This window comes from Osmerus mordax, chromosome 17 (assembly GCF_038355195.1).
Source record: "Osmerus mordax isolate fOsmMor3 chromosome 17, fOsmMor3.pri, whole genome shotgun sequence".
In the NCBI taxonomy this organism is placed as follows: domain Eukaryota; kingdom Metazoa; phylum Chordata; class Actinopteri; order Osmeriformes; family Osmeridae; genus Osmerus; species Osmerus mordax.
Window position 1 is genome coordinate 10,817,744 of NC_090066.1, and position 241,780 is coordinate 11,059,523.

Sequence of the window (241,780 nt, forward strand, 5' to 3'; positions counted from 1 at the left end):
CTGGGAAAGTCTATTCAGGGGTTCTGGAGAGGAGGGTCCGTCGGATTGTCGAACCTCGGATTCAGGAGGAGCAATGTGGTTTTCGTCCTGGCCGTGGAACTGTGGACCAGCTCTACAACCTCGGCAGGGTCCTGGAGGGTGCATGGGAGTTCGCCCAACCAGTCTACACATGTTTTGTGGATTTGGAAAAGGCGTTCGACCGTGTCCCTCGGGGGCTCATGTGGGGGGTGCTCCGGGAGTACGGGGTACCGGATTCCCTGATCGGGGCTGTTCGGTCCCTGTACGACCGGTGCCAGAGTTTGGTCCGCATTGCCGGTAGTAAGTCGAACTTGTTCCCGGTGAGGGTTGGACTCCGCCAGGGCTGCCCTTTGTCACCGATTCTGTTCATAACTTATATGGACAGAATTTCTAGGCGCAGCCAGGGCGTTGAGGGGTTCCGGTTTGGTGACCTCAGGATCGGGTTGCTGCTTTTTGCGGATGATGTGGTCTTGATGGCTGCATCGGGCCTTGACCTTCAGCTCTCACTGGAGCGGTTCGCAACCGAATGCGAAGCGGCTAGGATGGGAATCAGCACCTCCAAATCTGAGGCCATGGATATCGACCGGAAAAGGGTGGAGTGCAATCTCCGGGTCGGGGAGGAGATCTTGACCCAAGCGGAGGAGTTCAAGTATCTCGGGGTCTTGTTCACGAGTGAGGGGAGAATGGAGCACGAGATCGACAGGCGGATCGTTGCGGCGTCTGAAGTGATGCGGGCTCTGCATGGGTCCGTCGTGGTGAAGAAGGAGCTGAGTCGAAAGGTGAAGCTCTTTATTTACCAGTCGATCTATGTTCCTACCCTCACCTCTGGTCACGAACTGTGGGTAGTGACCGAAAGAACGAGATTGCGAATACAAGCGGCCGAAATGAGTTTTCTCCGCAGGGTGTCCGGGCTCTCCCTTAGAGATAGGGTGAGAAGCTCGGTCATCCGGGAGGGGCTCAGAGTAGAACCGCTGCTCCTCCGCGTTGAGAGGGGCCAGTTGAGGTGGCTCGGGCATCTGATAAGGATGCCTCCTGGACGCCTCCCTGGTGAGGTGTTCTGGGCACGTCCCACTGGGAAGAGGCCCCGGGGAAGACCCAGGACACTCTGGAGGGACTATGTCTCTCGGCTGGCCTGGGAACGCCTCGGGGTCCCCCAAGAAGAGCTGGTGGAAGTGGCCGGGGAAAGGGAAGTCTGGGCCTCCCTGCTTAGGTTGCTGCCCCCGCGACCTGACCCCCGGAAAAGCGGCAGATGATGGATGGATGGATGGAAGGCAGGAGTAAAGGAGTCCATTGCAGTACTAACGTTATATTTTCCAACACTGTCCCAACACATGGGATTAAACTTCATTTTCACTAAGCCTATGAAGATATATATACATATAACTCTGGAACTGGAAATGCTTATTCATTTAGTTAAAAATAATTCAGAAACCTTTTCTCTTCATCTTCATGCCTCGTCTGCCCTGCCAGTTTTGTTGATTGATGCTGACTAACAGAACAAGGCTGACACCTACAGGCAGGTGGGCAAGTATTGCAGATATCCACAACAACAATGTCTAAATCCAGTGTGATAAAGGGTCCCTTTTCAAATGTGTTGCGGTGAAGTTGAGGAATTATTACGGATTTTGGTGTGTATCTGTTGCGCGAATGTAGACTGATAATCTCAGTTTACTCAATTATAAACACGGGCCTAGCCTATAGTGTAATCGAGAGAGGGAGGAGCATCTGTGTTGTGGGATGTGTTTATCTGAGTGTGTGACTGAAACGGACAAGAGAGAGGTTGTGGGAGAGAAACATTGGCTCATGAGATCAGTTTGAAGCTCTGGCACAGACAGAACACCGTGTCTGTGTCCAACGCCCAGCGGCTGTGCAGCTGTGTAGCTACCCTATTTCCTTTCTCCCCCTCTTTCTCGTGGACTCGATCTTCTTAGTAGGCAATAGAATGCTAGGGCATACAGATTATTCCATCGTTTCCTAGATAACTAGGCATAACTAATGGGCCTGAGAAATTATAGTGGTTTATGTCACAACATGCGCTGTTGGCAACCACAGGGTGCTTAGAGAGATGAACAGAGGGGGTGTGTCTGTTTCCAAGACTGTCAATGGACAGCAAGCTTTAAAAAACATAGACTCCGACGCGTTGCTTGTGTTGTTCATTCACATAAATGTACACAGACCATACAAGTCGGCTTTTAAGTGTTGTGTTTGTTTGACATTATTTATCAGTGACATTCCCGAATGGACTAAAAAGGCAAAGCAAATGCCGCCGTCCATTTCAAGTTGTTAAAATGGACACGCATCAAATGTAAAAACTCAACCTAATGTAACATATATTTTAGACAATTAGAAATGAGTAACAACATTTGAGATGTTTTCAACACACAAAGCCCTCGTTTCCCGTTGGAGTCAGAGGTTTGCCATCCACGCCCATACTGTAGCTACAGAGAGCGCTGTCCCTTGCCAAGGAGTAGCGCTCGGTAGCGAGTGCGGTTCGAGAGAAAAGTGGAGAGAGACTGGGATGCGTCTACTCGGTTGGAATAGACTACCTTCCAACAAAAGACACGCACAGCTACTTTGAACACAAGAAAGTGTGTGTGTGCAGACTGAGGCGTAAAAAAAGAAACGGAGAGGGGCCGAACCGGGATTTATAAGCAACCGGCTAGTTCGGGGTATCCTCGCCTCGTTCCCTTTAAAAGCTGCACCAAAGACTGATCGCGAAATTCGTTATCTACTGTTCTTCATTCTAACCTTCATTTCGAGAATGTACTAGGGTTTCAACTGAGTCCTGCGAGTCAAATCAGCTCTGCAGCAATTTACCCTGGCTACTGTTATTCGCCGTTCAAAGATTGCAGTCTCCGGGAACATGCAGTAAAAGACAACCGTCAAATGTGTTTCTGCGCGAGACAGTAACGGGGGGGATCCCCATTACCGTCAATTTCTCTGAATGAACAGTGTGGATTATAATTCCGTGATTTAAACTTCGGTCAGGATGGGGAAGGAACAAGAACTACTCGATGCCGCTCGGACGGGGAATGTCGTTCTGGTGGGGAAATTATTAAGTGGGAGAAAGGGAATACTGGGGACAGCCTCTGGTTCCATACCTTTGCCCAACCTACTAAGGTAAGCGACGTCAACACGTCTATTGCTCTTGGTGTGTTAACAGTGGCTGTATAGTATGTATGTAGAGAAATGCCACTTTATGACAACTTGAAATGTAACAATGTCAGAGGCAATTATGGCTGCAGTGCACAACCTTGGCTGGTCAGTAATTTCCTCCGAGCCCAGTATTTCCCTCGGAGGCCAGTTACTGTCTGGCAGTCCATAGCATGTATGTTGAAATCTTGACAGCTGTCAAATTGTTGTGTAGCCTACTTTCACTGTGACATGATTATGACGGGCGTGGTGGCATTCTCTCAAGCCGAGAGAAGTTTTGGTTGATGTGAACCATGTTGGAAACCTGCCAATGTCTTTATAGGCGTATAAAGTGGCCTATCTAAATCGAACAGGATGAACTGAGGCTTCATTGGACATGCTCTTATACGAAGTTACATAAGCGAGAAAACTCTGCAACTCAGCATTATTATTCAGGTAATTGTACGCTGTGTTGAATACAGTTAGCTTACAAAAGGGCAATTTCCTGCAAGACTTACACATTGCGACGCGGGTTCGACTTTTCCCATCATTATTTCTTCCAGGGTAAGAACGGACTGCAGATAATTAGTTGGATCAAAGTCTAGGGTGTAGAGTGGATGCGCCGCCTCCGGCCGCAGGTTAGGCTATTGTGCTCCGCAGCAGGGTGAGACTTAGCCCGAGGCAGGTTGAACCGTGTCCCGTTAAAAAGGAAACGGAGGTGATGTCTCGTGAAGGCTAGGTTAAGTTCAGAGCATGAGTATGTTATGCCTGATTTCCTGTGTGTGTGTCATCTGTGGCAGAGCACGCATATTTGACCATTCAAACTGTTGACTGTGGTTCTTCAATAGACTATTATAAGTGTTGCTTTTTGGAGGTGGGTGTCTTTCTTCAGGGAAAGGCAGCACTTTTCTTGTCAAGCCTTTATTGGGTCACGTTTATTGGTCCATATAGTGATGTCTGTAAAACAGTGGGTGGGCCAATGACAGTCCAGCTGGTCTGGTCAAGGTCTTGTGAATACAGGCCTATCACTATTTAAAGTAGGTGTGTGTTTGTGTGGCAGATAATTTAAGGCATGGCAGACTAGCTGAATGCTGAATGCTCGAATGATGAGGCACCAGTAGCTAATTGTCCAGACATAGCTCAATGTCTGAATGATGTAGCCACCAGTGGCGACTCACCACATTTATGGAGACTGTGTCAACAAGGAGGTCAAAGAGCATTTGAGTGAGCAGGCTGATGTTATGGGAATATTCCCTCCAAATGGACTGCATATTTTCCCATCTTAAAGCCTTCAAGCGTTTCATAGCATTCCAAAGCCGTGAGGCCCTTTTCAGTAGTTGGGCTGCTCAACACCCAACTGAAACACATCCACGTACACACACAAACGTACACACACACACTTACACACACATACACACGCATAAACACACACTCAAAAACAAAGGGGATGCAGACACGATTGTCCTGAGGTGCAAAGCCGCTGTGGTTTGTTGATGGTGAACAGGGCATGCAGACACACACACACACACACGCACACACAAGTGTAAAATCAATAGTAGATGATCTCATGCAGTTTAATGGGTCATATTTCCTATGAACTAGCTATAGATACTCCATTTAGAGGATGGTCTGTGCATCCTCAGTCTCTGGCTTCCATCCCATAACACTGATGATGATGAAGACAGATTTACAATGCTATTATGTTAGCTTACAGTTAACCCTATGGTGACTTGCAGGAACAATGGCAAAATGGTCACATATTGAGTTTGAGGACAGTCGTTGTGATACCGGTGGTCACGCAAACTTTTGGTCAGTGTCCATGGTTACTGTCTCTGTGAATCTAACCTGCTTGCTTGCAGGTTTTCCATAACAAACTCTGCATTTTTACCTATCCTCTCTCACTTTCTGAGCCTGATAGAGTTGGCAGACATGGGGTGTCCTTTCCTGGTTCAGCCGACCGATTTCGAACACAATTGAATTTGCTTAGTTATACGTCGGGAGTCATTGAACTGTTGTGTAGTGGGTTAAGCAAGGGGAGTTTCTATAGCCTAGTGCGCAGCAAGCTTGAAAGAAAAAAAAGGGATATGAATAGGGGCCTGTGCCCCAGTAGAGTTTTATGTCTAACAACGCCTCTGTACAGCCGTGTTGCTTTTTTTCTGGAATATGTGCTCAGATTGACCATAAACACGTAATAAAACCTATAGTCAGGGGGAGTCAGGTGGCAGAGCGGTGAGGGAGTCGGACTAGTAATCCGAAGGTTGCCAGTTCGATTCCCGGTCATGCCAACTGACGTTGTGTCCTTGGGCAAGGCACTTCACCCTACTTGCCTTGGGGGAATGTCCCTGTACTTACTGTAATTCGCTCTGGAAGCGTCTGCTAAATGACTAAATATAAATGTAAATGTATATCTGAAGTGTGGTGAAGTAGGACATTGTTTTTTGTCGCCGGGTGCCATGGTGGATCCTAGTATCGGAGCTCCATTAATGTTGGCTTTCAATAGTTCTCATGCCCGCGCTTAACTCAGAGTGGACGTAGTCCGAGTTTATTTAACAAATTCAAATCAGCTTTTCTGGAAAACCGAAAAGTCAGCGTTTCCCATTTTAGGGTAAATCAACTCAGAGTTCAGGGTTAGGTTCACAGTTTGTTGAACCTGCTTTCTGGAATACCCCCAAGATGAGGGAAGGAAGTGGTTTGGTGAGTTATGTATGATGACAATGATGATGACGGTGATCATGATGGTGTTGAGGCTTATGTATGAGTGAAGAATGAAAAGGAGACTGAACACCAGGCAGATGAGTTTGCAGAGATATCCCAATAGCTGATTATAGTGGTTCTCTCCCCCACTTATCAAGTGTCATCAAAGGGGTCTTCAAAACACACACACACACACATACTGTATATACACACACACACGGAAATCCCCCTTTGAAGAGTGAGTGTGGCTGATAATACATATGTCGTAGGCCTTCTCAAACAAACAGGGCTGACATGATAGAAGGTAGAGGGACACACACACACACGCGATCGTCGGCTGTTTAAATTGGCACGTGGAGTAAGAGACAGTCTCCTTAGTGTTTATTTTCTGATGTGTTCTGCTGCTTGTTTTGGAGCCTGTAACCAAACAACCTTGTACTCACAGCATGTAGCTGTGTGTGTACGTGTGCAGCAAGTGTGTGTTTACAGTTCTGTATTTTCACACAGCTTTTCATGCTTTGCCATGTCGTAAGGGGAGTTATGTATGTTGGAGATGCAAAATGTTTTTATTTATTTATGGGAAAGTCTTCTTATGACCTCAACACATTGTCGTTCTATTCTCTGAGGTGACTTCTTTTTTTTTTTTACCTTAGTATAGTACATGGTGATCCTCAAAACCGCTTGAGTCTGGCTGGGGGGTGTGTGTGTGATAAACCCATCATTGTGAAGGCAAAATACCTTAGCTAATGTGTGGCTGTGCAGTGTGTCTGTGTGAATGACTCAACAACTAGTTGGTGTGTGTGAAAAGAGAGAGAGAGTCAGAGGGATTGTATAATCTGGATGTGTAGGAGAAGGAGAAGTGGGAGGAGCAGAGCAGAGCAGATGGGCGGAGGTAAAGAAGTAGTCTTTAGATGTTGACTGGGTCAGGGGTTAACTGTGGGGAATGTAAGTCACATTAAGTTTGGGAATGAAAGACACACACACTCGCAAACTGTGACTTAAGACCAACAACTTTCCAGTAAACATTTGGGAGATGCCATCAAAACAGATTCAAAGTTTTGCAGTACTGGGGGGTATTCCAGGTAGCGGGTTGAACAAACTGTGAGCCTAACCCTGAACTCTGAGTTGATCTACTCTAAAATGGGAAACTCCGCCTTTTCGGTTTCAGAAAAGCTGATTTGAATTTGTTAAATCAACTCGGAGTATGTCCACTCTGAGTTAAGCGCGGGCATGAGAACTATTGAAAGCCAACATCAATGGAGCTCCGATACTAGGATCCACCATGGCAACAGGTGACCAAAAATGTTGTCCTACTTCACCAGAAAGTGGGAGGGGATAGGTAGAAACAGAGTTTGTCATGGAAAACCTGCTAGCGAGTAGGTTAGGTTCACAGAGTAAGTTGCCATGGACACTGACCAAAAGTTTTCTTTACTTCTCTTTCTGGAATGGAAAACCCGGAGTATGGCTCCTGTCAGAGGCTGTGTGTGTGTGTGTGTGTGTGTGTGTGTGTGAGTGTGAGAGAGAGAGAGACTGAGAGAGATGTTGAGAGAATGTCTGTTGGTTGTTGGTATACGTGGAGAGTTGCGAGTGTTGGGAGAGAAGAAGTCATTATAGGAGAATGGCTTTGTGTGTGTGTGTGTTGGCATCAAATCATGTCTGGGACTGAGGCTAATCAGTAGTTGAGGAAGGTGTGTGTGTGTTGCAATCGAACTCTCAGAGCCTGCTTACATCTCCATTAGGGCCAGGGCCAAGCTCTGCTGCTGCACCCTGCCAAGAGACTGAGACCAACAGATGAAGCCAAGTCAGCACACACACACTTGCGCGCACACACACACACACACAGAGTACAAGCTGTCTCAATCGGCATCATTCAGTATCTTACTTTCGGACTGTCTGTCTCTTTCTCCCTATCTCTTCTTATCTGTCGCTTACTTCATTTCTTTTGTTTAAACACAATTAATCTAACTTTTAAGGAGCTCCCATCAAGAAGGGCAGCAGTATTGCAGAGTTTGTTAATAAAGAACGAGCAACATAAACTGCATGTGTGAGTTATGGACCATGCAACCTCTTTATAACTGGTAACTTTCCTTGCTTCCTTCCTTCCTTCCTTCCTTCCTTCCTTCCTTCTTGCTCTCTCACTCTGCTTTTCACTCTCTCTCTCTTTTCTTCAAAATGATGGTACCGTTCGCAGAGAAAGTCTCTTCTTATACCTTCTCTCTACCTGTCTCTCTCTCTCTCTCTCAATTCAATTCAGCTTTATTAGCATGACAGTTATTACAACCGTATTGCCAAAGCAAGAGGCACAACAACAGACAACCATACATCAACAACACAAAGAACAACAGCCAGTATTGTCTGGAACATGTGGCAACAACAAAGCTTCAAGAACAGAAAACAACACTTTGCAAGACACAGTGACAACAAAAACCCAAAATCAGAACAGAATCAAAACAAAAACAACAAAAGTGAATAGCTACAGTGAAATGGACAAAACATATTACAAACAGAAGGCAACACTTCAAGGCTGGTCAGACTACACTCAGGATTTCCCTAATTTCATGGCACTCTTTAAGAAATCGTCCAGATAGGGGGGCTGTGTGTCCCTCCCCTAAGAGTGATTTCATCTTTTCATCATCGGACAGTGTGGTGAACGATGGTATAAGGGTTTCAAATTTATTAAAGAAATGCTGTCTGGTATTTATGTATTGTTGGCAGTGTAGTCCATGTCTGTCTCTACCTCGGGGAATCAGGTGGCTGAGCGGTTATGGAATCGGGCTAGTAATCTGAAGGTTGCTGGTTAGATTCCTGGCCGTGACAAATGACGTGCCGTGCCTTGGGCAAGGCACTTCTCCCGACTTTCCTCGGGGGGAATGTCCCTGTACTTACTGTAAGTCGCTCTGGATAAGAGCGGCTGCTAAATGACTAAAAACCTCACCTGTCGTACAGTAACCACATACTCTGGATTCTTTTGGTAACCAGGTTTTTTTGAAAATGTTAGGTGTTAGTTGATTAGTTAGTCTCATGACCAGCTGACTGAAAGGACTCTTTTGGGGGGTTCAGTTCTTGGGTTTGCAGTGCTTCAAATTGCAGTGTATCTTGGGGACTTGATTTGAGATGCATCCAGAATTTTTGTGTTCTTTTCTTGATGTTTATAATTAATGGATATCGGCCTAATTCTGCTCTGCATGCATTGGTGGGTGTTTTCCTTTGTATGTTCAATATAATTCTACAGAATTCAGCATGCAGGGCCTCTATTGGATGCTTGTCCCATCTAGTGTAGTCATGCTGACTGAGTGGACCCCATACCTCACTTCCATATAGCGCTATTGGTGCTATTATGCTATCAAATATTTTAGTCCAGATTCTGATTGGTATGTCTATTCTGCTGCTGTATTCTCTCTCTCTCTCTCTCTCTCTCTCTCTCTCTCTCTCTCTCTCTCTCTCTCTCTCTCTCTCTCTCTCTCTCTCTGTCTCACACATACACATACACACACACACCGAGACAGCTATCCAGTCTCTCTCTGTCACTCTTCATCATTGACTCTTCCATCTTTGGTTCATCCTCTTGCTCAGTATGTGTTCTCTCCTCTCTCTCCCCTCTCCTGTCTCTCCGTTTCTCACTTCTATTTCTACTGTGGTGTCTGTCTCATATATAAGACTCTATAATACACACACACAGGGTCTTACACATGATAGTTATGTCTTACACATGATAGTTATTGGGTGTGCTCAAGCCTTCGGCGAGAGCACAACCTTTGTTCTCTCACATATATATTTATTTATTTATTTTCGCCCCCCTAAGGATCAGTCAATATTTGGACTACATACACAACGGCGGTGTCAAAAGGTTCGTCTTGGTAGCGATTGCGTTGGTTGTATTTTTATGTACGTTCCGTTGCATGGTTTAAGTAGAAATTGCGTTTTTGTGGTGAAAAGTGAAGCTAACGGTGGCTAATTTGCTAGCCACAGTCACTGACGTTACTAACGTCACTACGTCACGAAAACACGCGTGACTACCTGTAGCAGAACATTCGTTTCACATCTGTTAACTTGGGGGATAGCTAGGCTAACTATAGCTTTACTGCAAGGCAGCTGCAGGAACGCCACAAGCAAAGAGGCCAGGGTGATAACTATTTACTCATTTTACTTTGTGATGTGAAACACAATTATGAAATGTAATGTACAATATTAGCTGATATTATTAAGGAAGTAGGCCCACATCTACTTTTGGAAACTGTAGTCTACTATTTCACTGAAGCATTAGCATCATGACATTAGCCTCTGTTGCCCGGGCAACACATACTACAGTGGTCTATGATGCATCTGTTTTCAATCTTTAAAATAAACATTCCTCACAAATACATTTTCGTTGTAGGATTTATTATGACATTACATTACAAGTAAACGATTTGTGGGTGAAATTATCATTACCTGTGGTTTCAAACCAGTGTTGCTCACTGCAATGCTGTAGCCTACGCGAGACACTACAAAAACATCTACACAGCTGTAGGAAGTCAAACGGCGACAGAACATGTTCGGCACTCCCCTTACTTAATCAAAAGTCTATCTAACTACTAACCTGAACTTCATTGCCACAGCCTAAACGTTGCCAATCTGTTCATGAAAATAATTAATTTCAGCCTAAACCGTACAACGGAATGTCAAATCCAATTCAACCAACGCAATCGCTACCAAGACGAACACAGCAGTAGTCTACTAGTACTGTACCGTAGTAGTACAATTTACCGGGGCAGCTTCTCCACACAGGGCTATATCGCATTTTGCGTTGTTACTGACAATGATCGCTACCAGTGAGCTTTTTATGAATGAGCGATTTTCCACTAAATAAATGTCAAGCTTATTTACGTTTTGGGGGGCATATTTTCAGACTGTGAATCGCGATTCCATCTTCTACTGCCGGGTAACGTCGTAGAATAATCTTCAAAGGGGGTTCTTTATTAATGAATGAATGCAATGAGTAGGCTACATGCCTGAAAATATCACAAGAAGGGAAAAACTTAAAATGACGTTTAAGTCATAGAGATTAGGTCCATTTTAACACCGGTCTGCCAAATGTATTCGTTTTGATTCAACGATGAGGCTGCCTCTTGCAGGGGAAATGAGAAGACATCTATTTCATTCTACACTTCACTCGTATTTTCAGTTGTAAATGAGCAGCAAAAAAAAATGCCTTTAATTCTATTTAATCTTTATAAATAATAAGTATGCATTTTCATATAAAATATACATAAATCAGTTGTAAAAATGACATTCAAAAACGGACCCCTGTGCAACCGACGCAAGCAAGCACACCCTACAATTTCCCCAGAAATTGTACCCTCTCTAGTTTATATTATGTTGACAGATACATCGCTGCTGACTCAATGTTAGGAATTTTCTGAAATCAATCTAGCATTTAGGCTATCACTTAAGCATGGAAAGTATTCTTCATTTTGGTATGAGTAGAATAGAAGTAATTATGCGTAGTGTCTATGTCAAATAGACACAACGCATAGTTATTTTTAAATAGACACAACATAGAATTTTTTTAAATTGAATAGCCAGTTCTTAAGCTGGTAGTTAAATTTGTTTTTTGTATTATGTCATCAAGGTATAAGGAGAGGAGGTTGGAGGGAAGTTAAGGATTCTGTTGAGCAGTATTGGGATGCAGCCCTAGAGATAAGTGTGAGGTCTAGGCTGTCATGGTAATCTAAGGGGCTGTGACCCCTACATAACAGAAGTAGTGTTGGAGGCACACACACACATTCCAACCCATCCAAAATGTTTTTGTATACCATGATAGATGAAGGCAACTTAATGAAACTAGTCTTTGAAGATTCCCTCTATGGTGTAGAGAGCTTGAAACAGGGCAAGACAAGACAGGGCTTAATAGAACCATTTAGTCAAACTCTTGCTTTACACTATTTGAACAACTGGTGAGTGTTACTATTTTAATTTCAGCCACAGAATGTTACAACGGATGTTAATCCTCCAGTTCTTCGGAGCTGGTCAGGACAGCTGTAAGGACATAAATCTATTGAAGGAAGCATTGCAGCATGGATATCAGTACTGGTATGTGAAGCACAGTATTGATGAGAGGGTGTGTGTGTGTGTGTGTTTGTGCACGCGATTGCCTTTCCGAGGCTCTCAGGTTCTCTGTATCATGGGTGAGTGAGTGTGTGTGTGTGTTTGGTGGCAGCGATAAGCAGTCTCTGGCCCTGCAGTCGTGACATTGCTGAGAAGCAGGTTTTTCAATTTTTTTTGTCGTCTGTGACATTTGCAGTCTCCAGACAGCTCCCATTCTGACAAAAGAGACTGGACAAGAGGTTAGAGTGACTTGGGAAGTGTGTGTGTGTGTGTGTGCGTGCGTGTGTGTGTGTGTGTGTGTGTGTGTGTGTGTGAGAGAGAGAGAGAGAGAGAGAGAGAGAGAGAGAGAGAGAGACAGGTAGAGAGAAGGTATAAGAAGAGACTTTCTCTGAGAACGGTACCATCATTTTGATGAACAGTGTCAGGACAAAAAACCCTGAGATCTCGACTGGAACCTTCCGTCCTTGGTGACAAAAAGAGTGATAACACATTGTGAGTGTGTGGGGACACTTACATAAGCGTGGATATGTGTGTGCACAGGTCTGACATTCACTGTTTACACTTGTCTTTCTGAGATTACTTGCTTGAAAAGTACATTTTGCTGTGTGTGAATGATACACTGAATGGGTGTGTGTGAGTATCGTGATGTTGTGGGAGCGACGAAGAGAGATGGATTAGTCTCCTCCGTCCCCCTGATGACGCTCACTTCATTCCCACGGTAATTGATTCCCTACCCGCCCGTTTCTCGTTTGCAGTCGGAACGTGAGCAGAGAAACCAGGAAATGAATTAGGCTGAGCGATGGCCCTAATGGGCCATATGTCCCAAGAGACTGAGCTTGACGCCAACAAATTGCCCTCCAAAATATTCGAGTCACACACTCGGAATAGAATAAAGAAAAGAAATGGCTAAACTGTTCGACTAAAATGTATATACTCAAGATGCAGTACAGTGCCTCACTGACGATTAGCATGTCCTCAAACACACCCTCTCTTCCTCCCTCTCTCCCTCGCTCAACAACATGAACCCCCTTCTCTGGGGCTTGCGCTTCTCAAGGTGGAATACATGAAAAATGAGCCCTTTTAAAAAGGGTATCAAATATTCATCGTCCTCTTGACTGCAATGAGAAACAGAATATGAATCATTCGATGTATAATACAGCAGTGCTCGTTGCTTCTCTTATCCAGGACTCCGAAACTGAAATTCGAAACCTTACTTTGGCAAGCATGAATAGAACTTCCTATCGAAATATGATGTTTTGTATATATTTATCTCAACTTTGCTGAATACCTACCACTGTCTCATGCTTCAACATGAGTTTCACGGATTAAAAAAAGAAAGATCCGGAAAATAAGCAGAGAAAGAATGGAGGGATGAAAAGGGTGTCTGGGGGAATGACACCTGAGCTTTCTGACAGACAGTGATAAGTTTACAGAGAGGAAGAGGGGAAGAGAGAGGGAGGGATGGAGGGGTGGAGTGGTGAAGGTGTAGTGTATCACTGCCGAAGGCTCTGACAAGCCTGGATATCTCACACCTGCTCACCCCGGGGGGGAGAGTGGGGAATTCCTCTCTGTTACTCCTCTCTCTCTGTTTCTCACTTCCTCTCTCTCTCTTTTTCTCCCTCTCTCTTCTCCTTTCCAAATCTCTATTTCCATTTCCTATATTTAGCCCTTTTAATTCTCTCATTCACCCCCCCACCTTCCCATGTTCCTCTACGTCTCTCCTCTCACTACGTAGACAACCCCCCCCCTTCTTCCCTTTTCCTTGTCTGTAACTAGCTCCCATCATTCCTCTTCCTCCCTCTCCTTCTCTCTCTCTCAGGATACATTGAGGGTAGAGGAGGTATGCTGACTAAGCGTGCCTGAAGCCTTCACACCAGAATAGAGCAGCTGGGAGTCCACCCTTTAATTCCTCTTCTCCCCTTCACGTCTGGCTGGCTGGCTTTCTATCTCTGTCTGTCTGACTGTCGGTCTCAGTCTGTCTGTCATTCTATCTTTGTGTGTCTGTCTGTTCACCTGGCTTAGCACTTGTCCGGCAGTCTGTCAAGCAGTCTTCCTGGCCGGCTATCTAGCTCCCCTTGAAGGCTGCTTAGTGTGATCTGTCCTTTGTACGTCTGTCTGCCTCTTTGTCTGTGTCCTTCTGTCTGAGTCTGTCTCTTTGTTTGGTCTGCGACCAATATGTGTGAGCTATGGAAGCCCTCCACCCTCCTTTCCCTCCCTCTCTCCGTTCCCCCGACCTCTCCCCCTCTCTCAATCCAAAGTGCATGAAACTGGTCTCTTTGTCCTGTGCTACTGTGACAGGTCATCAGGGAGATTAGTCATTTTATGCTGTATGCTACTAATGTGTTTGTGTGTGTGCCTCTGAGGCTGATGTAGTGATCATCAGAAAACAATATAGACGTTGTAGAGCAGTGGTACTCAATTAGAAACCCAAAAGGTCCACTAACCAAATTTCCATTCAGTCCAGGGTCCGGAACAATTATGTTTTTTGTTTTTTTTTCAGAGTTCTGGGGGTAATTTTGTTCAAAGTGTCCATGCTTTGTGTCATAGTGACCATAGCCGCAGGGACATAGGATATTTTATCAGGGGGGTGCTGCTGGGGGGGGGGGGGGGGGGGGGGGGGGTTGTTAATGTTGCGGGGCGGTAGGGATGGACTGGGAGTAAAAATAGGTCATGCACATTCTGTTTGATGTGATGCTAGTTCGTGAGAACGCTAGGATACTTAATGCGAGCGCGCGTAGCACGCAAGACCTTTTTTTTTTTGCCTTTAGTTGAGCACAAAATAGTATTTTGAGCTTTATGTAAAATTAACATAGCCGTTTTTCAATTGGTAAAACCTTGTCTAGTGAGGGTGATGTCTTTTTGTCTCTTAATGTTTCAGCCCCACCCTTACGTTTCTTAGCCTGGTTTTCCATTGTTATTCTTCTCCCGGTGCTCCTGATGGCCAGTCCGCGGCGGTGAATTTTCAAGTCATATCATTGGAAATTCTCGTGCTGTCAGGGGGTGCTACAGCACTCCTAGTTCCCATGGCCATGATAGTGACGTTTCACATTAGCTACCACTATTGACAAGGGCAACCGTCTCATTAAACACATCGGTTTTGTGCGCCCCACCGGCAGCACAAATGCATACTTGTCTGAAATTGGGTATTTTTGGATTTGGATTTTCGCCGGGTTTAGAGCACGCCATGTTTTTCGCTAAGGAAGAAACAGGTACTGTTAGCAAATCGATTAGCCTGCGTTGTTGCGAATGACTCACACAACCTGACCCACAGAGGTTGCAACCAACTTTCAGTGAGTGAGTTGTCATGGTGATTACAGTTATTAAAGATCCTGATTGGATCTTTGTATTGGACAAGTAAGATAGAAACCACATTTAGTTGGAACAAAAAGATGTGCCGGTTAAAATGGAAACGTTCCGTCAAAATGAATTAATTCCATAATAATATATCGGTTATAGGTCCGGGTCCGGATAGGGAACCGCCTGGGTCCGGACCCGGACCGCGGTCCGCCAATTAGTGACCCCTGTTGTAGAGGTACATGGTCCTACACACTGTTGTCCCTGACACACACACACACACACACACACACGTTTTCATTGATTACATATTTGTAATAACATGCACGGATAAACACACATACATTACGCATTGAGGGACCCTAGTTATTGTGGTGTTCTGGTTGTCTGTCTATCCGTGTGTGTGTGTGTGTGTGTAGTGAGAGGCAGGGAATGGAAAGAGGAATGAAGGGATGAGGAGGAGTAGTGGGGAAAACCAATTATGAGACTGATAACAGCCAGGGTATGGATTTTCTTCTGGGCCTAGGGCCAGACCTCTTAAATAGGCCTACCTCTCTCTCTCTCTCTCTCTCTCTCTCTCTCTCTCTCTCTCTCTTGCTCTCTCTCTCTCGCTCTCTCTCGCTCTTCCTTTCTTTCTCACCCTCTCCCTCTCTTCTTTTCGTTTCCAATCTCCCTCACACTTAAATTCAAATTCAAAAAAGCTTTATTGACACGATAGAAAATCCAGTGTTACTAAATTAATATGGAGTTTAGAGTGTCCGTCCTATGTGTGTGTTTCTGTGTGGTGGGGAAGGGGGGGTTGTGGGGTGGAGAAGGGGTGGGGGGGGGGTCTGTGTGTGTCCCTGTGTGTACAGTATAAGTGGGGTGGGGGTCTCCGAATGTGTGGAGAGTTTGGATAAGGACAGAAGATCAGATGTGTGTCGGTACCTGTGGGTGTGATAAGACCAAACGAGGACCTTTCATCAACAACAACACTGCGTGTGTGACTGCAGTACAACTGCGTTATCTAATCTGCATTGTCATGTTGGAAAGGGTGGGGGTGGGGTGTTTATGTATGTGTGTGTGCGCGTGTGTGTATGCGTGCATGTGCGTGTCCCAAAGTTGTAGATGACAGCACAGCTCTTTGCCCACTGTCATTAGTGTGTGTGTCTCTCTGTGTGTGTCTCTGTGTGTGTGCACCATTTTATCAACATAAATCATCAACGCAACCGCTATGGCCTGTGTTTACACACTTCCTTTCAATGTTTATGGACACTTTTATTTACAAACTGTGCTTATCACAAGTAATAAAACTAATACAAAAACACTTCTGATTGCCGCCCACAAATGTACCCACGCGACAGTTCTGATAAACTGAGATTGTCCAGTTGCGGCAACGGTTGCTAGACGGCCGACGGTTCAAGTTGTTGTCAAAGTTCGCAACGACGGGTTGCTGAATTTACGTGCTTGAGTGATTTTAAATATAAACCGTGAACATCCTAGCAGATGCCCTTCACGACCGTGTGTTCAAACAGGTGTCACTAATAGTACACATACCACAATGCACTAGAATAAACAATTAAAAAAGACATTGTTCATCCCACGCAATGTGGACACACACACACATAGGAGCAGTGGAACATACACACACACACACACACACGGCAAGGGGATAAATGAGTCTTTGCCTTTCATCCTATCCTACTGCCAGGAGAAGAGTCCAGCCACCTCAGCCCAGGGCCCAGTCCAAGTGCTCACCAAGGTCTTGGTCATGGTCAGGAGAGCCAGAATAATAATGTGCTTTGGTCCACCTGTGCCTGTTTCTAGGGTGTGTCCCCTAAAATGTGACCCCTACAGTGGGACCCCTACAGTGGGACCCTACAATGTGACCCCTACAATGTGACCCAAAGTGTGACCCTATTGTAACCCTAAAATGTGACCCTACAGCATGTGACCCTAGTGTGTAAACCTACCTAAACCTGAGTATATGCACTAGATGTTCCTTCAGGCTACTTGTGTGCAGCAAAATGTGTGTGTGAGAGAGGGAGAGAGAGACAATAGAATAAGGCCAGAGAATGCCAGTCAATGTCGCGACTCGCTCTAATAGAGCCACTGACCCATATTAATGCCTGGAGCCAGGGCTCTACACACAATCTCTCTCTCTCTCACACACACACACACACACACACACAGTGGCGACACATCTTTTCAATGTGCTCAAATGTGACACTGTGCTGTGAATGTGGAATATTGCATTATGCTTGTCATATATGGCCTTTTGAAAAATCATTGAAACGTTTGAAGTCAAGATGAACGGCAACTTTTCTTTCCTTCGGTTTTTGGATTCCAAGAGGAGCGTGAGAGAGGAGATCTGTGTTTAACCCTCGTGCTGCCTTCGGGTCACATGACCCAAAGGTTCATAACGAACCATCGTTGTGTTTACCCAATTTTACCCAATACAAAAACAAATAAAAATAATTTTCTTTTAACCATTCCAATGTGGGGGGTCTGAGGCAGCCCGACAGTTAAAAGAAAATGCTTCACTTTGTTTTTGTATGAGGTAAATTTGTCGCAATACGACGGTGGGTCACAATGACTGATGGGTCAGAATGACCCGAAGATAACACAAGGGTTAAATTGCACCTGACTCTGTTCTTCTTTTGTCCTTGAGTTTAGAAATAAGACCGGTACCAACAAACACACGCACACACACACACAGACTTAAATGATTCTGATTGTAATATGACCAGTCAGTTTTAATTTCTGTCGTGGTTTATGACATTTGTGTGTGTGTGTGTGTGTGTGTGGGATGTGACTTACAACATGAGGTGTGTCCATCTCATTGCCTGCTTCATTAGTGAGTAAGTGTCAGTGTTAATTAATGTGTCCCTCTTCATCTTCTCTGTTGTGCTCGCCTCTCTCAATCTCCCTCGATGCTTCATGCCTCTTTCTTCTTCATCTCCTCCTCCTTGTCTTTTCATTGTACCGAACTTGGTTTCCCAGAAGTCTTTATTCTTCTATCCCTCCCGGGCCTCCCTCTCCTCCTACTCAGCCACTTTCAGACTTTTCCTTCCCCTCCTCCTCCTCACCCCATTCCATGTCTCTCTGTCTTTGCTGAGTCACTCAGGGGTCTGATTCTCTCTGGCTCTCTCTCTTACTCACCCCTCTCTCTCCCCACTCCCTCCATCGTTCTCTTTTTCTCTCTAATCTCTCTGTCCTCACTCCCCCCATTACTCTCCCCCTCCCTCCCTCCATCTCTCTCTCCCCTTCTCCCTCCACCTCTCTGTCTCTCTCTCTTATTCTCTCTCTCCCCATTCCCTCCCTCCATCTCTCTCCCCTCCCTCCACCTCTCCTCTGGGGGTGCTTGTTTTAGAGAGTCATAAAGTCTGTCTGTAAAAGGGTTTTCTGCAACGGACACTTGACCCTCCCACCTCCCCCTGATATTCTATACAGACTCTCCTGTATTCTCCACAGGCCAATGACATTTAGACACACACACACACAAACAAACAAACATATGCACATAAACACACACACGCGCGCGCACTCACACAAACACACATATTGATGGCCGGCGAGGAAATGCATGTGTACAAAAACAGCAAACTCAGTGTGGTTTCGGTGGTTTTGTCTTCTAAACCTATGTCTAATCGTTGATGTTTAAGAACAAACACACACAGACACACACACACGTTTTATTTGAGGCAGCCGTTAAAGGCACTGTGGTGAATATATTAGTTTAAATGTCATTGGTATTTCAGAGTCGGTTGGCTACCCCCTGACCCTGAGAAAGAGCACCACCACAGAAGAGGGGGGAGGAGAGAAGGAATTCTCTTATTTGTTTTTCTTTTGTCCAATCCATCCAATTCACTTTCATGCAGCTGATTCATCCTTCGCTCCTTTGAAGAACAATATTTTACAGTCACACTAAATTCTTAAGGTATACATCAAGTATAATCAGTATGTGCTGGGATAGTTAGAATGACACACAGCTATGACAAAAAGTTGATTTACATCTCATTTGAATATTTCAAAAGGTTTCCGTTAGGCCAGTCGATGTTAGCATAACCGTGGAACTCTCCAGCAGATTGACCAGGTGACGGTAGCTTCCGCAGCGCTCCTACGAGGCGGTCATGTACGGTGCTGTGACCGGAGGAGTGTGGTGCTGCCAGTTACACAAACCTGATTATCCCTCAATACCCTTTTTTCAAAATGCTAATAACTTTGTTTGAGCCTATTTGGCTTACTAAGAGGGTCAAATTAGTATTTGTAACTTAAATTGGGGGGAGGAGGGGAGAAGGGGTATTTTATATAGCACCAGCTAAGAGATTTCCCCCCTGAAAGATTATGATTTCTTTATTATTTAGAATTGTTACAAAAAAAAAATATATTTAAGATTCTTATATGTTTATCATATGCACCTTCCTGCCATAGTAAATTTCCTGTTTGTGTGAACTTACTTGGCGAATAAAGCTGATTTAGATTGTGATAATGATGTTCAGGCTTCAAACTTCTTTAGTGTGTGTGTGTGTGGTTTTTTTCCATTTGTTTTGGGACTCTGCTTAATGTGTGGGGGATTTTTTATTCGTATTTTTTCTGTGTGTGTTTACCCAGTGTTCTGTCTGTGAACTCCAGACTGGAACCCCCTCCTCCAGTCCCTTGTGTCTGGCTGGGTTCTAAATAGCCATGGGAAAGCAGGAGAGAGCAGCATTACACAAACTGACTGGACTACATCACACCATGTTCTCTCTCTCTCTCTCTCTCTCCATATAGCTTTCTCTCTCTCTCTCTCTCTCTCTCTCTCTCTCTCTCTCTCTCTCTCTCTCTCTCTCTCTCTCTCTCTCTCTCTCTCTCTCTGTCTCTCTCTCTCTCTCTCTCTCTCTCTCCCCCCCCCCTCTTTAGCTTTCTCACTAGCTTTCTTTCTCTCTCTCCCTCCCTGTCTAGCTTGCTTTCTCTCTCCCTTTCTAGCTTTATTTCTCACCCTCTCTCTCTCCCTCTAGTTTTTTCTTTCTTTCTTTCTCTGTCTGTCTGTCTATCTCTCTTCCTCTACCTCTCTCTCTCTCTCTTGCTTAATCTGCCTGCATCTCTTTCCTTTAGTCACATTGCTCCATCTTTCTCTGTAGTAGTCGAGTAGCCTGGCCTTCTCTCTTTCTCTCCCTCTCCGTATTTCTGGATGGAGTGTCTTCAACTAGCCGTAAGAGAAATATCAAAGAGACACTGTAAAACAGTTATTTTTTTCCTTTAATTACTTAACAGTTATAGTCGTTATAAATTATTTATGTGTACAGTCTGTGCGTGACGGGTGAGAAATATTTCTCAGACTGCATTTTCTGTGTGGGTGGATGTAGGTTTGTGTGTGTGTGGTCAATGATACTCTTGGTTGTTTAAGCCAGGATTGCCATTAGCTTCCTTTGCTCTGATTTGCTTGATCATTCTCTCTTCTCTTTTTTTTCTTTCTTTCTTTCTTTCTTTCTTTTTCTTTCTCTCTCTCTCTTTCTTTTTCTCTTTAACACACACTCAACGATCAATACTGCTATTCTATCTGTATCGACGGTCATACTGACAGTGCATCAGCCCTTGGCCTTTAACAGACATGCATTACAGCCTGTGCAATATTATCTTCAACTCCTTGTCCTGTGTGTGTGTGTGTATTTGGGGGGGTTGGGTGGGGGGGTGGAGAAAGAGTGGCAGTGAGACGGGAGAGGAATAAAAGGAGCCGAGGGAGAGGGGTAGGGAGGGAGAGAGGGAGAGAGAGGTATAGAGTGAGAATGAAAAGCAGAAACAAAATGTAAGAAATACTTTCTCTTTCTTAAGTCTTTGTATCTTTAACATGGTGTCAGTTAGCCACTAATTGGCCTGTGTGTGTGTGTGTCTATTCATCCCAGTCCACTCTTGCTTGGTCAATAATCAAATCTCTTCTGTGGGGATTCACGTGATGACTCACTTCTCATCATCAGTGATGAGCTCACGGAGGTCAGAAGACACAGACAGCTGGTCTGGGATCAGATTTCCCCCCACTGCTTACACTGCATCCACAGTTCTAAACCAGAAACAAACTGATACCAAACACTGGACTTACTTTTCTTCTCATTCCTTGGAATCCTGTATTCTGTAAAATTGGAGTTCAGAGAGTTTCCTATTTGTTTTGTAAAGTTTGTAAGTATTGTGTTTTAGTGTGAGCAGCAGCCATATTGTCTGTTGTTCTTAAAATAGATTTTATATCTGCCCAGTTCTACATTAACATTCAAGTCTATAACTTCTGAATATAACTTGGGGAGGGTGGAGAAGGGTTGCAGGCTGTCACGGCTATTACAGAAATCTTTTTTTTCCCCATGCATAATTGAGACTCTCCTAAGCCTATATATGTCATGTGGTCTGAGATGTCTGGCTAAGGACATTGCCCCCTCCAGCACCTGCTGGTCTTGGCCCATGTGCACCCCCCCCCCCCCCCCCCCCCCCTTCTGTTTTCCTGGAACCTTGATTGCGACTTCCTGCTTGGACCACATGTCAATCACGGCACCGTTCCCACGGCAACCTAATCTCTCTCGGGGAGGTAGGAACAATTTGTCCATAAAACCTCTCTCTCTCTCTCTCTATCTCTGTCTTTCTCTCCCTCTCTCCCCCCAAAATGCAGACTCCATAAGGCTACAGAGATTAGACTGAACAGGGCCAAAGACCCAGCTCTGCGGAACAGCCAACAGCTATGCAGAGGGAGGGAGGGACTGAAGGAGGGATGAGGGGAGGAGTGAGGGAGGGAAGGAGCGAGCGAGGGATGAAGGGAGGGAGGAAGAGGGAAAGAGAGGGATGAGAGAAAAGAGGAGGAAGCAGGACAAACGGATGCATGGACGTGTGAAAGGTTTAGAGGAAGAGAGGGACAGTCAGGTGCACTGGAGAAAAAAACGAGCTAGAGTTATACGGAGGTTAAATTATGGACCAAGAAATATGGCTGTGTTTAGAAAAGCTTCTTTCGTGGTTGTTAGTGGTTGTTAGAATGTAACAGCATTGGCAAGCGTGTGTGTGTGTGTTATTTAGAGACTGGCCCTTCAAAATTATGCTAGGATCACAAGCCAAATGAATTGTGTTTGTGTGTGTGTGCATGTGTGTGTGCCTGGTAATGAGTACAAAGAGTTGTTTGATCACTACTGAGTACCAAACCATAAAAGTCAATAGAGTTTGAAAGCGCTGTTCAAGACATCAATCAATATGAAAAGTTGGCTCATGTGTAAACTAATATTATTCAGTGCACCAAGGATACTGGACCCATCCTGAATTTGCCAAGCCAAAGTCTGATCCCATTTCATATTAGACTAAAATAAACTCTAATCAAATGTGTCTTTCAAAAATGATCTTTGTAATTTTTTGCTCTCCTCTCTTCCACTTGACTCTCTCTCTCTCTTTCTCTTTCTCTCTCTCTCTCACTCTTTCCTGCTCTCTTCTTCTATATCTCGGTTTGTTCCTCCCCCTTATCTCATGCTGATATGATGGAGTGGTTTTGCCCATGGCTCTGACACTAGAGCAGACACACAGAAACACACACACACCTTCCTCCTGCCTGGCTGCTGCCACCCTGGCCCTCAGGGACTGATTTCCCTGATCCTGATGCTCCAACGGCGATGTCACTTCCTGCAGAGCGCAGGTCGGAGGCGGGGTTCGGCGGCCCTCTGGCCTTGCCTCCCAGAGAGGAGAGGAAGGAGGGGCCATCACTAGCCCCACCCATTTCTCTACCTTATATCGCTACAAAGATCCTGGAATATAATATACAATTCATGCATATACTGTATAGGCTACTGTAGACACAGTATATACATATATTGCTTACAATTACTAGTATTAGAAGTATGGATGTCTAAAACATTGTCTATCGGTATGTGTGAAGAAATAAAAACGTTTTGGGAGGAAAAGGGGATATAGTTTGTCTATATGCCCCACAGGAATTAACTACTGTCATGGTTCTCAGTCCGCCCAGTGTTGTAGCGTGGTCACCGACGGGTGTAGTGTGTTATTGATGCAGCGCCGCTGTGTCTGTGGGCAGATAAAGGACCAACCATCGATCCTACTACAACTACAACTACGTTGTGTAGTTCAATGATGATGTTGTTTTGTGCGTATACTCTACAGGAAGCAAAGAGGAAGTTGTCTTCCCTGACCTCTGTGCGAGTGTGTCATCAGCCCAGAGGTTGCAACCTCTGGGATCAAAAGCTAATTTGTCAATGTGCAGCTTTACACTTTGTGATGTCACTCATAGAGACAGGCATCAGGCATATTACTCTTTGCTCTGTGTTTGTGTTACCCTTCTCGTGGCTTTGTGTGTGTGTCAAGTGCACCAGCAAAGGTAACACAACCGTGGTTTCCACAGATGGGATTGTGTGTGCCGAGTTCAGTGTTTGTGTGGTTACCAGTGTATGTGTGTGTCAGTTTCTTGTGTACAGTACATAACAGTATTCATCCCATCCTCCGGTGTGGGCAGCAGCCAAAGCGCACCTGTTTTAGACTATGTAGGAAAACCACTGTGAGTCATTGTAACCTGATCCGCCAAATACCCACAATCCCCCTGGGTCCCTCTTCAATCCTGCTGCCGTGGCGATGGCCAGGTGGGAGTGTCCTCTCTCATAAATCCCTTTTATCGATCCGTAATGGGGAGGGCCTCCTCCAGACATTTTAGCGATGAGTCATGTTGCACCTGCATGCTACCGTGAGCGAGACACGCAGACCCAAAACAACTGTTCCACAGTTGATGGAGAGATGGCAGGAGGGACTGGAGCTCAGTGGCGTAAGTGAAGCGATATTGAAAGTGTTGCAGAGCTCAGGGATTCCTAGCTGCTTTTTCTCTCTCTCCCTCCCTCTCTCTCTTCCTCCCTCTCTTTCTTCCTCCCTCTCTCTCCCTGCCTCTCTTTCTCCCTCTCTCCTTCCCTCCCTCCCAGCCTCTCTCTCTGTCTCTCTCTTTCTCCCTGTCTCTCTCTCTTCATGCGTCTCTTTCTCCCTCCCCCTCTCTCACTGCCTCTCTTTCTCTCTCACTGCCTCTCTCTCTCTGCCTCACTTTCTCCCTCCCTCCCTGCACCTCCCTCCCTGCCTCTCTTTCTCCCTGCCTCTCTTTCTCCCACCCTCTCCCTCTCTCCTTCCCTCCCTCCCTGCCTCTCTCTCCGTCTCTCTCTTTCTCCCAGTCTCTCTCTCTTCATGCGTCTCTTTCTCCCTCCCCCTCTCTCACTGCCTCTCTTTCTCTCTCACTGCCTCTCTCTCTCTGCCTCACTTTCTCCCTCCCTCCCTGCACCTCCCTCCCTGCCTCTCTTTCTCCCTGACTCTCTTTCTCCCACCCTCTCTCTCTTCCTCCCTCTCACTCTCCCTTCTTTTCTCCTCTGCAGCGTGGCTGAGGCCTGAGTAATTACTAGTTTGCCTGACAAGTTAACACTCTCATTGATTTGAATGAGAAATTAATTGATTACAACTGTAATTTGCCAACTTACTTTTTAAAATAAATGTTTTACTTTTCTGCAGACTGGAACAGGCAATTCAGGCACACAAACATAACAATTACAGGCCACAATTTGAATAATATTGAACAAATTAGGCTAGCTAAAAGAAATATTATGAAAGCTTTATAATGACTATGAAATTAATGCAGATTTAGTAAGGGTTATAAGACTTGTCTGGTATCGTGCTGTTTTTTCAGCCAATTAGATGTGAATGGAGTGTACATGGGTACCAATTTAGTTTCCTCTTAAATGATCTAATCCTTTCCCCTCCTTTTTCTTACATTCTGCTTTATTTTCCTTCTCATCCATCTCTTCCCAACCCCTTCTCCTGTGGATGCACGCTTGTATGCATGCCTCTGCTTCTCCTCATACCCTCTTTCTTCCTCTTCCTCTCTCCCTCTGTCATTTTGTCATCCCTCCCCTACCGGGTCTGTGCGTGTGAGATAATGGCCACCCCTGTCAATAAGAAGGAAGCCCTCCGAAAACATCACGAACGCACACGCACACACACATACACTGGCAGCCACCACTGCAATTAAATTACAAATGTGTTCTCGGGTCTGATGCAGGATCGGTAAATGTTTGCCTACTCGACGAGCTCCTGATTGGTTCGGGAGTGAGCGAGCAGGATTTCCATGCTACATTGAACAAGAGAAGGAAGGGAGGGTGAGAGGAGGAGAGTGCAGGAGAGAGGATGGGGAAGAGAGGGATTGTGTGGCCTACTACCTTAATGTAGTAGTAATGAAGAGATCTGTTGAAGTAGTTCCATAAAAGGGTGTCATCTCAGTTATGTTTTGTAATCATCCCTCCCTCCCACCAATACAAGGCAACATCATTTGTTGGATTGAAACACAACTGCAACAATCTTTAAATTGGGTTGGTTCAGTCAAGATTCTCTACAGCAACAGAAATCTGGTTTACCTCAAGTAGTTGTTGTGAATTAAATTAGATTCAAAGTTAGCCTTTTTGGGACTGTCCCATAGGTTTGCTTGGTAAAAGGCACCCAACAGTGCAAAGCCAGTATTTGCCAATAGCCTATTCCAATGTGAGCTGTAGCTTCAACGACCACAGCGGAGAAGAGTGTGTGTGTGGCTGAGTCATTCATTACAGGAGCAGCCTCTCAATAATGGTTGTGTGCGTCTATTCAAAACATTTGCTTATCTGTCTTTTACTTCTTCCAAGAGTCTGACCTCAAAAGGTTATGAAATGCAGACAGGAAGGATTTCCTGGTCCAGCTCAAAACTAAACAGTCTCAAAACCAGATGAGGCCAGACAGGTCGGTCTGCTCAGCGTCTTTGAGAATGTGTGGGGGCAAAGCTGAGGGTCACTGCGGAGTAAGAGAGGTGTGTGTGTGTGTTGGAAGATTTTTTTACTGCTGATTCAGAACCCATAGATAGAACTTTAGAGCACTTGATGTTCTGTGTGTGTGTGTGTGGATGTGGATGGATGTATTTCTGCTGAGATATTCCGTTGAGATAAGCAAACCAAAGAGACTCAGTAGGGAGATCATACTGTGACTGGTGACTACAACGTCAATAGAACATTGAAACGATGGAAAATCTTGAGAGAGAAAAAACAGACAGAAAGAAGAGAGAGATTCAATTCGGAAATTGCAAAGAAAGAGACCCACTGTAATCCAGGAGAACCAAAACATGCTGTTGAAAACAAGATGAGTGTTGCTATGACATTTGTGTTTTTCTGTGACTGAGAAAGAAGTGGGGAAAAAAGACAGGGAAAGGGATGAAATGAAGCCCAACAGCTGGAAATCTTCAACAAGCTTTTCAGATCATGACAAAGTTTTCATTCTCCTCCTGCTGGAGTTGAGGTCCGGTTGTAGTAGCTAAATGTGCTTGTGTTTAAAGCTGCAATAGGTGACATTTTAAACTACATTCAAATATGAGAAACTGCACTCCAAATTGCGAACTTGCGCGCTTTCCTCCAGAGTTTGATGGACAGTGGTTTCACAAAAAAGGCAATGAGGAAAGCCTGTGTAGATGACGGCAATTGGATGAAACAGGTTTGCTGGAACCTAATTGGCTGGAAAGTAGCGGGCAGCTCCCAAAATTTGAAATGGACATTCCACTGGCACTGAGCTCTCTGTGTTGCTAAACAACTCTCAGAGTTGGCAAAACGGTCTATATCATAACGATTGTTCCGGACATGGCCCTCTGCAAACATTACCCCTTTACTTTCTTCATCTCTCTTATTCATCTCTCTATAGCTTTTTCTCTCTTTCTCTTTCTTGCTCAACCACTCCCTCCCTCATTCACACAGTGAAACATGCAGACATAACCCTCTCTCCTTCTCTCAGGACATTGGCATCTTTATTTGCTGATGAACGAATCTGACGGATGTGCTTCCTGTAACATTCTCGTATACTCATCTGGGCTGAAGGCTGTGAGTTAGCGTCGGAAAACAAGGACTAAGTTCATTACTTGTTGTGTGAGTAGATGTATGGACAGACCATTTGAATCCCTGGACTACCTGTATTGGTAAGAGATTAATGTGACCACACAGTATCTAAAAGGAACATTATTTCAAAAAAGCCAATTCATTTCATACAAGAATAACGGACCAGTCACTATTGTTTCAAGCACATGGATACCTTTGCCCCAGATCTTACTGGATAGAAATGTATGATTCAGTTCAGTCCTATCATACAACCAAAAAAGGTCAACCTGAGGTCAACTTCATCTCACTCCAAGAGTAATGCAATTCTTCCTCTTACTGTAATACTTCATGGAAGGGATTCTTGGGTGGCCTTGTGTTGGATAGCATAGCAAAGTAGGTCATATGCGTGCTGTAAAGTACAGTATGTCTGTGTGCATGCATGCATGTTTCACGAGATTGTGCTTCGCTGTGTGTGTGTGTGTGTGTGGTAAGATCACATGTTCTCACCCACACCAAGGGAACTGTCTATGGATGGCTTTCCTGTGAATATATCTAAAGAGAGAGAGAGAGAGAAAAGATGGGGTAAAAATAGAGTACAAGATGGAATGGTATGGGCAAGAGAGAAAAACAGGAAACGATAAAGGAATGGATTGGGAACAGTAAAGAAGAGGTAGAAATAGCAGGGGAGAGAGGGATGAGTTAGAGAGAGAGAGAGAGTGTGGAGGGTAAGGGGCAGAGTGAGGATGGATAAGGTAGAGGGAGAATTGCCCACCTTGCACACATCAAGGGGAAGACAGTTTCATCAGCTGTTGATCTTAAAATTAATTGAGAGTTGAGAATGACGGGAGTGTTGACGTCGGGCCTGCCCTGGTGGTCTGCTTGTTTCGTCATGTGTTTGTGCTCGCACACTCCACACTGTGCCAACTCATGGATAAGCGGCTTCCAACTTGTGACATTGTTTTATGATAGAAACAAACAAACTGACAAACTAACCAGTAATATGAGATAGCCAGGGACCAATGTGCAGTCTAGAAGGAATTAGCCATGATTTATCCACTGACCGGTCTAAACACTGTTTGGAAAGAGCTAAAGCTCTCCAGCCCAATCAATTAGGTGGAAAGAGAGCTGCTTATGGACGGAAGGAGTAAAAAGGGGGATTCAAATGGCTCTTTGTCCGATGTCAGGGAGTCTAAAATTAGCCTGTTTGTGGCATTCCTCTGAGCATGAATGCAACCGCATGACTGGAGAGCATTAGCGTTAGCAACTAAGCTAGGCTTATCAGTGCTAACTGTTGTTGACCTTGGACCTCCACTTCCCGAACTACATTTTCTGACCACTGGAAGGATCAACAGCGTTTCTTGTTATCCAACACTATGAATGACAATGTTTAAACCATGGCCAAGACTGTAATCTGCCTTAGTAGGCTATGTAGTATTCCATTAATCTCTGTATGTTGTAAGGCAGCAAACATTTATTCTCAACAATTCTTCTAGGAATTGAAAGCTACAGTGTCTTGATACAGAAAACTGACAGGTTCGGTCATGTCTAATAGCAATGATAATAGTTATTTGCCACAAAGTGGTGCTTGTCTGATATGTGTCATAGTTGCCTTGGCTGCAGAGTTTTTGTGAATTTTGATCTGTGAAAACTCAGTCTCCCCCCTCCCCCAATTCTATCCATACCAGTACAACTATTTTTTATGAGAAATGCTTAACTACTCTATGCCCTTTGTTGTGGAGGATTGTAATTATTTGGTAATTAATCATGATAGCTATGACAAAGAATGTTTGGCTATCTGACTTCAAAGTTGTTGCCCATATGAAGACTACATGTTTATTGAGGGACACAACAAACTGGTTCAACGATGACTGCATCCACTTTTTGGGGATAAATTAGGTTCAAGATTACCTACATATATATTTATACGGTTTTAACTCCGGGGAAATTACGAGTGTGATGCCAGTTGGAATTTGAAGGTTGTTGATTAGGTGGACCCTTGAGGCTAATGTTATGAAGACCTGGCTCAAAATATTCCCAATTTACATGTCTAGCTGCGAGTATCTACATAGATTATCTGCTCATTTTGCTACAGTAACAGGCTAACAAGCTAGCCACAGGCTTCAACGGATCAGTGCATTGAAGTTATGTAGATTGTAGGCTCTGCCCAATCACACCTTAGTGCACCAGGGGGAGGGAAACCATTCTGGAGGGGACTGGAAATAGTGAAATGTTTGTATACTGGAAATGCATGTTCTATTTATCTAACTGCGGATGAGAGATACTTTGTCTTGTTGGAATCCGAAGAAGGAAGTTATTGTGACATGGATTAGCCTTTTGGTTGACGGTTTTTGATATTCCTACTGCCATCTTTTCTGAACTAGAAAACAATTTAAAACACTTAAAACACTTATTTTACCTGTAGCTTGGATTGATTGAATAGTATTTGGACTCCTGTCAACGGATTACAATGTAAATATTTAATCTTTACTTCTACAGGTTACGTTTTTGACCTATCTAGAAGGGTTAGGGTTAGGGTTAGCATCCAAGTAGCTGAGAACAGTCCTCAGATCAGATGCCTTTCCCCCTCGATGCTCACCTAACTGATGTCCCAACCACTGATCTATATTTTTATGTATTTCCTAGCCTGGGTGCCAGCCAAACTTAGCCCCGCCCACAAAAATGTTTGGTCGGGAAGTTGGGTCTGGGGTCGCTCGGTTGGGGAAAAACTATGTCCAAACAAGAGATGTTCGGACCAATCAAATTGTCAGGGCGGGCTTTATACGATGATGGACAACAGTAACGTAATCAACCACGTCACCAAAGAGCGCTTGGGTTGAATTCGTTTTCAACAAACAACATACTACATTGCTCTGATTGGTTGTTGGTCTATCCAATTGAGCGAAGAGGCATTTTTTTCCGGGTTCGTAATATGTATTTCCATGATCCTGACAAGAATTTGTTCTTAATGACTTGCCTGGTTAAATAAAGATTAAAAATCCTGTCCTTCAACCATACAAACCCCCTCAGTCCAACCATCTCTTTTCCCACGCCACTCTCTTGGCCTCTTGCTGTGTGCATGTGTGTGTGTGTGCGGGCTCTTTGGTGCTTATGTGCGTGTGATGGGGACAGAAAAAAAGAAATACGTTTTTTCTATGTGTGTTTGTGCCAATGAAACGCCATTCTGCCAAAATACAACGTGTGAGGCAGAGAGAGACCAACGAGGTGGATGTGAAAGTCAATATAGCCACAAGAGAATTTCAAACACAGGATCTCACTGTTCTCCCTGCAAAGTGATCTTAAGAGCCTCTGGAAGTCTATTCATACCCACAACATAGAGACCCCATACTGTAGACTATGACATAACAGAATTATACATGACTGTATCACTCTCTCTCTCACACATGCTTTCCTCCCAGGTTTTGGGGTTTCAAATGGGGGGATTTCTGGTCCTTTGATGGACTTTACTGCACAATGCTTGTAGATTTCACAATCTCTCAGACTAGATAACTGGCTACCAAATACCTATTTTGACTACAAAGTCCATTTATAATTGGTTTATTATGAGTTCTGGTTAATATGGTTTCTGTTTAGTGGTTACTAAATGTCTCTGTGTGTGTGAGGTAACCATATTAGATTTCCTCACACTTGCTCCAGTGAATAGCCTTTAGCGCAACCCAGCTCTACCTTCCGGATGATTCTGAACCAGAGAGCAGTCCTCGTGGGTGACAAGAAGCTGTTTTGTGTGCGCTCTCTCACCATATAACCTATGTGTGGATATCACACCGCGCAGGTTGACCAGTGTGGAGAGCACTGCTGCAACCTGTCCATTGACATGCAGTCTTGTTGCTTGGATGAGTGAGGTGGGGAGACCAATCAGAAAAACTATAATTTGATGTAACCCCCCACCCCAAAGGCTCCAACTCCACTACACACACACAAAGCCACACATACGTGTCTCCTCTATTTGGGGTTCCATTGCTGCAGGAACTAATGGAGCAAAGCCTGGTAATGTCACGTGTGCAGTGTGGCCATAGTTCTACTGATGTCATGAGATGTCTAGTCTGATTGTACTTGTGGGTCTGGTGTGTACTGTGGTAGATTGTTCCTGCAAATCTACTGAGTTGTGAGAAGGACGACTGAGCCATGGTCAATCGAATACAAGTGGTTTTTATTCGACTCAATTCAAGATGACACATACAGTGGGAACTTCGCGCATGAAGAACCCAACATTACAAAATAACCCGTCTCCCTTTATACTCTTCTGCAGCCTGCCCCTTTCTATACTTAAATGTCTTGCAAGATCAACAAATGTCACCTGTCAGATTTCCTCTCTGGCTCCTTTAATGCCAAGTGAGCCTAGGTGACATTTAATAAGTGGGCTGTTTCTTCTAATGTCCTAATTTGGTAACTTTTTAGAGCCTATGGTGTCTGATTTCTTTCCTATCAAATTATGCCATCCCTTGGCCTGGCACAAACAATGTAATAATTATAATCTTAATACAATGGGGGCCCTTCTCCAATGTTTCCATTTCCCACAGTACCTTTCGCTTATTATAGTGTGGACCGAAGGCAATATCCAGGATCACAGATGGAGCTTCTGCTCAGCATGTTCCTGTGTGTGTGTGTGTGTGTGTTAGTATTTAGGCCATGCATGTAAGAGAGACTGAACCTCTTTAAGAGAGGAAAAAAGGGAGATAGGTGAAAGTCTTGAGATTGTGAAGTCAATCGAGAGGAATAGTTTTATGTGTTGTAAAGGTTGTGAGCCAAGGGAGGGAGGGAGGGAGGGCGTCACAGAGAGAGAGCGGGGTGGGGATGGGGAGAGGGAGAGGTGAAGAGGGAGGGAAAGAGTTTATGAGGGAGGGGGAGAGGAGAAAGAGAGGGAGAGACATTGAGCCGGTAGCAGTGTTTGTTGTCCAGGTGACATGTAGTATCTTCCCCTTCAGCCCTCCAAAACCTGTCACTGTGACGCCTACAAAGAGACAACGTCAAAAAGCCTGATCTACTTCATGTGACAATCGTTAACTTTCTCACTACACCCCCCCCCCCCTACACACACACACACACACCCCCCACCCCCCCCACCCCGCGGCTAGTTGGCGTATGTGGGGAAGCTATTTCAATAGATCTGATAAAAAGCATGGGCAAAGATGTTTTAAATACCTTCTTGTGGGGAATAATTGCATGCAGATGTGCGTGTGTGTGAACTCTACATTTGTGTGTGTTTGTGACTTCTGTGCGTTAAGAAAGAGGCCGAGAGAAGGCAACTGTCAAACTGACACTGAGTGAATCCACTCATGGTAGGGGTTGAGTGCGTTTGTGTGTTTTGTGTAATAGCACGCAGTCTGTGTTGTGTTTCTGTCTTGGGTCTGTCTTCCTAAACGGGCGATTTGGTCATTCTATATCAGTTTGGAACAGAGAGAGAGACAGAGTGAGATGGATGGAGAGAGAGAGAAGCATTGTGAGAGAGAGAATGTTATAGTGAGAGTGACAGACAGAGGCATTTATATGAAAATGAGGTCCAATGCAACAAGCTGTCAGAATCACTCAGTGAGACTAGACCTAGGTAACACACACACACCTCACACACACAAATGGTCATCACAAAAGCATGAATCTCTTGTGCTGAAATGTCTGTGTATACCTGCCATAGCCCCTGAAAATCAGAATGCACAATGACATTACTGATAACGTCTTGTATCAGAATCCAAACCAAAACATATACCATCCATCACACATTCATCGGACACATGAAGCATATTATTTTATTTTCATAGCACAATACATTATTCCAACATATTTACGACAACCATGAGATAAACAGGACATAATGAATTGCAGCTGTGTGTGTTTCATGGAATGAATTTCTGTGTGTCTGTGTGTGTGGTGTTGGTTTTAGGTCTACATGTTTACAAGGTGACAAAAGAGAGTTGCAGTGTTGTGGTTACATAAAATGTGGTTATGTGGTTACATTGGCCTTGCTGTAGCAGACAGTGATGCTCAACTGCACTGCTTTAGACTAGACGACTAGACTGGACAGTACACTAAACTTAAAAGCTGCACATTTGCAGAAGATTCCTAGCTGTCTTATTACTAAAAAGACTACATTTCAATGTCAGCAATAATCAGCATTAAACATGACATATTACGGTTAGGAAGCTAGATTAGTTAGGTCAGACACTACATTTCCCACACTCATCTCATTGATGGGGATGTGGTTTCCAATTAGGGATGGCAACTAACAAAAATGGCTCAAAGTTCAAACAAAAAGGTGGAATAATCCCCTTGACAAGTGGATAACCATACACCAGCCCAACCTCAATGTGAGGGTTTCCCTGCTTTTCCGTTTGGTTTTATTTTCACATTCGGATTCATGTCCTCAACCCTCCAAAAACCAACATGAAACTCAAAGTACATATTCCTGAAAGACACCGTGGTGTGGCCCACTTATTGTACTGTGCTCGCATTTTGCGTCGGGGATGAACCCAAGGGCGTCTGGCTGTTTTGCGGTTTAACTCGCCTCAGATGTGCACTTCCTGTGGCGGCTGGTTGTAATGGGAGCCGGCAGCTCTGTTGACAGGCCTGCCACAGTCACAGAGGACTGGGGGAGGATTCATACGCCATGACGAGACGCAGCTGTCCACTGCACAAACACACTGCGTCCCTCCACTCTCTCTCTTCTTTTTGCCATTTGCTTGATTCTCTCTTTCACTCGCATGCTCTCTCGCACACATATGCACACTCTCTCTGTCTCTCACACACATTTAGACACACACACACACACACACGCTGTCTCTCTCTCTTTCACTCATTCACTCACTCTCACACACACACACACACTCTCTCTTTCACACACAGGCACAAGCCCCAACAAGTCTGCAGGCTGTGGTTGACTTGTCCCACAACACTTCCATGGTCGACTAGATGGTTGCCATGGTACCACACGCAAACGGAATCACGGCGTCCGTGTTTCATCTTTATATGAACTTGTCCTTCTCTAGATGCTGTGGATGGGTTCGTGATTTGTGTCTACATGCTGGTAGTTGTGTTCTGGTGTGTCTGTTTTTTCCTGTGTCAGCCATGTTGCATTTTAGAGCCATCAACCTAGCCTTCCACACAAAGTGAGCCAAGGTGGAATGTCTTTGTTTAGTATAAAAGAAGCGAGAGAAACACAAAAAGTAAACAAATGTCTCTTGCAACACACCAAATATGGCCATGTCCATGCTACTGCTCTGGGTTTGTATACACAGTCTACACCAGAGAGCACTATTCATCTTGATGCCAAACAGAGCTGCGTTCAACTCAAAGGCATGTTCTCGAACGTTGCAGGATTGAAGGGAGCCATGATTAACTGGCCCCCTGGCTTGCATCGGTGCAAATGAACAGGAACAAAACACTCAACAACAGTTCATTTAAATAGTGAATGCTTGTTGAGGTGAGCAAATACCACCTGCGTTCTTATTCTTCTGTGTTACGCAACGTTATCCAAGCAATAGCTGCAATCGCTGCCCTGTATTGATTAGACCCACGTTTTAATTGTCAGTCTGTCCGCACAGCTAATTTCCCCATGGGGCGAGGCTAATGAAGATGGACTTGGCTTGAGGCTGCCTGATTGAACCCGATGAGAGGCCAAGAGATATTCTGCCGAATGAACTCAGACCCTCCACCGCTTCGGCGACGTGTCGTCCATAACCAAATACTCCAGTGAAGGCTGTTTGATTTGCTCTTGATTTGAAGCCAATAGGAATGAGGATGCATGCAATGGCCAGTAAATAGTATACTGTATAGTCATCTGATAGCCATTTTGAATGCGAGCCATCAACCTGTAGGAGGGGAGTGGTTGGGGGGTAGAAGCAGGAGTGTCTTGGACTGACCCCTGGTCAGTTTATGTATGATATTGCATTACATTCTGTTGCCCTTTCCTATACTTTCCTCTTTTTATTTTTTATTTTTTTATTGTTAGTCTACAGAGGCCTGTGCAGTAACATTGATTGGGTTTTGTGTTACCCTTATAGTTGTTACATTTACATTTTAAGTTTATGCATTTAGCAGACGCTTTTATCCAAAGCAACTTCCAAAAGACAGTTTTACAAAAATGCATAGGTCACTGATCATAACAACGAGCCCCAAACATTGCAGGTAGCCAAAACATGAAGCATACATTGTGAAAACGAAATAAGTCCCTAAGGGAAGAACCATAAGAGCATGTAGTTGAACAAGTTACAATTAAACAATTTAACAACATGAACCTCAAAAGTGCAAGGTGTACCTGTGGGAAAAAAGCAAGCAAAAAATATATATTACACAGCAAGTACAATAGTTTTAAGTCAGTTACTAACTAACCAAGTTGTTGCCTGGGAAGTTCTGAACAATTTTCCTCACATCTTTATTCTTACTGGCATGTTATTGTAGCTCTAGCTCTGTAGCTGGCTGGTAGGCGTGTTAATGTAGCTCTAGCTCTGTAGCTGGCTGGTAGGCGTGTTAATGTAGCTCTAGCTCTGTAGCTGGCTGGTAGGCGTGTTAATGTAGCTCTAGGTGTGTGTGTAGCTGCTCATGGCTTGAAGGATGCTTCCCTAGCTCCTCCCACCCATTGCCTGTGCAGTACTTGACATCGGAGCTCATAGCCTGAGATCAAATAATCTATTTTCTATGTTCCTTTGCATTTTATGTTTCAGGTATGAACCCTAGGCTGTAATGGAAATGAAATGAAGCAAACAAAAGTTTATTTTGTGCTTTAAATCACAAGTTACTGAATCTGCAGAATACAGTTCCTCAGGGTGGCACTGTTTTCACATTCCTGACTTGATGATAATACAGGTCTGGGCTTCCATTGATCATTAACTCAATTGTTAACACGCACAGACACACACACACACACACACACACAAATACACAGACTGTGCTAAGGGGTTTCCAGATGGAAGCTGATTGAAATATAGGACCAATCAATACCTACACTGGATACACAGTGATTTTTGTCTTCCCTCTCCCTGTCTGATTGATTCCACAACTCTCTCCCTCTTTCCCTGTACATCCTTTCTCTCTCCCTCCCCCTCTCGATCTCTCTGTACCCCCTCCCTCTCTCTCTTGCTTTCTCTGTAACCCCCCCATGTCTCACTTACTGTATCCCCCCTCCCTCCCTCCCTCGCTCTTTCTTTCTCTTGAAGGGATCTCACAGTGTCGAAAAAAGAAAAAAAAAGAGGGATTCGGGACAAGTGGACAAATGTATTTTCCATGAACATAAACACCTACCTTTTCACACGTAATGGGAGTGACCCTTTAGCAGAGTAACTGTGTTTGGTGTGCGTAGGTGTGGAGCACTACTATGTCAAGCATTGCTGGCCGCCTGCGTCAGAGCCGCATGGCTTAAGGGTTGTAAAACATCTAATTCTAGAAAGGTCTAAGGGGTGCGTTTCATATAAAAACCACCATAAACCGTTGTGGTTAAGTGAGTCATTTCTTTATGGTCGCCCTGTGTGAAAATTTCACAAGAGAACGAGTCGGGAGTCATTTCAGGACAACTGAGAAAGTTCTGGTTGCAGGCCGACTGAGGGTGGGAGGGATAAATTGTCTTATTGTTTTAAGGCTTGGGGAAATAGAAATATCAGGCTTGTTGTGGGGGAGTCTGGTGGGTGGTGTTTGTATGTGGGTCCTTTTATGTACAGGACGTTTGTCCAATCATTTGTTTTAATATTGACCCACTTTTTCCGACACACGCACGTACAAGCTGCTCATAGTCTTCAAAGGTACCACAGGTTTCACCGTACCATCTTCATCCTGCTTACAGTACATCTTTGTGTGCCAAATCAACTACGCTACATAACATAGCCCCTCACCGGAACTACAACCCTATAGGCATGGCCTCACTGATGAGCTGACCTTCAGGATGATCACGTGATCGATGATGGACTTCCTGAATCCTGAGGAGAATGGGTATTGGTTATTGATTGCTTCTGCCTGCTTTTAATTATAATTGAGTGGGAATGAAAGAAAATAGTCAGAGGTAGCTATTTGTGTGTGTGTGTTTATGAGAGAAGCCAAGTTGCCTAAAGAGCACGATGTGGTATGGACACTGGATTCCAAACTACATCCCAATCAGTCACCTCAGAAATACATTATGCAAATACAGTCTGTGTGACGGAAGCTCAACGACAACTGGTAAAATACAAAAAGTACTGTGATCTGGTACTAAATACTTTCTTTTTGTAGAAGTCCTGTACTTATCAAAAACACCAAGAAGGGAATTGAGGTCAGTCAGTCACTGTCACCTCTATTCTGAAGTGTTCATTTAATGTGTTTAAATACAAAGTTTGCTGAAAGATTCCAGGTCTGGTCCGTGATATATCTTTATTGCTGTGACGTTTCCTAGTCTTTGGGACTCACAACCCTCTTGATCAATATGCTCCCTTAAAATGATGAAGCCATGTGAAGGGTTAACTTTGTAGCAGGAAGAGGAGACACTGAACATGCGTGCACTGGTAGAGGGGAAGGGACAGCCATATCGCTGAAGTGAAACTTAAGCATACAGTAGAATTTGCAAGCAAGAAAAACGTTTTTTAGCTTTTACATTAACATATAAACAGAAGAACAGATTCAGCAACCACTGAAAAAAGTAAGTAGAAAGATTCACGATTATAAATAATGAACAATTCCATGTATTCACATTTCCTGTTTTGACAGTTTTACTGACCTAAATCGTTCTTACATGTGTTACAATTCTTACCTACGGTGTGTTAAAATACCAATCAAAAGGCCATGAAGCAAGACAGAATTTGGGTAGCAAAATCAAATCAGAGAGAGCACAATTGCAAGGCAATGCCTTTATGGTTTTACTTTTGGTTTCTCTCTAGACATGGCTTCATGCAGCAGTCTCCTGTCTGAAGATCAGTTCCAGTGTTCTATCTGTCTGGATGTGTTCACAGAACCTGTCACTATTCCATGCGGACACAATTACTGTAAGGCCTGCATCACAAGGCACTGGGATAACAACGATGTGTGTCAGTGTCCACTGTGTCAGAAGAACTTCGTCAGAAAACCTGACATCTTTGTGAACACAATGTTCAGAGATGTTGTCGAGAAATTTAGGATGAATGTCCGAGTTAAATACGAGTCACATTCCAAACCTGGGGATGTGTCCTGTGACGTCTGCACTGGGAGGAAACTCAAGGCCAAGAAGTCCTGTCCTGTCTGTCAGACCTCTTACTGTGAGACTCACCTGGAGCCTCATCAGAGAGTTGCAGCCTTGAAGAAACACAAGCTGATCGACCCTGTGGAGAACCTGGAGGACAGGATGTGTCAGAAGCATGAGAGACCCCTGGAACTGTTCTGCAGGACTGACCAGACGTGTGTGTGTCTCATGTGCGTCACCACAGACCACCAGACGCATGATACTGTTTCTCTAGAGGAGGAATATAGCAAAAGGAAAGCAACGATGCACGAGATACTGGTCGAAATGAATACGATGATACAGATACGATCTAGGGAGGTTGAGAAGATCAAACGCTCAGTAGAGACCAGCAAGAGAGATGCACTTGAAGAGATATCAGACAGCATTGAGGTCTTCACTGCTCTGGTCCGGGCCATTGAGAAAAGCCGGGCTGAGCTCATTGAGATGATTGAGGAGAAGCAGAAAGCAGCAGAGAAACAGGCAGATGAGTCCATCAAAGATCTGGAGCAGGAGATCACTGAGCTGAAGAGGAGAAGCACCGAGCTGAACAAATTCTCACACAGTGACGACCACCTCCACCTGCTCCAGAGCATCCCATCCTTGAGCACCCCACAAATGAAAGATTATCCTGAGGTCAGTGTTGATGGGGATCTGTACAAGGGGGCATTGGGAAGAACCATCTCTCAGCTAAAAGACGCACTCAATAAAGAGATGGAGAATATCCCTATAGTCAAGCTGAAGAGGATTCAGCAGTATGCAGTGGCTGTGACTCTGGACCCTGATACAGCACATCCCAAACTCTGCCTGTCTGAGGATGGGAAACAAGTGACACATGCAGACCTCTGGAACAATCTTCCTGACAGCCCAGAGAGATTTAACCGGACTCTCGGGGTCCTGGGGATGCAGGACCTCTCAGCCGGGAGGTCCTACTATGAGGTTGAGGTTAAAGGGAAGATTATTTGGGATTTAGGAGTGGCCAGCAAGTCCATCAACAGAAAGTGGACAGTCAGACTTGTGGATAGACCTGAGGACGGATACTGGACTCTGTCTTTGAGGAATGGCAATGAGTACACAGTTAATGCTGCCCCTGGTGTCCTCCTCTCCCTGAGACAGAAGCCCCAGAAGGTGGGGGTGTTTGTGGACTATGAGAGAGGTCTGGTCTCCTTTTATGACGTGGAGGCCAGGTCTCATATCTACTCTTACACTGGCTGCACCTTCAAAGGGAAGTTGTATCCATATTTCAGCCCTAGCTCCAATCATGGTGGCAAAAATGCAGCTCCTCTGATCATATCCCTGTAAAGACTTGTGAAACTGACCTGTTGAATGAACCTACAAATTGTCATTTAATTGTTGGGATGCAGTATTCTATCAATTCACTGATGATTATCTGGGATTACTGACCATTGTATTTTGATGAATATATGTAATGTTATGACAGGATGGTGGTTGTAATGTATAACATCGTTTGAAGTACATGTACAGTTTCTTCCCTTCCGCTGTTGGCCTCTTCAACAAGGCCAAGGGACCACACTGACTCAAATGACTTCTTGCTTAAAACACTCTGCTTTTTGCACTGCATTACAACATGGTATTTTTTGTAATATTTGTATTTTTGTATTTTTATATTGTAATTTACGGCAACTTATATTTTATTGTATATTTAATTATATTCTAATCCCACTTAGTACTGCTAGTTTATGTACCCTTAGTATAGTTAGTCCACATATTAAAATTTTAGGTATATGTTTATGGTATGCACCTTCCTGCCAAAGCAAATTCCTTGTCTGTGCAAACTTTCATGGCGAATAAATCCCTTTCTGATTCTGATGAAGATATACTGTACTCGTGGAGAACAACAGAATATGGATTTCTGCACTCAAGGATCAATGATGGGGTATTGGTTTTTCTAACCATAGTGGATGTCACCCAGACATTCTGACAGTTTAAGCTGACACAAAGATAAGTAAGGCAGCGGGTCCAGTTCAAACGGCAAACTTAAACACAGAGCCATGGGTACATGTGTAACCGGTGTGAATCGGTGAAACTCACTCCTCAGGTATGTAAGAGGCCACCCGCGTCAACAAAGAGCTAGTTTTTCGTTGGCGTAGTTGGTAGTGGTTGCGCTTGGCAGTCCAGAGGTAGCAGGTTCGACTCCCGGCATCGAACGAAGGCCCTGGCGGCGCAAGACCATGTCTCTTACACCTCCGTTACACATGCGGTAACAGCGATTTGTAATCGCAAATTCAGAGATAAGATGTCCTTCAAAAGCTTATTTACATTGGCAGGGTTTCCCAGATTCGTTAAGAAGCTCTTAACGCTAAGAGCTTCTTAGGAGCGTTCTAAGAACGCTCTAGAACGCTCTTAGAACGCTCTTAGAACGCTCTTAGAACGCTCCTAAGAAGCTCTTGGCGTTAAGAGCTTCTTAACGAATCTGGGAAACCCGGCCATTGTCTGGCTGGCAATGTCTGTCACTGGCACAAGGTCAAACCAATGTCACTGCGCTATAAAAATACAAGAATCTACTGGGTATGGTATTGTCTTGTCTTCTGACTACCTCGTGAATGAACACTGTGGCTGATGACCTTCATAAGGTCCCATAGACAGACGTAAAAGTAATTGCCGGTTGTGTATTCCTACAATAGGTGGTTGTCTTACAATACAAGAATACATGATTGCAGGGCTCTCAAATTTGATCAAGAGTTTGATGTAGCCTGCAGTAGGGTGTATACATGTGTGTGTATGGTGAGAGTATAGTGCAAATATGATTGATGTGTGAACAGTAAATGTGTGAGTGAATTGGTAGATGGAGGTACATGTTGAAGTTGTGAATAGCTTCTCATATCACTGAGGTGATGGACTGTAATAAAGCTGAGAATCAAAGTTCAATTGTCAGATGATTCACAGCACACTTGCAAAACACTTACTGCTCTAGCCTAGTTGAAAAAATAATTTACTAGTGCCATGTTGACTGAACCCATGTACTGTAAATACTAAGTGTTGACTAACTGGAAAAAGTCTCAGTGGTTTTGCTTTTGGTGTCTATATAGATATAGCTTCTCCTAATGGTCTCCTGTCTGAAGTTCATGTCTTCCAGCAGTGTGGATCTTTTTTATGTGGACACAATTTCTGTAAGGACTGTAATACCAAGCATTGGAATAACAGTGAATCTGTGTCAGTGTCCCGTGTGCAGAAATGCCAACTCTCCTGATAGTTCCAGAAGTTTCCCTCAGATTGATAGTGGCTCCCTGATTCCTGCAAATTATATACAATATCTCACGGCGAGTGGTGGGGTAGGACCCAAATGCAGGAGAGTTGGCAGGAATTGTCGAACAAAGGGGTTTATTTCTTGAAACAGGAACACAGACAGGGTACTCACGTAACAAGGGTAATGACAAGACAAAGACTGGACACAAAACAGGAACCTAAATACACAGAACCAAACAAGGCACAGGTGGACACATTGAAACTAATGAGACAGGTGAAGACAATGACAGACACAGAAACACTAGGGCAGGGAAAAACCAAAACAACAGGGGGTCACGGCTGTGGCCGTGACACAATATCCCGGGAATCTTGTATTTAGTTTTCCTAATAATATTTTTTATCATAAAAAATATAGATATACAAAATATATATTTTTAAATTATTTTATTGACTGAGTGGAAGAAAAGTAAGAAAGAAAAGCAAACTTTTGTTGGTCGATAGCTTCTTAAGTTTGAGTGAGAAAGGAATCTTTGTTACAGTAGATGAGTAATGCTGGGTACACACCACAGGATAATGGGGCCGATTTCCCCCCTTCCGACAATCCTAGGTAATGTCCCGATTATCTTGATGGTTCTACAGATTATTTTATCAGATTTTCCCTTGGTGTGAGGTGTGTTAAGAGTGACCGAACATGCTCGGAAGAACGTCGGAGCCGCCCCGATCACGAATCGTAAATATTCAACATATTTACGATCAGAAATCAGTGTGGGGGGAGCAAAACGGTCTAGGATTTTTTTTGTCCTCATGTTTGTGGTCTCTCACATTTTGAAAATCGTATAAGATTTAAAAAATATTTTTGTGTGTACCCAGCATAAGCCCTTCTATCCACCTCATTCACTTTTATAGAATCCAGTCATGTAAAGGGTTAAGTGTTTCATAATAAATTGGAGGAGGAGGACAAGGAGGAGCAACTTTTTATGGTATCATTCAAGTAAAGCTGAAGGACATGCATTGTCGGTATGCAAGGAACTGCTCCATAGCTCTATAGCCTGTAATCGTAGTTTTTATTTGGATTTGCAGTTCAAGAACAGATTCAACAGCTGTAAAAATACAAACAAGTAAGTAAACATCAGTTTAGTGAGTCAGTAACAGCTCAGTTCTTTTCACGTCATCTAGTTTTCTCAATTTAAAGTTTTCTCGGTAGATTGTTCTCACATTTGTTCAAAATGTGTTAATGTTTCATATGATGTCAACCATAATATGGTAGCAGAATTATAATCAAAGAAACTACTTGTTCCAAGAAATGCTTTATGGTGTTACCTTTGGTCTCTCTAGTTATGGCCTCTCCCTGCAGTCTGCTGTCTGAAGAGCAGTTCCTGTGTTCTATCTGTCTGGATGTGTTTAACGACCCAGTTTCTACTCCATGTGGACACACCTGCTGTAAGGCCTGCATCACAAACTACTGGGATGTCAGTGACGTGTATCAGTGTCCCATGTGTAAGGAAAGGTTCAACAAAAGACCGGACCTTCGTGTCAACACGACCCTCAGAGAGGTTGTGGAGAAATTTAATATGAGTATGAGATGGAAAAAGGGTTACCATGCCAAACCTGGAGAAGTGTGCTGTGATGTCTGCACTGGGAGGAAGCTCAAGGCCCTGAAGTCCTGTCTGGTGTGTCTGACCTCTTACTGTGAGACTCACCTGGAGCCTCATCAGAGAGTTGCAGCCTTGAAGAAACACAAGCTGATTGACCCTGTGGAGAATCTGGAGGACAGGATGTGTCAGAAGCATGACAAACTGTTGGAACTCTTCTGTAGGACTGACCAGACGTGTGTTTGTCTGATGTGCATCAGAACGGACCACCAGACTCACGTTGCTGTCTCTTTAGAGGAGGAGAGTAGGAAGAGGAAAGCTAAGATGGCCGTTGTGATGGCCGAAATGAATCAGATGATAAAGATACGTTCTTGGAAGGTGTTAGAGATCAAACACTCATTAGAGATCAGCAGGAGAGATGCACATGAAAATATATCAGACAGCATAGAGGTATTCACTGCTCTGGTGCGCTCCATTGAGAGAAGCCAGGCTGAGCTCATTGAGGTGATTGAGGAGAAGCAGAAAGCAGCAGAGAAACAGGCTGAAGGGTTGATTAAAGATTTGGAGCAGGAGATCACTGAGTTGCAGAAGAAAAGCTCTAAACTTGAGAAGCTTTCAAACACTGAGGACCACCTCCACCTGCTCCAGAGCTTCCCATCCCTGAGCACCCCTGAGCACACCAAGGACTGTTCTGAGATCAGTGTCCACAGTGATCAGTATAAGGGGACCCTAGAAACAGCTGTTTCTCAGCTGATGAAGACACTCAATAAAGAGATGGAGAGATTTTTTAAAAATAAGATGAGGAGTATTCAGCAGTATGCAATGGATGTGACTCTGGACCCTGATACAGCTCATCCCAAACTCATCCTGTCTGAGGATGGGAAACAAGTGAAACATGGAAACCTATGGAACAATCTTCCTGACAATCCAGAGAGGTTTAACCGGAGTCTCATTGTCCTGGGAAAGCAGGGCTTCTTCTCAGGGAGGTTCTACTATGAGGTGCAGGTTGAGGGGAAGACTAAGTGGGATCTGGGAGTAGCCAGAGAGACCGTCAACAGGAAGTCAACCGTCACCCTGAACCCTGTGGACGGATACTGGACTCTGTCTTTGAGGAATCAAAATGAGTACACAGCTAATGCTGGCCCTGGTGTCTCCCTGTCCCTGAGACGGAAGCCCCAGAAGGTGGGGGTGTTTGTGGATTGCGCGAAGGGTCTCGTCTCCTTTTATGATGTGGAGGCCAGGTCTCATATCTTCTCTTTCACTGGCTGCACCTTCAAAGGGAAGCTATATCCATTCTTTAATCCATGTCTTAATGATGGTGGTGAAAACTCTGTCCCTCTCATCATATGTCCTGTGACCTCATACAGAATAAACTTTAGAATGGTGTCAGATTAATGTGATATGTCAGATTAACTCATTGAACCAATTCATGTATGCAGTGTAACTGTCTTTGTACAGCAAGACATAGACATGTTTTGAAACCTGATTCAAATTAATATACTGCAACAAGTAGCTGTATTCTATATGGAGGTGAGTTTATTCATCTGGTCTGTCAATCATAACAGCGTTTTAACTGTGTATCCGGTGAAAAGGAACTGGATAGTGTATTATGTATGAAGACCGTATAAGTTAATGATTGGATATTTTATGATACACCTGGTACCAAATGTAATGTGATATGATTAGGGTTTATGAACAGATGTGTTTCTAATGGGGGTCAACACATATTTTCTTGTAGAATGGTTTAGTGATTTTTCCATTAGGCCTATCAGGCTTCCCTGATGATCCATGATCCTCCATTCCACTGTGCTATTGGTTGATTTGTTTCTATTCATCAGTAACCTGTTTTGTGCTTTTTTTTCTTACCACTGATAAAAATATTGAAACATAAACAATTTCAAACCTTACATAATAATAGATATATTCTGGAATCTAGCATGCCACATGGCCTGTCACGGCCACAGCCGTGCCCCCCCTGGTTTCAGTTTTGTCCTACCCTAGTGTTTCCCTGTCATTGTCTTTACCTGTTCTCGTTAGCGTTATTGTGTCCACCTGTGTCATTTGGTTCTGTGTATTTAGGTTTCTGTTTTGTGTCCAGTCTTTGTCTTGTCCTTACCATACCTGTCCGTGTGAGTACCCTATCTGTTCCCAGTGTTTTGAGAATAAAACCCTTGTTTCTGCCATGCCTGCCGACTGCCCTGCGTTTGGGTCCAATCCCACCTCACGTCGTGACATGGCCTCTTTAAGGATAACAAAATGAAAGCAAGTAAAAATATTCCCTTTGGTTCTGGGACTTTGACGTGTCTGTAAGTGAAGGTCAGTGAACTATATTTTGGCACCTCTAGCTTACATTTACATTACATTTATTCATTTAGCAGACGCTTTTATCCAAAGCGACTTCGAAGAGAGAGCTTTACAAATGTGCATAGGTCACTGATAACAACGAGATAGCCCCAAAACATTACGGGTAGCCAAAACATGAAGCATTGTGAAAAGCAAATAAGTGCCAATGGGAAGAACTATAAGAGCATGTAGTTAAACAAGTTACAATTAAACTACATGAACCTCAAAAAGTGCAAGAGTGTACCTGTAGAAAAAGCAACAATAATATAATTCACAGCAAGTACAAGAAGTTAAATCAGTTACTACTAACCAACAAGAGCAACAAGTCCCTCAATAAGAGTCATTGTGTTCCTGGAGGAAACTCAGGTCCAGCAAATCATTCCTAAGTACCGTTGTACTCCCAGAACAAGTGTGTCTTAAGCCTTTTCTTGAAGGTGGGGAGACAGTCAGTGTCTCTGATGCAGGTGGGGAGGTGATTCCACCATTGGGGGGCCAGACAGGAGAAGAGCTTGGGTTGGGAGCTTACTGGGATTGCTCTAAGAAAGATTGTGGCATGTGAAGCGAAGGCAGATAGGTATAGAAGAAATGATACCTTCTCAATACACTCCTCCATTGGACAGTCTCCATCTCGAAAATGCAAAAATATGTCCCTTTTGTTGAAAAATTGATATGTCATGTTGTAGTAGGCCTATTCTTACACTTTGAATACGTCTGCAATTAGAAACCATATCAGATGAGAAATGTGTTTTCATGTCGGGAAAACACTTCTAAATTAAATTTGAAATGTCATTCATACCAAAAGTTTACTTACTGATAAACATGTCTCTGTTCATGAAATCAAGTTTCAGGATATTATCTTCCTTCCTCCAAAAAAGTTAGTGTGAGTGAGAGAGCGAGCTAAATAGAGAGGGATATACGTGTTTTTATGTCTCTAACAGTTAAGGGTTAACTTTGTATCAGGAGGGACACACGCAATATGAGGGAGGAACAGCCTGCTGTTATTTGTCTGGTGTAAAGTTGAAGAAAGTACAGTAGCAGAGGGATCTCGATATAAACGATTGCTTAGCTCCGCAAATGTCTTAAAATAAAACGTAGCTTCTTTTGTTCCTGTCAACTTTTTTTTGGTTTACAGATTCAGCGAACAAAAAAATACTAACAGGTTAGTCAATCGACTTGCATTAGCGGATCAGTAACGGCTTTATTCTGTTATCGTTTTCAAAATGTAAGAACATTGCAAGCAAGGTAGGTTTTTAGTTTTTAGTTGATCATTCTTAGTACTTGTAACTTAGTCAAGCGATAAACTCCAAGGGGTTTTGCAGTCAGTAATCTACTATCGTGGTTGTGGAGTGGTGTCACTAACACACGGGCAGCCATGTTAAAGTTTCTAATCTAGGTAGGGTACCCCCCCCTTTACAGTAGATAAGAGGTGCGGTCTTGGCTCATTGAACCTAGGATGCTTTTCATAAAGCGAGCCCTAACAACCAAAATGTATCCCAGTAAATATGGCCGTTAGATATTCAGTGTTGAGTGACATTGTTGGGAAAAGTTAAGAAGTTCATGATTATAGGTTATAAAATCATTTTAAAAGCCTCTTGTTCCAGGAAATGCTTTATGGTGTTACCTTTGGTCTCTCTAGATATGGCTTCTCCCAGCAGTCTGTTTTCCGAAGAGCAGTTCCGGTGTTGTATCTGTCTGGACCTTTTAAGTGAGCCTGTGTCCCTTCCATGTGGACACAACTTCTGCAAGGACTGTATCTCCAGGCACTGGGATAACAATGATCTGTATCAGTGCCCCATGTGTATGAAGGATTTCTACAGAAGACCAAATCTTCAGGTCAACACAATGTTCAGAGATGTTGTCGAGAAATTTAAGATGTTGAACGTTAGAGGGAAAGAGGAGTTCCTTTGCAAACCTGGAGAAATACCCTGTGATGTCTGCACTGGGAGGAAGCTCAAGGCCCTGAAGTCCTGTCTGGTGTGTCAGACCTCCTACTGTGAGACTCACCTGGAGCCTCATCAGAGAGTTGCAGCCTTGAAGAAACACAAGCTGATCGACCCTGTGGAGAATCTGGAGGACAGGATGTGTCAGAAGCATGACAAACCTTTAGAAGTCTTCTGTAGGACTGACCAGATGTGTGTTTGTCTGATGTGCATCAACACAGACCACCAGACTCACAATGCTGTTCCTTTAGAGGAGGAATATAGAGAAATGAAGTCTAAACTGGAAGATGTGATGATGGAAATGTATAATATTATACATATACACTCTAGGAAGATTAAGGACATCAAACACTCATTGGAGATCAGCAGGATAGATGCACATAAAGAGATATCAGACAGCATAGAGGTATTCACTGCTCTGGTGCGCTCCATTGAGAGAAGCCAGGCTGAGCTCATTGAGGTGATTGAGGAGAAGCAGAAAGCAGCAGAGAAACGGGCTGAAGGGTTGATTAAAGATCTGGAGCAGGAGATCACTGAGTTGCAGAAGAAAAGCTCTAAACTTGAGAAGCTTTCAAACACTGAGGACCACCTCCACCTGCTCCAGAGCTTCCCATCCCTGAGCACCCCTCCACACAGTAAGGACTGGTCTGAGATCAGTGTCCACAGTGATCAGTATGAGGGTACATTGGGAAGAGCTGTTTCTCAGCTGAAGGAGACTCTGGATAAAGAGATGGAGAAGTTTCCTGAAGTCAAGCTGAAGAGGATTCAGCAGTATGCAGTGGATGTGACTCTGGACCCTGATACCGCACATCCCAATCTCATTCTATCTGCGGATGGGAAACAAGTGAGAGATGGAGACAAACGCAATAATCTTTCTGACCGTCCAGAAAGGTTTGACTCATGTGTAATTGTCCTGGGAAAACAGTGCTTCTCCTCACTGAGGTTCTACTATGAGGTGCAGGTTGAGGGGAAGACTGATTGGGATTTAGGAGTGGCCAGAGAGTCCATCAACAGGAAGGGGGAGATCACACTGAGTCCTGGGAATGGATACTGGACTGTGAGTCTTACTGATGGAAATGAGTATGTGGCTGAAGCTGGACCTGGTGTCCTCCTCTCCCTGAGACAGAAGCCCCAGAAGGTGGGAGTGTTTGTGGACTATGAGGAGGGTCTGGTCTCCTTTTATGATGTGGAGGCCAAGTCTCATATCTACTCTTACACTGGCTGCACCTTCAAAGAGAAGCTTTATCCATTCTTTAGCCCTAGTCCTAATGATGGAGGTAAAAACTCTGCCCCACTCATTATATCTCCTGTTAATCCTTAGTTGGCCATGACCTGTATATGGAAATTTAGCACAGTGTTGGTCAGGCTATCCTTCTGACATGGTATGAAAGCAGTTTCATTGACGCAGTATTGTATTTGTATTACATATATAATATGTAAAAACATATGTAATACATACATACATATATAATATGTATACATATATATTTGTGTGGGGATGCACTGAATGTGTGCAATGTAATACTGTAATGTGTCCTGGAGAGATGCACATAAAGAGGACTTCACCTCACTGAGGAGTGGCCAGAGAGCCCATCATCAGGAAGGGGACAATCACAATGATGATGACGCCCTGAGGATGGAGACTGGACTTATAATGATGAACATTTGCACATTAGGGCAAATGCAGACTCTGTAGTCCTCCTCTCCATAAATGAGAAGCCCAGATGGTGGGGGTGTTTGTGGACTATGAGGAGGGTCTGGTCTCCTTTTATTGTGGAGGTCAGGTCTCATATCTACTCTTTCACTGGCTGCACCTCCACTGAGAAACTATTCATTCTTTAACAGTGGAGAAATGGAGTCCTATGGAAGACGTTTTCTAACAATCCAGAAAGGTTTGACTGTTATATTGTTGCCTTGGGAAAGCAGGGCATCCCCTCTGGAAGGATCTACTACTGTCTGAGGTGCAGGTTGAGGGGCAGAGTAACTGGTAGTAGCCAGTGAGTCCATCAACGGGAAGGGGATTATTCCACTGGACCCTGAAGATGGATACTGGACAGTGAGTCTTGAGTAAAGGAGATGAGTGCTTAGCTTAGACCCCCAACCCTGTCTCTGTCTTCCTGAGACACAATACCCAGAAAGTGGGAATGTTTGGTCTGGTCTCTTTTTATAATCTCTTTTTTACTCTTGCATTGGCTGCACTTTGACAGAGAAGCAATATCTATTCTTTAGCCCTTAATTATGGTGACGGAAACTATGGCCCTCTTATCATACTTTCTGTGATTAAAACCAACCTGGCATAAACACTTTAGGCTAGTACAAGGAAATCATTTTGAAGCAGTACATACGTAATGTCAGTAATGTTTTTAATTTGGTAATGTTATTCTTACATAATTTGAGTTGCCTACTTTATGCAAGGGATGCAATGCACAGAAGCAAGATGGTGTTTTATGTAACTGATACACTTATACAATTTGTGTTATTCTACAGTCTGTTTATTATACCGTATGTGTTGAGATTTGAATGGACAGTACATTTTCATTATCCCTAGTGAACTTCATGAACTATTTGTTGTATTAAAAATGTATACACATTTTTTTTTTTATCAAGCAAGACACTACTGTTGTTTCATGTGGTAGTTACAATTTGTGAAAGCTCCCTATTTATAACTGTTGACATCAGTGTGATGAGATTGAACTACATCATGTTTCATGTGCACAGGGATTGAACTGGGATATAAAAAAGCAAGTACTAAATATAATGAATAATGTGTAAATATTGAAACTGAGATTGAGACTGTACACCTAGAACTGTATGGGATATGTGTGGGTTTGGTGTTAGAGAATTTAACCTTCAATTAGGATTACATTTTTCATCGCATCGCTGTCTGCTTCTCATCCTCACTCCATTCTATCATCTTCAGTACTGTTTTGTTGAATCTTGTATTGTTGGCATGAGCAGCCTCAACATTCTGCAAAACATTTTTTGTTGAGGAATCAATGAATGAGTTCCGTTTGCTCTTTTGACTGTTTTCTCTGTTGAATCTGGCCCCTCAAAGTTGACAAAACATATCAAACTAGAGAGGATACAATTTCTGGGGAAATTGTAGGGTGTGCTTGCTTGCGTCGGTTGCACAGGGGTCTGTATATTTTATATAAAAATGCATCGGGCCTACTTATTATTTATAAAGATTACATAGATTTAAAAGCATCTTTTTTTTTGCTGCTCATTTACAACTCAAAATACGAGTGAAGTGTAGAATGAAATATGATGTCTTCTCATTTCCCCTGCAAGAGGCAGCTTACAGGCTGAATCAAAACGAATACATTTGGCAGACCGGTGTTAAAATGGACCTAATCTCTATGACTTAAACGTCCTTTTAAGTTGTCCCTTCTCGTGATATTTTCATGCATTTAGCCTACTCATATTGCATTCATTCATTAATAAAGAACCCCCTTTGAAGATTATTCTACGACTTTACCGGCAGAAGATAGAATCGCGATTCAAACAGTACCATCTGCTAACTGAAAATATGCCCCCAAAAACGTAAATAAGCTTGACATTTATTTAGTGGAAAATCGCTCATTCATAAAAAGCTCACTGGTAGCGATCATTGTCAGTAACAACGCAAAATGCGATATAGCCCTGTGTGGAGAAGCTGCCCCGGTAAATTCTACTACTACAGTACAGTACTAGACTACTGCTGTGTTCGTCTTGGTAGCGATTGCGTTGGTTGAATTCGATTTAACGTTCCGTTGTACGGTTTAGGCTGAAATTAATTATTTTCATGAACAGATTGACAAAGTTTAGGCTGTGGCAATGAAGTTCAGGTTAGTAGTCAGATTGTTTCAACTATTGAAAGACTTTTGAGTAAGGGGAGTGCCGAACATGTTCTGTCGCCGTTTGACTTGAACAGCTGAGGAGTTTTTGTTAGCTACTCACACTAGTGTCTCGGGTAGGCTACAGTTGCAGTGAGCTACACTGGTTTGAAACCACAGGTAATGGTAATTTCACCAACAAATCGTTTACTAATGTCAGAATAAATCCTACAACGAAAATGTATATGTGAGGAATGTTTATTTTAACGATTGAAAACAGATACATCATAGACCACTGTAGTATGTCTTGCCCGGGCAACACAGGCTAATGTCATGATGCTAATATGTCAGTGAAATAGTAGACTACTGTTTCCGAAAGTAGATGTACTTCCTTAATAATATCAGCTTATATTGTACATTACACATCACAATTGTGTGTCATATCACAAAGTAAAATGAGTAAATATTTATCACCCTGGCCTCTTTGTTTGTGGCGTTTCTGCAGCTGCCTTGCAGTAAAGCTATAGTTAGCCTAGCTATCCCCCAAGTTAACAGATGCGAAACGAATGTTCTGCCAAAGGTAGTCACGCGTGTTTTCGTGACATTATTGCAGACCGGTGTAAAAATTGACCTAATCTCTATGATTTAAACGTCATTTTAAGTTTTTCTCTTATGATATTTTCAGGCATTTAGCCTACTCATATTGCATTCATTCATGAATAAACAACCCCTTTGAAGATTATTCTACGACGTTACCCGGCAGTAGAAGATGGAATCGCAATTCAAACGGTACCATCTGCTAACTGAAAATATGCCCCCCAAAACGTAAATAAGCTTGACATTTATTTAGTGGAAAATTGCTCATTCATAAAAAGCTCACTGGTAGCGATCATTGTCAGTAACAACGCAAAATGCGATATAGCCCTGTGTTGAGAAGCTGCCCCGGTAAATTGTACTACTACGGTACAGTACTAGGCTACTGCTGTGTTCGTCTTGGTAGCGATTGCGTTGGTTGAATTGGATTTAACGTTCCGTTGTACGGTTTAGGCTGAAATTAATTATTTTCATGAACAGATTGACAACGTTTAGGCTGTGGCAATGAAGTTCAGGTTAGTAGTTAGATAGACTTTTGATTTAAGTAAGGGGAGTGCCGAACATTTTCTGTCGCCGTTTGACTTCCTAAACAGCTGTGTACTGTAGCTAGATGTTTTTGTAGTGTGTCTCACGTAAGCTACAGCGTTGCAGTGAGCTACACTGGTTTGAAACCACAGGTAATGGTAATTTCACCAACAAATCGTTTTCTAATGTCAGAATAAATCCTACAACGAAAATGTATATGTGAGGAATGTTTATTTTAACGATTGAAAACAGATAACGCTACATCATAGACCACTGTAGTATGTGTTGCCCGGGAAACACAGGCTAATGTCATGATGCTAATACTTCAGTGAAATAGTAGACTACTGTTTCCGAAAGTAGATGTACTTCCTTCATAATATCAGCTTATATTGTACATTACACATCACAATTGTGTGTCATATCACAAAGTAAAATGAGTAAATAGTTATCACCCTGGCCTCTTTTCTTGTGGCGTTTCTGCAGCTGCCTTGCAGTAAAGCTATAGTTAGCCTAGCTATCCCCCAAGTTAACAGATGCTAAACGAATGTTCTGGCAAAGGTAGTCACGCGTGTTTTCGTGACGTTAGTGACGCAGTGACGTTAGTAACGTCAGTGACTGTGGCTAGCAAATTAGCCACCGTTAGCTTCACTTTTCGCCACAAAAACTTAATTTAAGCTTAAACCATGCAACAGAACGTAAATTCCAATAGAAGCAACTCAATCGCTACCAAGACGAAACTTTTGACACCTACGTTGTCTATGTAGGCCAAGTATTTACTGAGTTTTAGGGGGGCAAAAATAAAAAAAAAATAAAAAAAAATAATAATAATATATATGTGAGAGAACAAAGGTTGTGCTCTCGCCGAAGGCTTGAGCACACCCAACTAGAGAGGATACAATTTCTGGGGAAATTGTAGGGTGTGCTTGCTTGCGTCAGTTGCACAGGGGTCTGTATATTTTATATAAAAATGCATCGGGCCTACTTATTATTTATAAATATTACATAGATTTAAAAGCATCTTTTTTTTGCTGCTCATTTACAACTCAAAATACGAGTGAAGTGTAGAATGAAATATGATGTCTTCTCATTTCCCCTGCAAGAGGCAGCTGACAGGCTGAATCAAAACGAATACATTTGGCAGACCGGTGTAAAAATTGACCTAATCTCTATGACTTAAACGTCCTTTTAAGTTGTACCTTCTCGTGATATTTTCAGGCATTTAGCCTACTCATATTGCATTCATTCATTAATAAAGAACCCCCTTTGAAGATTATTCTACGACTTTACCGGCAGAAGATAGAATCGCGATTCAAACAGTACCATCTGCTAACTGAAAATATGCCCCCAAAAACGTAAATAAGCTTGACATTTATTCAGTGGAAAATCGCTCATTCATAAAAAGCTCACTGGTAGCGATCATTGTCAGTAACAACGCAAAATGCAATATAGCCCTGTGTGGAGAAGCTGCCCCGGTAAATTCTACTACTACAGTACAGTACTAGACTACTGCTGTGTTCGTCTTAGTAGCGATTGCGTTGGTTGAATTCGATTTAACGTTCCGTTGTACGGTTTAGGCTGAAATTAATTATTTTCATGAACAGATTGACAACGTTTAGGCTGTGGCAATGAAGTTCAGGTTAGTAGTCAGATTGTTTCAACTATTGAAAGACTTTTGAGTAAGGGGAGTGCCGAACATGTTCTGTCGCCGTTTGACTTGAACAGCTGAGGAGTTTTTGTTAGCTACTCACACTAGTGTCTAGGGTAGGCTACAGCGTTGCAGTGAGCTACACTGGTTTGAAACCACAGGTAATGGTAATTTAACCAACAAATCGTTTACTAATGTCAGAATAAATCCTACAACGAAAATGTATATGTGAGGAATGTTTATTTTAATGATTGAAAACAGACCACTGTAGTATGTGTTGCCTGGGCAACACAGGCTAATGTCATGATGCTAATACTTCAGTGAAATAGTAGACTACTGTTTCCGAAAGTAGATGTACTTCCTTAATAATATCAGCTTATACTGTACATTACACATCACAATTGTGTGTCATATCACAAAGTAAAATGAGTAAATAGTTATCACCCTAGCCTCTTTGCTTGTGGCGTTTCTGCAGCTGCCTTGCAGTAAAGCTATAGTTAGCCTAGCTATCCCCCAAGTTAACAATGCGAAACGAATGTTCTGCCAAAGGTAGTCACGCGTGTTTTCGTGACGTTAGTGACGTAGTAACGTTAGTAACGTCAGTGACTGTGGCTAGCAAATTAGCCACCGTTAGCTTCACTTTTCGCCACAAAAACTTAACTTCAGCCTAAACCATGCAACGGAACGTAAATTCCAATAGAAGCAACTCAATCGCTACCAAGACGAAACTTTTGACACCTACTTTGTCTATGTAGGCCAAATATTGACTGAGTTTTAGGGGGGCAAAAAGAATAATAATAATAATATATATGTGAGAGAACAAAGGTTGTGCTCTCGCCGAAGGCTTGAGCACACCCAATAATAATATATATGTGAGAGAACAAAGGTTGTGCCCTTGCCGAAGGCAAAGCACACCCAATAAACACAGTCACTGTGCCTTAGTATTTGGCAAATTTACTATCTCAGTTTTATTATTTGTATGATAGATGTGTGTGTTTTGTTTGTGTTTCAGAAGTATGTCTGTGTATTATATTGAAGCAGAAATTACTTAAGTCTCGCGTCCAAGTTTGATAGACATTTCATAACATGGTCAAAGTGTGGAAATTCCTGTTTTGCTGTCTTATAAATTCCACAGTGTAAGCTTGTTGCTTTTGAGTGTGTATTATGAGTGTGTGTGTGTGTGTGTGGGGGGGGGGTGTAACGTGTAGGCTGTACTGTATGCTCTGGGAATACATTGCATTAGTTTTCTTGCATTTTGCAGTCAGTTCATATCCACATTCTATGATGTGTTAGCATACAGTTTGTGTGTGTGTGTGTGTTTTTATACCATATATGCATAAATGTAGCTTTGAACCCCTCTGCACTGACTGTAAATATCCTTTGATGTTTACATTTGCTTTGTATTCTGACAGGAGCCTTTGATGTCAAGTATGTATACAGTGTACATGTGTGTGGGTGTACATTCAGTGTTTTCCACTGCAGGTACATGTGTTTCCTTGTGTAGGTACAGTACGTGTGCTGTCTGCTTCAGAAGCATATGGTAATCTGAGAGAATATTATCTGAGAGAGATGGAGGGAGACTGAGAGAGACGGGGACATAGAGGGGGAAAACGGACGAAGGAAGAGATAGAGACACGGTGGGAGAAAGAGAAACAGAGACGGAAGGAGAGAAAGAGAGATGGAGACAGAGAGAGAGAGACATACAGAGAGATGCATGCAAAGAGAGAGACATACAGAGAGATGCATGCAGAGAGGGGCGTGTTTTTGGAAAACAGCAGTGTCAGTTCTGCAGGCTTGTGTAAATCCGCAGGTGGGCTGCAGAATTTTGCATAAATTTACACATACACACTCATGTGCACACTATATTGCAGACAGTACAGTAGACTAAATAATTCCATTGATGGGCTTCCCCACTCCCACTCTGAACAGATGATACCAAAATACATAATCAAGCGGAGAATAGTCATTGTTTTATTTGTGAAGTGCAAAGTATAACAAAAGGTCATACTGAACAATTAAATTATTTGGACATGGCAAGCAACAGCTATGTAGACATGAAAAATATTCTCAAATCAGTCTCAAATGAAGACAAGAACAACAAAAATAGCAATGAAACACTTAACTGCAGTTCCAGAGCCCGTAAAGAAGGGGAATATAGACAGTAACAATAGAGTACTACATAGAATCAAAGTGTAAGAGTGCTGATGTGATAGGATGAGTTTCAGTAAGAGATGACTTCTCTCTTTCTCGGGTCAATTTGGTGAACTTCCCCACAGTCATATAAATATATTCTCACTTGAGACACCCAGGAGACCGTAGCTAGCAGGACCTTGATGGGGTACGATATTGTCATGAATGACCTTTGAAGGATAGAAACACCATTACCATATGCTGTACTCTAGAAGGAATATTCTACAGTAGCTATCTTTGTGCATGTCCACTCCAATGTATATAGGTCTCTGTAACCTACCCACTTCATTAAGTCAACCATCAAGTGCTAGGCATTGATGGACCAATGATTCCCAGCCGACTGCTAATGAACCCTTTTGATAGTCTTTATTAGGGAATGTACATTATATTGTGGTGATGAACTTTGGACCTAGGAAGTAAATAGAGCTTACATTGAGGGGTTCATATGATCACTGTGGTCACCCAGATTAAAGTTGCTTGTTGAGAAGACTGATAGCCTGGTGGAAAAAAACTGTCAGTGAGCCTGGTAGTCCTTGCCTGGTTGCTCTGGTAACGTCTACCAAACGGCAGCAGTGAGAACCGTCCACAAGCTGGGTGGCTGTAATATTTTAGGATTCTCCGTGACTTTCTCAGGCATCATGTGTGGTAGATGCCTGGCACAGATGGGAGGTCGCAGCCGATGATATGCTCCACTGTCTTTACCACCCCCTGGAGGGCCATCAGTCATACAGCCAGTGGGAATGCTCTCAGTGATGCACCTGTAGAAGTCGGTGAGGTTTTTGGCAGACATGCCAGACTTCTTGAGTCACCTCAGGATGTAGAGATGCTTTTGGGCAGTTTTTACTGCCAAGTCCAATTGCCTGGACCGGGAGATGTCATCATTGATGAACACAGGATCCTGAGTTTGGGAACGAGCTTAGTGGGCACATCTGGGTTGAATGCTGAGGTGTAATCTATAAATAGTATCCTTATGTGTACCTTATCCAGGTTGGAGAGGGCGGTGTGCACAGTCAGGGTGACGGTGTCATCCATAGATCTTTTGGGGCGCTATGCAAATTACATGGGTGGGGGATATTTTCAGATTCAATGCATGATACATCATTTGAAAGTTTACAATCTGCACTTTCATGATCTGTAAACAGAAAAATTACAATGACCTACATATGAACCAAAATACCAGCACCTGTCACAGTGTTTGTATGTGTGTCTTTGCTTGTACGCTGCATTACAGTGGTACAATAACAGTTTTGCATAATATCACAGTGGCTTTGAGTTGTTTGTGTATGTGTGCGCAATTTATATTCCACAGGTCAGGTTAATTGATGTGACCCTGCGATGCTGTTTACTTATCAAAGGTGGTGCAAAAAAGTCTATATACCACAAACAGGAAATGAAAAAGGCCCACTTTCTGTCTCGTCTTATCAGTTATGTGTCAAATACACCTGTGTGAGCTCCTTCAATATTGTTTCCTGTGTGATTTCCTGCTATGTTATTGTTTTTTTCTGAGCTAAGAATAATATTAAGAATATTATTAAGAATATTATTAAGAATATTTTTTTTTGCATTCTCTATACATTCACATTATGTTGTCAGAAGTGGCCCTCATAGTATTTATTCTTCTCATGTTACTTCTATCAGTATTATTCAGAACAGTGTGAACAGCACAAACCACATAGAATCTAATCTCTTCTAAATCTCTATTCAATTTGATTTGGGTCATTCATATGGTCCTAAATTGGATGCATGCATGATGCATCCACGTGCATAAAATGTTTTGCTAGGTGACCTCAGTCTGAACAGTCAAATTGGAATTCATGCGACATTTACGTCACTCTCGATCAACATTTGTCACAATTCTGTGCTGGCCGGAGTCACACTGTGAATACAAACATGGAAGACGGCTTCGATCAAGGTGGTTCATGGAGGGACAGTGAGGTGTTAGGCTATCCCTAAGAAGGATTAGCGGTTTCTGAACAAGCAAAACTTGAGGAGTCGTATGTAACTGGTAATCTTTGTTCACAGTGAAATCTGATATGCTGATAATCTGAGAAACATGCTAGATTTCACCAGGAACTCCACCTTTGGGAGTAGCAGTTGTCTCTCTTGTACCCTTGCAGTGTAACCTCCAATGAACTTTTTGAAATCTTACCTTTAGATGACTGTAAAAAAAGGAGAGAGTAAGAGATTATAATGGGAGGGGGCTGACGAATACTGAGATTGACATGGTAAATTGAAGAGAAATGGAGAGGACAAAGAAAGAGAGAGAAAGAGAAGGCGTACACAGGGGCTTATGTGTCTGAGGTTAATTGGGGTAGGATGTGTTTCTGCATATTCGTCTAATCTCCCACAGAGTCGGATTCTGTGTCGTGCTGAAAGTTGGAAGTTCGACAAGCACCCCTTCTGCTTTATCTCATCTAACAGCGCTCGCTAATTCAATATGAGTTTTGCTTTTGTGCCGTCTTCCGTTAAGGGAGAATAGAGAACAATAGCACATGGGAAACAGACGCTGGGAATTCAACGTGAGACAGAAAAGAATATGGATTGGCGTGTGATAAGGAAGCGAGGAATCATCCTGGGTGTCAATTGGTTGCTGGTATTCGCTGTAATCAGTGGCGCCATCTTGGTTTTCTCTTTAAAGGAGTACTTTGTATGCCTCTCATTATGAGGTGAAAAGCAGGCCTGCAATGAACAGGAAATGAACAGCAAACTGTTCTGTTGACGTTACGGCGTCTGTTTTCGCAGGCGTGTATGTGTTAAAAGCAGCACCTCTTTTCCTTTTTTTTAAGCAGCTTCGTCAATTGCTGTTTTAACTATGGCGCACAGCCCCTTATGAACTCAAGGACCAGGGAACATCACTATGACACACACACACAAACAAGTGCGTAAGAGCAAAGCCTATACTGTATGTGAGGTGGTGAAGGATTTGCTTTTGTGAATCAGTGTTTGTGTATTGTTATCTGGCCACTTACTCCTTGGCACATAATTCAGCCTTTTCTCTGTCAATGGTGTAACCCAGGGCCCTCTTCATTTCCCTCTCCACTTCCTTCCTTTGTCAGTATCACCTATTACTTATTGCACTTAGTTTTCCTCTCTCTCTCTCTCTGTCTCTCTCTCTCTGTCTCTCTCTCTCCCCCCCCCATGTGTCACCCGGACTAAGTCAGTGCTGGAGGGGGTCGGGTGCATATTCAATACACACACATACACACACAGACCCATCAATACATAGCTGCAGTGTTTGCAGTGGGATCAGCTGACTTGTCTGTGCTTTTCTCTCCCCTTCAGCCCGTTAGACTACAGTCTGTTGTGCTGTGTGTGTTTTATATGGAACACAATAAATCCAGAGCACATACATCTGCTGTAGGGCATTCATAGACGTGTTTATCCGTGTCTTAGGGGTCTGGTGTTTATGAGCATGCTTGTCGTATTGAATTGTTTTTAGCGCCTTCAATATGCACTGAAAGACTATAGGCCTGGGTTTGCTCTTTGATTTTATTTCAGACTGTACAGTGAGGAACCACCCTCCCCTGCTGTGATGAATAGTTTTCTAGGGCAATTTCTGTTTACGCTGAGGACACCTCGACCAGACATGTCCTATTGATTTGTGTGTTTGTGTGTGTGTGCTCCAAAAGTACAATATAGCAGACCTTGGGCATCCCTTCCACCTGTTATTGTGCTTTGGTAGCTGAATTCTGTTTTCACAGCTGGAAAAGAAAGAATGATGTGAAGTTCATAGACAAAAATAAGGTTACGTGCAACTCTTGGCTCTAGGTAATACACTTGTGGATGTGTGTGTGTTGTGACAACCACCGAGATACACGGGTCTGAGACACATGCAATCCAAAAGACAGAATTGAACAGTCCTACATTACTTTATCTGACTGAGGTATTTGTGTCATCACTTCCAATCGCTAAGATTTTTTGTTCCTTTTTTCCGGGGGGGGGGGGGGGGGGGGGGGGGGGGGGGGCGGGGCAACTGGCCCTTCAAAATTCCTGTGCACGTCCCTGCAGAAGTGTCTTGCTCAGGTGTAGGTGCAGTACTGTACGTGGTTGCAAAAACCAAATACTCAGCAAGTTTTACAATGACTAATAGGCTAAATAAAGAAGAGTGTAGAAGGCTGGTAGGGTCACTGTTCTGTGACGTACTGTATTAACTCCTGCTGTGTGTGTCTTCTTTCCTCAGCATGTGGAAGGGCTTGAATGTAAACTGCTCAGACAGCTCAGGATACACACCCCTGCACCACGCCTCGCTCAACGGACACAGGTGATCTTTTTTCGATGTGTGTGTGTGTGTCAACAGCATATGTTTGTGTGAAATCTTTAGAAAGTCATTATAACCAGCTGCTGTTCTTTGTAAGTCACTGAATAATATTCATTCATTCATGCAATATTTCCTATAAAGTAATAAAAAACACACATACTGTAACTAACTCGACAAACGTCAAATCACCAAATATCATAAATCTCCTCAACACAGAAGTTTTGTTTGTTTATTTATAACATAAGTCATATATAAAGAACAAAAAATATATACACTGTTAATAGACATCAGAGAATGCAAAGTTACGTCACTGTAGGTTAACGATACGTCACGCCGTGTTGCATGTTTGGACGTCGCCGCCATCTTTGCAGGTACACGCCCTTTCCAGCCGGCAAGTCCAAATATGGGAACTTAAATTCCCATGGCTCCTGCCTTAATATCTTCGCCGTCCAATCGCCAATTTTATTTCTGAAAACTTCCAGATACTCGTGACAACATAGGCTAAAAGCAAATCTAATTTGATTAAGGGGTTAATGGGCGTGAATTAATAAATGTATCGTTATCCATAATCTTTTGCCCAAGCAGTCAGAGAGGATACCATGGCATGGCATGGGAGATGTCCTACAGTTCTAGATGAGCTGCTTCAAATTGAAAACTGAGGCAATATTTCGAGTAAAGACACGTTTCTTAACATATGTTGTCAATTTTGTAAATTAAAAATCTAAACTTTTTTTTTTACAAAGCATTTGTTTGTTGAAGTAACGCAAATTTTACACAATCCGGCTTCTGCGTTTGTGACAGGCAGCTACTGACCGTAGTAGCCTGTATGCCTCGTTGTTTGCAGATTTCTGTGAAACTTGCTAAATAAACATTAGCTAGCTACACTATGTAGGCTATCCTTTAAGCTAAATATCTATAACTTGTTTGGACAATTGGATTGTCGAAGAAAGTCAAACCTTCTTATCATCCACTAATCACTAGAATGGTCATATCTTTCTAACAAAATAATATATTGTAGAGATCTCAGTCACTATGCAGAGAGGTTTTTCTGGAATGATCACTTTATTACTTCTCATCAATGCACGTAAATCACTGCTACTAAACCGTGAACACGAAGAGGTTCATCAACCAGAAAACACACCAACTTATTCAGGTTTCCCCGCCCCCCGGCTACTCTGCCAGCCCCCCCCCCCCCCCCCCCCCCCCCCGTAGTGCATAGCAACTCCCACATGAGCTTCCGCTGCTGACAGAGAGCAAGGACACCAGCACACAGGCACACATACATCACAATGAACATGAACTTGAAACAAATCTACACATACAAGGACACTACATTACCCCCCCACTACAAAGTCCCTCGTCCCCGAGGGAACAAACAAAGTCTGCATAACGATGGGGCAGTCTCCTGGCCCTTTGTGGACGTGAGGCGGGGGGTAACAGGCTTAACCCGGGGAACACAGGGACCAAGTCCGGGTCACCCCCCACCAGGCTCTGGCTGTGGGGAATGCGGTGAGTGTGTGTGTAGTGCAGGGGGTTGGGTGCGTTGGGTACCTGGAACCTGGGGTAAGGCATTGCCTTGATAGGGGGCCAGTCCTGTCTCTGTGCAGTGCAACCTTCCGTCCTCGTGGCGGTAGCTGCATCCGATACACCACCTCCCCCATCCGCTCCAACACCCTGCAGGGCCCCACCCACTGACTGTCGAGCTTTGGACACCGGCCCTTCTTTCTTTGTGGGCTGTAAACCCAAACAAGCTCTCCTGACCCCCCCACCCCCACCCCCTACCCCATGCCCGCACGTCATAATTGCGCTTTTGCCTTGCCCCAGCACTTTCCTGCTGTACCCGGGCAAACGCATGGGCAGACTCAAGCCTGTCCTGGAGCCTCCTAGCATATTCCAGGCCTGGGGAAACCACAGGGGCGTCTGGAGGCCGCCCAAAGGCCAGCTCTGCTGGTGTGCGGAGCTCCCTCCCTAGCATGAGGAGTGCTGGGGAATACGTGGTCGACTCCTGGACTGCAGACCGGCACGCCATGAGCACCAGCAGCAGATGCTCATCCCAGTCTCGCTGATGCTCCGATGTCAGTATGGCCGGCTGCTGACCCAGTGTGCGGTGAAGCCTCCCCACGAGCCCGTCACTTTGAGGCCTTAACGGGGTGGTGCGTGTCTTCTGTATGCCCAGGCGGCTGCACATGGCAGCGAACACCTGGAACTCAAAATGTCTCCCCTGGTCGCTGTGCAGTGTGTCAGGCATCCCAAACTGGCTGAGTATGCCTCCAAGCAGGGCATCTGCCACAGTCTCTGCTTCCTAGTTTGGGAGGGCTTAGGCCTCTGGCCACTTTGTGAAATAGTCAATAACAGAGAGGATATAGACATTACCCTTTGTTGTGCGGGGAAGCGGGCCCATCACATCTACAGCCACTCTCTCCATGGGGGCCCCCACTAGATGCTGCTGCAGCGGGGGCATGTGACCGACCTGTTGGGCCTTTCCGTGCAGTGCATAAGTCACACCGTCTGCAGAAGTCTTCTACGTCCCGCCGAAAGTGGCCCCAATAAAAGCCTTGACGGAGGCGGCAGAGCGTTTTGGTCACACCAAAGTGGCCTGACCCCGAGGCTCCGTGCATGCCCTGCAGTACAGCTGTCCTCAGGCCCTTGGGGACCACCAGCTGCCAACGCTCCTCCCCTGTAGCAGGCTCTTTCCACGCCCTCTGCAGCACCCCGTCGATCAGACGCAGCGAGTCGAACTTTGACCACAGCCCTTTAGTGGCCTGTGAGAGTCTTGCCACCTCTTCCCATGGCGGCCTCTGCTGTGACTCCACCCACTGATGCACAGAGAGTAGGTCGGGGTCGAGTTCCTGCTGTTGCCTCCATTCCCCCACGCTCACCATCTGCAGCTCCTGGCAGCCAACCACTTCAGCCCGCCGCACTGCCTTCTGTTGCTGCTCCTCCTCACACAGCTCATGCTCCCGACCCTCCCTCCGTTCACAGTGGTGGCACCCGTCTGCAGCACACGGGCGACGGGAGAGAGCATCTGCATTGCTGTGTTGAGCTCCTGCCCTGTGCACCACTGTAAAGTTATAGGCCTGGAGCTCCTCCAACCACCTGGCGACCTGCCCCTCCGGCTCCCTGAATGACATCAGCCACTGGAGAGCTGAATGATCGGTTCTCACAGTGAAGGGCAGACCGCACAGGTAATATTTAAAATGGCGCACGGAGAGCACCACTGCCAGGAGCTCTCGCCGGGTCCCGCAGTAGCGCTTCTCAGCCTTGTTGAACACCCGGCTGAAATACGCCACCACCCTCTCCCCGTCTGCACCCACCTGAGACAGCACTCCTCCAGCACCCACCCCACTGGCATCAGTGTCCAACATAAATGGGAGAGAGGGGTCAGCTGGAGCCAGCACAGGGGCATCGCTGAGGGCCCGGCGCAGCTGGTCGAACGCCCCCTGGCATGCATCTGTCCAGATAAACTCTCTGTCTTTATGCAACAACTGGAACACAGGGGCAGCGATGCACGAAAAACCCTGTACAAACCTCCGGTAGTATGAGGCGAGGCCCAAGAAACTTTTCAAGTCCTTTTGAGTGGACGGGACAGGCCAGTCTGCAACTGTCTTTGTCTTGCACAGTGCTAATTCCCTCCCGCCCCACTCTGTGTCCCAGAAAAGTCACCTGCCGCTGCATAAAATGGCACTTATACGGGTGGAGTTTCAGCCCTGCTTCCCGGATCCTCTCCAGCACGCGCCGTAATGACAACAGTGCGGCATCGAAAGAGGGTCCATGTGCCAAGATGTCGTCCAGATAAACCAGGCACTCCTGGCGTGGGATGCCAGTCAACACCTGATCCATCAGTCTGGCAAAAGAAGCAGGGGCGTTGCACAATCCAGAACTGAGGAACTTAAACTGCCAGAGCCCACGTCCAGTGCAAAGGGCAGTCTTTGATCGGGCAGATGGGGCGAGAGGCATCTGGTAATAGCCAGAGCGAAGGTCCAGGGAGGAAAACCAGGCAGAGCCTGAGACTAAGTCCAGAGACTCATCCACGCGGGGTGGTGGATATGAGTCTTTCCTAGTTACCCCATTCAGTGGCCTGTAGTCAGAGCAGAGGCGCCACTCACGATTCTTTTTGGGGACCATGACCACTGCAGCTTCCCAGGGGCTATCTGGCTCAATGATGCCTGCCTGTAGCATGTTCCCGACAGCTTTGTCACACGTCTCTTGCCGTGCCAGCGGAAGCCGGCTTGGACGACACTTTATCGGGCGGGCGTCCCTGGTGTCAATCTCATGCTCCACCAGCTGTGTCCGCCCAACGTCATCCTCCCTCAGTGCAAAGCTGTCTTTAAACTCCACTAAGAGCCTCCACAACAGCTCCTGCTGTTGTGAGTCCAGGTCACCACAGTTCTCCATCCAGATTTTCGTGATGTCAGAACGCATTGTCTCCTCCTCCGTCTGGGGCAGCAGGGCCGGAGACGAGCAGCCCATGCTGTTGGGGGCTGGCACTGCCAGCAGGGGTGGAGGGGAGTTGGTTGCTGTCACCTCTGTCTCCAGCTGAGAGGGAGGCGACTGAACAGCAATGCTGTGGGCGTGGAGGGGTTGCCTGTTAGGGGAATATGCACCCTGATGTTGTGAGGGGTTTTGGAAAAGTGGGTGTGGCCTGCGGCTCTGCCGTGCCAACTTCTCGTGCCGGCAAAGTAATGGGTGCAGCAACTTGTGGTGTCACGGCCGACAACGCGATGACAGACCAGTCCTGAAACCTCAGCGTGCCTCTGCCCAGGTCCAGCTGACAGCCCGTGGCCTTCAAGAAATCCAGTCCTAGTATGCACGGGTCCTGCACGCTTGCCACCCACACTGGGTGGCGGACAGCTTTTCCCCCCACAGTCAGTGTCATTTCTCCCCTGCCTTTCATGGGTGCCAGCCTGCCCGTGACTGTGCGCAGCTGCACAGTGGTGGGCTCTAACTGAGTCCAGCCTGGCACCACATCAGGTCTTACCAGCGTCACTGTGGACCCCTTGTCCACCAGAGCAGAGCAGGGAACCCCCTCTACGGTCACTGGGACGTGACAAAAGTCCCCAACACAAGTCCGCCCCACCACTACCACAGGCTCCGTGGGGATGTTGTCGTCTGCTTCTGGGGGGAGTGGGCCCTGACTCCCCCGTCCGTGCTGTCGGGCCCTTCCTGCAGACGACGAAGAGGATGGGGCTGGGGTCCGCACAGCCTCCCCTATGCGGCCCCCGCGTAGTTTCTCGGACCCTTGGGTGCTTTCAGGCACTGCCTGAGGAGATGACCAGGCTGGCCACACCCCCAACACACCCTGGGTGATGTGTGCGGGGTACGGGTTGACTGGATAGACATAGCCCGAATTAGTTCCGTCAGCTCAGATGCCCATGCTGGCTTTTCCAGACCAGCGTTGGTGCCCACTGCCACTGTTGTTAAGGGCATGCTCTCACTGTGGCTACCTCCAGCTGGCGCAACCCACACAAACTCCCTCTCCACTGCCAACTCCAATGCAGCCTGCAGAGATCGAGGGTGCTCCAGCTGCACGTGCACACGCAGCTCAGTGGGGGACAGAGCTCTGACGAACTGGTCTCTTGCCAGCTCGCCCTGCACATCAGGTGGCATGTGTGCGTATGCCGAGTGAGGCTCTCAATGTCATTTGCTATTTTTCAGCAGTCCAGGCTGCACACATTGTCCAAAGCGCCTCTTTAATGCAGCCACAAAAGCCCCATAATCATGCCTGTCCTCTGGGCTAACCAACAAAAGGCATTTTAATGCATCGTCTGTGAGGCACATAGCAAGCTGCAGGGATTTCTCTCTTTCCGTTCACTCCCCCGCGTGAGCCAGCAACTCAAACTGTGCATGGAAGGCCTCCCAATCTGACTTACCCCCGTACTTGGGTGTTTTCACTGTGGGCCATGTACTACGGGCGTCGCCATGATTGACGTTGTTATAGTCACAGTCCGCCCCTCCCCCTCTCTGCGGATGCTCTGCGCGGGACTTTGACATTGCACCTGCAGCCATGCCAGCCTCCAAAGCCATCCTCGCAGCCGAATCCCGTATCTGAGATCTTGCCTGTTCCATCCTTTGAAACTCCTCAGACCATCGGGCAGGACCACTGTCTCCCTCCTCCTTAACTTTCACGCCAGAAAAGTCCTCCTTACGTGAAGCCATGTCCCCCACAATAAACGTAGCCGCTAGCTAAACTGATAATTAACTACCAAAAACTAAACGATAACGAACTTGTCTCCCGAGCTCACTCACTTTAGTTAAAGTTTACTTCTGACACCAATTGTAGCGATCTCAGTCACTACACAGAGAGGTTTTTCTTGAATAATCACTTTATTACATCTCAGAAAACACACCAATTTATTCAGGTGTCCCCGCCCCCCGGCTACTCTGCCCACCTCCTGAATTTTGTAACTATCCGTCGTAATTTCGGATTACGTCAACTTCGCATTCTCTATTAACAGATGTTATAAGTAGCCTACTCATGAAGTTACATTTACATTTACATTTATTCATTTAGTAGACGCTTTTATCCAAAGCGACTTCCAAGAGAGAGCTTTACAAAGTGCATAGGTCACTGATCATAACAACAAGATAGCCAAAAAAAATTGCGAGTAGCCAAAACATGAAGCACACATTGTGAACAACCAAAGTAAGTGCCAAAGGGAAGAACCATAAGAGCATGTAGTTAAACAAGTTACAATTAAACAACATCAACAGCTATAAGTGCAAGTGTACCTGTGGAAAAAAGCAAGCAACTGTAATAAAACAATATATCACAGCGAGAACAAAAATTTAAATCAGTTACCACTAACCACAAGAGCAACAAGTCTCTAAGCAAGAGTCATTGTGATCCTTGAGGAAACAAGTTTAACATAAAACTACAATCATACATGTATTTCTTGTGATCTACTACAGTAGTGAGTGCTGGGTAGAGCTGAGGTCATTTAATTTGACCCTCTGTTGTCTTGGAGATAGTTTATCTCAGCTCTCTGGTAAATGTCAGGTTCTGTCCTCCTCTGCCACCTGACCCTCAGTGGACATGTGACCTGTCAATCATCCCCCAGTTCTGTTGGTCCCCTATCGGTGCTCCCCTCTTCTCTCCCCTCCCCCTGGGTTAGTACCCATAGCTGTCTCCAGCAGGGGGACTTCCCTTCATAGTTATCTTTATCTTGGTCTACATTTGAGAGTTAAGAGATAAGGTGGCTATTAAGGTGGTTTCCAGGCTCCTCTGGGCGTTCATGACAGTCCAGGAGTAAGGAGGCTCAATGAGTCTCTAGTGTTGATTGGTCAGAATAGTGGTACAGCCCGGACTCCTGGGGGTCGGTTGTGATTTATAAAAAACTAACTTGACGGGAGAATGTGCGGTCCTCCACGCAAACTCTGACCCTCCCGGCCTACGTTCTTTTTGGAAACAATTGGAATTGGCGACGCAGATGAACCGTACTGTAGTCAGACTGCAGAAAGTAAATGTGGGAAGAACGATTACTCGTAATATTTAGATATTTAGTTTTCCTCACACACGTTTTTTTCACTTGATTTCATCATTATCATGAAGATTTAATCCAGCAGTATTATTTTAGCTTGTACTGAGTGATAATTGTTCCATAAACACCTTGTACAATCAACTCAAATTTTAAATCAAAATTCAGCGCTGTCTCACCATCATATTGTCCACTACCGGAGTGCAGGAGGGGAAAATGCCCGACTGCATGGAATGCAGATAACATCACAAATCCTACCTTTAAATAACTGCAGAATACAGTGTATAACTAAATATATTTATTTAATACTGTGCATATATCAATATATCATCATATGTCAAAAACTGGAAATACAGTCGTTAAGCTCCCGCGCAATCGCTACACTCCACGTCATCGTTATCAGTCCAGACTTTAATAGATTACTGTTCATAACAAAACGCTTTTGTTTTCAAATTGTATCTCGACTCGCGGTATCACTGGCACAGTTGACGCCACTCGCACAGTTCTTTTTAATTGGTGATCTACCGGCCACCAAATTTTCAGAGTTTTCGGGCTCCACCAATAGGCTAACAATGTCTGAGAAGTTGTCATGCGCTATGATTCACCGTAAAGAACAATCGCATGCCAGGGTCATGATGAGATACTAGATTAGCCTTCATGAGGTGCTTTGCATTGACTATGGTTAAAAATGGGCGTGTTCAGGGCGGGGTACAATTTTGTAATGTTTGGTGAGTTTCGGCACTTTACAGTTAGAATTTGCCACGTTACAGAGCCAGACAAGACTTGGTGGACGGTCCGCACATTCTCACGTCTCCTCAAAACTTTCCGTGACGGCCCGCACATTCTCACGTCAAGTAAATCTTTATACATCACAAAGTGTGCGTGAAAACCAGCGTACGCAAGCTTTTTGTGCGTACGCAACGTTTATACATGAGGCCGTCCACAACGTCTTGACAGTCTCTGTAACGTGGCAAATTCTAACTGTAAAGTGCCGAAACTCACGAAACATTACAAAATAGTTTCCACTACTACGTTTATGACGTTGACTATTCAAAAAACATAAAAATAAAAGTTTGATCATTAATGTGGATGATCACATCAAAATGCCAAAACCCAAAACGGGAAATGCTATATAGCCTTCTGTTTAATCCGCCACCACTTAATAACTTCTGTTAAACTTGAGGGTGTCAAACGAACTACAAAATCACTCAGGAAATGCATGTCACGCTAACCCTATAGCTGTCATGCTGTTACTATGCGCCACCACTCGTTTCTTCATTTAAAGTTTTACATCGGACCATTTATTTTTAATTTCTGCCATGGTCCGGTTCTCTGAACCCACATCATTTATGGCCCTATAATAATAATAGTGATTTTATTTGTAATACACTTTACATTTAGCTAAATCTCAAAGTGCTACAGGCTAAAAACAAGAAAGCGCTCAAATGGTGACAGTTTTCCACTCCGCTGACTTTCTTTTGTCGCTAATACCTGATGACAGGCCGACAAACAAGACACATTTTCTCGCCTCCACCTCTGTTGTCAGAACCTCGATCTCACAGTCACCGTATTTCTTCGAATAAACGCTGCGGCGTTTATTAAATAACGTTCATTTTTGGTGCAGCGTTTATTCGAGGGCGGCATTCATTCGAAGAAGTACGGTAATTCAGACAAAGAAATGACCTCAGGAGCGCATTTATAGTCCATCTGCATATTCATTTATGGGGGGAGGCAAGGCGGGGTCAGTGGCTCGTTCACGTGCGGTCAATCTCACGTTGATTGTGATTTATAAAGGAAAGGTGCGCAGGACCTGGCGTACGACCGGTTTTATACATGTGAATATTTCTGTGCGTAGGTACTTTTTGAGTTTTGGCCGTACGCCATCTTCTGGTATGAAAGCTGCGCAATCCTTTATACATGAGGCCCCAGGTCCTCAGTGCAAAATCTGTGCAATATATTAAATTATTTAAGTACTCCGTCATATTAATATTATACTTATTTTTCTACATTGTTGTATTTGTACTATGTTGTTTTTTTTTAACTCTTTGTAGTTTGCACCCTCCCTTCGCTGCTGTAATCCTGCAAATTTCCCCATTGTGGGACTAAAAAAGGATTATCTTATCTTAGATTCGGCTAGATCTTCTGGGTCAGAATCCAAGCATCATTACTTGTGTTTTCTTTTGACTCATAATCCTTCTTTTAATCGGAGTCATCAAATAATTTAATTGCTTTTGCTCCATCCAGGGAGGTTATGTTGATCCTAGAAAGACATGAATTATAGTTTTGGATGTTTTTTCTGCGTCTGCTAGAAATAAATAATTTTCCTGCTAATACATACTTTATACATATACATATTTTGTATGTACTGTATTTAGTTCTGGTTATTCTACAGTTTCATACAGTACTTGCTATATTGCTTATGGTGCATATTGTGCAATAGAAGATAACATACAAACATTTAACATTCAAAATCTTCTGTAAAGAAAGCGAACGTAACCTAATGTTATATGTTCCTGTTCAGAAATCCAAATGTCGCCTCTCTCAAGTGATAAAAGTGCCCCATATCCCAGCAAATAACATATCGTTGTGTTTTTATGAGTACACTCCCTGTGTTGATGTGTACCGCATCAGCATGCTTGCTCTGTATGAGTGTGTTTGAGTAAGTTCTCATGTATGTGTCCACCTGCGTATGTGTGTGTTTGTGAACATGTGGAGTATGCACGCGCATGCACAAATACACAGCAGCAACGCAACCGTCTCTACCTGGGCCAACTAATAAATCCCCTCCACCCGGTTGATGAAGATTAGCCCTGGCACTAGCTCGCTTTAGCGGAACTGACAGATTAGCGCTGTGTTTTGGGAGCAATTATGTGGATTTCCTTCTTTTGACAACCCAGAGGGGAGGAGAGAGGACAACAGAGAAAAGTACAGTCTTGAAGTTAAATTTAGGTCACAAACACACTTACAGAAGACTTTAGTTAGGGAGGAGAGAAAGAGAGAAGCAACAATTAGGCTTTAAACGGCAGCCAATTGAATCTAGGCAGTGGAGACAAAACAAAACCCACACACAGGAATGCATTCTTTTTTAGTTTGGTTTGGAATCCTTCTTCAATAGTTTGTTTGCCTGAAGTGATAGATTATTTAAAGGGACGGGAGTGACTCAAGTAAAGGAGTGTTTTGACACACAGAGCCAGAACCTTCTCCTTCAGAAGATACTATGCCGTCATCTCTTCTCAACTCCCTGTCCTCCCCTGACATTTTGAATACCAAAGTCTCACTTTCCTATTCCAGATGTGGAAATATTACTAAACAAGAAAATAGAGTCAGTTGTGAGAGGACATTTTGAATATGGCACCCCTACAGCCGTACGGGTCTCATTGTGTGACCAATACGATTTCAATGTCGTTATTCACTCATTGTCTCTCCTCTCACTTGGACTCCCTCTCTCTCCCTCCTCTCTTTATTTATTTATTTCTTTGTTTCTTTCCCTCTCTCCCTCCTCACACTTTTTCTCTGTCTTCAATTACCTCCGTCCTACTCTCCTCCCCCCCCCCCTCTCTCTCTCTCTCTCTCTCTCACTCTCTTTCTCTCATTTCCCCTCTCCTGTTCTCTCCCTTCCCTCCCCGGTCAGGGATGTGGTGCTGAAGCTGCTCCAGTTTGAGGCCTCCACCAACGTGGCCGACAGCAAGGGCTGCTTCCCCCTCCACCTGGCTGCCTGGCGAGGGGACGTGGACATCGTCCGCATCCTCATCCACCATGGGCCCTCGCCCTGTCGCGTCAACCAACAGGTGAGGGGGGGCTGGGGGGATGAGAACCAGGGAGGGGCCCTGGGGGCAGGGAAGGGAGGATCCCTAGGAAGGTCAGCCAGCAAACAGCAGCTCCAGCACCTCTGGAGACAATAACGCCAAGTGATTCCAACAGTTATGGTATAGCCCACTCAGTCCATACTCTGTTTAAAGTAATGTATCAATCAATTGCATAGATGAATGGAGACAGAGAGAGAGAAGTTGTAGTATTTTTTCTATCATTAAAGTTCTACCATTGCTATAGTTAAGTAACAAGTTATATCTGTGTAAATGGTTTAGTATTGAAGTATGTCTAAGATATATTAGCTGTTCCTTTGTTAAATAGATGGTCTGGAAAGTGCAGGATATGATTATCTGTCAGGTCTCATATAAACATGTGAAACCTAGGTGAGCCCTCTGCCTCTACTCATGTCATCATTCATGGACGTAAACAAGCCTCTTTTCAATAGACCGCTGATTGACGATGTCAGAGTTAATCGTCGTTTAGGTTTTTCATGGAATGAAAAATGAGAGAAGTGGGGGTCACCAGTTATAAACTACTTACATTGTTTGTGTGTGTGTGTGTGTCAGGGAGGTTGATAAGATGTTGCAGTCTCAGTCACATATTTCTCATTTAATAATTGCTTTGTGGCAGAGTTTCTTTTTTGCTATTTCCGCACACGGTGAGCACATTTGTCGCGTGGACAATGGGTTCAATTGATTCCCTCTTTCAAGGTGTTAAACACACAATTGTTTACTGTGATAAATGGCGGCCCTTGCTCCTACACCAGGGAGTCTGTCAGCAGCCTGTCAGCAGCAGGGCTTTACAGCAGCTGTGCCGGCAGGCAGACAAGACGCACACAGAGCGACAGATGCTGATGAGTCAGGACAAATAGCCGCTTGCAGATTGTTGCAGGTTTATGGTTCGTGGAAAGGTGAGGCGTTTTTCTTTTTTTTCGCCAGCACTGTTCCTTGTAAATTGTGTCCCGTGTGTGTGCCCACGCATGGGTGTGTGAGGTGCGTATGTCTGTCTGTGTACCAGTGTGTGTTTAGCGAGCAAATACACGTCTTCGTCGATAGGCTAAATTGAATTGGAGTTGTGGTGTGTGTGTGCCTGCTGTCTGTCTGTCTGTCGCCCCTGGAAACAGACTCCTTCATGCGTTGTTGTAGTCCCAGAGATAAACTGTACTAAGCACAGCTACAATAAAGACTCACTACACTGTGCCACCCTGCACACATTAGCCCATTCAGAGATACATGATATTAATCTGCCCACACAAACCATTACTGGTGCCAAAGGTTGTTAGTGTGTGTGTTTGTGTGTGATTATTAGTGTGTTTATCTGTATCCTTGTTGGTGTTTGTATTCATGTGTATGCGCATTTGTGTGTTGAAGTTTGTATGTGTGTGTGACTCATCTGTGTGTTTACTACAAAATGTATATTATGGAGCTCCGAAGGGGCACCTGTTTAATCTTGCCAGCTTTTATGTTTTGATATGAAGATGGAGGAGGGGGAGGAGACGAGACCCATTACATACTGCACACACACTCATTTATTATTTGCGGGCTCTGACATTGTGTATGTATGTGTATATTCCACTATGTCACAGCACCAAAAGAGAGTAGTGTGTGAGTGTGTGTGTGAGAGAGAGAGATTGTGTGTGTGTGTGAGAAAGAGGGTGTGCAGTAAACAGCCCTCAAGGTGTGTCAGCTCTATTACGGGGCCAATGGGAGGTTATTAGAGGTTATTAGAGGTTATTGGTCGGTCGTAAAACAGGCGGAACCCACTGTTTACGGGGTAATTGGTTCCAGGAGCCCACTTACACACACACACACACACACACTCGTACATAAAAAAACACAGCTGTTTATGTTTATGCTTAAATATACAAATTATGTTGCACTTGTTTGTGTGCGTGCGTGTGTTTGTGTGCGGGGACGCTAGCATTTGGGCGTATATCCCATAATACTGTGCGTGTGCTCATGACCGGGTGACAGTAAGACTGAGAGTCCGTTTGACTTCATTAATGGAAGTTAGTGGTTTTGTAGCTCTCATTTCCACACCATTAAACACAGAGGGAGTTCTTTGTTTCTCGCTTCTCTCAGTCCTCTAATTGTGTGCGTCCGTCTGAGCACGTTGTGGGCTAGTTCATAAAGTGAAGTTTCTTAATAAGAAGCGTTAGTTAGCTGCTGTTGTTTTAAGGGTGTCAGCTGCATTGATGAACCTGCCGGGTCCTTGAAGGACGTCTACTGGCAGGAAGTCAATGTAGTCTCCTCATTCACTCCAAGAGCCTGTTTTTATATGAGCCCAGATATGTCCCTGTAGGTACACTCCAAAGTATCGTATGTAAGTACAAATTCTATTAGAAATTCCGTTTTGTAAATGGGTTTACTTTCATGACATATTATTGTGAATATCTTAAGAGGAGTTTGTACAGTAACTAAATAGCTAAAAGAAACAGTCAATAGGCTACAGTATGTACGTTTTGTGATCGAGAACGGACATTAAAACGGATCATGGTAGTTATTTCAATACTCCCAACCCCTCCTGTGTCATCCGCTCTCTTCCTCTCTCTCCATCTGTTAGTCTGTGAGATGAGGCAGACTGTGGTCCTCAAGGACTATGTCCCTCTTCAGGAGATGAGAAGATGCCATGTCCCCTCACAACTAGCAATTGAAAGACTGTCTTTGCAAAAGCTATTTCGAGCTCTGTTTCGGAATCTACTTGTGTGAGAATGTATGTTTCGAGGGGAATGTCAACACGGAAGATATTTACAGCCTCATATGTCTGCGTTACTGTAAGTGTGTCAGTAATTGCTACTCAGTTACTAACAACATTGCCATCACACACTTTGAGTGCTGCCAAGGGAGACTGCAGTCCAGGCAGATATTTAAAGTGCAAGTCAATAACTGTATGCCAACAATTGTAATAATCTTCACAAGAAAATTATGAAAAAAACATGGGTGAATTGTTTTATAAATGGAGACTGGACATGACAAGTGTGTGTGTGTGTGTGTGTGTGTGTGTGTGTTAGGTCCTCACCAGGCCACATTGGCGGCAGACACATCCTAGGAATGTTTTCTTTCTTCAGCGGAAGAACTGAAGGTTACACCCCTCCCTCCCTCCCTCCCTCCCTCCCTGAAAATGAAGGAGACAGAGAGTGAAGAAGGAAGAGACAGAGAGACAGAGAGTGTGGGAAATGAACCAGATTGTGCGAGTAACATTGTGCAGTGATTAAAAGTGTACCAAATGTGCTTGCCTGCAAATGGTAAATGTGAGTGTGTGTGAGTGTGTGTGGTGTGTTTCCATTCCCTACTGCGTGTCTATCCCCAGGTGCAGCGTAGCTTCCATGTGAACCAAGACAAAGGGCAAAGGGTCACGAGAAATGTGTGGTCATTACTTGTGTGTGGGTGTGCTGTGGGTAGAAGTGCATGTTCATATACACTCTTGTGTGTCTATGTGTGTTTCTGTGTGCGTGTCCTTGGATACTGTCAGAAATATTAATCTATCAAGCATTGCACAGTCAGTCGGTAAACAAGTTAAGAAAGCTTTATTGCTTGCGGCCGGACCACAAGGAGACAAAAACATCACACGCCATTGTGCTACAAAGTTTGTCTGGTTCACAAATCTTCAGGTAAGACCATTTATTGGTGAGAAGTCTCCTCCCCTGCATATCAGCTGTCAATATGATCGATCCCAGAGACAGAGTGCGCGTGCACGTGGAAATGTACAGAGTTCTCCGACCCTAGGCTTGACCATATGATTCACTCAACACAGATAAGGTTTATTGCACCTCTAGTATGATAATGGTAAACCTAGGTCAGTTTGTTTACGTAAGCCTAGTGTCATCTGTAGGTCATGTGGGGAGAGGGCTCTCTACTGACAAAGGAATGCTAGCACCAGTATTTTCAGAATATAACTTTACATTCTAAATTTCTCCGACAGATACACTCCTGTGTGTGTGTGTGTGTGCGTGTGTGTAAAGTGACACCTCTAAATGAAACCATATGCTTCCCATTCATTCCCCCCTGGAATATTTAAACGTGTGAAACAACATTTTCTGGGCAGATCAGCCAATCCAAGGGCTTGTCTGGGGGAAGACCCATCTTTCTCCATCCACTGTGTAAACGCTTGGCCAAATGTCCCTGTGTAACAATGTGAAACTGTATCTGGTTCGCATGTATAAACAGAAAATGACATGTCATGCTGTGTATTACACAAGTGCGTTTCATAAATCAGTAAGCCGACTTTATGTATGTGTGTGGAATATGTAGGAATATATGTGTGTTTTCGGGGAGGTGGGGGGTCATAAATAGTGTGTGTCCGTACTGTGTAGTACATGCGTTCATGACGTACATGCTTGTGGTAGTCCCTGTGTGTGTGTGAGGGAGTCTGCAGGATGTCTCTCTCTGGCTCCCTCCGTGTGCTCATGCCAGAGAGCGTGAGAGATGGGTCAATTGGCTGTGAAGTGTAAGCCACAGGAGAGACGCTCCCCTCTGCTCTCTCTGCCTCTCACTCTAGCTTTTTACCTCTCCTCGCTGTCTCTCTACCTCTCTCTCTCTTATCCTTTCTCTCCTCATTCACTCGTTCTCTCTCTCATACACACACAAACACACACACACTCCCCCCACCCCCCTTCTCTTCAATGTCTCGTTAAGGTTGCATTACAGTTTTTCTCGATTGCTAACACACAAAAATGGTATGTATAAACCATTTAGCCAATTCCCATCAGAAAGACCATGTACCCCAGTCTTTAAACACAATTGACCCCTTTTGACACATTATGAATGAACATTAGGTTCATTCACACTTCTTTGCAAAAGTCTAAACACACCTCTCACTTTAAGACACAATTGTCACCATTATGTCATTTAGAAAACACTGCTGTTTGATAAGTAAACTCAAACCAGTGCAATTCAAACACCCTTAACAACCAATTATCCATGTGTAAGCACTGACAAGCAAAAATACTCAACAAGCAATCAGGGGTTTGGAATTACAGTTCTTTTTTTGTTTTAGCACAATTGCTTAAGCACAATTTTGAAAACAGGACTCACTTTGTCAAAACACAACACACGATTCACACAACTAGACACACAAGTAGTCTAGTAACACCTCCAATCTTTTGCTAAATGAAACACTTCGTTTAAAACTATACAATCATGTATAAAAACCATTTTTTGTCACTGTATGCCACACACATGGTTCAGAAAATTGGACTCTGTTTGACTCTTTGCACTGTTGTGCAAAATTAATAAAAAAGTAGTTCTCACCTGTGCTCTTGTCGAAATGTCCAAATTACTGTTGCAACAGTATATCTGCTAAGGTTGGGCTTAACTCTCTGTTCAGCCTCTCTCAATGTTGCCCCATTGAACACACATGGTCAAACAATGTTGTTCGAATTTCGTTAGATACTGTAAATTTGGCCCTATTCTTCCACGGCCTCCAGGTCTTTCTCTCCCTACCACTCTTACTCCGCGGGCTCCCCCTCTCACCCTCACTCTCCCTCTTCCTGCAACATTGCTTTCCATTTTTAATGAGGACAGGTGCACTGACCTTTTGCCTTTTTGTAGTGCTTACACCTGATGGGTATGTTTACAATTATGCACTTTAATGCTTGTACACCTGACGCCCGTTTTTGGTCAATTCGTTCACGTGTGGAATTTAACCAGACAGTTTCTAAAAAAGGCAATTAAGTGACATAATTTTAAATGTCTGTGTCTAATGTAGAAAAGTGTGTTTAGTGGTTTGCAAAACACTGTGTGTAGTATTTTGCTAATAGTGTGAGGCTGAGAATGTACTTATAGTTGTGTAGGTCTGGGCTTCTGTTTTGCTCCTTGAGTGTCAGGTTTTACTAACTGTGTGTTATTTGACATTTTTGTGTCTAAGCAATCGGAAAAAACTGTAATGCAAAGGTAAGCTCGGGTACTTTGAAATCATGAATGCAAATATCAGAGGAAGAGGCAGAATTTTGCAGAATGAGAGGAGGTGGACAAGGGAGAGGAAGAGGCAGAAGAAGAACAACAATCTCAAATGAGATCCATGCCACACTTTGACAGAAATCCCTATGACAGAACAACCTTTTCCAAGCCATAGGAGAAGCTTGTGGGGACATTGCTGTGGAGTCTTGTTAGGGATGGCTCAGGCATTCAAGGGGAATTTTTACCTGCTGTTTGGCTAGAGAAAACATTGCCTGTGATGTTGAGGAAAATCTCTGGCCTGACCCTGGTCAGAGACAGGATGCTGCAGAATGAACAGTACTGTAGCGTACTCAAGCCCTGTTACCCAGGTGAAAATGCTTTGTTTATTTCCTTTTTTTCTTAGCCTTTGTTCCCCAAATTACAATTTACAGTAATGAATTGGTGTTGTTGACACAGTACTACTATTTGTATACTGTGACCACTACAGTAACAAGCTCAAAATAAAATTGCTGTACAATGTTAATAGAAAATAAACAGCCTGTAAGAAGGACAATTGCAGTATTTGTGAGTTTTATGATTTACATCATGTAAAATTCATGAGGTGGAAAATATCTAAAATTAAGGGACACGTTATAGTCAATGGTTCATGAAAAATGTTTTAGAATAGTGTTTTCAATTCCTCCCAGCAGTGTGTAAAGGGTATTCAGAAGGTTGAAGAGCTACCTCCCGGAAATTAGTCTCTGCAGGTTGGGATGTCTGAAAATGTGTCTTAGCAATTGAGAAAAACGGTATAGGCACTGCAGACAGTGGTGAACTGAGAGTCCTGTCAAACAGGGAGGTCTGTTACACAGCAACTGTTAGGTCTCCCTTTCTCAATTCTCACTGTGCTTTGGGATGGTGTTAGAGGACGTATCTTTCACTTACACACATCGTCCGTGTGTGTTCAGCCCACTGCAGATCATCCACAGCATGTCAACCTTGATGCTGTCGGCTGAACGTGTTTGGGTTTGCGTGAAGGTGTCTGTGGGGTCTGTCCCTGTAAATGTATTTGTCTGTGTGTGTTTTGGTTCGGTCATAATTGGTTAAAAGTGCACGCTTGTTCTCGTGAACAGTTCACAGACGGCACGGTCTAGTCTGTGGCCGTGAACGTGTCACATCGCAGCAAGCATCACACATCGTCAGCTATATAAATGTCTATAAATCACACTGTCGCTAGCTTATTATGTAGCCTAGCAGCCATATAAATATCCAATTCTTTTTGTAGCGGTCGTACATCGAAAGGTGGGTGATGACTGCCATTAGTGCAGACACATCAATATTCTGAAGGTATGGCTTGTTGACGCAGTCTGACAGAACGGCTGTGGCTTACAGCTCTTTGAGCAACAGTGTGCTGTGTGCTCCGGCTGGAGAGGCTATTGACAAGCTGTCATGGCCAGGTTCATGGAAATATACAGGATATATTTATGTATGTGCTCCCTTTGAAAAAACATGGGGCCTAGTTTTCTCTCTCCCTGTCCAGATCCCTGTGACTCCTGTATCTCTACTCTTCTCTCACTCTTTTTTTTCTGCCTCTATCTCACCCCCTCCCCCCTCTCTTTTGTCCCACTTGGTTATCTGAGTCTCTGTCTTCTTTTTTTTCCTTCCTATTCTTGTTACTGTACCTCTGTCAGGTGTCCCCCCCCCCACACACACACACACGGACGCACACACACTGTACTACACTTGTGTTGGTTAGATTTCCCAAACAGTACAATTACACCCCAGATTATGTGGTAATTATGGTGTCTGTTTAAATGGGTTTGTGCACCTGTGCGTCTGTGTATTTGTGCGTGTGGTGTGCCGTGTAACTGTTTATGCCCCTTGCGTGTTTGCAGACAAACACTGTTTACATTCATTGTGTGATTTTTGTTGACATCTACATCACAACCAAAATGCTAACATTATGTGCCTTATCGATATGAAAACGTGTACATCATAAACACAGATTACAGTCTTGCATAAAAGCTGAAGGAGACTGTACAGAATACAGTTTGGCGTTGGAACTGGCTGTGTTCTGAATGCTAACTGCACTGAACAGAATTTCAGACCTGCAGAGCTGTGCTCTGGAAGATTCCATTGTAGCATGAACCAGGCGAGTGTGTGTGTGTGGGGGGGGGAGGATTCCAGAGAGAGGGAATGGAGGGATTTGATTGGTCTGTGAAGCACAGCTATCCAGCACGCTGTCATGTTGTTGTTGTCAGTGTCTCTCATGTGAGTGTGTGTGTGCATGTGTGTGTCTACGCTACTTCCTCCAACCCCCCACCCCTGCCTTTCTCTCTTTTTGCTCTTGTGCTCTTGCACTGCAGAGGTAAACTACAGAGGGTGTGGGGTGTGCTTGCGTCGTCGGTTGCAGATGTGTCCGTTTTTTTACTTAAATTTTACAACTGATATTTCTGTATATTTTATATCAATCATATTATTTATGAAGATTGCATAGCTTTAAAAGCATTTTTTGCTTCTCATTTACAATTCTAAATGCAAAAAATAATGTATAATGAAACAGTTGTCATCTAATTTCCCCTGCAAGAAAGAATGGTGATAAGCTATAGCAGCCTCATAGTTAAAAAGTTGCATCAAAACGAAGAAATTGGGCATCCGTTGTAAAAATGGTCCTAACTTCTATGACTTAGACGGTCCTTAAGTTTTTCCCTTCTAGTGATATTTTCAAGCATTTAGCCTACTCATATTGCATTCATTCATTAATAAAGAACCCCTTTTGAAACAAGCTTATTTTCTAACAACATTGTCATCAGCAGTAGCCTATGTCAGATGGAATCGCGATTCAAACAGTAGCCTACCATCTGCTGACTGAAAATATGCCTCCAAAAACGTACGTAAAAAGCTTGACATTTATTTAGGGGAAAATTCAAAAAAAGTTTACTGGGAGCGATACTGCTGTCGGGGAATCGCAGGAGCTAACCAGTCGAAGGGCGTACAAAAATACAGGGTGTAGATATCATAGCCTGGAAACATACCTAGATATATGTTTGGCACCTCCATTGTGTATGTAGTGCAAAAATGTATGGTGTTTTAAGGGTGGGAAAATAGGTAGGCTAAGTAGAGCTACCACAGCCTAATAGTTTTGCATTTCAACCATGTTTCCTGCAATGACAAGGGAGTCAGTTGGCTGAGCGGTGAGGGAGTCGGGCTAGTAATCCAAAGGTTGCCAGTTCGATTCCCGGTCATGCCAACTGACGTTGTGTCCTTGGGCAAGGCACTTCACCCTACTTGCCTCGGGGGAATGTCCCTGTACTTACTGTAAGTCGCTCTGGATAAGAGCGTCTGCTAAATGACTAAATGTAAATGTAAATGACATCAGCCTGGGCTGTATTTTTTGTCAGCTGTAAGTACCGTATTTCTTCGATTAAACGCCACCCTCAAATAAACGCTGCACCAAAAATGAACATTGTGTAATAAATGCCGCCCTCGATTAAACGCTGCACCAAAAAATATAATTGACAAATTATCACCCTACGTCACACAACGTCAAGCAGGCTCAACTGCGCATGTTGGTGGCAAAAGAAGAACTTCGCCCGGGTATATACACTTGGAGTGTCGATCAGGTAATATCAAGGTATATATCTCTGGCCACGGGCTTGGAGGCACTTGTCCTTTGGACAAATACATTTAAGTTTCACTTGTCCATGCACAAAGTCACTTGTCCGAGACCTTTAAATAGCCTGACCGAGTGAAACGGGCAAAACTAGCCTGGCTAACGGAGGTCGCTTTCTCAGGCAAATGACGAATGAAACAGGCTCGGTTAAAGAAATCCGAGATGCTGGTGTAACGAATGTGAATCGGTGAAACTCACTCCTCAAGTATATAACAGGCCACCTGCGTCGGTAGTGGTCACGGTTGGCAAGTCAGAGGTCGCGTGTTCGAGCCCAGGGAGTGGCGAACATCGGCCCGAAGACCTTGTGATGGAGCGTGGCCACATCTGTTACACTGGCTATCTTCAGCAGGCTCGTATCTTTAAAAAAAAGTAGTCCTCCTGACGTTTTTCGTGTAGAATGGAGTGAAATACAACATTGTGAACACACTGCCAGTGAGCGACCAGATTCTGACTCTGAGGCTGACGTCAAAACAGTGTAACGAGGGATGCAGTCTCACTCAGATCAGTACTAGCCACATATACCATCTTAACAGCTGTAACATCAGGTGTAGTGACTCCTCTCTGTCTCCCCCCCCCCCCCCCTCTTTCTCCAGAACCATGAGAGGGAGACGGCGCTCCACTGCGCGGCCCAGTACGGACACTCTGACGTTGTGTCGGTGCTGCTGCAGGAGCTGACCGACCCCACCATGAGGAACAGCCGCCACGAGACCCCCCTGGACCTGGCTGCTCTGTACGGGAGGCTGCAGGTCAGTAGGAGAGAGGAGAGGGACGGAGGAGAGTAAAGGGATGGATCGAGGGAGGACAGGGTGGGAGGAGTGGAGGAGGGGGAGGGAGGGACGACAGGGTGGGAGGAGATGAAGAGAGGTTGGAGGGAGGACTGTGAGGGTGGATAGGGAGGGAAGGAGAGGAGAGCGACTGAGGCAGGGAGGAGAATAGAAAGGGAAGGGAGGGAGGAGAGGAGGACAGGGGAGAGGAGGAGAGGATCGGGAGGAGAGGGGGATGAGGAGGAGAGGAAGTGGAGAGATGATGAGAGGGATATTCCAAAAGGTGGGGGTGGCTAACTCATCTCTTTCTCCACAGGTGGTTTGCATGCTGGTCAGCGCCCACCCCAACCTGATGTCCTGCCACACGCGTCGACACACTCCCCTGCACCTGGCCGCACGCAATGGCCACCATGCCGCCGTGCAGACCCTGCTGGAGGCCGGCATGGACGTCAACTGCCAGGTCAGGGGTCACCCGGGGTCACTATGGGGTCAGGTAGTGGGGTCATAGGTTTTAGGTTTTTTCGAGCTATGATAAGGTAGTTGGGCTGTTTGGGTTTTTTTTCTGAAATAAGTTGGGTCCTCACTTTCTTTTGATGGATCTCCATAACATCAACAAACCATTGACCGCAACTCGTGGAAACTATCGTACAAGATGGTCTTGTAGGGGAAGGGATCCTGGGTCGGTTTGGGGAGGGTATGCATATGACTCATTGGTGGTGTGTCTCTTGATGGTTGGGGTGAAAGGTGCTGTGTAGTGAAGAGGATGAAGCTGTCAGTGGATGGTTTAAGCTCACGGTTTAGGTAGCTTAGCTCTGTTCATTCAGAGAATGCAGGTGTCACGTGTGGAATACAAAGCCTTCTGTTTTAGCTTCGGATGGGATTCGAACCCTGTCTTTATGGGGTTTCGTAAGTGGTAATGGTGTAAAAGTTTCATGATATGGCCTTCACACAGCTCTGAGATGATATTGCAGTTCATGCTGACATGAAGGAAAAACAGTCTACCTCATTTGACAAGCATTCATTAGATTTCGTAGCCTGACGTTGTCATACTCATAATTCTAGTCAGAATATTAGTCTGATTGTGTATGTGTTCGTGTGTATGTGTGTGTGCATGTGTATGCATGTGTGCCTGCATTTGTGCCTGTGTGTGTGTGTGTGTGTGTGTGTGTGTGCGGGCGCAGGTTTAAGAGGTCAAGGATTAGTGCATTTGATGGAATTTCCACTCCTTTTTCATGGTGGAAAGGGGAAGAATTCAGTAAATGCATAAGTCTAAAAGCCCTAAATACGTGGCATGTACACCTAGTTTTGTGCTCATTTTAACAACAATGTGTGTGTATCTGTGTGTGTTTCTGAAAGCATGCATGAGGTGCACTGAATGGTGTGGTGGTGGAAACGAATGAATAATAGATGGACAGAAGAGAGTGAGAGAAGAGGAGGAGGAGGAGTGGGACTTGGTGTTCCTGACCTCATGGTCTTATCTCTGTTGGCTTCTCCTTTTGCACATGCTCAGTAAAGACAGGAAGCAGCGCTGACGTGGTTGTGGTGTGTTTTATTAAAGTGTTGTATTGGGTTGTGCTGCTCTTTCTAGTGTGTTGTATGTCGTCCATTTTTCCATGTCGTCACTTACCACTGTAGACGTGAATGTTGTGCTGTACCATGTTTGTTTTGACATTATTTATATGTAAAACGTATAGCTTTTGGAATAAAATAATAATAATAATACTTTATTTATATAACACATTTCATACAAGAATTGCAGCTCAATGTGCTTTAAATAAAATCAATAATAATAATAAACAATAATAATAAAAACTAGAGAGGGTACAATTTCTGGGGAAATTGTAGGGTGTGCTTGCTTGCGTCGGTTGCACAGGGGTCAGTTTTTGAATGAATTTTTTTTTTTGCTGCTCATTTACAACTGAAAATACGAGTGAAGTGTAGAATGAAATAGATGTCTTCTCATTTCCCCTGCAAGAGGCAGCCTCATCGTTGAATCAAAACGAATAAATTTGGCAGACCGGTGTCAAAATTGACCTAATCTCTATGACTTAAATGTCATTTTAAGTGTTTCCCTTCTCATGATATTTTCAGGCATTTAGCCTACTCATTGCATTCATTCATTAATAAAGAACCCCCTTTGAAGATTATTCTACGACGTTACCCGGCAGTAGAAGATGGAATCGCGATTCAAACAGTACCATCTGCTAACTGAAAATATGCCCCCCAAAACGTAAATAAGCTTGACATTTATTTAGTGGAAAATCGCTCATTCATAAAAAGCTCACTGGTAGCGATCATTGTCAGTAACAACGCAAAATGCGATATAGCCCTGTGTGGAGAAGCTGCCCCGGTAAATTGTACTACTACGGTACAGTACTAGACTACTGCTGTGTTCGTCTTGGTAGCTATTGCGTTGGTTGAATTGGATTTAACATTCCGTTGTACGGTTTAAGCTGAAATTAATTATTTTCATGAACAGATTGACAACGTTTAGGCTGTGGCGATGAAGTTCAGGTTAGTAGTTAGATAGACTTTTGATTTAAGTAAGGGGAGTGCCGAACATGTTCTGTCACCGTTTGACTTCCTAAACAGCTGTGTAGATGTTTTTGTAGTGTCTCGCGTAAGCTACAGCAGTGAGCAACACTGGTTTGAAACCACAGGTAATGATAATTTCACCCACAAATCGTTTACTAGTAATGTAATGTCATAATAAATCCTAAAACGAAAATGTATTTGTGAGGAATGTTTATTTTAAAGATTGAAAACAGATGCATCATAGACCACTGTAGTATGTGTTGCCCGGGCAACAGAGGCTAATGTCATGATGCTAATGCTTCAGTGAAATAGTAGACTACCGTTTCCAAAAGTAGATGTGGGCCTACTTCTTTAATAATATCAGCTAATATTGTACATTACATTTCATAATTGTGTTTCACATCACAAAGTAAAATGAGTAAATAGTTATCACCCTGGCCTCTTTGCTTGTGGCGTTTCTGCAGCTGCCTTGCAGTAAAGCTATAGTTAGCCTAGCTATCCCCCAAGTTAACAGACGTGAAACGAATGTTCTGCTACAGGTAGTCACGCGTGTTTTCGTGACGTTAGTGACGTTAGTAACGTCAGTGACTGTGGCTAGCAAATTAGCCACCGTTAGCTTCACTTTTCACCACAAAAACGCAATTTCTACTTAAACCATGCAACTGAACGTAAATAAAAATACAACCAACGCAATCGCTACCAAGACGAACCTTTTGACACGGCCGTTGTGTATGTAGTCCAAATATTGACTGATCCTTAGGGGAGCGAAAATAAAGAATAATAAAAATAAATAAATATATATGTGAGAGAACAAAGGTTGTGCCCTTGACGAAGGCAAAGCACACCCAATACTAATATATATGTGAGAGAACAAAGGTTGTGCCCTTGCCGAAGGCAAAACACACCCAATAATTAACATTTAAATGGAACGAAACAAAATACAAGCCGCAGTCTTTGCGGGAATCAAAAACACATATAAGCCGCAATTTTTGCGGTGTCTCGAGTCCGTCTTAGACTCAAGCTGCCTTTGCAGTTTCCAAAACATATAACAACCCAGACTAGCCGCAATCTATCTGCGGTCTCTCGAATCCTTCTCAAGGCCCTGTCACACCATAACGTTTTGGTCAACGTTCTATGACGTTAGAGGAAACGTTGGTAGTCGTCCATGGTCGCTGGTATAGCGCTGGTATAGCGCCAGAAGAGCGTTGTGTGGACGCTGGTGATGCTGGTAATCGTCGGTGATCGTCAGAGAACGCTGGATAATGCTGAAAAACGTTTGTGAACGTTTGACTAACGTTGCACGCGTTTGTCTATCGTTAGTCAGTCGTTACCCTCGCGTTACTTGGTTGTTATTCATCGTTTGCGAAAGCAAACGTCGTTTTCATAGTTTGCTTTCGTCACAAGTCGTCGCGACCCAGTGACACGTCGTCACACGCTAATAGTTTTCAGGGGTGTCTTACTTGGTCGCTGTTACACACTCCTCATGCGTCAGTCCCATGCTAGTCATGCGTTATAGTCACACGTTAGTCACACGCCTGATGTGTCCACCTTGCCCTAGAACGCTCAAAATTGAACAATTAGAACTTTCAGAGAACGTTAACCAGAACGTTATGGTGTGACGGAGCCTTTAGACTCGATCTGCCTTTGCAGTTTCCAAAACATATAACAAACCAGACTAGCCGCACTTTATCTGCGGTCTCTCGAATCCGTCTTAGACCCGAGCTGCCTTTGCAGTTTCCAAAACATATAACAAACCAGACTAGCTGTACTCTATCTGCGGTCTCTCGAATCCGTCTTGGACTCGAGCTGCCTTTGCAGTTTCCAAAACATATAACAAACCAGACTAGCCACACTCTATCTAATCTTGTTATCACTATAGTATTACCTGTCAGTTATTGCTGTAAGATGGTACTAATGTTGAGATAGATGTTAACACTACCCAATGTTGCATTTGTGTGTCGTTTGTGGCACTTTTTCTCTCCAGAGCTCTGTAGCTTTCCCTGCCTCTGTTTCTGTGCCACGGTTTGACTGACTGTCATCCTTTGCTGCCCTCTTTGCTGTGACAGTTGAAGATGTTTCTGGAATGGTCGCTGTCGTTTCTCGTCCTGTGTTGTCGTAACCACCAGATGCCTGTGTGAAAGATTATACGGCATGCTCGTTCAAAGTTTTGATAGAGATACCTCTTTTCCACGATTTTTTTCCCCCCTCCTTGTTCCCTGGTAGGCTGCGTGTGTGTGTGTATACACACATCTGAAGAGGTGGGCAGTCCCTTGCACCGCAGGGGTCTGCCTTAGGCTCTCTCTGTCGAGAGGAGATGTGGGAACATGCCGGCCTTTGATTCTCCCATCACTCCCATCACTCAGCCTTTCTCTCATAGAGAAAGGCTTTTTTCTATCTCTCTATCTCTCTCTCTCTCTCTCTCTCTCTCTCTCTCTCTCTCTCTCCCTTTCTCTCTCTCTCTCTCTCTCTCTCTCTCTCTCTCTCTCTCTCTCTCTCTCTCTCTCTCTCTCTCTCTCTCTCTCTCTCTCTATCCGTTTTCTCTCTCTCTCTCTCTCCCTCTTTCTCTCTCTCTTTACCTTTCTGTCCCTTTCACCCTCTCTCTCTCTCTCTCTCTCTCTCATTCTCCCTCTCTCTCTCTCTTTCTCTCTCATTCTCCCTCTTTCTCTGCTTCTCTCTCTCTCCCTTTCCCTCTTTCTCTTTCTATCTCTCTCTCTCCCTCCAGTAATCTCACTCTCTCACATAGGATTTGGACACATGATGCTTGTGTACACACTGGTCAACGGTATACTTAAACCACACTTGCACACACACACACACACACACACACACACACACACACACACACACACATTGGTGCATACATTGTGCAATCCTACTACCCAGTTTTATCTCCAAAGAGCACCTTGCAAAGTAGAGGGGAAGAGAATCAAGGGACACATCCAAAAAGGATATTTTTGATGTAATTGTGTAAATTGTCAGTAGCGTGTGTTTGTGTGTGTGTTGCCTGTGTGAGAGTCCGTATGTATGTTTCTGTGATTGTGTGTCTAAGCCTGCACGTGTGTGTAGTACCTGGTGTACCCGTAATCGGTATTTCTACATGGTTAGAATTATATATATCTGTGTATATTTGTGTGGCTGTGTGTAACCCTATGTGTGTGTCTGTCTGCCTCCATTACAAGCCATTGTGCAGCATGTTGAAATAATTACTGTCAAGTCCTGCTGGTTTGTCAGTGGATGAATAATGTATCAAGCACTACGGATACCCCATACTCACCCACCCACTTTCTCTCCTCTCTCTCTCTCTTTCTTACTCTCTCTGTCTCACCCCCCCAACGATGAAGTAGTTGTAAAGTATTCCCAGTGGATGCCCCACACAGCAAACAATTACACCACAAACACAGCAACTCACATACTGTACACCCACCCACCCACCAACACCAACACCCACACACACACCCACATACACAAAGCAAATTTGTAGCACTTCACATTAAACCCATTATCTGTCATACATTTACATTACATTTAGTCATTTAGCAGACGCTCTTATCCAGAGCGACTTACAGTAAGTACAGGGACATTCCCCCGAGGCAAGTAGGGTGAAGTGCCTTGCCCAAGGACACAACGTCATTTTGCACGGCCGGGAATCGAACTGGCAACCTTCAGATTACTAGCCTGATTCCCTAACCGCTCAGCCACCTGACTCTGTCATACATCTGTCATACATCTCCAACACACTCTCCTTCTCATACCTGCCTACACTATATTTGACCACACTAAGCATTTCAATACAAACCACTCACTCTTTCTCTCTGGAGGGAAACCAAAACACCCCAAACAAAGGAGTCCCTGGTGGTCCTCGGCCCTATAAGAGCATCTCTCTCTAATCTCGCCTCCTCAATTCCTGGAAACACGGGGAGAGTAAAGCTGGTTTCCCTCGCTTCCCGGTGACATCATCGCTTAATCGCCATGGGAAACGGGACAGGAAGAGATCCAGAGAGGTCCGGGGGTCTTGCTTCCTGTTCCTGGATGGGTGTGTGTTTTTGTGGTGTGTACGCGAGCGCTCCAAATCCTTTCCCTGGTTGTCTAGAGTTTGACAGTAGCGTGGGTTGTGATGTTGTGGTTTTCTGCTCCTTCCCAATTTTGCAGGAACGATTTAGAGTTTTGTTAAAGTTTTGGGGTTGTTGTTTTTGTTTATCTCAAATTATTTTTTTGGGGGGGGGGGCGGGGGCAAGGTTTAGTGTGAAGACTTTGATTCAAAGTTTTTCCCGCAGATTTTGAGTTCATCGTGTTCTCTTTGCTCTCTCTGACTGTTTGGATCCTTTGAACCGTAATGTGTCGGCTGCAGAGCCCAGCTTGATCTTGTGCTTTTGGAACACCGTGTGAGGATGAAGTCATTTGGCTTGAGAAACATTTGAAATTTTTGAATGATACCTTGGTGAGGGAGAAGGAGATTCTGAAGACGGCCTGTTAGGAGCTGAGGACGTAGCAGATACTGTATGCAAGGTGCCTTTATCAGGTGAGTGGCCTTAGTGGACTCATCTGCTTTTAGGAAAGGAACCATGGGGGGGGATTCCATGTGTGTTTATCTCGATTGCCTAAATACTGTCCTCCACGTGTTGGCAAAGGGAGAGATACAAGATGGACTCCCAGCCCTTGGTGTTTCTATGTATTGCATCATGTATCTCAGGTTGTAGAGGGACTTGGTGTCCAAAGACAAATGTTGCTAACATTGAGCCCATAGTGAAAGGAAGGAGTTATGGGCTGTAGTTTTTTAGTTTTTTTTATCCTTTTTAATTTGGGATTTTTGGATATGGGCATTTGTACTGTGTTATGTACCTGGAGGCATACTTGTGCAAAGCTATAAAATCATTCTGACCAAGTAGGAAGCAATTGTGTTTCTTTCTTTCTTCGTGATGTCATTTTATATGTATATCTCTTTCTATCTTAACACCTTTCCACCCAGTACTGCGTAGAGAGAGGGAAAATTCATGGTGAGGAATGGTACATTCATGGTAAACATTGACGTTCCCTCCCCTCTCTCTTTCTCTCTCTCCTTCTATCTCTGTAATTCTCCCTCTCTTTCTCCCTTCTTCCCTCCCTCCCATTGTCCCTTTCTCTCTCCCTTTTTCCACCGTCCCTCTCTCTCTCTGTCTCTCCCTCTTACACTGTCCCTCCCTCTCAGACGGACAATGGCAGTGCCCTACACGAGGCAGCTCTCTTTGGGAAGATGGATGTAGTTCGGCTTCTACTCGACTCAGGTGAGTGACCTCAGCCCCCCCACTCCTCTCTCTCCAATCACAGTCTGATTGAAGAACAATAAGACTGTGGATTGTGACCCTACCACAGGCTACATAACTCTTCACTTAGGCCCAGTAACACTGGTCTCCAGGCAGCCTGGTATAGGTTACACTGGACGGATGAGAAGTTTCAAGGCAGTGATGCTGTCATCCATCCTGGTCCTTTCCGCAGACCTCCTGCCCTTCCCTGTCCCCTGCCTGTCAGGCGGCGTTACGCCGGGTACGGAGTGAGATGATAACTGGCATCTTGTCTCGTGCTGATGATCTCATCACAGCTGACAGCGGTCAGGGGGCGAGCAATAACTAGACCAAATCGCAGCCCAGCAGAGCGGTGGCCGCTGTCATCGTCAATCACTAAGATGGAGAGGGCTGTGTGTGTGTCTGTGTGTGTTTATGATTTCCATGCATCATGCTTCAGGTTAAATTTCAGGCTTCTGTTCTTTCTTGTGCTCTAACAGATTAGCTGTATTGTGGCAAGACAAAAAGATTATTATTAAGTTATTTTTGTACTCTCCTCTCTACATTTGTACCTTCCTCAAACACTTCCTGTTTCCTCCCATGCCCTAGAGGACTTCCTGTCCAGGACTGCATGGCGGCCATGTTGTTTGGGGCCAAGGTTTATTCCTACTGTAGGAAGTAAAAGAGATTGCTTGCACATGCTGTTTCACTGGCCTTGACCCCTAGAATACCCAAACTCACCCATCTGTCTGTCATTCTGGCCCAGAACATTGTGTGTGCGTGCGTGGTGTGCTTAGGGGAGGATGGGGCTGCAGGAAAGAGAGCCCACTTCCTTTGTCAATATGTTATTACAAACTGTGTTATCCTGCTATTCCAAGGACATTTTTGTTGTAGGATGTAGACCAGTAAACATTTCTATTCTAACCATCTCTTTTTTCGGGAGAAAAGTCTAGTTAAAGTCTCTTAAACCATACTTAAAAAATTCTGCCATCTCACAAACACCCTTTACTGAATTGTTTACCCTTTTGATTTCTTTTTTATATAAAATCATAAATAGAATGCTTTTTTTGTGTTTTTCACAATGTTGAAATGTGCTTTTGACTGTCTGATACGGAGTATCACTGCTCACAACTCACTGTCAACAAGACATACCCCCATTTGCAGCCAAGCCCTTGAGTCACTGGAGTTGTCTAACAGGGTGGTGTGTGTGTGTGTGGGGGTTTGTTTCTCACTTTTTTGGTTATTGCTTAGTCATGGGATTCAGTTAAACAGGCCTTTTTTTGCAGCCTAAAAACTACATTAGTGCCTGTGTGTGTCAGGCTGGCTACCAGCACTCTCTGGACTCCCTCCTAACTCACTCTAGGTCGGAGTGATGAGTGTTATCAACAATGTTTTTAGCCAACCTCCAATATGGACATGTCAGCAGGCCGGTGTCTCGCAGTGTGTGTGTGTATTCGCTGACGTCATCTAGATGTCTGTCTGACTTATTTATTGGTTTCAGGGATCGATGCCAACATCAGAGACGACCAAGGAAGAACTGCTCTGGAGATACTGAGGGAACACCCTGCACAGAAGTCTCAGCAAATCACAGCGCTCATACAAGGTACTACTGTACACTATAGCACACACACACACACATATACATACACATATACACACACACACACACACACACACACAGGGTGTTCAGAACTTGAACATAACCACGATGGCTGACACACAGCCCTCGTAACACATCTCTGCTCTCCCTGTTTCGTTGCTGGCTGAATTGTGGTTTCCCTGGTCTGTTCAGATGGTCGGATTGGACAAAGCCATTTTCAGGAAGTTTAGCGTCAACAAAGGAACAATGGGAGTTCTCTGCGTGCAGTCCCATCAGAGTGGGGGGGGGGGGTGCTCCTCCATAACCCCTTGCCTTCACTATTGTCTTCAGCACTGCAGAGAATAATACGCAGTTTGACTCAGTGCTCTTGTGTTGTAGGACTAGAACAACTGAGCGTGCCGATGTCGTGTGAGAATAGAGTTGTTGTCGCGGAGATACTGGAACGATAAGGGAACGTGCTGTGAGAATGGGGATTGTGTGGAACACTGTGTTGTGTGATTGCGTGGTTGGCTTCTGGTTCTCCAATGCCGGTGCACAAAGGGGAGCAGAAGCATGTTCGGTGATGAAGCGTGTGTGACAAAGAGATGTCCAGGGGTCAGGGTCATAAAGCACAGGCACATGTTCTTTTCTCTCTCTCTCTCTCTCTCTCTCTCTCTCTCTCTCTCTCTCTCTCTCTCTCTCTCTCTCTCTCTCTCTCTCTCTCTCTCTCTCTCTCTCTCTCTCTCTCTCGCACTATTTCTCTCTGTCTCACACACAGAGAAAAGTTATGTGCACACCTTTCAATCATACACACATTCTCTATCTATCTGTCTCTCTTTCTCTCTCGCTCTCTCTAATACACACACACACGCATTCACGTACACGGACGGACACGCACAAACACACACACACACACACAGTCTGCTTGTCAATCCTTCCCATCCTTGTCAGCAGTGGAACCAATCCCAAACAAGGAAGGCTCTACCAAGAGGGTTGACAGTAAAAAACTCATCAGACAACCCTGTTCACTTTCACAACAAAAGCCTAAAGGAGCAAGTTTGTCAGAAAGCAATCCTTTTTTTCTTCTTTTTTTATGCCAGTGTGTTAAACGTAAACAACTTTGATTGCAATCTGCCCAGACACCAAATAAAACCCCAGAAAGAACCTTTATCTACAGTCTGGTCTTTCTTTGCAGCTCATAGGAAATATATAATCTGTGGTACTGCGTGATATGCAGTCTGTTACCACTGCATCTCTGGGTGCAAATTTAGGCTTTGGAGATGATATATAGAGCAACATCAAGACAGAGGTGGGATATTTATGACTATGCGGAGGATAAAGAGAGGCTGGAAAGTGACAGGCCATGTTTACAGTCCCGGTGATTTAGAGATGGAGAGATGAAGATAACTATAATGGAGAAAGAGAGAATTATAGCATAGATAATGGTGGACAAAGAAGTCAGAGAATTGGTGCGAAGGAGAGGAAAAGAGCAGAGAGATGTGGACGGATAAGAGGTACGATTTTGAAGAGTAAGATAGGGATGGGGCAAATTGGGAGGAAGAAGGGGAAGATGCGAACGTAGAGAAATTGAAGTCAAAGTACAGAGAGGAGGAGGGGTGGGAGGAGGAGGGAGGGAGGGAGATGGCAAAGGGGAAAAGATGGCAGGATGACAGACGGAGAGCGGAGCCAGGACACAGCTGGGATGGAGTGAAAGGATCAGCTGCCTCTCGTTTCCTGCGGAAGAATGGATCTGTGAACGAGAGAACTTGAGAGAGAGAGATAGAGAGTTAGATTGAGCTAGAGAAACAGACTGACACCCAAGTGCATGCACACAACTATTAGTGAAAAAAAAGTACACTATAACAAGTCACAGGGCACTTGTAGCCACATGTAATGCTAAAGGGAAGATACTTAACTATGGTATGGTATACTAAAACACTGGTTGTCAGAGCAGTTAGTATTTCAGGTTTTTAGAGGTCCAGTTGTAGTCGAGTTCCAGATCAATCATGTGCTCTTAAGCCCTGGTTGATACCACTTAAATATCCTGTAAAGTGGAATTGAAAATGAGTTTTAGGTTCATCACACCACAGAAGAATGTATTGTTAACTACCCATCGAAATTCGAATTGAAAAAACCCCACCGTCAAGTAGGCTTTGAAATTGTGAGAAAATCAGCAGTCTTCTCTGCTTGAGACTGGGGGGGCGTGTCGCCTGAAGGAGCTGAAGCTCCGCCCCCTCGAATGTATTGAATTTAGCAACAACAGCAACACTAGCTCAATCAATTGCAGATATCAGAACAGACCTACCTGCAGTCTCTGAGTGTTTTATGTGTTCATGACTTTGTCTTTGCATCGTACCAGCTGAGTAACAGAATGCAACTGTCTGTGATCTGACGTAGATAGGTCGCTGTGACGTAGATCGGTCGGGTTTTGGCTCCGCCTATACAAAACCTTAGCTGAAAACGGAAGACAAACTGTTCAACGGTTTAACTCCACATTTCAGTGCGACAAAGTTTTCGTGCTTTGCACATGCTATCAGGAACTCATTTCACACGTATATATAATGTACTGAGAAGCAAATCATGGAATTTGCTTTACAGGATCTTTGAAACGGTATGATCCATCAGTGAGGAAGCAGGAATTAATCTTTTGTCGGAAGTAAAAGTTGATGGCTATTTTTTTTAAATCTATAACCGGTTGGCTACCTGCTTACACAGATTGAACATCCAGCCTACATTAACTGTTTCTGCGTCTGCAAGTTTAGGTCCTAGTGCTCCTTCAACATATCCTTGATGGTCAGGTTGTGAAGTAACTCTTATAGACATGAAAGGCATCAGTGCTTCTTTACAGAGAGTTGACTAAACCGTCCTTCATGGAAGCTTCCGGTCTGTTGCAGAGCAATTCCCATACCACACTGTAATGCACCCCGTTAGGATGGAGTGTCTTCAGAAATTGGTTAGGACAGGAGTGGACATGTTGAATTTCTTCATCCTCCTGAGGAATAGTGAGAGTCTGTGGTCGTTGGTCACTATCGTGGAAGTGTGAGACAGGGAAGGACTGGGAGTAAAAATAGGCCCTGGACTTTGATCCAGACCGGCCCACCAGAACCAGCCACCGTATACGCCACCACAGCTGCCCTGCCAATGCATGCACATTCTGTGTTCGATGTGATGCTAGTTAGGGAGTTCCAGACTTGGACTTGTCGCTCAATCTTCTGCTGACATTTTTATTAGTAGGTAAAAAAATTATAAGGCAAGCGGCCCTCCAGCCCAGAAGTGTTTCGGCCCACCGGGATTTCTCCCAGTGCTCCCGATGGCCAGTCCGCTACTGGTGTGAGAGGTCATGTCAGGTCATAGGTGAGACAGGCTTCTGCTTCACCTTTATTCACTCATCACCAACATTATCTTCTACAATACAGTCGAGTAGATGGGACCTCAGACTGACACCCGTCTACACAAACACATACACACACCCATGTGTACGCACGCACCCATACACACGCACACACACACACACATCTGAACCTCGCTTCTGACCTTAGCTGGGTCTCTCATTAGCACACAGAGAGGTCCTTCCTCATGATTAAGCTCAACAAGCCTGCTGCTTTTGTGTGTGTGTTTGTGTGCTCAGGGTTCATTATAGCAAGTTCATTATACAGTATCAGCTATGCAGACCCTCATTCCTGACTCTCCCCTCCCCACCCCTTCCTCCAACCCTTGTTCGCTTTCTCAGTCTTTAGGATTATTTCTCTCATTTAATTGTGGATTGAGAATGAGAAAGAGAAATGGTGTGTGTGTATTGTGTATGTGTGCGCACGTTTTATTGTGCAAATTCTAGAGCTATTGTATTGATCCGGTAAAACGGTTTTAATATTCGCTCTCGTTTTCTCTCCTCGCTCTTTTTTTTTTTTTTTTTTTCTCTCTCTCTTCATCTCATGCACCCTGTCTCTTGTGGCTATCTGTCTCTCTCTCTTCTCACTCTCTCTGTCTCTCACTCTCTTTCTCCTTTTTTATTATTTTCTCGCTCTGCATTTCTTCTTAGCTCTCTTTCCTGTCCTCTCTGTCCCCCTTCTTTCCAGCCCTCTTTCTCAGTCTCTTCTTCTTTGTCCGTCTCCTGATTGTGCTTGATCTATTACCTGGAGTTTGATGGTATGAATTATTAACGTGACGATTAATGGTTGCCAGCCTGGTCACCCCTTGATTGTACTGATTTTTGTTTTTATTTTGTGCATCTTTCTCTTTCCCTCTGTCTCTCTCCTTTCCCTCCCTCTATCCCTCTCTCCCTCTCTCCCTCTCTCTCTCTCTCTATCTCTCTCTTTCCCTCCATCCCTCTCTCTCTTTCCAAGAGTACATCATGGAAGAGGAGATTGACAGCAGGTGTGTGCTGCGGGAGCCTATTCGTCAGTGTCCCATCCCCACGCCACGAACCTCCGTGCCCTCCCCTTCCGCCTCCCCTTCGCTCAGACACAAGAGTAAGTACATGCATACACACACACCAGAGCACACAGACATGAATGTGCTGATACACACACACATAGACGCATGCTCCCAAACAGAGAGAAAAGCTAAGAAAGTACACACGCAAGCAGATTTTAAATCAGTTATCAAATCACCTAGATAGATTAGTGATAGTACAAGTCGTCGAACAAGACAAATATCTGGTGTGGCGGCGCCTCTAGTGGTGGTAAGTCAGACTTCACAACATTGCAGCTCAGAGAACACTCGCCCTAGTGGCTGAGTTGAAGTATTACTGCAATATCACCCACAAATCCTGCTGATGTCCCCCTTCTCAATCATCCACACTCTACATATCCCATAATTACCTTGAACCGCCCGTAAAAACAGAGGGAGGCAGAGAGGGAGTGAGGGAGCAGAAAATAGAAACCAACGATTTGTGCACCTGAACGCACGCCTGAACACGCAATGAAACAGCTCAGCACGACACAGCACATTTAGACTGAGGAGTCAGAGGGGGTGTGATTTCAGAGAAATCCATCCTCACACTTTCTTCACCTGCGGTGGCAGGGGGGCACAAGGGGGATTTGAACCTGTGAATGTTGGACACTGTTCAAACAAAGTGACAAAAGTCTCCCTCTCTATCTCTGTCACAAACATACTCACGTGCCATCTCTATCTGTCCAACCTTCTCTAACTCTCTACCTTTGTCTCTCTTTCTTTCCATTCCACACCACCTCTGCCTTTCTAACTCTGTGTGTGTGCGTCCTGTGTGTGTGTGTGTGTGGTGGCACCGTGGCAAAAGCTAGATATTGATCACAGAGGGGAGAAGAGTAGAATCCAATTCCAATTATCCTGACCCCGCGGAGGCGGTTTAAGAGAGAGAAGGGGGGGGAGGAGTGAGGCACCGAAGGGAAAAGAAGGAGAAGAGGGAGTTAAGGGGAAGGAGGGGGGTTGGAATTTGTGGTAAACCTTTCTTCCTTTTCTTATGAGAGACGGCTCTCTTCTAGGTTGGCCCACCCATTATTTTGGACTGGTCAAGGTGCCCAAGAACAAAAAACGACAGTATAAAAACATGTCCTCTATCTACTCTCTCTCCCTCCCTCTCTCTCCCTCCCTCTCTCTCCCCCCCCTCTCTCTCCCTTCCTCTCTCTCTCTCTCTCTCTCTCTCTCTCTCCTCCCTCTCTCTCTCTCTCCTCTCTCTCTCTCTCTCCCTCTCTCTCTCTCTCTCTCTCTCTCTCTCTCCCTCTCTCCCCCCAGACGAGGCGATGACGGGCGAGCTCTCCAAGCTGCTGAGTGAGATGAAGAAGTGCCGGGACTTCTCATTCGAGGAGCTCTGCCACACCATCTCCTCCCACTCCATGGAGAGCTTCAGCAGCGCAAGGCTCTCCGACGAGGAGCGCGGTGGCACTCTGGGACGCCGCGGCAAGGTGGGGGAGGTTGGGGGGGGTATGGGGCTGGCAGGCTTCGGTGCTAGGGGCAGTGGTGTCAAAGTGAACGAGGCCCGGGGGAGGGGGGTGGACTATATACATATTAGGAGGAGTGAGATGTACATGGAAGAAGGAGTCTGGTCAAAGTGCTGGTCCAATAGAGGGAGCCAGTTCATGCTGGCGGATTGAGGCTGATCCAATAAGCATCCAATAATCTTTCCCTGCAGGAGCTACTTGACCAATGACAGACCACCGCTCTGTTTCTGTCCTGTCGTATGCGGATTCAGATGTGAAGTCACTGTAGTTAGAAGTTGTCGGAAAAAGAAGAGTTTTATTGGGTTGACCTCTAAGGTCAACATGGTATAGTTTTTCTGAAGCTTTTCACTGCCACTGTTAAATAACTGTTGTCCCATTTTTACACCAGTAGAGGGCAGTGTCGGATAACTATCTGGACAGGCTAGTCTATTGGCTGTTTATGTAATGTTTTTTACAGTTTTAATAATAGGTTTCACCATGTTTGATCATTGATATTTTCTGTATGTTACTTGTGCATGCATATACTTTGTAGAGATTAGAGGCCGTTGTTTTTGGGATTCAGAAGCCTGCTTGCACACTCTCTCTCTGTCTTTCTCTCACTTACACACACACATACACACACACACACACACACACGTAAATACAGATAAAATCCTGGTGAGATTTAAGGATTAATAATACCTCAAGGTCGCAAATTTCAAGAGAATTGCCCACTTCGCTTCGTTTTCTCGTACCCCGCTGCAGAAAATCACAGCAGACTTTCTCCTAACACCTTCACTACTGCGTGACCAATGGTCTTAGGGGGTTTCAATTATAGGATTCAGGACAGAAGTTGGTTCCGGAAAAGTGCGGTCATCGATCATTCTTACCCCTCCTCCCTCCCCCGCCCCCCAGCCCTGAGTGAACCCTGAGGCCTGGACTGGCCTATAGTCTCGTAGAACTGATAGCGGGGGGTCCCACTTCTCGCCAGGTTCCACACAGATTGGTTCCTGTGGCTCGAGCGTTCTAGGATCGATCCCAATCACGCCACCGCTGCTGTCAGCCCCGAGACGAGCTTGGGGGGGATGATTGTTACACACGCACGTGCAGACACACACACTTTGGTGCACATACATACGTGCACACACACAGAAGCACGTATCACCTTTAAACACACGCTTTCACACCTACCTGTGTTTTCACACACACAGGTAGGTGTGTAGGTAAGTGAAGGATTGGTGGGAGGTTTCCATTTGGAATGCCAGGCTGCCTGCAGGCTAGTCTAGACAGACCTGCTCTACCTCTCACATCTCAATCACGCACTGTGGCACGCAACAAGGCACCCACACATACACGCACACACGTACACACACATACAATACATGTGCACTCATGCACGTGTGCATAGCCTGGTATGTGCACACAGAGCCAAGCACACACATTCTGACACACAAACGCATGCTTACACACACCTTCAGTAATCTTACAGCATGTTGTGTTGCGAGTGCTTGCTCTTCTATCAGAGTGTGTGTTTACCATGCTTTGTTCATGTACGTGGAATCGTATTTGTATGCTAATTCATGCTAATCCAAGGACAGATGCAATTTGGTTCGTTAGCATAATGCCTATGTACCCATATGTTCAATAACAGCCATTGTCATAGGCTTCATGAATTCTGCACAGCTCCCAGGTTTGTTTATGACATCCTCTGTTCATTTGACTTCCTTGGTTACCAGAGCCGTGTCGTTAGGAACGTGCCTGCCTTTTCCATGGTAACATGACTATCACAGTCAATGTTACCATAGTTTCATAACCATTGGTAAAAGAGCCAAGGTTTCTGTAGAATATATAGATGAGTGACCTTCACATCCAAAACAATCACAAGGACATCAATGGCAGGGATGCATTTTACTCTTATGAGATAGTAACACATACATAAAACCACAATTAAAGATAGAACATTGTAAAAATACAATACCATCTGTAATTCAGTTGAAATTGCATCAGAAATGGTCAGCCATAACCCTAACAACAAATGCACTTCAATGAACCCAGTCTATCTGTAGTTAACTGCCGTACACTCCAAGTGTCCTTATCTTATAGGGGTTATTGTCGGGTGGCTCAGCTACTCCAGCCCATGGCTTCAAACTGGGCCTTGGTCTTCAATTTTAGTCCATGATTTCCAAGCCAGTCCAATGTTTGACTCCAAACATGACTCCAAACATTGGACTGTTGTTTCATATCTCATTCATGGTCTTACACCATTACGAAATGTGTCATTGAGTGCTTAGTTATGCTTGTGTGTCCGTGTCTGAGTGAGCGAGTGATCGAGTGTGTAAGGGGTTTGTGGTGTCTGTCGAAATTAATGAGTGTGTAAATCAGTGTGTGTTTCCCAATGTGTGTGATCGTGTGCCCATGTATGAATGAATGAGTACCGTGTGTGTGTGTGTGTGTGTGCCCGCTTGGATCGGTTGGATCTGTATGCAACCCCTGCTGTGAGCCCTTTTAGATCTGAAAACAATTTGTGACCTTTTATCTCTCCCTTTTCGCTTTCCTCCCGCCATTGCTCCTCTGTTCTTTCCTCTCGACCGTCTTTCTCCATCTGTGGCCTTGTCACTGCGTCTCTCTTTCGAATCTCTCCTCATCCTCACCCTGACTTCATAATCCCTCCACTGCTCCCTCTTTTCTGTTATCTCTCCGTTCTACATCTGCTCTCTCTTGTGTGGTGCCCCCTCCCTATGCCCATTTCTTAATTGTACAAAATGTCTCTGTCTCTCGGTCTCTTTCCTACCCAACCGTTTGGGACTGTTCTCACTGCACAGGACACATTGTGCATGCATTTTTCCTCTCTGTCTATTGGCTCCTTCTCTGTCTATGTCTCTTTCTCCCTCTTCTCTCTCTTCATCTCTCTCGCTCGTATTCGTTCTAGGGGGATGATCTTGTGACCGAGTTCTTTTCCTGCATCACATGATGTAGTGTGATAGCAGCAACATTCGATCTTCAATAACAGCCGTCACACACACTGCCATCTCCACATCTGTCCTCTGGGGGCTAAAGACCCCACGCAAAAGGCCACTGTCTGTGTTTTTGTGGTGTGTGGGTGTGTGTGTGTGTGTCTGTGTGTGTGTGTGGGGGGGGGGGGGTTCAGTGTTCACAATGTGTGAACTGTTCCTATATTAGCCCACCACGGCAGAATAGCCCACTTGTGCATGTGTGTTTGGGGGGTTATACAGAAGCAACAATAGCTTGTGTGGTGGCAATCTTAGAATCAACAAAAAATGAAGTCTCTAAATGTCTTTGTGTAAGTATTTATTGTGTAAGTATAATTAAATTAATCTGAGCACCTTACGAGTACTTTGTGAAGCTCAGAATAAAGAACAGACTTTAGGACAGGCCCTTTATACTAAGATAGTGAGATCTGCAACAACGTGCACACAACATGCCTTAATTTTATTAGTACACGAAGTTACAGCATTAAAAGTTACAGCCTAGTCAGCAGTTAACAAGACACTCATTGTACAAAAGGTTCCCGCTGTCTCAGAAAACTAACTAACAATATAAGTTGGAATGATTGGTTTGATTAACATAACAATCTCCATTACACTTGACATGTGTGCTACTGTATGTGAGTTTCTACATGTTCTTCTTAAAGAGGAAGCTCTTGCAGGACTGTACTAGTGACTTTTACATTGGCTAAAAGTAGAAACGTTGAGCCATTGGTAGCTCTGTGTACTGATCCCTCTGAACTGCCTCTGCTATGCTGGACTACCTGGGTGCAGTCTTTGTCTGTCTTTCTCTCTCGATGCTGGTCTTTCTGTCTCTTTCTCTCTCTGCCTCTCTTTCTGTCTCTTTCTTTCTTTCTTTCTCTCTCTCTCTCTCTCTCTCTCTCTCTCTCTCTCTCTCTCTCTCTCTCTCTCTCTCTCTCTCTCTCTCTCTCTCTCTCTCTCTCTCTCTCTCTCTCTCTCTCTCTCTCTCTCTCTCTCTCTCTCTCTCTCTCTCTCTCTCTCTCTCTCTCTCTCTCTCTCTCTCTCTCTCTGTCTCTTTTTTCTCTCTGCCTCTCTTTCTCTCTCTCTCTGCCCTCTCTTTATGTCTGTCTCCTTCTCTTTCTCTCTTGCTCCCTTTCTCTGTCTTTCTCTCTCTGTGTCTGGCCCTCTATCAAACATAATGTTATGCGTATGTCACTAAAAATTAAACAAAATGACCCAACCAAATGGCCCTTAAGACTGAAAGGTCCATGCAGGTTCCACAGGTACCAAGGAGGTCCCTGGTACATTTTGTGTTTGTAAATGTTAGTGGGTGTGTACACCATGATAACACTCTATGTATGTGTGTGTACCTTTTGTGATTGCAGCGTGTCTGTGTACATTGTGAAAACGTTTTTTTGTGTCTGTATGCATTGTGATAACGGTTTGCGTGTGTGTATGTTTACAGCGGAACACGCCCCCTTTAGCCCCACCCAGGGAGGAAGAGGAGGCGGAGAAGAGCTGTGGCCCTGCGGGGTTCTGGGAATCCCTCACCCCCTGCAACGGCTGTCGAAACCTGGGCTTCAGCGGCCAGTCAGAGGTGTGTGTCAGAGAGGAGCGCACCTCTCTCTTCCCTCCACTAACATCTGGATGTCCGTCACCATGTTACCGTTGGAATGGCGCAGGTTCCAAGCGTTAAGCTGCGATCCACCTCTTTGACACTGTCTCTCTCTCTCTCGTTCTCTCTCTGGTTCTCTCTCTAGGTCTCTTGCTAGTTCTCTCTTCATTTTCTCTCTCACTCTGCTCTCTCCCTCTCTCTTCCTTTTCTCTCTCACTCTGCTCTCTCTCTTTCTTCTATCCCTCTCCTTTCTGTCTGCTGTACCTCTATGACAGGGAACAGCTGCCCCCCCCCCCCCCCCCCCCCCCCGCTCCCCGTGAAGAGAAAAGCATTTAGCGTGTGTGCGGGGGTGTTCAGCTGACATTTACACTGGGTTGATTGTTCAGCTTGCTGCCGAGCTGGAAAACTTCAGCAGCACCTGGCCATCGGTGCTGGGGCTATGTGTGTGTGTGTGTGTGTGTGTCCGCACACGTGTGTGAGAATGTCCAGTGTTTCTCTAAATAGAAAGTAAATAAAAACTTTATTAAGTGGAGAAGATACAAAGAGGTACAGGAAGATCTGGCGGAGAGAAGGCGAAAGTGAATGGGTTGTATCCATGGGGTCACCACTGACAGTGCAACCATTTCTGTTATTTCTAAACCTTAAACCCAAACACAGGCAGAATACCTAACCTGACAAACCCGACCACAAAAGTTTTGCCTCAGATGGAAACATTTAATCTTATATGTATGTAGTACTGGGTTCTCTGTCTGTCTTTCTCACACCTTCCAATACATCTCTCCCTATCCCTCGCTGTCTCACTATCCCTCCCTCCATCCCTCCCTCTGTCTCTCTCTCTCTTTATTTTCTCTCTCTCTCTCTCTCTCTCTCTCTCTGTCTCTCTCTCTCTCCCTCCCGCTCCTCTCTCTCTCCCTCTCTTTCTCTCTCTCTTCCACCCCCCCCCTCTCTCTCCCTGACAGAGGTGTGTTAAGCACCATATTTATCACCACAGTTCAGAGTTTCCTGTGGTACACTCCCTTCACTCAGTGTCAGCTGGGGAGATGGGCTACTTTAATGTGAGCTGTGGAGGGTGACTGTGTAGAGTGAGTGTGTGTGTGCCTCAAGTCTTAGGTGTGTTGTGGATCTAATGGAATATTTCAGTGTGCTTTTAAGTTTCTGGTCTGGGTGAGTGTTGTTGTTTGTGCTAAAGCTGTTATGCAAGACCATAGCTCTAAAATGACCCTGTGTTAAAGAAGTCTGTGTTCTTACTGTGCTGTTTATTTATCCACAGTGAAGGAAAAGAGATGTTAGATGTTAGAATGGTGTGTGTGTGTGTGTGTGGGGGGGGGGGGTACACACGTGCTACCACGCAATCCTGATGCCATGACGACCAAGATTGGCTTTTGATGTGTGTGTCTTTTAAAGGGCTTTCTTCATCAGAGAGGAAGCTTACTTTGACAAAGTTGGTGCGTTGCCACTCCCTTTACCCTGCAGAAAGAGAGAGAGATGAAGAGAGAGACGGAGAAAGAGACAGAGAGAGATGGAGTGAGAGAGAGAGAAGGAGGAAGTAAAAGAGAAGTCCAGGAGAGGGAGGCGGAAAGAGGGGGTGCAATGAGAAATAGAGAGGAGAGATTCACACGGTTGCTAGGAGACGCAGAAATCCATAGAGTGGCAGGCTGGGATATCCGCCCACTGGCCCCATTGACAAATCTGAGCCACCTTCAAAAACAGGTGCGTCAGTGCAATGCGCAATATCACACACATACACACTCATCAACCCATATTCTCTCTTTTCATTTTTACCTCCTATTCAATCTCTTCACTCCCCCATCCATCCTCTTTCCCTCCCCCACTCTCTCTCACTCTGTTTGATTTTTCCCTCCTTTCCAACCTATTTTCCTCCACTTCTACGCCCCCTCACTCCACCAGTTTACTCTAGTTTAATTCCTTTCTCTCTGGGTGGGTGTTGCGGTATGTTAGGCTGACTATGAGAAACAGCTTCTCCTTCAATGGACCCAAAGCACAGGAGAACGAGCAAAATGTGTTCTGATGTTCTAATTGTCCCCAGTGCCTGACTATACAGCTATCCCTTCAGACCTGTACTGTATGTGGATGTCTGTGTGTAAGTGTGTATATATGAAAATGGGTATTAGTGTGTATATGTGTGTTTGTGAGAGAGTGTCTCTGAACTTCTGTGTGTGTGTGTGTGTGAGAAAGAGAGAGGTTGTGTGTCTGATCTTCAGAGTGTGTGTTAATATGAGAGAGAGAGAGAGAGAGAGAGAGAGAGAGAGAGAGAGAGAGAGAGAGAGGAGGGGGATTATGTGTCTGAACTTCTGAGTGTGTGTCCAGCCTGTCCTGGGGGTAAACAGGAAAGTAGCTTGACTGAGGTAGGGTTAGGTTGCCTGATAAGGGAGGAGTTAGAAACAGGAAGCTAGAAACAGGAAGAGATCCTGTTGAGGACAAGACTGCAAACAAGTACACCCCAAGCAAACACATATACTTACTAATATATGAATGTGTTTGTTGTGTGTTTTTTTCCCATTACTTATGCAGGACCATTATGGAGGATGAGATTAGATTTGTACACCTCATTTTCATGCCGTGTGTGTGTGTGTGTGTCTGTAATCCATCCAGCAAACACAGCTAGGTCATGATTGGATTTTACAGCTAATCCACAAACGCAACTACTTGCGTTTGTGGACTATTTGTACAGGGGCTCTTTTTAGATGTTAAATATTCATGGATAATTTGGTTAGCATATGATTGCTTTCCCTGCTTGCTATTCGTCATCCAATCCAATTTTGTCACACAAGGCACGATCACGAGTAAAATGAAGACAGGGTTGGAAAACATGATTGTGGTACAGTATAATTGACATGGGTTGAATATTGGAGTAGGTCCATGTTACATGCTCATATTATACATGCTGGGCTGTGACCCATAGTCAGATGTGAGCAGTGTTATTGATCACCTCAAGCTTTGTCTTTCCTTCAGGGTCTAGTCTACATGGAGTGTATCACTATCTCTTCAGACTTTTGCGTGGTGGCCGTTTCAGGGGTGTCCAAGGACAACCGACTCTCTTCTTCCCCTCATCTTCAACCGTCCCTCTCTATCATCTGTCTGTTCTCTCCTTGCCTTCCTCTTCCCTCCCTTCTGCTATCACAAGCAGCCATGATTTAGTTGTCACAGTACCTGCAACATTGATCGTAAATCGCCCACCGTGTGGAGGAAGAGGCCCCTAACGAACTCACTTAAGTACCTGATTGTACAGTATGTCATATTTCTTTCCCTCTCCCTCTCATCCCCAACGCTTTATAGATATCTTCCTAGTCAGGTCAGGAAACATACGACCTGTTTCACTTTGTGTTCTGCTCCCTAGTGCTAAAAAAGTACTGGAGAATCAATGAATTCATCAACTATAGATGTTCCCGTAACTTTATAGATTAACTGGCACATTGTCAGATGGATTAGACAGTGTTACTGCTGGCCTTGTGGTGTGACTGACTAGATTAGGACCTGTCATGGCGGATAGCACAATCTAGTTAAATAACGTCCTCTTGAACTTAGATGAGGTACTACATCATCCAAACAATGTCAACTTGTTCCTCAAACCAGCTTTGTTATCAGAGCACATTAGGGAATCATAACTGAGCTCAAAATAGTGTTTACATCGGAAAAATAGAAAGAACCTTCTGGATTGAATCAGAGTGAGGTTACCTCCAACAGCAGGGAATGTGGCTAGGCAGTCCTTATTGTTGAACTTCAGGGGGCGTCCAACGCTCCAACTGCAAGATTACTCAAGTGGTTGCCATAGTTACTTCTCCCCTGACAATATTTTTTGAAGGAAAGGAGCTGTATCTATGTACATCACAGGAAGTCAGTAGACTTTACTGTCCTAGGTCTCACTGGTTATGGGGAGCCTGTCAGCACTAGAAATATATATTAAATACAGTATACTGTAAAAATGTACAGTATGAATAAAAAAAGGATAATTATTTTCAACTCCCTATATCTCGTCTTTTTCATACAATATTACATTAATAAACTGCATACAGCAGCATAGTGGACAATGATGTTCCACAGTATACTGTTTTTTCATTGAATAATTTCTCATTGCTGCAGTGATACAGTCAAAATGACCTAAATGAACAGATAAACCAACCCCATCCTCACTCAATTCATCCCCCTTCTCACCAACACCAACAAAAAGTAGTCCCTTGTGGGAAATGGACCCCTCCCCCCCCCCCCCCCCCCACACACACACACACACACCACACAGTGTCTGGGCACCTGTGAGCTCTCTCATTGGGTAGCTTCCAAGGGGGGGGGGGGAGAGAGATCTGCCATGTTGGGGCAGAGGGGGATGTATTTGGGGGGTGGTCCTCTGAGGGGAGCAATTTCCTAGAAGGAGCGTGATCTCCCCCCGGGGGGTGAGAGCTCTGTGTAACTGGTGAAGAGTTAGCTGATTTCTCCAGGATTAGCTAGCCGTGTCATGAAAAAGGCAATTCTGCAAAGCTGGTGTGTGTGAGGGGGCTATCTTTCCCTCTTTCTTTCTCTATCTCTCCCACCTCTCTCTCTCTCTCTAATTCTGTCTCCCATTCAGGTTTATTGACCAGCTGTTTTTGAGCTGGTCTGCCTTCTCTTCTGTTTTCTAAGAAGTCAATATGAAGAAGTACTACAGCCCACCCTGTTCCTCCTGCTTCGCCCTCCATCTCCTCTCCCCCTTTGGGGACCTGTTTCCCCCCTGGTTCTCCAAATGAGCTGCCCAATTACAGTCCATTTTATCTCAATACTAAAGGAGTCTTACAACCCCTTCCTTTCCTCTCCTCCTCTCCTCTCCTCTCTGCTGTCTTTCTGTCTGTCTGTCCATCCCATTCTCTCTCACTCCTTCTCCCTCTCTCTCTTTCTATGGGTGGGGATGATGCAGTGTGTTGTGTGATGTCTTCAGTGGGGCCATTGTCCTCTGGTGTCCAGTTCCTCTACGTCAACCCCCCACCCCCTCCTCTCTCTCTCTAATCAAATAGCCCTTAGGAGGAAATGCCGGCAAATTACAGCCTCCCATTCATATCTGATCCATTATTAACTGTCCGGCACAGTACAAGGAAGGGAGGGAAAGACACAGAGAGGGAGATAGAGAGAGGAGGGGGGTATGTCATAAAGGGAATGGAATCTATTAGACAGAGATGGGGTACAAAAAAGGGGAAGGGGGGGTGTCATGTAAGCGTGTCTACTTGTACATGTGTGTTTGTGTGTGAGAAAAAGAGTCAGAGAGAGGGAGAGACAAGAGAGAAAAATAAATGAGATACCCTGTGATCTAAGGCACAGATTCAGTCCCTGAAAGGGTTTTTCAGAGCAGTCACATGTCCTAGGATAGCAGTTCAGAGAATGTGACTGTAGAAACAACACATTTCCTATTTGGGTTAGTCCCCATAACAGCACACACACACACACACACACATGAAATCACCCTTGTATACAGACACACACATACAATAATTCAACCCTTGCAGACACACTTGCACACACACACACACACACACACATGCAGCGGGACGGTATACGCATGCAACCTGTTAATTAGTGGCGGGAGGAGGCCTCTGTTTGTGTGCTCTCTTCCTGTGGCGGACACACCAGTCCCTCTGTGTCCTATCTCTCTCCAGATAGAGAGGAAGAGGCTGGGAGGAAAGAGGGAGAGCAAAAGAAGAAAGGGTGTGTGTGTGTGTGTCGGGAGGGACCTCGGCCTGTCAGTTTGCATGCGTGCTCTCTTGGACATGGAGCTTGAAGAAAAATGCTCTTGGTGAAACGGCGCTTAAAATACATTCTCTACCTGCAGAACAGGAAGTGGAGTGGTGGTGACCGATATAACAGGTACTTAAAGTCATTATACCGGCAGGATTGCTATGTATGTAGATGATGGTGCTGGCTGGTTTGTGTATAAGCCTTCTAATGCTCCTCTCTGATCGAGCAGGAAAGATTTCCATTCACTTTGAACCACTCAGAAGGGAGATTAGGGACGAGTCGTTTTCTGCCCGGCGACTGGATTGCTACAGCTTGGAGCTGACAAGTTCCTAGCGGAAGCGGTATCGAACTCATTGGTCATTCAGTGAATGGGCTTTTCCTGATGTCTGTGTGAGTGAGCGTATAAATTAGAGTGTGAACATTTCAAAATGTGTGTGTGTGTTCCTGCACTCCACGGCACTAAACCTGTATGGGTGTGTGCCCTCTTTCCTCGTTGTTGTTTTTGTTTTATTCCTGTGTAGAAGTGTGTGTTTGTTTGTTCATGTGTGTACGTGTGTGTGAGACAGGAAATCTCGGCTTCAAACCCTCTACACAGCACTTCCTCTGCCTCTTTTCCTCTGAACCCAAAACACTTTTTCTCCTCGTCCCCTCTCCCTTCTTCCCATGTCTTTCCTCAGGACTTGGCTGAACTAATACACTCTCACAAACTCTACATTGAGTTTCAGAGTGAAAATTAACACAAAGCTTCTCTCTTCCATCCTCCCCCCCCCCTTTCTGTTGTCCTGACAGTGTTTCCCTTACCATTATATTACGGCACCCCCTGCCCCCCCCTGGAAGGTCAAGTTAATTGTGTTCAATTCTTTATTTATTTTATTATTATTTATTTTTTTATTTATATAAAGTGCCAGATCACAAAATAAGTCATTTAAGGTTACCTTTCCTATAAAACAGGTCTATAGCTTGCTCTTTTATTAAACAAACTAAATGGCCTTATGTTATTTATTTTATTTACACGACGGCATGTCATTTCTGTCTCTACATGGTACCCCCCCCACCCCCGCCGCTGCTTCCCCCCCCCCCCCCCCCCCCCCCCCCCCAAAGCTGTAAACCTAGGGGGAGTGCCTGAGTTCCCCTTGTTCTCTGTGTTTGTCGCTGTACATGCACATCTGTTTGATTCTTTCACCGGGGTTGGAGCTACTCCACATCTCTCCCTAAGCCTTTTGGGTGGAAAGCGAGAGAGTGGAGGAGGGGAGGTTGGATGCAGGAAGAGAGGGAGGGAGGGAGAGATAAGGGAGAAAAGTGTGGGTGTTTTGCACATGCACTCAAAGCAGGACTTGGAGTCAAGACAAGAGAGAAAAAATATGATGGAAAGATGTAACCAGAAAGAGAGAGTGATGAGTGTTGATAAATGTTGATGGGGGTTGATAAAGGTTTGTGTTCTTGAAAGTTAGGGTTAGATGGAGAGAGTGAGAAAGAGAATGAGGGGTAAAGAGAGTAATAAAAAGAAAAGAAAGTAATATTGTGACAGCGAGGGGAATTGATAGGATGGAGAGAGGACAGAATAATGGAGATGGAGAGATACAGCTCTGTGTCGGATAAAAAAGAGAGAGAGAAGAATTTGTCTTCTCCCTCTGGACGGCAGTATTCTAAGAGATATGTGCGCTAATTGGGTTCTCACTCTTTTTCCATTCTCTCCGCTCACTCTCTCTCTCTCTTTCTCTCTCTCTCACTCACTAAAAGACATATTTGGGATATTGTGGAGCCTTGAGCTATCGTAGGCTACCATTTTGCAACCAACTTTCCAACTTGTATTTTCTGGTTCCATGCGATTAAAAATCTAGGTTGTTTCTTCCATATTGCAGGGCTGGTATGAGGGTGTGGGTGCTAACACTTGAAAAAAAAGTTGTGGCCTTGGCCAACACAGCATTTTACCAGTGCTTCGCAACTTAAAGACTGGCTCTGGAACGAATTGTCACTCCTAATGTCTAAACCTCACAGCCAATCAGGGGCAGAGTGTCGAGAGGTTTTCTACATTGATCTAGCCTCTGAATTTTGCTCTCAAAGTGCACTAGATTGATGCGTTTAACTTTAAAATTTAAAAGTAATTTTCTTATGGGGGAGAACACCCCCGGGCCCCCTTGAGTGTCGGGGATTAGCCGTATCGTTCTCACTTTTTTTACCCCTGACCTGTTTGCATGCCTGATAAATATCGTTCTTCCCACATTTATATTCTGCAGTCTGACTACGGTACGGTCATCTGCGTCGCCAATTCCCACTGTCTCCAAAATGTGCGTATGCCTACGCATGGGTCAGAGTTTGTGTGGAGGACCGCACATTCTCCCGTCAAGTTAGTTTTTTTTATAAATCACAACCTTTGCCTTGGAAGTGGCGTATGCACATTTTCAGCCACGTTTTGTGCGTACGCAACGTAAATGAGATCCCAGGGCTGTAGAACACTGCTGTAGATTGAGCGCCAGGGCAGTAGCAGAGCAGACACCTACTCTAGCACAGTTACATCACAATGTCTCCAGAGCTTTTATTGGCTGACGTAATGCCAGAGAAGGTGAGAGAGTGAGAGCAAATGAGAGACATAGGTTCATAGACTGTCAAACAGTAGGTTGGACTGTGAGTGTCTGTGTATGTGTGTGTTTGTGAGAGATTACCTAGGGAGTGATTGTTCCATCAGCTCAAATCAGTAATCCTCTCCACCAGCGCCGGCCTTCCTGATTGATGGCCCAATGGTATCTGGGTAATGTAGTAGGAGAGGCTGACAGGAAGAGTAATGTGGGTGGGGTAGCTTGGTGAGGAGGTAGGGAGCGGAAAGGGTGAAAGGGGGTGAAGTAGATCGGGGGTTCGAGGGATACTAATGTGGCTTAGGGTAAGGCCACGCCTCTGTGCCCATACCGACACCAATAGCAGGCAGGAGGCCCAATGACAAATTGGTAGCGATGATCGAGTGATGCATTAAGGTAAAATACAGCAGTTGTTGCCCTTGTCCACTGAGAGAAATATTTGTCTCTCGCTGAAACAATGCTTCTTTTCACCTTTTCCTCTGCACTCCATCGCTCACTTTTGTAGTTTTTATTGCGTAAGGGTACATGCCTGCCATATTGATAGGGACCTTTTGTTTTGAAGGTCCTCTCTAACTTATTCCACGGCACTCAACCTTTCCAAACCACTGCTGCAGGAAACTCAACAGTATGAAATGAGCAGTGTCGGACATGTTTGATGAACATTTGTTGAATGTACATGTAGTTGTATTGTATTCGTGTTTCATCGACTTTTGGAATACAATCAGTGCAACCAGAAAACAAGAAACCATGACTGAATGTTTGTCATAAACATGCTATGAAGGCATTTGCTGCATTGAACCAATACTGAACACAGTTGTGCTTCAATTCAAATCCAAATTTTGTATCCACCATTTTATAACTGATCCACACAAATCATTGCTGGTTAAAATGGAGATGGAACTAGTCTTTATCACGAAGGTCAGTTGAGTTCATGGACACCACTTCTTTCTGTGCATGCAGTTTAAATCAACTTGATGTTGGCATGTCCCTGGGGCAAGTTTCTCATGGCATATGACAGAGGGCTTGGGCCCTTCTCCTGTGTGATTGCTATCTCCTCTTAGCAGCAGATTTGAAAGGAATTATGGATAGCGTGGTTTTTAAAACATATTTTCTACCAAAGCCGCAGCAAGTACAAGAACAACAAACTGTTTTCTTATCAGCCCCAATGGATTAGAGAAGATAACGAATGGTCTGATGATAAGATATCAAGACAAAGAATCACCTATAAGAGAAAGCTTCTATCTGTTGACTTTCTCACCAAAGACATTTTAGTGCTTGGTAATCTAGCCTCAGGGTCTGAAGAAGATAAATCCAACTCCTGACCAAGGTCAGAAGGCAAAATGTGCTGAAGTTCTGTCTTATGTTTGGATGGTTGTGTCTCTCATACACATTAAGTCCTTCATTTATACACTAGCTTTGTATCGATGACCTTGTAATTTTACCTCAAGAAAACTCACCTCTGTCTGTAAAAAAACCTCACCTTGTAGACAGGTAAGATGATGGACATTCAGATTTTTTGTTGAATGTTTATGGTCCCTTGCAGAGAGGCATGTTCAGTTTACCTACGTTTTGAAGGCCCTTTATAGGACTACGCAAAAGCACGGTATTGAGACTTTATCCAAAACTCATCCTCTCTTTCTCTCCCAGGAGACTAAGCACTCCGCCGAGATTGTCTCCTCGCCGTCTCTGGACGTCTTCCTGCCAGAGGACGAGGACAACCCCTACGAGTCCGTCACCACCGCCGTCACTCGGAAGCCCAGCTCGTTGGACATCACCCGCTTCAACGCCAGTCCACGCAACGGTAAGACTCCCCCGGCATCAAAACAGGTTTCCTGTGCCCACGACAATACTGAATGTTTGTACAGTGCCCACATCAGGTGGTGTAGTGGGAAACAAAAGCACCCAGGACTGCACCTCAACCCTAGCTAACCCAAACTTCAGTGAACATTCCTAGAGATTAAGCCACCAAATTCAAGGACACTCAGCACCTTCAACCAACGCAATGGGACAAACTTGCTCTGGCTGTTTACGCTGAAGTCTGCACTGACCAGTGTGGGGGGTAACGTGTTACAAAGTAACGCGTTAACGGTTGCCGTTGCCATTGTTGCCGACACCATTCAAGCAGCCACCACTTGACTTTCAACATCAGCAGGTTACCAAAGCAGAGATAAACAGGCTTGTAGCAGCATACATAGTAGAGGAAATGTTGCCATTTAAAGTTTTAAGCATTATTTTATTTTGAGACATTTTGCTTACTGCCAGTACTGCAGCCTTGTTATTCTTGACAACAGGTTGATGTTCACAACTTTTTTGTCAGCTTTGTAATAAAAGAGAGATCTGTCCTCATTATAATAAGTATGAGTTGATTTGGGCATATATATTGTTATTTGGCAAGTGCATCTCAGGTGATGTCACGGAGTAATCCAAAAGTAATGTAACTAGTAGTGTAACTAGTTACTTTCAGCAATGAGTAATCTAGTAAAGTAATGCATAATTATTATTTTTTTAAGTAACTAGTAATGTGTAATCTATGACTTTTTTTTGAGTAACTACCCTAACACTGGCACTGACAGTGTAATTCGCCAATCTACACTTGTAAACAGGGCTCACTCAGAGCCAGCTAGAAGAGGTGCTGTTTCTCCAAGCTCTTGATTCTAACTTTTATTCAAAACATTGACAGAGAGATGCAACTACTTCAATTGCTATTCAAGTTCCCTGCCTAGGAATGGTATCATAGATGACTGGTCTGATCTGGTCAAGGCCGCTCCACCTAAATGATCAGCAGTTGGTCAGAGGTTGGGCCCTGGTTAGATGCAAGTCTAGTCACATTATATTTACATTTAGTCATTTAGCAGACATTCTTATCCAGAGCGATTTACAGTAAGTACAGGGACATTCCCCCGAGGCAAGTAGGGTGAAGTGCCTTGCCCAAGGACACAACGCCATTTGGCACGGCCGGGAATCGAACCGGCCACCTTCAGATTACTAGCCCGATTCCCTAACGGCTCAGCCACCTGACTCCCTGATATCTCCTCGAGGGAGAGAGAGGAAGGATAAAAGGCCATGTTTTTGCAGTATTGAAACCGGCCCATGTGTCAACTGTTGCCTGCGTGCGAGTTGGCTATCCAGAGCTCACCACTGCAACATCATGCACCCGCAGCAACAGTCTAAACCCACGCCTCCGATGGTGGGCCAGACCTCTGGTTGTCGTGGCAACTGCACCGCCACTCCTCCTACCCTGTCCAGTATCGGGGATGTGAGTCACCTGTGGGTTGTCATGGTGACTGCCTTTCACAGGTTGAATCATTTCCTGTCACTGAGGCCAAACATTTGAATTTCTAATTGGTTCTGGTTGTTTAGGGGTCTGAGGGGGGCAGAGGAAATTAGCGAGCAACTGACTAGCGTCAAGATTTCTCATAGTGACATGAAAAACAAGCAGAAATTGTTCTAAAAAAAACAAGTCGGTGTAAGATGCTTCATGCTAAAGTGGAGAGGAGCTTATCAAACTTGTTCTCTCTCTCCCCTTCTCCTTCTGTGAGAGAGACAGAGAGACAGAGAGAGATTCCAGTCACAAGGAGTCTTAGAGGAAATCCACCTGTCGTTAGCTGCAGGGTAACAGACAAAAGCGTCCTCAGAGCTTAGGGGAGCTATAAAAACTCCCCGATCCATCTTCTAATTGTCTTTTACTCAATCCTCAAGACCCAAGAGTCTTTAAGACATTGGAGACAGTGAATGGTTTCCTTGTGTGATGACAACAATGAGAACGTTTTTCCAAATTCAAAAAAGCCTAGCCTCTTCCCTTGACTGTGATGCTGCAGTTTTCTTTCTAGCAGGGATTGAAATTTCCTTCCTTCCTCTCTCCCTCCATGTTCCCCTCTTTATACATCCACTGTAACTGGCCACTTACAGTCGTGCAGCATAAACTGGTTGAGCACATAATTGAATACCATATGTCACGAATGACATACAAAAATGCCACCTTTGATGCGAGGAGTGGAGAAAAGGCACCAATGCGCCCCCAACTCCCCTTCACCTCAACTAATGTCATCCAATGCGAGCTGCTGTTACTGTGAGGGACTCTGTACTGTACACATAAATCAAGTCACGGATTGCAGAAAAAGCAAGGCGTCTTGAAATAGCTGAGATACAGGACCTCAGGGCCTGCAATCACGCACAGAGAAGCCGACACACACTGCTATCATTGCTAAGTGGTTAGAAAATGTCCCCCTTTGTCCCCCCAGCTTCTTCCTGAGGTAAACATATATGCATGTACAGTACTTGTTGATATGACCCAGAGCGCTTATGCTGTGAATGAATTCACAGTTTGAATGAATTGAATGAATTCACAGTTTGAATGAATTGAATGAATTCACAATTGCTAGAATTCATGAATTCTAGCAATCTAGCATTTGGTTTCCATATGAAATGTCACCTCATGAAATACGGAAGCTGGATAGGTAGAGAGTTTACAAAGAGACATACCCAGACGAGAACAGCCAAGCAATGAAAGTGGAGGAGTTGATTTCCCAAAGGAGACTTCTTTCTGGCAAAGTCTAAAAGAAGACTGAAATAAGGATGACGCCAATAAAACAATCTGTACTTCTTACAGACTTTGTTTTCTGTCAAATGTTTCTACCGCGATGGCGTTATTTCAGTCCCAGTATGCATTGTTAATCTTGATGGGGTGACAGTTTTTAACCGAAAGTGTCCTCTCGACCCTATCCTCGTGGATGTGCCAGATTTAACCTTCAATCTTTCTTTCTGTCTTTCCTTCTGTCTTTCTTCCCTTTCTTCTGGCTAAAACTAAGATGTTAAGGCTTTGCCCCATTACCCTCCTTGCAGAGCTCCGGAGGTGAAGTTGGTTAAATGACAAACAGAACACCATGAGGCACAAACAAGGCACTCTCTAGGCTTCTTAAACATTAGAGAGGCTTTGTAGTCAAATGCCATTTACTGGAACAGGAAGCATATCAAGTCTGAGTCAGGTGGCTAAGCGGTTAGGGAATCAGGCTAGTAATTTGAAGGTTGCCAGTTCGATTCGTGCCAAATTACGTTGTGTCCTTGGGAAAGGCACTTCATCCTACTTGCCTCGGGGGAATGTCCCTGTACTTACTGTAAGTCGCTCTGGATAAGAGCATCTGCTAAATGACTAAATGTAAATGTAAAATGTTTATAGATCGCTTTAGCATAGTCTAATCATGTAAAAAAAACATTTTGTACTTCTACCATACACATACCTGACCTGCTGTGTAGACAACTTTTCCAATCAGTAACAAAAGCAAAGTCTCTACATAAACACACACAGGCAAGCAAGGGCTACTCTTGTTTTATCTTGCTTTGCCTCTATTTTAGGCAGCATCTAATGTTTGTCATTTTCTGCCACACATCGTTTAAAACCATGTTGCACTGCGTGCCAGGTTCATTTGGAGAGTTTTATGGTTAATTTTTTTCAATGAATACTTTTACTGAGTACTGAATTTCAAGCTTGCTCTTTTGAGACCTCATAAGAGTCTTTAATTTTGTAACATATTTTCAAGGAAGTGGGGAGAAACTTCTGAATATTAAATTCTGATTGAGCCCAGAGCTAGGGGCAGCTAATTACATATTCATGACCACAGTTCTTAGGCTTCAAGTGCTTATACTTAAATCCTATTGCTTGTAGCGTCAATTATGGATAGATCAATAACTATAAATAATTGTTCATGCTTTTACCAAGGTGTGTTTATTTTATCACACAAATTACCCCAGGGAATCAGTGTCTGGTTCCATTGCACCATGTAAAGTTAAAAATAAAACTGACCTCAAGTATGCAAGAATCTGATCTTTAAATCCTATTTTGGATCTGGCATCCTGTCATTTCCTGCGTTTGTTTTGCACGCAGACGTCATGTTGTGGCACTGTATTATCAGAGGTTTACTGAAAGGGATGCGAGTCCATGTGGATTAAAGGTTGTCTGTTCTAGTCAAGATGTATCATCCAGATCGTTGAATTCAGCAGGTTGTTTGTGGCGCACAGTTTGGTCCAATTGGTGGTTTGTCTCAAAATATAGTTTCACAGCAGAGCATTAACAGGGCCAGCGTGATTTTTGCTTACCTATCCTTAAAGGCACTGTTTCCTCCACAGATATCGGATGTAAAACCTTTAGGTTTATTGGTTGCCATCAAAAAAATTGTCTGTTTTATTGTCTGTCACCATCTGTTTTATTTTGTGTGTGGCTTCTTTGATCCAATCTGATGTGTTTCAGCTCAGATGTTATGGTTTGCTGAGGGACAGGAGAGAGGAGAGTGAGAGTTCTGTAACTGGTAAACACTGAGAGAGTAGTGACTATATTGTAAAGAGTAGTGCTCTATACTGCCCAATAGGAGGGCTTCATTCTGTGGGCTCCATTGTAATTGGCTGATCTGATGTGACATTGGTAGCATGTGACCACAGCTGCAACCATACAGACACCACACACAGACTCACAAAAACGACGATGACTTGTTGCAAAACTTGCGCACACCAACTCGCACACACACAACGTTAAACACAATTTTGATTGCTATATATAGGGTGCTTGGGGAACCGCAATCCACCCCAGGGTAGTCTGGGTCCAACACAGACACACATGCACACTATTGAAGAACACACTATTGCATCCTGTATTAACAAGTTCTGCAGCTGGCTTGGACTATGGACAAAGACCTTATAGTGTTAGTTCAGATAGTCTTCCTTGCACGCACACATGCAGACCCACAAACAACCACACACACATCCACATTGACATAGACACACACTGCATTTCCTTATCATTAGAAGCATGTGAAGGCTGTACTTTCCCTCCAGGAACACAATCATATTGTAAAATGTTTGTACAATATGAATATGAACAATATGAGTACAAAGTTATTTGTTCTTTGCCTTGACAATAACATGCTTAACCATAAAGTATCTGTTCCTGGCACACAGGTGTTTACACATACACCTCCCTCTGGCAAGTGTGTGTCCCCAAAAATTAACCACAGGCAGGTAACCAACCTTCAGACCCATCCAAACACACACACACAAACACATACTATACACATGCACACAAACACCAAGCCACAGACAGGATCTACTCGCATCCATCATCAAAGCCAAAGCTCTGACAGGTTTATTTACTCTACAGGAAAACACCCCATTCTCAATCTATATTTATCTTTTCTTTCTTCTCTCTCTTCCTCACTCTTGCGTCTGGGTTTGTCGCTGTCTCTTCTTCTTCTCTCTCTCTTTCTCTCACATTCTCACTCTCTCTCACACTCAGTTTCTTGTCTCTCTCAAACAATCTGTCTTCTACTCTCTCTCTCCCTCTGTATGTCTCTCCTATCTATCTTTGTCCCCATACAGCCCCACTGCAGATCATGTGATGCTGCTGCAGGTCCCTGCTGATGGTGTGTGTGTGTTTGTGAGACACACAGAAACAAACACAAACTTGAAATGACTCTGACTGGACCCAAAGGCCCACACTGAAGGATTGCTGCATCTGGTTCTAGTTTATTAATTGTCATGATTGATTAACGTCGAGCGACGCAATTAGGATTTGAATTTTCCCTGCCACGCTTGCAGAAAACACATACACTCCTCTGTTGTCAAGCTACTGAAAATGTGTAATTAGTTAGTGACAAGTTACTTATTTCAAAAGTAATTGAGTTACTTTACCAATTACTGCATATGAAAGTAATTTGCTACGAGGGAAAGTGGCTTTTCTGCTTCATGTCAATTTCTTCTTAAATTCTGTTAGATTGAAGATTATTTCAGTATTGCTGTGGCAGAGTGTTGGACCAGTCTGGCCCCACTTAATTGTTGCTTAAAGGCTTTCAAATCAAACACTAGTACACTACTAATTACCGCCAAATTTAGTGGAAATACAGTAATATATTTGACACGCACACCCCAACACACAGCCCTCCACAAACACCCCAACACACACAGCTCTCCACACACGCCCCAACACACGCACCCTAAAACACACATACCTCTACACACACAGCCCTTGACATTCACCCCTCCACACACACCGCAACACACAGCCCTCCACACACACAGCCTCCCACACACAGCCCTCCACACACACACACCTTCATAGCCCTCCACACACACCCAAACATACACAGCCCTCCACACACAGCCCTCCACCCCCCCCACACACACACACAGCCTCCCACACACAGCCCTCCACACACACACACCTTCATAGCCCTCCACACACACCCAAACATACACAGCCCTCCACACACAGCCCTCCACCCCCCCCACACACACCCCAACACACACAGCCCTCCACACAAAGCCCTCCACACACACAGCCCTCCACACACACAGTCCTCCATACACACAGCCCTCCATACACACAGCCCTCCATACACAACCCTCCACACACACAGCCCTCCACACACACAGCCCTCCACACACACAGCCCTCCACACACACAGCCCTCCACACACACAGCCCTCCATACACACAGCCCTCCATACACACAGCCCTCCATACACAACCCTCCACACACACAGCCCTCCACACACACAGCCCTCCATACACACAACCCTGCACACCCCCCCCCCAACACACACAGCCCTCCACACACAGCCTTCCATATACAGACCTCCACACACAGACCTCACACAAGCCCTCCATACAACCCCACACAGACAACTCTCCACACACAGTCCTCCACACACACTCCTCCACACACAAGTCCAACACACACAACCTTCCACACACAGCCCTCCCTTTTCACATTCTTCCTCACACGTAAATGCACACTTTAACACAGACACACCGCATTCCATACAAATTCTAATGTAGTGCCTAAGACACACAATTACATCAAGCTTTTGATAAGCACTGAGAAGTTGTCTCAAAGCTTGAGGGAGCGATGCGTGTTTGTTTGATGTGACTCGTGATTTGGAATCAGCCCCGACAGACAGGTGAGGAAGAAGAAACGACCACAGAGGATCAGAGGGAAGAGAGAGAGAGAAGAAGGAGAGATAGAGAAGAGACGGAATGTACAGAAAAAGAGGAAAAAGAGCTTTAAAAATACAAACAAAAGCTTTAAAAATACAAACATTGCCGTCCGACTGAAAAAACTATCCACATGCTTTTGTCTGTGAGGCAGCATTGAAAATCATTCAATCAAATTCATTTTATTCTTCTGAAAGTCTGGGGCACCATCAAGACGGGGAAAGGAGTAATGATTTTGGATAGGCCATAGATAAACTCTAACCCTAACTCTAACCCACGATGTACAGTGCATCCGGAAAGTATTCGCAGCGCTTCCCTTTGTTGTTGTTATGTTACAGCCGTATTCCAAAATGGATTTAATTCATTTTTTTCATCAAAACAACAATACAACTTTCTTGGTCTGTCAGGGGAAAATAACAATCATTAACCAAAATGTCTCTTTTGAGGCCAAATCAAGTCAAAATATTCCTTTAAGGTGCCAAACATTCTTGAGAGCAACCTTGCTCCAATCGGTAGATAATCTGTATAGATTCCGTGTATCGGTACACTGTAAAATATTTCACTGTAACTTTACAGTAAATTACTGGCTACTAGTTGCATTACTTTCACAGTAATTTTACAGTAATTTATTATAAATATTTCAAAGTAATGCATTGCACATGTTTCACAATAATGAACTGTAAACATTTCACAGTAAAATGCAATGCAACTACAGCGGTATATTGTAACTTCACAGTTGTCATGCCATTGGATTACTGTGATATAGCAGTATGTAGCTGTGGAATTACATCGTCTTGCTGTATATAAATTACAGTGATTGTCTGTATTTCTATGTTTTTTACTGTAAAAGTAATGCAACTAGTAGCCAGTAATTTACTGTACATTTACAATAGCCATACTGGCTATTGTAAATAATACTGCAAAATACTGCAAATTTGACTTGTTAACTGTGATTTTACCACACAAACGTGCTTTGGATTTGCTAAATTAAAAGTCAAAGCAAGAACAAAGACAACAAAGACAAAACTCATTTTAACTTTTTAATAATGATAACAAGTATTAAATTCACTATTAAATTCAACAATTTAACTTTTGGACTTCCCATTTACTGTTTCATATTGTTTACCATCAACCTGGAATTGGCTTCCATTGTAGGGGGTGTAGCATGGGCCATCATAATTCTGACCATGATTCGTCATTAGGCTCATTAACGATCACTGCAAAAGATCTGCAGTTCCTGTGCAGAGACAGGAGAACCTAGCAGAACAACCATCTCTCCAGCTCTCCATCGCAGCCATAGCCCACCTGAGGGGTCACGACAGTTAGCCAGACTCGTTAGATCAGAGATGTATATTAACATTGCATTGTTTGAGTATTGTAAGAGTCGAGACTTCAGGACTTCTGGACTGGATGGAGTGCTACAGAGATGGCGTTCTGCTAATTTCTCCTGTCTGCACCGGAACTGCATCTCTTTTGCAGTGATGGTCTCCTATGTGTGCACAGGGACACTGAAACTATGTAGCGAGTGTCTCTTTTTAGTACAGGTTTACTGTGCAACACTAGTTCACTCCAATGTTAATACTTAGCTATAAAAATAGCATTCGCGCTGACCCACAGCAGAGTTAGCTAATAGTTCATCCTAAATTTGGAGCTGGCAAAATCTACAAAGTTGTATGTATAATTTGAACAGTACTTGCTACGAATCTTTAGCTGAGGCAACATACTGATGTTCCTATTTCACTGACGCCAGCCGCAAATTAGCCACCCTAGCTGAAGCATCGACCATGTGAGACTTAGCTAGCCATCAAACTAGACGAAAATGTTTGCAATCATGACGGATTTACTGGATTTGATTATTCAAATCAGTGAAGTACTGTATTAACTGCACAAGTAAAACATAAGTACGCACAGAGATTACTAGCAGCTAAATTGGATGACTGCAGATAGTTTACCGTTACAGAGCAAAAGTCACGATCCTGGCAGGCAGCGCCGAGGTGAAATGGTGGAAAAGAGAAACGGTTGGGAAAGCGCGAAAACTGACGTCATTTCCACCTCAAAACTATTTAACTTCCTGAAAATTGCATGTAAACCAATCTCATACGACTTTTGAATCGTGCTTGTTACACAGCTAGCCATATTTAAAACATTATAGTATATTTTAATTGATTCAATATATTTAAGAATTAATAGACTTATGCTCATTCTAAGGAATTTTTATGAATACATTTTGAGAAAATGACTTTAAATAAAATCAAATAGATGTAATAAACTATGCCATTTCTGAGTGTACCTTCGAGCTCTTCTATCGTGTGCTGTATCCACCTGTCTCTTCTTGATCGCACAATGCAGCGCAGTTCAAGTGCAATTCAAGTTTTACAGTAATGTACTTGGTTATCTCAAAGGATGATTTGAAAAGAGTATTTTACTGTGAAATAACCCAACAAAATGCTGTGAAATCCCGGTATCGTTTCTTTACTTACTTACGTTCTAACTTACTGTGTCTACATTGATTTCACAGTAAATTCTACATTACAACATGATATTGGGATTATTGCAGTTAAAGCCTGTAAAGTTATAATACGATAATTTATTGTGAAATATTGCAGTTAAATATTGTTAAATCCTGGTAACATTTTACAGTGTATAGATTGTCCTATTTTATTTATTTTTTTACCTCAGACATAGACAAGGTCTGTATGTTAGTATGGAGAAGGGATTCTCCCTCCGTCTCTCTGAGATGTAGGTTTAATTGGACAGACATTTAAGCGTCTGCTTGTTGATGTGGAGAGGCGTGATTTGACAGATTGTGCATAGGCTTTAGGGTGTATGTGTGTGTATGAGAATGTGTGCATGTGTGCAGTGGCGCCTTCATGCATGGGCTTAACTGGGCTTAAGCCCGGGGCCTCGACCAATCAGGGGCCTCTTAATAATAATACAAAATAATAATGATGATAAACGTCCGTATTCGCAGTGTCATTATGCTCTATAGTGGCATCTGGTGGTGGATGTGGAGGTGGAGGGAGCCTCCCCCTCCCCCTTATCTAAACAAAATGTAACAAAATGTAACCAAAAACTAGAGAGGGTACAATTTCTGGGGAAATTGTAGGGTGTGCTTGCTTGCGTCGGTTACAGATGGGTCCATTTAATATGAAACAAGCTGAACCCCCTTTGAGACAAGCTATTCTAACAACGTTGTCACCGGCAGTATTTTTCATATGGAATCGCGATTCAAACAGTACCATCTGCTAACTGAAAATTTGCCCCCAAAAGTGACTTTTTGGTCTCAGTCTAGAGCCCTGCGTGGAGAAGCTGAATTGTGCTGCGAGCAAGCTAGCCTAGCTGCTGTTGTTAGCCAAACTACACTGAGGGGATTGTTTGAATGCGCCGGAAATTAAAAAAGTTTCTTTTGACATAAAGTTTAGGCTGTGGCATTGAAGACAGCGATGCACCACACAAGCTTGAGTTTAAATACATTATTTAATGTGACATTACTTACTGTACATGCAAGTCTTGAATTGCTTAAATGTATAATTCTGCTAGTACACCATGGCACGATACGATACTTGCTGTGCAACAGCAATGCACATTGTATCCATGCGTCGTAACGTGTGCTGACGTTGTGACGTAAGCTAGCACTGAGTTCCCTTCTTGACACAAGGCACTTTTTGCCACAAAAACAGAATTTCAGCCTAAACCGTGCAACGGAACGTAAATACAAATGCAAGCAACTCAATCGCTACCAAGAGGAAACTTTGGACACCGACGTTGTCTATGTAGTCCAAATATTAACGGATCCTTAGGAGGGCAAAAATAAATTGATTGTGCGATTAGCGGGCGGGGGGCCTCAGAAAATGAAAAAAAAGTCCATAGCCCAGGGGCCTCAAGTGCTATTAGGTGCGTTCGACATGGACTGCGGCTGCATGAAACGACCGGCGAGAGTAGCCGCATGCAGTCGGGGAGGAGTTGAAAACGGCTCTGTGAAGTCGGACATTCCAGCTTCTCGTGGTTTGCTGCGTTGACGTCAGTCATGGCCGATCAAGCGCTGTTTGCTTACTTTACTTTATTTATAATTAAACTTATTCTTTCCGTTAATGAAGAAGCAGACTAAAACCCTTTTTTCAACAAATTTTTTATTAAATTAAACAGTTTGGTCCGGATTTGAGCGTTGGCGAAACTGAAGGTGTCAGAATAATTACAAAACACGCGTCAAAGTTGTCGTGTGTGAGTCTGGCCAATCATGAAATAGCTGTGTCGTCATTAGAACCCGTGCAGTTGCTCTTGAGAAAATGCGCTCGGCTACACAGCTCGCAGTTCTCGAATCGATTTCACGGTACTTTGATGTCGCCGTCTCAAGTCGGACAAAAAGTCTAACCAGAATTCACTGTTTCTAGTCAGCCGCCTATGAAGTCAGTTCATGTCGAACGCACCTAATAAGACACCCCTGCATGTGTGAAATAGCAAGAGACTTGAATGTGAGTGAAAGACTGTGGGCCTCATGTACTAACGCTTTTGCACCCACTTCAGGCGTATTTGTTTCGCAATGTGCGTGTAAAAGCATGGCGGGGTATTAACATGCTGCACTGAGGTAAAAGCGCAGACTGCCTGTTGCCGTAACTGATTCACATGGGAGGCGCTAGGGAGGGGCTAGCAGGTGCTTCAGCACCTCCAAGAAAGACCAAAGCACCCCGATAGCACCCCCAAAAATATTGCTCATTTATTAATAGTATTCAGGCCCGGAGTGGCCATCGGTAGAAAAGGGGAGAATTTCCGGTGGGCCGCTCTGCCCGCTCATAAATTGGGCCAGCAGATCGCCTGCTTCTTTGTTTTTTCACACACCGAATTAAACGAGTTTGTTAAGTTACTGTGTGACTGATAAGTAAGCTATTAGGCTACACTAGGTTTTAATCTAAATAAGCGCATGATCAGACCGTGCATTAAAAAGTGAAATTTTCAGTTGTCGCGCATGCTGTCTTTCTTATTGTTGTGGAGGGAATTAAGCTGATGCGAAAATAATAAAATGGATGGGGAAAAGATGCCAGGAGGAACTGAAAAAGCCAGTTAAAAAATTAAAGATCTGTCACTTCATAAAACTATGTTCCTGCAAGGGTGGGAAAGATATGTTTTCTCAAAAGCACAGACTCTTTCAGGTATACATTTGGGTTGTAATTTCCGGAAAATATAGCTCTGACAATATGAGTCCAACGTAATGTTTATATTACATAAATCTCAAGAAACCATTTTGCACTGAAATTAATGCAAAAAATCTCGGTCGCGCGCTATGCACGCTTGCATTAATGTGAAGTTCCGATTTCACCTCACATCAAAACCTGTAGGTCCTAGGTTGGGGTTAAAACCGAATGTTCAACGTATGGCTCGGCCCCTGGTGGGGATGGGCTGGTTTTGACCATTACATTCCCGGGGTGAAAATGGGTCCCACTCCGGCCCTGATAGTATTTAATATATATCCTATATATATAATTGCGCAGCTCCCCCTGTCAATGATCTAGCGCCCCCTCAGCACCTGCATAAATTCTCTGGCGCCGAGCTTTACCGTGTCATACATATACCTTCACGGGAGGGTCAAGGGGAAAGTGGGAGTTTCCCATAAAGAGATGGGAGGTGTGCGTAAATTGCGCCTAATTATGTATTCCGCAGTATGTACAAAAAACGCCTGTGAAAGCGCACCTCTATTTTGCGGTGAAAATTCTCTGCCTGTTAAAAGCATGCGTAAACCAGGATGCGCATATGCATGGTGAAATGGCAGCAGTAACCCGAGTGACGAAGACATAGGACAATTCCACACTTGAACGGGGGATCTCATTCTATTATGACTGTAACTGTTAGCTGCTCCTGGCATTCTCTAATCCCTGCTCTCCTCTCTCTGTCCCCCCCCCCCCACACACATCCCTTGTGGTGTGGGGGGTTTGAGTTGTCAGCACCTGCCTGGTCGTCGGTCGGCCAACGCTGGACCTGGTCGCGAGTCTCCCAGTCCTGTCCTACATCTATAAAGTTGAACAATGGATTTTGGTGTTTCAAAACCCATCGACACTGTATGACTAAGTTTAGCCTGTGTTCTGCTCCTCTCTCTCACCAACCGTCTCTGGAGGAGGGGATCCCTCTCTGAATTGCTCCTCCCAAGGTTTCTTCCATTTTTTTCTCCTGTTGAGAGTTTTTCTGGGAGTTTTTCCTTGTCTTCCTTGAGGATTTAGGTTGTTTGAGCGGCAGTTCTATGGGCGTATGTGAAGCCCTCAGTGACATGCTTGCGTGTAAAAAGGGCTATACAAATAGATTTGATTTGACAAATCATTTTTGCCACAAGGATCACACTTTTTGAGTTGAGTGAACACAAAATCATTACGCGTTACAGATTAATCAGCCATGCAATATTACAGTTACTGGAATTTGTCATTTTGGTCCAGATTGCATTTTTTTGTGTCTGCGGGTTGGCCATGGCGCTAATAACACTATACGTTTGCAAATGTACATACATGAGGCACTGTGTGTTTTTGTGTGTGTCTTTGATCAGTGATTGAGATGGATGGTTTGTACTGTCTGATGCGTGCCAGAAATGATATTTGGCCTAACCTGGGCACTTTTTTACCTTTCGTCTCCTCCCTCCCTCGCTTTCCCTTGCTCCACTAACAGATCATATGCCAAATTGGACTTTCAAATCAATTGTATTTCATTTATTTCTCTCTCTCTTCCATTCAATCTCATTGTTTGATATGGGATGTACTTTGGAACACTCTTTTCTTTATTTTTATCATACGGCTCATCAGGAATTTTTTTAATCAAATTGTGATGTTTGGAAATTGTATTTTCTTATTTTGGCAGTTGGGGGGCCTTGGGTGACCAATTATTGTCCGTCCTTTCAATAGAGAAATGTCAAGTTTGACTCAGCTGCAACGCATATGAGTTTGAGATATTGTTTATATGTTTAAATATCAAAGTAAGAGTCTGTAGAACAGTTGGTAAAAATACTGTATAAGGGGCATACATATCGGTGAGTTACTTTATTTCATTGCTGCAGCAGATCTTTAACAAATTCACAGAAGATAGGGTCTTATAAGGTCCAACAATGGGGTCCAGAACATTAGAGAGTTTGAATGGCCGACAATGGGTCCACTCCCTCTAGCAGTGTTTATTGCCAACACGGCAGGAACAAACTGTGAATGATAACAAGAACATAATAATGTACACAGATACAGACTACATACTCAACTGTGTTGTGCAATATCAAATGGCATAATTCTCTCCCTGTCTCTCTCAAGGCCACTCACCCCATGTGACTGTAACAGAGCCAGAGCTTGGTAACCATGGCAACGGCTCGACGGGGCCCACACCAGACTGCTCGCCCCCCTCTCCCGACACAGCGCTGAAGAACATCGAGAGAGTCATCCGCCCACAGGTGAACACACACATACCTAGTACGTTGTTAAATATGACAGAGGGAGTTGTCCACCTACGACTGACCTAAACCCACCTACACATACACACCTGCACACACTAACACGTGCTTTTGATGTACGTGCTCACTCACTCTCTCACTATACCCTCCTGGGACAAAACTGAGGAATATGATGAGAGTTGTTTGCCAACATATGGACAGACATGGCATACACACATAAACTTGAAGGTGAGCGGTGCTGTTGGTTGTCTGAACCCTGACAGAGGGTGCAGGTTTCTGAGTCTGCAATGTTTACCCCCCACACACACACACACGCACACACACAACTGTGATGGGGGATGTGACAGTGATGCTAACGTGCTAGCGGTCAATTGTAGCAGCTTTTGCGGCTGTAGTTTACTGTCTCTCTCGCTCTCTTCTTTCGCTCACTCTCTCCCCTTCTCTTACTCTCACTTTCTCTCGCTCTTTCTCCCTCTCTCACTCTCTCTTTCTCTTTGCTCCTTCTCCTCACCACCTACAACAAATAGGCACAGTACTGGACATTTGATTCATTTGGAAATCTTAGTGAAATTGAAATATAAAGTATATGATAAAATAGATTTCTAAGTTTCAGTGGGTTTATCTCAATAGTCTACACAGGTGTACTCTGCTAATGAAACCCATTGTGGAGGAAGGAAGTATACAGGTGAAAAAGGAACAACCCTCTGGTATCTCCTCACAATGAAGTGAGAAGCTCAGTTGAGTAGCTGGAATTAGACTCAATAGACTTGAAAATGTGATTCTCCAGAATCAAATTAACTTCTCGAGTCTTCATTTAATATTATTGCACCTGCTGGCTATTTCATTAGTGTAATATGCAGGGTAATAATCCAATCAGTACACACCTCTTGTGCCCAAACACAAACACACACACACCTTCCTCCTTCCCACCCAGGCATATTTTACTGTACTGTACTGTATACAAGCACATCCATGAAAACTTACACCCACACACCCTCTCTATTTCCCCTTTTGCTCTCTCTTTCTTAAACACATTATTAGTCACACACATGTGTGTGTGTGTGTTGTGACAACCACGGGGCGAACCTGCTGACCTGTTCACAACAGTAAGAGGGACACAACAGTAACAGGAGTAGCATGTAAAGGAGCGCTTTTATTGTGAATATAATAACCTGAGTAGGCTAAAAATCGGGAAAAACTGAAACCAGAATTCTTCCTCGTAACTGAAACACAAGAGGGATAAAATGAACAAACGTCTTCCTCGGTTGAGAGAAAAATCGGAGAGCCGTGCCATTTTGTAGTGGTGTCCAAACCAATTCACTACGGCCCAATCTCAATCTCCTCCCTAAACCCCCACAGACTTACTATACATCAATTGGTAAGTGATTGAGTGCAAGAGGCTGCAAGTGCTCACAATGCTATGAATAGGAATGGGATTTGGGCTTATTCAGAAAGAAACATCATACTTATTTGGATGAGGTGATAGCTTTTGTGCATCAGGAACTACAATGCAATGGACAGATGCATGGATATCGCTGGTTACATCTACGGGCAATTCAAATTCGATTTGTGGTTCAACTGGACACAATACGACAGATCCTCAAATTAGTCGATCCTCTAGGTGTGGGTCAGCTTAGAAGAGTACAGCGTCTTGGCTGTGTCCTGTTGAACCACAAACCTATTGAAAAGTATAATTTGATCAGGTCATCCATTACTGCAGGCTTTATACATGGAAAGTGGCGGCGTCTGTGCTGTGATGAGGTTGACCATGCAAAGTGAAGCGATGATGTTTCTTGAAAAAAGAAATCCATATTTTCCATTTTTTATGTCTAATGTTTAATGTTTTTTTTCTCGCAAAGTTACGACTTTAATCTTGGAATATTGCTCCCCCTCTCCGGCTCTGATTTCTGCAAAGCGCTGCGAAGCGCTGCGATTGCCGGCGCAAGGCTTTTCACACCAGACGCGCATTTCTCCGCGCCGGCCAACAAGCCTTCAGCTACTCCGAGCACATGTAATGCTGACATGGTACATAAACATGGCATAAGCTATATTTAGGAAACGTGCACACAGCCGCCCCAAGAGCATCCCAGCATTGATCCTTCTCTACGTTGTCCTTGTAAAATTGGTGCAGGGGGTCATACAACTCCCTGTGCTTTTCAACTTCGAGAATTCATTTGATGTCGTCCATCTCTTTGAATTTCTGGCTGATTTTCTAAATCGATTTGGGGGTTCTCTCTCGGTAGGTTATGTCTGCACGCGTGTGTGTTGTGTGCAACAAGTGACAACTCGTTTCTCTCAAACAAACAAAACAACTACCGGCATGCTGGCTCAAAAGATCAATCTGTTTATTTTCATTCGTCTTTATCAGGGTATACCACATGGAACGGACGTTCGTTACCAACATTGTGTAGTTAGGTTTTATACAGGGTGAATATTAGTAAAGTGCGTAGGCCTCCAAAGTAATATTTAAAACATTATTATAAAGTCTACAACTTTACAAATGTTCAACGTAGTCTACAATTAATGTAGTAAAATCTTAATAACATGGTTTTTTATTCAAATATATCAACTAATATATTTGTATTTTATCATCCTGCAGCCGGATTCGCAAGCGTCTCTATTTCAGTCAAGACACTCACGTGGTTGATTTCACCATTTATTCATACACATGACAAATGGTTTACCATTGGCGGAATGGATGTACATGGGGAAGCGCTCCCTGCCTTCACTGCAGCATGCATGGCATGAGGCAGGGAGCAACAAGTTAAATCCCCAAAACACAGACACTCCGCCAGTCTATACTATGTGTAGAGCGGAGCATCGCTCCTCCTGAGCCTCAGGAGGACCACATGACATCCCACTGTTACTAGCGACAAAACAAGGCGTTTCCTGGACGCCCAGGTCATGCCATTATTACGAGGACTACGGCTATGTGTGAGACAAATGTGTCAGCGGTGCATCCGCTGTTCCCAGGGCATCTACGCGGACGTCCCCATGTGGACACTGGATTCTGACAGCGACGTAGCGCATCAGAGGACATCTGCGGATCACCACGGCTGCATGGAGATCTGAACATACATATTAACATTGCAATGTATGGAGCCACCCAACCACAGGATACATGCGGACCACATTTGTCACCGGAGGTCTCAGACCCGCCCAGCTTGAGCGCCTGCTCAGCATCTGGAGCGCCTGCTCAGCATCTGGATCGCCTGCTCAGCATCTGGAGCGCCTGCTCAGCATCTGGAGCGCCTGCTCAGCATCTGGAGCGCCTGCTCAGCATCTGGATCGCCTGCTCAGCATCTGGAGCGCCTGCTCAGCATCTGGAGCGCCTGCTCAGCATCTGGAGCGCCTGCTCAGCATCTGGAGCGCCTGCTCACGAAGCACCCCCAGCTCAGTGGACACAGTAGTTTGTGCAGTAAAGGTGGAGTGTTAGGAAGACGTTTGTCTGCTTTCAGCCCGCTGCTTCCGTGCATCGCTCATTACAAGACGGAGAGACAGGCTCCCCAGAAGGCTGCATGATGAAGGATCCGCACACCGAACGTACAACTGGACACTTGCCACCAATGCTTTGATGGACACGGTTGCAGCTTGCGGGACTCGAAACGGTGCACCCTGCAAAGGGCACAGCACAGACATGTTTACAAGCAGAGGGCTCACAGAGAACGCATCATGGTATGTATAAGAATATCGAAGCTAGGCAGGGGTTGACGGTATTCACTTGCCCTTTGACGAGGGCACAGATCGGGGAAGCGTCCCTGCAGGCTACCTGCAGCATGCAGATACCTATTGCAATCAGTATAGCTGGCTTCATGCAGACCGTCTCACAAGCTTCTCGGTTCATCATTATTGTTTCTCATTTTCTGACGCATTGATTACATCAGACACACGTTCAGCATTGTCAGTACACATTGGTATATCTAAAGGTGTAACCGGGCCAGGGTATTCTTCTCTGCCTTGAGAAAACGAAGCTCAATTCTCCAATTGAACATGTTCCTCTTATGATGTCGTAAGACAACATGCGTGCAAATGACCGTAGACCAGATAGGCTACAATAGAAAGGGACCGCTACGGCCTTTATAAAACCTTAAGATGCGTCTCTAATAAGTAAGAGACATAACTAGTAGTATATGGAATTGCAGCAGGAATAGCATCGTAGATTCATTCCTTTACAGGACGCATCCTAGTAAACTATTACTGCTATTAACCGACAACGTTTGCCGTCTCCATTGTTAGGCTACTTAAAATGTCACTAGGACGATGTACTCCAGTGCTTACGCTGTATTCAGGAGTCAGGTGGCTGAGCGGTTAGAGAATCGGGCTAGTAACCAGAAGGTCGCTGTTTCGATTCCTGGCCGTGCCACATGACGTTGTGTCCTTCACCCTACTTGCCTGTCCCTGTACTTACTGTAAGTCACTCTGGATAAGACCGTCTGCTAAATGACTAAATGTAAAATGTATGTAAAATGTATTCATAATACCGCTGCTCGGAATTGAAAGAACGTTATCAAACGCGAGCGAGTAGATTGGATCTGCTCCACGATTCTAACAACCAATTTAAACGGCGCGAATACAGCAAGCACTTCTGTTCGGCTTGGTCAAGCAGTGACAACAGGGCAGCTTATTAACAGTAACACTACTCGTGGCTAGCAGCTACCTAGCGAAGTCTGGCTGCTTCTTCGAATGCGGGCTTGTGCAGCAAAGCATTAATGCTCCTATTATTGTAGACTGAGAAGCATGCACATTGCATTGTCCTTGCAAGATATGTCCAACCCTACACCCCGCACTCGATCAAACGCCTGTCCAACAGCTCAGTGCACCGAGAAAACCTGAACGTGATTCACGATGGTACCTACAAATGTCGCTCCTCGGATGTGCCAGATATGCCGCAAGTGCTCGTGGTCGGCTCCTGAACGCGAGCCCCCTTTTGGACAGCACAACAGCAGCACGGGAAACGGAGCTGGCCTTCGCCAGAGGCATCCCCGGGCAGCATGCAGGGGAGCGGATGGAACGGCCTCGCCGCACTCGAGGAACAAACAAGGCCAAACGGGAACTGCGCCTGACTCAGCGCCCCGAATTCCACCGACCCCATCGGTGCAGGGCTCCTCGGATGGAGAATCATCGGGAAACAGATAGAAACCTTTGTTCAGATCCCCTTAACACGCACACGCCGGCCGGGTCAGAAGAGATGGACAGGGAAACGCAAACGACAGACAGGCCAACACAACACAGAGAACGGGGAGCGACCAGCAATGGCAGCAGCACAGAACACAAGGTAATCGAGGACGCGTGTGCGTGCGTGTGTGCGACTTTATAGCGCCGCCTATCAATCTAAGCCTATGGCTGAGAACACGGCTCTGGGTGATATGGCGGCGCTCGCTGCCTGAGTGCCATGCCTGAACTAGCTTTGCTCATGTAGATCACGGAGACACGGTTGGCAGAAGAACGAATCATTGACCCGAAGACACGGTCAGCAGATGAACGAATCATTCGGCAGATTAATTAATATTTTACCCGAAGACAAGGTCATTTTTCACGTGACCTGCATAGGCTCAGTAGTAAGTAGAGGAAACCGATACCAAGAGAAACCATGACTGTGTCTTCGGATACGAGTCTTTGGATAATGTTTCACGTAATCTGAATACATACGCTCCGAAAAGAAAAAAGAGAGGATTTGTTTTCGTTATTCACTTTTGCGTGACTGCTAGGTTTAGCAGTAAGACGTGAATGAGATTTGTTCTTTGATTACAGGTTACATTAATCTTTGATTTGATTGTTTAGAGGTTTTGTTATTTTGGTAATTTTTTCATTTTTTTTTTGTAAATGCTAGTGTGATAATGAATCATTTCAAATCATTCAAAGGGCCCTATTTTAACGATCTGAAACGCAAGTATCAAAACGCAAAGCGCAAGTAACTTTGTGGGCGGGACTCTGGCGCTGTTGCTATTATACCGGCGGGATAAATGACTTTGAAGTAGCTACATTACTAATGGGTGTGGTTTGGGCGTAATGTGCAATAAACCAATCAGAGCATCATCTCACATTCCCTTTAAGAGCAGGCGCGCTTGTTCCATGGTGGATTGCTATTATAACGGCGGATTTGCCAGGCGCACGCCAGGACCGGTTCACAGCTGAGGAGGCCGACGTTCTCGTCAGAGCCGTAAAAGATAGAGAAGTGACATTGTATGGGAAAGGCAGAGCAGTTTTCTCATTGCACTAAGTTGCCCACTCATGCTGCTCATTCAAGTTCTTAGTCTTATTTTTATATATATTTTATTTTTTAAATAGTTATATTTTTAAATAGTTTAGTTCTTTGAATTAGTTTAACCATTGTACTTTTTTACTTAATTTAAGACCCGTATATGTTTATTGTTTGCACCTTCCTGCAACAGTAAATTCCGTGTTTAACATACATGGCGAATAAACCGAATTCTGATTCTGAATAGGATGGGAGAAGAAACCCACCCAAATTAGCTTCGGTTAAACAGGCGTGGGAGGAAATTGCCACAATTGTTACAAATCAAGTTCACGTGCATAGAGATTTCTCATGAAAATCTTTTTAATCATTGACATGAAAGAAATGTAACACAGCCATACAATAAATCAAAACAATGTAACGTAGCTTAGCAGGAAGAAGACCCTGGCATCACCAGCAGTGCGCACGGGCCAAGCATGCACCCTTAAAATAGCATCTGAATAACGCACCATTGACTTTAGACTGTTTTTCCTGGTCTGTGGCGGAATTGTTTTTCTGAAACTGCAGAATAGCACCAGGGAACGTTTGCGCTGGAACACGCCTCCTTTTTTCACTGAACCGCCCCCGGGAGCGCAAGGTCATTCCCTAATTTACTGGCGTGCGTCTGCGTCGAGTGCAAACTAGGAATGATACTTGCGTTGTTGACAAAGTCAATTGCGCTGGGTGCAAGATAGGGCCCAAAGTGTCATGATGCTTTGTATTTGTTTCAGATACTCATGACAAGTTAAGCTCAAAGTACATATCATTGGTTAAGGGGTTACTGGGAGGGGAAAATAAATGTATCGTCTGCAACGGCAGCCATTGTTTTTCGAGGCGGAGCCAGAGCGGAGACCATGGGAGATTGCCTACAGTGTTAGATTTACAGCTTCGAATTGAAATCTGAGACGACATTCTGAGTAAAGACAAGTTTATTAATATGTGTTGTCAATATTGTCAATTAAAAGTCTAAACTTTTTACTTACGAAGAATTTGTTTGTGGGAGTGACAAAAACTCGCGTTCTGCCGTGTCCGGCAGGACAGGCAGTAATGACGTTAGTAGCACTGTTTAGCCTCGATTTGAGCAGATTTCAAAAAAACTTAGAAAAATAACATTAACTAGCTAGATTATATACACTGTAAGCTAAATGTACATGCCTTGTTTGGCCAATTCGGTCGATTGTGGAAGAAACTCCAACGTTTTTTAGTTATCGAGAGGAGTATCCAGCCATAGCGCTAGCTACTTTTGGGGCAGAGAAATTTAGGTTTCCCCCATGTTTCCACGTGTTTCCATGTAGTCACTAGAATGGTCATAACTTTTAATCAAAATATGATATTTCTAATCTGTCTTCTGTTCCACATTGCCCACAGATGTGTGGATATTCCACCTGCTCAAAGTTTTCCTCCATCTTGTAAATAAAGTGGTTAAAAATGAAGTTGTCTGATGAGGTATGGTGGATGGAGAAGTTTTTGTAAAAAATGGCTGCCTGAAATCACCTTGATAAAATATGATTTGCCTTAAGTAATCATATATTTATTCACATCATAAAAATCCCCTAGTTCTGTTCTTCAATATGGTGTCAACAGTTAAGGTGTATGATTTAATATGAAAATTCATAAAATTTGCATATTAATATGAATATCATATTTCAACAGCATATGGAATGTTTGGAATGTTGGCTTAGGCAGCAAAAGGTTAATGCAGGATTTTTTTTTTTCATGTTTAAATGTATATGTTTGCAATAGTGGACGTATTCAGGCCAGGGAATTGGTTATCAGATCTTGAGCAACAACCCCCCACCCCCCCACCTTTTTAATGAACGAGATTGAAAGAACCGAGTCCGTTAAATGATCCGAACTTCCCATCACTAGTAGCCGATCATGGCGCTTCAAGGCACTTCGCAGCTGGCAAACAAAGTTTGTATTGCATTAGCACGCTGTCACCTTTCCTCCCTCTGTAGCCTATGTGAACAACTCCTCCAGATGGGCACTCGTCAGCCGGTATTTCTTTGTCATTTTCAATGAGTTCATGGTGGCTGTGATTAATCTCCATCATGTGGTTGGTTGGCTTCTCCAAACCTTCAGTTCTGTCCATAAATTAATGTAATTAATGAATGAATAAATATTTACATTTAGTCATTTAGCAGACGCTCTTATCCAGAGCGACATACAGTAAGTACAGGGACATTCCCCCCGAGGTAAGTAGGGTGAAGTGCCTTGCCCAAGGACACAACGTCATTTGGCAGAGCCGGGAATCGAACCGGTAACCTTCAGATTACTAGCCCGACTCCCTAACCGCTCAGCCACCTGAGTTTATCGAATAATAAATATAATAATAATAATGATAAACTCTCTTTGAAACCTTCTGCAGCAGGGACATTTGGTCCAAAGATTAGGGTTTTTGGTAACACTTTATAATAAGTCAACGCTTTTTGGCATTTACAAAGTGTTAACTAATAGTTAGTTAATCCTTTATAAAACATTTTGAAACATTAACAATACATTATTAAATAGTTAATAAGCTTATTATTAAACACTATGTTGATCATTAATAAACACACATTAATAAATCTCTGCTTTCAAAGGTGTTTGCAGACCTGTCGAGGAGTAAACATTTGCAGTTTATTACAGCCATTTTTGGAAAATAAAATACAGCTTTGGGTAACCAACTTTTATACCAATTCTACTGTATTGCTTCTTAATGGAAATAAAATACTATTTTATTACCCAGGTAAATAAATTAACAGCTATTTCTTCTAAAAAACACAAAATCTATATAGTCTTTCTATAAATGTTTAATAAGGCATAGATAGTTCACACTTTAGATTAGGTCACGCAAAAGCCTTAATTAACAGTTAGTAAATGCTTTATAACTTGCATTACTAATCAGAAGTTGCATCATTAGTAAGTCTTTATAAAATAGTTGTAAAGATATCTGCTAAGAATAAGTGTACATAATGTATTCGACTTGGCGTACATTAATTAAAGACATAAGTAAATACGTTGTTAGTTATTTACTCATGCTTTGTAACGGTAATGTAAATGGTTTGTTCACCATTTGCTAATGCTTTCTATACCAGCTCATGTACCACTAGCACCTTTTAAACTACTGGTTTGCAACTATATTAACAAGCTGTCTATAAAGTATGATAATGCAGTTATCAAACACCTTATGAATTGTATTATGAATAAAATCCATAATTTTTAACAGTGTTTATTAATGATCAACATAGTGTTTAATAATAAGCTTATTAACTATTTAATAATGTATTGTTAATGTTTCAAAATGTTTTATAAAGGATTAACGAACTATTAGTTAACACTTTGTAAATGCCAAAAAGCGTTGACTTATTATAAAGTGTTACCGGGTTTTTATATGTTCATTTGCGATCGTAAGTCTTTATTGGCTACTGAAATGCCGGTCCAATGTTTGAATACTTATTCAAATTGTAGGTTATTCAGTAACGAATTGTGATTTTAAAAGTAGCGAAGTACATTACTTAGCTTAATTTGTCCTTAAGTACAAATACAATTACAGGCCTAAAAATGTACATAAAAGTACAAGTACACGAAAAAACTACTTAATTACAGTAGCCTAACGTGAGTAGTGGTAATTTGTTACTTCCACACCTGCAAACTACACACAGTTCTTGTTATATTAACCATCAGTGAGCTTTGTGTTTAAACTTACATGTTATAACTAGTGCTGTCAAACAATTAAAATATTTAATCGCGATTATTCGCATTAATGTCATAGTTAACTCGGAATTAATCTCAATTAATCACACATTTTAATCTATTCTAACTGTCCCTTGATTTCTTTTTGTTCCATCATTTTTTCTCATTTTAATGCTCTTATCAACATGGAAAAGTGGATCGGCTTGCTTAGTGCAAATGTTTTTTTTTAAATTGAAAACAACATTGCAATCGCCTGGCTTTGACGAGGGGGCGGAGAATTTGCATCAGCTGTGTGCTTGGCCATCAAGTGGTATTTCAGACTGGACGTGCTGCAATGATAACTCAGTTCACAACGACAAAACACACAGATCACTTTGGTCTTGTCAATGGAACTATTTGGCAACTTTATAAGTTAGAGTCAGGTGGCTGAGCGGTGAGGGAATCGGGCCAGTAATCATAAGGTTGCCAGTTTGATTCCTGGCTGTGCCAAATGACGTTGTGTCCTTGGGAAAGGCATTTCACCCTACTTTCCCCGGGGGGAATGTCCCTGTACTTACTGTAAGTCGCTCTGGATAAGAGTGTCTGCTAAATGAGTAAATGTAAATGTATAAAAGTAAACTTTCCATTCAGAATCTTATTGGCATTCCATTTCGGCGTCTCGTGCTCGCCATCCACTCAAAACGTAACGTTAGCCTACTACTCTTTAGCCGGCTCGCAAGCCCAAACAAGTGTGTGCGGCGTGCCTATTGTTTTGTTTCCGTTCTAGCTAGATCCGGTGTGGTGTTGTAGTTTTTCTAACATCACTGGTTGTTGCAACAGCATGTAAAAAAACTACAAAGTTTGCTAGGCCAAAAAGAACGTTAATCTTGCGGCAAAAAAATTGACCCTGTTAAAATGGGTTTCTTACATACTAGTATTATAATTGGACCAATAGGCTGTTCCTATTGGCCCAGAAGACGTTCTCAAAAGTGAATAAATCCGTTTGTACACCTCCTGAAAGTTTGCAGAGGTAAATAAACGTTTTTACGGACCTAGCAACAAGCAGTTGCCTTGGAGATGTAACGATTGACCTTAACAACGTGGCATCTGCTCGGCAACAAAGTAGCCTAAAACAACCAAATATGTTTTTTGCACAGGTCCGAAAACGCCCTGCAATCGCTTCCTGTTTTAAATAAGTATCTGAAGCAGACAGACAACGAATTATGGTTGAAAAAAATTGGAGATGTAGTGACATCACCAGTGCAAGTGCAGCTGATTGCTCTGACAACAAGGCGTCTGCTCCAGATTCGCCGTGTTTGATTTGGGATCTTCCGACATATGTTTGTAGTATATAAGAAACCAAATGTATACTCTTCGACAGGTCAGCAAACGCTTTGTCGCCTCGATTTGTTAACCCTTGTGCTGCCTTCGGGTCACATGACCCAAAGGTTCATAACGAACCATCGTTGTGTTTACCCAATTTTACCCAACAAAAAACAAATATTTTTATTTTTATTTTAACCTTCGCAATGTGGAGGGTCTGAGACAGCCCGACGGTTAAAAGAAAATGCTTCACTTTGTTTTTGTATGCAGTAAAGTTGTCGCAATACGACGGTGGGTAACAATGACTGACGGGTCAGAATGACCCGAAGAGAACACAAGGGTTAAAACGATTTGTTTGTAAACCTCGACCTACGGTCTTGGTTAACAAACGTTTGAACAAATCTCGGTTTACAAAGGCGTTTGCAGACCTGTCGAGGAGTAAACATTTGCAGTTTGCGTTAACGCGTTTAACTGACAGCACTAGTTATAACCTCTTCTAAACATGTTTACTCCGGGTTGGTTGCTCCATGCTTGTTTGTTTACCATTCTTATTTTTTCTTCTCTTAAATCCCGGCAAACCCGCCTTATTTCTCTCGCTTCCGGGCTTTCCCTGGTAACCCTCGTGTTCACGTCACAACGCTGTGAATTGTGGGCAATTCCCTCAGCCAAAGTCTGCAAACATGCAGACCTACGGAAAGGGTTCATAAAGGCCTCAAAATGTCTGCCAAAGACCCCTCGTGTATATAACAGTGGGACAGTCAACAGAGTTAGTGATAACGCGCCTTTAAAACCGTGAGTCTGTGAGGGTGGAGACTCACGGATGTACATCTCGTACAAGCTTACATCTCGTAGGCTCATACCTACATTTGTTCATCTCATTCTTAACCACAATGCAATCTGATTTCAAGGCAATGATGTACACTCTCACTTAGTTTCCTAAAAAGAAGCGTCCAACAAGAAAATGACAGAAATGACAGAATCCCGTGAATGGCTCGTTTGATTGGCGTTCACCTTGGGGTGTGTTAATATACTCTGAAGCTTGTACTGTACAGTGTCTTCCTCGTCCACCTGTCACATACACGCAGGATTGGTTGGGTGGATTACGAATGCCCCCGACAGAGGCTATCATCTCAGTATATCTTCTCCCACCCTCCCTCCTCCCCCCCTCCCCCTCCACACACACATACAAACCATGTTCTTCTTTTAACCCCCTCCGACATCTGAATTTCTGAACACAAGCTCTTGATCTCTGCCAGGGGATGGGGGGGGGGGGGGGGGGGGGGGGGGGGAATCATCCACAGGACAGAGGATGAGTGGTGGATTGACAAGCTTATTGCTGCTCCACTCTGCTCCACCCAGCTTGTTGCTGCTCGACCCACTGGGTCGCATCACTCTATCTGCTACATGATCTCCAGCCTTCACCCCTTGACTGTTTACCCACTGGCTGAACAGCTGTCTGGAGTTGTGTGTGTGTCTGTGCGTGAGTGAGTGAGTGCGTGTGCTCTCAGTCTCTTTTGTTCTTTCACAACAAAAGACTCTTATCTCTCTGGTAGTCTGAATCTACTGAATCTGCTCCCTATTTCCTCCTCTTCCTCCCTCTCTACTCATCCTCCTTCTCCCTCTCTGCTTTCTCTCCTCTTTTTCTCTTTGCTCTCCCTCTCCTCTTTCTCCCTCTTTGCTTCCCCTCTCCTCCTCCTTGTCCTTCTCTCTCTCTCTCTCTGCTCCCCCTCTCCTTCATTGTAACCATCTCTCCTCACAGTCCTCCTTTTTGTCTCCCTGCTGTCCTTCCCTCTGTTCTGTCATTTATTGGCGATGGAGGTGTAACATGGACCTGTTATACCAGATGTTGATCCTGGAGTGTGTGTGTGTACAGTGCATACGAAAAGTATTCACAGCGCTTCCATTTTTCCACATTGTTATATTACAGCCTTATTCCAAAATTGATTCAATTATTTTTTTCCCTCAAAATTCTACACACAGTATCCCATAATGGCAGTGAAAAAAGTTTGTTTAATATTTTTAATATATAAAAAAATGTTAAGAATGAAAATAAAACATGTACATACGTATTCACAGACTTTGCTCAATACTTTGTTGAAGTACCTTTGGCAGCAATTACAGCCTCAAGTCTTTTGAGTATGATGCTACAAGCTTGGCACACCTATTTTTGGGCGGTTTTTCCCATTCTTCGTTGCAGGACCTCTCAAGCTCCATCAGGTTGGATTGGGAGCGTTGGTGCACAGCCAATTTCAGATCTCTCCAGAGATGTTCACGTCTGGGCCACTCATGGACATTCACACTCATAGAGTTGTCCTGAAGCCACTCCTTTGTTAACTTGGCTGTGTGCTTTGGGTCATTGTCCTGTTGGAAGATGAACCTTCGCCCCAGTCTGAGGTCCATAGCGCTCCGAATCAGGGTTTTAATCAAGGATGTCCCTGTACATTGCTGCATTCATCTTTCCCTCGATCATCAGAATCAGAATGGGATTTATTCGCCATGAAAGTTTGCACAGACAAGGAATTTGCTTTGGCAGGAAGGTGCATACAATAAACATATAGGGACCTAAAATTTAAATATGTGGACTATCATGACTACGCTCCCAGTTCCTGCCGCTGAAAACCATCCCCACAGCGTGATGCTGCCACCACCATGCTTTACTATAGGGATGGTATTGACCAGGTGATGAGCGTTGCCTGGTTTCCTCATGACGCTTGGCATTCAGGCCAAAGAGTTCAATCTTTCTTTCATCAGACCCGTGAATTTTGTTTTTGCATGGTCTGAGAGTTCTTCGGTGCCTTTTGGCAAACTCCAGCCACTCCTCCAGCAAACTCGAGGAGTGGCTTCCGTCTGACCACTCTACCATACAGGCCTTATAGGTGGAGTGCTTCAGAGAAGGTTGTCCTTCTGGAAGGTTCTCCAGTTTTCACAAAGCAACGCTGGAGCGCTGTCAGAGTGACCATCGGGTTCTTGGTCACCTCCCTGACTAAGGCCCTTCTCCCCTGATCGCTCAGTTTGGCCGGGCGGCCAACTCTAGGAAGAGTCCTGGTGGTTCCAAACGTCTTCCATTTACAGATGATGGACACACTGTGCTCATTGGGACCTTCAATGCTGCAGACAGTTATCTGTACCCTTTCCCAGATCTGTGCCTCGATACATTTTTGTCTCGGAGGTCCACAGACAATTCCTTGGACTTCTTGGCTTCATTTGTGCTCTGACATGCACTGTCAACTGTGGGATCTTATATAGACAGGTGTGTGCCTTTCCAAATTATGTCCAATCAACTGAATTTACCATCATGGGGCATCGTGTGTAGAATTATGTGGAAAAAGTGATGTACCATCCCTCCCTTTCCCTCCTTCCTTGATCCCCTCCCCCCCTGCTGAGCCAGGCTCCACAACGTGTATGATTGGAAACTCCCCAAGGGTGGCATAGATAACAGCTTCCAGGCTACAGGGACACCCTTGCGTACCCAAGCGCACACACACAGCTCACCCATAACCTTTGTGCGGCAGAGCCAGATAGAAAATCCAGGTCCCAAACAGAGGGGAGCTGGATGAGGGCTAGTTGAGGGCTGAAGGGGGTCTGGGGGAGGGGTAGATTAGGACTCTCATCCACTACAGTCATATTGAGAGATTAGTTCAAGTGAGCACCATTGTTACAGAGAAATCACCACTGGAGTGTGTGTGCTCGCGCGTGTTAACGAGAGGGTTGGTGGGGTAGGCGGTTGCAATGTACATTTCCTAATCGTGTCCTGTTTGAGAGGGCTGGTGGACTCATCGACCTCGATCCATTCTTGCACATACAAACACACACACACACACACGAACAAGCAAACACACGCATGCTAGGCTTGTTCTGTCATTTAGAGCTCATTAATCTGTTAGTAGTCATCAATCACTGATCTACTGAGACTGTTGGCTCACATCACGGAGTGTACACACACACAGACACACCTTCATAATCAATGAACAGTGATTATCTCTGTTTGCTTTGGCTGCAGAGAGAGATGGAATGAGGGAAGAAGGCAGTGAGAGACAGAAAGAAAGAGACCGGATCATAGTACAGAGAAAATACTCTGAGATGACATTACAGAGAGTGTGTCGTAGGGAGAGAGAGGGAACGAGAGAAGGAAGAGAGAGAGGGAGCGAGAGAAGGAGGTGAGAGAGGGAGCAAGAGAAGGAGAGATAGGGAGCGAGAAGGAGGAGAGAGGGGGAGCAAGAAAAGGAGAGAGAGGGAGCAAGAAGGAGAGAGAGATAAAGGGAACAGGAGGAGGAGAGAGCGGGATTGAGAGAAGGAGTAGAGAGGGGGAGTAAGTGGAGAAGTAGAGAGAGGGAGTGAGAGGAGAAGAGAGGGGGATTGAGAGGACTAGAGAGAGGGGGAGCAAGAGGAGGAGTGAAATCCTGCTCTTCTCCAAACTCAGTCCTCTCGGTGGTGCTTCTCTAACGAGCCAACAGGGAGCTGGGCTGCCCTCTAATTACCCAGGTCGCCTCTACTCCAGGACCAGCCATCAACTCAGAGATAGACTCCTGTCTTCCACCCCCCTCTTTCTTTCTTTTTTCTCTCTCTCTCTCTCTCTCTCTCTCTCTCTCTCTCTCTCTCTCTCTCTCTCTCTCTCTCTCTCTCTCTCTCTCTCTCTCTCTCTCTCTCTCTCTCTCTCTCTCTCTCTCTCTCTCTCTCTCTCTCTCTCTCTCTCTCTCTCTCTCTCTCTCTCTCTCTCTCTCTCTCTCCCTTTTTCTACATTTCTTACTCTTGCATACACGCACTTGTGTCGCCTAATTGCATGTGCTAACCACGTGGATGTGTGCAGGATTGCAGGTGTGTTGTTGCATCGGTGTGTGTGTGTCACGGGTCTGCGCTGACTAAGGATTCGATTTAACACACAGCAGGGTGCCCCCCCCAGCCCTCAGGCATTACAAATGCATGTGATGGAACAGACAGAGGCTGCTGCTAGATGCTACGCGTCCAGGGCCGGGGTTGGTAATCGGGAGAATCGGGAGAAATCCCGGTGGGCCGCTTCACTTTTGGGCCGGTCGAGGCCAAATAGTTTTTGTTATTGACATTTGTCACGTTAGTCTATCTTTCCTTAAAGTAGGCTACACACGTTCCGCATTCTGATACCGCAACCTCTGCATGGGTTGTACCATGTGAGGGAGCTCTCCCCTCCCAAATAGAGTTGGTTGGGTCCACAGCCCATCTTTTCCAAAAGGTTTTCTCAGATAGGCTACCGATAGCTGGGCCGGGCGGCCCTACCGTAACGATACGTGTCAAATTAATCACATAACTTGTGAGTGGACAATGTAAAGTGGATCACACATAAGGCGTTCTTTTAATACACGACAGGAACCAGAACCATACATTTGTCGTATTGGAAATCGCCATCCCAAATTCAGAAAAATGCCAACATCACAACAAGCAGCAAAATGTATTAGGAACTAAGTAAGGGATAATGTATAGAACGCCGGTCATTATGGGGAAAATAGTCCCCGACCGGGCCAACAGCACCCCGACGCGAAGCGGAAGCCCTGAAGGGGCTTATTTTTTCGATAATGACTGCTTATTACACGGCTACTTGCCAAAACGAAAAAATTACTTAACACAGTATGTCTTTTTACACTTTATTTGTTACCATTTGTAGGGTTGATCAGCAGAGAAATAGTTAGGCAAATAAGTTTTTTTTCCGGTAGGCTTCAGATCAGCTGACATCGCTAAGCAACAGAATACGCTGGGGTTGATAAGTTCAAATAACTTATATGTGCTTCTATACTCTTTGATAAGTTACCGGACTACTTGTGGAGTGCTATGAAAGACGTGAATCCGAGGCAAAAAGGCCACTTCCCTTGACAGCGGTCAATTATGCATAGCAACTGTCAAATATGGAAACATAGTTGACCACAGAACGTTGGGAAAACCCATTCAAGTGAATGGAGCATTATATAGCATTAATAAGAGCCGTGTGTAATTTCGGGATAAAATGATCACGTTCTCTCATGTAGCGGGGTTTGCTCGTTTAAAGATAGAAATACTTAATTTATCATAAAGTCTCGGGGCACCACCCTAATATTGGTTTCGGACATTAGGGAATCCTATGTTTAATATGTAATAATCAGTCTCATCTTTAGGAATGAATTCGTTCTAAGTGTAGAGCCAATCGTAACATCAGTGAACACGCACGTCAAAATATCTTTACAATGAATTTATTCAAGTTAGGTAAACAGATCTTATGAACAAGTTAGATTATGGGTTTGATATGGGAGATTGGTTTCAATGAACAGAATGAAATGGTCTAACTTAAAGAAAGACAGAAATTGTACAGTCAATGATTACATCCTTACAAATCATAAACAGAGCTCACGCCAATGCCATGAAGAGGAGGAAAGAGCGTTAGCCAGTTACGTTTGATCAGGGGTTGATCAATGAGGTTGAGGGTGGTTCGCGCCAAAGGTCCATTTGAAGAATCTGAAGTCAAAGCGCGGCTGCGCTGGGTCATGTGACTGAGTCTGCGGGATCTCAGTGAAGTCGCAATTAGAATTGCGTTTTTAGTTCTTCTGTTGAAACGTGCAGATAGTGACGCGTTCACTATGAAGTTGAATCTCAGGAGAAGCTTGGCGACGTCCTTTGGAACGCCAATCCTGATGGCGTTCATGCCATGGTTGGTTTTCGCTGGAGTCCGAGATTGATGGTCATCTTAGGGCTTTATACAGTTCAGAGTTCGAGGGAAGGCCTGTCTGGGATCAGATGTTGATTGGGGGAAGCTGGGTTCTCAACTCCCCCCTCCTTCCTTCACACCTACCAAAGGTGTGATCTGATCTCTGGCTGGTTCATACGATTGTTCAAATATTGTTCTGGACATCTTGGTACAGTTACAAAATATAGTTGACTGCTTGTTTTATTATGATAGCTTTGTGTAGATACCAAGAATGACGTGGTTATCTTTCAGGAAGAAGGAGTTGTTACTAGAATCAAGATTTCAGTGAAAACAACATTAAAACAAAGTAACAAACATGACACAAATATCCCTCTCATAATTCTCCACCTTGTACTCTTGTGGTAAAGGTGAAGTCTCAAGAACTTTCCTCAAAAGGTCTGATCAAGGTAGGTTCTTTTTTCAAATCGCCGCCGAAACGGATAGCAAATGGTTGCTGGAGACGTGTTGTCTCAAGCAGGCCCTTTGAAGCTTGCAAGCCAGCAGGAGGGCTGATTAGGTAATGTAATGGTGGAAATTCAAGTGGCACTGTGTAGATCTGAGTAGTCAAGAGATGTGGTTTTAATACAATTTATTTAGATTATACAATTACGTAATATTAAACAAATTTTTGCTGATCAGTCATTATGAAGGAGGTGCTATAGCCATAGGTCGTTCGCAAGAGTGATGAAGAACAATCATAAAGCTTGTGCTTTTATACACTTAAAACAGATGTCCTAATAAATGATCAATTCATCAATGCAGTGGTCTCTGTGATTGGCTAACACTGGTCAGTGACAGTTAAGACAATATAACCCCCCAGGTCAAGATACCAAAGTCTTTTGATGTCACGGCTCTTTCTCTAAATGAGGACAGTAAAGATACCCTTAATGAAACACAAACAGGACACAGGACACAATCTCCTTGGCCAAAAGGTCAGAGCTGCTAGATCAACTGATCCATCTATCCTTCTCCCTTTAGGCCACGGAACTCAAACATCCCCCAACCTCCGTGCCCCTAGCTTCTCAATCAGGCATCATAAACCAACACCATAAATACCTTAAGACCAACTGCAACATCCATTTGTTTAAACACAACCTCAGTCTATTAAAAAATACACTCTTAGTAACTATATCAAAAAATGCCATCACATTCCTTACTTTTTTTTTTTTTTAAACAACATAAGAATCAGAATCAGAATCAGAAAGGGATTTATTCGCCATGAAAGTTTGCACAGACAAGGAATTTGCTTTGGCAGGAACGTGCATACAATAAACATATAGCTAGAATTTAAATATGTGGACTAACTATACTAAGGGTACATAAACTAGCAGTACTAAGTGGAATAAATATAAGTTGCCGTAAATTACAATATAAAAATACAAATATTACAAAAAATACAAATGTACAAGATACCATGTTGTGGTGCAGTGCAAAAGCAGAGTGTTTTAAGCAATAAGTCATTTGAGTCAGTGTGGTCCCTTGGCCTTGTTGAAGAGGCCAATAGCGGAAGGGAAGAAACTGTTTTTGTGGCGTGAGGTATTGGTCCTGATAGACCGCAGCCTTCTGCCGGAGGGGAGTGACTGAAACAGGGAGTGTCCAGGGTGGGAGGAGTCGGCCACAATCTTCCTCGCTCGCCTCAGGGTCCTCGAGGTGTGCAGGTCCTCGAGGGTAGGCAGATTGCAGCCAATCACCTTCTCAGCAGTACGGATGATACGCTGCAGTCTGCTCGTCCTTGGCAGTGGCAGCAGCGTACCAGACGGTGATGGAGGAGGTGAGGATGGACTCAATGATGGCTGAGTAGAAGTGCACCATCATTGTCTTTGGCAGGTTGAACTTCTTCAGCTGCCGAAGGAAGTACATCCTCTGTTGTGCTTTCTTGATGAGGGAGCTGATGTTCAGTTCCCACTTGAGGTCCTGGGAGAGGATAGTGCCCAGGAAGCGGAAGGACTCCACAGTGTTGACTGGGGAGTCACACAGGGTGATGGGGGTGAGTGGGGCTGTGTTCCTCCTGAAGTCCACAACCATCTCCACTGTCTTAAGAGCATTGAGCTCTAAGTTGTTCTGGCTGCACCAGGTCACCAGGTTGGCCGCTTCCCACCTATAATCAGACTCGTCTCCACCAGAGATGAGCCCAATAAGGGTGGTGTCGTCCGCAAACTTCAGGAGTTTGACGGACGGATGACTGGAGGTGCAACTGTTGGTGTACAGGGAGAAGAGCAGAGGAGAAAGGACGCAGCCCTGAGGTGATCCGGTGCTGATGGACCGGGAGTCAGAGACTTGTGTTCCCAGCTTAACGCACTGCTTCCTGTCAGACAGGAAGTCTGTGATCCACCTGCAGGTGGAATCAGGCACGTTCAGCTGGGAGAGCTTGTCCTGAAGCAGGGCGGGGATGATGGTGTTGAAGGCAGAGCTGAAGTCCACAAACAGGATCCTGGCATAGGATGCTGGGGAGTCCAGGTGCTGTAGGGTGAAGTGGAGGGCCATGTTAACTGCATCGTCCACAGACCTGTTGGCTCTGTAGGCAAACTGCAGGGGGTCCAGTAGAGGGTCAGTGATGGATTTAAGGTGTGCCAGCACCAGGCGCTCAAAAGACTTCATTACCACAGAGGTCAGGGCGACGGGTCTGTAGTCATTATGTCCTGTTGGCCTTGGCTTTTTGGGCACAGGGATGATGGTGGAGGACTTGAGACAGGCTGGCACATGGCATGTCTCAAGGGAGGTGTTAAAGATGTGGGTAAACACCGGAGACAGCTGGTCAGCGCAGTGCTTGAGGGTGGCTGGAGAGACAGAGTCCGGCCCAGCTGCTTTGCGGGGGTTCTGCCTCTTGAAAAGTCTGTTAACTTCACCCTCCTGAATGGAGAGAGTCGTCACTGTAGAGGGGGGGAGGTGGGAGGCCTCCTGGGTGGGAAGGGGTAGTTCAAGACTGTCCAATTGTCTTTCAAATCTGCAGTAGAACTCATTCAGGTCGTTGGCCAGGCGGGAGTCGTTAGTGGAGTGGGGGGCTCTGGGCTTGTAGTTGGTAATTTGCCTGAGCCCTCTCCAGACAGAAGCAGAGTCGTTTGCAGAGAATTGGTGTTTTAGCCTCTATGAGTACAGTCGTTTAGCCTCCCTCACCGCCTTGCTAAACCTGTTCTTCGACTCCTTGAAACTGTCTTTGTCCCCACTCCTAAACGCGGCCTCTTTCTCTGACCTCAACCTTCTGAGTTTAGCTGTAAACCAGGGTTTGTCGTTGTTGTAGCTTACCCTGGTGCGTGTTGGTATACAGCAGTCCTCACAGAAGCTGATGTATGATGTCACAGCCTCTGTGAGCTCATCCAGACTATTGGTAGCAGTCGTGAACATGTCCCAGTCAGTGCAGTCCAAGCACGCCCGCAGATCCTCCATAGCTTCACTGGTCCACTGTTTTGATGTCCTCACAGCAGGCTTACAGCGCTTTAGCTTCTGCCTGTATGCAGGAATCAGGTGGACCATGGCGTGGTCAGAGTGACCCAGTGCTGCTCGGGGGACCGCATGGTATGCTTTGCTGATTGTAGAGTAGCAGTGATCCAGGGTGTTTCCTTCTCTGGTAGGGCATTTGATGAATTGTCTATATTTTGGGAGTTCTTGAGTGAGATTGCCTTTGTTAAAGTCGCCTAGCACAATAACCAAGGAATCCGGATTTTCATGCTCCACACTCAGTATCTGGCTGGCGAGCACACGTTGAGCCTCGTTAACGCTAGCCTGCGGAGGCATGTAGACGCCAACCAGAATGAATGATGCAAACTCTCGTGGTGAGTAAAAAGATCTACAGTTAATAAGAAATGATTCCAGATCAGGAGAACAGTGCTGCAGAATCACTGTCACATCTTCACACCAGCCACTGTTAATGTAAAAACAAATACCACCGCCTTTCGTTTTGCCAGAGAGCACAGGGTTACGATCCGCTCTCAGCAGTTTGAAACCTGCTAGCTGTAGCGCAGAGTCTGGGATCAGTTCACTCAGCCATGTCTCCGTAAAGCACAAAACGGAAGATGAATGAAAGTCTCTGTTTTTCCACACCAGTAGCTGAAGTTCATCCAGTTTGTTGCTCAGTGAACGCACGTTGGAGAGAAATATCCCCGGTAACGCTGTGCGTGCCCCACGCCGACGGAGTCGCACCAGAGCACCGGCTCGTTTGCCTCTCCTACGGCGCTTCGCTGCTAGGACAAAGCCGAGGGTGGCTTTGACTATAATTCCCACTAATTCCGCCGCTGGAAGCAGAAAAGTGGGAAATAAATCCACAGGGGTTGTAGTCCTGATGTTTAGAAGTACTTCTCTAGTTAGAGAACCCCGGAAATCTTGGCAGAACACTGAATTAACAGACAAAACAAGACAAAAAAGAGCGCACCTAACGACCGAGGCAGCCATCATCGGCGCCATCTTGGATCACATAAGCATACAAAAATAAGCATACAAAAATAATATAAAACATCCACACAGATATGGAGGCAAGAAAATAACGTAACCCCCTTTAATCAAAACATAACCCCAAAAATAACAAGAGAATTACATATCACTCACAGTAGCCTCTTCATCCTTAAATGGGATGAAGAGGCTACTGTGAAGAGGGCTGATTAGGTTTGTCTGATGTGATTGAATCACTCTTCAGGTCTGGCAAGATGTTGGCTCTGTGTGGTCTTGTTGACCATACTACACTCATCATTGTAGTACATTGTTGTCCATTTGCCATAATTCGAAGTTTCGTGCATTTCCACTCTCAAATGCTATTGCAACTGTGCTGCTTCGTAACTGTTGCTTGCCATCTCACAATAATTTCAATGTCGAGAATGACCCTGTGTTCTACTGTGCAAATGACTTGACTTGTAACCTCTTCTCTCTCTCTCTCTCTCTCTCCCTCCGTCTCTCTCCCTCTTCTCTCTCTCCATTTCTCTCTGTCTCAATCTCTCTCTCGCAATCTCTCTCTTTTTCTGTCTCCATCTCTCTCTCTTTCTCTCTCTATCTCTCCCTCTTTCTCTCAGCCTCGATACTGAGCATCCTTCTAATACTCAATTGTCACTTCACATTTCCCCGTCTAATCTGATTCGAGGAAAGGCTGGCTGTTGATTGGCAGCTGACTTATCCTGTCACAGTGAATGGTGCCTAAGGTTATTTAATTTGATAGTTTAATTATTTGTAAATTTTATTCTGTTTGTTTTCTAAAGAAAATTGACAGGAAACACAGTATAATAGTAATTCAGTCAAGACAATCACGTATTAGATTTGAGCATTTATTGTTACATGACATGGACATGTAGATTTAACTTTGGCGGAGTGGATGATCCAAGTGAAGTGCTCCCTGTCTCCTCGATGCAACACATCCATACTTGACATATGAGGCAGGGAGCAATAGAGATATAATCCCCCGTAGGGACCGAACAGACAGACAGCACGGGGGAGAAAGGGGATGGTGGAGGGTGGCAGCAGCACTGATCATACAACAACCGGGGTGAGTGTGTGCGTATCCGCACGTCTTTTAAAGACGCTTTATCGGACGTGGCCCAATGGATATGCGCTGCTAACATGGGTGTGGTAGTGGGCAGAGGAAGGAAGGTGGAGTAAGACGCCTTACGTCCCCGATGACTGACGCGCGCTGCCCGATTGCCCTGCCTGAACTAGCTGCGCTTATTTCTGGCGGTGCACTTGTGCATCTCAACCATGTTATCAGTCGTGGTTTAAAGGCTTATATATGCTTCTGCGTTTTTCGAAAAACGGACACATGGGAACGCCCTCTTCTCCGAAGAACGCCCTCTACGAGCTCTCCGTCAGCCCTCGGAGAGCCCCGGAGAGCTCGACGTGCACCTCCTGAATTTTCTAACTATCCGTCGTGAGCGACGGAGAGCTAACGGAGACCCCCTTGGCTGTGATTGGTCAGTATTAAGAATCGCTTGCGTCAGGGGCGGGGGCGGGGTTGCCGGGATAAACAGGACGAACAGAATCCTTTGACCGCCATTGCTGTAAGTTTTCACAATTCATATTTCAGCTAAACAGTACATGTAAATCAGCATCTGAATTAAAATGTGACAAGAAATGGGCAGTGTAGTTGCTGAAAATGTGCATATTTTATTGATGAAACGGCTAATTTGTAAATTTGCTCCGACTTCTCGATAACCTAGGTAAATAAACACTCCACGACGATTTACAAAAAAACGTTGCGCCACCTACTCTTCTGGCGATGAATTGTTTTCAGCACCCACAGCCTACGGAGAACCATAAACGCAGTCTATCCGTCCGTATCCGTGCGTATCCGTGCGCCCGCCCATCCGTAAACGGAGACGCAGAAGCATATTGCGGCCTTCAGACTCCTCTTGAAATGCCCTTTCCTTTAAATGTCCTCTTTCATTCATTTTGATAGCATAGTTCACTATAGCACTGAATGACCCATGTATCCAGGGAGTCATGGCTGAGCGGTGAGGGAGTCGGGCTAGTAATCCGAAGGTTGCCAGTTCGATTCCCGGTCATGCCAACTGACGTTGTGTCCTTGGGCAAGACACTTCACCCTACTTGCCTCGGGGGAATGTCCCTGTACTTACTGTAAGTCGCTCTGGATAAGAGCGACTTCTAAATGACTAAATGTAAATGATCTTAAAAATTTTAATTATTGTCTCTGTCTTTGCAGGTTAGTTTTTGTAATGTGTGTGTGTGTGCAATGTGGTTTCCTTGCTCCACATTGCACATATCCTGCATTGGGATGCGTTGTAGCTACGACGACCACATTGTCTTGGAGCGGCATTCCTTAAAAAAAAAAATACCAAAAATTGACTGAGAAAGAAAATGACAGCAAGCTGTGATGGAGAGAGTAAAATGAGTGTTGAGCAACAAATTAAAAGTAATGGAGGGAGTGGAGGTGAGAAGACAGCGAATGAGGATGAGGAAGAGATATAGTAGAGGATGGAAATCAATTATTTTATTTATACAAATATATGTACTTTTTTGGGCTTTGTACTAAACAAACCAAAGTATGAAATTTTGAAATGTTTTTGAACAATTGTTCAAATTCAAGCACAGTGCAGTTTTAATGCTTTCCTGCCACCATACTTCCCCAGTTTGCACACCACCTGTTTGTAGCAGCAATGGTATATAACTCTAGAATACCAATCATTAGCCCTGATTAGTGCAGGCTATGACATATTTCTGCATAACATTTGCATAAACAAGAATCATTACAATAATTACCTTCCTGTCCTGGAAGCAGAATTGCTGAATAGTCATATTGAAATTGGCATTAATAGAAGTCTGTGATCAACATAAAATCGAATATTTCCATATGCCTTGTATTAGCACCATTAGAATACATTAACATTTTCCGCATAGCCCATCTAACATGTGCACGTGCTCAAAATGGAGATACTCACAGACACATGTTCCATGAAGAATTCGTACCCCACCCCCCCACATACACACACCCCGCCTAATCTGCAATGTTGATTACCATAATTACCATCCATAAATTATTGCACGATTCCTGGCACACACCTCACCTTGCATTGACTGTGAACTGTGGGGGGCTCAATACATGCGATTGACAGCACACACACTCCCACAAACACAAGCATTAACTATGTGTAAATGAATGTATAATCTCACCTTTTCCCCTTGTGGGATACGCTTACAGGTGGGAGAGGCATGCATAAAGGGATCCTAAAATCCTGTGTGTGTGTGTGTCCTGTCTGGGTAAACAGGGGATGTGAGTCCCTGGTAATCAGGTGCGGTTGTTAATTCTCTCCTCGCTCGGCGTGACGTGTTCATTAGTCCGCCGATCACTCTGTTGTTGTCATAGCTCACTCGCTACAGTACGAGACAGACGTGTGTGTGTGTGTGAGTTCCTAATGAGCTGTGGATAAGACCTGAGAGAGATCTGTTGCTCAACAGAATTAGTGAATGAGTGAGTGAGAGTAAAGGATAAGGACTCCAAATAAACTTATGCCACACACACACACAATTTCTCCCATTCTCTCCATCTGCAAAGTAAAATATGCAGGTTACAATTTGAAGCCTGGGGAATAGACTCTTTCCATTATAGCCCGAGGTTGCGTGTAGTTTAACCTCCTAACACTCGCCTAACTGACACAGACTGACACTGAAAGTTGCCTCTCCTGTTTGGACAAACACAGTGTTGTGTATACGCATGCATCACCTTCATGTTCTACTGAAACCACATCAACCTGCCTGTAGAGGTTGCAGGCCTGCATGTACAGCAGTAAATATAGTGCAGCATCCCTCCTACACCCCTGCTCTATTCCCTATTGGCCTTGCTTAATATGATCTTATTCCCTATTGGCCGTGTATGCTGCCTGTCACTCCCAGCTTGTCTGGTTGATGAATTGCTCTCGAGCTTCTGCTGACTATTGGCTATTAAGGCTTCCCTCCAATGCCCTACCCCTTACGGAAGGAAAATATATTGCAGTATATTGGAAAATAACGTGATATATTAGGCAATATATTCCCATAAATGGGATTTAATATTTATTTTTTTCCAATACATATATTGATGATAAATATATTATACACTATAATATATGTTAATGTAATATATTGCAATATATTGAACATGAATATATTGAACATGAATATATAATATACATGTATGGGATATATTGAACATGAATATATAATGTAAATACATGTATGTGTTTATATATCCCAAAATATATGTATTTATGTATTTACATTTACATTTAGTCATTTAGCAGACGCTCTTATCCAGAGCAACTTACAGTAAGTACAGGGACATTCCCCCGAGGCAAGTAGGGTGAAGTGCCTTACCCAAGGACACAAGGTCTTTTTGGCACGGCCGGGAATCAAACTGGCAACCTTCAGATTACTAGCCCGATTCCCTAACCACTCAGCCACCTGACTCCCATTATGGTGGTATTTATAAATAACCACCATAATATATATATGGGATATGCTGTATATGGGAAAATGTATGGTTAATATATGTAAAGATATAATGTCTTTAAATATATTGTTTAATATATGGTAGAATATATTTTTAATATATGTACAATTATATGGAAATATATATTATACAATGTATGTAAATATATGGTGATATCTAAATTTACATTTAGTCATTTAGCCAGATTCCATTCCATTCCAGATTCCAAATATAATTGCATATATTTTGGGATATATAAACTAGTGGTGGGCCGTTATCGGCATTAACGTGCTGCGTTAACGTGAGACTCTTATCGGGCGATAAAACAAATATCGCCGTTAATGTCTTCTCAAAGTTGGGTTGGGAGCTGGGTCTATACTACGTAAGCTTTGTTGACTTTCACCTTGATATTTTAGCGCGGATGTATACCTAGCCGAATTGCACTGTAGGGGGCAAGAACGAGTCTTCGAAACTATGTGTATGCCTTGTGTATGAAATTAACACATCAAATGTGACGTGCTAACATGGATGCAGCTATGAAGCCGCCGGGTTTGCTTCAGGGAAAATTTATTTTTAAGAAGCTTCCCAATGGAAACCTCGACAAGACTAAGGTTGTTTGCACCTTGTGCAATGCGGAATTTATAATGCGGAAGATGCCGGGCCAAGCACTGATGTAGCGCAGGGGAAGAGTCGTAGTCAAACTATTATGTTTGAGTGCAACCGAGGCAAGCCCGTCAGCACAGCTCTATCAGCCAAGCTAACTAATCTCGCTCAGTGGATTACCTCTTATGTAGGCCTACAGTTCAAAATTCATGTTTAACTGAATAAACAGTTAGTAAACACAAGTACATCTTATTGAACATAATTTATTTTCATCACCAATTATCATAGTAGAACCGGCCGTGTCAAATGACGTTGTGTCCTTGGGCAAGGCACTTCACCCTACTTGCCTCTGGGAGAATGTCCCTGTACTTAATGTAAATCGCTCTGGATAAGAGTGTCTGCTAAATGACTAAATGTAAATGTAAGCAGTTTGTGATGCATTTTGGAAACTGGAGATGAGCCCCTGGTCTAATGCGTCACCTGGCTTGAGAAACCCGTGCTCAAAGACTTAGTCATTATTTGGGTAGCACACATATTCTGAATGCCTTCGGCGGAATTCAAATGAGCCATTTTAATCTAGATTAATTCCAAGATTACAGTGAGATTAATCTAGATTTAAAAAAAAATCTATGCCCACCACTAATATAAACACATATGAAAGCGGCAATCATTTGTATGTTTTGCAATGTAATGCAATATAACACATAAATATATATTATAGTGTATAATATATTATTAATATATTTATCATCAATATATTAGCCCATGTATTTCCATATATAATATATTGGTAAATGTAATAGAAAATAAAATATATTACATTATATTTCAAGTTATATATTAGTCAATATATTTTTCTTCCGTAAGTGACTGGCCCACTGTCTAGAGAGATGCGTAGGTTTTTGTTGAAGGGAAAAGTGTTTAATTGTCCCACCTGCTGTTCACTCTTCTTTTTTATTTTAATACACATATTTTCTTTGTGAATCTATCTCCACTCTCTCGTTCTTCTTCTGCTTCTCCTCTCCCTCCATGCATCTGCAATTTCCATCTTTCCCTAGTACCTGCCCGCATCCTTTTGTCTCTAGATAATTTTTCTTTCCGTCAAATCAAATTTCTTTCTCTCTCTCTCTCTCTCTCTCTCTCTCTCTCTCTCTCTCTCTCTCTCTCTCTCTCTCTCTCTCTCTCTCTCTCTCTCTCTGTCTCTCTCTCTCTCGCTCTGTATTAACCACTCGTCTCGGTCAATGACCTTCAGATTTAGAAGTGCATGCACATGCCATTAAAACAAACAGAAACACGTGTGCCCTCACACACACACAAACTCACACATGCACAAACTCATCACATCATGCAGACATAACAAAAAACACATGTACACAAATATACTTTCACAGTACAGGCATCCACAATGACACCCGTAGAGTGTCACTTTTTTGCATAACTTTCTGTATATTGTCAGAAAATCATTTTTTGGTCTTATTTTGTTGGAATTATCTGCTAGGGATTGTGGATGTTATGTATGATGTGTGTAGGTCTGTTCTCTGAATGGTTACACAAGATGTGTGTGTTAGGCACAAATCACCTCTGCTCATACACTGAAGTGTTGTGATATAATATTGCAAATATTGCAAAGATTTATCTGTGAATATACAGTTGGTATAATATACAAGGGATCATTTGCATGTCTGTAGCTATATAGTAATCACAGTTATCCAAGCATGCATTATGACTGTACTCCTGCAGGGAGACCATAAACCAACATACCTGTCTGTCTCTCCTATAAACAAACCTACACACACACACACACACACACACTGTATTTATGCTTTTGGTAATATGCATACATCACTTGGACTTGGTGATGTAAGAGGCAGTTGAGCCAATCCTTATGCAACACTTCCTGTGTCTTACACAACATCAGGGTGCTGCTCCTACAGTGTACAGCAGTTTGGAACAGAAATATTCAGCCTCTGTCTCACACACACACATTATAATTCTAGACTACAGAGAACTGAGATGCATATATCTCCTCTCTGCTTTTCCTCAATGTTGTTGATGTTTCACATCATTTTATCTCTTGATCTTTGTCTCCTTTCCTCAACCCATCAGCCCCTAGCTCTCCCTCCCTCTTGCTTTCTTTCTTTCTATCGTCATGCACTCACTCACAGACTCACAAACTCACTCACCTTTGTGAAAAAGGTTGATTTGACATCCCCTTGACTGACTTTCTCTCTTTGTGATTCTTGCTCTCTTGCTCTGTTTGTAGCGAAGATGTTTGGAGGTCCCCTTACCTGCTTTTAACCTGAGTCTATACACTCAACACTCTTGTGCCAGAGCAGAGCATGGCGTTGCTGTGACTGCTTTAACGTTCCATTCCCATCGTAACCTCTGCTGTACCTTTTAACAAGGGTGTTAAAAACCTGACTTATTTTGAGTTATGACATTCTCTCCCTCTGTCTCTCTCCTTCTTTCTTTATCTCTCTCTTGCTGTTTCTCTCTCTCTCTCTCTCCCTCCCTCTCCCCCCCCCCCCCTCTCTCTCTCTCTCTCTCTCCCTCTCTCTCTCTCTCTCTCTCTCCCTCTCGCTGTCTCTCTCTTCTCCTCATTATCAATCCAGCCCAAACAGCGGACGTCTCTTTCCTCGTCCCAGGACGTCCAGAGGCCAGTCAACCACAGCTGCGAGCCCTCAGAGGTGAGCTCCTCCTTGGGCTACGCCAGCTTCAGCACTAGCCCCCCCGCCAGCCCCCCGCTCAGCCCCCCGCTCAGCCCCAACAACGACTCAGCGGGCTCCAACGACGACTGTCAACCACTCACAGGTAACCTGCCACCCCTCCCAGTGTCTCACTTACGGTACTGTGTCCGGAAGGTGTTCCCTGGAACGGGACAGGGTGCAAACATGACAGGAAAGTTGCTATCCTCTTTTGAATGTTGTTAGGATGAAAAGTGGATGGGCTTCAAACTAACCAGTATTTTATTAACCCTATGAAGCGGCTAGGAATTTGTAAACAAAACAAATAGTTCCAGAGCCAATTAAACTTGGGTTGATAGCTGAGTTGTTGGGAAATTTGGGGACTTAGTTGTGACATTGTCTTGCGATAATCTTTTGATTCAATAGAAAAGCATTTTGTAGCACATTGTAGAACGTTTTCCAATACTACTTTTAACTCTGTTCTTTCATTGCTCTTTATCTTGTCACTCTCTTTTCCGCTCTTTCTCTACTTCCTTTCCTCATTGCCCTAACTTGTTGAAGCCTTGACAAGGTAAAAAGAGGAGGGATGGAGTCTTTGAAATTGATTTATAATGTCTGACTCCTTTTTTAAGTAATCCGTGTGGGGATTTATTAATTATGTCTGGATGGTCGACACCCTTCATCATTTAGCTCTTTTTGGTTTATCTCTTTGGCTTTGAGAGGAAAAAAAAGAATTGAATTGGACATGGACCATTTCCCATCTCGATCCACTTGTGTGAACCTGAAACAAGTTAGTCAGTGCTGGAACAATTTGCTAAATCCCTATGTTCCAGTACCAAAGCCCACATCACAGAGATATAATTCACATAAGAATTCCTTCTTTCTTTCGGGGGCCTGAGGAGTTAAGTAGCAGCAAGCAGTCGTCTTTAGTTCAGGAGACGTCCGGAATCCCACATGGGGAGATGAAGAGGATGTTTGTTTACAGTGCTGTTCCTGACTGCTGGGTCTTTGAACACGATGTAATGGGTGTTTCGTCTAATAGAGTCCCCCCTCCTCCTGCCGAGTCTGAGAGAGTGGGCCTCAGGTAGGAATAGTTATTTATGGATCGTTATTTAGCAGAACGCCAGCTAACTGACGCACACATGAACAGAGTTTATTTTGTCTTCCTTTTCTCTCACTCTCTCTCTCTCTCTTTCTGCCACACACGAACCACATTTCCAAGAACTTACCTCAACTTCACTACCCTTCACATAAAGACAAACTGTCTACATGGTTGAGAGCATCTGACTGCGTGCGTAGGTTTAGCCTCCACTTCCTGTGTGTCATTTCCTGTGTCCCCATTCCACCACCATCCCTCTCCAGACACTAACTGAGTGTGTGGGCTAGGTGTGTGTTCCCCTAGCGATGAGATCACCGTCGTCACGACAAGGCGATGGTCACGGCGACTGTTGCCGGGTGACGTGACTGAACACATAGATGCTCGTTTACGTCTGTAACCTCATACTGTCTCACCGACTCCTAAGGAGGGAGAAAAGAGAGGAGAGAAGGATGAAGAGGCACTGGATACTCGCTTCCTGCTTAGCCAAAAAGCCCTGCATTTGTCTCGGTCTGGCGCGTGTTTGTGTGAGCGCGTATGGGTCTGCGAGGGTGTCTGTGTTTGCAAACCAAACGTGTACGTGTGTATGTGTCTGTGTGTGTACAGTTTGCTTATTCATGCAGCCATGGTTCAGAGGGCTAGCCAGTCTTTGATCCCTTCACCAGTAACTGCTCATCCTTTCAAAAGGGAAACCCACTGTTTCTTCATTACACGTAACCAGGTGTCATTTAAGAACACACACAACATGCTGTTTTGATTTCAGTGATGAATCAAAATGGACCGACCAACTCCCTTTTCCGGGGGTTAACATTCTTTTACCCTTTCTTCTTCTCTCTTTCTTGCGCTATCTCTGTCTCTAGCTCCTTCCTTCTCTCTTACTCTTTGCTCATTCTCTTCCTCACTTGTTCTTCCTCCTATCCTTCCCTCTTCCGCTAGCTTCCTCCTATGTACAAACAGCTCTGCGCTCTAGCCTCCAGGAATAGACCTGTGCCTGTTTTCATCTTTCTTCTGGTTCTTATTTTCCTGATGTTCAGCCTCTCCTCTCCTCCCCTCGATTTTTCTACTCTACTTATTAGCTTCATAAGGTCCATTGTGTTGTTGCCACGGCAACAGCCAGTGCACGAGGAGCCTGTGGTTGTGTTTGAGATGGCTTACATTTAGAGGTGGATACATCAAGTGATTACCAGAAAGAGAGGAAAAGAAAGAGAGAGAGAGCGAGAGAGTGGTGCAAGTAGAAGAGAGTGGGTGAGAGAAGGACCAAAGAACAAGCGATAACGAAACAAGAAAAGGAAGTATTTTCCGGCAGACCATATAAGGTCCTCCTTCCTCCTTCTCCTCCTCCACTGCATACTCCTTTTTCCCTTCCTGTCTCTATCTATCTGACTGTCTATCTGTTTCCATCCCCTTGCCCTGATTCCTTATGGAAACCTCTCGACCGACCAGTGCTCATTGAATTCCACTCCAGCCCCAGTGTTTACACAACTGCCCCCCACTTACCCTCAACCCCCCACCCTCCCGGTGGTATGTGGGTGTCAGCCACCCGTGGTGGAGGACGGGTGGAAGTAGCCCTATTTATAGCCGGACTCAGTTGCTTCCCATGCCGCGTCCACGTTACAGAACAGCTGTTATGAAACGCGGCTCATTGGTTGGTGCATCCACGTTCTGTCATTCTTTCAGAGACGGTCACGGTAGCGGGCGGGAGATGAAAGCTGATAGCTGAGGTGTTGATGTGAGGATGGTGGCTACGTCCAGGTGCCTCAGGATGTTTCGTCGCTTATACGTTTGTTTTTATTGTGAGGAAAACACGGAAGTGGTGCACGCGGTGCTAGATGTAGAGATTGTGCAATATGTCTTCTGTTATGGGGTGTAATCAGTGTCAGCGTAACTGCACACAGAGCATTCACAGCGTACCTGATATGGGTAAAGTACGTGTAGGATCCTCTGGCGAGTTGTAGCAAGAGCTGAATGAAGCCCACTGATTATACACCCCATAATTGCGCAGCACAGAAACGCCTGTGCACACCTACCCGCCTAGACGCGTGAGATCTTTCGGCATTGGGTTAGATCGCCGTTCAATCCATGACTGGACTCGCATCCACCATGCTAAAATTGTAGTAGCCAATAATCACCAACTAACAACACGAACATGAATAAAATATTGGCCCAAGGCAAGTTAATTTTCGAAAGACCACACCTAGGTGGGCAAGTGTTTGCAGGCGTTTCTGCCTCGCCAGAGTAGCCTATGCATAATTCACTCATATCAGGTATGCGGTGAATGCTGCAGCTATGCTGACACTGATTACGCTATGGGGGGGATTAGAGCCAGGTAATGTTAACAAAGCTAGCAACCGTCACCACGCCTAACAAAGCTGACAATCACTGCCACCGCTACGTCGCTATGTCTGCAAAGCAAACAATCACTGCCACCGCTACGTCGCTACATCTGCCATTATGTGGATAACTAGGTCGATAAGAAGGCAGCTATAACTATCTAGCCTAACCATTATGCCATGCCGGTATTATCATCTCGTGAGACCGGAAGTGAAGCCTGACCATTCAAGAGATTACCCATAGCGTTGAATTTACTGCTTCAAAGTGAGGCAATCCTTCGATTAAAGTCAAGTTTCTTAACGTGTGTCAATTAAAAGTTGCAACTAACCAAGAAGTTTCAAGACCAAGACCCATTCAACATGGTACACCATACCCAAACCCAGATATTATAATTGATGTTATTCTTCAATATTTAATCAAACCACTACCACTCTACTCGTTTCAATGACCAGTCAGTGACAAAACGAGTTTGGCTGTTCAGGTCTCTACCAATACAGCCCAACACTAGCTAGCTGAAATAGCCACACTGATGTTGTCCTTTCATTATTTTCCCCATTGATAGCTAGCCAGCCACTTAGCCTACAGTTGGTGACTTGAGACAGATTATAGCTAACATACCACATAATGGAAGACATTTACATTTACATTTATTCATTTAGCAGACGCTTTTATCCAAAGCGACTTCCAAGAGAGAGCTTTACAAAGTGCATAGGTCACTGATCATAACAACGAGATAGCCACAAAACATTGCGAGTAGCCAAAACATGAAGCACACATTGTGAACAACCAAAGTAAGTGCCAAAGGGAAGAACCATAAGAGCATGTAGTTAAACAAGTTACAATTAAACAACATGAACTGCTATAAGTGCAAGTGTACCTAAAAAAAACAAAAAAAAAACAAGCAACAATAAGAAAAACAATATATCACAGCGAGTACAAACAATTTTAAATCAGTTACCACTAACCACAAGAGCAACAAGTCTCTGAGCAAGAGTCATTGTGATCCTTGAGGAAACTAACATCGGGTCAAGCAAACCATTCCTAAGTACCGTTGTACTCCCGGAACAAGTGCGTCTTGAGCCTTTTCTTGAAGGTGGAGAGACAGTCAGTGTCTCTGATGGAGGTGGGGAGTTGATTCCACCACTGGGGGGCCAGACAGGAGAAGAGCTTGTGTTGGGACCGGGCGGTCTTGAGCGGTGGGACCACCAGGCGGTTGTCTGAAGAAGACCGTAGGTGACGGGTGGGTGTGTAAGGCTGCAGGAGAGACTTGATGTAGACGGGTGCAGTCCCGTTCACTGCTCGGAAGGTCAATACCAGGGTCTTGAATCTGATACGGGCCATGATAGGTAGCCAGTGGAGAGAGATGAGGAGCGGGGTTACATGGGAGCGTCTGGGTAGATTGTAGACCAGGCGGGCCGCTGCGTTCTGAATCCTCTGAAGAGGGCGGGTTGCACATGCTGGGAGACCAGCGAGCAGCGAGTTGCAATAGTCCAACTCGGAGAGGACAAGTGCTTGGACTAGCAGCTGGGTGGAGTGCTCAGACAGGTATCTCCTGATCTTCCGGATGTTGTAGAGGGTGAATCTACACGACCGGGAGACCGCAGCAATGTGGGCCGTGAGGGAGAGCTCGTCGTCCATGGTAACCCCAAGGTTCCTGGCAGAGGATGAAGGGGTCACCGTCGCAGATCCCAGGGTGATTGAGAGATCGTGGGAGATGGAGGGTTTAGCCGGGATGATGAGAAGTTCTGTTTTGGCGAGGTTCAGCTGGAGGTGGTGCTCGGTCATCCAGGCGGAGATGTCTGTGAGGCAGGCCTCAATCCTAGATGAGATCCCCGGATCGGTCGGGGGGAACGACAGGTACAGCTGCATGTCGTCAGCGTAGCAGTGGTAGGAGAAGCCATGGGAGGTGATGATTGGTCCAAGTGAGGTGGTGTACAGAGAGAAGAGGAGGGGTCCAAGGACGGAGCCCTGTGGGACACCAGTGGAGAGCTGGCGAGGGCCTGACAGTTTGCCTCCCCAGGAAACCTGGTAGGATCTTTCCGACAGGTAGGATGAGATCCACTGGAGTGCAGTGCCAGTGATGCCCATCTCAGAAAGTCTGGCGAGCAGGATCTGGTGGTTAACCGTATCAAACGCTGCAGATAGGTCCAGCAGAATGATGACGGATGACCTGGAAGCCGCTCTGGCAGACTGGAGGGCAGTGGTGACTGAAAGGAGGGCAGTCTCTGTGGAGTGGCCAGTCTTGAAGCCCGATTGGTTGGGGTCAAGCAGGTTGTTCTGAGAGAGAAAGTTAGACAGTTGGTTAGATACAGCACGTTCAATTGTTTTTGAAAGGAAGGGTAACAGTGATACCGGTCTGTAGTTCTGGAGGACGGCGGGGTTAAGGGAGGGTTTTTTGAGTAGAGGGGTAACTCTAGCCTGTTTGAAGGCAGAGGGGAGGTGCCAGAGGTAAGAGAGGAGTTTAGGACATGGAGAAGAAAAGTTATGATGGAGGGGGAGATGGTTTGAAAGAGAGGGGAGGGGATAGGATCAAGGGGACAGGAGGTGGGGCGATGAGAGAGAATGAGGTCAGAGATCTCTGCCTCAGACAGGGGAGAAAAAGAGTTTAGACATTTAGTTGGGTCAGTCATGGAGGGTGAGAGGGTAGGAAAGGTAGGTTTAGGGAACCGACTGCTAATGTCGGCGACTTTTTTCTCAAAGAAGGAGGAGAAGTCGTCTGCTGTCAGGGTGGAGGGAGGGGGTGGGGGAGGCAGTGGTGGCAGTGATTGTCTGCTTTGCATAAGTAGCGACGTAGCGGTGGCTGTGATTGTTAGCTTTGCAGACGGGTTACACGTCATACGCGTTAATGCAATGTTTACAAAGGTTACGTCGCTGCTATGAAAGTCCCCACAAGTACTACATCGCTACGTCGCCGCCATCACCCCTATTGGGAACCAATGATAAAAAGGCTGAGACGACACGGACATTGTGGGCACCGCTTGTCTACATTGTATGCATTTCGGGTGTGCGAGGGCACTTGCCACCCCCCATAATTACCCCCCATTATGGGTGTACCCCATAATACAGTTGTCAGTGACACACGCACATAGTTGCACGTGCGTGCACATGTAACCGGTGTGAATCGGTGAAACTCACACCTCAGGTATTTAATAAGCCACCCGCGTCAATGAATAGCTAGCTTTTCGTTGGCGTAGTTGGAAGTGGTCGCGCTTGGCAAGTCAGAGGTTGTGTGTTCGAGCCCAGCGAGTGGCGAACGACACCTTGTTGTGACGGAGCATGGCTACGTCTGTTACATACCGTCACACACACATAGTTATGCGCACACAACACAACCGAGCACGCACACAGCTTTAGAAGTCAGGCATGATTAATCAAGCAATCAACAGGGCAATGCTCTTTTAGTGTCTGTACATGTGTACCTGCGCCTTGTCCATTACTGTTTACAACGTTGGCAGAACTACTTGGTTGGCGTTGCCTTCTGAGCGTGAGAAATACAAGCATGTGAACTGGCTGAAATGCGTGTGTCTCATGGCAAATGCGTGAGAGTTGTCAGCCCTGCGTATCGTGTACTGCACTCTCTTTAACAGTATAATTTGTAAATTGTATTTTGTAACAACATCATAAACATGTAACACCAGACTTTACTTCAGGCAGCAGAAGTATATCGCCCTAGATACCCAAGCCACAGAACGGGACTGCAAAGAGACAGAAATAGTCCCAAAACGGCCATGATTGGCCCCACTTACATACAATTACATGAGTGCTCCCTCAACCATCACCTTCTGTGACCCCTTTGGAGTTCACCCTGGTTCCACCTCTGGTTTTCCAACGCAGCAGTTAAAGTCACAATTTACTTTCTGAAACTGGTGAAGCTTTACTTTTAGAGAACTCTGTGGCAGTGCATCCTTTGTCATAATCATGTGATGTGTCATCGACTGAGAATTAGTTTGTTTCAGTTTTAGTTTTTTCTTGGGAGGTGGGGGGGTGACTGTGCTCCACTTTGTGCATAAGGTATCCAGTTATAGTATTTTGTTCTGTAAAATCCATACTTTTCAAATTATTTTGTATGACGCTTGCTGTGTTTTGTATGTCTGTTGCTTAAATAGATGAACCTGGCACTATGTGAGGTTGAAAATCGTCAGGTGTTTTGTTCAGGACCAAAGGGCATGCTGTGTTGCATGTGAAGTTGTTTGAATGAGCGGTTGGAGAGAAATAATTATATTAATTTGCTGCCATCGTGGGCTGCACGAAGCTATGGACCCATGGATTGCGCAAGAACGGACACTGCACCAGCCTTTATCGTCAACAGGCACTGCCCTAGTAGTTATGAGTGTGTGTATTTGTGTGCGAAAGAAAGAGAGAGTTTCTTTAAATTGTGTAAGGGAGAGTGTGTGTGCCAGTTTTCACTCGTATTTGTCTGTGTGTCCTAGCTACTGTACTGACCAGCTTTCCTATTTAGCCACATACACTGTTTGAATTCTAATTGGGTGTGCTCAAGCCTTCGGCGAGAGCACAACCTTTGTTCTCTCACATATATATTTATTTATTTATTATTTATTTTCACCCCCCTAAGGATCAGTCAATATTTGGACTACATACACAACGGCGGTGTCAAAAGGTTCGTCTTGGTAGCGATTGCGTTGGTTGTATTTTTATTTACGTTCCGTTGCATGGTTTAAGTAGAAATTGCGTTTTTGAGGTGAAAAGTGAAGCTAACGGTGGCTAATTTGCTAGCCACAGTCACTGACGTTACTAACGTCACTACGTCACTAACGTCACGAAAACACGCGTGACTACCTGTAGCAGAACATTCGTTTCACATCTGTTAACTTGGGGGATAGCTAGGCTAACTATAGCTTTACTGCAAGGCAGCTGCAGGAACGCCACAAGCAAAGAGGCCAGGGTGATAACTATTTACTCATTTTACTTTGTGCTGTGAAACACAATTATGAAATGTAATGTACAATATTAGCTGATATTATTAAGGAAGTAGGCCCACATCTACTTTTGGAAACGGTAGTCTACTATTTCACTGAAGCATTAGCATCATGACATTAGCCTCTGTTGCCCGGGCAACACATACTACAGTGGTCTATGATGCATCTGTTTTCAATCTTTAAAATAAACATTCCTCACAAATACATTTTCTTTGTAGGATTTATTATGACATTACATTACAAGTAAACGATTTGTGGGTGAAATTATCATTACCTGTGGTTTCAAACCAGTGTTGCTCACTGCAATGCTGTAGCCTACGCGAGACACTACAAAAACATCTACACAGCTGTAGGAAGTCAAACGGCGACAGAACATGTTCGGCACTCCCCTTACTTAATCAAAAGTCTATCTAACTACTAACCTGAACTTCATTGCCACAGCCTAAACGTTGCCAATCTGTTCATGAAAATAATTAATTTCAGCCTAAACAGTACAACGGAACGTTAAATCCAATTCAACCAACGCAATCGCTACCAAGACGTACACAGCAGTAGTCTACTAGTACTGTACCGTAGTAGTACAATTTACCGGGGCAGCTTCTCCACACAGGGCTATATCGCATTTTGCGTTGTTACTGACAATGATCGCTACCAGTGAGCTTTTTATGAATGAGCGATTTTCCACTAAATAAATGTCAAGCTTATTTACGTTTTGGGGGGCATATTTTCAGTTAGCAGATGGGACTGTCTGAAGTAGAAGTTTCCATCTTCTACTGCCGGGTAACGTCGTAGAATAATCTTCAAAGGGGGTTCTTTATTAATGAATGAATGCAATGAGTAGGCTACATGCCTGAAAATATCACGAGAAGGGAAAAACTTAAAATGACATTTAAGTCATAGAGATTAGGTCCATTTTTACACCGGTCTGCCAAATTTATTCTTTTTGATTCAACGATGAGGCTGCCTCTTGCAGGGGAAATGAGAAGACATCTATTTCATTCTACACTTCACTCGTATTTTCAGTTGTAAATGAGCAGCAAAAAAAAAAAATCCTTTAAATCTATTTAATCTTTATAAATAATAAGTATGCATTTTCATATAAAATATACAGAAATCAGTTGTAAAAATTTCATTCAAAAACGGACCCCTGTGCAACCGACTCAAGCAAGCACACCCTACAATTTCCCCAGAAATTGTACCCTCTCTAGTTGGGTGTGCTTTGCCTTCGGCAAGGGCACAACCTTTGTTCTCTCACATATATATTATTTTTATTTCTTTTTGCCTCCCTTAAACTCAGTCAATATTTGGCCTACATACACAACCTAGGTGTCAAAAGTTTTGTCTTGGTAGCCATTGAGTTGCTTCTATTGGGATTTACGTTCCGTTGCATGGTTTAGGCTCAAGTTAAGTTTTTGTGGCGAAAAGTGAAGCTAACGGTGGCTAATTTGCTAGCCACAGTCACTGACGTTACTAACGTCACTACGTCACTAACGTCACGAAAACACGCGTGACTATCTTTGGCAGAACATTCGTTTCGCATCTGTTAACTTGGGGGATAGCTAGGCTAACTATAGCTTTACTGCAAGGCAGCTGCAGAAACGCCACAAGCAAAGAGACCAGGGTGATAACTATTTACTCATTTTACTTTGTGATATGACACACAATTGTGATGTGTAATGTACAATATAAGCTGACATTATTAAGGAAGTACATCTACTTTCGGAAACAGTAGTCTACTATTTCACTGAAGTATTAGCATCATGACATTAGCCTGTGTTGCCCGGGCAACACATACTACAGTGGTCTATGATGTATCTGTTTTCAATCGTTAAAATAAACATTCCTCACATATACATTTTCGTTGTAGGATTTATTATGACATTAGATTACAAGTAAACGATTTGTGGGTGAAATTATCATTACCTGTGGTTTCAATCCAGTGTATCACTGCAACGCTGTAGCCTACGCGAGACACTACAAAAACATCTACACAGCTGTTTAGGAAGTCAAACGGCGACAGAACATGTTCGGCACTCCCCTTACTTAAATCAAAAGTCTATCTAACTACTAACCTGAACTTCATTGCCACAGCTTAAACTTTGTCAATCTGTTCATGAAAATAATTAATTTCAGCCTAAACCGTACAACGGAATGTTAAATCCAATTCAACCAACGCAATCGCTACCAAGACGAACACAGCAGTAGTGTACCGTAGTAGTACAATTTACCGGGGCAGCTTCTCCACACAGGGCTATATCGCATTTTGCCAGCGAGCTTTTTATGAATGAGCGATTTTCCACTAAATAAATGTCAAGCTTATTTACGTTTTGGGGGCATATTTTCTGTTAGCAGATGGTACTGTTTGAATCGCGATTCCATCTTCTACCTGCCGGTAACGTCGTAGAATAATCTTCAAAGGGGGTTCTTTGTTAATGACTGAATGCAACGAGTAGGCTAAATGCTTGAAAATATCACGAGAAGGGAAAAACTTAAAAGGACGTTTAAGTCATAGAGATTAGGTCAATTTTCACACCGGTCTGCCAAATGTATTCGTTTTGATTCAACGATGAGGCTGCCTCTTGCAGGGGAAATGAGAAGACATCTATTTCATTCTACACTTCACTCGTATTTTCAGTTGTAAATGAGCAGCAAAAAAAAAATGCTTTTAAATCTATGTAATCTTTATAAATAATAAGTATGCATTTTTATATAACATATACAGAAATATCAGTTGTAAAAATGTCATTCAAAAACGGACCCATGTGCAACCGTCGCAAGCAAGCACACCCTACAATTTCCCCAGAAATTGTACCCTCTCTAGTTAGGAATACTATTGTGTTAAAGACTGTCATCATTTTGATCTCAGATCCTGTCTGGAAAACACATTTCACTAAACAGAGCTTTCAACTAATCGATTGCTTTTGGCAGTGTTTAAGTGAGCCTGTACATTGTGGGGGGTAGCTGTCCATCCAGCCAAAGCATGTCCACCAGCTGTCAGTCCATTTGTTCATCAGTCCGTCTATCTGCAGCACAATACTATAGACTGGAATCTCATCTCTCATTCACTAGTGCATGCTTCTTCAGAAGCTTTCTGCCTCCCCCTCCCCACACACACACACCCACACACACATGATCCCCCCCCCACACACACACACACCTGATCCCCCACACGCTGACCCCCCCACACACACACACACACCACAGGCTGTGTCAGCGCAGCGTATTTTCATTAACCTAATTTAAAGGTTAATGAAGATGGGCTGAGACTGCCATTGAAACCAGTATAACCAGTAGTTGGAATCAGCCCATCAGGGTTTATTCTCATTAAGAGAATAACCAATCCACGTGTATGTGTGTGTGTGTGTGTGTGTGTGTGTGTGTGTGTGTGTGTGTGTGTGTGTGTGTAAAGGGTTACTAGAGAAAAACCTCCCAGGCAGTGTGTATGTTTGGAAGAATGTATAGGATCAACAAACACATATGCTTAGAATTACAAACTTAGACTTATGTGTACCACTCCCATTCTTCCAACATCAAACTCAACAAATGTCAAATCTCATTGACGGTTGCAAGTTCCACCCGTCGTCATTCTAGAATCTAGGGACTGTCCAATTGGTTCCACACTGCCTGTGGGAGATGTACCGGTTGCCGTGGCAATATCACCACTTACGGAAAGCAGGAACGAAAGTGTGAATTCAATATCTCAAACTCTGACCCAAGCTCTGTCTGGCTAAGACTGTCAAACGAGAAGAATGTACACAGCTGGGTTGTTTTTCATCTTTCTCACTCCCTCAGGGGATTTGACACCGCTAGACCTGCACATAGCTGTTAGCATGATGCTACATTGCTGTGAAACAGCAGAAAACATGGCCTTGGTGGGCTCCATAATATAGTGGAATCATAACTCAAGAGATTTCAGAGGCTGAGCCAGTAATAAAGTAGCTCCAGCAAGAAGAAATGATGAGCCACTTGCTGCTCACTAGCAAGTCGTCAACTTAGTATGAGCATACCTATATTTTATTTAGTTTGCTATTTTAGACATACTCTTTTATGGTTATAAATGTTGAATGCACATTTCAATTTTGTATTTTTTTATGATGATTCCTACGCCATCTTCTCAGCAAAACTAGCCTCAACCTGTGAAGTTCCCAAACTTTAAGAGATTCCCTTTTAGAAATCACTGCATTAGCATAGTCTAGTTAGCATTAGCTTAGCTTCTGAGGTTGAGCTTATTGTAATGCATGAAGCCCCTTGGCTGTGAGGCATTCATATAGGCTGGCCCTTCATCTCTGCGATGAGTGACATGTCTGATATTGCTCTGTAGTTTTTAATAACACTCAGTCTCCGCCTGAGGAAGGAAAAAAGAAATCTGATGGGATCAGACGTTTCCAGCCCTTCCTCTTCTCACTCCAGAGAGGAAAATAAGTATTAAAGATAGAGGGATAGATTGTGTGAGGGTGTGTTTGTGTGTGCATGCGGTATGTATGTGTGTGTGTGTGTGTGTTTCTCAATGGTCTGATGAATTGCTGTTGAGTTTAATGTGTTACAATGTTGGGACTGGCTGACAGCATTTTCTATTTGAATGTGAAATGGAATGAGTCTTGTAATATAGTTACAGTAGCTTGCCTAAGAGACTTGTGAGCTTGGCTCATTTTGGGGTTGCAACCACAGCAGCCTTGTCGGCAAACAAACACGCACTCGCTACACACACACCCTCACACACACACTAACACACGTACATTGAGGCAGACCTGTCCTTGAGCAGACTGTTTTTCATTATGGTGTGTTGGCTCAATTTGTGGCACTGACATACTGGAAGGAATTAGCCCTTCTCACCCCAATACACTAAACACTGTCTTCTCACTTTGTCTTGCTTCTTAAAGTCTCTGTTTGTGGATTGTTACCAACTATGAACATCTGAATGGACTAGCAATAGTGATATTACTACTATCAAAACTCACTGTCAAGGTTTCTCTTTTAGAGTAATTAGCAATTACACACATCCCCTGTAGTCCTTGGCCGGGTTTCCCAGATTCGTTAAGAAGCTCTTAACGCTAAGAGCTTCTTAGGAGCGTTCTAAAAGGGTTCTAGAGCGTTCTTAGAACGCTCCTAAGAAGCTCTTAGCGTTAAGAGCTTCTTAACGAATCTGGGAAACCCGGCCCTTGTCAGTGGCAGTTGGGGTGTTTGTGTGTGGGATCACTCGATCACTCCCTGCACGGCTGCGATATCTAAGAGGCTTGCTGTGGCAGATGGGAAAGTGAGGAGAACAAGGCAAAATTATTTATCTTGTTTGCACCTCCCCTCTCACTCTCTCACTCTCACTCCATCTCTCTTTCTATCTTTGTTTTATCTCATATAATCTATCAGGGGTTTTACCATCCCTGGCTTTTTCTGTGGTGTAAGTGCCTACGGTGGGTGGGATGGGGGCGAAATGACTTTTTTCACTACAAACCATGTGCTAGTGGCATTGTTACAGATTATTATGAAGGTTAGGCTCACAAAGTGTTGAGAGAGAGAGATAAAGAGAGAGATAATGCACAATCCAACATGAGGGGAGAGAGAGAAGATGGAGACACCATGAAAAGTGAAAGAAATGTTTGCAGTATTTAGCTTAGCTGAGCAGTTATCTCAGCATACAACTATTATAAAGGCAATATACACAGAGCACACACACATACACACAACCCATCCATTATAGTACAGTAGATATGTGGCTGTCTACTTATCTAAATACCAATCAGTGTCTATACTGAGCTGTCTGCTGCATGACAGAACCTGTGTGTGTGTGTGTCGGTGTGTGCGTGCGTGCGTGTGTATGCGCACGCACGCACATATGCTGGTATACAGCATTATAGAAGTCACCCCATCAAGTTTAGGTATGTATTTATGCAGGACTGGGTGTGTGTATGTGTGTGTTTATGTGTGTGTGATTATGTGTGTGTGTGAGTCTGTTGACAAGTTGCTGAACTATCACAGCAGATACTGTCCTGTTGGCATTTGGGGTTAAGGACTACCTAGTCCACGCTTGGAGGTCCCTTCAGATAAGACACACACACCCACACACACAAGCCAGAAAGAGAGTGTGAAGGAGGAACAGACCATGCCGGGTGCCCATCGATTGCGAAAGACAGAGACGGCGTGAGAGGGACTGAGTTGTCAATAAAGGTTGCCGTGGTCTTTTTGTCTGTCGGGACATGTGTGGATCAGTTTTCCTTGAACTTTGTTTGCCTGCTTCATTCTTCATCTCTCTCTCTCTCTCTCTCTCTCTCTCTCTCTCTCTCTCTCTCTCTCTCTCTCTCCCCTCTCAATTCCTGTCCCCCTCTTTAGCTATTCCTCTCTTCTTCTCTCTCTTTTTCTCTCTCTTTCTTTACTTCTCACTCCCCCTCTCCTCTATATTTATAGTGTTGACCACTATGAGAGAGGTCTTCACTTGTTCTCCTCAAATGTGTCCATTCGTGACCGTATTTACAACCCTTCCTGGAATTGGGTGTCTGTCGTGTCTTCATTGGTTGGGGGACCTCACCAGTATGTTAGCTGGCTGCGTTTGGAACAGTACGGTCACTTGAACTCACAAACCAATGCACACCCGCCGAGTGGAATTCAAGTGGCGGCAACACCAGACACTAAACAAGAAAAGGAACAGTGTGTGTGGAGTTCATTCAGCAAGCTGTCTATGTGAGTAACAATGAAAATACACAGAGATCGCACAGGGCACGCATACCCACTTTGCCTCATAACCAAGCGTTATGTGGTGTGTGTGCATACTGTACAGAGTTTATAATTCCCTCTGTCTTTCCCTCTCTCTCCCTCTCACCCCCTCTCCCTCAGTCGCTGTTGCCATAGCTACCTTAGCTCACCTGTTGCAGACTGTAGCTGCTTGGGGGGGGGGGTGGAGAAAAATGGAAAGAGGGACGGAGAGGGTGAAAGAGAGACAGACAGGAAGGACAAAGGGTTGGGGAGAGATGGAGAAGAGATTGACAAAAGCTAAATAAGAAGGGTAGAAAGAGAGAGGGTGTGTGTGTGTGTGTGTGTGTAGGAGAGACACTACTCACCTAATGTTGATGGTGCGTGTCACAGCCCATGCATTTCTGACAACACGGGAAACCGCCGATATCGCAACCACGGTTTGAGGCAGATCAGAGCACGTCAGAACACGTGAGAGGAAAACCAACACACTTGAGACAGTCTGTTTGGATATGTGCTTCATTTCCTCAAGATGTAAGGGAGACACATCGATCAGACAACACATTGGTACAGTACCGTTAAGCGTGTTGCTAGGCTGGGAATGTACAACAACAGCTGCATGGCAGACATGACAATGCTGTGTTTGATATATGTGGTGCTGCTGAAGGGGAGGTGGGGGGGGGCTCTGGGTTTGCTCAGGGGAGAGAGCATCAGACTGGGGTAGGGCTCGATACGGTGGCCCTCTCTGAGTTCCAGGAACTGTGAAAAGCTTGTGTTGTAGGAACTTGGGAAGCATTTTCTCTCTCCTCCATCTTTCTATATTTCCCCCTCCCCCTGTCCTCTTCCTCTCCCTAGGTGTTGACTGAGTGGTAGTCAGTTTAGTGTGTTTACATTAGCTGTTACAATACAGACTATCAAGCACTTGAAATTAATACTTCATCAGGAAATAATTAAATACATTTTATGACAGTTTAAAAATACAGAAAGCAGAGTAACCTTTTTGTGGGCCACTTCACATTCATCCCCTTGGCAGACTTTTCAGCATGATTCAAATCAATTTTCCAAACCTTTTTGTGACAGTAACTATGGCTCCCTTGAATGCTGAACACAAATACTTATTGTCATCCTGTAGTGAAGCACAGTGATGAGACTGTTGTGAATGCACTTATCAACCTAAAGTGAGAATATTCACATAGACACACCAGCACACAAACTCATACTATTGAAACACACTCACTCTTCTTTTGTTGAGTGGAAAGGGTCTTATTTTTACCTCAAAGCACACAGACAGTAGCTGCATCTCTGAATGCATCCATTTGGCTGTCATTATACCTCACAGAACCCAGTCAATGGTCCATACCTACATACAAATGCAGACCCATGCGCACACACACACACAAGTGCAGGCATGCGCACGCAGACAAATGGCCTAATGCACAATCATGCTCATGTCTCACATGCACACACACACACACACAACACGCAAGTGCAGGCATGCGTGCACATGCGGGTGCAGCAGGGGTGTTAAACCTCAGTCAGGAGTCCGTCTTGACCGTCACATGGTCTGCAGCCACGAGTACCTCGACAGAAACCCGTGGAGGTTTGGAACAGCCCGTCTCCTGAAGCAAATACTGCTGTCCGTGTGCTGTGTGAGCTTACTGTATGTACTGTCCACATTTTGACGTGTGTGTGTGTGTGTCTCCACAGACGACAGCCCGTACCAGAGGGACTCCCAGCCTGGGCCGGGTGACGAGCGCAGGCACAGCCGCGTGCCCGAGCAGTTCGCCGGCCTCCTCCACGGCTCATCGCCAGCGTGCGAGAGCCCAGACACGCCCTACCACCTCTACAGTTCCAAACCCCGCAAGCAGCCGGGCGTGGCCGAGCCCCGCACCCACGGGAACTTCCTCCAGGCACCGGACTTCGGCGTCGCGGGCCTCCCCCCTCTCCAGGCGCCCCTCCCCCCCACCGTCATCCCCCGCGCGGCCAGCGAGGCCCCCAAGAGTCCAAGAGAGGCAGCGGCGCCAGCCAAACCGCAGGTGGTCTACCGGACCATCTTCCACACACGCGTGAACCAGAACCAGGGCGGTGCAGAGGCAGCTGGGGCGGGCCGAGGCTCCCTCTGCTCCTCCTCTTCCTCCCCATCGTCGGCGGCAGCGGGGTCCTCCTATGTGAGGAAAGGGTTAGCGGCGGCGTCCCGAGCTGCGGGGGCTAGGGGGAGCCAGGCAGGGAGCGTAGCCAGGGACGGGGCAGTGGGGCCTGGGTACGAGGAGAGGGCTTGCACCCTGGGAAGGATGAGGTCCATTCCCCGCAGTGTGCTGGATCTGCAGCTGTCCAAATCCCTGTCCAAGTCTGACTCTAACCTGGTGGCTGTCTCACCCCCTCAGGTAGGATATGCTCAGCTTTGACACATTCTCATCCCAGTTGATTGTTCCAAATTCTTACACTTAAACAGGCCATTTTATGGACAGTTATTTATAATTTTACTATAAAATAAAGAAAATAATCTTTATAATAATAATAAAAAATAAAACACTAAGCATAACCACAGCCCATTTGAGGGGAGCACCAAAACATCTAATATAGTGTTTAATCACTTTCGACATATGTATTACATATTTTGTATATGGTCATTTTCAATAAATTGTAGACTAAAGCTCTTTGTTTATTTCAAATAAGTAAAAAGTCATACAAATAATTGGTGAATTATTATTCTGCTCTCCCTTTTTCTGTTTGTACTTGTCCAGGAGGAGCACAGCTGGGGGTCTGGGGCCAGGGGCCAGGGTCCTGGAGGTAGTCCAAGCCCAGGAGACAGTACCAGCCCTGGGACCAGACTGGAGAGAACCCCCTCCTTTACTGCTGAGTGGGAGGAGGTAAGACACACATTTTTAGATCTGTTCAGTCAACCCAGCTGTTCAGTAAATCAAGATAAATAAAATGGATTAGAAATGATCTAACCAGATCTCACCCACTACTATATTTCTTGTATCTAGAGTTAAAAATAATAATTGATTAAAATATCTAAATGATCAGTAAAATGTAAAATATTTAAATAATATCTGGAAAGTGCAGACAGCAAGATAGACTGAGATAGAAAAACGCTGACTTCAAATAATGTTGAAGATCTACTATATGAACTTGCTTGGTTGGTCGATTTATTTTGTATTTTTTACTTACGGCGCTTACTTGCGCTTACGGCTGGTTTGGTCGTACAGTAGAAATGCTACTGACACACATTCTACTGACACACATATTGCATTATTGTTTTTCTCAGCAGACTATAACCACACTGACTCACATACAATTACTTTCTGGTCACTGCATGCCATTCAGACTGCAGACTCACATGCACACACACACACACACAAAGATGCATGCTCAAAGACTTTTAAGATGACATAGAAAGACAAAGACAAGATGTCTTTTTATGAAACCCTGGGTTATAGCATTGTCTGTGTGTCTGCACGTGCCTGCGTGTTTGTGTGTGTCTGAGGGTGTATCTGTGCATATCTCTGTGTGTGTCTGCATGTGTCTGTTTGTGTGTATCTATGGGTATCTGTGTGTGTCTGTGTGTGTGTCTTTGTGTGTGTCTGCATGTGTGTCTGCATTCATTTGTGTGTGCGTGTATGTGTGACTAGTGAAACTTAATTTAATCTCGTAGACATTAAACCACCATCTCACCACACACATTTAACATGTGGATCGTGATTAATTACCATGCTGAATTTTCCATAATTCCAAGCAATTAAGATGACCTATTATGTTTAATTATGTGCTTCGGGAAAACTCTTGCCAGGGGGGAAAAATAGATCCATAGGAATCTGGGAGAAAGCACATTTGGAGCATGACTGTTGTCCTGTCAGCACGACGCTGCCACAAGGGACGGCCCACAGCAGTCAATAAACCTAAGATACCGTCGTCATTAGCAAGTTAACTTAGCAGCATGCCCAAATTACATAGGTGTGCCAGTATTTTTTTACTATTCCAAAATATTTACGGTTCTTTTCTGGTGCCCTCTCAGAGTTTCTTGACCATGAAAGAGGTTTTTGCGGCTCACGGGAACTGGCTAACAGAGCCTATTCACTGCTATATCTTTTTGTTGATCCTTGTCACCGCTAGTACAGTATGTAGCATTTGACACAAACAACCATTGAATGAATGGTGATCACTAGATGGACACTGTGGATGGGAGACAGTGGACAAAATGTAGTCATTTAAGATGATGAAATCTGCAGCGATGTGTTGTTGCTCGTAGCCAGTGTATGAACTTGGTACAGTACTGTAGCAGACCTGGGGTCAGCCTTTCATGTTGTTTATCTCACATAGATGAGCAGGAGGCAGAGGATAGCTGCTCCAGCTTTAATGCATTTATGTGAACTTTATCCATTCAGACATGATGCTTGTTAAGATATTTGTTGTGAACTGACCATCTCTCCATCGCTCTTTCTGTCTCTCTCTCCCTCTCTGTGTGTTGCTTTATTTTTCTCTCTGTCTTTCTCTCTGTATATATATATATATATGTCTTTCTCACTCTCTGTCTCTATCTCTCGCTGTGTCTCCCTTTCTGTCTCTGTCTCTTGCTCTCTCTCTGTCTTTCTCTCTTTTTTTATTTCTATCTCTATGTCTTCCTCTCTCTCTGTCCATCCATCCAGATCGACAAGATCATGAGCTCCATCGGGGCTGGGATCGGCACAGGGCTGGACATCAAGGAGGATGCTTCAGGTGAGGGCACTGTGTTTCCCTTCATGATCGTGTGTGTGTATTAGCTGCTATCATGTTACTGTATAGTATTGTGCCTGTGGATTCATTGACTTGTTGACACTTGTAATAACCGTGTCAGAGGAGATAACACAGGAAACACCCTGGCGTCTGTAGTGTTCCTTCTCTCAACCCCTCTTTCCCTCCCCTGCTATTTACTCTTCTCATCAGTCTCATCCCCCTATCCCTCTGTTACTCCTCCTCACCTCTCTCATCCTCTTTTAGTCTCTTCACACCCTCCCCTCTACTTCTTCCCTCTCTCCCCGTCTGCTTTGCTGTAACCCTCCACTCTCTCCATCTCTGTCTCGCTCTGTCTCTCCCTTTCTTTCTTTGTCTCTACATTCTCCTCTTGCACCCCCTCCCTTTTTTCTTCTACCCCCCTCCCCCTTCTCACCCTGTCACTCTTATTCCCCTTGCCTGACCCCCCTCTCTCTCTTTCTCTATCTCTCCTTATCTCTTGTTTTCTCTCTCTGTTTCTCTATCTCTTCTCTCTCTTTTTCTCTGTCCCTCGCTCTCTCCATCCATCTCTCCCCCACCACACATTTATGACTGGGAAGAATTCCCTGCTTGCCACAGGGAAAATCCTGTTTGCGCCGCACTCTCCACCCAACTTACGCACACGCACGCACACAGACACACATACACACATGAATATGTGTGCGTATGTGTGTTTGTGTGTGGGAGGGGGCATCTCAACCCTCCGACGAAGAGGCTCGGCTGATGTTATGGCTATTATCGGCGACGCAAGCCCCAGTAGAGAGAAAGAAGAGAGAAGAGCGAGAGAGAGAGAGAGAGAGATAGAGAGAGAGAAAGAGAGAGAGAGAGAGAGAGAGAGAGAGAGAGAGAGAGAGAGAAGAGGGGGGACGGAGATCAAGGGAAAAAGAGGAAGCTGATAGTGCTTGAGGAAGAAGAGACAGGAGGGGAGGGAAAGAGATGGAGAAGGGAGAGATGGAATAAGAGAGAAAAAGAGGGGGGAGAGTGAGAGAGTGCAATATAGACACAGGCAGAGGTACTGGAGAGGGAGGGAGAGAGAGAGTGCGGGGGAGAGCAGAGTGAGAGAAAGGGAGAGAGAGAGAGAGAGAGAGAGAGGGAGAGGGGCTGCAGAAGCATACAGATGAGAGTGGGAGTAGTTGAGGAAGAGAAACCTAGCTACCTACCAGACTGCTCTCGGTCGCTCTCTTGTACACACTCTCACACACCGCCACCAGTGAGCGCGCACATACACACACACACACGCTTTGTCGCCGAGGGAACAGGCGAGCGGACGCAACAGCTGAGAAGCGACAAAAGGGGAGTGAGGCGCCTAGCACCGTGACACGCGTTCTCGGATCTCCAACAATCCAGACCTTCAAGGCAGCCGTGCACGGATTTTTACCCCCAAGACAGCGGACCTCTCTTGTGGATATAACCCCTCCCCCCGGACGACCCGCCCGCCCCCTCCCTCCCCCTCCCCACCGACCCTCATCCTTGCTTTTCAGCTTTCCCTGGATCTACCAAGCCACCCACCACCCCCACCCTCCGCACCTGCCCTCCAGCTTGAACCCCTCCCCCCCCCCCTTTTCCATCCCTAGGCTGCTCTTAACTGCCCCCCCCCTCCCCTCACCCCTGGCCTTCTGCCCCCCGCTCCCCAGGTGACCATGCTCCACCTCCAGCACTACTAACCCTGACCCCCCCCCGTCCCACCCCCATCCCCTACCCCAGTCCCCCCCACTCTTTCTCCAACCCCTCTCTTCCACTCCACACCCCCTCCATCTCCGTCTGCCCCATCCACCATCCCTCCCTCCCTCTCTCCTGAGCCCCTTCCCCGCCATCCTCCACCGGCCAGCCAGCCAACAGCCGCCACCATGGCGAGCTCCTTCGACAGCCACTTCGCCCGGAACATGATGTGGCAGTGCCAGCTGTCCCAGCCAGACTGCCGGTGTTACCGCGTGGACGGCTACTCCCTGCTCAAGCGTCTGCCCCTGCACCCTCTCATAGGTCCCCGCTGTCCCATGCAGTCTGTCGGCCAGTGGCTAGACAGTATCGGCCTGGTCCAGTATGAGAACCACCTGCTCGCCAATGGCTTCGACAACGTGCAGTTTATGGTGAGTTTTGTCTGACGTTTCTGACCCTTTTTTTGTTGTACGTCGGGGGTTCTGTTTGTTCTTTTGTTCGTTTTGTCCCGTTTTTCTTTCTTTTGCATCCCCGGTGCTTTCTGTTTCTTGTTTTCTCTCTGTCTTGTTCTTTCTCTCTGTCTCCGTTTGGAGACATGGTGCCTCGTTCTCCGTCTGTCTGTGCATTCCATTCCTGTCATCTCTGTCCCCGTCTCCATCCCCCCACCGTCCTCCATGGCTGTCCTTCACTCTCCCAAGCCTAGAGATCTCTTCATCCCATGCAAAGCCACATAAACAGAGAAATAACAACTTGCAGGGCTCGCGCCAGTCTCAACCGGGCTCACGCGCTTCAACACACGCAAAATGAGTCGGCCAGTGAGCCGAGGTGCAACATGTTAGGTGTGCACACACACCCTGGCTATCCGTGCTCCGCGAGGGGTCTGGAGGTCGGCCAACTACTTGTCTGAGTTTCCTTTTATCCACACTTCTCTCTGTGCGTTCTCTCTGCCTTTCATCTTTAGTGGAGGGAAAGAAAGAGGGAGAGAGGAGGGGAGAGAAAGAGAAAAGCACAGAGAGAGGGAAAGAGAAAGAGGCAGTGAGAGAGGGGGTGGGGAAGAGAGGGAGAGCATTTGAAAATCAGGGAGGTCTACTGACGTTTTACTCTTGTGTGTGCGTGTGTGTGTGTGTGTACCTAGTGTGTTAGATTATTGTTTTGTAAGCTGTGCGTCTGGAAGTAAAATAAGTAAAAAATCTATCACAGTGTTGTTGATGTATATGCAGCATGTTCTCTGTCTATGTTTTTGAACCAACACACAGTGTACAAACACACCAATCACCTGTTCAGAGATCTCACTAAGGCTCCATTGCAAAGAGGGATAGATGGATGGATGGATATTTATTGATGGATGGATTGATTGATTGATAGAGGGAGAGAGAGACAGACAGAGAGTGGAGATGTGGAGTGAGTAGAGGAGAATGAAATGTAAACATTTTGAGGAGACAGTGACTGAGAGATGTGTGTATCTGTGTGTGCGTGAATCTTTTTCATGAATGTACCCCAAGCAAGGATGTGAACCAGCAACCGTAGCTCCTGTCTTCATAGATCATTAGTCTAATAGCATGGCACATCAGAAGTAAATGACTCCTGATACAGCATCTGTTGATGCTGCCTTGAAGTACATTTAATGTGTATTCTGTACACTTTAGTGGTGTGTGTGTGTGTGGGGGGGGTGTAACCAAAGGACTATAGATAACAACCCTCAATTCCTTTGAATGACTTTATATTGGATTTTGAGTAATTGTTAAAGTAATTAATCTCTCTCCTGAGATTAACTGGGTGCAGATAACTGTCAGTCTGCACCCAGATCTGGTGTAAATTTTCCACATTAGCGAGTGTCTGCACGTGTCGCTGTGTGTGTGTATGTATTTGTGTGTCTGTGTGTGTGTTTGTACTTGTATTTGTGTGTCTGTGAATGTGTGGCTGTGTGGCTAATAAAGGGTTTTGTGGGTAATAGACAACCCTCAGCCCTCTGCTTGCTGTGACCTGCATCTGTTCCCCTGGTTACCCTAGCAACTGCAGCCCTGGCTCAGTATTCTGCATCCTGGTTGTGTGTGTGTGTGTGTGTGTGTGTGCAAGCTTGTACGGTATGGATCTGTACAAAGTGGAGTGTGTTTGTATAAGAGGAGGGGATGGAGGCGGAGGGATGGAAAGAAATGCAGAGACACCAGTACTCTATCTCCCTCCCTACCTCTCTTTCTCTCTCTCTCTCCCTCAACTTGGAAGATCTCTGCAGTGGCAGATTATCATTTGTACACCCCCCCCCCCGACCTGCCTCCCAGCTAACCTGTGATACATCCAATGATGAACCCTCTACTGGTTACTTTCCAACATTGAACTCACATTAAGCTGTCTCTCGTTCTCTGTACCTCCCTCTCCCACTCTTCATCTGCCTGTCTCTTCCTAATCAGTTTCGCTTCTCTTCTCTCTTATTTGCTCTTTCTCTCATTATTCCTCCCCTCTTTCTCTCTTCCCCCTTTCCTCTCTCTCTCTCCCTGTCTTTCTCTTTCTCTTTTCTTGGCCATCTGTGTGGCTACCAAAGGTATGTGTCTGGTCTGTTACTGAAGCAGAGTGTGAAGCTGTTTAGGCAACACTTTACCTCCCTGGCATAAAGCATTTGTACCGTGTTAGTCATCGGGTGTGTGTGCACCTGTGTCCCACACGTTGTGATAGGAACGTGGGGATAACCCCACACATCAATGGGTGTAACTCTGCGTTGTTACTTACAGTATCTGGTGGTTTCACTTCCTTGGTTACATTTTGAGTCGAACAACACCCCCTAGGAGTGACATTATGAGGTTCTGAAAGTCATGATGCTCATCATTGCTTAAACGTGTGTTTGTGTGTGTGTGTGTGTGTGTGTGTGTCTGTTATTCATGCTTACGTACAAAATAGACACTGGCTGCATTCTGACCTGAGCTAATTTTGAGTATGACAAAACAAGTTTCACAGGCCTTTATCTTCCAACACACACACACACATGTTATATCTAAGCTGTGTCTCTCCATATCCAGCAGCACACAGCACAGCGTTATGATAGTTTTCCACGTGTGCTACAGTAGGAGTTCTAAGAGTTGCTGGCAGAAGCACTGAGGGACTTATCTCCCTTCTCTATTGCCTCTTATTTAACTTTAGTTTTTAAAGCTCTGCGATCTCCTCAGTAATGCCTTTTAGATATAATTTATATTCTATATAGAAGTAATATAATATAATGCAGCATTCCTTTCAAGTGTCGTGGTTGCTTCATGCTCTCTTTTGTGTGAGCCGTTCTCTCATTCTCTTTCCATCTTTTTCTCTGTCAGTCACTTTTTTTATGTAAGTAACACACATTATAACTGGCAATATTTTGTTTCATTTCCAGTTTCATTTATTTTAAGGCATGTTGCAGTTAGGACAAAAACCTTTTTAGATTCTTTAGCGTAAAAGCTTTCTGTTACAGCATGTCAGTCCTGGAAATTTATTGGTTCACACTGATTCAGTGTTCATGTACTGTATACATATACATAATGGAAACAAATGTAAATGAACCGCCACACTGTAGTCATGGCCAAACTAAATGAACTAAAATAAACAGAATTCATTTTCATCATTTTAATTTATATTAGGGTGATGAAAAAATCTTGTGTCTTTGGCCACATTAGCCCATACATACAGGATATTTCCACACAATCCTACAGTGTAAAAATCATGGAAAATGGGGTGAACAGAAAACATTATTGTGGTGAGTTAGGGTTCGTGTAACGTGCTGTTGGTTTGTTGATTAGAAAGTGACCACCACCACCGTAACTCTGCTGATGCAGACACTTGGTTCTCCAGCGTATGATGGGTTCCATTGATGCTACAGGACAGCACTCCGATTACTTTCTGTTTGCACGTCATATTTTCTTCAGAAGTCTATAAGGAGGAGTGGGGGGTCAAATTTGTTTCACCCACTGCCTGCCACTCAATTCAGGAAGTGAAATAAGTGAAACAACGGTTATGTTCCTGAAAAGTTTTTTTTCTTTTTCTTTTCACTTTAGTGCTGTGTCAAGATTCATTAGATGAATCGTACTGTAGCCGAATTAAACTTGTTCTACTGACCAACCTTTGGCAAAAGCCCCAGAAAATCACAAACTACTGACATTATCCAGTGTGTCATCTTCACACTCACCCCTCATGTGTCCAGTATTTGGCTACAATCACACACACACACACACAACCTATACTGGCTGTGGCTTGCCAGTTGCTGTTGTTGTTCTGGCCATCATAGAATGTGTTTCTCAATGTGGACTCACGGAAGGGGGTGTTTCCTGTCACCTTACCCTGCCAGTAAAGGACAAGGCTGTGGGTGAGTGATGGTAGGACAGGAAGGAGGTTGGCGACTGTCGTCGTGGCAATGGATGACGATGAGTTACGATGAGTGCTGCATTAGCATATGAGGGTTTTATGTGAAAGAGATTGATATATTATATGTCTGGGTGTCTGTAATCGTGTGTGTGTCATCTTGAAAGTCAAAGTTAACCTAAAAATGAACACACACACACACCCCTCCTACAACTACAGTCATTACCCCCCCCCCCCCCCTCCACACACACACACACACCCCTTTCTGAAGGTTACCAGTCATCATGCAGGGGGTAGGGGCATGACATCATTGATGGGGGTAGGGGCTGAAGTGTGTGTGTGTGTGGGGGGGGTGTATGAGGTTAAAAAGTAACTACAATTTTGTAACAACAGTTACTGATTATAAGACATTTCTATTGCTTCTATAAAAAATACAATATGCTTTCAAGAAAAGCCTCCCACCTAGCATTTCCAAAAAGTGTGATTTTTCCAATATCTTAATTAACTTAATTGTTTATAAAACAAATACGATGTTTTAACATCTATTGAGATGAGAAATGGTTTGCTTAACTCTAGGTGCTTGTGTGACATCCAAAGCAGTTACATCGTTTGTAGGTTATGATGTTTGCACACAGCACTAAAAATGGCAGTATATGAGACAAATATTGCGTTCTTCTGTAGTTAAAAAGGGTTTTCTATAGCAAACTGTGTGTTTTTAACTTATGTGGAGGGGTGATACGTTTTTTTCGCATAAAAAAATATCGAACTGAAAAGCTTAATGAATGAGCTCCTTGGCAATATACGACTTTTGAACTATCAAATTTTACCTCATCTGATCAACTGTGGTGTATGTGATCTGTCTTCATCATCCTCGTCACATCTCATACTACAACCTAGAAGGAAGCATACTATAAATCTCTTAAATAAAGTATCAACACAGGTGAATGACACCTGGATGCAAACATAAGCAAAATTCAACCTTGACAGAAGGAGAAAACACACTTTTTTTATTTTCTCAAAGAAAGGTAACAGCTTACTTTAATACCAACCTCTCTCCGATAATAGCTAGCTAAGATCAGTCCTGTACCCCCTTGTGAAGAAGCCCTGTCATGAGTGTGCAAGACAAAGCACAACAGTATTTAATGTCCACTTCTCAGGCCTTTACTGAACTCAATCTCTGCCAACATCACTTTGATTTCAAGTTATGTGAAGTTGCATGTGTTGTAATCACCATTTCTATTTTGATCATTCTTTTGACCATGTCCTGCAAATGAGGCCTAGACATGACTTGCTTCAAGCTTCACTAAATGCCAGTAAATAATCAGGGTTGATCACATGGCTCCATCACAAATATCCTGTAGTAGAATGAATTCTGCGTATGTGTAGTATATGTTATATGTAAATTGCAACTGTTGTGTGTGAAATTGTGCCTTTATCATGAGCCACAATGCTTTCTTTCTTCTTGGGTTTGGTTTGTGTCATCTCTGTGACATTGCGTGTTTACTTCCTGTATCTCAGCGCATACTTGCAAATGAGACTTTGGTCTCAACTGACTATCCGGCATCAATAAAGTATCAAAAGGCAATCTGGTTTTGATTTGAGAAATTCATGAACCCTTGAGCACGCATTGCAGATGGGATGAGTGATGTGACACACACATGGTGAGGTGCTGATAATGTTCTCTCTTGTGGTCTCCTCAGGGCAGTAACGTGGTGGAGGACCAGGATCTTTTGGAAATCGGGATCCTCAACTCGGCCCACAGACAGCGCCTCCTGCAGGCCATACGCCTTCTGCCCAGGGTAAGAGTCGTACGATATACACACACACACATACACAAACATCAAGTGTGAGGTTTTGGTTTTCCGTCAATTTATTTGGACCGAATTGGGACCGGGCTTTGTTTGACTGGTTAAGTTAAGTTACTTTCAGACAAGGTTGTTACTGTGATAATCAACTAATGGGTATGTCTCAGTGGTAGTGCAATTTGATTGATACAGATGTGAGGTCGCAGGTTCAAATCCCCTGTATGTTGCTTTGGATAAAAGTGTCTGGCAAATGAACATACTTATTGTTATTTATTTATGGGATTTTTACCGTCATCTGTTAAGCTAAGGTGAAGCCAAAGTTGTCAACTGAATCTTGGCACTTCTGTGAACAAGTGCCTCTATTCTCTCCTCGCTGCATGATCGCAGCTCAGGGGAAGAGGGAGGGAGTAGTGTGGTCATGGTTCAGGGGACCAGTTGGGTTTGGGCTGAGTCGGGCTAGAGTCCCGCCTGGTTGCTTTAAGCCTCTGCTATGCTCTGGCCTGGTCTGGATGTTCTAACAATAATACGGGCCCTCAGATTTGGGCTAGTCTTGAAAGGCCTCAGTTCAGGTCAGACTTAAATGATCAGGTCAGATCATAGCTCTAGTGCATTTTACTTTTAATGTAAACATGAGGTCCTGTACTGTCCAGGTTAGTAGTAGTTATTCAACTTTTTTGAGAGTTCCTGCAGCAAAGGAAGGGGGTGGATCAATGCTTGTCATAGATCAATGGGTCCTAAACCTTACTTTAAACCTGGCTTTACGTTGTGACTTTAATTCTTGTAGATACTGTTTACATACAATTGCAAAGGAGTAAATACAGAATGTTCACATACACAAAAATACTGGTGCTGTACAGACAGACCACTAATGCTTTTCTGTTCTCTCATAGTATTCAGCATCATAGACACAGAAGAAAATCTTGAACGTTTTTGAACTTCTTGAAACTTTAGGAAAGTCAAAATTCTGATGAGTTATCATTTATCAATCTGACCTCTCTAGACTTGCATTGTTTTCATTAGAGGAAACTTTTCAAGCATATGTTTGCTGTGGTATATGTAGTATCCAAGCTGTTGTAGTTGTTGTTGTTGTGGGCTGCTGACAGCATAATGAGTATAGGACACTGCAAAGATGGCGGGATTGAACTTTATAAGAACCATATTCAGGTAGGATACAAGGTAAGTGAAGCCAAAGCTTTAGACCAGGGTTCTCCAAGCTCTGTGGAAGCCTCCACAGAGCTTGTGCTGGAGCAGGGAAACATCTAAAATATGCAGGACAGCGGCCCTCGAGGACCAGGATTGGAGAACCCTGCTTTAGACAGTGGGGAATCAGGATTCTGTCCAGAATCCCTGTGTTGTGTGTCTGCTTCTCTGTAATATGCCTGAATTAAAAAATAAAATATTAGTGGATGTCTATCATTAAAAAACGTCCTAAGGTTATTATACTCTTCTCTTACTAATTGCCTTCCTCTTTTTCACAATTTCCTTAAACACTTTGGCCCTCATGTACGTGCATTTGCAAACGTAGTGTTATCATGCCATGGCCAACCCGCAGATAGCACATGCTGTGATACTTCAGTTTACGTCATATTTACCAAACCTGCAGTTCATCGGGTAATCAGTGACTTTTTCCGCCCACTATACCGTAAATTGCGAGCATTTAAATGCGCAATTGAATGGGCCTCCTTCTCTCTTTCTATCATGGATCAGGCACCAAAGTCAAAACAGCAAAAACAAAGATTTAGTGATAACGAAATTGACGAGCTTGTTCATGAGGTAACAGCGAATTTAAATATTATACCGGAATTCCGGAATTCCTCACCGACACAAAAAAATGCCATCTGGACCGAAATTACAAATTCCAGTAACTGTAATATTGCATGGCTGCTTAATCTGTAACGCGTAATGACTTTACATTTATTCATTTAGCAGATGCTTTTATCCAAAGCGACTTCCAAGAGAGAGCTTTACAAAGTGCATAGGTCACTGATAACAACAAGATAGCCCCAAAAAACATTGCGGGTAGCCAAAACATGAAGCACATATTGTGAACAACCAAAATAAGTGCCAAAGGGAAGAACCACAAGAGCATGTTGTTAAACAAGTTACAATTAAACAACATGAATCGCTATAAGTGCAAGTGTACCTTTAGAAAAGCAAGCAACAGTAAAAAATATTTCAACAATTTAAATCAGTTACCACTAACCAACAAGAGCAGCAAGGCTCTAAGCAAGAGTCATTGTGATCCTTGAGGAAACTAACATGGGGTCCAGCAAACCATTCCTAAGTACCGTTGTACTCCCGGAACAAGTGCGTCTTGAGCCTTTTCTTGAAGGTGGGGAGACAGTCAGTGTCTCTGATGGATGTGGGGAGTTGGTTCCACCACTGGGGGGCCAGACAGGAGAAGAGCTTGTGTTGGGACCGGGCGCTCTTGAGCGGTGGGACCACCAGGCGGTGACGAGTGGGGGTGTAAGGCTGCAGGAGAGACTTGATGTAGTCGGGTGCAGTCCCGTTCACTGCTCGGAAGGTCAGTACCAGGGTCTTGAATCTGATGCGGGCCGTGATGGGTAGCCAGTGGAGGGAGATGAGGAGCGGGGTAACATGGGAGCGTCTGGGTAGATTGTAGACCAGGCGGGCCGCCGCGTTCTGAATCCTCTGGAGAGGGCGGGTTGCGCATGCGGGTTGAACACTTTGTGTTCACTCAACTGAAAAAGTGTGATCCTTGTGGCAAAAATCCTTTCAGCTCGTGTCCTTGGACTATGTCTTCGTCTTGCTCGGATTACTGCTGCCATTTCACCAGAAGGCATATGCAAAGAAACCCGCATCCTGGTTTACACCTGCTTTTAAGAGGCGCAGAATTTTCACAGCAAAATAGAGGTGCGCTTTCACGGGCGTTTTTTGTACATACCTCGGAATACATAATTAGGTGAACTTTACGCATCCCCTCCCATCTCTTGATGAGAAACTCCCACTTTCCCCCTGACCCTCCCGTGAATGCATATGCATGACACGGAAAAGCGCAATTTGCCATTTTCAGTTCCCGCGACAGGCATTCTGCGCTTTTACCTCAGTGCGGCATGTTTTTACATACCTCGTCATGCTTTTACGCCCACGTTGCGAAACAAATACGCCTGAAATGGGTGCAAAAGCGTTACACGAATACATGAGGCCCTCTGTTTTTAGTGTTAATAGCTCAAGCAATCAAAGGTGTTAGATGCTGGTCGCAAATTTAGATGTCACTAATGCCATGGTAAATTTAGTTGTGCAGGAAATCTGTATAATGTCTAAAAGTCACATTAATAAAGAAAATCTATTCAAAGAATACAAAAATTATGTCCATCATGTACTGAGGACTACTCAGACATCTGAAGAACTATCTAGACAGCCCTGGCTCTAGTCAGTACAGATACACGTTGTTGAAGTTTAATGGCAAATCTTTAAATATTTGTTTATCCAAATATTCCCACATTCCCAATTATTTCCACACTTTAGGTCAGTGAAAGGATGAAACGGTTAAATTAGTATGTTTTAATAATAATATTAAGGCTTAAGGCAAGTATTTTAGGCTACTGTTAAATAATGTGGCTTTTACACTAGGTCAAGGAGTCAAGGAGGGAATGTGGTTTGTTTGCCTAAACTGATAAGCATGACACTAAGAACTCCAACAATAGATCAATAGAAATTATACTTTAATCAGCTGCAAATGTTGGGTGAATAACAACTAATCGGTTTGGGGAGAGATCACAAATGTTTAACCTCTCCTGCCCCATTCAGATATAAAGGCTACAGTATGTGCTATAAAAGCAGAGAGCACTTTTAAGTGAGTAGTTGAACATCTGCAGGTAGCAAACTTCTGAACCACAGAAAACTTAATCACTGCAGCAATGGGAATATGTGAGCAAAAACTCTATTGGTGTAAGGCCATACGACTCCTAGTCTAGACAAAACATGTATTATATTGCATGTATCATAATATGGCTTGTGACTATAAATCATGTTTTGATTGGAAATGGATTGGAAATCCCCTGATAAAGATATCAATAACTTAATTGTCATTTGGCATTTCACTGCTTATGGACTGTCCACCATCCCATGTACACCCACCCAAAGCACATACAGTTCACTCTTCTACTCTAGATGCTGTCTAACATAATAGTTGTTCTGTTCTAATGTCCAGTACAGTTGATGACAACTGTTAATAGTTTTTGGAAAATCTTTATGGTTAGAAATATTTGGTCAACAAGAAACCCCAAGAATTGGACAATGTGGAAAAAAATAAGCACAAGGTCTGCTATGATTTAATGTGAAGCTTGAATGGCTTTGGGACATTGGTCACACAAATAGACCAGCCATGTCCCTTCTTTAATTAACTTCTGTTTTTAACCACTACACCAGCAGACACTTATGTTTTACTTGGAAATTAATTGTACCCCAGCCAAATACTGTATACTGAAAAATACAGTACATAGTGTATAATTAATATAATAAATTATAATTATAATGTATTATACATTGGCATTTCGAGGGAGTCAGGTGGCTGAGTGGTGAGGGAGTTGGGCTAGTAATCTGAAGGTTGCCAGTTCGATTCCCGGCCAAAATGACGTTGTGTCCTTGGGCAAGGCACTTAACCCTACTTGCCTCGGGGAGAATGTCCCTGTACTTACTGTAAGTCGCTCTGGATAAGAGCGTCTGCTAAATGACTAAATGTAAATGTATTATTACAACTCTAATTTGTCATCAACTGCTGCAGAGTAGACCTACTTCCATGTACATTATCTCAGAACTGTAATTGTTTGTTTTGCAAATACTTTAGACATTTGCTAATCAAGGTAGCTTGTAATAATGTCCATAGCATCAAATTATAGCTTGAGTTAAATTGTGACATCTTAGCAAGGCAAATAATTGGGCAAATTGTCACAATTTAACAAATTGTCTTTAATCAGTAATAACTGTGTTATTATTCATAAAATACTTTTTAAGCAGGGCATTATTCTAGCTGTGAATATCTCTTAAACAGATCTTAGTAGATACTAACATACTACACATAACTGAAAACTGTGACACATCCCCCCGGTCTTTCTTACATACAAGGATGTACAGACGTCTTTTATGTATTGAAAATGTTTTGATTTGGAAATTTTTACTTTTGCGACTGTAAAGAACTGATGTCCACTCAATAAGTAGTTAAGTGTAAAGTTCTCTATTGAACAACGTGGAGGTAACACAGGCAGGTAGCTAATCAAACTTATCCCTTTTGCATTAGCCTAAGACTAACATATATCTGCTGATCTCATTTCCGGTGACGTCACTCGTAAGGTCACATATACATGTACACATTATATGACAGCGACTATGCATGCAAGGGATGGAATGTATTTCATCCAGATACGAGGCAGGGCTGCAGCATGATTGGCCAAACAGTAGTTGTGTAGGGTTGTCCTGTGCTTCCTGTGACCAATAAAGGAAGTGGGGGCATAGCTAAATGATTTCTGCACATTTAATATTGAACTTTTTAAAAACTAATATCTTTATATTCTAATATGTGTGTGTGTGCCTGTGCCAGAGCATTTGTAAAGTGTGGTTGACATTAGGAACATTCAGAAGGGATGAATTAGATTAAATACATATTAATATTGCACATTAGTGTGACATATACTAAAGCAGATTATGAATACACATAAAATTACATGTAAATGTAAACACTCACTTGTGTGTTTACATTTACAAAACATAAGTAGCCTAAAAATCAGTACTGGTTCATGGTGAAATAGACATAAACACTTAAAGGTGAGGAAGGGGGTGGCAGAGGAGGAGAGGAGGAACAACAGTAGGAAAGGAAGAGGTATAAAGATTAGATGTGTGTATCCATAGAGACTGAAACCGACTGTGAAAGAGACTGCATTGCCATAGCAGGGGTAAAAGGGGGGAGGAGGAGGGAGAGAAAGAGAGCTAAGCTTACAAAGATAAGCAGGCATTATACAGCAAGAGAGAGAGATGCGGATCTGCCTTGACTTTCTTCTTCAGTCAGCACTTTACTCTCATCCCCGCAAAAGTTTTCAAAAGTAAAAACTCCTTCTGCCACCCTCCTCCCCCTCTTTCAGCATGTACTCTTCCTTTGCTTTGCAGTTCCCTTCTGGAGAACAAGAACCCCACTATTTCTGCCTCTAAAGTTTTTGTGACTAAATTGCTAAAGAGAACGTATGTGTGTCATTACAGACCAACAAACGGTCATGTTCACATGCACGCTGGCATGGCATACAGACTAGTGTTCAATTGAATTGTTTTCATTTTGGTCAAGTCTCTGTCTGTCTGGTTACGATGTGAATTCTTGTGTCACCAGTCAATTAGCATGAAAAAAACGTCAACGTTGATGAATTTTCTTAAAGGATGGTTAGGTAAGTTTAGCAAAACTGTCAATTTTGGTTTGAGTTTGAAAGTGTCCAACCCAAAATATCCCCGGCCTCCCTCAAAGCCACTCCTCCAAAACACATGAATGCACTGCCTCACGACTGCAAATAGTGCACGGCCAGAGTGTGCGCAGGTAGGTAGTTAGATAAGCAAGTAGCCCATCCAATCATTGCATTCAGTCCGAATGCAATTATTAGTCGTGTTTATTACAGTCCTGTGACAGCCACGGATATCAGATTTATTTCTGTATTAGAGAGTGTGAGAGCATATGGTTTAATGCTAGCTATCAGGGTGTGAAGTTTATTTCAGGAAATATGACAAAACAAATTCATAAACATGACCTGCCCTGCCTTTAAGTCTATTCTATTGACTCATTGAGACTAAAAGAGTTGCCACGGCAGAGCATTGATGCGTGTATTTAGTTGAATGTTTAAAGCACATTCATGTGGCAATAATAAGGAGACGAAGGAGACACACAAAAAGGAGCTGAGTCACCAATGTATCTCTCTCCCTTTCCCTCTTCCTCTCCCTTTCTCTCTCCGTCCTTTCTCTCTCTGTAGGTGCGTCCCGTGGGCTATGACGGGAACAACCCCACGTCGGTAGCGGAGTGGCTGGAGTCCCTGGAACTGGGAGACTACACCAAGTCTTTCCTCATCAACGGCTACACCTCCATGGAGCTGGTCAAGAAGATCTGGGAGATTGAACTCATCAACGTGAGCTTGCAGTTTTTTTTCTTTTAAGCGTTAACTTATTGGAATGTTGTCAAATTAAGGGAGTCAGGTGGCTGAGCGGTTAGGGAATTGGGCTAGTAATCAGAAGGTTGCTGGTTTGATTCCCGGTCGTGTTAAAATGATGTTGTGTCCTTGGGCAAGGCACTTCACCCTACTTGCCTCGGGGGAATGTCCCTGTACTTATTGTAAGTTGCTCAGGATAAGAGCGTCTGCTAAATGACTAAATGTAAATGTATGAGCCTTTGACTGTGAATTCTGGGACAGAACGGAAAAAAGGAGGGCATTTCTTTGTGCTCATTTTCTGCCATGTCACTTCCTATTTCCTGTATTTGTTTGGCCAATTAATTGGTAAACTGATCTTCAATGGCCATGGGTAACCAAGTGCATGTGGGAACATGAAGAAGGCTGTACCTTCTGTGCAAAGTGTCAGCCATCCTGCCAGGTTATGACTAGTTGGTGTACTGTATATTGGTTTGAGGGTCAGAGTTTAAGTTAAACCCCTTGGTTGTGTAATGCAAAACAAATTTCCTGTTTATTGACTTCCGTCTACCTGTGTCCCATTACCGTGGTAGTTTGACTGGTCAATAGCAGTGTAGGCTTAGATAGGACTTCATGCAGTTTATTGTAGACTACATAGGTTTTTACCTCGGTTGTCTTTCCTTCTGTCTTTATAATGCCAGACAATCAGCAAAAGTGATCGATCGATCATTCGTTTAAAAGTGTGTAAATTTACCAAGCAGATGAGCCTTGCAACGAGGGTTTGCCAGCTGCAGTCAAAAGAGGACGAGAAGGACTGTAGAAGAAGGAAGAGAAGGAGGAGTAGATGGATCTCCTCTCTTTCTCACTCACTACTCTCTTTCTCTCTCTATTTCTCTCTCTCTCTCTGGTGCACGTGGTGCATGCTGAAGTGATGAACGAGGAGCTGGAGGAGGTGGAATTTTGAGTTACATAAGTATGTGGGATGTGATGTCTCACCCAGCTGAGATGCCACCCACGCCGTGCGTGCGAGTGTGTGTACACTGATGCGTAATACCGCGGCTGCATCTCCGTAGTCTTCAGAGGCCCTCTCGTCTCTCGGCAGGAAACTCTGGCAGTATTTAACCCCAGAACCCCAAATAAGACTGCCTCCACATCCATGGCAGGTAGCTCCCATCGTTCCCCCCAGATAGGTCAAGATAGTCAGAACCAGGGGTGGAGGCCAGAGGGGTGGAGGCCAGACGGGGTGGAGGCCAGAGGGGTGGAGGCCAGAGGGGTGGAGGCCAGAGGGGCGGTGCACGGAACAATGAAAATGGTGAGCGTTTGTAACGCACACACTTAGCGGAAATGTCACAGCATGCGAGTTCTTGGTCTTAACCAGACTGCCCCTCTTAACGTTGGTGAGGGTGACTGGATGTGTGTGATATGACAGTTAAATTCCAAAGTGACGCAGCGCCCCTCGCAGTCATGCTCCTGAACCAGCTCTGCATGTGTGTGTTTGCGTGCTTGTGTTGGCAACAGTGGTGAGGGATGAGATGGAGGTAGAGGAGTGTTATGAGGAAGAGCACCGCTAGAGGGCAATAACGAGAGGTTGTGATGTGACAGGATGTTACAGTATGTGAATGTAATGTGTGTGTGTGTATGTGTGTGCACCTGTTTCTTTATGCTTGTGTGTATGTGTGCGTTATAATTCAATACAGTACACTGTGTGTGTGTGTGTGTGTGTGTGTGTGTGTGTGTGTGTGTGTGTGTGTGTGTGTGTGTGTGTGTGTGTGTGTGTGTGTGTGTGTGTGTGTGTGTGTGTGTGTGTGTGATACCAGAGTAGGAGTTCACTGTTGCTACCTCTAACTACCAAGCAGACAGAATGAAGAAAGAGACAGAGAGACAGAAAGAGAAAGAGCTTTTAGAATCTGAAAAAGAGACATACCGTATTTCTTCGAATAAACGCCACCCTCGAATAAGCGCTGCACCAAAAATGAACGTTGTATAATAAACGCCACCCTCGAATAAACGCTGCACCCAAAAAATCTGAAAACGGTTATTTAATTGGTTAAATTCAACCCCAGTAGCCTATTTATTACACATGTAGGGCCTACATAACTTTCTGTTTGAAAGCTAACGTGTATGAACATTTAGGTATGCTGCTTCAGATTTCTATGTAGAACATCTGTATTTGAAACAGTTGTACTACCAACGCACACCTAATTGATAGCCAATGAGAAAGGGAGTTGCCGCACTCATAGACAAAGAATAGACAAGGAGGTCAGCGGTAGTAAATGAAACCTGCGTTTTTAGCAGCATGATTCATTTGTCACAATGCCAGCAACGAAGTTGTCTATGGCTTCACTGCAGCTACAATTCACGAGATCACCCTTACTAATTAAACGCCGCCCTCGAATAAACGCTGCACCAAAAATGAACGTTATTTAATAAACGCGCGGCGTTTATTTGAAGAAATACGGTACCTCAAGGAGGAGAGAGATGCAACGAGAGAAAGAGAGAGAACTCTGACAAATAAATGGGGGAGTGGAGATAAAGAGAGGTGAGAGGGAGTGAGGGAGAGAAGGAGGGGACAATAATAGATTTTCCCTTTGCCATCCTTGGTAATCACTTGATAATCACTATGGGCAACAGATGCTTTGGGTCCGGAGAAACAATAGAGAAGAGATGGGTATTGTGGTAACGTTTAAAAGAGTGTGTGTGTGTCTGCATATATGCACAGGCCTGCCAGGATTAGAACCTTACTGTGCTTGCAAAACCTCTTAACCCTTGTGTTATCTTCGGGTCATTGTGACCCTTCAGTCATTGTGACCCCCCCACGTGTTGCGACAACTTTACCTCATACAAAAATAAAGTGAAGCACTTTCTTTTAACCGTCGGGCTGTCTCACACCCTCCACAGCGCGAAGGTTAAAAGAAAATGCTTTTTATTTGTTTTTTTATTGGGCAAAGTTGTCGCAGCACAATGATGGGTCGTTGTGAACCTTCGGGTCATTGTGACCCGAAGGCAGCACAAGGGTTAATTGGATAAAAAAATACACACACACACAATAGGAGCTCACACACTATTCCACCCAATGCCTAAGTTCTTCCCTTAATTTTGGCTCAATTCTTCAAGCGCATGTGGTAGAAAAATTGTTGAGGAGATTTTGCTTACTTCCATAGTACTATATAATAAATAAACAGTACCCTTTTCCAATAGTTTCAAAACCTTTAACCCATTTCTGACTGTGAATTTAAAAGAAAGAAAGCTTGACAGGGATACCTCTAGTGGTCAGTAACACAGCTGCAGTTACATTGAGTGTCCACCAGATAGAGCGGTTGCCTCTAGGTTCATCCCTCCGCATCGGTCGCCACGCAAACCAAAGTGGAAAAGCTGCATTAAGCCTAGAATGGCAGAACTGGAGGAGGAAATTGCTCTCATTTTCAAGTGACGGCTCTTAGCAGCCCAGAATGGGGTAATTAGAAAATTCACTTTGATTCAAAGAGACTTCTTTTTTCTCTCACAGTTGCAGAGGAAAAAGTTTGTATTTTTTCATTTTCCCTAAGGACCATCTACTTAATGCATCTTAAAGTGGGTCTTCACTTACAGCAGGAATAACTTTAGATGTGTCTATCAAGTTGTGAGAAAAGAGAGATTTTGCATCAGGTTTGAGACTGTAATTGTATGTGTATCTAGTAGCCTAACATATATAATACAGGTTTGGATGTAATTCTTCTTCTGTAATCTACTAGCATGCACCTGTAGACATACGTATCTGTAGGGATTTTATGTAATTTGATGCAGTTTATGTACCTGTGTGAATGGCTTTATTTAGTTGTGCACTTTAACGTGTTGCTTTGAAGAAAACAAACATGTGAAGACATGTTTGTGTGAATGACGCTGGATGCTCGGATGTGTGTGTGCATGTGTTTTCGTGTCATAAACCTACAAGGTCTGACTTGTCTTTTGCATTCCTGTTACAGAATACCTTGACTAGGAGAATGAGCAATTCCACATGCAAAAACACACTCACTCTCTCTCTCTGTCTGTCACACACAGAGAAACACAATGTGCTTTTATCCGTTCTCTGAGCCCAGTTGGACCCTTCCAAGGATACAATCATAGGACAGTCATAGTGGGCGGTCAAGAAGTCGTAGAGCGAGTAAAAATAGTGCCAGCGCTTCTCTCCTACTGGCACACTGTTGCCATGACGGCTACTGGTTACCATAGAGACCACTGTAGTGTTTGTTCATGAAACAACTTGAAATCAGATGAGTGTATAAAAGTTTGTCTGTGTGTGTGTGTGTGCGCATGCATGTGTGTGTTTTCCCATGTATCATGACACCTCTGTCACCTCTCCAATGCACAGATTGTCTCACATCACATTCCCAGATGGTTACTGCGTACATGAGCCACTGCAGGCTTAGCGGCTACACACACACGCACACACACCTCAGGAAGAGATGAATAGTGTAGGACGTGTAGTATGAAAATGTGTTTGTGCACATCTACACTTTTGTGCCTGCGTTCTAATATTATCGTACTGTGTTCATTTTGATCGTGGGTGCATTTGCCTTGGGACTGCGTGTTCTATAATAATATATTGTAATGGCAGATACAGTTTCAATTCATGCCTTTGTGTGTGTGTGTGGATATTGTGTGGCAGACCCTAACACGGTCTGACTGCTCTATCCCACAGTATCACATGAGTAGAACCTCGTAAAGAGATATTTAGGTAGAGTGACTTCAGGCAATGGAGATTGGGTTTCAGGTAGATACAGACATACACACACATACACACTGTCTCGCTCACTGTATCTCTCCATCACACATGCTATCTATTTCTAACCCACCCAAACACGCTGTCACAATTTTTCTTTTCAACACACACACCACATTTCAACCATCCCACCTGTCTTAAGCGTCATATGTGTGCGTACAGTGTCTACTACATGTCGAAATTGTATCCGAATCAGTTGGCATAGTTTGAGTGCTGACAGTTTCCTGCCCTTGGTCTGTCTCTAGTTCACAGGACCTGTATTGTGCAAGGTCATAGGATGGTGAAATTCAGATGAGTCAGCAGGGAAAATCCAGATAGATTCAGAACAACTTGGGGCATAAGGAATGTTGAAACGGAGAGAGAGAGGGACAGGTAGAGAGAAAGAGAGAGGGGAGGAGAGGATAGAACAGAGATTTTTGTGTGAGCTGTTTCTGTTATCAGGTCTTTGTCTAGCCCTAACTGTAGAACCGGAACATATATTTTTTGGATCACCCGGGAGAAACAAAAAATCCCTCTAGAAAACTCTTGGTGTCTCCGTTCGGTCGTGTCACGTTTCTGTTGCCGATATTTGAATAAAAGATTATTGGAACCATAATGTACATTTGGGGAGACACAGCTGATCCCTTCTTGCCTGTACCATTTTGCCTCGGTGTGTCCAGAATGAGATCACAGAGAGAGATTACTTTGAAGTCTAGGAGACAGGGGTGGATGTCAGCTGAATGGCTTTTGAGAGACACACACATAATCTCTCTCTCTGTCTCTTCAATACATACTTAATATCCCTCTTTCTCCATCTTTCTCTACCTCTCTCTCTCACTCCCCCTCTCTCTCTTTCTCACTCCCTCTCTCTCTCTCTCCCTCTCTTGCCCTTATCTCTCTCTCCCCCTCTCCCCATCTCTCTCTCTCTCTCTCTCTCCCCATCTCTCTCTCTCTCTCTCTCTCTCCCCATCTCTCTCTCTCTCTCTCTCTCTCTCTCTCTCTCTCTCTCTCTCTCTCTCTCTCTCTCTCTCTCTCTCTCTCTCTCTCTCTCTCTCTCTAACAAACTCAGACACACACTCACCTGGGGTGCCAGCCCAGCCTGTGTCAGCTTGTCTCTAGATGGGCCGAGTGTCTCCATAGTAACGAGGTGGGGGAGAGAGAGAGAGATTAAGCAAGAGCTAGCAAAGGGGGGGGGAGAGAGAGGGAGAGAAGGAGACACTGTTCTTGGTAGAGAGAGCACTAGGAAAGAGAGAGATTGGGAGAGAGACCAGTACTATTAAGAGAGACGGGGGGGGGGGGGGGGGGGGTTGTGTTCAGAGCGTTCAGGCAGCGACATGTACAAGATCCAGTCTCTCTGCCGCAGCTGAGGGGAGAGGAGGAGAGGAGGAGTGGCAGAACATCGGAAACCTCCGCAGAGAGAGAGAGAGAGAGAGAGAGAGAGAGAGCGTGTGGAGAGCTCATGTAGAGGAGTAAGAAGATCGGCGGAGAAGGAGTGTAGCAGGGAAACAGGGATACCGGGAAAGGAAAAAAACCTTCACTCCTCTTTACTATTCTGCCAATACGGTTTTGGACTTGGAACTGGACAGAGGAAAAATTACTACAAAAAAAGAGAGGATAGAGAGAAGGGGGGAGAGAGAGAAGAAGACTGCACTCCTTCAGTGAGAGATAGAAGAGAGAGACTTCAGCGTTCTTCTCCGCGGCGTGGACTAGCGACTCACACGGAGTACCACCCCCCCTCTCTCCCCTCTACCTCCCTTTCACAGAAGACAGGTAAGAATTCTGCGTTGAAGATAGAGGGAGAGAGGCAGCGAGGGAGGGAGAGAGAGAACGATCTGGGGATGGAGGGACAGTGTAAAAGCAGGAGTGAAGGGAGAGGTAGGGATATGCATGTTGGTTGTTGGGAGAGACGCGGGGGTCCATTGATTCCATTGTTCTTTGCTTGCCACTCTCCTCATCCTCTGCTCTCTTTCTGCGTCTTTCTCTCTCTCTCTCTCTCTCTCTCTCTCTCTCTCTCTCTCTCTCTCTCACTCTCTCTCTCTCTCTCTCTCTCTCCGTGTCGTTCTGGTCTGTGCCCTGAGGTGATGAGTACATATGAAACGCCTCTCTGGTGTTCCATCATCACTGCTGACTAGACTCATTTACACCTGATTAAATTACATGTTTGTGAGAGTGTGTGTGTGTGTACACATTTTCTGTTTGTGCACGCGTATTTTTCCAGGAGTTATATTTAATCTGTATTTACCGGGGGAGGGGGTGTGATGGGGTTGGTGGGGGGTTGCTATGCGATTGTCAGTCTACGCGTATGATTCTACAGTGTGTGTGTTTACATTTCTACTTACAGTATGCTGCCACAAAATGCACGTGTGCACCTCACACACCAACACACTCTAACCTGAGCTGACACATTCTTACACACACCCAGTGATTTAGATTAAGAAGGACTACCTGACATTATCTAGTGATATCACATCACAATAGAAGACAGTGTTCTATTTGGTTGCATAAGAGATTAGTGTTCTGACTGCTGGGTACCAGACACACAATCATACATTCACCCCCTCAAGGGCAGGCACTCTTCTACTTTTAAAGCCGCACCCTGTACGCCCAAGAATGTTGGCTTTAGATCTATGTGTGTGCTCAGTGGTAAATACTCCCATTACTGGATCTTCTTTCCAGAACTCCTCTCATCATGAGGACATGGACACATTTAGCATGCTCGCTAACTAGATAGACTATGCAACCCAACCAGCTAGAGTCTACACTAGTTCAGAGTTATATGATTTGTCTTGGATGAACTTTTTTATATTTTTACTGGACCCCACCATAGTTGAGTTAGAGAGAGAACTGGAGTGCAAGAGATAGATGAGATAGGGGGTGGGAGGAACAGGTGAGAGAAAACAGATATGGGGAAAGAGAGTGTGTGTGGGTTTGTAGGCATATGTGTGTGTGTGTGTGTCTGTTGGTGTGTTTGTGTGTGTGTGTGTGTGTGGACATGCATGGTGTTGTGTGTGTCTGTGTCAGTAGGCATGTGTGGACGTATGTGTGTATGTGCATGGTGTGTGTGTGACTGAGTGAGTGTGTGTGCGTGCGTATGTCGAAGATTTAGCATTATTAGTTTTTCCACAACAGCCGTTCAGGTCCAGACAGGAGGCAGGTCAGCCTGAAGGAAAATCCTCCACCTGCTTCTAGACACCGCAACACCGCACCCTTCCCAACCCACACACACACCCATCCCAACGCACACATGCATCACAATGCACACAAAAGCATCACAACACAGAGACACAACACACACACCCATCCAACGCGCCCACCATCTGTTTACCTCGTCGACCAAACACCAGTCAAATCCTCACCCGCCACCTGCATGGTGACACTTACAGCATTTCGTTTCCCCGGCGGCCATTAATCATTTCATGCCTCGGTCAAACTCGATTGGGTCAGTCCCTTCAATGTTTCTGACCAATTCTGGATCAGCTGAGCTTGACGACCAAACCTTGACCACGAAAGTGGAATTGATAAAAGGACCCTGGGGTGAGTGTCAATCTTAGCCAAACCCAACACTCCCACATTCCTCTGCCCCTGATATTTGAATTGTCCTGTGGAACTTGAGGCTTGTTTGGTCAAAGAAGGGGTACTCCGTGTCTGCTGATGTCAACGACAGAACCACCAACCGTGATGGGATACACGTCATTCTCATGCAGATAAGTTGACGCTTGTGGAAGCTCTCCCATCTGTCCAAAAGCCTGTATCTTGCGCCCGCTGTCCAATAAGCAGCAAACGGGCACAGTTAGTAGTCTCACATCCAGCCGTGTAAGATCAGTTAAAAAGTCTGTTTCTGACAACAATGACAACACTGTGCTGTGTGTGTCTGGAGTCATGCTGTACTTTTACTGTAATGTAGTTCTGGAATCCCCCACTCCCCAGCAGGCTGCGGTTTTTATGCCTCTTTGACACACTTTGAAGTATCAACTTAGAAATTCATAACCCCAAAATAAGCGGGATACTCCACTTTTAGAGCTTCTACAGTAATCTGATACATCCTATCTATAGAGGCGTGCGTTGTTTTTCTTGGTATGCAAGTGTGCTTGGTTGTGATGTCTGTAGGTTAGATGAGAGGAATTGTGTTACATTTTTCTCTCTCATCGACATTGGCTCATTTCCCCTCGCTATCTCTGGCTGTCTTGCACTTGCGCCCACACACACACATACGCATGCATGCACACACATACACACACACACTCCATAAAGCTCCCAGTCACACATTGGCTATTATTGGAGCCGTTTCCATCTCCATGTAGGAGGTTTTCATGCAAGCTCCTCTCTTATTGGCTTCTCACAGTGAATGAAACGAGTTCCATCATTGGTCTCCTGGACTACATCCTTTCCTCTGCACCGAAGGCCTCTTTACATATCAGCCCTAGAAGCTACTCCACTCCGTACGCTGGTTGCTAGGCAACCAGTGGTCTTTGGTTTCTTTCCAGTTGTCCCCCCAGCATTGTTGAGGGGAGGTGCTTGCTGTGTGTGTGTGTGTGTGTGTGTGTGTTTGTTAGGAAGGTCAGGATCAGAAGAAGAAGCTGTTGCTTGGTGAACGTCCGTCCACCGAGTGATGGAGAAAAGCACGCATGTGTGTGTGTCTGTGTGTGTGTGTGTGTTCGATCCAAGGTCAGCAGAACAAATCAGACGAACACAAAAATCCATACCATCTTATGAAAACCAACCAAGGTTAGACCAGGGTTGTGCATGCTACAAAATGGGGTTACCTGATCAAAAATCCCTACTTTTTTTAACATGGCAAAAGTGACCCACCAGAGTCACACAACACAGGTGAACTCACGAAACACACACACTCACGCATACACACACTGGTAGTTGGAGTCAATGCGGGGGTCTCCAAGAGGATGTATGGAATGAAGCTCAATCAGACTCCATTAGGAGTTGATCCAGAAGGCATAGCCAGGTCATGCGAATGTCTTGGGGTCGACCCCACAGAAATATTGACAGGGAGAGGAGAAATAAATACACACAATAACACAGACGTACACATCACACAACACGTAAAAACACACACACACAAACCAATGCAGACGTGGTTGTAATGGCTGAGCGGGGTTGCGATCGATGGAGCGGAATAAGAGGAGGGCTTTTAGATCCTTGAGCTTCCTCTGTTCGACCGGGAGCAAACCCACTTGGTCGTTAAGCCAAATCAGAGACTTCACGTACAGGGATCTCTCTCTATCCATCCATCTATCCATCTGTCTATCTACAGCTCCCTCTCTATTTATCAATCCCCTCTTTCTTTCCCTGTTTTCTCTCAGTCTCTCTCATTCTGGTGGGTTGTCAACCTTAAATAGAAGGTGGGGGAGAGAGTGTGGAGACAGAGAGTCAAAAAAACAAGAGACATCTACTGAGTGGTCATTTAACAGAGATGATAAAAGATAAGTGGAGGAAAAAGAGAATAAAGAAACTGATGGAGAGTTGAGGCCGGGGATGGAGAGAACAAAGGATGAAGCCTGTTGTGGAGATAAAGGAAAGACTGTTGTTCTCTCTCTCCTCAGTCATTAAAACTGAGATGGTAGTCTGAACACAGACAGTGATTTAGCTGAATCCCCCACCCCCACACACACACCCCACCACAACCCCAGTGCTTCAGTGAACTGGACGGTCCAAAAAAACAAAAATTTCTTTGTTTCTGGGTCCTAAATTAAAGGAAGGTCCTTGTTCGGGGTTGAGTGACCAGTGTCGGGCCGCGGTCAGGCAGAAGGGTAGTCTGCTAGGCTGTAGACAGCACTTTGTTTGAAGCCGCTGTCTTAATCTACGTACCGTTGGCAGGTCTTGAAAGTCGAGCCAGCATCCAATAGCACAGTGAACGCATTCAACATTTACATATTGATTTTGCAGACGCTTTTATCCAAAGCAACAAACAACTGTGCATCATAGGTGCAGATAATCAACAACTATAAGTCCACAGTTCTGTAGTTACTGCAGTGAAACGCTGTGAATATACTCTTTTGTTGGATACATGGATAGTTACTTTGTAAGATAATTAAGATATTTTGACACACTAATGCCCTAATTTACACTGTGCCACTTCACCCTCATTTACCACATTTATTCCATCTCGGTGTGACATACACTCTGAGCTAGAAGAGAGGTGTGTGTGTGTGTGTGTGTGAGTGAGTGAGTGAGTGAGTGAGTGAGTGAGTGAGTGTGTGTTTCTATGTGAGTGAGGGTTGGAGTGAGGGAGTGCGTTTTTGAGTGACTGTGTCTGTTTCTGTCAGGTCAGATAGCTCTAGGTGGTGGCCCCGATGGCTTATACGTGTAACCGTATGTGTCCGAGATTCTAGGATAACCCAGTAATCAGGGGAAGCCTTCTCTGGGACTAACTGTTAGTTAAACAGGATCACTCCATTGATCCGCCAACACAGTCAACACAGACACACACACGCCCTCCCAGTAAACAGACACACACACTTACATCCTTCCAGTGAACAGACAAACACATACAGTACACAGACACACACACAGTCAATAGACAAACACACACACACAAGAAACAGAATGTGATGTAATACAACTGACTGTAAGTAAGAATGAAATACAACTACTGTACTTTAGCTAGCTTATGTTCGCATGCACACACACACGCACATGCATACACACGGTGTGCATCTGCTAGACACCAGAGGCTAAATGAGCTCCTGAAGTGTTTCATAGTAAGGAAAGTGAGTGAACACCACAGGGTAAGTAACCTCGTTTGCACCCTCAGGCATTGCCCCAGCTTAAACATCTATCTAGAGATGAGGATAGATAGAAACACAGTGACAGTCCAAGAAAGAGAAAGATCGAGGAGGGGGTTGCAAAGATAGAAGTCTAGGAAGGGACAGAGGTAGAGAGGAGAGTGATAGAACTAAAGGAAAGGGCGATATTTGACCGAGCGCGAAAGACAAACCGGCCACGGAGCAGTGACACAGGAATATCAGAGAGAGAACGATCAGTTTCATACGATTTTTCTCGTTATGATAACATTTTGATTCAATCGTTTTCCTTGACAATTGAAGACAAAAATGACATCCTGTCCCCAGTGTGTTGTAAACTCATCTCGGTGCCTCTGTGTGGACTGGTGATGCCAGGGCTGTGTTGATTATTATTGATTATATGTGATGGGCGGAAATTAATGGAAAGAGATTAGGTGGTAAGGGAGAGAAAGAGAGAGGGAGATAGAAAGATAGAGGCAGAGCAATGCAGAGGGAGAGATAAAAAGAGAGTCTGAGAGAGGGGGGGTACATTGAAAGCTTACAGTACAAAGTACAGCACAAGTCACAGTCAAAACTCCAAGGTACACTATGCAAAGAATGTGTTTCATTTAAATGCAAATGGCAGTATGGGGCAGAGAGATAATGTGATGAGAGATGCGTGGTGTGTGTGTGTGGAAAGTTCCCTTTCATCCAGGTATAACAATGTAATCCACTCTCTGGGCACTTCAACAGCATGTTTAAGCCACGGTGTGTGTGTGTGTGTGCGTGTCAGCAGGGGGGTCTTAGGCACCATCCCCTGTGGCATCGTGTGTGAGTGTGACTAATGTGCCTCTGTATTGCCATGGCGACAGGTGAACACGATGGTGGAGACATGTCCAGTAGATGAGGTAGATGGAGTGCGAGGAGAGGTGGGGGACAAGCTGCCAAAACACACACACACACACACACCACAGATACACACACACATCAGATTAATGGCTCTTCATAGAGCTAATAAGTAAGGCTTTTATAAAAGAGGAATTATTATAAAATGGGCATTAGGTAACCAGGATTTCAGTTAGCATTCTCAGAAAAATATTTTTTCTGTGACTGTGTGTAATTTTCCGTGAATGTGTGGTAATGATGCTAATGAGAGAGCATGGGGATGAGGCAGTGGGGCGTAGGAGACCGACACATTACAATGCCTCTTGGGAAAAGACAGAAGGAGAAAGAGACGGGAAAATGGGAAAAGCAGAAAATATAGGAAGCCCAAATACCCAAATCACTGAAATGTTGCAAACTATACAGAAGCAAAGAAGATTCCAGATGCAGAGAAAGAGATCTGGTGGGAGAAAAGGACATCTTTGTCATACGCCAATTAGTTCAGCAAATGTCACAACCAGTAGTATGTGAAATTCTCCCTTTGATCACTGCAAATGTGCAGATTATAAACCTTTCATGTCATGTGTAAGAGAGCAGTGTGGGGAACGCCTCCCCTAATATTTTTGCGATTTTCTCACATGGTTGAGAATTTAGCTTGTCGGTTTCCCGTAACACTATAATTTAAAAAAATCCCCCCTTTGATTCATGAATTTTGGATTTAAATGTAAGTGTATTTTTTTACACTGCTTTGAGTGATTATGTAAATCTGAATGAATCACTCTGTTGCTGTATTGTTAAATGTTGAATTCAAATGTGAAGTTAAAGCTACCTGGATTTTGGATGAGTGTTTTGGTTAGTGCAGATTGTTTTTTCATACTGTAATTTATGCTTTACGTTTAATTCAATCTACACAAGTTCTTCACAAAAGACATTTGGATAGTATCTATGCAACACAAATTAGTGTGCTGGAGAATAGTGAATATTTCTGTTCTCTGTTTGTGAGCATGTGTGATTAGTATGCATGTGTTTAGTTTTGTGTGTAGAGAGAGTGTGTGTGTGTGTGTGCTCGGTGTTTGTAAAGTCAGTGTGAGTGTAAGCCTGCAAGTTTACTGTGTATGTGCTTGTATGCAATAGCAGATGCAGGACAGTAATTGGTGTGTGAGGGCTGGAGATGAGAGAATCATTATCACAGTGTGTGTGTCGTGTGTTTGTGTGAGTCTGCAGCTCTGACAAAGAAAGACTGTTGGTTGAATTATTGAGTCATTAGGCTCATGGCTAGGCCTCATATCCTAATTATCTCTTCTACCTGAACACACACACAGACAATGTCTCTAGGAATGTGCTGTCTCTCTAATGGCAAGCAAACAAACACACACTAACACAAGAACATACGCTAGTGATGTTGTGCAGCAGAAGGACACTGGCCATCTTGGAAGCAGTGCCAGTTAGGACAAGCAAAACAACACTAACTATCTGTGTGTGTGTGTGTGTTGTGAGTAGGTCTACATTTTCTTGGCCGGCTTGTGTCAAATTTGCATTTAACTGCAACACTTATGGCCCACTAATAGGAAGCCATGCGGGTGCAGATACACAATTATGATAATAACAATGACATGATGTATGCATATGCTTTGCCCTGGATGTTTTTTATTAGCCGATCATCACCGTGTGCTCGAGTGCCCTGCCGTTTAAATAAAGTGCGGGCATGTTTAATCAACTCTTTGATTTCGTAGGGGGGAATTTTATGAATAAAGCTTTTGGCAGCAAGCTTATACCTTGAAAGTGAATGATGTCATGATCCATTATAAACAACAGGGGTCTCATTTACAAAGCTTGCGTACGCACAAAACGGGGATGAAAATGTGCGTACGCCACTTTCCACGCAAAGGTTGTGATTTATAAAAAACAAACTTGACGGGAGAATGTGCGGTCCTCCACGCAAACTCTGACCCTCCCGTAGGCCTACGCACATTTTGGAAGCAGTTGGAATTGGCAACGCAGATGACCGTACTGTAGTCAGACTGCAGAAAGTGAATGTGGGAAGAACATTACTCGTAATATTTATATATATTTTGTTTTCCTTACACACGTTTTTTTCACTCGGTTTCATAATTATCATGAAGATTAAATCCAGCAGTGTTATTTGCACTTGTACTGACTGATTATTGTTCCATAAACACCTTGTACAATCTAACTCAAATTTTAAATCAAAATTCAGCGCTGTATGTCTCACCATCAGATTGTCCACTATGGGATGTAGGAGGGGGAGATGCCCGAGCCCGACTGCATGGAAAACAGGATAACATCACATATACTACCTTTAGATAACTGCAGAACACATTGTATAACTAAATATATTTCTTTAATACTGTGCATATATCATCATATGTTAAAAACTGGAAATAGAGTCGTTAAGATCCCGCGCAATCGCTACACTCCACGTCCTCGTTATCAGTCCGGACTTCAATAGACTACTTGTTCATAACAAAACACTTTTGTTTTCAAATTGTATCTCGATTTGCGGTATCACTGGCACAGTTGACGCCACTCGCACAGTTTTTTTTTTATTGGTGATCCAACGGCCACCAAATAATGTGGTTTTCGGGCCTCCACCAATAGGTTAACAGTGTCTGAGAAGTTGTCATGCGCCATGATTCACCGTGAAGAACAATCGCATGCCAGGGTCATTAATATACTGGATTAGCATTCATGAGGTGCTTTGCATTGACTATTTATGGTTAAAAATGGGCGTGATCAGGGCGGGGTACAATGCTGATTCACGTACGCACACTTGTGGGTAATCTGTGATTTATAAAGGGAACATTGCGTACAGGTGTGCGTACGCACGGTTTTATAAATCTGAATTTTTGTGTGCGTACGCCATTTTAGGCTTTTGGGCGTACGTACACTTTTAGTAAGAATCCTACGCACAGTTTTATAAATGAGACCCCAGGTCTGTAATGGTTCACGGTTAACATATGCCCCCCCACCCCCTCCCTCTTCCCCAGGTGTTAAAGATCAGCCTGATTGGACACAGGAAACGAATCCTCGCATCACTGGGCGACCGGTTACAAGACGACACCCCGCAGAAACCGCCACGGGCCATCTCCCTAAGGGTGAGGGATACAGTGTGTGTGTGTGTGTGTTTGCCAGCCAGATGTGTGAGAAGATGCCAGTCCCCTCACAGAAATCCTCTGAGGAACATGGTGACTGAGTTGGGGAATTTTTCCTATCATTGAACAAGACAGACACAAAATGGCCATCACCCCATCACAGTTTCCTCCCCGTCGGATCATCCCGGATGCTAAATACAGGCAACAGGTTTAATTTCCCCATTGGTTAGGGCTCTAGTCATCCACTAACAGCCTCATGGTCCCTCTGTGCGAGAGGCCCAGTAAAAGGCCTCGACTCCTGGGGCTCAATTTGATCTGACAGCCTGGATGTGGCTGCTCCTCCTCAGCCTCCAAAGGCCTAATATCTGCTCTCATTCTTACAGAACAAATTGATAGTGACGGACAGGAAACGCCCGTTCTGCTCACTAGCTAAATAATTTTGATGTCCACAGATGGATTCCAGCATACAGTGTGTGCTTGTGTTTTGTGTGCAAAAATATTATACGCAGTAATGTAATGGCTGACAAACACTAGTAGGTGTGAACTGCATTCAGCGTCTAGTCAACTCTCCCACCATTAGGAAACCAGGAAGGAAAGTTAGGAGACATCGTTAACATCAGCTATGTAAGACAAGACTTTTTTAAAGCATTTCTGCTTTATTTGGATAGAGATAGTGAAGATAAATCCAAATCCAATATCAAATCCAAGATGGCGCGGTGGATGGCTGCCTCGGCCGGTCAATGCGCTCTGTTTTGTTTTGTCTGTTAAATCAGTGTAGTGTGACTCCGGCGCAGCAGGCTTCGTACACCACCTCCGAGCATACTTCTCTCCAACGTGCGTTTGCTGTACAACAAACTGGACAAACGTCAGCTGCTGCTGGTGAAAGACTTTCATTCATCTCCTGTTTTGCGCTTCACGGAGATAGGGCTGTGTGAATTGATCCTGGTGAGAGCGGATTGTGACACAGAACTCTCAGTGACTAACAAAGGAAATCTCAGCCATGAACTCCCCAAATACAGATAATTCAACCCAACCAGAGAAGGAAATACTCTGCTACTGCTACACCACAGTCAGTAGAGCCTACCACGCCATCCTCCGAGCAGCACTGGGACACTGACCACGCCATGGTCCACCTGATTCCTGCATACAGGCAGAAACTAAAGCTCTGTAAACCTGCTGTGATGACATCAAAACAGTGGACCAGTGAGGCTATGGAGGATCTGCGGGCGGACTGTACGGACTGGGATATGTTCACGACTCCTACCAATAGTCTGGGTGAGCTCACGGAGGATGTGACGTCGTACATCAGCTTTTGTGAGGACTGCTGTATACCAACACGCACCAGGGTGAGCTACAACAATGACAAACCCTGGTTCACAGCAAGACTCAGACGACTTAAGTTGGACAAGGAGGAAGCGTTTAGGATTGGGGACAGATACAGATTCAAGGAGTCAAAGAACAAGTGTAGCAAGGCAGTGAGAGAGGCTAAACGACTGTACTCTGAGAGACTACAACACCAACTCTCAGCTAACGACTATGCTTCTGTCTGGAGAGAGCTCAGGCATATCACCAACTACAGTACAAGCCCAGAGCCCCCCACTCCATTAATGACTCTCGCCTGGCCAATGACCTTAACGAGTTCTGCTGTCGCTTGGAAAGACAACGCGCCTTTCCTGACCCACCCCTGCCCACCCCAGAGCCCCACCCCCCCCACCCCACAACAGGGACAACTCATTCCATTCAGGAGGGAGAAGTTAACAGACAGGAAGTGGCAGAACCCCTGCAAAGCCGCTGGGCCGGACTCTGTCTCTCCAGCCAACCTCAAGCACCGTGTTGACCAGCTGTCTCCGGTGTTAATCACGTCTCTGACTCCCGGTCCATCAACACTGGATCTCCTCAGGGCTGCATCCTTTCCCCTCTGTTCTTCTCCCTGTACACCAACAGCTGCACTTCCAGTCATCAGTCCATCTAACCCCTGAAGTTTGCGGATGACTAAAAATGACTAAATGTAAATGTAAATGACACCACCCTCATTGGGGCTCATCACTGGTGAGGATGAGTCTGGGAAGCTGACAACCCGGTGACCTGGTGCAGCCAGAACAACTTGGAGCTCAATGCTCTTAAGACAGTGGAGATGGTTGTGGACTTAAGGAAGAGTCCAGCCCCACTCACCCCCATCACCCTGTGTGACTCCCCAGTCAACACTGTGGAGTTCTGCCGCTTCCTGGGCACCATCCTCTCCAAGGACCTCTAGTGGGAACTGAACATCAGCTCCCTCACCAAGAAAGCACAGCAGAGGATGTACTGCCTGAGGCAGCTGAAGAAGTTCAACCTGCCAAAGACAATGATGGCGCGCTTCTACACAACCATCATTGAGTCCATACTCACCTGCTCCATCACCATCTGGTACGACTGGCAGACTGCAGTGTACCATCCGCGCTGCTGAGAAGGTGATCGGCTGCAATCTGCCATCCCTCGAGGACCTGCACGCCTCTAAGGACCCTGAGGCGAGCAAGGAAGGTTGTGGCCAACTCCTTCCACTCTGGACACACACTGTTCCAGCCACTCCCCTCTGGCAGGAAGCTGCGGTCCATCAGGACCAAAACCTCACGCCATAAGAACAGTTTCTTCCCATCCACAGCTGGCCTCATCAACAAGGCCCCAAACTGGCACTAACAAATAAAGTGCTAAGCATTAAATTAACGCTCCTCTGTCACTTTACTGCATACAGTCCTGCTGCACTCTTTTATTTTAACTTTTACTTTATACTTTATATTGTACAGTTTTGTCAGTATTTAGTTGTACTTTTTGTACATTCTAACATTTTTACATTCTAAAATTGTTATAATGTATACTTAAGGACTGCACACACGTTTTTAAGATTATTATATTTTTATTATATCTTTACTGTATGCACCTGCGCACCAAAGTAAATTTGTTGTTTGTGTACACTTATTTGGCAATAAAACTTCATTCTGATTCTGAAGAGCAACATGAAAAGTAAGGAGATGGGGGGGGGGGGGGGGGAGACATGCATGGCCCAGGCTGAATTTGAACCCAGGCCCCTTGTTGTAACCTACCGTAAGCTACCAGGGCGCCCCATGCCAAGCCTATTTAACCTCCCTTCCAAGTCTAAACCAGATTCCCCAACAACCTCGACATCTGAAGTATACACAACTGCACCACAGAAAGTGATGGCTGGATAACCCCCCTTCTCTCTCCCCCCCCCCCCCTCCTCCTCCCCACAGGAGCCCGGTGGGAACCACACGCCGCCCCAGCTCTCCCCGTCCCTCAACCAGGCGGCGTACACGGCGGCAGGGATCCCCGGGGGCTCGCTAGACGTGCAGCACCTCATCATGCAAGCGGACGCACGCCGGCGCCAGCGCAGCAACGACAACTACTTTGAGGACGTGCCGCGCTCCAAGCTGGAGCGGCAGATGGCCCAAGTCAGCATGGTGAGACTGCGGGAGGTGGAGATCACCAGAGGGAGGGAGGAACGAATGGGGGGAGATGGGAGGGGATTAAGGGAGGGAGAGAAGTGAAGAGTGAGGAAAGAAGAGAAAGATGGATGATGAGTGGTTGGATAAATAGAGGGGATAAGGGATGGAGGGAGAGAGAGAAGTGAGGGGGGAAGGAGGAGAGCTGAGAGAGAGGAGGATGATGGAACGAGGCATGTGCTCAGCTGGGCCATAATAAAAACAGGAAAATAATTAGAATCAAATTGAGTGAAATAGATGTTCGCTCTACTAGTTTAAAAGTCAGTGAGGTCAGTTGTGGAAGAAGGGAGAGAGGGATGAAGGATGGAGGGACGCAGATGGCCAGGAAAGAGGCGAAGAAACAGAAAATGAACTTGATGCAAAAGATACTCGCCAAAGGATATATTGTAGTGGGGGTGGGGTTCTATTCAAATGTTATGGTATGAGGTTAAGGTATGAGGAATTTTACTTTTGGGGTGGGATTGTAACCTTTAAAAGCCTTTGTGGATACTTCAGTTCGAGATAAGCCTTTGGTGTAACAAATTAGTAAAACCGACAAATGGATATTTTAAACACACCAGACAATATGTAGTGCATAGTACTCAAAACCCTGATAAAAGCTTTTAATAATCCAAATAACATTGCTACTAAAAATACAAACTTGGTCTCTAACCTCCAAAGCAAACTAGTTAAACAGAATGCACAAGTCTTGTGTTTGTTCCTTTTGATTATACAATGGTATATTATATTCAAGATATACTGTATATTTCAGTGCATTACCATGCATTGGTAATGCAACAATACCCTATATTGATAATGTGAAAAAAGGTTTGGGAATTGTTTTGCAACGCTATAAAAATACATTTAAAATATCACATGTACATAAGTAAGTCATATAAGTATTCACAGCAAGTCTGTGCCACTTAAGGACATTCACAGAGTTGTCCGGAAGCTACTCCTTGTTATCTTGGCTGTGTGCTTGGGGTCGTTGTCCTGTTGGAAGATTAAACTTCGCCCCAGAACGCTCTGCAGCAGGTTTTCATCAAGGATGTGTTTGTACATTGCTGCATTCATCTTTCCCTCGATCCTGACTTGTCTCCCAGTTCCTGCCGCTGAAAAAAATCCCCACACCATGATGCTGCCACCACCATGCTTCACTGTAGGGATGGTATGGATGGCGGCCAACTCTAGGAAGAGTCCTGGTGGTTCCAAACTTCTCCCATTTACAGATGATGGAGACACTGTGCTCATTGGGACCTTCAATGCTGCTGAACGTTTTCTGTACCCTTTCCCAGATCTGTGCCTCGATACAATCCTGACTCGGAGGTCTGCATACAATTCCTTGGACTTCATGACTTGGTTTGTGCTCTGACATGCACTGTTAACTGTGGGACCTTATATAGATAGGTGTGTGCCTTTCCAAATCATGTACAACCAACTGAATTTACCACAGGTGGACTTGTGAAGTTGCAGAAACATCTCAAGGATGATCAGTGGAAACAGGATGCACCTGAGCACAATTTTGAGTGTCATGGCAAAGGCTGTGAATACTTTTATATTTATATAAATGTTATTATATATAATATTTTTATAGCTTTGCAAAAATTTCCCAAAACCTTTTTTTAGTTTATTAATATGGGGTATTGTGTGTAGAATTTTCTGGAAAATTCATACAAAACGTGGGAAAAGTGAAGCGCTGTGAATACTTTCCGGATACATTTCTGTGTTTTTATGATTATTGGGTGTTATGCATATATTGATGTGGTCCGTTTCTTAGTGCTGTTAGCTTGGTGTTTAGTGTGTATTGTGTGACCCCCTCAAAAATTTGATGATTCATCTCAAGGGTCTTATCCTAATAACATTTCTAACAAACCTCTCTGCCAAGCGCCAAAACAGAACCACAATTTTTGTCCATGACCAATGAATGCCAGCAGGGACTCTTAGCGAGAAGCGTAATAGTTCACCTTCCAACCAAAGTATGATGGTGCATCACTTAACCTTTCTGCCCAAAATCCAAAAGTGGCCGAGGCATCTGTTAAAGCAGCTGCACTCCTTTGATCTGCCTCGATAACAGTCCGGAGAGTGTGTGTGTGTGTGTTTGAATCACCTTGCTTATCGGAGCTGACACACACACATACAGATTACATTCTGTATACCCCACTGACTTCTTCAAGTGTGTTCGTGTCAAACTGTTCATTTGTTATGAAAGAGGCAGGAAACAAGGTAACAGGAAGGAGTCTAATTATGGATATAATCTTTCTTTTCTCAGTTTTCTCCCCATTTTCTTTCATCCTCCATCATTCTCTCTCCATTCACTCCCCATCCTACCCTCCTTTAACTATGTCACTGCATTATTAGTATTCCTCCTTTGCCCTCTCTTTCACTCCCACTCTTCTTTCCTCTACTTTTGTTTCTGCACTGATGCAAACAATATCCCTTGATGTCACTTCCTGTCTGCTACGTCCACCCCTAGCTATTTGCACACTGTCATTAGCTCACATCAAGCGTGCGTACCTCATCTCCACGCCGATCAGGATTATGTACTGTACAAGAGCAAACAAACCGTTTGTCAACAAACCGATAAATAAATAAATACTCCAAGCAGCGTGCCAACACTGGAGAGTGCACCACAGGAAATAATACCCTTCCCAGTCAATCAGCGCCATTCATCTTTGTCCTGGTCATTATGAAATATAAATAGAGAATGAATAGGGTCTGTAGGCTGCTGATACATTACTTACCATTGGTTTTTGAGTTTGGAAGCTTCCAGATAGCTGTTTTTTGCACCTTACAAAAATGACTGACTACATCAGAACTGATTTTGTGTCCTGAAGATTAGATTAGCACCACATTTTTCAGTTCCGATATTCAGTCAAATGTTTGTGCGTGCATAAGTAGATACCGTGTTTTTAAATTCTACATCTAACCATTAATCTTGTTAAGGATCTTTTTTTGTAGAACAGTATTACAGTGAAATCAAATCCAATTTCAGTTATGCAGCGCTTTTAGGAATATGTGTTAAAGCTTTACAGATGCCAGTATCTTACCTAAACCCTCAGAATAGACCTCTATTCAGGATTCACAACCTTTTAATGTGAAAAGCAGTTTTGAAATCAAAGATAAAGATGACACTTTTAAGTGTTAAAATATACAGTTAGCGTTACACAAAATTAAATTAAAACAACACTACACAGCTTTTCCTGACATGTTTTTCGCATTACGGTTTTTCAAGCCTTATTACGTTTTCTCTGTTAAGCCAAGCAACCTGCCTGTGACATCACAAACATTGCAACCTTCGGGGCAACAGACATGTCAGATGTACAAGCACATCTGACATGCTGAATGTGTCAGCCCTCAATATGCTTGGCTTAATGTCACGCATCAAGTTGTTTACTGTAACCATGTATGTTCCCTGGCTCGTGTCTGATGTTACCACTGGTTGTTTGTTCCAGCAAGGGGAGTGGTGCGAGCCAATCACGTTGCGTCCGCCCAATGAGGCGACCTCGTCCACTCCAGTGCAGTACTGGCAGCATCACCCAGAAAAGCTCATCTTCCAGTCGTGTGACTACGAAGCTTACGTGAGTCTCAGCTGCCTTGCACGTTGTGCGTGTGTGTGTCTAGGTGCAAATGTGTGTGAGACGGTATGTACTATACTGTATAATAACCATGTATAAATAAATGCTTGTGTGTGTGTGTGAGTGCATTAAGCAACATCACTTTTTTTTATGAAACCTACTGTAGGGGAAAGGGCCTCACAACAAGGGTGCCACACACACACTCTCTCTCTACCAGAGCTCTCAACATCACCACCCTAACCTTGGAAATGTGGCATGTTTTCACAGTTCTGGTACCTGAAACTATGCTATCAACAGCAATGAAGAGTACAACCATAATCAATCGTAACACCCTGTCCTTCCCCAGGGTGGCCATTTTAGCCTCCTCCATTATATAAAGGAAGTTGTGTAACCATGGATACAGCAATGTACTTTTGATATTTTTTTGATTTTGGTTTATGCTGGACAAGCATGAAGCAGATTGCTGTGCAGATTTAACTGATGAATCACTATTGCAGATAGATAACCGTGAATAGGCTATTGGTCTCAGAGTGAGGGAGATAAGAAAATAGTGCATAGATTATGGCAAATACTTTGCTATGTTTTAGACCCTAATCCAGTTTGAGACAGAGAGAACATCTCTGCAGATAAAACCATCTTTATATTCTCAATGTTGTCCCATTTATTTAGTCAACTCATGTTATTGTGACAGGAAAATTATGATCCTGTGATATATGTCCTTTGTCCTATACAGGACATACCCTCTAGGGTTTGGACACACATAAAATGTAAGGGAGGGCCACAGACGATCAGAGGTGTTGTTTATTCCAACATGCATGCTCTCCGAAGATTAAGAACTCCACAAGGCATCTAGTGTAAGATGAATGGAGGAGAAATAGAGGGATAGAGTGAGGAAGAGTGGGATAGAGGCAAATAAAGAGAGGGAGGCCACCAGTCATAGAGTCACAGTCATAATGAGTCCAAAAGTGAGATCCTGCAAGATAACATGGAGTGGATGAGAGATGAAGAATGAAAGAGAGCCTCTCCAAAGCTGATAATGATCAATGCCATCCATCCATCATCTGCCGCTTTTCCGGGGGTCGGGTCGCGGGGGCAGCAACCTAAGCATGATCAATGCCTTTTATGACAAAGACCTCTGGCAACACTGACAAACCTCATTATGACATCTTGACTAAACCTCTGAAATCACCCTCGAGTCACTATGACTCGTTCCTGCAGACAATACAGTGACGTTATGTTGCATTGCTCCATTTAAACCCGACAACCCTCAGACATAATTATTGGTAGCATCATTCATGAAACCATAGACAGTTTCTTAATTGAACAAAACTACACACTCTTCAACATTTGCGAGTCGTTTGTTTTTCATTTTTTTATGTCGTCATTTCAGATATTACTTTATTAAACTCCAACATAAAACCAATGTGGGCTATAGGCTAAATTAACTCAAAAACAATATCCTTATGTCACATTTTTGGCTTTATTAGAAGTTAACTAATAAAGCACTCTTATCACTAAACAATATTTGAGTATTTGAGGCAATTCCATTATGATTAGAGCATAATTCTTCACAATCCGTGCAATTGTTACCTTTTGTCACGGTGTGTGGTGGGGTAGGACCCAAACGCGGGAGAGTAGGCAGACATAGTAACTAAAAGGTTTATTCTTGTAACAGGAACAGACAGGGTACTCACGGTAACAGGGGTAAGAACAAGACAAAGACTGGACACAAAACAGGAACCTAAATACACCGAACCAAACAAGACACAGGTGGACACAATGAAACTAACGAGAACTGAAACCACTGAACGTGACAAAGGGCAAGACAATGACAGACACAGGGAAACACTAGGGCAGGGCAAAATTCATATGCAGTAGAAGTTGTAGACCATTTCAACTGGGGGGGGGCAATCTGGGGCCAGTTGTACTGTTTGAGGGGCCAGTTACATTAAACATTGTTGTCATATTGTTTTCTTCATTGCATTGCAGGCAAAATACCGTGTTCATAATTATTCCACAATTTATTTGCATTTCCCTAACATTTTAACATTTGCATTACATAATCAGTATTAGTCACATTAACTTCATTCTACGGTTTATGTGGTTTCTCGCAGAAAGAACATGATCGCAAAAATGTTGTTCAAAAAACGTTCAGACTTTTAGGCGGCCCTAAAGGTAGTCCAAGCTCGTTGTCACAGGGGCACACAAAACCCACAACCCCAGGACCGCCCCTGTACTACAGTACGGTAGTATGAACTTTAACAGTCTTTAACAGTGGTTGATGTTACCACCGCCTGTTCGCACAATTGCGTTACTAGCATTACATCAACGTCAGGTTGGTGGTGGTGTCTACTAGACAAAAACAAAACCAACGCTCAAGAATAATAATAGAGACGAACAGATACACAGAACGGGTGACCGGAGGTCGATAATGTTGTTACAATGTTTTCCGTATTACCTAAGGCTCTCCCCTGACGACTCAGTAACATTATTACTAGAGCCAGACAAGGCAATAATGGGTGGAGACGGCCTCGCTAAAACCACCGGACTACCCTCGCTCACCTCAGCACCACTGCTGAGTGCATCTGTAGGATGCTAACTGTAACTATGGAGTGCGCTAGAGATATTAATCAAATTCAGAGTACAAGGTTGATGCGTTTGGACCTTTCCCATTGGGTTGCTCTTGCCTCTTGGAAGGTTAATTTATTTAATTTGCCAAAAGCACACAGACACTGGAAACTTAATCAAGACACTGTAAATATAAAGTCATCTGAGATGCACATTAAGTCTTCAAATAAAACCTCTTATGGAATTTGAGCATGTATGTCAGGGGTTTGCCCAACAGACGGTAAATCTTACATCCATTTAGTGCCCCTGTGTTCTCATAAACAGTGTCCCCCACAAGTGCAGGTGTCCAGCTTAATTACTTTCCTCCTATCCCCCAGCTTTTCCAGACACCATATTCTTCTGGGGGGGGGGGGGGGGGGGGGGGGGGGGGCTGCTTTGCCAAAGGCACCAGACCTACACACAGTTTACAAGTATCCCCACACACTTCAGACAGGAAGTGATGTCAGTGAGAAGTAGGCTTTGTAGCAACCTTTTGTTTTGTGGTCGATTGACTTAATGAGTCATGTTGACTTGTAATCAGCATGTTATTTCCCTTGGTAATTCAATCCAATTCAATACTGATGAGTCATTTAATGGACCTGTCAGACATTTTGCCCCTGTTGAACCACAAGGCAGCTGTCATGGGCCAAGTACAAAACTGTGAGGCAATTGGCCGTGAGTGAATATGCAAATCTAACTTCCAAAGAATCAGAAATGTGCAATTCCGTCTGTTTGATCTATTTCTATTCAGTTCTTTTTTTTTTTCTTGGTTTCACAGTATCTAGGCTCCATGTTGGTGAAGGAACTGAGAGGGACGGAATCAACACAGGACGCCTGTTCCAAGATGAGGGTAGGACATTTGCACAACATCAACCTAAACGTGTCCAACTTTATTAGCAAGACAGCACATGTTTTAAACATAAGCTGTATAATAGCACGATAACAACGAATGTCCCAATGCAACACAAACATTCATACAATTTTCCTTTAATTCTTTGTAAATATATGAGCTCTGTATTGTAGTACTCCAAGTAAGGTTGTATCTATCAGTTTTGCATAGCCTACCTACCTCCAACTACAAAGTTGCCTCAAATCCACTTTAACTTTTGCAGTTCTCCAAGTGCTTGTGGAGGTGGATTACAGCTCGTTATTGAGCAGGAGAGAGAAGGATTTGAAGAAGCTGGATATTCAATCTCTGCATTGGTTCACCTTCTCGCTCTCTCTCTCTTTTCTTGCTCACCGTCTCGCGTTTGCACATTGATTCTTGGTTGCTGTCCTCTTATGTCTCTCTCTCTCTCTCCACCTCCCTCCCTCCGTCTCAGAGACAGTGCTGCAGTGTTCCAGAGATGATGATAATAATCATGTATTTACAATCCCTCCATCAGTTACACCTTCACTTTTGTTTACTTCTCTGTTGTATCAGATGGCATCCGACGCAAGTTACAGACATCTTTCCTTTCTTTCTCTTTACTCTTTCTTTCTCAGTCTGTTCCTCCCACCTGTGTACCTTTCCATACATGCTGTGAGATTAAAATATACCTGAATTCACAGAATTTTTTTGAACAGCTATTCTTAGAAACCCACGACCTGTTGGGGAATTGTTGGTCAAACGCGCACACACACACGCACACACAATCCCTTGCTCGCTTTGCACTTTTTTATTTCAGCCTCCCCCAGTTTTAGTCTCCCCCTTTTTCTTCTGTCCTCATTTCTCTCTCCTTTCTGTCCCCCACTGTTTCTCTTTTTTCTCCTCCCCAGAGACAGGGGTGTGGGGGAAGGGTGGAGATGGAAAAAAGGAATTATGATGTGCTTCTTTGAGCAAATGAGACACTTGACAGATAGTTAGAGATGATTTACTGATACAAAATTACGTAAAACAACTGCATACATCTACTCATCTAACCTACAACAAGAAGGGAAATTAGAAAGAAATACTGAAATGCAATGGGAGCCAGAAGTGTGTCATACAGCCATACCATACAATACAACCCAGTACAATACAGTACAGACAACATACTGTGGATGATAGAGCTTCATCTTGGGTCAGAGTGGCAACTTTGTATTTTTTCCCCAAAGGGCACCAAATGACCTTTAGAACCTTTACGATCGTTTGAACTGATTTACTATAGGTACTGAGGGTTATTAAGGGTGAAGTCATGTATAGACTCCATGCTGATTTCATCTTGTCTAGTCTCCCTCCCTCTCTTCCTCTCTCTCTCTCTCTCTCTCTCTGGATCAATTTATAGCTGAAAGCTGGACTGGGTGCTGGTCTTAGTGGAGTGGAGTTGTATAAGTCTAACTGCAAAATCCAATACAAAAAAAATGTCTCTCTCATGCTCTCTTTCTCTCTCACACACACTCTGTTTCTCCACTCTCATAGAAATCAACAGAACAGATGAAAAAGGTTCCAACCATTGTCCTCTCTGTCTCCTACAAGGGGGTCAAGTTCATCGATGCCACAAACAAGGTGAGAGAAAACCTGTTACTTTCAAACATCACTATTCATTTATGTCTGACATTTGTGTCATATCCTATAGCTATTCTTCATCACTAAAGAAACAAAACGGTTCTTAGAAATCCCCCCCAAAAAAAACTTGCTGTAGGTTTGGGTAAGAGAATCAACCTTGTATCTCGCAAATCCAACTTTCTCCGTAGAACATCATTGCTGAGCACGAGATCCGCAACATCTCGTGTGCTGCTCAGGACCCTGAAGACCTGTCCACATTCGCCTACATCACCAAAGACCTCAAGTCCAGCCACCATTACTGCCACGTCTTCACCGCCTTCGACGTGGTGAGCTTCTATGCCAGCGCTGCCCTGGGGCTTTCCCACGGCCAAAATGTGCCTTCCTACTCCCCAGTTTGGTCATATTTTAACTGTATAAAGTGTGTGTGTGTGTGTGTGTTAGAACCTGGCGTACGAGATTATCTTGACCCTGGGCCAGGCATTTGAGGTGGCATACCAGCTGGCCCTCCAGGCTAGGAAGAGTGGCCACGGCTCGTCCACGCTGCCAGAGAGCTTTGACAACAAGCCCAACAAGCCCATCCCCAAGCCCCGTGCCAACGTCCGCAAGTCTGTGAGTGACCTCACACACATGCCCTCTTAACCCTCTCTGTGACCTCTCACCTTTACTCTACAACATTCATGACTATTTCAGTTATATTTTTAATTTACCCATACCCACTCACTGTACTCTTACATTGTTTCATCTATACCAGATTTATTTATTTGGTTGTTGTGCGGTATGACCGTGTGCAGTTTGGCCTTATGTTTTTTCAAGATTGGCTTTGGGGGGTGTGTGTGTGTGTGTGTGTGCATGCATGGACAAAACCAGGCAGACTCTGCAGACTTTCTGTAGTGTTTACTGATAGTTAATGAGGATAACAAGTGTGTGTTTGTGTAAGGGTGGTGAGGTTTTGCTTGTTTGTGTGTGCTTTGTGATGCATGCGCATGTGTGTGCACCATGTTTTCCCGGACACTCGGAGGTTGTAGCAGAGGTGGTAGGTGGCTGTTTGATGAGTAAACGGAGTGCTCCATCTTCCCGTCCCTGCAGTCTCCTACACTGCTGGGTGATGGATGAGGTCTGTTTGTATAGGGCGCTCCAAAGAGTGCAGTGTCTGTGTGTTACACCCTTCCTGAGTCACAACCCTGTGTGTGTGTGTGTGTGGGTGCGTTAGTTACGTTTACAGTGTGTGCTTCTCCACATTGGTGTCCCTTTTGCCGTTGTGTAAGTGTGAAACCTTAATCCCCACCATCTTTTTTAGGGCCCGGACTTACTCCCCAGCCACAGTGTCTGTCTGTCAACCTGTTCACCCCCGCAACCTCCCTGAACTCCCTGGAGCTTGAAAGTTCAGTAGAAATTCAACCACAGCATGCATATTTTTGTAAATTAACACATAAGGTTAACACCAAGTTTTAAGACAGCAGATCTTTTAAAAACATGGAGGACACGCCTCTACCAAGCTCTGGGTGTGTCTTTTTAAAGTAACTTTTTAATACACCCTCTGTAGCATTTTCCCAGCAGACTTTAGCATTTTTACCCATGCCATCACCGTACTTTGGACACTGACAGATGTTTTCCGGTTTCCAGTAAATCACATCAGGAGTAACAATGGTCAGAACAGAAAGAAGACTGTATCAGGAGTTCTATTCATCGATGGCATGTATTGTAAAGTATCACCTGCTGTTGCTTCGGGGCTGGGGGGGCTTGTGAAGAGTTACAGCTCTCTCTCACAGATGTGCACACGCACACATGCACACACAAGATTTACAGTGCCACACCAAATGACTGCTCTATAAAAGTGTTGGCGTCTCCTGTCTGGCCCAGAGGAGAGTACGTCTTAGTTTAGTGACTCAGCTGACAAAAATATAGACAGCTAGAAAGAGACACTAGCGGCTGTCCCCATGTCATTGGAGGAAGTGTTAGGTGTTATATAGAGGAGAGAGGGAGAATGGTGGTCCATTCCCTCTCTCTCATTATTTATTCCTGTATTCAATTATTGTGTTTTGCCCGCGTTGAAGACGCTTCAGTCACATGGCATCGTTCCTGAACTACCCAGTGCTTTCTGGGTGTGGTTGACCGTCATCTTTGTCTACTGTAACCACACGTACAGTGTGTGTGTACTCGTACTGTACCACGTGTGTGGTCAGTAGGCGCGCCGCCTCCCCACCATCTCCCCACTGTGCGTGCGAGCCTACGTGTGTGTGCTGTAGTTAATGGTCTGTGTTGTGCTGCGGGCTGGGAATAGCATGCCGCCGGCTCCTCCTCCTCGTTCTTTCATTCTCCGTAACTCCGAGTTTCTCTTTCGCGCCATCATAAGCATCTGCGTATGCGCCTACCTGCACGCCAGTGTGTTAATTAGGCGTTGCCATGGTGTTCCAGTGTTCTGCTGTGGGCTTGGATGTGAGTGTCTCTTCAGCATGCCGTTGTTGTGAGGTAACTCTTCTTACCCTGGCCATATCGCTGTGTGCTCTTTATGGGTGTTGCCAGGATCGCTACCTTGCCATCGGCATTGTGTTGCTATGGTGTTTTGGTATCCCCATCCCCCACGTTATAACCATGGTTACATTGCTGCTCCTTAATTATATCTCCTTAAAAGTATCTGTGCAGTGGTTTTTTGCCCGGTGTGTTGCCATGGTGTTTATGGGGGGGGGGGGCGCCGTCACAGAGCCGATGTCCTATGACCTCTCTGTGACCTCTGTGTCTCCGCTCCCCTATAGGTCATGCCCCCCACTAGCCGTTGGTCGCTGGGCCACATATACACCCCCCACCGGCCTCCTCTCCACCCACCTCCTCCCTCCCGACTCCTCCTCCTCCATCATCCTCACCAAGCTCTGTTTCAGGTCTTCTTCCCCTCGCTCTTCTTCCTCCTCTGTTCGCCTCTGTTCTGTGAGTCGGCGTTCCTGAGGTTTTATTGTGCTCACATTTTCTTTTCTTTTTTGTGACTCTGAATCCCTTGACTTAGTTGGTTTAGTTTCCCATCTGCTCTGATGTCTGTGTTTGCCTCTCACTGCCCTTCTGCAAACAATTGTTTATTGTCCTGATGTAGTTGGTTTTAGAGAGGGAACTTTTTGGTAACTTGGTGTTTTGGTATCTTGGTGTACACACACACACCTGGAGTCTTCTACTGCAGTAATACTAGATTAAACCCAGTGTCCATCCCTGAGTCGAAATGTGTGTGTGTGTTTGTTCACAGCCAGGAACACTCCCCTCCCCCAATCATCTTTGAGTCGAACAAGAACAAACTAATTGAATTGTAGGAAAGCACCCTCAGCAACGAGAAGGAGCATTTTGATTGGCCTGACAACCATTGTTGTCAAGGTAGATCCTAGAGAAAACATTCTCTGTGAGTGTGTGTGTCACTTTCTTAAAATACCCTTGCTATTTCAAGGCTAGGGTTAGAATCAGTGTTGTAGAATTGCAATTAGGGTTAAGAGTTAAGGATAGTTTTATGCTTAGGGTTGGAGCTAGGGTTAAGTTTAGGTTTACTATTTGTGGAGGAAATTGGGATTTCCTGTGTACTTTTTTACATTTATTTACATTTATTCATTTAGCAGATGCTTTTATCCAAAGCAACTTCCAAGAGAGAGCTTTACAAAAAGTCAGTAGGTCAATGATCATAAACAACGATATAGCCCCAAACACATTGCGGGAAGCCAAAACATGAAGCATACATTCTGAAAAGCAAATAAGTGCCAATGGGAAGAAACATAAGAGTATTTAGTTAAACAAATGACAAATTAAACAACATGAACCTCACAAGTGCAAGAGTGTACCTGTAGGAAGGCAAGCAACAATAACTTAATTTACAGCGTATAATGTTATTCACTAATAAATATAACTAGTCATTGGATACTAGTTAGTATGTTCTCATGGGAGTTTTACTATTGATAAGAGTTGATGTCTTCGTCAGGTTGAATAGATGTTCAGGGTCCGGAGAAAGTACTGGGTAAACGTCCGTTGTGATGACGACGGGGAGAGCTCCACCTATGATCTCTCTCTGCCCTGAGAGTGATCATGGGCTGAGAGCTGTGAATCTCTTTCTCTGTGACAGTTGTAACACCATTACTGCCTGACTGTCACTATCTATGTGTATTTTCTTGCTGTGCCTTATAAAAGATCCGGCCTTCAGAGCTGAGAGAGACATGATTGAGACCTAAGCCTGGTGTTTGTCAGAGGTCTGGTTTTCTCTCCAAATCTGCAGATTGCTAAATACTGATACAAATCCAACTTAGTTACTCCGTTAAAGAAGAGACGGACAAAACACTTTCTTTATCAGGTTCAAGTAAGGTTTTTAGAGTTAAGATTAGGTTTGGGGTTTAGGGAAAACAGGATTTTAAAGTGGACTGAATTCAGAGTCCCTGCAAGGATAGCTGTATACAATGTGTGTGTGTGTGTGTATGTGTGTGTAAGTCTATATACCCATCCGCTCACCTGCCTCCTGTACCACTCCCTCTCTTTCTCTGATAAATAAATCTGTTACTTTTCCTAATTCCTTGTTGTCGTTCTGTAACTTTCTCTCTTGCTCTTTCTCTCTTTCCTCCTCACCCTCCGTCCCCCTCCTCTTCCCCCCAGATGGAACAGCCGTCTATGGACCAGAAGGGTCACGCCAATGTGCCGTGGATTGTGGAGCCAGGCCAGGAGGCCAAGCGTGGCGTCAACACCAAGTACGAGACAACTATTTTCTAACGTAGGCCCGCCTTTGTCCGCTCCTGTGTGTGTGTGCCTTTCAGAAAGTGCCCACTAGATGGCACGTCCTCCACCCCCCCCCCCCCCCTCCCCCCTAAGCCGATGGAGCCACGGGGTCGGGGGGCCACAGGCCAATGCACGCATTCCGTGGTGTGACCTCACCGGGCCGAGGGAATCTCCAGCCCCTAACGCCGTTAGCTCCGCCCGCTGCATGATGACGTTTGGCGCTGCAATCTCGCTCTCTCTTTCTCTCACACACATCCTTACTCTCTCCCTCTCTTGGCCCGTCCTCCACAGCCCCTCGCTCTACCTTGATCCTCATTGTAGAGGCGGAGCATGAACTCTGACACTTTTGGGGCGTCGCGGAACCCGCTCAGTTGTTACCTGTGGGGGTTTTTTCCAGTTTTTCCACATTCAAACACCTACTCTTTGTTGGTTTGTTGCTCAATCAGTCCTCTACTCTTTTTTCCTCCTCTTGATAGGGAATGCAATTCTTTGGTTGTCTTGCTCATCTTTTTTCTCCTCCTCCTCTTGCTGCTGTGTTCTTTCACCCCTTGCTTTTCTCTTTCTCGACACCCCCTCGACAACCTGAATGAAAAACTAAACCATAATGCTGCTAAGATCCCCATCCTTAACAGTCTTTTTTGTCATTAGATCAAAGCCAATTCATGTTGTTTGGGGGGGATGCTTTGCCAAAACTGGCAACTGGATGAAAGTAAAAGGCAAAAACAGTAAATAGTTGGCGAGGAGAATGGACAACTAGAGATGTAGCAAAATTTTACTTTTCAAAAAGTCAAGTGTCAGAATTGTTTGTCAGACTCTTCGAGTTTTGATTTTTACAACAGATTATATTTTGAAACATGGTGAAAATGTTTTGCTAACAATTGTTTGATTTACCAGAGGCTGCTTGACCACTGACGCAAAAAGAAAAAGGTCTTCAGTTTTTGAGTTGTTTTCTCTTTTTACACCTGTAGTATATAATTAGCTTAAATCAGTTATTTTATCCATAACTATTGTTTTTTATATGAAAAAGAAGATCCTAATGGTTTAGCTTGAAAGGGGGCCATTTTGGATTGATGAGGAAAGGGGCCAGGAGAGGCGGGTTTGAGGACTCTGGATAAGTGATGTGATCTCATTCACAGGGCAATGCCGGATGCTCATGTCTATTACTGTGGAATGCAAAGAATGTAGCCAGCCCTAAACATGGACCCTATCACACATACATTGCAAAAAGGACTACAAAATATGGACCCTGTTGCTCTCAGTGTCAAGGGATGGACATGGATCTGGGGTGTTTAAGGTTGACTACAGAATGAGGACATTCATCGTTCATTTGTAAGGACACTACAAAAAAAAATTGTCACAGGACTGTCTATCCACACACACCTAAATGACTGCCGACATACACAAGTTGATCTGCTCTGAATGTACACTTTCACAAAAGCAGCCACAACTTCGACAAGCCCACAGCCCTGGATCAACAGCTCTCCATACAGGGAGGCACGACCTCTGACCTATCAAAGGATGTTCCGCTCTCCTTGCAGATACTGTGAGGACGAGCCTTTGTCCTCTCAAAGCATCATTGGGCATGTCTGTATTTGAATGAGCATGGATTTAGAGGACTTCTGGTTTGCTCTTTTCTCCCTTGTTTCATTTTGTTTATGGTCAATAATACAATACGGATATGCACAAATACTAACGAAATGTGATTGGACCAGCCACGATGGACTGCCATGCAACGACTGACATCAGTTTGGGCCAGCGTATTGGTTGGCCATCCACTGTCGAAAAAATACTGGTATCTCCAGATGTTTTAATGTTTAAAATGAGAGTATTATATTGCCATTCTTATTATTATTATTATTATTGTGCAATTCTTGTCTACTGTTGTCTTAATGTTACATTATTTTTATATAATATGCTGAGATGAAAAACCTCAAGACTTGAGAATGATCAGACCTTAAATAATTACATTTAAAAAATAGAATTCTATTTAGAGTGTGAATGTTTCTGATGGCTTGACTCAAGTCGCGTGTCAGGTTAACTCTCCATTGTTTTTCATGGGGCTCAACTATAACTACAAGCAGATGTAATATTTTATTGCGGTATTACTGTATTATTTGGATGAAGCGTAGTCCAACTATATAAATGTAAATAGATATTTTGCCAACTCATTGTTCATACATGTAATGTAGTCAAAGGAAAAAAATAAGGAAAAAATAAAGATTTGCAGTACATCGCACTGGAAACAAGGTACCAAAATATGAAAGGTCAGATTTGAAAATAAATTGTTAGATTATAAAGGTTGTATGGGGGGAGGGGGGGGGGGGTTACATCACTGCTGACTAACTACATGTACATAGGCTTGGGCTTCCAGCACAAAGATTTTTTGTAATGGTCATAATTTATATCCTTGTAAAGCACATGGAATAAACACGACTTGTAAAACCATTATTCATCAGTGATTTCTTCATTTATGCTTTCAAAAATTCTAGTCTTCTAGGGGAAGGAGGCAATAGTATTCAAATGTTGCCTGATAAAAATCCAGTAGCTAAATCACATGAAATGACCCAACTCATCCAGTTCAAAATACTTTAACTTCAGAGGTCTTGTAATATCTCAAATACAATTTCTAAACATTTTATGCTACACTGATCTTATTTTGTCTTTAGTAGATATCTATTGATGGTTATGCATCCAAGACAATCCTATCGATCTTAGAATGAGACTCTACCATGATACAGGTCAAAGGCAAGTTGAGTCAAATCAATGATTGCCATTATCTTCTAATCTTATTCAAACTCAATACATCACAAGCCACATAGGAATTCAATCTGCGTTTTAGAGGGAAATGTCTGTGTCAATTTCTATCGATCTAGGATAGGATTCCAGTTAATCACTATACATGGGCTTTGATATTAGCTTTGCTATTATTTACTCCTATATTACATTCCAACTACTGTAGAGTGGCATTCTTGTATTATGAAACTGTTAGAATAGGCCCATTTCAAGCCAAGGCTGCATGCACATTTAGTTCAGTTCCATCTGGAAGTATCAGAAGAGCAAACATGAGCAAACCACCAGGCCTGACAATTCCAGCAGTTGAGTCAGGATATTGAATTAAGATCAAGGTTAGAGTCTGAAAACTCTGAACTGCACTGCCCTGGGTTGTATACATGGGTACAGTGTTCAAATACAATACAGTAGTGCTTGATAATTCTACCTGTTGAGTTTAACTATTGAGTTAGGGTTAGCTGTGTTACTGTTTAGATACACTATCATTACATTTACATTACATTTAGTAATTTAGCAGACACTCTTATCCAGAGCGACTTACAGTAAGTACAGGGACATTACCCTGAGGAAAGTAGGGTGAAGTGCCTTGCCCAAGGACACAATGTCATTTAGCACGCCCGGGAATCGAACCGGTAACCTTCTGATTAATAGCCCGATTCCCTAACCGCTCTGCCATCTGACTCCTACTGTCATTCATTCAAAACATACTTTTCACACAAGCTCACCTTCATTTGCACAGCTTCAAGAACAGGAAGGTATGTTTTGGATTCTCGTTATCCTTCAGCTCAAACTCCAGCCGGCGATGGACGGATGCTCTTCCTGAGAAGAAAGAAACCTGAAACAGCAGGCAGGTGAGATTTAAACCCGCAAACTGGAGATGGGATGAAAACCCCCAAGAAGCAAGGCTGGAACTGTATCTCTAGAGACATCCCCACAGATAAGACATTTGTTTAGGGGCCAAGAAAAAAATCCTCTTGCCATCGATTTAGCAAGTGGTGGACCAAACCCAAGTTACAGGACTTAAGGTCTTGACAGATTCAGAGATAAAGTCTTGACAGATTTGTATCCATATTTGTCAGGACAAGGCGACAAGCCATTACAGCCTTCAACTAATCCCAGGGAAAAACACTCCCTTATAATCTTTACTGGCTGAGTATACAATATAAAACTAGATGGTTTACTCTATAATATTATTGGGTACCTACCATTTTAGATTTGATACTTTTGTCACTTTATATACTCTATATGGAAATTGTTTATTGAGCATCTATAGACTACCAACAAATGTGAATTTACTATGAACACACCGACATGTAACAAAGTTGTTAAGTATACTAAATGGGAAGAATAGGCCAATTGATCAGAAGAAACTAGATGGGAACAAGAGGTAGCAGTAGTACTCCAACATGTATTATTATTTTTTACTTTAAGTCAAAGCAACGGTCTTACATGCATTGATAGAACAATCTCCCTCAGATATTAATACAATCAATTACTTTCTGGGTGCACGCACCCTTTGACTCTAATAACATCCTTGATTACAAATTGGATCACACAGAAACATATAAAACAATATTCATAAATGTTGGTTCCAGCTAAATTCGGTTATACAAAAGAAAACAAATCACCACCAATGGTGATGCTAGAATCAGTCTGTTACCAATCCAATATGAAACAAGGGAATATAGTTCGTCCTCAAGATGAAGGTTCCAAATCTCCCAGCTTTATCCTCGTGGGTTGGCTCGCCATCCAATTCAAAGTATCCCAACAAAAAACCTGACCTAGGTGTGTAGCAAGGTCAGAGTATACAAATCAATTGACATTTTGCTATAAATGTTGTCTTCCTTCAAACAAAATAACTTAAATAACATTAACCTTCAACCATTTTAGCCAGAGCGAAACCTGTAACACAATGCCTATGCTAACCAACATTATATTGGCAATGAGCTATGCGCCAAAGCCATGTCTCCATGAGATGAGAAATAAAAGCTAGCGCCTACTTTGAGCAGGCTCTTTAGAAATTTGACCCCTATATAACATTCTGAACTGACCAACTACATTTCACTACTAAACCTTGTATTTAAATTTTAATAAAGAGCGAACCTGTACGTGCATTTTGTGATATTCATGCTAGCATCATAGTACAACGAGTGAAGCTTACCAAGACGGTCAAAAGTAGGGTTGCCACCTTCGATACAGTAAAATAAGGGACGCCTGCCGCCGCGGGGGGGGGGGGGGGGGGGGGGGGGCATGATGACGTGCCAGTGGTGGTAAATCACAACTTAACATGAACATCACGAACATGATAACATCAGTGGACCAGAAGTAGTAGTGTGCAGTACTTGAGCATGTCAAGCCTACTTCCTTTTATAAGTGTACTTCTTATTACACGGGGGGGTATACGGAACTGCCTGCGCCATTCTTTCAAATCGACTCTCCGCCAAGAGACCGGCCTAACTCTGACTCGTGACCCTGAAACAAACCGATCAAACCAGAGCCATAGAAAAAGATCAAACCAACGATGGCAGCGAGTATTACCCAATCAGGGGTAGAATAGGACGAGTCTTCTCAGAATGCGGGTGGGATGATTTGCATGGGACGCTGCGTTGAAGACAACTCTGAAAATGTGGGACAAACCCCGTTCCGTATTGATTCAAAACGGGACGCGCTATTTTGTTTTCTCTTTTTCCTTTTACAACATTTAAAGGGGTCATTGACTGGTTTTTTTTGGTATTTCACACTGTTTCTTAAGGTCTCCGAATAGGGTATGTAACATTGGTCGGGCTGAAAATGGCCCGGGTGCTGTTCTATGCCCCCTGATACATCCAGTGAAATTTTCCCGGTAAAAAATGCTAGGTTTTCTCCTTTTATGGTATGCTCATGAATATATAGATGAGCTGCGCGCTGATTGGTTGGTTTACAACGAGTGACGCTGCAGAGCAAAGATGCAACACGGCCAACAGCACTCACTGAAACAACGAAGGTGGAGACTTGAAATAACACCAGATACAGTATGAATTTGTCGATTTATCCGCAGAAAATCAAAAAAAAATCACACATCTGAATCAAGTAGTAGGGCACCTCATGACCTACTAGTAGTTTAGAAGGTTGGAATTACTCGATTTGTCTAATGATATGCTAAGCCGTGTGTGTTAATAATGAGCCACCCTGGCCCATAAACAAGCAGGAGGGCAGTAGTTTACAATCGCCCCTTTCATATAGTGATCCCAGAGCCATATAAAAACCTGTTCTCATTCCCAAGTGTCAAATACCGACGCTTTGTCACAGCCCTAGGCATCGGATGCGGACGCACAGGGTACCCTTTGGCGTCAGTATGAGATGTCTTGGGGTTTCAACTAACTCCAATGTAAACCCATCCGCAGCAATATTGTACGCTTTGAACACCATTCCCATTTAAAAAGGAAGGGTGGGATGCCATTGTAAACGGAAGTTTTTTCTTATATCCTCGAATATTTTTCAACCCCAAAACACGAAAGTCTCCTTTATAATTCCACAATAATGTGGGTTAATGTTATGTCCATCCAGTTTTTAGAAATTCTGCATCGATTCTGGATATTTTTTTAAACGTTTCGGATATAGCGGAAAATCTTCAGTTACCATCGCTAGACAATCCATGATTTATGTATTTATTTAATAGGATTTCCTTGTATTTATTTATACTTGTACACTGTTGATATGAAGAATTTTAAGATCAAAATGAACGCGAACCTGACCGGAAGGGGAAGAAAATAGTCTTAGCTTATTATAGGCTAATTACAACATTTTCTGTTTTAATCTTGCGCTTCATGCATGTACTGTACAGTACCGGAGAGAGATTAGTTGTAGTAAGCATATAATTAATAGTTTAGGGGAAATGCACTTAATGAGCGAAGTATTAAAAAAGGTAGGATAAGGACATGATCAAGGATCAACGCATTAGTATTGGAACGACCCCCAGAGGCTTCCCAATGAATTTTACCAAAGTAATTCTTTAGTGCGTTTTCATCGCTCTCCCGGTAAATTAGCAAACATATCTTGCTCTGATTCTGGCATGCAAAGTTGTGTTTTGAGGAACATGCATGTTTTATCTTTAATATTAAAAGGGACAATGAGTGTTGGGTGGTGTTAGTCAATGTTAAGATTATTCTCATTTATTTATTTTTATTTACAATACAAATGGGATATTAGCTAGTGCTAGCTAGTCTAGCTAGGGGAATCTCCTCCCGGAATACACAATAGTAGGCCATCTCAATTTGCAGATCCAGGATATGTTTTACCTTCCATTCCAATACTACTGTATCTTACTCCCAGACATGGGTTGTGGAGAGAGAGAGAGAGTTTGTTGTTTGAAATTAAGTAAGGGATAATGTATAGAACGGCAGTCATTATCTGGAAAATAAGCCCCTTCAGGGCGAAGCAAAACCCATCCGCTTCGCGTCGGGGTGCTGTTCGCCCTGTCGGGGCTTATTTTCCCGATAATGACCGGCGTTCTATACATTATCCCGCTTATTACACGGCTACTTGCCAAAACTAAAAAATAGCTTAACACAGTGTGTCTTTTTACAATTTATTTGTTACCATTCGTAGTGTTGATCAGTAGAGAAATAGTTTGCCAAAGACGTTGAACTTCAGACGTCACTAAGCAATGGAATACGCTGGGGTTGATAAGTTAACGGACTTCTTGTGGAGTGCTACGAAAGACGTGAATCCGAGTCAAAAAGGCCAATTCCCTTCACAGCGATCAATTATGCATAGCAACGGTCAAATATGGAAAAATAGTTGACCACAGAAAGTTGGGAAACCCTATTCAAGTGAATGGAGCATTCTACAGCATTAAGAAGAGCTGTGTAATAATGGAAAGTTAATTCATGGAGTCTAGCAGTAGCAACTAGCACAAATGTGAATATAAGCGGACTACAAATATGGCGCATGTTTGTAGTCAAAACGCTCTGGTGGAATTCTGGGAATTGTAGTTCTGTCTGTTCATATTCATTTTATCCTTTCTTCGTCCTAAAGTAGTACCAGATTCGCTTATTAGGCTATGTAATATTTACTTACATCAGTCTCTTTAAAAAGTCATAATTTATCAGTTATCAATTAGTCCAAAGGTAACTGTCATAATACTACGTAATACGTTACTTTTACTTAACCTTATACAACATAATTATTTTACAACTCAACATTATACTTAAAGAAAGCCCTTTTGAGTCTGAATACAAAATCTCAGACGAATTATAGCTTTTAATTTTAAGAAATTAACTATTCTAGGTGGCGCTGTTGATCCCCTGTTGGGACTAGGGTCATGATATTGATCAATTGTGTTTAACTAACCCCAATTATTCACTGTACCAAGCCATGACTATGTACCATAAAAGGAACTCAAAACCCTAACCCTAATTTTGGACCAAAACTGCATGTGTGACTGCAACCCCCTATTTATATTGTACATTTGTGTAAAAGTTGTATTTGGCCCCATGTTAAATCCTTAACAATAATAGTAAGTAAAAAAAATTATATCATTAAGGAATTTGGCTAGCCTGGTCCTAACCAGACCCTCGTACATTTCATTTGTACAGAGGGTCTGGGATCACTCCATTGACAAGCGTTAACTTCCTTGAAGGCGGGTACTCTGTTGAAGTTTAAAACTATTGGATCTGCCCAGAGCCACTCTGATCTGCCATAACCAATCGCTAGCATTCGTCTTCACCACGGAGCTAGCTGCCGTAGCTGGAAACACACATTTTCCCGAACCCCGTGGGGAGGAGGGCCACAACATCATGACCACCAACAAAACTCAGCAAGGATTGTTCTTGCTCCGGCTTTAACTTATGGATATTCGGCAGCGTTGCCACAACCGCAGAATAGCTTCGCTCGCATCTTTCCATTACTGAACTACAACTCAAACTAGTGCACAACATCAACGTCATCGTTCTCAGCTACTCCCTCTGTTCGCTGATTGGACCTACAAAAAATTGTTTCTAAAATCCGACTGATGCACTGAAATCCCAGACCTAGTACAGAAGCAAAATCCAAATTGAGCGGAAGTACGTAGGAGGGCAGAGCCAGGCTAGAATTTGGCCACTATATACACAAAATCTAATTTTTTGCCTTTGACCTTTCATTGTCTCACCTAAAGGCTTTAGGTGGATAACGTTAGCTGTACAGCTTAGCAAACAAACTATAGTGATTCAACTCAGCTTCACTTAGCTGTAGCTATCTTGCTGAAAAATAGATCTGGACAAACATCTTGAATTGTAGATTTACATGACAACACAGGTTATTTATTTGAATGAAACACAGTCAGGAACATGAAATAACGTTATCCCCATTGCCAATAAACTAGGCTAATAGATCATCTAGACAGGCGTTAGCAATAGGCTAGACTGCTATTGGTTTTCTGGCAATTTTTTCGGAAGCTTCCCTTCTAATGCCGACTACAGCTAGTCTAGCTAGAGTCATTTGCTAAGTAAGGTATGTTGATGTGTTTAGAAACGTATTTAGCATTCTACCTATGCTTGATACAGGAGACGTTAGCATTGCTAATAGGCTAGCTGTTAGCGACAAAATCATACTTAAAACTTGCATTTGTGATGAGCATACGGTTGGAACAGCACCTCTTTTCAGCAACAGCGGCTTAGCAAATCCTTCTTTAAATTGTCCAATGTTTTCATTCAAAACTGTCTTTGGTGAAATGGTTCGAGCAAATGAATAATGAGTGTTGAACTTCACAGGGATCTTCTCATAGAAAAACATCAGCCATGCCCGTCGAGTGTTTGGTTCCTTGGGAAGATTATGAAAAGTGTCAGCATTCACAGTACAGCCTGAAACACTGCATTTACGATGGTCCATTTTCAATATACTTTAAAAACTTTCAAACTTTCTCCTTTGTTGTTCGCGTGGAAGTACACAGAGCAGCGCGCAGCCAAACTAGTGTCTGAGATCCTGGGCCAGAACACCAGAGGGCTGGTCTGTATGTAAATGTTGGGGCTTGCCAAAGGTGATGCGGAATTTGTGACGTCACAAATTCCCATTTTTCAAAACCAATCGTTTTACAGCAGCAGTTTCAAGTTGTGAGGTTTAAATAGGAAAGAGGTGTCAATGGACTTTGAGGATCACTGTATGTCCATTTTACCCACCGAACTGTCGTTATTAAACTATGACAAGGTAAAATCGGTTTTGCAATCAATGACCCCTTTAAAATTCACCCATTAGTTACCCTGCGTTACATACAGTATACAGTAGTCATTTAAAGTAAAGTTTTTTGTCCATGTTTCAACACAATTATTATTCAACATAAATTAGCTTGACATTCAATTCAAATAAGCGTTGGTGAATAAGGCATAAAAGGTAGGACGAAATTAGTTCATTAATGTGATTGAACGAAAGACCGGGCACTCTGTACAACAGCCCAGAAAGACGCTATTCTGAGCCAGAACGTCTGATAAAAACGAAAAAGGACATTCACAGAGCTGTTGTACGGTAGGAGCCTTTACTGTGTTCGTTCAGCGCCATAAACTCGGCTATAACTCCTGCAATCTGCAATTAGTCTGACAATCTTCAAGCCGATAGACATAGCTACAGCACTGGGCAAGCCTGAGCACAGGAGAAAGGGGATTTGAAGCTGCAGTCTTCTGGTTTGTGGGCTTTAAGGTTTGTTGCTGATTGGAAGCCTTGTGCCGAATGCAGAATGAATAGATTGTGTAACAACACAAGACGGGGGCAATGTGGGTGGGAGTTTAGTATAAGCCTTTATTTTGGTCCTCAAAAAATTGAGGATTATAGCAGACAGTTAGGCTGTTTTCATCTTTATCTGATGGGGATGCAGGAAGGAAAGTGTGTGTGTGTTTCAGTTTAGTGAAGGTACTTTAGTGGAGGTCCCCTGCACTGGTGCTTGTTTTACAAAACAGAAATTAAGACTTGTTTCCAGGTTTCATAGATGGCAGCGTCCCAATGGCAGGATTTCTTAAAAAAGAAGGAATACGATAAGTCACAGACAAGATTTAAGACGAGAGAATTCCTCTCTCTTTATCTCTCCCCCTGACAGGGTGACAGGATGAATGTCCCAGATGGTGTGTCGCCTGCAGCCACCGTCTAAATGAGCAAGCAGAGGATAAGCGTTTATGTAATAAATATCCCACATTCATTAATTAAAAGTTGGATGGAGACGCTCAGTGATTTGCAGACCCTTCCAAACCTGTATCTTTTCCAGCCTAGCACACAATAACTTCCCTCGGGTCTGGCAAGGATCCCTTTATTCATACAAAAAAATATTAACAAGCACCTTTAACCCTTGTGCTGCCTTCGGGTCACATGACCCAAAGGTTCATAACGCACCATCGTTGTGTTTACCCAATTTTACCCAATACAAAAACAAATACAAAAAGATATATATAATATAAAAGAAAATGCTTCACTTTGTTTTTGTATGCGGTAAAGTTGTCGCAATATGACGGTGGGTCACAATGACTGATGGGTCAGAATGACCCGAAGACAACACAAGGGTTAAAAAAGTAAAATCATGCCCATTCGCCTTGTTAAAGATGGCAATTACATAACAGTTTGAGGTAGTCTCACATGCATGCTCAACCAAACACAGAGACAGCTTTGCTTGACCAGTGTTTAGCCTGTTCAGACCAGACTTGATAAGTACAGTAGGCCATGACTTGCAAGCTGCCACACACACACACACTGAGGTGACAGCCTTTCTCTGGGCAGCAAAGGGAAGCTCAGTTGAGAAAAGAGCCAGAAAATCTAATTTCATCCTTCCACCTCCCTAACCAAGAAATGGCACAGATCCTTACTGCATGGTTCACAGTTCAGTCAAAGGCCTCTGCCAGGAATTATGCAACTGTAGCCAGTGGTTTTGGGGTATTGTAACTACATCAAGGACACCAGAGAAGGACACTACAGTAGAATGGGTTGAATCCAATGGTTGATAATGGAGTCTGTTTAAAAGTCAATGTTAGCCTACAAAAACATACCTTAAAAAAAAGCCTTGTTACCCACAAATGCTTATCTTAAAACCTGTGAAAGATGTCGCCTAAGATTCTGTTTCAGTGTGACAACCGCTGTGACTCAAACTGTACAGTACAAGCTAGCAGCACAAGCATCTAACATACTTCACCAGCCTCACTCTAGGCTTAGTCAAATACGTTTGAGAACTGATGACTTCTCGTGGCATCTAGGGATATAATGCTTATGCTGGCAGGAGGCTAATCTGGAATGCTTGAGCAAAATCCCACTGAAAGACAAAGCTGCTTATGTCACCCCTGGAAACATGTAGCACACCAAATCAAGGTTTGCTCTGTAAGGTGAAAAGAAATATAGAATAAAACAAGTTTGCATAAATCTGACAATTGCTGTGAATAGTTAAATGCACTATTGTAGCATAATATGCTAACCCTAACCATGCTGTACAGCTAAATGAAAGACAAAACACTCATCTTAGAGGAGGTGTTGGTGGTGATTAAATACACGATGATAGAAAAAAAAAAAAATATTCATAAAAAATGTTACTCATATTGATATCCATACATTGAACACACCTTTAATTAATCAAAAGAAAGATACGATTACATGGAAACATGTCTAAAGCCTGGGATGAAAACCATATTTTTGTAAAAATGTTGTTATTCACACTGCATCAAACATGTTGAAAAACTACACAAGGCCCCCACTGCACAGATCATTCTGCTCCAAATCTGTCACACCTCATTTGAGTTCAGAAGAAGTAGCACTAATCGTTAGGGACAGGCTATGCTTAGTTAAACTGTGCAAAGCGCGCTAATGCAAGTTAGCATTTTTACCCTCACTGCTAACGTGGTTTGAATAGATTTCTGCTCTGTCCACAAACACATGCACATTAAATTGAACCCTTTAAGCCAGAACGGCATCTCAAACTATTTTCATCCATTAAATAATCCACAACATTCAATCTCCTGTTGTTCTCTCTTTTCTTCTTCCTGTCTAACATCCCCCACCCCTTCCTCCTACCTCCCGAAATAGTTTTCTTTAAAGCTTAAGTGTGGGCATGTATTAATCATAATAAATCTCTGGACAACACTTTATGTTAAGGTTATATTAACTACCATGCACAGCAATACAGAACAGCAATTCAGATAAGAACCTTGTGGGTGAATGTGTTGGTGCTATCGGCTATTACAAATATGTAAGAAGCCACAGTATGTGGGGTGTAAGGCATATGTGGATGTTTTTATTAATTTGCAATGTTATTAAATATCTATTTCATTTCACTTACTTTGACCATTCTTGCTATCATTTAACCCATAGAGTCAAATAACTGCAATACTAGCATATTTGGTTAATATTGATACACTGTACAGTTTCCCCTATTGCTTTAAACGTAGGGAAATAGTTTTGGTTGTTTGGCCAATGCATAACCCCCCTACATAATCTCAATCTAAAGTGTTGCCAATACTTGTTTCAACCCGCTTTCTTTGAAAGATGTTGAATGTCTCTTATTGAAGCACAGGAAGTGTAGCTGTGTTTGAAAACCATCTTACTAGCTTGAGGAGAATGTGTATTGTTTCATACTCTGCGATATGTGGATTAAAAGTGTAGCCTCAGCCCTTTTCAATCATATCACCATAGCAACACAAAGCGCAATATCTAGGTCACAATGCCCCTGGAAAAAAAACGACAGTGAAAGCTGGTGTTGAACTTTAGGTGGCTTTCACTTTCCCTGTCACGATGACTGTTGCATGGTTACAAAATAACAGATTTAAACAGACAGGATTTTTGAAGTGTGCTCTGTAGTATGGTGTGCCTCCTGTACTGTACAGGTGTGCAAGAGATGTTTTGGATGCGTGGAATGGGAAGTGTGTGTGTTATAAGTTAGAAGCAGCCACACCTTCCCTAAAAAAGCCAAAAAAGTGCCACTGTGGAGAATCAAAAACTCAAATCCACCAGAAGAGGACTGGTGCTTGACTAGTCACTGATAAGTCAGGGGTTAATTCCAGTACTTATGAAATTCTTCCATCTCTGTGGAAATCGCACATGGATAATGAAATGGAACTTGGTCAAAACAGGTGAACAAAGTGTTCATCTTCAAACAAAAATCTTGTTTCCAGGATTAATTTAACGTTTACACATTTAGTAATTGCCCTTATCATCAAAACAATTTACAGGGCAGGATTTAATCCTGCGACATATTGATCCACTTTTAAATGCTCTAGCTATAAACTGTGCCCACTGAGCTTAGCTTAAGGGTACAGGTTGGAATTGTCGTTTTTCTCAAAACATTCAGTTGGATATAATTTAAGGGTTTAAGTCAGTGTCCTGCTCCTTACTTTCCCTCAATCCCCTGGTGTTTTTGTCTGTATGTGTTTACATAAGTATGTATGTATATATGTTGTAACCAGGGAGCTCACTCAGGCTTTGATCTTGTATGACCAAAGAAAGACTGCACAAACAGGGACAGTTTAACCCAGGTAAGGTTTTTATTTAACAGAACAGAAAAACAAAAACGCAAAAAAACTAAAATAATACCCGGTGGAGAAAAAGGTCCGCTGCCAAGCCCCATCTCGCGGGGGCTCTAGTCCTGTTTAAAGAGGGAAACAATGTGAATTATCTGCCAGCTGTAGCTCCAACCGTGGCTGCTCTTTCCCCCTTTCCCCCACTATACTGGCCATCTAATATGTTTTGGCTCCCCTGATTAGCTGACGAGGTGCAGCTGTGGTCCTCATTAGCCGGCCAGGGAGCGGGAACCTGTGGTACCTGAAGCACCTGACCCCGAGCTCCAGGGTTGCCACAATGTATATGGGTGTAAGTGTGTGTTGTTGGCACTCCTAGTCCTAACCTGTACAGTGTGTCTCACAGTGTACGCACAGGTCTGTCTTGATGTGTGTGTGTTGGCACCTGGGACATCCCTCCCAGCCTTGGCCTGTGTATCTCACAGCGTGTGTGTTATTGGCTCCGAGGTCATGCTGGGTGAGGTATGGCTGGGTGAGGAACGGGAGAATGCAGCATCTGTTCTTCCTGGACCAGAACCATTCTGTTCCCTCCTACCTTCCCTCATCCTACGCTGATCCAACCCAAAAACCCTCAAACGACTTGGTAGCTCAAAATGAAGTTTTAAAACAGTGATTTATGGTGAAAAAAGTTTAGCAATCGTTACATTGCTTACACCCATCAAGTTCCTGCAAATTATGAATGAACTTGGAGCAAGAGGAGGAGTGTGGGGTTTGGATTGGAACTAGGAACCCAGTCTGGACTAAGGCCAATTCACTCGCCGAAGGAGGGAGCAATAAAGATGGCACACAGCTGAGACCAGCTGACAAGAACAGGAACCAATGTTTGGCCAAGGTCAGGGGGTGGGAGAAATGGAGCGTGTGCAGTGGTACTGAGATCAGACAGGATACCAGGGCCTGCGGGTGGGGGAGTGTCAATGTGATGACACAGTGCTCAGAGTTGGCAGGGACCTTGTGGCAGGGGAGCAGGGGAACAGCACCTGGGTTGTCAGACCTACTGTGGGTGTGTATGTGTGTGTCCAGTGTGCAGGTGCCAGGACTGGGAGGTATCTGAGAACTCAATGCCAGACAAAGACAAAAACAGACTTACAGCCAGAGAAGTCTTACAGCTCCCCAAACAATAACTGAGCACGCTGAACTAGCACACTATACTGAGTATTGCAAAATAAGATGTAGTATGTGAAGGCTGTGAGTTAATATTTTTTAATATATGTCAAGGCATACACCAGGTCTGTTTCTTAGCACACACACGCTATGGTGCCAAAGGGACGGTGAACTGGGTTATATAACATCTGAAGGAATAGCCTGTCTACTGTCGAGACCTCAGAGAAAACAAGGCAGCTGTCTCACAGTCATCATGCATTAGTAACTGTGTGTTTGTGTGGCCTGCCTACAGTAAGTGTGTGTGTTGACGTGTGAGTGTGTGTAACCTGTGTGTTATGTGTGTGCATGTGTCAGAATTCACCCATGTCTGCATCCACAATCATGCACAGCATAACCCTCCAGCTGAAAAATATAAAACTTTGAAAAATTAATGAGCAAGACAGAAATGGGGGGGGGGGGGGGGGGGGGATAAAATAAAATTAGTCTCACTCAGACTAGAGACGGAGAAGCCTGAAGGGCCCGCATGTCTTTCCTTTCCAGCCCAGCCTTCTCAAAGGCCTCTGGGGAAACAAGTCCCTTTATGCCACAATTGGGGCTTTGCACTAGCACACAGGATCTGCAGAAGCCTAGAAATGCATCTGACATATTAGCCTTGACCTAAATCCATCATTGTGAGGGCTAACTGGGTTAACTGGGCTAGTGGAAGACTGGATTCACAAGTTTAATGCCAAAAAAATAAATTACCTGTGGTTTGCCAGCCCTCTGCTCTTGGGAAGTCCCCTTGCTGTCAACAATACTGGGTGAGCAGTGTTGTTCAGTAAGGACGTAACTAGGCTCTCGGGTAATCTTAATTACCTTGACTAGAGACAATGATTAATTAAAAAGTGGAAAATAACTTGGATAGTTGGTAAGTCAGGGAGACTCTATACCTAGACACGTATAAGGGTTGCACACACTGTCGTCCATCTGTCACGAACCCGCCTCGGGGGTTGAGACAAAACAAAGTGGAACACATGCGCGAGGACTAATGCTGTGGTAATTTATTATAGAATATTAATCTAACATAATCAAAAGTGAGGTATGTAAGTCAGTAAATCAGTAGTATACATGTGTGCGAGTGTCCCATGACAGTGAGCAGTGTTGAAAGGTGTATTAACAAAAGAACAAAAGGTTGCCACAACTCAACCAAAAGTGTGCTGCGGACAAACGGAGCAGTCTCCTCTCTCTCCCCCTCTTAAAGGAGAGGAAACCACCGGGCCCCAGGTGTAGCCACTTAACGGCTGAGGAGGCCGTCACACATCTCTTGACCCCCCCCCCCCCCCTCCCCAACACACACACACACACACAGACACACAAATTCCACCAGTGGAATTCCACTCACAAGGCCCCTGTAAAACCTTTACCCCCACTGCTAATCTTTAAGAAGCAGGCCCATATTTCAGACCTAGCGACCAGTGGTGACTATACTTTGATTTCTCTACATGCAGGTCACAGACACTTTCACACAGCTCCTATTAGGCAGTAAATTCAATGGGATGAGAACGACCATCAAATATATTTGACAGTTCTACAGTCTAACTGACAACAGCACCACATCACTTACATCAAGCATCCACCTGGGCTGCCGTTAACAGGCCACATGAGACTAGCATCCTGCTCAGAAAAGGTTCTGTGTGATTGTGTGCAGGATTGTGTATTAGCCATAACAGTTTCGTTGCACAATTTGTAAATATCAATGCAGCATAAAGGGTTGTGCGTCGGAATAGCCAGAGAAGCAGGCTGGTTTGAATACTGCAAAATGCTACCGTTTGTAAAATCCTGTTGTTTTTGGCATACATACTATTGTCACTGCACACTAGTGATGGGCATTCCGGCTCTTTTTCGTGAGCCGGCTCGTATGGCTCAGCTCACCAAAAAGAGCCGGCTCTTTTGGCTCCCGAACGGCTCTTTAAAAAATACATGTTTTAACTATGAATTTGACTATGATGGGTGTGAAAACAATTTGAATTAAATTATGAAATGAAATCATACTCGACCGTAACCACATATCTTAAAAAATGCATTGATTTGTCATGGCTCTCCTCCGAGTTTTGACTACTCTCTGACTGTGTGTGAGTTGGCTCGGCCTTCCCTCATGCAGGATTGACAGAATTTGAGGATGATCGTGTGCGCCTTTAAGCCTACAAGTATTTTTTTGTTGTTCTTTGAATTAGTCAATTATTTTAAATACAATTAAAATTCATTATTTCATAATTTAGTTTTTATAGGCTGTATTAATCGATTAAAAATAGAGTCGGCTCTTCAGATATGAGAGCCAGCTCCCGACGTTCACCTTCAAGAGCCGGCTCTTAGAGCCGGATCATTCGCGAACGACCCATCACTACGGCACACTGAACAAAGAGATCGCTAGCACAGGCTTCGTTGTCAACAGGACATGTACATCTCTCCAGGGGTGAGCTTGGATTCCCTTGTGGTCCCCCTAAATGTAGAGTCTGAAAAATTATAAACATGGTCTTTTGCCTGTTAATGCCTGCAATGCAGTGAAACTATATGACAACAACAATGTTTAATGTAACTGGCCCCTCTAACCGTACAACTGGCCCCAGCCCAGCCCCCCAGTTGAAATGGTCTGGATCTCTGTTGATATAACCACGCTGTGGTTCAGTCCAACTAGTAACACTAAAAGCTTGCTTAATGATACAAAAGTAATGAATGAGTGAAGTAACTTCGGAGCACTGTATCTTCGCTCAGTCACAGAAGCTGTTGCTAGCTGGCATTCACGGTATCCAGCTTCATTTGTTCGGCAGTTCAACTTGGCTTCATATCTCACTCTTGTATGA

At 44.1% G+C, this 241,780-nt stretch overlaps 3 protein-coding genes across 4 annotated transcripts; all 3 read left to right on the forward strand.

The window, feature by feature from the left end:
• Positions 1-2,962: 2,962 nt before the first annotated feature.
• On the forward strand, positions 2,963-225,861 carry anks1b (ankyrin repeat and sterile alpha motif domain containing 1B). Of its 2 annotated transcripts, XM_067254093.1 has the most exons (29): positions 2,963-3,138; positions 60,258-60,338; positions 71,442-71,598; positions 81,763-81,915; positions 82,250-82,393; positions 89,654-89,729; positions 91,228-91,329; positions 95,649-95,774; positions 97,018-97,187; positions 101,634-101,765; positions 111,722-111,875; positions 126,325-126,461; positions 156,470-156,668; positions 173,294-173,970; positions 174,331-174,456; positions 176,236-176,305; positions 178,319-178,425; positions 184,015-184,113; positions 191,085-191,237; positions 206,600-206,707; positions 209,953-210,159; positions 213,633-213,758; positions 217,141-217,212; positions 218,743-218,829; positions 219,018-219,155; positions 219,271-219,438; positions 221,583-221,705; positions 223,438-223,529; positions 224,694-225,861. In XM_067254093.1, exons 1-29 carry the CDS (start codon positions 3,008-3,010, stop codon positions 224,740-224,742), a joined length of 4,164 nt encoding a protein of 1,387 aa, XP_067110194.1. In that variant the 5' UTR covers positions 2,963-3,007; the 3' UTR covers positions 224,743-225,861. The 2 variants fall into 2 exon arrangements, with proteins under 2 accessions (XP_067110194.1, XP_067110193.1); XM_067254092.1 differs by lacking the exon at positions 221,583-221,705.
• Positions 37,552-39,802, forward strand: LOC136959881 (E3 ubiquitin-protein ligase TRIM39-like). Its single transcript, XM_067254098.1, has 2 exons — positions 37,552-37,674; positions 37,913-39,802. The coding sequence occupies exon 2, from the start codon at positions 37,915-37,917 to the stop codon at positions 39,526-39,528; it is 1,614 nt and encodes a 537-aa protein (XP_067110199.1). The 5' UTR covers positions 37,552-37,674; positions 37,913-37,914; the 3' UTR covers positions 39,529-39,802.
• LOC136960421 (uncharacterized) lies at positions 42,744-48,707 on the forward strand. Its single transcript, XM_067254918.1, has 2 exons — positions 42,744-44,410; positions 46,970-48,707. Exons 1-2 carry the CDS (start codon positions 42,744-42,746, stop codon positions 48,627-48,629), a joined length of 3,327 nt encoding a protein of 1,108 aa, XP_067111019.1. The 3' UTR covers positions 48,630-48,707.
• Positions 225,862-241,780: the final 15,919 nt, after the last annotated feature.

Excerpts from the sequence above, each read along its gene's own strand:
- LOC136960421 (XM_067254918.1), top strand. The coding sequence starts at position 42,744 with ATGGTGTTACCTTTGGTCTCTCTAGTTATGGCCTCTCCCTGCAGTCTG. Across the intron at positions 44,411-46,969 it reads AGAATAAACTTTAGAATGGT|GAAATGCTTTATGGTGTTAC; the intron begins GTCAGATTAATG and ends CTCTTGTTCCAG.
- anks1b (XM_067254093.1), top strand. The coding sequence starts at position 3,008 with ATGGGGAAGGAACAAGAACTACTCGATGCCGCTCGGACGGGGAATGTC. Across the intron at positions 101,766-111,721 it reads GCTTCAGCGGCCAGTCAGAG|GAGACTAAGCACTCCGCCGA; the intron begins GTGTGTGTCAGA and ends TTTCTCTCCCAG. Across the intron at positions 156,669-173,293 it reads CGACTGTCAACCACTCACAG|ACGACAGCCCGTACCAGAGG; the intron begins GTAACCTGCCAC and ends GTGTCTCCACAG.
- LOC136959881 (XM_067254098.1), top strand. The coding sequence starts at position 37,915 with ATGGCTTCATGCAGCAGTCTCCTGTCTGAAGATCAGTTCCAGTGTTCT.